This window comes from Onychostoma macrolepis, chromosome 15 (genome assembly GCF_012432095.1).
Source record: "Onychostoma macrolepis isolate SWU-2019 chromosome 15, ASM1243209v1, whole genome shotgun sequence".
Lineage (NCBI taxonomy): Eukaryota > Metazoa > Chordata > Actinopteri > Cypriniformes > Cyprinidae > Onychostoma > Onychostoma macrolepis.
Genome location: NC_081169.1, coordinates 16983102 through 17232852, shown reverse-complemented (window position 1 = coordinate 17232852; position 249751 = coordinate 16983102). Strand labels below are relative to the sequence as shown.

At 37.1% G+C, this 249751-nt stretch overlaps 12 protein-coding genes and 1 long non-coding RNA gene across 26 annotated transcripts; 7 read left to right on the top strand and 6 right to left on the bottom strand.

The window, feature by feature from the left end:
• Positions 1 to 28676: 28676 nt before the first annotated feature.
• On the top strand, positions 28677 to 52166 carry LOC131554115 (uncharacterized). Its single transcript, XR_009274340.1, has 3 exons — positions 28677 to 29046; positions 38173 to 38763; positions 50114 to 52166. It is a non-coding gene; the product is annotated as an uncharacterized LOC131554115 (long non-coding RNA).
• Positions 52167 to 64517: 12351 nt separating this feature from the next.
• Positions 64518 to 80817, bottom strand: hic1 (hypermethylated in cancer 1). Of its 2 annotated transcripts, none has more exons than XM_058744588.1 (2): positions 80624 to 80817; positions 64518 to 73596 (listed from the first exon to the last, which is right to left on the bottom strand). In XM_058744588.1, exon 2 carries the CDS (start codon positions 73577 to 73579, stop codon positions 71363 to 71365), a length of 2217 nt encoding a protein of 738 aa, XP_058600571.1. In that variant the 5' UTR covers positions 73580 to 73596; positions 80624 to 80817; the 3' UTR covers positions 64518 to 71362. The 2 variants fall into 2 exon arrangements, with proteins under 2 accessions (XP_058600571.1, XP_058600569.1); XM_058744586.1 differs by lacking the exon at positions 80624 to 80817 and adding an exon at positions 78771 to 78975.
• A 13648-nt stretch (positions 80818 to 94465) lies between these two features.
• Positions 94466 to 103808, bottom strand: tsr1 (TSR1 ribosome maturation factor). Its single transcript, XM_058745579.1, has 15 exons — positions 103640 to 103808; positions 103073 to 103176; positions 102753 to 102981; positions 101659 to 101793; positions 101093 to 101541; positions 100258 to 100408; positions 99167 to 99348; positions 97917 to 98137; positions 96838 to 96997; positions 96613 to 96723; positions 96298 to 96430; positions 95970 to 96086; positions 95732 to 95872; positions 95557 to 95631; positions 94466 to 94764 (listed from the first exon to the last, which is right to left on the bottom strand). The coding sequence occupies exons 1-15, from the start codon at positions 103755 to 103757 to the stop codon at positions 94586 to 94588; spliced, it is 2505 nt and encodes an 834-aa protein (XP_058601562.1). The 5' UTR covers positions 103758 to 103808; the 3' UTR covers positions 94466 to 94585.
• A 4429-nt stretch (positions 103809 to 108237) lies between these two features.
• taok1a (TAO kinase 1a) lies at positions 108238 to 132540 on the top strand. 2 transcript variants are annotated; one of them, XM_058799383.1, is made up of 20 exons: positions 108238 to 108730; positions 117450 to 117700; positions 117808 to 117879; positions 118587 to 118688; positions 118810 to 118855; positions 119017 to 119113; positions 119691 to 119804; positions 120059 to 120150; positions 120230 to 120323; positions 120412 to 120493; positions 122221 to 122388; positions 122569 to 122784; positions 124072 to 124203; positions 124348 to 124584; positions 124705 to 124833; positions 124917 to 125120; positions 125251 to 125490; positions 126201 to 126413; positions 126496 to 126678; positions 127264 to 132540. In XM_058799383.1, the coding sequence occupies exons 2-20, from the start codon at positions 117569 to 117571 to the stop codon at positions 127780 to 127782; spliced, it is 3072 nt and encodes a 1023-aa protein (XP_058655366.1). In that variant the 5' UTR covers positions 108238 to 108730; positions 117450 to 117568; the 3' UTR covers positions 127783 to 132540. The 2 variants fall into 2 exon arrangements, with proteins under 2 accessions (XP_058655366.1, XP_058655367.1); XM_058799384.1 differs by lacking the exon at positions 108238 to 108730 and adding an exon at positions 110673 to 117347.
• Positions 132541 to 133516: 976 nt separating this feature from the next.
• tp53i13 (tumor protein p53 inducible protein 13) lies at positions 133517 to 138587 on the top strand. Its single transcript, XM_058799385.1, has 9 exons — positions 133517 to 134142; positions 134523 to 134594; positions 134695 to 134730; positions 134913 to 134971; positions 135397 to 135475; positions 135567 to 135695; positions 136199 to 136405; positions 136529 to 137201; positions 137295 to 138587. Exons 1-9 carry the CDS (start codon positions 134050 to 134052, stop codon positions 137408 to 137410), a joined length of 1464 nt encoding a protein of 487 aa, XP_058655368.1. The 5' UTR covers positions 133517 to 134049; the 3' UTR covers positions 137411 to 138587.
• A 3625-nt stretch (positions 138588 to 142212) lies between these two features.
• mmp20b (matrix metallopeptidase 20b (enamelysin)) lies at positions 142213 to 152782 on the top strand. The gene is made up of 18 exons (XM_058799403.1): positions 142213 to 143618; positions 144089 to 144327; positions 144428 to 144576; positions 144650 to 144775; positions 144871 to 145029; positions 145153 to 145324; positions 146267 to 146400; positions 146486 to 146642; positions 146722 to 146825; positions 146927 to 146970; positions 148695 to 148930; positions 149151 to 149299; positions 149386 to 149517; positions 150296 to 150457; positions 150541 to 150652; positions 150793 to 150932; positions 151971 to 152127; positions 152284 to 152782. The coding sequence occupies exons 1-18, from the start codon at positions 143502 to 143504 to the stop codon at positions 152687 to 152689; spliced, it is 2895 nt and encodes a 964-aa protein (XP_058655386.1). The 5' UTR covers positions 142213 to 143501; the 3' UTR covers positions 152690 to 152782.
• An 837-nt stretch (positions 152783 to 153619) lies between these two features.
• On the bottom strand, positions 153620 to 155703 carry LOC131520277 (protein NPAT-like). 2 transcript variants are annotated; one of them, XM_058744367.1, is made up of 2 exons: positions 155270 to 155703; positions 153620 to 154142 (listed from the first exon to the last, which is right to left on the bottom strand). In XM_058744367.1, the coding sequence occupies exons 1-2, from the start codon at positions 155663 to 155665 to the stop codon at positions 154062 to 154064; spliced, it is 477 nt and encodes a 158-aa protein (XP_058600350.1). In that variant the 5' UTR covers positions 155666 to 155703; the 3' UTR covers positions 153620 to 154061. The 2 variants fall into 2 exon arrangements, with proteins under 2 accessions (XP_058600350.1, XP_058600351.1); XM_058744368.1 differs by having other exon boundaries at positions 153999 to 154136.
• Positions 155704 to 155768: 65 nt separating this feature from the next.
• npat (nuclear protein, ataxia-telangiectasia locus) lies at positions 155769 to 172121 on the bottom strand. Its single transcript, XM_058744366.1, has 17 exons — positions 171913 to 172121; positions 171494 to 171612; positions 171321 to 171381; positions 171156 to 171234; positions 171027 to 171067; positions 170353 to 170565; positions 170191 to 170266; positions 169964 to 170087; positions 169774 to 169865; positions 169600 to 169681; positions 169421 to 169517; positions 169221 to 169331; positions 162291 to 163607; positions 162025 to 162134; positions 161854 to 161944; positions 157572 to 158844; positions 155769 to 156430 (listed from the first exon to the last, which is right to left on the bottom strand). The coding sequence occupies exons 1-17, from the start codon at positions 171947 to 171949 to the stop codon at positions 156199 to 156201; spliced, it is 4155 nt and encodes a 1384-aa protein (XP_058600349.1). The 5' UTR covers positions 171950 to 172121; the 3' UTR covers positions 155769 to 156198.
• An 816-nt stretch (positions 172122 to 172937) lies between these two features.
• hif1al (hypoxia inducible factor 1 subunit alpha, like) lies at positions 172938 to 186393 on the top strand. Of its 3 annotated transcripts, none has more exons than XM_058745182.1 (15): positions 172938 to 173095; positions 178463 to 178653; positions 179164 to 179312; positions 180065 to 180149; positions 180261 to 180373; positions 181411 to 181598; positions 182630 to 182736; positions 182954 to 183101; positions 183416 to 183630; positions 183763 to 183890; positions 183971 to 184066; positions 184148 to 184278; positions 184566 to 184677; positions 184794 to 184911; positions 184994 to 186393. In XM_058745182.1, exons 1-15 carry the CDS (start codon positions 173088 to 173090, stop codon positions 185071 to 185073), a joined length of 1869 nt encoding a protein of 622 aa, XP_058601165.1. In that variant the 5' UTR covers positions 172938 to 173087; the 3' UTR covers positions 185074 to 186393. The 3 variants fall into 3 exon arrangements, with proteins under 3 accessions (XP_058601165.1, XP_058601164.1, XP_058601166.1); XM_058745181.1 differs by having other exon boundaries at positions 179161 to 179312; XM_058745183.1 differs by lacking the exon at positions 172938 to 173095 and adding an exon at positions 178137 to 178296 and having other exon boundaries at positions 179161 to 179312.
• Positions 186394 to 188114: 1721 nt separating this feature from the next.
• Positions 188115 to 193933, bottom strand: zgc:152863 (uncharacterized protein LOC562658 homolog). The gene is made up of 5 exons (XM_058745184.1): positions 193728 to 193933; positions 192051 to 192157; positions 190721 to 190918; positions 190006 to 190147; positions 188115 to 189170 (listed from the first exon to the last, which is right to left on the bottom strand). The coding sequence occupies exons 2-5, from the start codon at positions 192142 to 192144 to the stop codon at positions 188843 to 188845; spliced, it is 762 nt and encodes a 253-aa protein (XP_058601167.1). The 5' UTR covers positions 192145 to 192157; positions 193728 to 193933; the 3' UTR covers positions 188115 to 188842.
• Positions 193934 to 195900: 1967 nt separating this feature from the next.
• Positions 195901 to 216053, bottom strand: LOC131520730 (serine/threonine-protein kinase PAK 4-like). 8 transcript variants are annotated; one of them, XM_058745175.1, is made up of 21 exons: positions 215872 to 216053; positions 215499 to 215657; positions 215317 to 215399; positions 215085 to 215194; positions 214750 to 214859; positions 214293 to 214337; positions 214130 to 214205; positions 213662 to 213774; positions 213434 to 213520; positions 213245 to 213336; positions 213015 to 213145; positions 212828 to 212943; positions 212673 to 212744; positions 212521 to 212584; positions 212349 to 212425; positions 212153 to 212270; positions 211821 to 211919; positions 211654 to 211729; positions 211447 to 211551; positions 210320 to 211307; positions 204883 to 205099 (listed from the first exon to the last, which is right to left on the bottom strand). In XM_058745175.1, the coding sequence occupies exons 3-20, from the start codon at positions 215382 to 215384 to the stop codon at positions 211274 to 211276; spliced, it is 1593 nt and encodes a 530-aa protein (XP_058601158.1). In that variant the 5' UTR covers positions 215385 to 215399; positions 215499 to 215657; positions 215872 to 216053; the 3' UTR covers positions 204883 to 205099; positions 210320 to 211273. The 8 variants fall into 8 exon arrangements, with proteins under 8 accessions (XP_058601156.1, XP_058601155.1, XP_058601158.1 ...); XM_058745177.1 differs by having other exon boundaries at positions 215545 to 215657; XM_058745179.1 differs by having other exon boundaries at positions 215499 to 215619.
• A 1564-nt stretch (positions 216054 to 217617) lies between these two features.
• tlcd2 (TLC domain containing 2) lies at positions 217618 to 238748 on the top strand. The gene is made up of 4 exons (XM_058745614.1): positions 217618 to 218201; positions 218559 to 218641; positions 220745 to 220827; positions 236029 to 238748. Exons 1-4 carry the CDS (start codon positions 218023 to 218025, stop codon positions 236416 to 236418), a joined length of 735 nt encoding a protein of 244 aa, XP_058601597.1. The 5' UTR covers positions 217618 to 218022; the 3' UTR covers positions 236419 to 238748.
• Positions 238749 to 239766: 1018 nt separating this feature from the next.
• On the top strand, positions 239767 to 249018 carry ccdc92ba (coiled-coil domain containing 92Ba). 2 transcript variants are annotated; one of them, XM_058799021.1, is made up of 4 exons: positions 239767 to 240216; positions 241437 to 241569; positions 242659 to 242706; positions 246816 to 249018. In XM_058799021.1, the coding sequence occupies exons 1-4, from the start codon at positions 240205 to 240207 to the stop codon at positions 247505 to 247507; spliced, it is 885 nt and encodes a 294-aa protein (XP_058655004.1). In that variant the 5' UTR covers positions 239767 to 240204; the 3' UTR covers positions 247508 to 249018. The 2 variants fall into 2 exon arrangements, with proteins under 2 accessions (XP_058655004.1, XP_058655005.1); XM_058799022.1 differs by lacking the exon at positions 239767 to 240216 and adding an exon at positions 241129 to 241343.
• Positions 249019 to 249751: the final 733 nt, after the last annotated feature.

The following is a 249751-nucleotide window of genomic DNA, read 5'->3' as shown; positions in this document are numbered from 1 at the left end:
CCATTCCAGTCCTCTGACCTGAACCCTATAGAAAACGAGTGGAGTGAACTGAAGAGAAGCAACAACATGGAGCTGGGAATCTAAAGGGTCTGGAGTGATTCTGGATGAAGGAATGGTCTCTGATCTCTTGTCAGGTGTTTTCTAACCTCATCAGGCATTATAGGAGAAAATTTAGAGCTGTTAAACTGGCAAATGGATGTTTCAAAAATGTATATATATTAAATGTTTAATATATAAACATTTTTCTCTTCCTATTTTTAACCCAAATTGACTTTCTTGTATATAGAATAGAATAACATTATACAAATATTTTATATCATTTTTAATTAATATATTTTATCATCATTCTTTTTCTTTTATATATGTTTTTCTTTTTTCAATTTTGAATTCTGAAAAGTACAAAGTACAAAAGGCAAGAGATTGGGAATGAGACGACACCGTTTATATTCTAGATACTGCTTTTCACCAAAGAGTTGCAGGAAAGTGCAACAGAAAAAATCTTTCTGTCTCTTTCTAAGTGCCGTGAGAGATGTGTGGTGACAGTCCTGCTCTTTACACACTCACTGCTCATGGGACTTATCACCACTGAACAGACTAAACATGCATATGCTGGTCTTTTTCCATCTTTACCCGAATTAGAGGTGTCTGCACACACTTGTCTAAGAGACAAATTGCCTGCGTGTCTGCAGGCCTCTTCTACAGAGCCCATCACAGCCAGAGACATACATCACGTCATTACTCTCCATGATACAACTGCACGATAAGCTGCCATACTGTACCTTCAGAAACATAAGCCTCTTCGCTTAGTAATTGCAGACCTAGTCCTAGAAACAATGGCTGCCACTATACACTGATCCCAAAATATATTTGGACACTTAAAGGAAGACTTCACCCAAAAATTATAATTAGTCACGTCATTCCGAAACCTGTATGGCTTGCTTTCTTCTGCAGAACAAAAAAGAAGATATTTTGAAAAAATTATCAGTTTGTTTTTTGTCCACTTTTTGTTTTGGACCCCATTGAAACATTCTTTTCACCTTGGATGAGTAAAATGATGGCCATTTTAATTTTTAGATTAAATTTAACTTTAAGCCACACTTAAAATATATGAATGTCACTGCATTGATAACAAAGTGGAATTTAAATAAATAATGTCATTTTTGCTATTACTTTTAACCAGCTTGGCCCTCAGGTTCACACAGGTGTCCTAGCAGAGATATGGAAATATTCCTCTAAATTTGACAACCAGAAAGTATGCAAACACTTTGTCTTCATTTGAACAGTATATCTTTTGTCTTATCCTTTAAAGCCTTTTTGTGAAATGTTTTGCTTCAGAAGTGCACCTGTGCTGTCTGTCTCAAAATAAATGACTTGGTTTGATATTTATTTAATGCAGTGACATTCATACATTTTAAGTGTGGCTTAAGTGTCTAAATACTTTTTGGGGTCACTGTATGTTTCAGATGCTATTCCTCATCGACTGATCCACATTCATATCTACACATAACTCAGAATTGAGTTTTAAGTGAAATTGTCTCTTAGACTATGATCTGACCCAGACAGACAGGTTTGAGTCAGCTACGCTTGGATTGAGAAGAAATTAGTATGGAAAATGATTTTCAAATCAAGTTCAAAAGTTCAATGAACTTGATAGAACTTGGCCTTGGTAGAGCACCATAAGTAGGGGAAAAATTTTTATTCATTCATTCTAACAATTGTCCCCCCTTTTGGGAAAGTTTTATTCCTGTGCAATGCAAAAATCACTGAAAAGAAGGCCAAAAATTTAGATGAAAATGAATTTTTTCAATATGTTTGTGTAAATGTCTTTAAGGACCAGCATCACAATTCCTGTTGGTTTAAGCATTTTTCTTCAGAATAAGACTGTTGTTGAGTTATTTCCCATTTGTATATTGGGCAGTTCCTTTCCCATTTAAAGCATCATGGTGTGTTGCCGCCCTGCTGATGCACTTGTCTAATGATTGTGTAAATTAACTGGAATTACAGCCGCGTTCCCCTTCCTATCTCTCATCGAAATGACAAGTTTGAAGAGATGAACTGTGACCCGTATGGGTGGGTGTGCGTGTGGGAGCGAGTGAAAGTGTGTGTGCATAAGCGTGTTTGTTTGTTAGTGAGATCACATCTAGATACGCTTATTACTTTTGGCCTCTAGAGCCCAGCCTGGGGTGAGAGAGAGAAAGCAAGAAACCGAGAGAGAGAGAGAGAGAGAGAGAGAGAGAGGAAATTGCTACAGAGTGGCTAGTCAGCTGTGTATATACTCCACAAGGATTTGAAAGTGGCCGTGTACCCATCCTCCCTCTATCTCTCTCTCTCTTTCAGGCGGCTGGGGGCAGGTTTCTCCCACAGTCGTGAGCGCTGGGCTGTGTGGCTGCATGTTTATATTGGAGCCCGGACTTCCTAGTGGCAGCCTGCACCTATCTAAACATCCCTCCGGCCGCTGCTCTGTGTTCCCGGCCTCGCACGGCCTCCCTCTTTCCTTCTCCTCGCTGCGCTCTGCTCTGCTCTGCTCTGGGCTGGAATGCATCAGACAAGATGACTGAGAAGAAAGAGACGGAAAAAGAGGCAGAGTTTTTCACATGCGGACATTCCGCTCTTTTCCATTACATGTTGCATCCCTCTATTTCTGAATGGAGAGTTCCTGAGATTCTCCGAACTCTGACTTCAGCAGATTGTTTTTGCCCATTTAAATGGGGATGAAGTGTACAGTCCTTTGAAAAAAAGATGCAGTAACTACACATAACTCAAATTTGAGTTAAACTGGGTCTATTAGATTAGAATCTGTTCTGTAACAAACAGGTTTAGGTCAGCTACACTCAGGTTCAGAGAAAACGAGTGTGGAAAATGATTTCAAATCAGTCAAGTTTAATCGGAAAACTTTAGTTGTAGTGTTTGTCTTTGTTGAACAATCTGTATTATTTATTTAAACCACAGATTAAACCAAATCTTAACATTTCTCCTTTTGCATATTTAGAAAGAAAAATATATATTATTTTTATGTATGAATCATCCAGTTCCTGGATGTCTCAAAGGGGAGGTTTTGTAGCTAACTTCTCAGGAAAACTTTGTTCCCATGCACTGCAAAAAAATTCAAAAAAAGACATTGTCTGGTCTGTAAAAAAAAAAAGATTCACAAAAATAAAAAAGATTGACTTATTTAATATGATTTTATTTATTTATTCTAAATGTTAGTTTTATTTTAAATATTTTATGTATGTTTAGCTTTGATTTTTATATATAAACAAAGTTTTGTTTTGTTTTTTACTGGACAGAAATAATTTTGATTGATTGATTGATTGATTGGTTGATTGATTGATTGATTGATTGATTTGTATTTTATTCATTTATATATTATTTTATTCTATTTTATTCTTTGGTAACACTTTAGTATAGGGACCAATTCTCACTTTTATCTAGTTGCTTATAAGTATGCCTATTATTAAAATATTGGCTGTTTATTAGTATTTATAAAGCACATATTCTGCATGACCATATTCTACATCACTAATTCTACCCAATACCTAAACTTAACAACTACCTTACTAATTATTAATAAGCTGCAAATTAGGAGTTTATTGAGACAAAAGTCGTAGTTAATGGTTTGTTAATAGCGAGAATTGGAATTGGAAATAAAGTGTGATTTTTTTTTTTTGTTTTTTTTTTTTTTATCCTACATAAACCCCAAATACTCAGAGAAACCCATATGCACATGCAAGCATATCTTTGTACACAATCACACATCCCAGATCAGTTGTTTATGTGTTTGATATGATTGTCTGCTTTATAGATCAGAATGATCCAGTATCCTGGGTGTAATACAATAGCTTGGCATGCTGTTTGGCAGTGTAAGAGAATGTTTAGTAATGGAAGCTCCTCGGTCAGCTCCAGAAAGAGAGAGAGAGCCGTAATGAAATCAGTACGTGACATTGATCGATAAGTGAATGATTGCAGCAAACACATTCACTACTTTGAGTTCCAACAACACGGCGTTTGATTAAAATGCCATTCAAGCATTGGATGAATGTAAAAACAATGTGTATGTGAGCAACAATACCTGTCAGAGCCTGTTTAACTCAAGTGAAGTGAACTAGAACATGAGAAACACAAAGCTTTACACACAGACACACCAGTGCACAGAGCTGGGTAGTAACTGATTACATGTAATCTGGATCATGTAATCAGATTCCAAAAATTAAGTACTGTAATTAGAGTAAATTACATTTTAAAATACTCGTAATCAGACTACAGTTACTTTTTTATTGATTACATGATTATTATTCACACAATAGCAATAAATTATTCATAATTTATTGATTCTCTCTAATTCCTCTTTTTTTATCTTTTAAATTTTCCTTTTTAAAATAGTCTGCTGCTTTTATACACTCAGAAAGTCTCCATTTTGTGGAGATTCATACGGAGATCAGTCATTAGTCAGGTGCTACATAGCATTTGAACACTGGATTTCAGGTTATAATCATTTCAGGTTTAAGAAGTGTTTCAACATTGCATCAACTATGATGAACACATTCATAATTATTTGAATTATCACTCATTAGGTTATTTAACCATCTTTTATTATGTACTATTGAAAGGCTTTTGTCTTTCAAACTCATTAAAATGCAAAAATTTTCGTTATTTCTTATTTGCAGAAATTCTCAAACTTTTTGTCATCTGAACCTCTTTCACCTAATATATTTATTTAAAAGGGGGGTCAGTCAGCAATTCTGTAAAAGACAGTATCTCCCTTTGCATTGAACTTTGAGCATCATAACTGCAGATGTTGTTTATGCTCAAACAGCAACATTATACACTAACTAAAGTAAAAAAAAAAGTGAAATCATAATCAGTGACCCCTTTAAGATTTTAAAATAAATATTTTAATAATTAAGTATCACATTTGCATGTTCACAGTGTTCTGACATTGGTTAATGGTCATATGGCGTGCAGGTAAACATAAAATATTTCTTCTTTTTTAGTAAGTGAATTATTTTGATTGTTATTTTAAAATGATTTATTTTAATTTTACATTTTTATGATTGAATTACATGTTTGCCTTTCATTAAACTCAGAAATCCCCTGCAGTTCCTTTACGAACCCCAGTTTGGGAAACCTTGATCATGTTTAATGCACTTCATGTTGTTAATTAATTATTATTTTCTCACTCTTTGTATTTTTACATAATTATGGTACAAGATTATCCTGTTTAAATCAATGTGATAAACGAGTTAGGTCAAAAGTAATCCAAAAGTAATCTAAAAGTAATCTGATATATTATCTAAAATGTGTAATGTAATGGATTACGTTACTGACTACAATTTTTGTCATGTAATTTGGAATCAGTAACGGATTACAATTTGTAAGTAATCTACCCAGCTCTGCCAGTGCTTTATAACTAAGTGTAAATGTGCGTATGTAATGATCACAGTGAAGGCAATGACTTATGAGGGGGTTTGGTGGGGTCTCACCCATTTAATTAGAACTTGAACCCCCCCAAAGGAAGTCAAATCAAAAGGAAGTCTCTAATGCACACTAAGGCTACATTTATTTAATTAACAATACAGTAAAAACAGTCATAATGTGAAATATTTTTACAATTCAAAATAACTATTTTAGATTTTAATATATTTTAAATGCAGTTTATTCTTCTAGAATTTCAGCAGTCATTACTCCAGTGTCACATGATCCTTCAGAAATCATTCTGATATGCTGAATTGGTGCTCAAGAAACATTTATTATTATTACGTGTTGAAAACTGTTTGTTTGTTTGTTTATGTATTTATTTATTTGTGGAAATGTGATATAATTTTTCAGGATTCTTTAATGAATAGAAAGTCGAAAAGAACAGTATTTATTTGACATAGAAATCTTTATAATCATTATAAATGTTTTTACTGTCACTTTTGACCAATTTAATGCCTCCTTGCTGAATAAATGAATTATTTTCTTGATTTTTTTTTTTTTTGTAGTATTAATTAAAAAATATTACTGACCCCAAGCATTTTAAGGGTAGTGTATATAAGATAAAAGGCTTCAGTAACCACTAATGTTACATTACAAGTTAGACAAAGTGCATATTTTCACCTGATGGTAAAAAAGTGGTCTTTTATAATAGTCATACATTTAAAGGGATAGTTCACCCAAAAATGAACATTTTGTCATCATTTACTCACCCTCATGTTGTTCCAAACCATTCTTTCTTCAGTTGAACATAAAAGAAGATATTTTGAAGAATGGTAGCCATTGACTTCCAAAGTAGATTTCCATACTGTGGAAATTAATGGCTACCATAAAGTGTTTGGTTACAAACATTCTTTAGAATATTTTCTTTTGTGTTCAACAGATGAAAGAAATTCTTAAAACACAACACAATTTTTTTTTTTCATTATTGGTTGAACTTTCCCTTTAATTTCAGTGCAGTTAGATGTTTAAACTGGACTGTGAGTAGCAAGTAAAAAAGACACTTTTGTATGAAAGTGGCATAAAGTTGATGTTTGGCTAACCGGGCTACAAAGACAACTTTGGTTGTACGAGATGAACCTCAACAGACTGCACCCTAAAATGACAGCAGAACGTCGACCCCCCTGAAAGGCATTATGTAATTTGCACACTGATTGAGTGTATTAGTCACAGGCTGTGATAGGTGTAACAGCAGCTGTGGAGCGTGTGGTCAGTGCAGGAGTGTCGAGGGTCTGCTCGGGCAGCCAGTGAAAGCTTTGCGTTGCTGACAGATGAATTGCTCTAATTAGAAATCCATAACATCCTGCCACATGGCTGCCTTATCCCCAACACACTTCCTGCTTCAGCCTGGCCCGCATTGTTGCCAGCCTGACACATTCACACACACACATGCAGATATACTGAGAATACAGACAATGTGTATGTGTGTGTGTCACCTCAGCCCTTTACGTCTGCTTCTCTCTGGCTCTGTCTATATGACTTCCTTTGTTTTTTCTACCCCACTCTCTCATCCCCTGATAACTAGCATATCGCTTGTCTGTCTTTTACTGTCTCGTTCCCATCTTCCTCTCACACACACCATCCTCTCCCCTCGTTCTATTGAGGGAGAGTCAACAGTAATATTGTTGTAATATACTTAATATACTTTATTTTCAACTTTTCGATTATTTCCTTCATTTTTATTGAAAATAAATGACTTTCCGATGCGATATGAGATTTGAAAAGGGAGAAAAAAAAGTTGGGCAAAAGGTGGGTTCGAACTCGGGTCGATTGCGTCAAAAAGCACGCGCCTTACCATCTATGCCACTGAAACTGAAGATCATCAAGAGTGTTTTTTCCGTGTTGACTATCCTAATCACACGTTGGTGGGAGGTGTTAGCGTAGCGCCTCAGCCAACAAGGCAGGCAGTTTGCACTTATTGTAAATAGATACTCTGTTAAAGGCATAGATCGGAACAGTGATTAAGTTTACTGTCACTTTTGATCAATTTAATGCAATGCTTATATATTATAAATACAATTTCTGCTCTCTTCTAATCATTGGCTATTGCATTGCATCTCATGCCAAGAGCATTACATTTTTAAGACAGCCTATCAAGGTAAAAACAGTTCAGCTTTTAAAAGCACATGCCAGAACCTCTGCATTCTGTTTTATTCCATTATGCTCCATCCAGCTGTTTGAATGCAAGGACATATCTTATATAAACACACTATAAGAAACACATGTGATCAGGTAAACTGAAACCAATCTAATTATACTGGCTTACTTTAGACTGATTATTTAACTAGTTCACTGACTAGTCAGTTAAAAAAGTATTGAATCTTAAATCATTCAAAATGTATATTGCGTTTCATGATTAATTAATAAATTAATAGAAACAATGCAACAAGACATGGAACTCGTTTAAATTGTCCCTAAATCTATCAAAACGTAACTTTGACATTCTTCTGCGAAATTTATAATCATATCTGATTGTTCTTTCCATGAATTTTATTCATGTTAACAGATATTGTTAAATAACTGTGAATTATGTGTTTATGAGATTTTTCCAGGTTTTTCAGCATAGTTTGTAGTTTAATTTAGTTTGTATATACAGTGGTGTGGATTATGCACTATTTTAAGTGTACAGCCCTGTTGGGCTAAAAAGTGTGTGTGCGGTATGTGAATTGCGGTGTATTGTTATTCCACCAAACTGTATTATTAGTATTAGTATTGAGTATTGCATATAACTCTTGAAAACAGTGGTTTCTCTCTTCATGTATATGGGGAGATGCAGTCTGCCTGGCCGCTTGCTCGACCTTGCGTCTGTCTCCGCTAAATTACTACGTGGGTACGCTTTGGGATTCATTACATGTGAATTCTGTCATGGCCCCCTCACTTTCGCTCTACTCAGCGCTGCTGTGGTCACTTTTTGTGTCGGGTCACAGCTCTCCTGTCCTACAGTGGGATTAACGGTGCTGCGCTCTTTCAGAGGTCATGGCAACCCCAAGGTTTACACATCGGTCACTGTCAACCCCTTAACGCTGAGTGTGAGTTAATGATGAGTGAGAGGTGTTTGTGAGAGGGTGCGCGTGTAATTGACCCCAGTTGGCCAGCAGAGAGGTCACGTCTGGGTAAATGCTTAGTCAGACTAAGTAGAAGGCTCACGACCCCTCTATAGGTACTTTCAGACTGACAGGGGTTTTATTGCTGTAGGTTGCCAAATCACTGTCTGTAGTGTTGGCTGTTAGTAGGTGTTCTAAACAGCAACGTGAATGGCTTTAAGTTGCGTTGTCACTGCAAATAGCTGTCAGTGATAATGCTCCTTGACATCACATCAAAACTGCTTCAGCACCATGGCAAAAGAAATCATTTCACTTGAGTTGTGAATGTGAGTCTGCGTGTGTATTGAACATGATAAGAAATTAATGGCAAAATAAAAACATGATGCAGTCACTGTAGTCTGATTCATGAGCAAACGATTCTTATTAACAGTTTTTTTTTTTTACTGAATAAAAAACATACAGCATGACTAGTATAGCTTAAATCATGAACAAATGACTCTTGTGAGCTGGTTCTTTTTAGTGAATCAAAAACATACAGTGTTATCAGTGTAGCTCGATTCACAACCAAATGACTCTCGTAAGCTGGTTCTTTTCAGTAAATCAAAAGCATACAGCACGAACAATATAGCTCAAGTCACAAACAAATGACTCTTGTGAGCTGGTTCGTTTTAGTGAATCAAAAACCTACAGTGCAACCAATTCACAAAGAAATGACTCTTATGAGCCAGTTCTTTTTAGTGAATCAAAAACCTACAGTGCAACCAATTCACAAAGAAATGACTCTTATGAGCCAGTTCTTTTTAGTGAGAAAAAAAAAACATACAGCGTGAACAGTGTAGCTCAATTCCCAAACAAATGACACTGCAGTCGATTTCATTGGTCAAATCAGTCACCTGTCGAGAAAAGTTAAAACTTCAGGGATTTAGTTTAGAGTTACCATGGATGGTTAAGGTTAGGATTAGAGGTTATTATGTAGGCAGTCAGCACTGTGATTGACATAACCAATAAAAACATTGTCTGCAGGCTGAACAGTGTATAACCAGTGTAGCCTGATTCCTAAAGTTAATGACTCCTTTGGAGCTGAATGGTTCAAAAAGATGAGCTGCTTGAATCATTAAAATAACTGAAACTAGTGTTGGTTACTTTAGAAATGTAATAGGTTACAGATTACAAGTTACCCTATTTAAAATGCAATAACTATTTCAGTTACAGTATTAAAGTAATGTAAATTTCTAATGAATGTTTTCAACAATTTCAACCATTTTGAAACATTTAAACCAGGCAGAGTTAACCTTACAGCAGTACTCAACACTGATTACTGTCAGACGTTCAAAATCCTTCATCACTTGAAGTAATTTTATAAAAATTGAATTTCAAAGCACAGCCACCACAAAATCAGACATTAGCACCTCTTTTTTCTTTGGGATTATTTTGAGGTTAATATTTTAGAGCAGTCAATGCAATTTGGGAAAGAAAGAAATCAAATCTGCATGTGTGTGAAAATATTCAAATGTAACCCCTTTGTAATCGTTAACATTTTTATAAGTAACTTTCTCAGTAACTGTAACAGATTACAGTTAAATTTATTTTGTAATTAAATTATGTAATTCCATTACATATAACTAGTTACTTCCCAACACTGATTGAAACATACCAGAATGAATGTCAAGAGCTTATGAATCAGAATCACGTGAAATTGGAAAATCTGTATTGATCCTTATGACCACTCATTTTGCATGAATGATTTATATTCTCAGTGACACCAGATTTCAGTGTGGATGAGGTTCGGTCATTACAAGCGACCAGACACACACTTTTATAATTAAATTCACAGTAGTGGATGTTTTCTGCAGTCTATCACAAAGCCATAAGAAGACATTAAAGCTATTACGGTGTCTGACAGCGAGCACGCAGACCCCTCAAACATAATAGGTGGTCAGACATACAGTGTACCATTCACTGTGGTTTAGGCAGATTGTAGTGCTATTTTTCTTTTCCATTTTGTCTTCATCTTGACCTCACACACACACATGCACAAACACAAACTCTCGCATATACATATGCACACGGCTGGCTTCATGTTAAAAGTATGCTGTTTTTGCCTTTTGTGTTGGCTGAGGGAGAGCAAGACAAGGGGAAAAACAATCGAGAGTGATAGAGAGAGAGAGAAAGAAAAGGAAGGAGGGAAGACGAGAGAGAGTTGAGCCACAGAACAGCACCGCGCGGAGCAGCTGTGGCACTCCCAGATTTCCCCCTGATTGCTTTCAGCTGGTACTTGAACCCTGGGCCTTTTGGGTTTTGGAGGCCAGCCCAGACCCCACAATCCCCCCAGCGCCCCATCCAGCTGCCTGACCCCTCTCTGACCCCGCGCCGAGGATAGGAAAATACGAGCCGTGCCAAGCCAGAGAGACTCTTTTATTTTGCCTGCTGGCATGCTGCCGGTGACCATGGCTTACATAATGGGAAACATAGCAGGACCCAGGAGAAACCAGTCCCCCCCCCATTCAACAACCTCCTCTTTTTTTTTTTCCTCACCAATCTATCCTTCTCTCTGCCCCCCTTCCCTCCCTGCTGCACTTTCTCTGCTCTCCCTCCGCCTGTGATATATCTTTCGGGCCCTCGCGCTTGGGCACATTTATTACACACGCCCTCGACACAATCTTGAAGCCCAGCCACACACAAACACACACACGTGCATGAGCGGGATCCATCGCGCACAGCCTTTTTCACACACGCACATGCAGGCGGCGATGCACGCGCGCTCCAACAGATGCTCTCTTGCAGATGTCTGTTGACGCTCCGCTCTGTCGCACACACATATAGGTGTGTGGATGTTCATATTTGCTCAAGTAATGTGTACTTTCTGTACGTACATGCCAGATTATTATTTCCAAATTGGAAATGTGAGTATTTTGGTGCACGTGTGTGTGTTAGCGTGGTTAAACAGGATCAGATGGGTCCTGCCGTGTAGTTACTGATCCCCAGTGCCACCTTGGCCTCCTCCGATCGCTTCTCTACAATGTGAGTATAGTTCGATTCATGAACGATGACTCTTATGAGCCAGATATTTTTGGTGAATCAAAAGCGCACAGCGCAACAGAGTAGCTCGATTTGCCAACAAACGAATCTTATGAGATGGTTATTTTTAGTGAATCAAAAATTTACAGCGTAATTAGTGTAGTTTGATTCACAAACAAAGTACTCTTAAGATCCGGTTGTTATAGCGCAGCTAGTATAGCTCGATTCAGAAACAAATGATTCTTATAGGTTTGTTCTTTCAGTGAATCAAACAGGAACTGCTCGACAGAAGTAGCTCAATTTGTAGACAAATTAATCTTATGAGATGGTTATTTTTAGTGAATCAGAAACATATAGCGCAACCAGTGTAGCAGTATTTACAATCAAATTACTTTTTTGAGTTGGTTTATTTTAGTGAATCAAAAAAAAAAAATAAATGCTACAGCACAACAAGTGTAGATTCACAAATAAATGACTTTTATGAGTCAGTTCTTTTTAGTAAATCAAAAAAAAAAGTGCAATACAGCGCAACGAGTGTAGCTAGAGTCACGAATAAATGACTCTTAGGAGTTGATTCTTTTTAGTAAATCTAAAAATGAACGGCGCAACCAGTCTAGCTCAATTTGCAAACAAATTACTTTGAGATAGTTATTTTCAAAAAGTCCGAACAAATGCAGCTAGATTCATAAACAATTGAATTGACTCTTATGAGCCAGTTTATTTTAGTTGCTCAAAAACACATATTGCAACCAGTTTAACTCTATTGACAACAAATGACTGTTTGTTTGTTTGTTTGTTTGTTTTGTTTTTTCAGCATGACCAGTGTTCCTCGATTTACGAACAAATGACTCTTAAGAACCGATTCATTTCAGTAAATCAAAAACTAACAGCATGACCTGTCTAGCACAATTCACAAATAAATGACTTTATTATGAGTTAAATATATTAAGTTTCTACAATATATAAATATATTGTAGAAACTTAATTTCCTATAAATTTGTATCGTAAAAGCGCTATAAAAATAAACTTGAATTGAATTGAATTGAATTATGAACCAATTCATTTCAGTAAATCAAAAACATAGGCTATCCTGACCAGCCCATCTAGATTCCCAAACAAATGACTGATCCCCAGTGCCACCCTGGCCTCCTCTGAATGCTGCTCTTGTGAAATCAGATGAGCCTCTGCATCCCTTCCAATGTGTGTGTGACTCCCTTTGCCAGAAACCTGGGAAGCAGGAGGGTAAGAGTGTGTGTGTGGGTGGTGAGATATGACCTGGGAGTGTGTGTGTGTGTGTGTGTGCGTCTGGCAGTGAGTTTCTGTACATGTGGCAGTGCGAGTGGTTGGCTAACCCACTCATGAGTGCCAGCTCGCTAGGAGAGCGGTCCATCAATCACACGTCCTCTCTGTAATCTCGCCCTGCCCAACATCCAGCCAGCCTGTTGGGACTCTCTGCGTATCATAAAACATTCTTGAGCTGTTTTCCGGTACTTTACGTGCTTCTCTGCCAGGCTCTTTCTCCCAGAAAAGTGCCCTGCATGTCTTCCCTCGCAAACCCTCCCCGTTCCCACCAGCTGTGGAGTGAAACCAGCTGACTCTGCAAAGGAGTGGGCGCCCAGGGGTATGATGGGAGAGGCATACCAGCTCCGGTCTCACCACATTATACAAGACCCACTGCCAGAGCCTGCTATCAGCGCCCTGAGACATTCATCACAAATGGATTTTTTTTTTACCCATATTATTCTGTTTCCGGAAAAGAGATGCCAATTAATTCGGTCGATTTCCACAGGAAGAGCCCAAAGGCTGGTTCACCTGCCGATGTTCTGCGACACTTATATTTTGAGGTATTCAGAAGTGCCAACAACTTATTCAGCTGATTTTTAATGCTTCAGTATAATTAATTATGCTTGCTAAGGCTCATTTGGATTTGAACTTCAAGTATTACACTCTGATGTGTATTGTAACCAAATATGAACCTAATAAGAATGATGATTCATCAAATCGTTCAGCTTGTTTTGGAGAGGTGTGCTATTACTTTATGACAGCATTTCCCAAGGTGGGATTGGTGAGTTGATGAAAAGCTAATAATTGTCAAAAAAAAAAACAATTTAAGCAATAAATAAGTAACTTTGAAACAAAAACAATCCATATAAAATAAATATTTTATTCATTTACCTGCATGTCATGTGGCTATTAACCAACTTCAGAAAACAATGAATGTGCAAATGTGTTGTTAAATTAATCAGGAAGATGTTATGGGTCAAATAGGTTCGACTGACAAAAAAGTTTGAGAATCCCTGATTTACACTCTTAAAAATAAAGGTGCTTCACGGTGCCATAGAAGAATATTTTTGTATAAATGGTTCCATAAAGAACCATTAACCACCTTCTTCGTGGTGAATGAAGAAAAATGGTTCTTCTATGGCATCGCTGTGAAGAACCTTTTAAGCACCTTTATTTTTAAGAGTGTATGCAGTAATCAGATATCCTTTTTGTTTGATAGGTAACAAAAAAGAAGGGGAAATGTGATATAAAGACTTCAGAAAATCATACGGACTTGAAAGTTTGCTGTTTTTAATGCAACCATTCAGAATACTCTAGAAACTGCTTAGCAACACACTAAAACCACTAAGAAAACCTTGTCAGTCACATAGCAAAGCCCTGACAACCAACCTGGCAATATTTTCTTAAAACAATTTGTTTAGTTTGTTATTCTGCTGTATATTGAGGTCTGTGTGAATATTTAATGCAAGCAATCCAGTACATTTCTTTCTGGGCTTTTTGCCACTTTTTACTGAGAAAGCACAGGAAATTGGGAGAGAGAGAGAGTGAGGGAATGGGATCAAGATGCAAGGCCAGGTCAGATGTGAACTTGCATCTCTTGTATGAGTGCTATAGCCCTTGTTTGTAGCATGTGCACTTACTGCTTAACCACAACAGTTTAGTACATTTATGAGTGATGCATAGATATATAGATAAAAAAATAAAAAAAATAATCTTAAAAATGGGAGGGTTTGTGGTCAGAAGCCAAATGGGGGAAATGAATAAAATGTATGTTATAATAAACAATAAAAAGATTAAAGGTGGGGTATGCATTTTTTTTTTCAAAAACGCTTTAGAAAACTGAGTCGGGCCCAGTACCAAAACAAACTTGTAGCCAATCAGCAGTAAGGGGCGTGTCTACTCATAATGCTGAGGAGAGAGCGCTCAGTGCACATGACGGACATTAGCCGAGCCTAACGACGACAGAAAGATAGAGATGGCGGACAAAAAACAAAAGAAGAAAACGTCTGCGCAACAAAAGAACGTTTACACCGTGTCTACACTGGACACGACAAAGCGACCGTTGAAAATCATTTGAAATTTGTGTCAATATGTCATAAATAGAAAGCGGCAGCAGTTTACTGTCAAGGATTTGTCGTGTCGCGGCGCAGCATCCAGTGTAGACACCATCACTGATTATAATGAGTTTTGCTTTGTTTCACAGAAATAATCATTGCCTGGGTTGTGTATGTGTAGGGCGGAGCTATCAAAATAGGGACGAGACCCTTTTGGGGTAGGGGCGTGTTTGTTTTGGTGATTTTAAATATCAACATTGGCTACCAGAAATCACTTACCCCACCTCTAAGTAGTAGATTAAAGGGATACTCCACCCCAAAATGAAAATTTTGTCATTAATCACTTACCCTTATGTCGTTCCAAACCCGTAAAAGCTTTGTTCGTCCTCGGAACACAATTTAAGATATTTTGGATGAAAACCAGGAGGTTTGTGACTGTCCAATTGACTGCCAAGTAAATTACAGTCAATCACCAAAATAGTCCATCTGCCATCAGCGGTTCAATCTGAATTTTATGAAGCAACGAGAATACTTTTTGTACGCAAAGAAAATAAAAATATCGACATTTATTCAACAATTCGTTTCCTCTCTGTCTCTCTGTGTTAGCGTAGCGCCATTTTGGAGAGCACCCGATGGACGCAAAGTGACGTCATCAGTGATGCATGGATACGTATTGTATGTTTATTTACGCTTTGATTTGAACGGAAACAGTGTATCCATGCGTTACTGATGGCAGAGAATAGCGAATAGAATAGAGAATTGTTGAATAAATGTCGATATTTTTATTTTCTTTGCGTACAAAAAGTATTCTCGTCACTTCATAAAATTCAGATTGAACCACTGATGGCAGATGGACTATTTTGGCGATGTTTTTTATACTTTTCTGTGCCTTGACAGTGTTAATTGTTTGGCAGTCAATGGGACAGTCACAAGCCTCCCGGTTTTCATCCAAAATATCTTAAATTGTGTTCTGAGGACGAATGAAGCTTTTGCGGGTTTGGAACGACATGGGGGTGAGTGATTAATGACAAAATTTTCATTTTGGGTTGGAGTATCCCTTTAAGAAGTAGGTTATTATATATAAATATTAAATTATATATATATATATAATAGCCTCATAGCCTCAAAATAAAACTAAAAATTATATATATATATATAATTTAATATTTATATATAATAACCTACTTCTTATTTTTTTTAACAATTGACATGATTTGAACGCAGGTTTCATTGCATGCCAAACTTCCCTGTATGTATGAAGATATATAAATAAATAAATGTTATATATTAAAAAAATTATATAATTGTATATAGGATTTGAATCCAGGTCTGTAAAAAAAATTGTTGTTCTTTGTTCATGTTCTATGTTGCTTAGGAAAACATAGTCACTGGAAAAGCAGATGAAAAGCAGCTGAATGTGCATCAGCAACTATTGGCACAATGTGAAATAGTAATAAGAACAACTCCTCAGCACTAATAGTACCATCTAAATGCCTTTGACGAGTATTGATGATATTTACTATCAAGTGTTATTTGCACAGTGTGTTAATTCTTGCAATTGCTGCTTTATTTCTTATATTTGCTATATTGTCACTGTGACAGAAATGGACCTCCAAAATGGCTGTTGCCCCAGGGCCTTGCAGGACCATAATCTGCCCGTCCTTTTTCTTCCCCTCTCTCATCCTCCTCTGTCGCAGTGCAGTCGTGTCCCTGGGAAGGTCTTCGTCTTGGAGCTCTATAAGATTAAGTCATGGACGGGTGTTGAGGGAAAACGCTGACCTCTCATCCTCCCTCATGCTCCGTCTTGGATTTTTCAGTCCCGTCTTCTTCTTCCTCGTTTCCCTCATCTCCTTGTGCTCCTTTATCCTTGCCCTCTTGTTTGCCCCCAAGCCTCATAGATTGTAATAATAAGAACAACGATAATAACGGCGGCGGTGGCCTCAGCGGTGATGTAAAGAAACACAATATAACAATAACAAACACACTCCGCAGCCAATGGCCAGTGACTGACCTCAGCACTGATAGTGTGTGTGCGTTCAAGGGGAGAGCGAGGTTGCTGGCATGCTGTATATACGGTCACTTCCTCCCCAGTTTAAACAGAGCAGGCTGTGCTGGCAGCCTCCTCTCTCTCCTCCAAATGGTTTGCATCATGTTTGAACCCCCTTGCCACTGCGCCCCCTCCCTCTCTCCATTTCTTTCTCTTCCTCTCTTCCTCTCCCCATAAATCATCAAATATCTCAGACTTTATGTGAATCTGAAAAAGGGTGAAAGAGAGAAGAGGGAGAGACCTTTTTTCTTTCTTCGCTGAAGGGGCATAAGAAAAAGTCATAAAGTGGCTGGCGGATCTATTTCCATCTGTATGTCCCCAGCGAACAGGGCTCTCTGGTATCCCTGCTCTGGTCCTTTTCTCCCCTCAGCACATACACATTCATGTACTACATCATTTAGGACATAAGATCCATTTGTGTTGTTAACATAATTACCTTCTTTTTCTGTTTTTTTTTCCCCCTTCTTTTTTAAGACGATCTGGATAGATACAGCAGAGAGAGAGAGACAGGAAATGAAAGGGAAAGAGGAGTAGGGTCAGGACAACACTCAAAACTGGATGACCTGTGGTAACTACTGCACCGCAGATCTGGCATACAGTACGTACACTTACCACAGTTACACCACATCTTAATCAGGTGCAGCTCAACAGGATAGCAGCTAAAAATATTTTTTCAGGTCACACTGAAAGTGAAAATGCTACGTAATGTGGCACAATACCAGCCAATCAAAAGTTATTTGATGGTTGTGTCTGAAAGTATTGTGGTTGGTACTTTTTAAGTACTTACTTTGCGACCTTCATAAAGAATTGATTAGATTTAATGTACTGATTATAATGATTAATGATTATCTCATTACAGTGGCATCTGCCAAGGGTTGGGATATATTAGGCAATAAGTAAACAGTCGGTTGTTGAATTTTATGTGTTGGAAGCTAGGAAAATGGGCAAGAGAAGAGATCTGAGTGACTTTGACAAGGGCCGAATAGTGATGGCTAGATGACTGGGTAAGAGTAACTAAAGTGGTGCAAGGAAGGACAACCAGTGAATCAGTGTCAGGGTCATGGGTGGCCAATAGGAGCTTTCGCACCACGTAGTTCAAGGAACTCAGCTCTAGGAACTATCCAGCATGGTGCTTCCTAGAGAACCATTTTTCCACGCGGGCCGTTTTATGGGTTGCATTCGCACCGGCAGCAGGAACTCTGAAGCGGCCAACAGGAACGTCTTTATTCGTGGTATTTACAAATGTCAAACAACCACTGAATGGAGGACAACTGTTTTTGTTGTGTGTCGTGGGTTTCGTGATAACAGAGATATAATGTAAACGCACAATTTACGTGACTCAAAGAGCATGAAAGTCTCCTATGACAACTTGCTGTGTTATCATTGAGGCTGAAAAAAGAACACAACACTGCAGAAACAGGTCAATGCTGTTATCGCTGTTTTCCATGTTTGCTTAGTAAATATTTTTACACCAGGTAGCCAGTGTTTCGTATGCATTTGGCCAATCAGTGTACACTAACGTCACTGATAGTTCCTATAGAACTGTTTTAGACCCTACTCTGAAGTAGGAGCTAATTTAGTTCCCCCAAATGGAGTTCCTAGAACTAAGACTATTCCTAGTTCCTGTGGTGCGAACAAGCCAAAAAGCGAAAAGGTTCCTCCGGTGTGAAAGCCCCTAATGACCTACAATGGGCAGGTGAGCGTCAGAACTAACGCTATCTCATAACCAATTCGTACATATTTTAAAAGGTGGCTAATTCGTACAAATTCGTACAACCTCACTCGTATGATTTGTCTAAACCTCAGTGATGGGTAGGTTTAGGGGCGGGGTTAGATGTGGGTCATTCATACAAATTCATACGAATTGTGCAACTCGTAAAATACATACGATTTAGAAAAAATCGTATGAATTTGTATGACTGAGGTCGTACGAATTCGTACGAATTAGCCACCTCATAAAATATGTACAAATTGCCGTGAGATCGGGTTGTCAGAACTGGACCATTGAGCAATGGAAGAAGGTTAGCTGGTTTGATGAATCACTGTTTCATTTAGATCAGGTGGATGGCCGGCGGTGTGTGCGTTGTTTTATGCTTTGGGCAATGTTCTGCTGGGAAACCTTGGGTCCTGGCATGTATGTGGATGTTACTTTGACACATACCACCTACCTAAAGATGCAAACCACATGCACCAGGTGTATCCATTCCTGCTCCTGGAGGACCACTGTCCTGTAGAGTTTAGCCTCAACCCTAATTAAACACACCTGAACAGCCAATCAAGGTGTTACTAGGCATACTAGAAACTTCCAGGCAGGTGTGTTGAGGCAATTTGGAGCTAAATTCTGCAGGACAGTGGCCCTCCAGGACCGAGTTTAGACACCCCTGAAATACACCCCTTCATGGTACTGGTGTTCTCAGATGGCAGTGGCCTCTTTCATAAGGTGACCAGATGTGGCACTTCCCAGGGACACGTTCCGCACAGGATTTCTAAATTGCCTAAATTGCGCCGATCGATCGTTGTATGAAATCAAACTACCGCAAGAGCGATAGAGAGCAGAGCAGACGGCTCCATGTTTTCGAATCACTCTTGCTGTATTTTGAAGAGGCATGTCTGGTCACCTTACTCTTTCAGCGGGATAATGCACCCTGTCACACACAATTATTCAGGAATGGTTTAAGAAACTTAACAAATAGTTCAAGGTGTTGCTTTGGCCTCCAAATTCCCCAGCAACTATCGGGATGTGCTGGACCAGCATATCCGATCCATGGATGTCCCACATTGCTACATGCAGGACAGATGTGTTGAGGGAAGTTGGAGCTAACTCTGCAGGACAGAGGCTTTCCAGGACCGAGTTTGGACACCCCTGACTTAAAGGATCTGCTGCTAATGGCTTGTTGCCAGATACCATAGAACACATTAAGAGGTCTTGTGGAGTCCATGCCTGTTTGGCCAGCACAAGGGGGACCTACGCCATATTAGGCAGGTGGTTTTAATGTTGTGGCTGATCAGTGTATAGAAACCAGAAGTAAGTACTTATTTAGATGAAGCACCTACTGCGAGTATGAGATTTTGGATGCAGCCTATGTGTTCACAGCTAGCTTACAGTTGCTAATACATCCTGTTTAATGCCAAACACATGAGTAAAGGAAGAAATGAATACCTTTATTCGTGGAATTAAACAATGCACCAGTCACAGATATATATCTGTGTGTATTTTAAAGAGATGAACACAGAGCTCAGCAGGAGAATGAGTTGTGCCTTTTGGCAGCATGCATGTCATTTGCTCTGGGTGAGCTGTCACTCTTCTTTCCCTGGCTCCACAAGCTCCGCCCACTGTTTAGTCATAAAGGAGAATCACTGTAAATCCAGAGGAGGTCCTAATAAATCAGACCAGAGCTACCAGTGATCCTCAGCCAGGCTGGCAGTGCATGTGTATGACTGAGTGCAGCTACATGGGTGGGCATGCATTACTGTCAGCAACAATCTCTGATTAAACGATTCTGGCTTAATGAACAGGGGTAAAGTAGGGACATCCCCACACCCTCCAGCCTTTGGCTTTTTTTCCCCATCTAGATCATATCAGTTCACGTCAAAGCAGCGTCGAGATCCATTTAAAGTGATTTAAGTGTTTTTGAACAGCAAACAGGTGTGTGCAGGTATCACTTTCAGAGTTTATCAGCTACACATTTGCATTCATGCGCCTCCCACGCTGATCGCTGGCTTCTCTGGAAATATTAAACACTTTACAGCAGGCCCGGGATCCATTTGAAATTTTATAAGAGCTAAGCATGTTATAGTAATTACTGGTGCCATTTATTAGCATTTGCACTAATATGACTAATTTGTTTTTCTTCCTTTTATTATGTCAATGGAATGTCTTCCTCTTGCGTTCAACCCAGTGAATGAATGCTTGTTTTTTCTAAAAATATACCTGCTCATTTGTATTTCAAAGGTAGTGTGCTGCCCCAAGCATTCGCTCAGCTGACTAAACTTGTTCCTCTCTGGAGATGGATCAGACAGGAGTCTTTTTTATGAGACCTGGAGAGAGAGACACACTGATATCCACACACTAACCCCAGGGCCTGGCCCAGGTGTGACATACAGACGAAAGATTCCCTATAGATGAAAGGCAGATGACTCAAAATCAACTGATCAGAGGAAATGTGGGTTAACTGGCTGCTATATAAGAGCACCACCTCCTCGTATGACTTTATGACCCCTTTTTAGTTATTACTCTAGGTTTTCACCATGCGTGAATGTGTGAAACGTTCCTTTCATTAGTGCCCCTCCCCTTTCGTACTGTCATTTTCATTTCTGCCTCAACGGATCTTGCGGTTCCCATACTACTGTGTTCTGGTAGTGAACGGCTTCTCCGTCCCATCCTGCTCCTTTACTGTCATACTTTGTGTTAATGGTCTCTGTCTGTTTTGGGTTATAGGAGCATAACTGTGGTCAGTGGCTTTTCATGGTGATTATGTGTTTGCTGAGATGGCAAGTCAATCGACAGGCATGCTTTAATTAAGAGAGTAAAAATGGGAGTCTGTGCACTCACAAGTCGGTTGAGTAATTAACGGCAATTACTTGGAAAATCATTAGATATGGATTGTGAGAAAGAGTTTCGCATGAAATGAACTAGGGTCATCCTACGAGAAGTCTCTGAGAAAATGTAATGTTTCATAAATAAAAATGAAGCCTTGATTGCACATGGTAGCTCTTGACGGCTCATAATTTTTGTTAAATAAGACTCAAATTCTGAAAACATCGCCATTTTTATACTTACATTTTTTTGTTAGTAGCAGTAAATATTTCCATGCAATTTAACATGTTAACAAAAATTGCTGTGTACTTGTTAGGGCTTTTTCAAAACTTCAGCAATTGAATTTTCGGGCCTTCCCCCATTCAAGTAGATGGCTGGAAGTAGCTGCTCATGATTGAATATGGCCACTGAGTGAAGTAATTTGTCTTAAAGGACCTTGATGATACCTGAAATTGTGCAACTTTTTGAGGAAAGGTATGTTAGTACATTTCGATGAGACATACTGTTTTGCCTTCCAGATGGAAGATAACTCAAAATTGCTCAAAAGAAGTCACACATATCTAGTTCATCAGGATGTCATAGAGATTTCAAGTGGCTCTTTTGACTTGATATATTATTTTTTTTTTTAAGTGCAAGCATCATTAAAGTTTACCATCTAGTTTCAAAAGTAAAAAATTTGTTCAAAAGTATATAGGATGAGTTTGATTTGTTTATTTATTTATTTATTGAAAGAAACAAATACTTCTATTCAGCAAGAATGCATTAAATTTGTAAAAGCATATACACTCTTAAAAATAAAGGTGCTTAAAAGGTTCTTCACAGCGATGCCATAGAAGAACCATTTATGGTTCCACAAAGAACCATTCGGTCAAAGGATCTTTAAAGAACCATCTCTTAATTACTTTTTTATAATCTGAAGAACCTTCTTCGCCACAAAGAGCTTTTTGTGAAACAGAAAGGTTCTCCAGCTGTTAAAGGGTCTTTATGGAACCATTTAGATTAAAAAAAAGGTTCTTCTGGCATCGTGAAGCACCTTTATTTTTAAGAGTTTATAATGCTACAAAAGGTTTCTATTTCAAATATGTTGTTCTTTTGAACTTTTCCATCACAAGAATGTATAATAAATATATTAAAGTGGAAAGCAGTTATTTTAAATTGCAATACAATTTCAAAATATTTATTTTTTACAGTATTTTTGATCAAATAAATGCATCCTGGGTGAGCATAAGATACTTCTTTCAGCCTATTAAAGCTCATTCTATGATATAAAAAATGCACGTGCTTGTGTGTTTCCATATTTAGCTAAAATTATCATTAGTTCGATTATCATTGATTATAAAATCAATTGGTAAAGTCAATAGACATCAAGGTAAAGCTCCTTCTATGATATAAAAACAAATGTGTGTCCTTATGTGAGTTTCCATATGCTCACATGTGTGTGAGAGAACAAGGTGGAGTTAAACTGACTTGCTGGTACTAACCTAACACCCAGTTAACCCTACGGCTAATGGAAGGCTCATGACCCTGAAACCCAATCCAAAAGAGCTCTCACTGTGCCTAATAAACCACTGTTTTTATTGTAGGCAGAGTGCTGGGCATTACATGTGGCCTTAATATAGGACAGCGGTCCAGCCGCACTGAGAGATGAAAGGAAACCAACCCTCCGTTTAACACCAGTGATATACGATTCGTCAAACAAGGGCTGTGATATTTCACATGCTTTTATTTACTCATCTGCAAGTGCATTAAAGCAGGGTTGTGAAATATTTCGATTGCTGTTTCCTGCTTTATCAAAGTCCAAAAATGCACAGGAAATAACACATTGGCCAACAGCTTTACAGAGAGAAATAGACCTGACTAAAACAATTACGCCAAATACGGCCCTGTAAATAATTAGCATGTCTGTGTTTTTGGCGTTACACCAGCTCAGCTGGTTTCATTGCAGGATCTCAGAAATGCAGCTGGAAATCAAACGCAGGTTATCACGGGTAACGTTGCAAATGTGCGCACGAGCCTGCGTAGAAACGCTGGACTCATATGGAGATGGTTATCGACCATAACTTCCTGGTTCTCCTTAGTTATCTTATTGGACATTTGCTGATGTGCAGTTTCTCTATCTAATAACAGATGGAGGTGATGAGGAGGGCGAAACGGGGGCCTGTTTGTACTGAGGTGAAGGCTGTGATGGGTGATGACTGTGGCGGTGTGTCTTCTCGAGCTCCTCTTACTCCAGCTCCCTTGTGACCGGCAGCACGGCACTCCCAGTGCTCTCACCAGTAAGTCATGAGGTTAGGTCATGTCCCCACACACCAGCTGTTTATTATTCTGCTTTCACTCACTCTGGAGGGAATTCACAAAGACTTAACTGCACCCACCGATAGTGTCATTTATTTCTGCTCAGTGCGGTTTTAGAACCCGAATCGCAAGTTGAAGGTGCAAACAATACAGCAAAAAATTTGTTTACCACTCGTTTTCTAGTAAAATAACACTTTTGCAAAATAAGATCTAACAGGCCTTGTTTTCATAAATTTACATAAATAAACAAATAAATTCAATATTATATATTAATATTTTAAAAAATAATAGTAATAAAACAATATTAATATTGTATAATATTAAACAATAATAATTAAGATATTTTCACATTATTATTTAATTTAAAAAGACATTTGTAATACATTGCAGCATGGGCGTCGCTAGGCCATTTTTAGGGGGGCTTTAGCACCCCTAAATTTCTGCTCAGCCCCCCTAAAAATCTTGCGATTCTTTCCCTTTAAATTTCAAATGAAAACGGCAGCAGACTTCGGCTCCTCCCCATCTTTCTGCGCGTTCTTCAAACCACAGACTGTGGTGGCGCAGAGGAGAGGACAAGGTGTGTGTTTATCGATAGATCGTTATAATATCTACATCTATGCAGCTCTTTGTCATAAATACAGTTTACAAAAAGTCATGGGAGAGCAAAGTTTTCGCTGCATTCACCACTCATCACACCACAGCTGTTTCCTTCAGCGAAAGCCCTTAACACATATGAACGCATACTTTATAAAACGATCACGTTATTGATATTTTCATTTGAAAATTTAGCTTTCAATATAGAACATAATATTACAGTGCATGTGGCATTAACTACCATACAGTTATGCATAGAAATGATTAAAGACAGTGACCGACAGCACTCAGTCAGTGCACTCATTTTAATTGCTTATCAGAGTGATTGACAGAGATTGAAACATTGTGTGTGTGTGTGTGTGTGTGTTTTGTATTAATTAAAAAAAAAAAATAGCTTGAATTGAATTTATGTAGAACGGTTCTACAATTTTGTTGTACAAATTTTCAATCAATTTTTTTGTAAATATTTATTTTTTATTATTATACCCTCATTGGGGGCTGAGCCCCCCTAAAATGAAAATCCTAGAATCGTCCCTGCATTGCAGTATGCTTTATTGACATTACAAAATGTAAAATTAAATTGAAAACAAAAACAATATTGCAAATAATCAGGTAATATTAACAAGTCAATTAAAAATATCAGTAATGGAAAATTGTTTTTTAAATATTTAAGTAAATTATTCTTATTCTTATTTTGATGTTGTTGTTGTTAACACTACTAGTAGTACTCATAATAATAGCAATAATAATTAAATTATTTTTATGTAATTATATAATTGAATAAGACATTTGAAATACATTGCAGTATGCTTTATTGCCATGACAAAAATTAAAATTAATTAATTATTATTATTATTATTATTATATTAATTATTTTATTGAATATTATTATTAATTGAAATAGCAGTTTAGAGTAAACTAAGAAAGCTGTAACAAATTTAAACAAAAAAATGTAACTAAAATAACTGTACAAATATTTATAACTAATAAAATAAATTAAAAGGCCTAATATTAATTGAAGATAAAGAAAAAGTCCAATGGATGTGAATGAGCCAAAAATGGTCAAATTGAGCTTTAATATAGCGTTAAAGAGAGATTTAAGTCATATTACTCACATATGACTACACTCTTTCTCTAGATGTGGCAGAACACTAACATAGACTGATTATACTGCTTTGTTTTCCTACTGTGCGACCAACAGCGCATGTATGTTTGTTGTTGTTTGTCTTTGTGTTTGTGTACGTATGTGCATGTTTATGCGTGTGTAGGGCGATGTGGGGTTCAGGTCGCAGACAGCCTCCTGCAGTACTGGTCTGGCTTCAGTGTGGTTACAGGTGCTTCACATTACTGCTCGTAAAACTCAGTGAGAGGGAAAAATTACTGCCACTATTTGTTTGGGAGGGAAATAGTGAGCCGGGATCTGGGGAGTTCTCTGTATATGGATGGAGTATTGACATTTTAATTCATGATCTCTCTCTCTCTGTCTGTTGAATGCTTTAGCGATGCATTCCAGAGCAGTGCCCATACTGTTTTTGAATCAGATTTAGGTATCGCTCCAAAAGGGAAGAATGTAACTGTTTGTAGTGCGTGTGTGTGTGTGTGTGTGTGTGTGTGTGTGCATGTGTGTTTGTGTCGGTGTGTTTTTTATGCCCGCTGGACCCGTGCCATTCTTCTTCAGAGCGAAGGTCACAAGGTCTGTGGGTCGTGGAGAGGTGAGAGCGGAGAGAGGAAGCAGGCTTAATCTGTAAGAGACTGGCAGTTTCCTGTCTGGAGAGCATGGCACAGAGAGCTCTCTGTCCCATCTGACGGCCCCGCGCTCTCCCTGCCTGCGCTCCGAGCGTAATTCAATAAGAACCTGACATCTCCCTCTGACCTCCATGAGTCAAACTCCAACTGCACTCACCAGCCCATGAACCACAAGAACACTGACTCACACCTTCTCATCAGGCCTGCTTGCAACAGAGCCACTGATGCCGGTTCAGAACTGTAAAACTGGGATGAGCCCACTCAGGCTGTAGGCTACACCACAGACATTCATATTGATACCAAAAAGAAAGACATTAAAGGGATAGTTCAGCCAAAAATGACAATTACTCACCCTCATGTTGTTTTAAACTCATAAGACCTTTGTTCATCTTCTGAGCACAAATTAAGATATTTTTGATGAAATCTGAGAGCTTTCTGACCCTCCATAGACAGCACCACAACTACCACGTTCAAAGCTCAGAAAGGTAGTAAGGACATTGTTAAAATAGTCCATGTCGCATCAGTGGTTCAACTGTAATTTTATAAAGCTGCGAGAATACTTTTTGTGCGCAAAGAAAACAAAAATAATGACTTTATGGTGTGTTATAAAAGTTTTATAATATGCCATATATCAAAAACTAAAATTAATTTGTGACCATTTTTTCATTTTATCTTTTTAAGTGTCTTTAGTTCTTTTAGTGATGTTCTAGTTGTTGTCCCTATTTTTTTATTTCTATTATTCTATTATGTTTTCAGTTTAGTATTTTAGGTACATTTTCAGTTAATTTAGCTTTTAATTTTTCAGTGGTACTGGCAAAGTTTATGCACTAATTCACGTACTTTAAAAATATTTAATAGCATTAATAATTAATTAATTTTTGACATTTTGATGGAGGCATTTCTATTTTGTTTTCTATTTAGTTTATTTTACAGTAGATTTCACTGTATTATTTTTCCTCCTAGTTTTGTAGTTTCAGGTTGTTGTTGTTTTCTTTTACTTTTATTTTAGTTTTAGTAATTTCAAGATGCCAGATAGATTTAAAGCAGGTGTGTTGTAAAAGTTTTTTTTTTTTTAATATATACATTAGATGTTTAATATACTATACTATACAATAATATATTTAATATACTACAAAAACTAAACATTTTTTATTTTGTTTTTTCAATGAATTGTTATTGGGTTTTTACTATTTTATTTCATTTAACAGAAATATTTTTAGTTTTATTTTATTATATCAATAAATTATTTTATTTTATTTTATTTTATTTTATTTTATTTTATTTTATTTTATTTTATTTTTTTTATTTTATTTTATTTTAGATAATCACACTAGTCTAATCTCTCAGTCCCATTTTTGTCTTGGTCCCTGTGTCATTTCTGCCTGTACCATCTCTATCTCAGTACCTGTCTCAGCTCGGTCCTGGTCTTATTTCATTCTCAGTCCCATCTTTATATCAACCCCAGTGCTGGTCTCATCTCTGTTTTTTAGAATCAATTTAGAGACAAAACACACAAGAAAAAACTTCTTAAATTAGATTAACGTGTTCGTTTTCCCATATAATCTTTAGGAAATTATGTTTAAATTTATTTGGCTTGCTGTACACTGATGAGGGGCTAGATAAAGCAGCTTCAACGTGAGCTCTGATATACCCCAACAGAGACTTAATATTGGATGATTACAAAGTGCAAGGAATCTAAGATGAAGGTGGAGATTGGGGAGGTGATGGGATGCTGGAACAGCTGAGACTGAAGAGAGGTAAGTAACTGCTTATATATTCTGGCTGTTGGTTAAAAAATTAGATGGGCTTGCTCCTCCCTAACTTACGTTTAGGAACTTCATTTAAATACAGCATGATCATCTGTATCTTTTAGGTCTGCTGAATACAGGTATTACATAAGTCTCCTGCTCCTTCTCACTGCTTCAGCACAGATCTCAGCTGTAAATAGATTCTTTGTTTTCCAGACTCCTCTGCACTGCTTACCCTGTGTGTTTATTTCAAAGCACTGATCTGATCCAATCCGCAGTCAGTACCAGCACAGGGCAGCAGGACTCTTAGCAGCTGATAACACGTCTCTCTCTGTTACCCCTGACCCGCACAGCTGCTTTAGAGCTTTAGTGGAGTGGCACACGGCTCCGGCTCTCTGTAATGATTGGGGCGCTGAGTAACATTATGAGATCAGAGTGGTTTACTGTTACACTCGCATCACATAAAACAGGAGAAACACGACGGTCAGCCAGCCATTGTTTAGTTTGACCCGTGTTGCTGATCAGTGTGGTAATCCGCTGGCAGAATAGAAGAAAACTGGCAGAGCCGTCTTATAGAAGGCCAGAGGCTATGCATAAACACACAAACTTAGTCATCTCTGGCTTCTCCTATCTCATTAACAGCGTTTTTTTTGGAGGTCCACAGCTCTCAGGTTGTTTATGGGGTTTATACCGAGGGCAGGATTTGACGAAGCAGCACTAAATGCATAAATCAAGCATATAATAAATGGCAAATCTTGGATAAAGTGTAGTCAATCTGAGCGCCAGCGTTTTGGGATAACTGAATCCCCAGAAGCTAGCTAAATCTAAAAAATTATATATATATATTAAAGAAATATTATATAAATTAAGAAACAAATATACTTTTTTATACATATAAAAACTTTTATGGAAAGGGTTGTGATTTGAGTTACTCAATAGTAATTTGCTGTATATAAACACTATAGATTACTATATTTTGTACCTAAGTAATTGTCTGATTGTAGATGTCTCTAGGTTCGATGTGCCTGCTGCAGGTGGCTGGTGAAGTGAGCCGTGATCAACGCAAGGTTTCTTGCAGGCCCATGTGGACAGGAGGAGCCGCTGCTGGCCTTCAGGACTGGAAAGTATGCGCTCTGTGGCCGCAGTCCCACCTCTCAGCCTGGGAACGGAAGCAGGGAGTCGCAGGGGAAAACAAGCAGACAATCAGGTAGAGGCAAAAGAAAAATAAGGAGTCAAATAGTTGTCTTGTCATCTTTTGTGCAGTTTTATTTATTGTGCTTTTATTTTACTCCTTTATTTATTTCCTATAACTTTTCGCTATTTACGCAACCACAGCTACACCTGTGAAACCTGGCTGGCTTTTGTTCTTAAGGAGATGGAGAGAGAGAGAAAGAGAATATTTCTAGGCTGAAGGCAGGGAGAGAAATAAGTATTCATATATGTATTAGAAGTCAACAATGTAAATTACCATTCACAGTCTGTTTTGCTTCCAAAATATGACACATTTCTAGATGAAACGGAGTATTCAACTAGGAAAAGCGTTGATTTTATCCAAGGGAAATTGTTTGGGTGATGAAAAGGGTCACACTTTATTTTATTTTTCCAATTATTAACAAATCATTAACTACAACTTTTGCCTCAATAAACTCCTATTTTGCTGCTTATTAATAGTTAGGAAGGTAGTTATTAAATTTAGGAATTGGGTAGGATTAGGGATGTAGAATATGTTCATGCAGAATATGTGATTTATAAGTATTAATAAACAGCCAATATGTTAATAATAGGCAGGCTAATAAGCAACTAATTGATAGTGAGATTTGTTCCCTATACTAAAGTGTTACCATGAAAAGTTATTTTAGAGAAAGAGAAAAGGTTTTGATTACGAAGATATTTTTAGTGTGGACTTGATGAATCATTGACAATAAGTGTATTAAAGAAAACAAAAAAATGTATTAATATATACTACACATATACAGTATAGCAATCAAAAGCTATTACTTCAGACTTCAGTGTCACATGATCCTCCAGAAATAATTCTAATATGCTGATTTGAGAAACATTTATCATTGTTGAAAACAGTTGTGCTGCTTAATATTTTTTGGAAACTGTGATGCATTTGGATTCTTTGATCAATATAAAGTTCAAAAGAACAGCATTTATTTGAATTAGAATTCTTATAAACATTATAAATCTCGTTACTGTCACTTTTGACTAATTTAATGCATTCTTGCAAAATAAAAGTCTTCAAAAGACCTCAACTTTTGAACATTATTTAAGATTATTTATATTATATTTATATTGAGGTTTAATAAACAGTAGAAGTCTGCGGTGTGTGTGTGTGTGTGTGTGTGTGTGTGTGTGTGGCTGGGTTGATGTGGGCTGGTTAGTGAAACCCAACCCTATATCAGCATGTGTTTGTACACCGTGTGTGTGTGAGAGAGAAAGTGTCGCTGTGTGTGTTTGGGTAAGGACAGTGGCCAGCAGGGGACAGGGTGGGTTCAGGGCAGGGGAAGAGTGAGGAGAAAGAGATCAGGGTATTCATTTTCCACGAGGGGTGTCCTGCTGTCCTGCACGTACAGTGTGTGTAGGTGGGGGGCACCGACCCCATACCCTTGTCCTTTGCGTTTTCTTTCCTTCATTCCCTTTTGAATACACACACACACACATGGACAAACACACCCCTTTTCTCCTCAGCGCTCTCTCCTCCCACCTCTCTCATTCTTTCAGCAGGAGAATGAATGGTTTTTGGAGTGAATTATGTGTGGCTAAGAGATGATGGTGAATGAATGGGTTTGTGGGAGTGTGAGAGTTGAGCGAGGAGCTGGAAATCGTATCGGAGTTTAACATCAGATCAGGGGACAGCTGTTTCTAATGAGTCTCTCCTAGTTATTTTGTCACAGTCTGTTGAACAATTATGAGGTGAGGAAGGCGGGACAGGAACAGGAGTGCGGTCCATGGTTTTTACTCTCTCTGGTTGCAGGTTTATGAGAGTGATTTGTTTATAAATAAAAAAATTGGCAAGTCAGTGAATGCGGTGATGGAATTTGGGAAGTTCATGAGGGTTTAGATGAACGTTAGAGACTGTGACAGTGAGATAACATACAGGGACTGCTGTCAAGTGTCATTCTCCTCACTGTATCAGTCCCAGTTTCATCTCATTTCTGTAGGAATCTCATCTCTGACTCACATCAGTATCTCTGTGTCTCATTTCTGTCTCAGTGCTAGTCCCATCTAGTACATGAGGGATTAGATGAATGTGACAGTGAGGTGAAATACAAGAGCATGTTGGTTTCTGGGGCAGTCTGATTCAGTCTCAACGCCAGGCTAATTTTGTCTCATTTGGTCTCATATTAAGATCAGTGCTAGACTCATTTTTGTTTTGCCTTCTTTCTGTGGCAGTCTCATTTTTCAGTCCCAGTCTTGTTTCTCTCTCAGTGCTAGTCTCATTTTGTCTCAGTGCCAACCACATCTCTATCTGAGTGATAGTCTCATTTCTATCTCAGTACTAGTCTAATCTTTCTGTGCCAGTCTCATCTGTTTCAGTGCTTGTCTCATTTTTCTGTGCCAGTCTCATTTCGATCTCAATTCCAGTCTCATTTTGTCCCAGTGCCAGTCCCAGCTCTCTGTCTCAGTTCCAATCCCATTTTTCTGGGGCTGACTCATTTGTCTTACAGTTTTTTTTTCAACTGCTTACACACAAAATCTTTGCTTGTCACACAATTTATGAAACATGACACTCAAACCAAAAATCTCCAAAACCATACACTAAACTTTGACTCAGTTTTCAATTTCATAAAACACTTTTTACAAAACATAACACACAGTTCTCTATGTAACACACAAAAATATAACAGGAAGTATCTCGATTTCCTTTTTCAAACACAACCAGTCAAAATGCCACACTAATTCATCAGTGCCTCACACTAACTCATCACATGTGCTTTACTTAACACCAACCAATTATGGCTTTAGAATAGCCTTACAGAATAGGTTTTGGAATAATCACCTTTTTCAAAATTATGTTTGGTTTCTGTCCAACTACACGTGGTTGATTTTCCTTTGTAGTGTAATACTTGCTTTCGTGTTTACCTTGAATTACCAATTACTTTATAATTTTGTACAGAAATGTACATAGGAGCTCATGAAAGAAGAGCTTTCGGTTTTGAATAACTGTGTGTAGGCCTATGTGATATATCCAAAAATATTAGGTGTTTGCAACGTAAGACAAATGTTTGCTTTTGAGATGTGTGATATTTTGAATGCAGTGCTTCATTTTGCAAGAGATGTGAGGCATTTTACAGTTTGTGTGTGCAATTCTTGGATTTGTGTGTAAAGTTTTGAAAAGAGAGGCAAAGTTTTGAAAATGTGTGTAAGCAAAAAACTGTAATGCCAGTCTAATTTTTGTCTCATTTGGTCTCTTTTTCTAAACAGTGCTAGACTCATTTGTGTTTTGCCTTTTTTCTCATAAAATGGCAATCTCATTTTATCTCATAAAATTTTATCTCTGTTCTCCTTCGGTCTCAATAAGTCTCATAAGTCTCATCAGCGCCAGCCCAATCTCTATCTCAGTCCAAAACTTATAGTCTTGTCTCAGTCCAAGCGGTGAGGAGTTCACTGTCATTCAGCTCTAATGAGCAAAGCAAACATGCCACTTCTGATCAAACTCAGAGAGACAGACTCATGCTTTCTGCTAGAACTGAATGAGCATTTGAAAGCCATTAAAATGAGCCTCATAATGTGTGACTGAGACAGTATGTACAGTAAGGGCAGACACTGTAGCTATTGTGTCCTCAAGCCCATCACAGATGTTTAATCAGGCTGCCATAAACAGAATGGGCTGAACATGAGACAAATGCTCTCATTGATGACATCAGATCATTCAGTTCATTTATTTGACTTTTAACTACTTTAGACCTCAGTAAATCAGATATGTTATAGTTTATGCATGTGTGTGCATGTTTTTATGCAGTTAAGCATGCATATTTGATTTAAGAATGTTCATAAGTGTTCATATTTGTGGATGGGTTTTTTTCTCCAGGTGTGTGTGTGTGTGTGTGTGTGTGCGTTTTGTGACAAATGAGGACATAAATTTGAATAATGACAAGGGTATGACATAGGTATTACAAGAAGAAGGTGACTTTTCAGGACATTACCCCATGTCCCCACTTTTCAAAACGCTTATAAATCACACAGAATGGAGTGTATTTGTAAAATCTGAAATAGCACAAAGTTTCCTGTAAGGGGTAGGTTTAGGTGTAGGGTCGGTGTAGGGCAATAGCACATACAGTTTGTACAGTATAAAAACCATTACGCCTATAGGATGTCCCCACTTTTCACAAAAACAAACGTGTGTGTGTATGTGTGTTTGTGGTACGTGCTTCTGTAACAGTCTCTGGTCTCAGGGGAATTGAACTGATTGAAGAATGGAAGAAAGACAGTGAGAGAGAGAGAGAGGGCGCGCTAGGGAGGCCGGGCGAGTGGACGTGACATCCCCAGCTGTCCTGTGACATCACTGCACTGGGGACAGGAAGTGCAGGACTTATTGGGCAGGCCGGGAAAACAGGGGGTGACATCAGATCGCTGTCTGGGTCACATAGCTTTCCATCTGGATAAACCAGAATGAGACCCCCTCTATTATTGTCTCTCACCCTCCACTCACTCCGTTTTTCTCTTCTTATGTAATTAGAGATATAATGCTCTCCATGCCATGTGTTTCCTCATCTCATCTCCTGTAAGATTACCCACAGCTCATTCTTTCAGTCTGCCCCCCTCAGTGGCTCACAAACACACCGCTGTCTGCCCACCGTCCACCCATACTGCCCACACACACACAAACTCTCACTGCCTGTCATGCATTATGTACAGCACGCACAGGAAAACAGACGCTCATTTACTCAGACATGTGACCTCATTCTCAAGCAGACACATGTTTGCACTGACCACACATAGATACATATACACACGTTTACACTCTCTATTTCCCATTACATTAGCACATTTGCACGTTGAGTCTGTCAGTGACAGAAAAATGTACAGCAGAACTGTTCAAGATGTGGAGAGTTCGTCGGCTGATGCAGGACTGAAGACTTTTGGAGGAAGATTATGGTTGATGTTAGACAGCATGACAAGAACCAAATAGCTACATCAGTTACGAAGTCAGTTCCGTCATGAGGCCCTAAAATCAACATGAAACAGCTTTCACAACCCGGTTTACCTCCGTAATGCCATATATGAGTGAAACAAGATATTGAATGTGGGAAAATATGGCTGGACTTGATTTTATTAGTCAGAATTGACTGGATTGTGGAAGTGGTTTTTATATGAGGAAAATAAGAGGGCTTGTCACTCAAAAAAAGTCACTTCAGGTGGAGTAAAGTATTGCATTACCAAGCATTTCATCACTATTCTTTGGAATGATGCTGATCAGTGAATTGTTGTGACCAGAAAGTGAATTAAGACAGTAAATTTTGATTTCATGTTGTCTTTAAAAAGTTTAGAGGGTCATCCATTTTTTAATTCTACATATAATGTTGTGATGCCTAAATTCACATGTAAATATAGTTTTTGTTTGTGTGTATGTCTGTGTGTGTTATTTTTCATTTATTTAGACAAAATATTACAGAATTGTAATACTGGTAATTTATCATTTTTGACCATAAGATGAAAATCAGCTTATGGTCTTAATCAGAATTTTTAAATCAGTGCATACTTAATTGTTAGTCTTTTAGATATTACTGTAAAATTATAAATAGTTTTGTTAATAGTATTAAGAAATACATATTTTTATTATGTATATCATGAAATAAAATCATTAAAATATTAGTGCAGTGTAGTCCAGTATTCACTGTACTGTCAGTTACAATGGAAAAAATGGCACACCAAAAAAAAAAGTTGAAAAGGTTTGAGTGACCAGAAACTAATAAACTAGTTAAACACTGCCTATAAGATTATGACGACTCACCTCAATCTGATTAGTCCTTTCAGATTTATATTCTTGGTTTGTTTTATGTACTTCTATGTTTCTGTCATCTGTGCCCGTACAGTCGTGTGTGGCAAAGTAATGGTCATCCAGTTCAAAAACATCTCATCTGAGCTGACACACCATCCTTTATTAGCATACATGTGTGTAGGTGTGTATGTGTGTGAGAGAGAGATAGAGAGAGCGGTGGCTAGAGATTTCCACATGGCCTGAATCTGAATGTGAAACACATGTTAATGTGTGGGTGGGAGTGTGAGGAGAATATGTGAGGGTATCCATGTCTGAGTGTGTGAGAACACCCCACTCTACCATCTGCGGGAATAGTTAATAACGTGTGTGTGTGTGTATGCGTGTGTGTGTGTGTGTGTGTGTGTGTGTGTGTGTGTGTGTGCGTGTGTGTCACAGACCTTTTCTCCATCTACATCTTTTCCATTGCACCGTCTTCTCACATACTTTGATCCCCATCCGGCTATTCTCCATACAAATGGTGTTCGGCACCTCATCTATGGGGGGTCGACACCACATATGGCCCATAATGCAATGGGGTTTGTGAGTTTGACCTCAAAGCTTTTGTTCTGGATTGTGTGCACCTGATTGTCTGCGTTATACCTGAGCATGTTGTCGATTGTTCCTGTTTATTGCGGGATGGACGGTGGGAATATGTGATATGAATGTGAAGGGTGAATGTAAAGAGTGTGTGTCTGGTCTGCGCTGTGTGCGTGGGTTTATGGTGTCTGGCAGAGAGTGGTGGTGCTGCAGATGGCAGGAGGTAAGGAGAGGTGTGTGGTTGCATTAATATGGCCTGCAATTCTCGTTAGCACTAATCAAGGGCTTCCTGTACCGAGAGAAGCCTGGGTTCACCTTCCCAAGCCCTGCGAACAGCACACTCTCTGCCTCTCCTTTATACACAAACACACACACACCCACTCTAACTCTCCGCGGGTTACACAGAAACATATGCTATGTTCGGAATAACATGCTAGCATACTGGTCTTATTATTGGTGCAGTATGTAGTGTGTATACCAGACAAAGTATGCGGAATATTTGTTTGCAGGGAATGACCTACTACAGATATCAAGCAGACTTTAAACAGAATGATATATCCCATAAAGCATGGCACTTGAACTTCCATTTCCAGTGCGAGGAATGAAATGGAAATAATTACAGACTTCTTTTTTTTTATCATTTGTTTTAATAATAAATGTTTGCTAAGAACTTGTTCTATGGTAAAGACATCACAGTATGACCTTCTGTAAATCTGCTTTGAAAGATTTTTTTAAATTTGACTTGAAAGATGTTTTTTTTTTAATTTCCTTTAAAGAGGCAAAATAACTATTTAAAAATGATAAGATACCCTTCACATGACAGCAATTTAGCATGCTAACAGTTCACAGTTTTTGTCATATGATGAAAATATTCTTAAAATGTATTCAGTATTTGTCATATCATATTAACATTAATTTTAGTCTAGTTTATTAACATTAAATTTTATCTTATGTGGTGTTGGCCTATAGGTCTGATTAATCATGCAAGTATAGTACTCTCGTGACTGGTGGCAGAGACTAACCTGGAAAAGAAGATATGGTTGAATAAAGTCGCTATTTTTGTTTTCTTTGTGCACAAAAAGTATTCTTGTAGCTTCATAAAATTAAGGTTGAACCACTGATGTCACATGGACTATTTTAACGATGTCCTTACTATCTTTCTGTGCCTTGAACATGGTAGTTGGGTTGCTGTCTTTGCAGGGTCAGAAAGCTCTCGGATTTCATCAAAAATATCTTAATTTGTCTTCTGAAGATGAATGAAGGTCTTACGGGTTTGGAACAAGTAATTGAGGACAGAATTTTAATTTTTGGGTGCACTATACCTTTAAAAAGGCAAGATGAATGTACAGAGCATGCACATTGAGAAAAACCTCATTGCATTTGTACGATGACATTTACATTGCCCAGTGTATGCACACCTTGTAAGTGTTAAATCCAAAGTATAACTTTAGGCTTAATGCTGCTACTCACTTACTATTTTTAAGTATAGTATGCAGCGTACAGTGTATAATAATAAGCTAGTATGCCATTCCAAACTTAGCCATTCTCTCACACACCCCTCTCTCTGACTGGCTCACTTCCCTTTCTGACTTCCTGGGCCTGTTCTACAATCTCCCTCCCCAGTGCAGTGAACTCACCGTGCAGGATTCTCTAGCCGTCTCTGCCTTCCACAAAATGAGTCGGAAAATGCAAAACTGTGAGGGAAATCTTTTCCATATTCATGCAGGCTCCCCACCCGCTCCATGTCTGCTGGCCAAGGCAAGGTCTGACCAGGTTGTCCCTGTGTGAACTCCGGCAGAGGTCACGACCTTTGGTCAGAATGGAGAAAGTGGACCACAGAGCACTAATTGAAACAAAAGACCTCTTTACCGTCATCCTGGCACAACAGGGAGGTGCAACTTATAGCCAGTGCACACATCCTGCACTTTCTCACACAATGACTTGGACTCGCTTATAACTGTCGGCCACACAGCTGTGACGTCAAGGCAAACATCTATATCAAAATAACAGCTCCACTGTAAAGAAGAGGGCATGCATCATTAATGCAGTGCACATAGAAGGAAGGGTGATAAAGCTCACCTCTCAGGACGTAAAACAATGACCGTGAGACTGTGAAGTATGTTATTCCAACCTACTCTACGTTTGTATTTTTCTTCCTCATGCTGGACTCTTAAGAAACGCTTGGGTTAAATAGATTAATGTATTTAAGATGTGGAAATCAGGGTTGCGCGCCAGTCAGAACTGAATGTGAATGACTTTCAAACTCTAACTGAATTCCTGTGTTTGAATTTAAGTAAAAAACAACATGCAGAATTGCAATTCAGTTTGAATTGTTATTAGTTTATTTGTATAGGGCCAATATAAAAACATGAAACTAATTTTTAACTTGATGGGTTTATAGGTCAGACAGACAGGCAGATAGACAGATAGATAGATAGATAGATAGATAGATAGATAGATGGATGGATGGATGGATGGATGGATGGATGGATGGATGGATGGATGGATGGATGGATGGATGGATGGGCAAACAAAAAAGGAAACTGAAATCATCATTATCCACACCAACTCTCTTCCAGGTTTCCTTGTTTCTCACTCACTCTTTTTCTCTCCTTCCCTTTCTTCCTTTCTGCCCTCTTTAGTGCATTTTAATAGTGTGTGGGGAGACACTTTGATAAATAGACTGAGAGAGACAGAGGAGATTTGGTTTAACTTTTTTTTTTGAACTCCTCACACTTTTGGTCGTACACTGCATGTGTGTATGTGTGAAATCCTTTATTTTTTTGTAAGCTAGACCCTTTTTTACAGTGCCCTGGGCTTTGCAATGGATAGCTTTCCCCCACCCTCCTGCTCCGAACGGCCACCCCCACCCCCAGCGCTGAAACCCGGCCAGCCCCAGCTGTCTGTCCAGATGTGGGAGAGAAGGAGAGGCAAGGTCCAACAGGGGATGAGGGCCTGAAACAGAAAAGGGCTCCAGAGAGAATGGAGCAAAAAGAGAACCAAGACAGCGAGAGAGAGAGAGAGAGAGAGAAGAGGAAGATGGAGAGATGTCAAGGGGAAGTCTGAATTTGTTCCCAGGGTCTTTAAGTAAAAGGTGGACGAGGAATGGAAAGGTGTCACAATGGCTTCCAATTCATCTCCGGATGGTTCCAAATGAGAGGATCAATGACACCAGACTGTGCCTTCTTTGAAAAGTCAGCGCAATCAAGTCTGATCTCATGATCTCAGTGGACTGGAACATGGCCTATCCCAGAGAGCGCAGACTTGGCATAGTCGTATCCATATAGTTGTTCCTGCTTGCCTGTGCAGGTCCTTCCAGGCCGGTCCTGATTTATGAACGGCCCCTGAGCTCTCACTCCATCCTGGAGGGGCTCTCTGATTAGAGATGGAGAAGAGAGGGTGAGTGCAAACACTCATGCATCCACTCACACACCCCAGCATTTGGTTCTAATTACACACGGGGCGACTCCAGGGCCGGGTGTCATCTAGAACACAGAGCTAGATTTACACTTGACATGTTTTATTCACACAGGTTGGTCCTGGCCTGGTAATTGCAACATATTATCTGGGCCGATTCATCAAAGGGAGCAGCCTGCTACAGTAAACTTTTAAATGAACGACTCATATGGGTCACAGACGTGAAAAGTGGAGGGTTTTATTAGCAAAAAAGAGTGAACCAACAAGTACAGTCCAAATGCTTGGGTAAAAGAGGTGTTTGTGAAACGTTTATGCCTTTTTTGAGAAATACTTGGAAGTGGCCTCTGTTTTTGCAGAACAAGATTGAGGCTTGATCAGCCATCGTTTGGTGGCAGTAATTTAGGTCATATTTTAGCCATCTTAAAACCAAAATGTGGCACATCAGATGAGAATATCCCTTCTTTTATGGTTGTTAGCCAAGGGCTACCCCTTGCTGATTTAATAGGAGTGTTAATATGTGAAGCCAGTAAACACGCTAGTGGAATCACACGCTGCCCTGCACTTAATGCACTGAAGGCCTTAATGCACAGCAATGAATTGAAACTGAGGGGAGATACAGTAATTGTGTTATTTGTACATTTGCGTTTACATTTACATTGTCATTTAGCAGACACTTTTATCCAAAGGGACTTACAAATGAGGACAACAGAAGCAATCAAAACTGACAGAATAGCAATAATCTGTAAGTGCTATGTCAAGTCTCGGTTAGCCTAAAGCAGTTCACGTTTCAAGGTGTTTATATATATATATATATATATATATATATATATACAGAGTTGGGTATTACTTACAAATTGTAATTCGTTACTGATTCCAAATTACATGACAAAAATTGTAGTCGATAATGTAATCTGTTAGATTACACATTTTAGGTAATATAATCAGATTACTTTTAGATTACTTTTGATTTAACTCGTTTATCACATTGATTTAAATAGCATTATCTTGTACCATAATGATGTAAAAAAAAAAAAAATGCAAAGAGTAAGAAAACTTGTTCCATTCATTGTAATTTACAACATGAAGTGCATTAAACATTATATTACATCAAGGTTTCCCAAGCTAGGGTTTGTAAAGGAACTGCAGGGGGGTTGTGAGTTTAATGAAAAGCTCACAATTAATTAAATCATAAAAAATTTAAATTAAAATAAATCATTTTAAAACAAACTCCCTTTCTAGGAAAGTCTCTTCACTGGGCTGCCATATTTGCAACGCCTCTGGTCAGCTCATACAAGACCTATCTTAATGAATGGGGGGAATGCTGAAATCTCAAAAACTACTCGCTGAACTCACAATTAAATTACATATGTCTAATCAGCAACAAAAATCTGAAATTAATTGCCCCATGAATGTTGTTTCTTATGCACAAATAGCATTTAAAAAGCTTATTTTACAGCCAATGTGCATGCGGAGTCATAGCGTGCTTATACTGCGCATGTGCATTGACTGGTCCAGTCTGAGCTGCGTTCAGCCCCAACAAAACATTACAAAACGTTTTTTAAACAGAAACGGTGGTGTGTTGAACACTCTGTTCTGATGACGCCAGAGTTGCAACTATGGCAGCTGAGAAGGCCATTCTTTGTTTTCGGAGCCTGATGAAATCGGTATAAATACGTGTTTAATACTGCAAAATATGCTCGATGTTACAGTCAGTGCCCTTACCGTCCATTCTTATGTAAAGCACTTTTACCATTGTGTATGAAATTCGGTATATAAATGAACTTGCCTTGCAATGAAGCTAAAAATATAAATAACTACATCATCATGTTGAAATACTATATTGTTACTATAAAACTCTTACGACAAACATGTCTTCTAATATCTTAAATTATTGCGTATATCAAGCTGCAGTGGACACATTTGTAAACGACTTTACTTGGACCCATTGTGCGAGCTGTCTCTTTTACCGCATGGTTTATATACATGTTGCTGCTGATGAGAAAACATATCTCAAACGCCTTTGCAGGAAACATGTTGTTCAACCCGGAAACCATAGCAAAATGTTGCGCACCGGTTTGAGCTGGAACGTGCCCCAGGTTTCTATGGGAAATTTGGCTCTTTCATTAAGAAGGTGGAACTGTTCCTCCATATTGTGCGTTACAGTTTCTCCCATTCATAGGAGTGAACCATCTTTGTATTTCTATAGACTTTGTTTTAAATAAAACACTTACTAAAAAAGATGAAATATTTTTATTTACCTGCATGCCATGTGATCATTAATCAACATCAAAGAAACCGTGAACATGCAAATGTGATACTTAATTATTGAAATATTTATTTTAAAATCTCAGGGGTACTTCAAAGCAAATATAAAGCAAATATATTTGGTAAATAAGGTTTAGATGAAAAAAAAAGTTTGGTAATGCCTGCATTACATGTAACTAAGAAATAACGTGAATATGTGCATTTGAATTAGTTAAAATTAATAATACATGGTTAAAAAACCTACGGAGTAATAATTCAAATAAAAATGAATGTGTTCATCAGTAGTTGATGCAATGAAACCCTTCTTAAACCTGAAATGATTTTTGTAAATCCAGTGCAAATGCAGTCGCCACCTGACTAATGACTGATCTTTGTGTGAATGTCCACAAAATTGGACTATATATACGTATATAATATGTATATAATCGGTAGGCTATTTTAGAAAGGAAAATTTAAAAGATGAAATAGAGAAATTAGGGAGAATCAATGAATTATGAATAATTTATTGCTATTGTGCGAATAATATGTAATCATGTAATCAATAAAAAAAAGTAACTGTAGTGTTAGCATCGCATTCTGGGGAAACACAACCAGCTGCCACCAGTCTCTGTTCCTTACCCTCATCCAGAAACGGCGAGTAGAACGCGACGGCAGTGTATAGGCAAACAAATTCCATCACATTTCTATGGCGCCGAAAAAGAGTGGAATACAGCCATACAAATCATTATGCATTAGACGTAAATAAATTCAAACAGCGGCCAGTAACACACCTGCTCTTTCTGAGTCCATCATTTGTGCTGTCCAGTGGGGTATGTGAATAATGGCAGTAAAAAAAATAACTACAATTCTTAGCGAATAATAAGAATAATGTAAATTGCATGTAAAGGGGAGTGAAGAGCTTTGCTCTTGACATGTAAACAACATAATGCGATTAAGTCCTTACTCTGATTATTGGAAATAATCTCATTATTCGTGCGCATGTAAACATAGTGCTTGTGTTGGGTTTATACCAGCACGTTTCTGAACCGTCCCAGAAGCGGCTCTCCAAGGCGTTTATATCTGTCATGCCACATCAAAGACTGTCAAAACGCCATTTATTATTTGAAAACTTACAGTATTTTTAAATACTGTATTCGAACCGATACTGTACTGTAATGTATTCGAACCGAAAGACCCGTACCAATTCTTCGGTACGAATACGTTTACCGTTACACCCAGGGCTTAATTTGAGCCGGAACAAGCCAGATCCGGATCCGGCACCTCAGAAATCCGATCCCGCACCTCATTTTGTGGGATCCCCCTCCTCAGGCACCAATATGAAAGATGTTTGTGCTGACCTATAGTGTGCATATATGAAAAATCCTCTATAAATGACCGCGCTTGCGGGACATCTACATTTGAAATAAAGAACCTGAGCGCGCAAAAGATGCAACATGTGAACTTCTTTGCTCTCACAAGACATGCACGGATAGCCTATAGCCTACACATGCGATTTCTTTCTCAACTGTTCACATTTACTTAAGAAAAAACCTGGATATTCGCCAGAACGGCCATTATTGCGTAATTTTGTGTGTATAGGCTCAACAACAAACTACGAAAAATAAATCAATATGGTACTCGCTAGGCTGATTTGGGTGTGACTGAGCTCAGCCTTGAAACCGCCTCTGGAGCGCCTGAATACCAATTAGTTTAAAAAGACTTGCATTTTTGTGACGACGCAACAATGACCCGATTAAGCAAGTGACAAATCTGTAAACTGTCCCGAAATGCGAGCGAAAGTCTTGACAGCGTGCAGCAGCTCGTACTGCAGAGGAGATTTGAGAGGGTGAAAGAGAGAAGAGGCGGTCCAGTTGAATCAAATGACTGATTTAATCTGCTGGTTTGTGTGGATTTATTTACTCATGTAACCTATTTGCTATATTGAATAAATGTTTGCAGGAATTTCCCTCATTATAAATTTGAAAATTTTGGACAGGATTAATTATAACTCTATTACAAAGGTTTGTGAAATAAAATTCCTTTATTATTTTTTATTTTTTTTTTTTTTCCCCAGGCCTGGAAGTTGCTGTTTCAAAATTTCATGGCTTTTTCAGGGTTTTTTTTATTTTTATTTTTTTATGTACAAACCCTAATAAAAGCAACTGATGCACGCTGTTAATCACTTAAACTGGCCCATCAGTGATCGGCTGAATGCTCCGTTACCTCTCCCTCACATGCTGGTGTTGTGCCCAGTCCTGACCCCTGCCAGATTATTACCCCCCTAGTATTGGTAGGTTTAGGGTTAGGTGTGGGGGAGGGTTTAGGTTTAGGGGTGGGGTTAGGATTAAGCAATCAGGTAGCGATTTCAACGACGGGGGTAATAATTTGGCAGGGAGTCGAAAATGGGCACAACACCGGATCCGTCACCCCGCTTTGTTCCGGGACCTCGAAATTTACAAATTAATAAATAAATTAAGCACTATATATATAACTGTATATATATACAGTTGTGCTCAAAATTATTCATACCCATGGTAAATATGATCAAAGGCGGCTGTGAAAATAAATCTGTATCATTAATCCTTTTGATCTTTTATTAAAAATTTACAAAAATCTAACCTTTCATTGGAGAATAAGAATTTAAAATGGGAGAGAAATCTCACTATGAAATAAATGTTTTTCTCTAATAGGCTACACATTGGCCACAATTAATCATACCCTTTTATTCAATACTTTTTGCAACCTCCTTTTACCAAGATAACAGCTCTGAATCTTCACCTATAATGCATGATAAATTTGGTGAACACCTGACAAGAGATCAGAGACCATTCCTTCATCCAGAATCACTCCAGACCCTTTAGATTCCCAGCTCCATGTTGGTGCTTCTTCTCTTCAGTTCACTCCACTCATTTTGTATAGGGTTCAGGTCAGAGGACTGGGACAGCCATAGCAGAAGCTTGGTTTTGTTCTCAGTGACCCATAGCATGGACAGTCAGTTTATATATATATATATATATATGTGTGTGTGTTGGTATTTTACTGATTCCATGATGCCATGTATCTAAGATTTCCAGGACCTCCTGCAGAAAAATAGGCCCACAACATTAAAGATACAGCAGTATATTTCATTGTACACATGGGGTACTTTTTTATCCCTGTGTTCACCAAACCCATCTTGAGTGTTTGCTGCTAAAAAGCTCTTTTTTTTTTTAGTTTCATCTGACCATAGAAGCCAGTGCTATTTGAAGTTCCAGTCGTGTCTGACAACTGAATATGCTGGAGTTTGTTTTTGGATGAGCGAGGAGAATATATATATATATATATATATATATTTTTTTTTTTTTTTTTTTCATATAATAAATAAAAAGAAAACAAGTAGATAGAATAGAAAAAGAATAGAGAAAGCTAGTGTTAGAACCTTTTTAAGAAAATAAACTGTTAGAAAATGAATAGAGGGTGCAATGTTAGATAGATAGATAGATAGATAGATAGATAGCTCCACTACATGATCCATCTGTAGCTCGATTGAATGTACTCTAAACATCTTTAATGAAGGGGAGAGGAAGAGTTCTCCATGAACTTGGTCTTCAAATGCAACCCCTTCTTACAGTTTAATCCTATTGTAATGAGTTGGGTCGCGTAACATCTAGTGTCCGTCCCCCCCCCCCAACGAAGCATGACATCACAGTACAAGCTAAGGCCGGAAATGCGGCAGGTCCCACCACACGCAACATGCGAGATGCAATCCTCGACACGTACGATGCACACCGTGCCGCCGGGAAACCCAGGGACACAGCAGCACAGGTTTGATGGACAAACCAGACCACCGCACGCACATGTACATTCTTGCAAGAGGAAAATGGTAACAGTCAGTCCTGTGCAGTAAAATAGAATGGTGCACCTTCATTGTTCTGGCCTCTGGACTCTGGCCTTGCTTCCTGACACCTTCCGTTTGGGCTCGCACACAGATGGCCATGGATGTACAGGAACAAGTGCGCCCACTCTGCCTGTCCAGACCCAAATATAGAGGTATAGACACTCACATGTGGCCAAGGAGAGATTAAGGACTTCTTGCTGACCTGGTGTGTGTGATGCTATTAGTGTAACACTGCCTGTAGCCTCAGATCGGATGAATCCCTTGTTATCCCATGCAGGGAGCATTCTATATCAGGAAAACTCACGGAGACACTTAATGTGCGTGTTTTTATGTAAGTTTGTGAGGAGTCGCGGGGGTGTCACTGTCTGACAGGATGCATGGGTCAACTGTCTACGTGTGAGTGCAGCCGGGCCTGGGCCAGCAGGTCAGGGTTGGGCAGCCCACAGGAAACGGCCAAGACATTCTGGCCTAGTGCAGGGGGACTTAACCCTTGAACTGCCAGCTTGGCTGTGGTCTTACTGTTGCCGGAACTGTGACTCTCAACTCCAGATTTTTCCAACTGAGCTACAGTGCATGTTTTGTTTATGACGCATGTAGTGTTAAAGAAATAGTTCACCTCCAAAAAAAATAATTCTGTTATAATTTTCTCACCCTCATGTTGTTTCAAATCTGTATGACTTTCTTGGAATCAGTACAATTAAAAAAAAAATACGTGCCTCTATATACATTTCTGCAACATATACCTTCCTGTACATTTCGCAGCAGTGAGAAGTGAGAAGTCCAGAGAGTGGCGCTAAAACACGTTCAATACGTGACCATGGCACGTTTTTATTACGCTGGTACAGGCACGAATTGCTGCGTTTTTATTACGCTGCTTGCGGCTCTTCAGAATTCAAATTCGGTGAGTGTCAATAAATTTTAATGCTGTATTGTGTTGGAAATATATACCCTACACCAAATCCAACCCTAAACCTACCCGATAGTGTTAACAAATGCAAACGTGATATAAAACCGCATTTGTTGATGCAGTCTTGTTATTTTAACTTCTTTAAGCGGTGACCTGAGCTCTTTTATCTTTCAAGTGCAACGATGTATCGTGTGAGCTACTGAATTAGAAAACTCGTGCAAATGAATCTGTATATGTTTCGATAGCGTTCAAAAGTAACAGTTTTGAAATCGCGCATGATGTTAAAATTGTTTTGAAGTCATAACATAATATTCTGCAAGTAATTGAAGGAAAATTAGGATTTATTAATCAAAACTCTGTACCTGTAAATCATATTTTGTGTGAAAAGGAATAAAAGTTATCGGAGTTTTACTGCCTCTAATGAGTGTTCATTTCAACAGGAAACTGCAGTGATTCATATTCGGGGTTTTTTTGTTTTTGTTTTTTTGTTTTTTTTTCACAAAACGTACATGCTAAAACGTACAATTTAGACGTATTTCAACGTTTAAAACGTACAGATCGATACGTATTTTTAGCTTTTATATCATTAAGATATTCGAATCAATGCATTTTTATCATTTTATCTATAAGCAATTTAGACTTTTAGACCCCTTAACCTACCCCCAAACCTAAACCTACCCATTTTACAGCGAATATGCATTTTTATAATTTTATTAATAAGCAATTTAGATTTTAGACCCCTTAACCTACCCCCAAACCTAAACCTACCCATTTTATAGCGAATATAAAAGGATATAAAACGCAATTGACCGTTTACATGCAGGAAAATAACAATTTTAGTAACAATATAGCATTAAAAATGTTTTTATAGTCGCTAATCCCACTCCTGCATCTAAACCTAAATATATATACAGGTGCTGGTCATATAATTAGAATATCATCAAAAAGTTGATTTATTTCACTAATTCCATTCAAAAAGTGAAACTTGTATATTATATTCATTCATTACACACAGACTGATATATTTCAAATGTTTATTTCTTTTAATTTTGATGATTAGAGCTTACAGCTCATGAAAGTCAAAAATCAGTATCTCAAAATATTAGAATATTTACATTTGAGTTTGAATAAATGACCATCCCTACAGTATAAATTCTGGGTATCTCTTGTTCTTTGAAACCACAATAATGGGGAAGACTGCTGACTTGGCAATGATCCAGAAGACGAACATTGACACCCTCCACAAAGAGGGTAAGTCACAGAAGGTCATTACTGAAAGGTGTGGCTGTTTACAGAGTGCTGTATCAAAGCATATTAAATGCAAAGTTGACTGGAAGGAAGAATTTGGGTAGGAAAAGGTGCACAAGCAACAGGGATGACCGCAAGCTTGAGAATACAGTCAAGCAAAGTCGATTCAAACACTTGGGAGAGCTTCACAAGGAGAGAACTGAAGCTGGAGTCAGTGCATCAAGAGTCACCACGCTCAGACGTCTTCAGGAAAAGGGCTACCAAGGCACTTCTGAACCAGAGACAACGTCAGAAGCATCTTAACTGGGCTGTGGAGAAAAAGAACTGGACTGTTGCTCAGTGGTCCAAAGTCCTCTTTTCAGATGAAAGTAAATTTTACATTTCATTTGGAAATCAAGGTCCCAGAGTCTGAAGGAAGAGTGGAGAGGCACAGAATCCATGTTGCTTGAAGGCCAGTGTGAAGTTTCCACAGTCAGTGATGATTTGGGCTGCCATGTCATCTGCTGGTGTTGGTCCACTGTGTTTTCTGATGTCCACAGTCAACGCAGCCATCTACCAGGAAATTTTAGAGCACTTCATGCTTCCTTCTGTTGACAAGCTTTATGGAGATGCTGATTTCATTTTCCAGCAGGACTTGGCACCTGCCCACACTGCCAAAGGTACCAAAAGCTGGTTCAATGACCATAGTGTTACTGTGCTTGATTGGCCAGCAAACTCGCTGACCTGAACCCCATAGAGAATCTATGGGGTATTGTCAAGAGGAAGATGAGAGACACCAGACCCAACAATGCAGATGAGCTGAAGGCCACTATCAGAGCAACCTGGGCTCTCATAACACCTGAGCAGTGCCACAGACTGATCGACTCCATGCCACGCCGCATTGCTGCAGTAACTCAGGCAAAAGGAGCCCCAACTAAGTATTGAGTGCTGTACATGCTCATACTTTTCATTTTCATACTTTTCAGTTGGCCAAGATTTCTAAAAATCCTTTCTTTGTATTGGTCTTAAGTAATATTCTAATATTTTGAGATACTGATTTTTGACTTTCATGAGCTGTAAAGCTCTAATCATCAAAATTAAAAGAAATAAACATTTGAAATATATCAGTCTGTGTGTAATGAATGAATATAATATACAAGTTTCACTTTTTGAATGGAATTAGTGAAATAAATCAACTTTTTGATGATATTCTAATTATATGACCAGCACCTGTATTTCTGTGCAGTATAAGAAAAACATGACAGACAGGTAAATACAATTACAATCATTTATTTATTGCAAAAATGTCAAAAGCACTACCAAAAGTAATCCAAATGACGATGCGTTGCAGCCGCAGTCCTCTCTGGCGGAATACAGTAGGTTTGTGTGAGGTGCAGAGCAGAATTTATGTTGTTAATCGCTGAAAATATGATCCAGATTCTCCTGATCCTCTCGCTCTCTCTGAACTTGTGAAGGCCCGCGCGTGCTAGCATCATTCAAATACACACCTCACCAGAAACACTGCACTTCGCAATCTGTGACGAATGCAGGCGAGAGCCAATGAGCGTTCGATTATCCTGCCGTAAAATCTGCAGTTTGAAGCGGCAACATTTGAACTTGTAACGAACGCATCAGTCAGCGCGGGCTTTGCTGTTTACGGTCGCTGGTCTCTGCTCGGGATGGAGATGAAGATCGTCGAATAAAGGCTTGGATTTGGTTCTGTTCCTTGCAGTCGTATGGATTCTGAAGATCTGGATTACAGCGCACGAATAAAATCGTTTCATTTCGTAATTATGTTGCGGTTTTGGTGGGGTTTTTTTATAGTTCTGTTGTCAGTCACAGTCATGTCGGAGAAAACGCCTTTTGTGGCCCATGGCAAACAAAGTACATGACAAGTAAAGGTTAAACAATTTAAAATGTTATTTATTTTAAGGTTTAAAGTGAAGTCTTGTTTAACATTATGTAGGCCTATTATTGAAAAAGAGCTGGCAGCAGAAATCACACAACAAAACTAAATGTTATCATTTCATATTAAGTAAACGAGTAAACTATTTAATGATGCAGTTGAAAACAAGGTAATTGATATGACAACTAAAAAACGACTAATAATAAAATTAATGCCGCGATTTCAATATTCATAAGAATTAATTTTTAGATGTTGTCAATACGTCAGTTTTGTACGTTTAAATGCTGAAAATACGTAAGTATTGTACGTTTTAGTTTTTTATAAAACGTAAGTAAATGTACGTTTTATAGAACCACATTTTACGTAAAATACATACGAATTATCATGAGATCACGTTGCACATTTCCAATGAGCCTAAAAGTTGAACTTTTAATGTTTTTGAAAGAAGTCTCATATGCTAACCAAAGCGATTTTTTTTTCATCAGAAATACAGCTAAAAACAAGTAATGTATGTGAAATATTATTACAATCAGTATTATTTTAGTATCAATAATATACTATAATAATTTTTAATTCATATTTTAGTTTATATTTTGTTTTTAAGTTATTTTTTACTTTAAATTTAGTTTTAATTATTTTGTTGTTTTTGTCATGTTTATTAGTTTTAGTTTTTTTTAAATATGTCTATATGTTTTGTTAATTTTTATTTGTTAGTTTTAGTTATTTTAGTAAAGAAAAATATTGCATTGGCCAGTTTTATTTATTATTATTTTTAGTTAATATTTATTTTAATTTAAGGTTTTTTTATGATTTTAGTTTTTAGTCAATGATAATAACCCTAATTACAATATAAACTAGTTTTCTATTTTAATGTAAAATGTAATTTATTCCTATGATGCAAAGCTGAATTTTCAGCAGCCATTACTCCAGTCTTCAGTGTCACCTGATCCTTCAGGAATCATTCTAATATGCAAATTCTTTTCAGGATTCTTGGATTAATAGAAAGTTCAAAGAACAGTTTTACTGTAATTTAACACATCCTTGCTGAATAAAAAATCTTAGTCACGGTAATGTATTATGCAATAGCATATTGTAGCATTCGTGTATCCATAATCACAGGAACAAACACAAGTCCTCATAAGAATGTCTGGCATTTTCTTTCTAATTTTAGTCTCTTCTAGTGCTCCTCCTCACCCTGGGTGTGACAGTCCAGCCTTTCAGACTGGAAACAATGTGGAGCAGCACCTTCATCATGTAACGCAGCACCTCTGTGTCCCCTGCCATAATGACGCCTTCTCCCTGCGACCGCCAGCCTCTCTAGAGTGCAGTAAGGAAGGGGGATCTGTAGCGCGCCTGTGGCCACGAGGACACTCCGCACTAGAATACGGGGACAGGAAGTGACTCTGGAATTCTCAGACGGCAGTGGTCTGAGGGAAAGGTTGACGTTTTCGGAAAGGCAACTATGTCGTGATGTACCATCGACCGCGTGCAGAACACGTTTACGTTGTTCCAGCTAATGGATTTTTATAAATAGGTCACGGATGAGTCACTTGCATCAGTACTTCAGGATAGACGTCTGCTTACTTCCTGGTGCCACACAGAGGGCATCGCTGCTCAAGAGCCCCCTAGATAGCGGGCTAAACTTAAGCAGGGCCCATCCTGTTTTGGGATTCTGCTGTAACCTTGAGCGTTTCGACTTTCCTGCATCTCTCCAAAACAGTCAGCTGTTATCATTCCAGCGTCATGTTCGTACCCCACACCATGATGCTAGCCGGTCGCTCTGATACTTTACGCCACATCTGTTTGTGTCTGAGGGAGACGTTCTTGACTGTATAATGTGTGCGTTCTCGTCCATCTTACTGATGGCTGCGTTCCAACACTCAGCTTTAGCCAGTGAGGGCTTTCTTGGTTTCACATCCCTCTTCAGCCAAACACAAACACACACGTCCGGCCAGCCTGACCCGAGCTATCTCTCCGCCTGCGAGTGCCAGACGCACACACATACACACACGCCCTGGACCCTCCTGCTCTTCCCACGTTCCTCCTCTCCCTCTCTCCTCTGTTCTTCTCTCTCTTCTCTGCTTGCGTTTCCTTCTCTCCCTTCCTCTGCCTCAGCACCCTTGTACATCTCATTGTCTCTGGTCTCTTCATCTTTCTCCACTTCCTGTGTCTTGCACCCTGTGCCCTCTCACGCCCCGTCTTTCAAGCTCCCCCTGTTTCTCTCCACATCTCTCTCTCTTCGCGACGTGACTTTTAGCACAGACATTGGGCCTGTTGCCAGTAATCTGGGGCAGAGAGATGAGCGGACAAACACACACACATACACTGACACATGCAGATATAATAGGGCACACTCTAATGTCTCTTCCATAAACACTCGTTAGATATTTCACATCAACTAACAAGAGTACTAAGATTTACAGTCTTTAAGGAATATTTTAAATTAGACTTCATTGGCAGGGTCTGTGGACTACTGTTGGTAAAAACTGAAAATTGTTAACAATAACACTCCATGAAAACAAGCGTTATGGTTATACATTTGCAACAACCATGGCCATTGTAGACATGTTTTACAAACTGAGGGATGAGTCAACTTTTCTTTTTTTTTTTTTGTATAATTGACAGCAGAGCACATATTTTACCCCAGAATACTCCCTTAGTGTGCATTTATATTATATGTTTAGTGTTATTTGACTGCTTTATATGTATATGTATAAAAATAAAAATGTATAAATGGGTAGTTGACTTATCAATGGTGGGACGGAAAAATGTAAAAAAAAATAAATAATAATAATAAAATAAAATAACCTCTACCATTGAAGATAAACCTCTCTCATGCTATTAGTAACTCTAAGAATGAAGATACATTTTTCTCATGTTATTTGTATGTTAAGTTTTTTTTTTCTACATTTTTGCTATGTCACACCATAGGACACAGTCCAATTTTTATTTGTCAACTACCCATACAGTATGTATAATATATGTAAATATTGCAAGTTACATATGTATATATATTAAATGTGCATAATATTAAAATAAATATTGAATATGTGTGATGTATGACTGTATAACGTATACATTTTGAATACTTTTTGACTGTTTAAAAAATAAAAATTTAATTAAATTTAGATATTCAATGTATAAAATACACACAGGCATATGCATATATGTAGAAATATGTTATATATATATGTTTTATCAGTATCTGAATCAAATGATTGCTAGTGCCATGTTTCACTTTTTGTTTAAGCAGAAGCACTTTAGTTTAACCATTAGTCCTCTATGTCGTTGCATTTTTTTTTCCATTTCAACGATATTGTAATAATGTAATCACAAGCTTTCTTCACCCATATGTTATTTTGTACAAAAAAAAAGTTCACATGACGTGGCTGACATTCACGTGGTTTCTCATCCTTACTGAATTATGAATTGTCTCACTTTGAATGTCACCATCTTTGCCTCCTTTCTATGTCGTCATCTTTATTTATATAGCGCTTTTTACAATTCAGATTGTTTCAAAGTAGCTTTACAGTATTAAACGGGACCGTATTGTGTTGATAATGCAGGAGGACAATATAGTAAATACTCAGTTTTTCGGTTAAAGCCAGTTCATCGATTCAGTGATATCATCGTCCAGCTCAGTTAAGTTCAAATAAATGCTTTCTATCCATCTCTCAGCTCTACTCTATCACGCAGACATTGTTAATGAGCCAGGCGTTAGAGTTAATGAGAGAGAGTCATGTCACATAACATGCTTGTAAAGCGATGAATCTAGAATTACTTTGTTGTGTTGTTTTTCCTGAGTTGCATGGATCAAAAGATGGACATGTGATCCTGGGAACAGAGAAGTGAGAGAGAACATTTTTGAGAATGAAAGAGAAAGAAATGATCAAGCCATAGCTGGCACTCGGTCATTCACACGGCCCCCGTAGTGCAGAGGAAGGCATGAGAGTACAACATCTCCTTTTGGGTTCAAAGAAGAAAGAGAGAAAGTGAATGTGTGTCAATCCCTCAATGGATTTGAAACACATTCGTAGCAATTTTAGATAGTCTAGAACAGAGCACAATTTCATTTAATTTCAAATCCGTAATCTCTGTACAGTCATCCTCTATGTTATCTGCTGAGGATGAATCCACAGTGAAGCTCAGTCATCTGCTCTCAGAGTGTTTATCGTTCACCCAAACACAGGGCAGTTAGTATTACTAATGGGAGCGCTAATCTCCATTTCCACCACACACACTCCTGTCCTCCTCCACTCCTTGACCTCCTTTTTGATACACGTTCACAGAGACACGAGTTCTTGAAGTCTGTGATCACTTCACCAATGGTTGTGCTGACAGTGCACCACAGATGTTCTAAAAATCAACATGTCCCCAAATTACTAATACAATAGAAATTTACAGCTTAAATATGCTGTTATTGAAAATCACACTCCTCCATGAGATGTTTCAGTGCCACACCCGACTTTGTCAGATCTTGGTGAGATAGCATAAATTTCACAATCTCAGAAATGGAGTTCAGTATGATTGTACATGTGTACAATCATAAAATTGCAGTAAATGATCATACGTTCTCAAAATTAAAGGTTCTTTCTTGGCATTGATGGTTCCATATAGAACATTTAACATCAATGGAATCTTTAATACAGAAAAGGTTCTTTATAGTGGGAAAATGTTTTGCTGGTTATTTAATTGTTGTTCACACTAAGAAAAATTTTTATCTTTTAAGAATTGTTCACTGAAAATCTCTTTTGGAAAAACAAAATGGTATCTCATCTCAATGAGAACACCTTTTTGGAACCTTTATATTTTAAAAGTGCAGGATGAAACTTTTTGAATATTTTTTTCTTCACTTGAGTGGTTTTGAAATGTTAATTGTTTTCTTACAAACTTAAAAAAAAAATCCTTTATTGATAAATGTTTTAATTAAATGTACAGTTTTTATCTTACAATAATTGTGCTACCCTTTTTACAGTCACTATTTTTTAATTAAAAAATCAATCAATTTCTGTTTTCTTTTCAACTTGTTGGTGTAAGTAACTCATCAGCTCATCATTGCACATTCTTCAGAAATTAATTTGAAAGTTCATTAAGGCCATGATCAGATACTTCTTACAACTTTCTTTCTTCCGTTTTAAAAAGGGCCTCCAACACTCGCATGTTTTCAAAAAAGTCCACATTCTACCTTGTTCCGTGCCCTTGTAATGTGGCGAACGGATGTGTGTCTTTCTTATGTGTGTGTGACTATGTTGCCTAAAGAAGTAACACCCAAGTAGAGAGCTTTCGCACATTTCTTTGCAGAGACACCAACACCCTTCCAGCACAGATATGGGCAGAGAAAGTGATAGTGGAGCTGATAGCCCCTCACTAACTCCATACGTTCTGAGATCACTGCGCTTCACTGACAGTCTGAGCCCCGAGCCAACCTGATCTAACAGAACCAAAGTCCTACTTCACCCCAATACACCCGTGTACACCGCCACTTTCACATATATCCTTTATAGATTATATAAATAATTATGCATTCATTCCCTCCAGGCATGAGCAGTATATGGCAGTAAAGATCTGAAGGTGGCCTTGTAATGGTGTGTATGGGTGTATATTCTCTCCCATATGTTTACTGGCCTCAGGCTCCTCAGTACACCACAGTCTGGACTTGTACAATCCACATTGCATCTTCGACCTCAAGCGCTTCATCATAATTCTCTTTTGCCGCATCTCAGTGCTGCAGCATTACTTATTCACTGTTCTCTCTCTTTCTTCTGCAGTCTCCGTGTGCAACTCGAGCACAGGTAACAGCGTGAAGGTGTTTGTTTATGATAATGCGGTGAGTGTTCAAAAACTCCATCTTGCTCAGTTGTTTTGACAGCTCCTCTGGTAATGTCACAGGATGGGTGGTTCTGTTTGGGTAGGTACCCACAGATGTGTGTCAGTCACAAGACAGGAAGTGGCACTGAAAGTTTACACCCTCACACGTTCACACACCCACTCTTTTAAAAAGCACACGTTGCTTTGCATGGCACATAAATGTTTACTGTGAGCTACAAACCTGTTATAAGTGTTTGAGTAGTTTATGCATAACATGTTCATTGATGTTTTATGTTAACATCAAGATTTCGGGTTCAAATCTATGTAAGGAGTCGATATTTCTTTGAACTTGTCACCATTTTATGATCCCTTTTTTACCTGGTGTGTATAAGTGTTCAGAATGGTCCTGTGTTGTGAGAATTCAAATATTCAATGTACTCTCTAAATTAGCATTATATGTCATAAAAGTTGCATGCATAATTTTATACGGTATGTGGCAATACGGTATGTTCTACAAAATGGGAATCCCTCCGCTTTGCATGACTGCTGCCAGAGATGACTTCACAACCAAGCAAGCAGCTTTTATAGTCAAAAAACAACATAAGGAGCCATTAACACAGAACACATTTTTTCATGCTTGCATTTGCTGCTTTTCCATTGTTTTTCTTCGTAAACTACTAGGTAACACTTTAATACAGGGACCATTTCTCACTATTAACTAGTTGCTTATTAGCATGCCTGTTATTAACATGTTGGCTATTTATTAGTACTTATAAAGCACATATTCTGCATGACCATATTCTACATCCTTAATCCTACCTATACTTAACAACTACCTTAGTAGCTAATAATAAGTGGCAAATTAGGAGTTTATTGAGTCAAAAGTCGTAGCTAATGGTTTGTTAATAGCGAGAATTGAACCTTAAAATAAAGTATGACCATCATTACTAGTGGGTTACAGTGATCTTCGCTTCAGAATACTGATCCAAATAATTAGTAATTCCTTTAGAAGGATGTAGTAACACTTAAGTCATTACTATCCAAAACCTTACATATATTTCAAAATTGACATCAGCCAATTTTAGGGAGTTATCATGCTTTTCACTTTAGAATACTGATCCAAGTAATTAGTACTTTAGAAGGATTTGGTAATGCTTGAGTCATTACTAGTAGATTATCATGATCTTCACTTTAGAATTAATTATATATTATGTAGAATTCACATTAATTATGTACCTGTATACAGTAAGAGTTCTCCAGGGAATATGAAAAAGAAAATGTTAGTTATTGATTAGCTAATAGTGGACTACCAGTTTGAACTGAGCGCTATTACTTACTAAATTGTTAAATCAAGCTTAGCGTTAGTTCTGGTAGGTCACGTTAGTCAGCTGATCTCTCATCTACCTATAGGGATACGCAGGGCCCCCCCTTTGGGTAGTGCAACAGGCGGGTATGCTAATGTATGCTATCATCTTTGATGATAGCGGTCCTGACAGAACCTGTCACGAATCTGGTCTGCACTCCCGTTCATTCACCACTAGAGGTCACCCGCTCACCACATGGACTTTCACACCACACATCACATGGACTGCATTTCCCATCAGCCATCTCACCAATCACACGCATACAGCTGTCACCAATCACTCATTGCACTAATCACACGCACACCTGATCACACAGCATCACTATCACACACACTATTTCAACCCTGGACATTCACTCCCTCGTTGCCGAGTATCGTATGCACTATTGCTGCCCTACAGAGCCCGATAGTTTTCCTAGCCTTGCCTTGCCTTTGTTGGATTGTGTTTTCCCCTGCCTGGACTATCGCTGACGTTTTCGGTTTCCCTCTCCTGTCTTGCCCTTTGGATACTGTTCGCTGATCGTCGACCCACGCTTGCCCTAAGTTTACTCTTTGTCTTGTCCCTGCCATACCTGTTTGCCATTGTTTTGACCCTGCCTGTATCTTTGACCATGCCTGTAAAAAAAAGCCTGCACATGGATCCGCACGCCTCTCGTCTCGTCAGCCTTGTTACAGAATCAGAGTTTCTTGATAGTTAATAGTACTTATGAGAATGTTAATAGTGCATTAGTCATTTGTTTCTGTGTAGTTATTCATTAACGATGGAACAGTATTCTAAAGTGTTACAGAACATTTTGCTAACATTCAGTTAAGTTATGAAAACATTAATTCTGAACGTTTTCTTAATGCTCAAAATGTAATGTTTTGTGCTAACATTGAGAACATTATTAAAGACCAGATAACTTTGAACAAACTGTCTATTAATGATTTGGATAATGTTGCCATATCCAAACGTCTGATAATGTTCCCTGTTAGCTGGGATTGTTTGTTGAAGCAAGCTGAATATCCTGTGTACACGGTTTTAAAAAAAAATCAATAATTTGCATATACAATAAAAAAGGAAATACAGTTTCAGTCTTCTAATTCAAAATTTTATGTTTCATTTAATGTGTAACTTGCAGTTTCTTTGCAAATTGTGAAATTTAGAGTGAAAATTTTCTACGTCAACAATATTTTTTTCAGTGTACTATAGTTCTTTAATAATACTATACAATAAGATTTCCCCTACAGCTGGTATGCAACTTATGTAAGCGACTTATTTATTGTGGTGACATGCACATTGTGGTAGTGCACACCATGGTGCAACATCAGCAAATCATTCTTGCAACCATGGTGCATCCTTTCCATTACCGCACTCGCCTCCTCTTGTCTCAGTTACCTACTCATTCTTTTATCTTCTTCCTCATAATGGCAGGCTGCTGGTCTGTGTGCATGACAGCTTGGCTAAGAGAGAGTCGGTGGTAAGAAGCACCGCTAATACATTACAATCAGAGAGTGTGAGTTTTTTTCAAATGAAAACACAGAGAGCTGAATTTCCCAGCTCACAGGGAGGAAAAGCACACTGTGAAAACTTGAAGAGAGAGAAAAAGAGAATTGGGCAGAGAGGAGAGAGGGGGCTTGGAGCTGAAACGATGCATGTAAAGCTCGCCTGAGATTTTTCTCATTTCGCATTTGTATATTGATGTGTGTTGAAGTGTTTGCATTTTGTTGGATGGACCAATGAGAGTGAGGTTAAATGTCATATTTTACATTTAATGTCTTTTCACTTGTTGCACTTTTTTCCATCATGATTCAGGGCAAGTTGAGGCAGAGGTAAAAAAAAATTAATAATATAAAATAAACATAATACTGTGTTAAATAAAAGAGCCCAAGGTTGACAGTCAAAATCTTTATTAGTTGCTATAAACATGCTTTTGCTCCCAAACTAGCTGGCCTGTTTTTTTGTTTTGTTTTGTTTTGTTTTGTTTATAACATTTTTATTTTCAATGTTTATTTAATGTTTAATGAAAAGATGCTTGCAAAAAAATTAAATAATATAAAATAAACATAACAATATTATCTAAAAATAAAAGAGCCCAAGGTTGACAGTCAAAATTTTTATTAGTAGCTATAAACATGCTTTTGCTCCCAAACTAGCTGTTTTGTTTTGTTTTGTTTTGTTTTGTTTTGTTTTGTTTTGTTTTGTTTTGTTTTGATTAACCTTTTTAATCTCAATGTTTATTTAATGTTTAAAGGAAAACGGTTGCAAATAAATGTATAATATAAAATAAACATAACAATCATGTAAAATTAAAGAGCCCAAGGTTGGCAGTCAGGATTTTCTGAAGGAGAGTTTGAGAGCGTGTTTGTGGAAAGTGCAATGTACACACCCTGTCTCTGTCTGCCAGCATCTTTGAGCTGTTTTGTGGAGCATGCTGTGTTGGCAGAGTTTACTCAGCCCAGGTTCTTGCTGTGCGAGATGTGATTCCTTCAGCACAATACGCCCCTTTACCCTCAATCTCTGTGCTAGTCCCTTGACAGTTTATTCAGTACACGAAAGTTGCAGATGTGAGTTTTAACTGAGAGCAATGAAGTTTGTTTTCTTCCAAAATAGTTAGTCTTTATTTTCCTGGAAAATTATCTAACAAAAAAATAAAATAAACAACTGTTGACAGTATGAATATAAAGCTCATGTGATGTTAATATGATGTTGGGGTTTGTTTACTGTGTTGGTGCACTGCTAATTTCAGACTGTGTATGTGGATGCAAACATGGCAGAACTCCGTGCCCTATGACATTATCTGACATGGGCACAGGGCACCACTCATTACATGACACCAGATACTTCAGACCTCTGGCATTTGAGTTGTGATGACACCCAGCGGCAGGAGGCAAGGGCATTATGCCAGAGAATCCAGCCTTGGCATTTTGATCTGCATCTTCAGAGTGGCACTATCAGCGTTTCATCAGCTACACTCACTCACTCAGACAAAAATATTATGCTTTTTAAAAATGAGAAAAGAATAATGTGGGGGAAAGAATGCAATCACCAGCAAGGTCCTCTTTTTTTTCTTTTTTTTTAAATAAATAAGTAAATAAAAAATTACACATAATTTGAAATAAAATAAAATAAAATAAATATTGAAATAAATAAAAATGTACGCATAATAAATCATGAATTAATAAAAAAAAGTAATATATATACATAAATATAAGTAATTAAATATATAATAAATATATCAACAAATATTTATCATACAAAATTATGAAAACATTTTATTTTATATATTTCATTATATATTTTTGTGTAATAACAGTTGTATCCATAAAATTATATCCACATAATTTATATTAGATATAGATAGTTTTTTGTAGTAATATAAATTCCATTTATAATTTAATTAAATATTATGTATGCCTTGACTATGCTTTGGTGATTATTCGAACACTCCCAAATGATGATCATTTTATTTAATAAAAATATTTGATTATAAAAAGAAATAGCTTTAGTAGTAGAAAAATATCCATATACAGGTGCTGGTCATATAATTAGAATATCATCAAAAAGTTGATTTATTTCACTAATTCCATTCAAAAAGTGAAACTTGTATATTATATTCATTCATTACACACAGACTGATATATTTCAAATGTTTATTTCTTTTAATTTTGATGATTAGAGCTTACAGCTCATGAAAGTCAAAAATCAGTATCTCAAAATATTAGAATATTACTTAAGACCAATACAAAGAAAGGATTTTTAGAAATCTTGGCCAACTGAAAAGTATGAAAATGAAAAGTATGAGCATGTACAGCACTCAATACTTAGTTGGGGCTCCTTTTGCCTGAATTACTGCAGCAATGCGGCGTGGCATGGAGTCGATCAGTCTGTGGCACTGCTCAGGTGTTATGAGAGCCCAGGTTGCTCTGATAGTGGCCTTCAGCTCATCTGCATTGTTGGGTCTGGTGTCTCTCATCTTCCTTCTGACAATACCCCACAGATTCTCTATGGGGTTCAGGTCAGGCGAGTTTGCTGGCCAATCAAGCACAGTAACACTATGGTCATTGAACCAGCTTTTGGTACCTTTGGCAGTGTGGGCAGGTGCCAAGTCCTGCTGGAAAATGAAATCAGCATCTCCATAAAGCTTGTCAACAGAAGGAAGCATGAAGTGCTCTAAAATTTCCTGGTAGATGGCTGCGTTGACTGTGGACATCAGAAAACACAGTGGACCAACACCAGCAGATGACATGGCAGCCCAAATCATCACTGACTGTGGAAACTTCACACTGGACTTCAAGCAACATGGATTCTGTGCCTCTCCACTCTTCCTTCAGACTCTGGGACCTTGATTTCCAAATGAAATGTAAAATTTACTTTCATCTGAAAAGAGGACTTTGGACCACTGAGCAACAGTCCAGTTCTTTTTCTCCACAGCCCAGTTAAGATGCTTCTGACGTTGTCTCTGGTTCAGAAGTGGCTTGCAGCCCTTTTCCTGAAGACGTCTGAGCGTGGTGACTCTTGATGCACTGACTCCAGCTTCAGTTCTCTCCTTGTGAAGCTCTCCCAAGTGTTTGAATCGGCTTTGCTTGACTGTATTCTCAAGCTTGCGGTCATCCCTGTTGCTTGTGCACCTTTTCCTACCCAAATTCTTCCTTCCAGTCAACTTTGCATTTAATATGCTTTGATACAGCACTCTGTAAACAGCCACACCTTTCAGCAATGACCTTCTGTGATTTACCCTCTTTGTGGAGGGTGTCAATGTTCGTCTTCTGGATCATTGCCAAGTCAGCAGTCTTCCCCATTATTGTGGTTTCAAAGAACAAGAGATACCCAGAATTTATACTGTAGGGATGGTCATTTATTCAAACTCAAATGTAAATATTCTAATATTTTGAGATACTGATTTTTGACTTTCATGAGCTGTAAGCTCTAATCATCAAAATTAAATGAAATAAACATTTGAAATATATCAGTCTGTGTGTAATGAATGAATATAATATACAAGTTTCACTTTTTGAATGGAATTAGTGAAATAAATCAACTTTTTGATGATATTCTAATTATATGACCAGCACCTGTAAGTCAATATTATGTTTGTTGGATTTCTATAATTAAATTAAATTAAATTGTTACATTTCTAAAAGCATGATCATTTTCTTTCAACATTAATTAAAAATATAAATTTAAACTAATGGCCTTAGAAGGAAATATGTGACCCTGGACCACAAAACCAGTCTTAAGTCGCTGGGGTATATTTGTAGCAATAGCCAAAAATGCATTGTATGAGTCAAAATTATCGATTTTTCTTTTATGGCAAAAATCATTAGGATATTAAGTAAAGATCATGTTCCATGAAGATATTTTGTTAATTTATTACCATAAATGTATCAAAACTTAATTTTTGATTAGTAATATGCATTGCTGAGAACTTAATTTGGACAACTTCAAAGGCGATTTTCTCAATATTTAGATTTTTTTGCACCCTCAGATTCCAGATTTTCAAATAGTTATGTCTCAGCCAAATATTGTCAGATCCCAACAAACCATACATCAATGGAAAGCTTATTTATTCAGCTTTTCAGCTTTCAAAAATCTAAAATCTCAAAAATTGACACTTAAGACTGGTTTTGTCGTCCAGGGTCACATATATTCTTTGTAGGGAAATTAAATTAAATAAAAAAATTTTAAATGATGATCATTTTCTTTTTTTAAAGGTGCAATAGGTGATTGTCTTCAGAAACATTTTTTGTTATGCTGGGACGTACCTTGCAGGGAGGGTGGGAGGTACGCTTTCAGTGCTATCAGGATAAAGTTAGCATTTTAAAAGATCTCCTACTGCACCTTTAAAGACATTAGATTATAAATAGAAATATAAAGTGGCCTATAGAAATCAATATATTGTTTGTTGGATTTAAATAATTAAATGAAATTAATGTTACAGTTCAATAATTACTCACTCAATGTGTTAAAAATTGATAACCCTGAAAAGAGAGCTGAAGAGAATTCAGGAAGACGTGGGAAGTGATATCCGTTCCTCTCATATGAAAGCATCACGTTGTGGTACACGAGGGTTATCAAAACTGCTGTTTGAAATCAGAAACACATCTGTGTTTAATGTAAATGTGCGTCTCAACATTTTGCCAGTCGCATAAATGATATCAGCCTGTTTCAAAGGTGACGAGCTCTCTTAAATATGCAGATTGAATTCATCAGTGTAAAGAGTAAAACTCAGAGCTCATTGTAATTTGCCTTAACACGTCGAAGCCCTAAAAGTTCAGGGTCTTGGCTGCAGACCTGTAACAGATGGAGTCTCAGTTCACAGTTCTGAAGAGTTACATTTATTCTGCCGAAACTCCTGGAGCCTCTCCTCCTGTCTGCCCCTACTTGTTTTTATAAACTTTTTGTGACTTCATTACAGATCTCAAAATTGGACCGTGTTATTTTTCCCCCCACATCTCAATAAGCCACACGTGGCAGAGTCCTGGATGTGATTATGTTGCTGATATTTCCAGGAAATATTTTCTCCAACGCTGTCGAAATGTTAATCGAGAGATGATCAAGTTTTTGTCTCTGCGATTAAGAGGCTGTTGGTTTCAAGGTGTTTTCAGATGTGTTCTGGGAGGGTTTCTGCATGAACTCCAGCTGACAGAGTAATTGATGTGAAGAATGTAGATCTTTTTTAAGTTGCGAGATTCATTCAGAATTTCTCCTGTCTTTCGTCTGAACTGAACTCAGCTGGTTAAAGCTGCACTCAAGTCCAGATGGAAGTATCTGACCCACCTTCACACTCAACCAAATACAAGCACAGCCCGATGACCCAAATCACCATTAACAGAAATAATGCAAATTATATTATTAAATTAGAAAAACACCACATACACACACACACACACATACATACATACATATATATATATTAAAAACACCCTGCAATTGTACTTTGTGTACTAAACTGGTATAGGCATAAAGTCTGATAAATTGGAACTAATTTTGTGCCTAATGCACTTTAAGTAGTGCTAAACTAAAGTAGTCCAACTAATGATGTACATATGATTGTGATAAAGTGGATTAAGTATATTTCAGGTACATTTTGAATATTTTGCATTTAAACATGACATTATACAGAGGTCATACAATCCTTATTAATAGTGATATAAAACACATGTTATGCATAATATTAAGAAATGTTCATTGCGCTATTAAGAAATACTCCAAATAAAGTTTAATTATAATTTTATATCTTTAAATAAATTATTTACTAAAACGTACGTACGTGTGTGTGTGTGTGTGTGTGCGTGCACAAACACCCTATACTATAACTAAAATTTTGTATAGAAACTATATTTAAAAATAAATTAAAATGTAAAGAAATGGTTTATAGACCATGTAGATAGATAGATAGATAGATAGATAGATAGATAGATAGATAGATAGATAGATAGATAGATAGATAGATAGATAGATAGATAGATAGATAGATAGATAGATAGATAGATAGATAGATAGATAGATAGATAGATAAAAAAGAAAAAAACTAATATGAATTTTCAGTGAAAATTATTTTATTGCCAAGTTGATTCGGATAATAAATGAAAAAATGACATTTTCACAATGGCTTTTAAAACAATTAAAAGCCTAATCAAAGTCATTCATTACAATTTGGAAATTAAAGAACACAATTTTAATATCCCACAAATGAATTTTATACAAAAATCTTATAAAACATTTGACATGCAATAAATACATTCATTTCAGTAAAAGCATTCTGTTAAAAAAAGAAAGACAACGGAAAAAAGAAAACTATCGACAACGCAATTTAAAAAAATACTGCTCAAATGTATTTTTATTGCCTTTTTTTGGTCACGTAAATCTTGCAAGAAAGCACTTGAAAGTGGCATATTAAATTGTGTTATATTTGAAACAAGTTCAGAACAAGAAGTAATGGTGATCAGTGATATCAAAACAGACATGCTGGTGTATTACTTGGCTGGAGAGTAATGGGAACATTCACAGTGAGCTGGGTGGTTGAGTTGAGTTTGAGCCTTTTCCTCTTTTTCACTGTTCACACTGTTTGTTTTTTTTGTTTTTTTTTGTACTTCTAAATGCCTACGATTGTTTTAAGTGTTTGGTTGGTGTCTGGTTAATGTACTGGCCTTTTTTTTAATGCTCTTTACCACGACCTCACCCCACTTTTTTAGTCCTCATCACACTACATACTACAGCGTAAGAGTAACAAGCCCCTGTATGTGAGTGTAGATCTCAGAGATGGTCTCGTTCTCGTCTATAACACTGGCTGTTTTAGTAATGGCTTTTTAAACTCAAAGCGACACTCCAAACGGAGCAGGGCAGCCTAATTAAATCTGACCTAATCTGGAACAGAGAGCAGTGACAGGGCTGTCTGCCATCCAGCTGCAAGTGTGTGTGGTCATGCATGATTACAGCGGCACGGTCCTATCAGGCAGTCGTTTTGCTGACGTTTTCTTTTGTTTACATGTTTGGTTGGGCTGTACGGAACTTTTAGGTATGTCTACACGAGGATGATAAATACAAACAGAGCTCAAGACTGTGTGGCCTGGACTTTCACTGATTCGGATCTCTGCTTCCAGAGTTACAGCTGCGCCTGCGCTCCAATCCAAACATGCATAAGGAGACGCTGGTAGCTGCCGAAGCTCACTGCCAGCACAAAGACAGCCTGTTCCTGTCACACTGAGATGAGGTGATAATTTTAGGGCCTGGTGAAAGTATCCTGATAGCTAGGGCATACTAGCTTCGCAATAGAAATGTGATCTGGCGTCACTATTACGCCTCAATGCCACTCTAGGAAAACAACTTCAACGTAACTTGACGCTCTCAGAAATGTTTCTCTGCTTGCTGTGTTTAGTGATCCACTGCGAGGTCAAGAACACAAGAAGACAGAGTTGTTTGTAAAATCAGTCCCACAGGATGACAACAAGCAGACATTGAAAATGACTTGTCATGAAGGTTATTCCTGCCTTCTGTGCACTAAGAACCAACATAAAGAACCATTGCAGCCAAAGTGGGTTCTTTAAGTACATGGGTCAATGACAAATGATGTCTGAGACAACAAAAACAAGAAATATTTTACAAATCAAAGGTGTTTATCTATCAAATTAAAAAGTAATACAGTATTTCCATTGTACCTTGAATACATTTGAACTCTATTTTTAATTGCCTTAAAACATTTTATTTAAAGGTAGCCTCTACTAAAATATGCATAACAAAATAACACCCATATTCATTTATAATTTATTGTTTTTGTTTTGTAAGTATTTGTATTCTCACCATTGAATTTGTTTAAATTTTGTTTCAATCTGCTGTGTTTTGTATTTTTTCTAAAGGCACCTTAAAAAAGACAGAACATTATTATAAATTTAAATTTAAATACATTTTAAATGTATTATTGTATTTAAAAAACAATAATGAAATATTATGTAACTAATTATGCCAAAAGTTTTGTTAAGCATTTGAATCTTTTTGAGACTACAGTCTCCAGATAGATACACCAAAATATTACACTTTAAGTCATAAAAAGATCATTTTTATTTCACTCAAAGTGATTTAAGAACAGAATTCAAAGAAATAAAAACAGCACTGAAATCTTTCTAATATATTTTTTGATGACTTTAATAGATCCAGACAATCATCAGATCACGTCATTGACCCATATATGGTTTTCAATTGAACTATTAATTTAATTACAGTACTTGCTGTTTTACAATATGCCATTTTGAGATTCCCACTCTCTCAGATTCAGTGGGTGGCATGAACATCTGTGTGACCAAGCTGAAATTGTGCAATCCTAAACATGTTGGCCTTACTGGCAAGTCCAGTATGAATATGTTCATTTCCCTTTTATAAGGTCAAGTTTCCTTAATCACACAGTTCCTCTTTTATCTGTGTCTCTGGAATATATTTATAGTTATTTATTTAGTCAGAGACAATAGCCCCTGTATACTGTTTATATAGCCCATGTTACCCCGTGGAGGATATGAACACATGCTTTTAAGCTCACTCGGGAACTCGATCGGGGCGTGAAGAAAAAGAAAGTAGTTATTCACATAAACATTTAGACAACTGTCTTCTTCAGCATGAAAACAGCTGGGCGCCACTTCATCAGAGGTGTGGGCAAGAGCTCAGCATTGTGGGTCAGGCTATAGGAGGTGAGATTGAGAAAGACTGAGTAGTGAATGAAGGGAGGAGATCGAGTGGGAAGAAGGAGTGGCACGAATGAGAAGACCACTGAGAAAAGCTAGTGACTGAAGTCATGATTCAAACGTCAAGTCACAAAAATGGCGATGTGAAATCATGTCAAAACAACCTCACTCCCTGTACAACAATGAGACAGACACATGGACAGGTGCATTGTGGGTCAAGACATCCCACAATCATGGAAGATCCCACATGCCCCCAGATGACTCATTACAGATTGCTGAAAATGAGTCAAGATCAACAATTTATGTTAAACCTAGATTAGAAAAAATTAGAGTAAACGTTGCGAAACATACAGAGCACCAGCTGTAAGAAGGAAGTGAGCGAAGCTAGCTTATCAATAAGCATTTCTTAGAATCTCAATGCTTTGAACCTGTCAAGATTATCTCTGTGAGAGGATATGCACAACTGACATTTATGCCACCAACTTCATTTAATCAGACCTTTAATAAACCCACAATAGAAACTCCACATTCTGTTTCCGATGAATAAAAACTTTAGATTATGCCATTTAAATGTTATAAGAGTATATTGGTATAGCTTTGGTTTTCGGCTCTGACTGAGTGGGGTTTCCTGAAACTGAGAGGAATATTTCCCTTGGACACATTTATGAAGCATGGTCAGACTCAGAGTATATTGTTCCACATTTTTTTACTCCATATCTCAAGTTTTGTTTCTCTTCAAGGACAAGCAGGGTGACCATTAGGTTAATGACTCTGAGATGCCAAAAACCGCTTCCATCCAATTTTAAAGAAAGGTAGGGAAGATTATTAAAAGATTATTCTGGATTCAATACGTTAATTTTAAGCTTAATTGACAGCAGTTGTCAATTAAAAATATATGTAGGGTTAAGTAAATATAGATATAGATACACATATATATAATATCAACTTGTATCTGATTTTAAAAAACAAAAATAAATAAAATAATTAAAACTAATAATAAATAAAATAAATAAATTAGGGTGAGGTCCTTACAGTAAAAGTAAATGGGGCAAAAAAAACTAATCAATGTGAAATGTATAATTTCATAAAAGCATTTAGACTGAAAGAAAATTGGTGGTGAATTTTAATTTAGAAATTGCTAGTACATTTTACATATAATTACAAAGAAATGGCAAGTAACTCATTGAACTAAAAGTCAAAATTTGAAGTGGAAAGACTTAAAAGAAAAAACTTTCTTGTAAAACTAAATAATTTTTACAGTAAAACTATTATTTGATTGTAAAGCGGTTTAAATAATTTTGTAAGCAATACATTGTAAACCACAAAGTTATCAAATATAGCTTCATACAGACAAAGATTTTTCACATTAAAATCATGTTAACACATTGTTTATGTCTTGTGGCTTTAAGAGTAATGTTAACATTTTCAGATTTTTGCTTTTTTAAAGAAATTTAAAGCATTGACATGTCAAAAACTGTTGATCAACCTTATGTTAATAAGTGTTGTACTGTAGATTGAGCTTAATTTGTATTGAAACCAGAAAATTCCTTTAAGAAACATCTTTGAGGAGCACAAACCAGGGATGGAGGTTTCCAGTCTACTTTTCCATAGATAGACGATGGCTGCAGTCCACCCGACAAACCTGCTCTGTTCTCTCTCACCCTCAGTTGCTTTCTCTGTCTCTCTCTATCATCATCTGCCTATCTGCTTTTGAGCAGAACCACACCAAACATCCTGCTCACTGCTACTACAGAGTCAAAAGTTCACTTCCCCAGCTCAACTTTACTCCTTTGTAACCGTTCCATTAACAGAAGCACTTTCGTATGTTTCAGATAGCTGGAGCGAACTAAAACACAACCAAACATCTCACCTGCCCCCTGACCCTGACTCACACACCTCTACGTTCCCAGAGCCGTCAGAGCAGTACTGATCGCAGAGCCACTTAATATTTCGTTTTCTTTTCTCTGTGCTTTTGGAACCGAAGTGGAAAATCTCTTTTTTTTTTTCTTGTTTTGTCTGTCGGAGAGCAGGAAAGAGAGCGATAGATTTTCGATGAGAGCGAGCTAATGAATGGCGGAGAAGGGGAGTGTGAGATTTATTTTCCCACCACCGAAATCCACTTCAAACGGGCTGTCACATCTCCTCAGCCCGTATTAATATGTCTGCGGTCAAAGTTTTAACTGTTATGATAGCTGTAATATTGTTCTATGCCTCGAGTCAGAAGATTTGTATTCCGTTTACGCTCTGGGTTTCGTTTGGATACAAACAAACCGCTGTGCCCAGACGGTTTTCATGTGTTTTGCAAAATTAAGTTGAGAGGAATTTCTGGATCTCGGCTGTCCACTTAAGAGTGTTGGGAAATTTCAGCATCTGTCTCGCCCCAAACAAGCTGGTTTCATGCGTGTGGTTTAATAGTACATGTATACAAAACCTCACTGGGAGTCTAATCCTGCCTCTCGGCAAAAAGGTCAGCTAAAGTTTCTGCAGGCCCGCCCAGAACAAATGGGTCAATCAACTTCAGAAACTATGCTTCCCTCCTTACCAACTCGGCCAAGTGTTTATCATTGCGGCGAATTATTGATAAACACACAACATTTCTTATACAGCATAACGTTAACAGTAATCGGACTTGCTGTCTGGCATTTCTTTTAGTGCATGTGTGAGTTTCAAACTGTGCTGTAGAATTTCAAGTACCTTCAAGTGTACAGAAAAACAAACATGCTGATTTTTATCAAGAAATCATTTTTAATTTACAAATTTGCCTTTTATGGTAATTTCCCATTTCATTGTGTAACTACAGTATTTTCTGTAATGTAAAAATAGGAGACAGTTGCATAGGCTATTCACAAAAAAAATAAAAAAAATAATCAAATAATCATTTCAGAAAAAAAGACAATTTTATCATTGTGAAATAATCACAGGTTTAAAAACAATAAGATCCCTTCAGAAAGTGTGCTTGAATTTTAATGTACAATACACAGAGAGCAATTACGTGTGTTTTTGTATTAAACTATTGCTAAAGCATTGTGTAACCCATGATAGGCTCAGTCCTGAGGTAAGCACCAATGTCTTTTTGCTTTGATTAAGAGAGTTCAATCTGACCAAAAAAATAACAAAGAAAACAGAAAAGAAACACTTTGAATAGCTGACATGCTACAGAGTAAAGCCCAGGTAATTTGTCCCAAATAACATGTTCAATATTCACTAAGCTCTAAAGCTTTAAGATTCACTAGTTCTTTCACAGTGCATTCGTGGTTTAAGTTTTCACATTCACCAGCTGAGGTTGTAATTGTAACTAGTGGTTAACAAATATTTCTGTGAGAGGAAAAGACAAAATGTCAGCATGGTCTTTGGAATAAAAACAGCGGGTGCCGGATCTCTTCAGAACATTTACATTTACTGTAAAACGATTTATTTAGAGGCAAAGCAGATGAGCTTTAAGACTACAAAAAAGGAAGCAGCCCTAACAGGCTACTGTCTTTTATGTTACTTGAAATAAGGAGGATTGATTGTTGTAAGTGCAGCTTATGGTACATTAGAGCGGTAGCTGGAGGATTAGGGTGTACGTTCAGATCACAGGGCCTGGTCAACTGGCATAAAATCTAACATCAGTGGGACAGACAAGCCCGGATAGTCTTCGAAAATCTGAGATTTCACAGGGCTTACCCTGAGTAGACCAGCTGCTGCTATCTGCACTCACAGTATCAGTGAGAGAGAGCCTTGCTCCTCATGTTCAGATGGTTGTCACATTAGCGGCTCTACGTGTGTGTGTGTGTGTGTGTGAGGCACCGTGGGGTTAAAGCCGTCACATTAGCCTGAAATTAACTGCACCGTAATAGGGGTGAGGAGGCCCTCTCAAACATTTCACATGAGGAAAGGTCTTGAAGGTGTTGCCGAATCAATCATTAGCAAAACGTCACTCTTTGGTTTATATACACAAAAGTGCCTTCACTGGAACTGTTATACAACTAGTCATGCAGAGAGTCGCTCAAAGGGGTCGACTGCGATGCAACTGAAGCATATGGCCTCTGCTGTAAATATTACTGCATTTTCAAAGGCACCACCCATGCTTAGTCTGTCGCACCAGATGGACCGAAACACGTGGACATGGATTGTTATATCATGATCGGAATATGCACAAAGATATTCCAGTTGTGAGATCACAGGGCAGTACTTGCTACTTTTTCAATAAGCTGAAGGCACTTGGCGTTGGAGGAAAGGAAAGGGAACAAAGACACTAAATAGCTCGAGACCATACACCTGAAGGTGGTGAAAAAAAAAATTAAATGGTACTCTCAGTGAACTCTCATTCCATGCTGAAGGGGATAACTACATCAATGCAGAGAAAAGCTTAGATCACTTTACCTAAGTCCTGGAACAAACACTCTCTTCAGTTAGTTGCTCCCTTTAGTATGGAAAAAAACTGGGCCATTCACAAAGCTGGAAAATCAGATACAGGTGATCCAGTACTCCGAAAAATAGTCTATAAAAAGTCCTCCAATTACTATAAAATCCCAAAGATTTGGCTTTTTTCTTTCGTCCAGATTTGCTGCTCCATTCTGGACAGAAGCCCTGAATATTGTTCATATGTGCTTTTTCATTCTATATACACCAATAATACTTAATACACGAGTTTAGGGTACGATTGCAACTCTCTTCTGTAACATTTGACATTTTCTCTTTGGCTTTTCCAACATACAAAAAAAAAAAGAAAAGAAAATGAACAGAAAAATAAAAATAAATAAAAACAATCTCTTTTTGGTTTTCAATTGGTTGTTTGGCTCGGTGATTGAACAAAAAAGAAGTTGTTTTTATATAAATACTGCATTGTCTGAGTGTCCAACGGTCAAAACAGATTATAAATAAAGCAGTTTCCTCCTTGTAGGAAAGTAAATTTTAAGAAATGCACATACTGCAAAATCTGCAAAGAAAGGCACGTTCAGAATTAAACAGTTTGTGTGCATTTTTATGGCCAACACTTTCTGGCCTCCACGCTTTGAGGTGCAGGTTCAAATGAAGATGAGGTGAGAGTTGAATACTGTGAATGGCATACAGTGATGTCTCTTTGGAAAGTATAGCTAGTGGTTCCCCCCTCTAGCTGGGAGAGTAGCGGTCAATGGTGCGGGACTCTGCCGAGAGCTGCTGGGAAGTGGGTGGCAGTGGCTGGTTCAGGACGTCTATCTTGTGGGTGAGGCCGAGGTGTTCTACAGCCAGCTTTGACAGCGGATAGAGGCTCTCCATGGCTTTGGCGTCAGCCAGCAGGTGCTGAGAAACTGTGAGAAGGTCTGAGGTTTTCTCCTGTTTCAGACCCAGATGCTCAGCTGTGTACTTGCTCAGGGGATAAATCCCCTCGGAGAAGTCTATCTTCAGCTTGCCGTCAGGAGTTAGTCCTCCGCCAGCTGTTCCACTGCTGTGCATCTTCATGTGACTGATAAGGTTGCGTTGCTGAGCAAACTTGCCCCCACACACCTGGCACTCATAGGGTTTCTCTCCAGAGTGGATGCGCATGTGTTCGGTCAGACGGTACTGTCGAGTAAAGCGCATGCCGCAGGCGTCACAGGCGAAGGGTTTTAGGCCCAAATGGCTGCGCATGTGGCGTGTCATAGTACCACGTTGGGTGAACTTCTTGCCACAGATGCTACAGGGGTATGGGCGTGTCAGCCAGTGGGTTTTCTCATGTTGCCTTAGGGTGGCAGGATCTTTATAAGACTTGTCACAGGACGAACAGCGATAGGGTCGTATGATCTCCCCGAGACCAATGGAATGGAGATTTTGCGTCGATTTGCTATCTAGGAAAGGGCTGTGGAGGCCACTAGAGCTATTCAAGCTTGTAGGTCCATGGGCATTGGTGGGTTTGCTGCTGCTGTTGTTGCTGTTGTCCAGCTCGCTCACGTTGTTTAGCTCCTCCTCAGTATGAGTTTCCACATGGGCATTGAGCTGCTCTGAGCTGGGGAAGCCTTTGTCACAGGGAATGCATACGTACAAGTTATCTCCGAAACTCTCTGGCTCGTACGGCATGTGATATCTTCCACCCGGAACAGGGGGAGACGGACGACCCTCGCTGCTCCCTGTCTCTTCGCTGCCGGTCCCATTCTCATCCTCTCCATCATCGCAGGTCCCTCTGTCATAGCCCCGCTCATTCATGTTCAGTTTCTCCTCGCTGTTCTTATGGTGATTCATGTGCTGGTGCCTCTCTTTATCCTGCTCAGCCATTCCTCCACTCTCATCCTCTTCGTCTTCCTCATCTTCATCCTCTGGGTTGGAAGGCTCATTCTTCACCCACCGATAGATGTTGGACCCATCTCGGCCTTGTTCTCTGGAGTCTTCCATTGGTTCTGGGCTGGGAGCGCAGGGGTAAGGTTCTTGGCCCTGAGGACGGTGCAGGTGGGGAAGATGAGGGGCAAGAGGATGGTTGGGTAGAGGGAAGGGGTGCGGGGTGAGAGAGCCCACATGATGGGCTGTCTCCATTTTTCTGGAGCCATCATTGGGACTGAGCAGGGGGCTAGTGCTTTGATCTAGCTCCCCCTCAGGGTCCTCTTCTGGGTGGAGTGAGGAGATCAAATGGGGGTGACCAGAAGGAAGCTGGGACTGGGAACTTGGGCTTTTCTTGGACAGGTCAAGGCCATAGACGGATGAGCAGGTCCTGTCAGTAGGGGGCATGCGCAGGCCTGACTGGGGTGACAGGGATGCCTTTGCTGGGGGGTAAGGCGGTGGACCCTGGGTGGGAAGTGGTGCATAAATTTCGCCGACGTGGGGGCCAAGTGGGAGGGGGGGCAGGTCCTCTAATGGTGTAGGTCGAGGGTTGTTAACTACTCCTCCAGGGTGACAGGAGTGGATGACAGGGGTAGATATTCGAAACCGTCCTCCCCCCACGCCACTGGAGCCTATCTTATAAGGTAAAAACCCAGGGTTGGGACGTAAATGGTACTTCCCATTTCTCTTCAGCTTCTTCTTGCATAGAGTCACTAGATCCAGCAGCTGCAGATAACTTGCAGCCGCCAGCACTGCTCCTATATTTGGCTCAGTTGGAGAGGTGGGGTCACCTTCACTTAAGCGTCCTGTGTAGATATAGTCAAGAATGACTCGAAACACACCTGGACTGACCATCTCATGGTCCAGATTGATGAGGTTGTCATGAACAACAAGAGACTTAAGGTAGAGGCTACTGGCTGCCAGGATGTTCTTGTGAGCACGGAAAAGTGCATTCTGCACCACGATGATAACATCACACAAGAAGCCTTTGGTTCGTTGTGTGTTCAACTGCAAGAGGAGGTGCCTAGCATGACTTGGGGCTTCCATGGCATCCAGCATCGACTTCAGACCAATACCTGAAACAGAAGAGAAATGGAACAATTAAGCAGAAGCCAGAAAGTTGTTGCAGACAAACATTAACTACCACACTTAAGAAGCTTATTGAAAACTCGCTGAATTTTGCATACTTATTTGAGTACTGTGGTATAAAAGGCAATTTTTTTTAAATAGCTGTCTTTTGAAATATAACACACATTACTGACACATCTGTTTGTGTTGGACTGTCTTGTAAAACTTGACTGGCAGCACTTGTAGATATAAAAAAGGAGCACTTAAGCTTGTGTGCATTTTCTTGATCCTGAATATAGCTCTTCATTTACTCTTTGATATTTTTGTGGACTTTCAGGTAGGGGATTGAGGGCAAACAATTCAGCTTTTCCTTTAATGCAACAAGCATCAGAAGGACTCCATAAAAGTGAGCTATAGCTGACCGAGTGAGACTGTGATGGTTTTGTCATTATCAAGATACAAACCCACATGTTTAAAACTTACAGTGAAGTGCAGTTAACAAAAAAAGAAAGAAGAAAAAAGACAGAGGAAAAATGCCAGTATAAACATGTTTTCATATTGCTGTCTTCCTGATAAAGAATTCCAGAGGTGGTGTGTGGAGTTTTAAACAAAGTCAGACTGAAGGTTTTGCAAGTGTGATGAACAGCAGGCATAAACCAGCAGGGACCAAAAAAAAAAAATGCAGCCGATTCATGACAGGACACACTGCTGTATAGAAGTGTGAGTTACAAATGAGACCGTTTTCAAAAGATCACTTGTCACAGGATGCCAACAAATTACCAAAATAAACATTCAACCAGCAATGCCAGGTTTAAATTCTATGCTGAACGCAACGGTTCCTGTCATGCAAACATAATAAACATTACAAATTTACCAGAAAATATTGTTTAAACCCTGCTACATGAGGATGGTCTGTATATGAGATAAAACGGATAGTTAGGGTCCCACAGGGGATGGTTTCACTGATGGGAAACAAGAAGCTAAATAAATACAGTCATCCCAACATCAGTTCCTCCTCTCATTGTTTATTTCATTGTATAAAATAATCCTCTTAGATGAATACTGTAGTTTGTAGCCATAAGCTTCCATTTAATTAGCCCTTAAATCCAACAATGCAAGTCTTCCCTTTAAAACCAACCACAGCTCCTAACATGAATAATCCTAAACCACACAGCTGCCAGAAAAGCTTGGTTTTACACAGTGTGTGAATTATTCAATGACTTTCAGCAGTTAGACATTTTAAAGAAATTTCTGCCAGTAATTTTCTAGTTAGATTGGTCTGGTTCTGGTTAGATTTGTCCGCTGGAATTTAAGACATTAAAACAACATACAAAAATGTTCTTGCATGTTTGTGTAAAACTACAATAAAGTTTTAATAAATGGTAGTAGCCTACTATTGTTTTGTTTTTCTTAACTGTCCAATACTTGATCTTAACTGGAAGCTGTCCAATTGTTGTTATGGTAACCTCATCAGACTAACCATAACAGCTGGAATGTAGACCTATAGTTGAAATGCAAATAAATAAAATTTTAGTTAAAATTAAGTACCCACGTTATAATTAGGAGGGTCAGACCTCCCCAACCCTCCATAATGCTTACCCTGATTATACACGCTAAACATGAGATTCCGAGTCCTACTAGCCTATTCCTCTTCATTTAAATTAAAACAGTCAAATGTGATGTACATAAATAGCTGCATCTCTGTCTCTTTTTAATATAAAGAGGCAGCTGCGCACTGTACAGAAGCAAGAAGACGCGCTTGTCATTCTGGCTTCTCCACTAGAAGAACTAGTTGGTGAGGCAGAGAAACCATACATGGACAGAACTAAAGTTCGTCTATAAAAAAATTAATTACTGTATAAATATATTTATAAAACAATTATCTGTGTACATTTTTGTGTCGAAACTATTCGTTTAGCCCGGTGCGAAAACATTTACACATTTGTGTAAAAAAAAAATAAAAATAAAAATAAAAATAAAAAAATCACAACAACACAAATCCAGGTGACGCTTAAAATAAGAAGTGATGGTTTTAAATGGTTTTTGAACATTTCCTTTTTGAGGAAATATTGCCGGCAGCTGGTCATTTCTGGCCTGCAGTGCACCTGTAGCCTTTCCCGTTTATGTCAGCCTGAACACTCTTGAGTTACAGGTTATTCAGTACAATTTTCCTAATTCATAAATCATGTGTTCCGTTTTATTTCCAAACGCGCGTCATTTATAGATTTTTTTAACCATTATATAATTGCATCATTTATAATTACATAAAGGATATACACTTTCAATAACGCACAGAATCAAACAGATGACATGTTATTAATTGCCTGTTGCAGGCAAAGTTACCTTAACAATGGAGCATCTCAACCAAAGAAACACCACCCGCAACATTTCCTCAGTCCGCATCCCTCTTCAGAGTCTGTGTTAATAAAAGCACCTATGTTGCGTAACCCTCATCTCCTCCCCTGCTGCCCACGGACACGTCTCATCACTGACAGGTGTATCTTAAGACATTTTCGGCTTGTGGACTTTCCGTTAGAGATTGAGAAAGCAGCACAAACTGCATGACCGCATGATTTATAGCGATTCGTGCCGTTCTGTCCTAACTGTGCTGCTTTCAAGAAGCGCAAAGATGACAGAATAGAAGGAAAATGTAAACAATAAACGGGACAGAACGGAAAGTAAGGACTGTGCTTCAGCCTTCACCTGAAAGTTTTTATAAGCAAAGTAAAAAAAAAAAAGAAAGAAAAGAAAAGAAAATCTCCTCTAATTAGACAACTTTTTTTTTTTTTTTTTTTTCAAAATGCGGGGGTCACTCCTTTATTCTGTCAGACGTTCAGCGTGTTAAGATTTAAAGGAAGTGATGAAAGACGTAAATCATGTTTTAAAACGACTGTTTGAACTTCACGCGTAAACACATCCTCTCAAACCTGTCACCCTGTGGATTTACATTACGCGTCCTTAATGCGCACGTATGCATCACACAATCTGAGCTCATTTAAGGACCCAATCATGTAGATCAATTAGTGAACAGCCCCTCAGCAAATATAAGTTGAGGAGTTTTAATTCAACCTTTAAAAAAAAAAAAACACTGAAAGTCACATTATTTAATCTAAAAAAAAAAAAAAGAGATTTTACTGAATAAATGCAGTTAATAGGGAGAACTCATTTGAATAAAACGACAAAAGCTATCAATGCTCAAAAACTGTCAATTGTTAGAGCGTGCGGCGCATGCGACAGCTTGGTCTATTTGCTAGCCTATATTTGGTATGGTACAGGACTGGATTAAAGACAGTGCATGGGTCATATTTTAGGTGCTTTGGTATTCATTAGCCCTGTGTTTTGTCTCTGTTGTCATTTTGCTGGTTTAGGGGTGAGGCAGGGGTCTGCTCGCGTTCTTAAGACTTCCTCTCTCTCTCTCCGCCCTCGGTCTGTCATCTTTTTACCGCAAAAGCGTCCTCCCTTTGAGATTTATCCTTTTAGACTGAGTCTAATGTACCTTTAAGGAATAAACAGTCAATCAGTCAAAAAGTATATCTTTTAAATTTGCTGAATTGGCGTATTAGACGTTTTAAACACTGGGAACACGAGAGAAATATAGATATATATATATATATATATATATTATTATTATTATTATTTTATTTTTTTTTTTTGAGGATATGGAATGACACAAAAGGGGGAAAAAACATATATAGACAAATTCTATTACATGTATAATTTAATAATGTCGACCCAATAATTTAATTGCAGAATAAAGTTGTCATTCAGTCACTGACACATGTGCGAGTAATAAAACTAAAATAAAATGTTTTAAATTAGTTTTCTATTGATGTGTTTTAAAAGTGATCCCTATAACTTAGTTTTCAAGTTTTACTATTTCCTAAGACATGATGGTTTTGTGAACGAAAGGTAAAACCTGCGCAAAACCTCTTGGCACCAAGAAACGTGCGTTTGTCTTGGATCGTGCCTGTTTAAGTGGTTTAAAGTCAAACGGCAAAACACCTGAGGTTTCTCGACCGTTTTTGCATATAATTTGAAGGTAGCCTAAGAGTTTGGGAAAGAGCATATCATGCGCTACAGCTTCCTCTTCCACAGCTCGTCTTATTGCGCTCATATTCTCTCGCGCGCTCCATCAGCACACGCAGATCTGGATATTCATTCATAAATACCACTGGGAGCACAGCTCACCATCCCCTATATGTGGCCTCCATGGTCAGAGATGAGATGGAATTATTCTAGCCACATATCACATCATCTATATCTGTTTTATGTTCTGTAATAATCTCTTGGATAGAATATAGTAGAGAAAGATACAGCTGATAATCAGGGATATAGGCAAGCTCTCAGAGTGTTGCTAGGAGCATGTTACACTTTTAATTAAAATTCTAAATTAAAGTGAAAAAGAAAAAGAACTGTGAGGCCTGTTATAACCTATAAATATGATGCCATAAAATTGCTTCTTAATTTTACATTTTGTGGTCTTTAAAAATGTTTGCTTGACGCTTTATGAAACATAAACTGTGTAATTATATCAGTCCATTAAATCCTTTAGTTTTCTATGAATTAATTAGATTATATAGAGCTCGTCTTGTACATGTTTGGTTTAAACAGAGTATCCTCTCAAATAGGCTACTGTAAGTGACACCGACAATCTAAAACTCTCTAAACATGCTGAATTTAAATTGTTCATTCAACAGACTGCATTTGCATGCAAGACACCACATATCTGTCTTTAAAATCAAATCAGTCGCATGTGAAACACCATGAATTCTCAATTAAGGCTGAGAGCCCTGTGATGACCACACCGCCATACGAAATCACACCACCACCAGATCACTGTTGGACTCATAATGCGATAATAAACTTGACTATTTGTAATGAAGCCCCTTGTTCACAGACAATAGATAAAAACTTTAGTTTCTAAATATTTAAAAATAATAATAATTTCTGCAACATATAAGTAGCCTATTTGCATTTTGAAAATGATCGTTGATGTAGTAGCATAGTAAAATGGGCAAAAAGGAGAAAGGCAAACAATCGGATCTTAATTTGTAAAACTTTTACATCCATCCGCAAATGTACCGAGAATTAAACAGTCGCTCGGATTATTATTATTATGTCTATCTAGAGGAATAAAGTGTTGATAAAGAGACTATAAAATGTTAAGAGCATTGAACGTTACCTGGATGCCCGATCTCTTCTGCCATCCGATCTAAGTCTCCCTTAATGATCATCTCAACAGTCTTTTGGAGTCATTTCTGACGTTTCAACTTTGAACTGCCAGCCTCCCAAAAACCATGCCAGTTTTCCGAGCACGACTGCCAACTCTTTTTTATTATTAATTGCAATGAATTTCGTGTTGCTCACCCTCCCTCTTGCTCTCTCTCCCTCCTCCCTCTATCTCTCTCTATCTCTCTCTCTCGCTCACTCACTCACCCTATAAAAATACGTGCGTACTCCTGCATCAGTTTTTCTGGTTTTTTTGTATGTTTTGTAATTTCCTTGGCTATTTTTGCATGGATGTAATAACGCGACTGGAGATGATAATGGGCTTCTGGGCTGCGCGAGTGTTTTAGCGCCTCGTGTGATGTCAGTCTACAATAAAACTAAAAGGTAAAATCGAGGGCAGGAACTTACAGTGACCCCAACTTGAACTTCTCAACACATCGACGCTTTGTCTTAAAGAGACAGGCGTTTTATCGTATATCACAACATAGTATGCGTTAAAGAGTAGGCTAGCTGTTTCTATACAATACGGATGACAGTGACCATAACTTCTATATAGAGTTCATTATAATTCAGGAAAATAAATATTGAGTTTGCACACCCCTGTCCGTACCTGTGAATGTTTACACACAAATACTGATTACCTTTTGCATAAAACTCATCTTATTTCAATTTGTTTTAATTTAATACAGTTGGTTGCACAACACTTACAAATGTTTTTAATATGGTTCTACCATGGTATTCTTGGAAAAACATTGAAGTATATGAAAATAACATTTTTAGATGGTAAGCAATGCTCTAATTGTTGCGAACTTAACATTATAATTGTAAAGTTTTCCATACAATTGTCATCAAATTAAGAGTTTTGAAATACTTTTTAAGCTAATTTAGGGGGGTATATCAGTAGCGTCAGAATTATCAGTCTTTAATGACACAATTGTTTACTTTTACACAGACATTTATCGCTATATTTAGACAGAAAAGGCGCAGAAATGATGCATAGTCTGCATCACACAACACTGACAGTTATATGACATGACTACACCACTGGAATTTTTCAAGTTTCATTTTTTAAGTTTCAGTAATAGATATGCTTCATCATTTAGTTTGTTTAATTCTGAAAATTACGATTTAAGATTATTCTTAATATTAAAAGCAAGTATGAATATCAGTTTAGATGTTATGGCCTATTGATATAGACCCAGTGACCGCAGTTTAATGTACACTCTTAAAAATTAAAGTTTGAATTAGAATCTAAGATAACTTTTTCTCGAGTTCTTTAGAAAACTGTATACTGGTGCTTTAAAAAAACAGAAACCAATACACTGATCTGAAGAACCTAGAGACTAATGTCACATAAATAACTTTTTAATCTGCAAAGAACCATATTCAATTCAAGAACTATACACTATAAAAACGTTTTCTCATAAGGAGAGGGATCGTTGCTGAACTATTGAAGAACCTTTATTTTTTAAGAGTCAGTTTTGTTTTTAACAGCTATAGGCTACATGGACGCAATTTAATATGTGATAGAGTTATTCTGGTTGGTGACAAGTTGACAAGTATTTGTTTTGATTTGTTTGATGTCAAAATTCAGGATGAAAACATTTTAAGATAGCTTGTTTATTTTGAGATGCATGATATATGGTATTAAAAATCCGATTAAAAAGTACAATAAGTCCAGACACGCCTGCAGCACGAGCGCCAGTTATCGCAATCTATCAGGTAAGTATGTTGGCACGCGCTCACTGCGCACACCTGAACGCGCCGCAGGTAACTCACACGATACATGCATTAACACAGACTCACCTCGGATTCATGTCTGAGGCTCCTGCCGATCTTGACTTCCCCTTACGGGATTCCCCAATCCACAGATCCCCAATCGTCCAAATTCCTCTTTAAAAGGTAATCTTTTCCCGGTGTTCCCAGCTTCTTCCGTGTTGTCCCTTGTCCTTTACCCTTCTCCCCTTCTCTCTCCCTCTCCTCGCGTTAGAATGGATCAGACACTTGAGAATCTGGATGGACTCTGATTGGCGTTCGTCTCCAGCAGCAGTGCAGGCTGCGCGTGCAGCGACACCTCACGGCGCATATTATAGTGCCGACTGCAGAGCGCACGACACAGCAGAATACATTCATTAGCTATAAAATGGAAATGAAGTGGCATAATTTCTGACCTAACGTTAAGCACTTGTTTTGTTAGATGGGTGAAAATTTTTTAAATGTTTAAAAATAAAGTATTTGAAGTTATAACACTTGAACGAAGTAGAACTAATGTGAAATTCAAATGTCCAAGTTGATACTTTAATGTATTAATCTCCATTAACTTAACATTTTCTTTTTAGTTTGAAATGTTTCATTTTGCTATTAGCGCGTCGGCACAATAAATGGTTTTTCACGCACCTTTTTGTGTTTTGTTTTTAGTTAGTAATTTTTTTTGCTATATGCATCATTTGCTTTTATTATTGATTTTGTTACTGAATATTTTGTCTCAAATACTTTCAACAGCACTTATTTATTTATTTATATTTATTAATCTATTTGTTTCGTAAATTTTCACGTTTTTTTATCAAGTACTGTTATTTTTATTAAGTACTGTTATGAATTAAATGAGAGCACTCTTTTTCTTTTGGGACTTGATTGATTTGAGTATTTTATGTTTTAGAAGGCTACAGGTGTTTTCATGCATAATCTTGCTTCACACAGTTTAACCAGTCACTGTCACAAAGTAATTGCTATTTTCTAATAAGAAACATGACAACTATACAGTGTCGGTCTGACTGACTAGTGGATTTCAGTCAGATATTCCCATGGTGTCATGTTTTGTCATTATTTTTGCTATCACTTTGTGGCGTCCCATTTGTTGTGGAGTGCAGAGATGAAGTAGTTTCTCGTCGGACATTCACCTGGCAGAAGCCTTTTCATGTCACAGCCTGCCCCTCAGGCCCTTGAATTACTCTAACGGCTGACTGACATCTGTTTCCCCGTCTCTCTCCTGAAATTACTGCAGTTCAAGAAGCAGCTTTTTAATTTTAATGGTCAAAGTCGTAGCAGTCCGGCTTTACTGAGGAGACTGTATTGTCTTTCACTTCCAGTTTCTCTTGATGAACTTATGATAACCTCAAAAAACAGAGATAGGCAGAGCTAGACAAAGGACAGATCAGGGTGCAAACAGCACCTGGATGTTTTTTAGTTCACGTTTAATGTTGGTATAAAATTCACTGCCCATATGTTGGAAAGAAACAATGGGTATTAGTCACTCGAAATAGCTCAGTTGTTAAATATAATTGCTTAATTTGACCCTTGTGTCTCACTGACCTTGACTCATGTGACACCAAAGTCATTTGGCTCAGTTATGTTTATTGTTTGTTTACAGGCTCATTTGATTTGCCAAAGTCAGCTCTTTCATTTTCTTTAGGACACATTGGGCCTCATTCATGCAACATGAGCAGAACGAATTTCTAATTGTTCACTAAACCATTCTTACGTAAATTGTCACATTCAATTCACATAAGAAAGACCTTATGAATGATTTACATACAAATTTGTTCTACTTGTGTTTCATGAATGAGGCCCAGTGTGTGCACAAGCAAAATGTGAATTCTGATTTGGATGTATGTTAAAGTGAAGGATTTAAACACAAATTTGCGATAGAGAGGATGTAAATTTGGTCACACTTTATTTTAAAGTCCAGTTCTCACTATTAACAAGCTATTAACTACGGCTTTTGCCTCAATAGTTGTTAAGTTTAGGTATTAGGGATGTAGAATATGGTCATGCAGAATATGTGCTTTATAAGTACTAATAAACAGCAAATATGTTAATAATAGGCATACTAATAAGCAACTAGTTAATAGTGAGAATTGGTCTCTGTACTAAAGACTTTATCTCAGCAAGTGAAGACACACTATAACCTCTATGAAGTCCTGATCTGAGTTCCTAATGAGCCAGCAACAGGTGAATGGCTGGTGTTACGGGTTTCGTTTTGGTTTTGTTCTTTTCTATTTTTATAGGTTAATTGGATCCACCTGTTATCAATCACAAACTGGAAATTTAAGAGATCTGGATCCTTTGTGAAGAGGCTCCTGCATTTGAGCTTGGCTAGACATTTTGCCATTTTGTCCATTTTTGTTTAATTCTGTTAATTATGTGATTCTTTATTATTGTTTATTTTTCTTCTTTTTGAACCCCTAAGTTAATAAATATCTGATACTTGGACTCAGAACCCTTTGTATTTTGTTGCTTCCTTGAGCCGGGATGTAACAATTGGGGGCTCGTCCGGGATGGTGTTTACAGTGATTAAGTGAATGAAAGCTGTGTTAAAACATTAACCAGGCCTGCCACTGGATTGCAGAGCACACTTGCACAACCACTGACACTTTACAATCAGCCATCACCTCCTAAATAACACACCTACTATTGTTTATTTATATGTGCACATGTGTATATCCGATATACGTGTGTATGTGTAAAAAAGTGTGACAGGAATGTGTGTAAAAGATGGAAAGAGTGCAAGAGAGCTGAACAAATTTTGTTTTAACAAGTGGGATGTTTATGTGCTGCGTGTTAAACTTTATTGGCCGTGTGCATGAGTGATATTGGTCTATAAGTGGGTCTGTGAGACTGCACTTCTGTCAAAGTGGAGAATAATCTGAGGAACGTCTGACTTGGGACCAAAGCATCAAGTTTAAGTATGCATAGGGAATGACAAATAGAATTCCACTCAAGTTATAATAACGTTGTTGTTTTCAAGCATAAGGCCTACAGTTATATTACGGTCCTGCAAAGCCCAAAGGCAACAACGTCACAGCATGTAACAAATAACAATAAATCATCTTGAATAGATAAATCATAATATAAAGTTTAAATAAATAAATATAAAATAATAAACCATAATATAGAAATTACATAAATAATACTAATGTATATAATGTATGTACATAATAATAGCAATGAATGAATGAATTATAAACAAATAAATAAATGAACTATAAATATAAAAATCAATTAATACATAGAAAATAATAAACAATAATATATAATTTTAACAATAATATATAATTTAAACAATTAAAAATTGTACATGAATAATAATATAAAATAAACTAGAAAATCAATTAATAACTATAAATAAATAAATAATAACTATAAATATAAACTAATACATTAATACATAAAAATAAATAATTGATTGTATATATTTATAACAATTGAACCAAATAATACATAAATACATATATAATCATATAAAATAAACACATACTATAGAATAATAATCAATAAAAATATTAATATAAATCAATGCATTTATAAATAAATAATAATTTACAATTATGAATAAATTAGTGGAAGGAATAAGTACATACTTATACTTTAAATATATTTAATATGTTTTTTTATTATTCATTTCATAAATTTGCATAAAAAATAGCAACTACTTTGTTACACAATGCAAAACACACAACTATGTACCGCTAGTATAAAATATGAAAGCTGAAATATTGTTTTCAGTTTCACATCTGAGGTGGTTTATTTTTAGGTTTCTGTCAGTTTGAGACCCCTGATTGTCAGAGACCCCGTGGCACTGGCTTCATAATGCGTCCTTGAGTCAGAAAAATGCACCATGGGAACAGCTATTTAGCGGTTGAGCTGTGTGTTGCCTCGCACCCTTGGCCAGACATCCAACCCGAGCGTTCTCTCTATGGCAGCGTGATGAGCACTGTTTCTATCTTTGTGGGTACAACCGCTCAATTTACCACATGCAAGATCACCGGGCCCCTATGCCAGACACACCCCTGAGAACCAACATCTCACCAGAAATTGAGCGCTAGGCCCAACATTTGCGCACACCCTCTCCTAATTCACTCTAATGAGATGCTGTGAGACAGTTTTAGTGGATAGGCACACAGAGACAGGTCATTTGCATCCTCTGCCTTTTGTGAGCGTCCTGGCCAACACGCGGATGCATCCTCCGCTGGCAGTGTTGCCGTTTTCAGAAGATGAAAGCTAAATGAGAAGCTGCCGTGATTGATAGGGATAATGTGAGTGTGGGTTTGAACTGGGCATGTTGTGATTCAAAAGTTTGCGTTGGAGGGAAAGGCATGCGCACCACTTGCGCAAACCAACTGCTCTTTTTAGAGCCTGCGAGGGCCGATGGTGTGACTTCCTCAAAATACCTTCATCGAGCATGTCTCTATTGTTACCAGATGTCATTCTAACTTTCCAGCACACACTTTTGTACAGCGACACACGTTGGAAAATAAAGCCCAAAGTATGCTTACGTTTTGATGCAAACACTTAGCGTATGCGTACAGCTGAACGCACAGCCTTCCAAAGTATGGGCTGCATCCAAAATTACATACTTCCCTATACTATATAGTAAACAGAACACAATACGTGAATAGAGTAGTATGTCTTCTATTCACAGTATTCATAAAACAGTAGGCAAAAAGTCACCAGATGACATACTTGCACCTTTGCACCGAGATTTTGCACATCCAGTGGATACTTCACTATCCCATGAGGCCACAAAAGAGAATTTGTGAATGGTAGTAAAGCGATGCAACTGCCGCTGGTAGGTCACATGACTTTCCAATGGAACAGCATTCTGCAAAAAAAAAATACTTTGTTACATTGCATTGTAACCATCTACTATGTGAGAATAGCTAATTTAGGTAATAGATTAGGTGATGGAGGTTTATTCACAGCAAATTATCATTGGTAAGTTACCTAATCACATTACCTTTTTCAAGTAAATAGTAAAGTAACACATTACTTTTAAATTTACAAGAAAATACCTGACCTGTTACTTTTTCCCATTTATTCATTGAAAGCTCTCCTGTCCCCGTGTTGAGAGAAATCAGGAATAAGTGCAGAGGTAGAGACACTTTCTTCAGGCTGAGGTTTATTAATTTCCCTTTTGGTGTAAAAGGGCCTTTACAGTTAGCAAAAATATAATGTTTGGGTTTTTTGCTATTAAAAATAAATAAGCCAGCCCAGCTCAGGTGACAAAAAGTAATGTAATGTATTACTTTAAATAAAAAGTAACTAGGTAACACAATTTGTTACTTCTTTTATTGAGGCAAATTTTTCTTCCTTTTTAAATGACATTTTTCGTAACTTTGATAAATGACTAAATGCTCTATTCCAGCATCCTCACTATTGTTATTTAGTGATTTATTTGTGTTTTTTTGGCTACAGCAGTTAACAGTTTACTTCCGGTCAATTGCAATTCCCTCAGCCTTAATAGGGACTGTAAGAAACAGCATAAGTGAAATGGCAATGGCGACTGGAAGTAAACTGTGACTGATGCAGCCAAAGAATGCTAAAAAAAAAAAAAATCAAAAAGCAATCACTAAGCAACTAGAGAGGATGGTGGAACGGAGCATTCAATAATTTGTGATCAAACCTCATACCATTCTATTAATCTATTACATACTACACTCATCACATGCACACTAGAAAGTTTAATCCTTGTTTTGTATCTGCACTTTGTCTGTCTGTTTTTCTATCGTTTTTTCCAGACTAATAAAAATGTCTTTGTACTGTTTAAACTAGAGTTGAGTGCATCACTTAATTCCTTCAGACACATGGCTTCTATTGTTGTTGCTGTCTTCAGTAGTTTGTTGTTGTTGTTCCGTCTCATTGGTTTATTTTTCATCTTAATTTCTATTATTATTTTATAATGCAAAGGTAAGCTACTTTCTTTATTCTTTTTTTGGAATGTGCAACACTTCCAATTGATTAGCTGCAATAGGTAAATAACTAGAAGAATAACCGTAAAGTGCAGCAAACGGTAAAGCCATTTGTGCTACAAACCAGTGTGTTTATGACTATAATAATGAACTAACACACCAATTTGGAATATCAAGCATCATAATGAACTGTTTGTGAATGACACCAGAAGCCTTGCACGTTCAAGTTGCAAATAGCCACGTCTGCTCTTATGTTAAAAATGAGGTGAACACTTTGGCCTTAGCCCGACTCGGTGGTCTGTGACTCAGTGATACCAGGGTCACTGTGCCACCCTGGCCTGAGGGTTGTTGGCACCAGCGGTCACCAGTCGTCTCGGTGTTTGAGCAAATTATCCATCTGTGGAGCACATGGCTGGCCGCTCAGTGGTCTCTGCTCTCTAAACTCTCCTCATTAGCCCCTCAGAGCCACTCCACACACACACAGGGGAAGAGCGGCCTTTTGTTTTCTGTGGCCTACGCACGCCCTACGCCGAACCTCCTCCTTTTCTCTCCTCTCTTCCAACTAAATCTCTTTTCCGGCTTGATTCTCGCTGAAAACCATATGGCGTGTGACATCATGGGGGCAGGAAGCCGAGCTAAAGGGAAGGATAGAGCAGAGGAGAGCGATTGGCCTGCCAGGTCTCCTCGCAGTGATGTCAGCAGACAGGCATGCAGGGAGGCCCGGTGGGGGTGAGGAGGGGGGAAGAGCAGGTTGGAAGTGCTTTGGGGTTTTTTTTTATATTTCACTCCCACCTGGATAATCAAGGGAAGAATGGAGGGGGGTGGGCTTGTGGACTTTGTGTGAACCGTTTTCCTTTTGGGACCTGTCCCTGTGCTGTAATAGAGAATGTCTGCCCTCATTTACCAGTAACATTTTCACATTGTCCAATCTAATATGCGCAAAATGTACTCTGAGGAACAATCAGTCTTGCACAACAACTAGGGTACCTACCACGTCTAATCAAAAAGGCATTATATATATATATATATATATATATATATATAAAGCCATTAATGCTGCACTCTTAGATGGGACGAATCTACCTCCAGTATTTTTTTGGCATCCTGTTGGAGAGACCCATATAGGATACAAGGTAGTTGTACCAACATGTATAATCAAATCAAAAGTTTAAACACACCTGCAGATTCATTATTCTGACCATAGCTGCTTTTCTTCAAAGCAGCCACCTTTTCTAAAATGTAAAGGCAGCTATATATTTTACATTTACATTCAATAATTTAGCAGATGCTTTTATCCAAAACGACTTACAAATGAGGACAATAGAAGCAATCAAAACCAACAAAAGAGCAATGATATGCAGGTATTGTGACCAGTCTCGATTAGCCTAACACAGTACATGTAGCAAGGTTTTTTTGTTTGTTTGTTTTTAAAAATAAATCAAATGAAAACAAATACATAGAATAGAAAAAGATGAATACTAGTGTTAGAGGGTCAATTTAAAAAAATAAAAAAATAAAAGAAAGAGTCAAAAGAATAGAAAAAAAGGATAGAGAATGCTTTAAATAATTTTTTTTTTATAAAAAGAAAACAAGTAGATAAAATAGAAAAAGAATAGAGAATGCTAGTGTTAGAGGCCCTCTAACACTAGCATTCTCTATTCTTTTTCTAGGGTCATTTTTTAATAAAAAGAAAACAAGTAGATAAAACAGAAATAGAGAGTGCTAGTGCTAGAGTGTCAAGTGTAGATGGAAGATATGTGTTTTTAGATAGACAGACAAAAAAAAGTATTACCTTGAACAAGTTATTTCTTAGTTATTTTTATTATTATTCTAGTTCTATTATTATTATTAATAAACATCTATTTAACACTATTTGTCTTCATTCAATAGTCTTTATTATTATTATTACTATTATTTAACAGTTTTATACAAACACTGTTTATCTTAATTCAGGAATATTTATTATCATCATTATTATTATTATTATTATTATTATTATATCTGTTAATAGTCATTTTTTCTGTGGTCCCAGGACTCCCCGGAATCTGCACATTCCATTCATTCTCTTAACCAGCTTCATGAGCTGCATCATGGGATGCTTTTTAAAGCATAGTTTCCATGTATGCTGAGCACTTGTTGGCTGCTTTTCTTACACTATCCGTTCCAACTCATATATTTACTACAAATAATAATTACAATGTTAGTTTGGAGAAGAAATTTGTGCATAGGCACAACTGACATTTATTTACACAAATATTAAGCCTAAGCCTTTTAAGATGAAAAGTTTCACGAGGAACATAAATTCAGTCAGGTGCGTCCAAACGTTTGACTAGTACTGTATTTAATTTCATCCTGTATAGCAGCTTTGATTTGTGTGGTACAGTAATGCACCGAGACCTTGGGCAGTGGTTCAGGCCTGGTATCTGGGATATGCATTAACCATGAGCGTAATGCACTGTGGCCAACTCTTTTCACTGAGTTGCCTTAATGAGACAAAAGTGCACATTCTACAGCTGTTTGCATTGAACCATGAGATTTTCCATGTTTATATGCAATGATAGACAGAATCTTGGATCTCCTCTCTTCCTCCTGAGCGGACCCTAAGTCCATTTCCGCTATAGCCTATTCCCTCGCACTCCCTCACGCCTCACCTCAACGCATCCAACTTCTCCGTGTCTATCTCATCTCGTCAAAGAGTCACGATCTGCGCACCAGGCGTTTTGTCTGTCAGGCTCCCTCCCCTGTTCGCTCGCTGGGTGAACTCCACTGCTTTGTTGGGAGGTCCTGGTCTCCATACCACCCCCGTTCCAGCAAGTTCTCTATCAGCACAAACGCACACACTACCCCTCTCCTCTGATTAATGGCAGAGCTGGGGCGGGTGCCAGGCCAGCTCCTCGCAAACCCAAGTGAAGTGAGAGAGAGGACAGGAGAGAGGAAGGCGAGGCAGGGCTGCCGCAGCTGTGGTTTTGGAGCCTGTCTCTCAGCCCCTGCTCTGCCCCCTCTCTCCATCTCCTCACTGGCTCCTTCGGGGACACACGCCTTGGCCAGGCCCCAGGAACCAGGGAGTCAGGACCAGGGTAAGGGGAGAGGAAGGGGGAACAAGACAGCGAGAGAGACAGAAAGAGATAAAGGGAGAGCGAGTGTACAGAAAATGACAGGATGTTTAATTTTACTGAGGAATTTCGAGAGGTTATGGTCGAGACGACTAGATGTGGCAAGAAAAGGACGCCTAATTAGAAATAACAGAAGAAAACAAAGCTTAAAAGTAGCGCTTCTCTTATTTCCGCTCAGATTCGCTAACAGGAAGCTGCTCTTATATTTCTGTTTATTTTGAAAATTTAGTTGTTTTACTTTCTCCTATCACAGATCAGAAGGTTGATTTTCGTTAGCAGGAAAATCAGTGGCTTTTAAAACTCTAGCTGAATTTGGAATAGTACACACTACCATACAAAATATTTTCTTTTAAGTAATTAATACTTTTATTCTGCAAGGATGCATTAATTATAAAGACATTTATAATGTTATATAAAAAAAATTCAAATAAACTGTTCTTCTGAACTTTCTATTTATCAACAAATCCTGGAAAAAAAAAAAAAAAAAAAAAAAGCAGCAAAGCTGTTTTCAGCATTGATAATAATATGAAATATTCCTTAAGCAGCAAACCAGCATATTAGAATGATTTATGAAGGATCATGTGACACTGAAGACTGGAGTAATGATGCTGAAAATTCTGCTTTTCTATCACAGGAATAAATTACAGTCATTTAACAGCCATTTCAAATTGTATTTCATAATATCACTGTTTAACTGTATTTTTGATCAAATAAATGCATCCCTGGTGAGCATAAGTTCCAACAGATCAAAATAGCTTTTCTTAAATAATATGCTAAGCTAACAGGCTAAGCTGTTTGTTTTATGTCTGATATAGCTAAGCTGCTAGCTTGCTAACTAAAAACACAAAAGGGAAATGTTTCATTTATACATTTCAGCTTTGGTAACAATATAGTATTTAACAGACAAATGAACATATTTTCATGAGAAACAATAGAATAAGAATAAACCGATCATTAAGCTATTTTTTTGCCTTTTTTTACCAGACACCTGCATATCTATATATTAACATTCAAGGAGGAGGTTTACCTACAGTATTTAGATGTCGCTATTGTTTTTGCAGTCCTGTTTGGCTAGTGACACAGACATGGCATGTAAATATGATTTAAACATGAGTGGAGAGATCATGATTTCAGTTTTCTTTGTTGTTTACTGCTGTCCTTAAACGTTCAGCTAGCAGATGAGTTATCTGAAGCTGTTGCTCCAGTAGATTTGAAGGGTTCTCCGTGTGCTTTGTAAGTGTTTGTCAACTTTAAGTGCTGTAACGCCGTCCCAGGCTGGCGGCCCTGTCTGTGTGTGCGTCTCTCTTGCGGTGTTTTATGGGCTGTGCGCTGCGGTGCACTGACCTCACTCTCACCCCGGTGCCACCCAGCCAGTGCAGGACTCAGGCACCATTGGCCCCTGCCAAAATCCCACAGCGCCACATCTGCTATCCATAAACGCCAGCCACTCTTGCTCTCCATCTCCTTCTCACACCCCTCCAGCCCCCTCTTCCTCCTCCTCTCAAACATATTTGCTTACTCTTGTTTTCCCAACTGAGCGGCACTTAAATTATACTCCTGCACAATCTCTGTTTTACATTCAATTTAAACACTCAGTGGTTCTCTTCTTATCTCTTCCTCCCCTGCAATCCATCTCTCTCTCTCTTTTTTCGTTCGCTCTCCTCTTCCAATGGAAAAATCTTTCACCCATTATGTCTTCAGTGGGATCCAGCTGTGTGTGGTGGCAGTGAACTGGGAACCACAGGACATTCCTGGTCCAAGAGGCCCTAAACCACCAGCGTTAACTCCTTCAGACTGTGGTCGAAACCAATCACATGCTCATGTGAGCGCTGTCCAATATACCTCCATGTAGTTTGTCCCTCACTGTCACAAACATTTCACTTTCCATCAGCCGAGACACAATTCAACATTTCCACGTTAATCCCAAGCGGATGTTTATGGTAAGCGGTGGGGATCAAGTGAAGGAAAAACTTGACGATTGCATTCCACGCATGTTTTGAATGGAAAATTCCGGGGTCAATACAAGTGAAGCTCAGTCGACAGCATTTGTGGCATAATGTTGATTACCATGTATAATCAGTTTTGTCATGTCCCTTTCTTGAAAAAAAAAATAGAAATCAAGATTACAGTGAGGTACTGGAAGTGAACGGGGCCCATCTTTAACAATGAAAATACTGTTTTCAAAAGTCAACACACAAAACAAACAATATTCATGTTGACTTTTCTGTGTAAAGTTGTATCCAATTTCACAACTTTGTTTGCATGATAACATTAAAACTCTAAATCGACTTGAGAACATGATGAAAACCATCTTTTCAGCACAAGAATTAACATAAGTGCTTCGAAAAAATGAGAAGCTGCACATTACAGCGTTTAATGTCCCTTACAATTTAAGTAAATGGAGCCAGTTTTTTGTGGATTTAGGCACAGAAATTGTCGTTGCAATGTAACAAAAACCCTTAAAAATGATGGGAACAATTTTACCGCTCAAGTTTTAACAGAAGAATTAATGTGTCATTTTATGAAATTACAAGCTTCACATTTCTGCATTTTAAATCAAGGTTACAGTGAGCAATTTTAATGGATGTACATGGTCCAATTTTTGGTGGATTTAAATACAGAATTTGCCATGACAGCATACCCTTAAAACAACCTTAAAAATTATGAGAACAACTTTACAGCTCATGTTTTAATAGAATTAATATGAGTGATTGGTCACATTTTATTTTAAGATCCAATTAGTTAACAAACCATTAAATGCGACTTTTGCCTCGAACTCCTAATTTGCTGCTTATTAATAGTTAGTAAGGTAGTTGTTAAGTTTAGGTATTAAGGATGTAGAATATGGTCATGCAGAATACGTGCTTTATGAGTACTAATAAACAGACAATATGTTAATACTAGGCATGCTAATAAGCACCTAATTAAAAATGAGAATTGGCCCCTGTACTAAAGTGTTAAAATTATAAGATGCACGTTTCACATATCAGTAGAATTAAACTGGGCCAATTTTGATGGATTTAAACAGCATTTGCCATGACAACATAATGAAGACTCTAAAACAACCTTAAAAATGACTAGAACAATTTTACACCATAGTTTCAACAGAAGAATAAATAAGTGATTTTTTTTTAAATTACAAGCCTAACATTATAGTGTTTACATCAAAGTTACAGTGAGGCACTCACAGTTAAATAATTGTAATTTTTAAGGTTGTTTTAGGGTTTTAGTTATGGCAACAAAGGTTTAAAATAGTATAAAACTTAACACAATATAGATTGTGTCACACTAAAATCATGTTTGCACATATTTAATGCTGTTTTCAACATTTAACATCCTATACACTTACATAAGTGCCTCACCGTGATCCAGATTTTTGCTTTTTTTAACGATGAGGGATGAGTCTAGATTAATTTTTGTGGTAATCAACATTACGCCACAAACACTGTCGATTGAACTTAACTCGTATTGAACCCGGAATATTCCTTTAAGGACAATCTCCAGCGTGGGAGGATTAGATTTCCTCTCTAGATCATGAACATTTGGCCAGGCATACCACACCCCATTCAGCTTTAAACAAGATGTGTTTAACACATCCCCGCTCAATGCCCCCGGTGCACCACGGCTTAAAAAATGAACGAGAAAATAAATGGAGTGCCTCAACTTAACCGTCCAGAGCTTCGAGTGCACCCCTAGGCAATAAAGAAGTATTACCCTAGTGCGATTGTTTTATCATTATTTGACTTTTTCCACCATAATCAAATTCACAGTGCAGGATAAAAATGTACATATTGAACTTTTGATACCCTGTTTCTTGGATCACGTTGTGTTTTTTGAGCCCAAAGCTTCACCTTCTCTTTTCCCAGACATATTGGCATGCGTCTGCGGTGTGGTCCCAACAGAACCTGGGGATGAATCATGTAGCTGCAAGCATGCAAGAGCACTGTTTTATGATAAATATTACAATTCATAAATCATTGTTTCTCAGAAGAGCAAAAGAGCGAGGGGAGGGAGCACAGAGAGAGAGAGAGAACTGTAAAGCATTTGGGGATCCGGCAAAAAAACAACAGAGGGTCACGCTCCCTGTGTGAGAGAGTGTAGATGGTGGTGAAAAGGGGGCTTCAGGTCAGGGAACCACCAGGGAGAGGGAGTGGTGGAAGAGTCTGCAGGAATGAAGGAGAATAACAGTGCACATACACACTCCATCTGCGCCATAAAGGCCCATAGAACCTCGCTGTCATCTGCATATGGCAGCATCGCAGCGTAAATTATGGTCTCTATGCATTCGCTCACCAGCGATAATCATCCCTCGCCGTTGCCAGCGATTCTGAACGATGGCAGCCAGAGGACAGTAAGGGCTGCAGTTGTTGTTGAGGACATACTTGAGGGAGATAATATTCCAGCGTGAGGTTTGGTTTGAGCTAAATGATGAGAAATAAAAGATTGCAATGACAGTATTTACAATGAGAGTTTAGATGCGGGTTTTCGCCACTGCCTCCCTCATAAAATCATGAGATGCTCTCACTTTGGGTTTAGGCTGGAATTTAGTTCTGTGCTACTCCGCAACACTGCTAAGGATGCGTTTAGTGACTAACAACATTTTTTTGTGTTTGAGAAATTATTTCACGGGTTGATTTGTCAACCTGAGGCTGTAAATAAGCAATGCCATTATTTGTAATGACATTGGTTAAAAACATCCCAGACTTGTCAGATTGCCTCAAAAAGACATTTAACATTTCATGTCTGTGGAAGGAAACCATTTCCACTAATACGTGTTTGCCATCTAGTGGCCACTAAGGGACCTTTTTATGGAAAATGCTTTAAGAACACTAAAACAAGCACAGAAATTATATATAGACATTTAATAGTCAATTAGAGCACAGAGAATCAAGCACAGAGTATCCTGTGACACAGGCAGTAAGTGTCATGTTATGTTTCCATTGCATTCAGTTCATAACTTCCTGCTTCTACTCCATGTCAATGTCGCAGAGGGCCGGTGGCGGCTCTCTCTTCACCCAGTGCAGAGGGGCGGGGACATAGGGGTCGTAGGTCCAGTGCGGATACACCCTCTTATACAGGTTCATCAGCACTGTGTCCTGAGAGCGCAGCTGGTTGTCAAAAACACACTTCATGTGGCCGTGAGTACCTGCAAAAGCGCACAAATAAAAGTGATTCAGAGGTACCTAACATTCCACATTTTTTAAGAATGTACTTTTTCCTTTTTCTCCCCAATTTAAAACTAGACCAGCTAGTACATTGTTACAATCATTCAAAGTCCTTATATTTTACTGTAGCCTGTATATTTTCTGTCCAGTTTAGGATTTAATCTATAATAAATAAATAAAATTACCAATATTTTTTTAGTAATATTATTTAACAAACATGTTATATGTTTTTATTTTTATTGATATACCAGCATCTATCTCTATTTTCATGGCAAGATCAATGCATTTTAAAATAAACAAACTGTATAAATGTCCAATATTCATAACTGATTAATTTCTTTTATTTCTGATCTTCGCAATTATTTATAATTAATAATAAAATTAATACTACTACTACTATTATTATTATTAATAATAATAATAATAATAATAATAATAATGATGATAATAATAATAATAAAGCTTGATTAAATACACCAAATTATTTTGTAATTATTAGTAAAAACATGACTTAAAAGAATGATAATTCACTATATTATTAAACAACTATTTTATTATTATTATTATTATTATAATAATAATAATAATAATAATAGATTACAAACAAACAATAATAAAAATAAATAATCCTAAAAAAATCACGCAAAAATGTCTTGCGATCTAAAGGGTTGAATATGTATTAAAATCTTTGAGCTATGTCTTGCTGTTTAAAATGCTAGTAAATGGTAAGTTCATTAAATGTTTTTCGCCACAATTAATATTTTGTTTCTTACCTAATGCTTCCTTGAGGTGTCCTCTTCGTCCCCATTTTGTACGTAGTTCTACTGGCTTAAACCACAGAATATCATCTGCAAAAGAGAAATGCTTTAATGTTAGACTCAATCATTGTTAGATCTACACACACATCTAACAGTAAACAGAGGAAATGACTAACACCTTCCTTCTCACCTCTGTTAAAGAACATGTAACGGACCACAGCAGAGCGCCGATTGATTTTGAAAGGGTGTCCGCTCAGCACGATTCTCTTCAACACCACACGCTGAGGATCACAGCTCAAAAGAGTACCTGTGGCCACCAGGTCCTGCATACCTGTGGTAAAGGTAAAACAAAAACAGCTTTACTACATGCTGTACTGGTGAAGGCAGTTCTCTTTTTGAGTTCAAATGTTTTGTATGATTCTCCTCACCATTGTCTCTCTGTTTGAAGACCAGAACACCTGCGGTGGGGAAGGTAATGGGGGCATAGACAGACATCACTGTAGGAGCATCAGGACGCAGAAACCGCTCCATCTTGTGTTTATCAGCTGAAAACAGAAAAAAAAACAGATTGTAATATCATTTAAAGGCATTTATTGGGACTTAAACCTGTCAGATACATCTTGTGAACAAAAAAAACTTGTTTAAATGCATAGTTTACCCAAAGATCGTATTTTGAGACTGACATGACTTATTCAGAAACAAATCAATCCTATAAAGAGAGACATAAATACGAAGAACATGATGATCTCTTATTACCAGAAGTGTGCTGTGAGAAGATGGCTGAAGCTCTGAAGCGTCTGAAACCGCACTGAAACACCAGGTCTTCTTTAGACTTCACTGGTTCTGTGTTGCTCGGGTGCTGCCGCACCAACAAATGCATCACTGACATCTGCAAAATAGACAATTATTTCAATACTGACTATAATCATATGTGAAAAGAATGCCTTTAAACTGAACAGTACTACTGTATTTCAAAACAAACATTACTAGTACATTTAACCCTTTTGGAGAATTTGATATGATAATAAGTAACTATAAAAAATATTCAAAAATCCTCTAAGCTGTAAGTACCTTCTGTTCATGTGGTAGCAGGGACACTAGAACTAATGGTTTGCCGGTTTGAAAGCTCTCCATGACTGAGGGAGGAACATCCACAATATGAAGAGTCACGTACCAGCCTTCCTGCAGGAATAAAAGGTAAACAGTGAAACAGCAACATTTCTGGGACAAAACCCAAGATATTCGTGAGAACTCTCGAAACAACACCCCTTTCACTCCTTTTCCCCCCATACAAACCATTGCTCCTTCCTCCTCGCTGGCGGCATCTGCTAGTATCCGGCGGCGCATGCGCTCAAAGTTCTGGAACTGGTAGATGCGCGAGTAGTCGGTAGGCAGATTCTCCAGGGGGTCCCATGGGGAGGAACGGAAACTCTTCAGACCTCTGTACTTCTGAAACCTGAATGTACAGAACAGACCAATCAGCAGATACATACACTACTACCATTCAAAAGTTTGAAATTAAATATTTAATTAACACTTTTATTCAGCAAGGATGCATTAAATTGATCAAAAATGACAGTAAATACACTTATAATTTTACAAAAAGATTTCTACTTCAAGTATATGCTTAACTTTATCTTCTGAACTTTTCCTGAGGAAAAAAATGCATCACAATTTCCACAAAAATATTAAGCAGCACATGATTCATAAGAAATATTTATTGAGCATCAAATTAGCATATCATGATTTCTAAAGTATCATGTGACACTGAAGACTGGAGTAATGGCTGCTGACAGCTGGCAGCTTTGCCATCGGAGTAATAAATTACATTATTACAAATTACATTACATAAAACAGTTGTTTTAAGTTGCATTAATATTTTACAATATTACTGTTTTACTATGTTTTGATCAAACACATACATAAAATGCTTCATTTTGTATTACCTTTACCATCATCTAACGATCATTTAATCTTTTAAAAGACTAATGAATTTTTTATTTTTAAATTAAACACTTAAATTTAATTTATAAAGATATCCAAATAAATATCCAAATTTTCACAGTAAACAATATAATACTATGATGCTTAAACTCATTTGTAGCATTTAAAACGACTGATTTTAGTTTGTAATGGTTTTTTTAAATACTGGCCATAACATGCATATAATTATAAAGTTTATTGGTAATGGCAAATTTGAGTATCTGCTCATCAAAGGCCTGTCATTGTATGAAAAGTAATTTTTGTATTCCACAGACGAAAAAAAACAAAAAAAAGTTGGAACAACATAAGTGAAAATTTCATTTTCGTGTGAACTTTCCTTTTAAAATGTCAAACATGGGCAGGTTCATGGCTGGAACTGTCTTGCATCTTACCGTGTCTTGGCTGGGACATCTAGGGGAGTGTCGACTTCATCAGGGAACAACTCATTGGCACGTGCCTCTCTGTATCTCCTCAGCCCCTCTCCCTCCTCGGCCTCGTCCATGCCTTCGTCATACTTCTGATCGGCTCCGGTGCGTCCGGTGGAACTGATCTCCTCCTCCTCCTCTTCTTCTTCCCCATCGTCTCCTTCAGAAGCATATTCAGACCCAGCATCCTTAGAGAGGAAGAGAAGCATGTGAAAACATTTCTCTAGACATACATCCACATAGAGTCTAGCAAACCCAAACAAAACACGCCACTTCTTTGAAGTCCACTAAACAGACAGCTGAATGACTAAGATGGGGAAAAGGACAAGACATACCGCTGGGGTGCATTAACCCCCCTGTGGGGTCAACCTGCAGAACAATTGCAGGTGCAGTAATAAAAATAATCTCTGTAATCATCTGTAGTACCACTTCCCTATTGTTAACATCTTGCATTGAAAAGTCTCCTTTGGTGTGCCCCAAGACTTCAAACGCATGCTAATTATGATTAAAGAAAATAAATGGACCAGAGCTTCCATACTTGTCAAGCTTCCCCTTGTTCTTTCAAGCCCAGCTGGTATAAATAAATGGCCGCCCCCTCCGCAAGTCGCGACAGGAAGTTCTGTCCAAAGAGCAGGAAGTCTAAAGGCTTCTCTCGGGACTCCCTCTCCAAACACTATTGTTGCGTCGAGATGCCTGGCACTAAGGCCAAGCAGCAGACATTGAGAAAACAAACAGTGCCTCTCCACCACGAAGCGCACAGTCACGTATGCACTGTTCCTCCCGCGCCGTGCCCACCCTCCATCTCATCCTTCTGACTTTATTTAGACCTTCAATCGTTATCGGGCAGTCTTGGGTTTAACCCGCTTTTGCAAAGCTCGCTCCTGATTGGTCGCTTCCGCTGCCATCTTGAAGGTTGTCATAGCAACAAATATACAAAACAAAACTCGCTTTCTTCCCAGGGTGTGAGGTGTAATTGTTTATAGAATAAAAAGAAACCCATCAAGCATGTGATCAGCTAAAGACGAAAAACAAGGAAAACATTTAAACCCCCCCCACCACCAACAATAACAACATTTTTTCCTTCCGGTTTACACGATTCACCTGGGTCATACATATCAAGTAAAAAAAATAAAAAATAAAAATAAAAAATTTGTATGGTATGGAAAAATCACATCAAAAGCCTGTGACTGACCTGTATCAAAATAATAAAAACCCACCTGAGATTCATTATCACCATCCATTTCATCTTCGATCATCCCATCTTCATCGTCATCATCATCATCACAGCTGTCAATGTCATTATCATCCTCCTCCTGCTCAGCATCATCAATGATCCATGTGGCCTGGTAGTCAGACGTCCCCTTTGGTACTTTCATCACTCTCCTTTTCTTTCTGGCCTCTGAATAGATCACATCAATAGTTCGCAATATAATATCATAATATAATATAATATAATAATAATAATAATAATAAGTATTGACCATAAAGAGTTTTTTTTTTCTTTCCATTTGATCCATTCATTTAGGTCACTTGCATACATTCCTGCTGCCTACTGCTATTGGTGGGTTGCACTGATCACAAATGAGATGCATTACCATTGTGTTACCATTGTTTTTGAGCTAAAAACAAATATTCTGGAGGAGAAAAGTCTTTGTATATGAGTTGCAGCAGTGCATAATGCGTCATATCGTGAACAAGATGAGAAGTTATCAAAGTATGATCTGAACTCGCTCTGAGTGCAGTTTATATCCTCTATGTGGGCAGACACAAATCACATAGAACAATGAAGCCACTCACACTAATATTAACATCTCCATCTTGCTGACACTTTAATAAATTCTCTGACAAAGAGATGGATCAGATGTATTCATTTCGACTGGATGCTGTAATATTGCATTGCAGTCACTGGACACTAAAAAGGGAAATGCTTTCGGACTGATATCTGATTTGACGCTGTCAGTGTTCAATGTTATTTTACTATAATTTATATATAATAATAGTTTAATTAATATAATGAATAAGCTTTTATTTTTGTTTTCGGCTTTTAATTTTTGTTTCTTTAAACGATTTTAGTTTTCTTTCATTTTTAATATTACTATTTTGGTTTAATTTATTTTTATTTCAGTTTTTATTTATTTTCCAGAAAATAAGTTTGAACTTAAATTTATTAGTTAGTTGCAAAGGCAACATTTTAAATTTTTATTTGCAGTTTTTTATCCAATATATATATTTTATTTCAATTAACAAAATGATTTTAATAGTTTTAATTATCAATAATACACCTGGTTTGAACAGGGTAATACAGTACCTTCTGCCTCCTCCAGCTCTGCTTCTGTGGGCCACGTTTGTTCCCCATCCATGGGATCCACTTCTGCCTCCGCCTGCAAGCTCTCCCTCTTCTCAGGGTCTGCTTTCATCAACACCCGAACATCCCCATTCATATCCCCATCACCACCATGCTACAAGACACATACAAAGAAAAACAAACCAATAAACATCATACGATAAATCAATTAGGTACAACAAATGAAGACTTCAGCATCAAGAAAGTAGTCAGTCCACAATTAAAGTAAAAATGCTACATGATAGCACAGAAATACAGGCAACCATAATGTAATTGACCAATGAGTTTTCACTAAGGGATTTTATTCAGGGTTACTCAACCATTTAAATTTATTATAAAAGTGTTATTTCCAGACTTGGAAAACTGCCAGAGTCACTTTTATAATGAATATACTTTTTTCTACTAAAACAAAGCTCAAAAATATCTTGGTTAGAAATTGTGAATAAAAGATATCTTTAAAAATCCTTAATAATTCTTCACACCAGTAATAATTAATCCTTCGAATTAATCCATTAATTAAGGGGACCATTAATATTAAGGGCATCATTAAGTCTTCAAATTAAGGAGGCAGTGGGCTTCAAATATCATTGTGGACAATAGGAGGCCTTGGAGTCAAAAGGTTTAAGAATCACTGATTTTCTCGCTTGTTGAGCCTGGTTAGGATACGGTGGTGAACTTGCAATTTATGAATAAATGAATGAACAAATTGCACATTGATAAGTTCCAAACCCTCTTATGAAATGATAAACAAATAAATGACAATAAACCCCTATATACAACAAAATTGTAGCCTCCTAACCATCATCTCGACGTCTCGTCCTGGCTTCACCAGGTGAGGAGCTGCTGTCACGATAGGTAGAGGATCTGCAGGGGCATCGATCTGGCTGAGCTGAAAGTCTCCATGGCCTGTGATATGCACCAGCCTGTTGACTTGCAGAGGAGAGCCTCGAATATATCCTGACACACAGAGGGTCCCTAACCCTGTGGCTGGGCCCTCTGTCCCATTCTGGCTGGTGTTCGGTATATATGTGGCTCTCTGAGCCAGCAGGTGCGAGCGGCGAGAGCGGAAGCCCAACCGTCTCTGCTTCTGTGCTGACAGGTGCCTCAGCAATAGAGTAGCATCCTGCTCGCCGTCCACAGGAAAGAGACGCGCATCTGGGAAATGAGACTCTACCAATCGGGAGAGCACTCTCCGAGATTCAGTGCGTTTCTTCACTGCTAGATCAGCCACTCCCTGACACACCAGTGCTGCAGGGCAAAGAGGAAGATGATTTGATTCTGATTGGTCAATTGTGACAGTCTATTAAATATCTGTGCATAATGACTGCTAAATTGTATAACTGATTGTTTCCAAACATATCTTACCATGACTTGGCAAGCCCTGTGCAAAGAGACAGGACAGGCAGTATTCTCCATAGCTGTCCCAACCTTCAGTCGACTCCAACACAAACACCAAACTGTCTGCAATCTTTGCCACATCCAGGAGTGAATGCAAGTCAGCTGGAATGAGAAAACAAGATTTTTACAGCCTTTAATCATAGCCCAAAAATGTATGTGCCTTCTTAAGCCACACTTGTAATATAGAGAAAAACATAACACAAATGTTAATAAATCTTAACTTAAAAATCTATACAACCTTAGCCAACATTCATTTCGAATAAAACATTAATTATATTATATAGAGAGAGAGAGATATTAGCTAAAAACAACATTTAACAGGGCTATTAAATTATAAGATGACAACAAAAGTAATCTAAATTTAAAAATAGGGGAAACAAGCATGCACAATTAGGAGAATATTGACTGAAACTATTAAATGAAAATGTCATTAAAAAAATCACTAATATCAGCTGATAACTAATTTAGTACCAATATAGTATATCAGTGTTGTATTATTATATATATATAGTATCTATCTATACATAGTGCATCCTTAAATACAAGCACATTTTTGCTAATCATTTTACAAAATGGCTAATGACTTCATACATCAGCTAAAAATACAATATTATTATTACATAAAAGTAAAATTAGTTCTGACAAAGATGTCTTGTCATAATTAGTATACTTTATATAGTATACTGTATAGTATTAGTATAAATTTGTACAGGTTTCTTAAATATCTACACTTTTTGGAAGAACATCTTCATTAAATTGATCAAAAGTGACATTAAAGACATTTATAATGTTACAAAAGATCCATATTTTAAATAAATGCTGAGCTTTTGAATGTCCTATTCAAAAAATCCTGGAAAATCATGAATTGTGATTTCCATAAAAATATTAAGCAGCACAAGTGTTCTCAACATTGACAATAATAATAATAATGTTTCTTGAGCACCAAATCAGCATATTAGAACGATTTCTGTAGAATCACGTGGCGCTTATCACTGTTGGAGCAACAGTAGTGTAGTGTCAGACATTTGAAATTCCACTGTGCATCATTAGCACTGATTTACCTGTGTCTGGCCTGTAGAAAATTAATCTCTGTTTAAAGCGGGGGAGAACGAGACCAAAACTGTCCTTGGCCCCAATGACTCCTTGATCTTCATGCACCACACCACCAACTCCTTCACCTCTCAGTATTTTTGTGACAGACCCAGCATCCACTCCTGCGTGAAGGGCTATGACTGCCACCAGATGAGGGGGTCCATCCCTGCTGCCCAGCTTCCTTTTCTCTGTCAGCACCTGTCACCATCATCAACACGCAAAAAGAGATGAGTCAGTCAGTTAACCTCCAGACTGTAATCCCTGCAGAAAACTGTAATGTTTACTTTACCAAGTCTTTTTTGTTGCGTCGCAGCTGGTTGGCTTTGTTTCTACGGTCCATTTTCCTTATCTCTCTTCTCTGTTTCTTGGTGAGAGCCATGACAGCAACTCTACCTATTTAGGATGTATAGAGTCATGTTTACTGCCTTACACTTACCAAATATACACAAATATTTACGCTATTTATGATTATGACACAAAATGAATCAGAATTTTTATATAATAACAGTGTCTATGAGAACCCTTTATAGCCAATAGTGCAAAAACAAAAGATCTTAAACCAGACTAAGCTGGTTTGTTGGTCTCTCAGCCTGGTTTTAGTGAGGCTTTGGCCACTTTTGAGCTGTTCAGGCTGAGAGACCAACTTAAATCAGTTAAGACCATCAAGCATCCTAGACTAGCTTTTGTCAGCAGGGCTTAAGTTAAACGTATAAACCGTATGCACAGAAAAACTTTAATATTAACTCTCATTGATCACGTCTCGGGTCTTTAAACACGTGTTCAGTCTGACAGACACTGCCCACGTGACGGTTCCCGCGAGTGTATTTTTTTTTTTTGATAAACTCATCACACTTACCCTTGTTCTCCCGCCCGATCTCGCCTTTAGTTCGGTGTTTTCCATGCTTGTGCTGTTTGTTTTTCTGTTTATAAGCTCCAGGTCTGTGGGCCTGCTGCTGCTCGTCTCCCGCAGCCATTTTCTGTCATGCCGCACATGTAAACTTTTATGACGTCATATCCACGCGCCTGACTTTCCTTCTGCAGAATCGTCACTGAGTAATAAAGTGCGCGCGTGCCACCTACTGTTCAGCTGCATCATACTCACATGGGCTGTTACTCTCATTTCCCAAAACCTTTACACCCGGTTTCACAGACAAGGCTTAAACCTAGTCCTAGGCTAAAATGTAAGTCTGAGCTGTTTCAACTGAAAGAAACTTGCACTGACTGATCATAAAATATATCAGTGCTTTTGTTTTGTCTCAAGATGCACACCAGTAATGTTTTTTTTTCTAAGCATGTTTATAAAAATTGCTTAAATGTCCTAATTGAACTATGATCTAATCCTGGTTTAGTCTAAACCCCGTCTGTGAAACCGGGGGCCTGTACCATGATGGTGGCTGAACAAACTCAGGGTTACAGCATTAGTTTTGAGTTGACAAAACCAAACCAGTCCAATCCGGCTTTGTTGGTACCATGAAGCTGATCATCAACTTTCTCTGTCAACTCAGGCTTTATCCTGAGTTAATGGAGCATGTGCACATGAAAGTGTGACATCAGTAATGAGCAGCCAATCACATGCCTTAAAACTATGATTCACTTCTTGTGAGAGAGTCAGTGCGAAGATTAAAAGATTGAACAATATGAAGAATTTAAACACATTTATACAGCACGATCATGAAACGATCTATCCATGAATGAGGAAAACTTAAAGAAAACATCTTACCATATAAGTGCGAGTAAAAGTTGTAAAGTTAGTTTATAGAGTTGATAATGTTTATAGGTATAAAAACACTTAAAAATCTAAGCTCATATGTAGTCATGCTTAAAGCTATTGATTCTAAAACTTATTCATATTGCATATTATCTATATGTTTACGTTGATTTTAAATAAAAGCTTAATAATTACTATTAAACTAAGCTGGCTTGTGTAATGAATTAAGGGTATAATAATTATATAAATAATATAAAATAATTATAAAAAATAATCATCTCTAAAAAATCAAATTTTGAGTAAGAGAAACTGGAGGAGTAGCTTTATTGCGTCACTTTGCTTGAAGCTGATTGGTCAAATTTCGGTTTGAGCTCTCTAAACCAGAACATAACCTGCTCCGGAGCAGGTAAGCTGTGGAGCGTAAGTTACTATGGCAATGAACACTGCTAAAAGCCAAACCACTTTCATGGTACCTAAAACCCAGAGTTGGCGCAAACTAAACTGAAACTTACCTGGCTAGCCAGCTAAACCGGCTTCATGGTACAGGCCCCGGGCCATAGTGAATCTTATGACATGAAAACTGTCAATTAACATTTCTACTTCCAAAATTTAGCTTAAAGGATATTTTTAGGACTAGTTAGATTTTTAGCATTATTAAGTTATTTTTATAGCAATGCAATAATGTGGAGAAAAAACATTACTGTTAATATATTAAGTACTTGTAAGGTATTTATTGACAATTGTTAGTAAGCATCATGGTAGTATTTTTCATTCTGACTTTAATGTATACTTTTTATTAATATTACATCTTAAAATTAGTGCTGTCAAATGATTAATAGCGATTAATCTCATCCATAATATAAGTTTTTATTTACATTATATATGTGTGTATACTGTGTATATTTATTATGTATATATAAATACAAACACATGCATGTATATATTTAAGAAAAATATGTTATGTTTATATATTAAACATATTTATATATCATATAAAATATAAGAACATGAATATGTAAATGTATAAACATGTAAATATTTTCCAAATATATACTGTATGTGTGTGTATTTATATATGTGACCCTGGACCACTAAACCAGTCTTAAGTCGCTGGGGTATGGGTCAAAATGATCCATTTTTATTTTAAGCCAAAAATCATTACGATATTATGTAAAGATCATGTTCCATGAAGATATTTAGTGAATTTCCTACCGTAAATATATCAAAACTTAATTTTTGATTAGTAATATGCATAGCTAAGAACTTCATTTAGACAACTTTAAAGGTGATTTTCTCAGTATTTAGATTTTTTTGCACCTTAAAATTCCAGATTTTCAAATAGTTGTATCTCGGCCAAATGTTGTCCGATCCTAACAAACCATACATCAATGGAAAGCTTATTTATTCATTTCAAAAATTGACACTTATGACTGGTTTTGTGGTCCAGGGTCACATACATAATAAATATGCACATTACACACACATATATAATGTAAACAAAAACTTTTTTTTTGGATGCGATTAATCACGATAATCGTTTGACAGCACTACTTAAAATACTTTGGCTATGTCTAGCTTTTTGTTTCTTAATACACAAACATGGACACACATTATTTACAGCATTAAATATATCTGCAAGCTGTCTGAGCACTGGTGCAGTGGGTAGTGCACAATTTTATGCACACACTGGTTCGAATCGAGCATTATATCCTGATCATTTTCTCTCTTTTTTTTCTCGTTCCATTGACCTAAAAATAAAAGGCACAAAACCCTGTAAATCTAAATTTTAAAAAAGACTGTGAGATGGATTTTACAGTACATCCTTTTTTGTCAGGAAATCCTGGGAGGTATAAAGCACACATTAATTTCTCATTATACCATCTATGCAGGACATAGCTTGTTTCATGTGTTTTTTGATGTTTTTTGTTTGCTTGTTTTCCTTTCCTTATGTTTTATTGAACAATTTAATTCCAGAATGGTTTCTGGAATTAAATGGTTTCTGTGGGTTGTATTATTTTATATTTTATATCATCATAAAATAAAACAAGAAAACAAATAATTGTGTCATTATAAAGTCATAGCCTGTTTTATAAATAGATTATCCATAGAGGAAATCATAAATCACTCTCAGCACAAAAATTAAAAATTAAAAAACTAATTGAGACCTTCTCTAAACATTTGATAAACACCAAGAGTTCATTCAAAGTGTATAGCCATATTAAGGGTCATTTAGTCTCTAGAGAATTTCTTTGTTGTTTTATGTTAAATCACTATAATGACACCAACAGGATGAAGCATGGCTCTTTAAATCCCATTCATAAAACAGGCTCCATAAGTCTCAAAACCCTCTGTTCGCCTGGATACAGTGACAGCATCCTGCGTTCTCATTGGCTGGGAGACACGGCTGCTTCAGAACCAACCCAGAGCGCTAGTTCTCTGCTCTGTTTACCAATTGGTTGCCTGCAGGCTTGTTGACATCACTGAAATAATTTTGCCCAGGGATCAGCTTTAACCTCTTAGTGATCCATAACAATGATGATAACCAATATTAAGAAACCCAGAAAACCTACAGCTCTTTACATTTTAGGTTTAAACTGTGGTGAAATGTGTAGTGTATAAGGCTGGGATTATTGTATGCTTACAACAGAGGCAAACTGTAATCCTTTTCATTTGATTTTTATGACTTCTGCTCTGCTTGTCCTAGTTATCTTCAACTCCATCTGTGTGAGTGCTGGTGGGTTTTCAAACTTCATACTTCAGACACAGAAAAAATAATCAGGATCATTTAGGGATTTTTTTGAGGAGACAGCAGCAGCATCATATGATTTGTAAGGCATTTGTTAGTTTAGCATATGGGAGTATCATGATCATCATAAATGGTAAATCTCCAAAACACATTTTCAAGATACTCCCATATGTTAAACTGATAACTTCATGTGATACACTTTTAAAAATGTATTACTCAAGAAATTCCAACAAATGTAATCATAATCCTGAAATTGCATTGCTGCACCGCAGCCACTTATTTTCAAGGAATCACGTTTCATTACATTTTCCTCTGATTTGATCTGTGTTTACCTCTACAGAACTGCTGCAATTAAAATTACAATGGATTAGGGTGGATATCTTAATACTTCTTTTAAAAAAAAATAAGAATCTAAATCCATTACAGAGCTTTGGCTTTCCTCGTAGATTTTGGCAGGCCCAGCAAGCAGTCTTAAATATTGATAAAGGACATATATATGTGTATAGCTGTTTATTATAGGGGGTTTAATGCTCTGTCTCTAGGGGCCGGTGGGAGTTTCCCACATTTGGAGGGCGGAACTGGCGTTCCAGGAACAAGGACGAGAGGAGGAGGGCAGCATTGGTCCAATTCTTTTTAGCGAATCGGTTCGATTCATGAACCGATTCAATCAAATCTGAATCATAGAGTCGCCACACTAAAGCGCTGCAGAAATACTCGCGCGCCATTACGATTTTGTGGTAAAATACATTTTTGTAAAATACTACTGTTTATCAGTATGCTTTGTATTTATTTCATAATTACATCATGTATAAAGATAAGCGAATTTTGTTCATGTGCGTACCTACTTTAACGTTGCTTTAAAACACTATTAAAACGTACTGCAAACGTACCCAAAACTTTGTGTTTTTGGCTGCTTTTAGGGAATAAATAAAAAAAATGAAACTTTAGTTTAACAAATCAAACTCTGGCTGGATTCTCGAGCGCCTTTTTACCAACCGGCTCCAGCGAGTTACTAAAAAGATTCAGTTCAAAAGAACGATTCCATGGCGAACCGGACAACACTAGAGGAGGGCAGAGAGAGAAAAATCACAGCCACCACCACAACATGATCATCACCCCACAGCCCAAACACACTGGTGTAAAAAAAAACCAACAGTCTTGAGCATTTCGGACCGAAACTGAGGTGTGGTCTCGCCGTCGGTGTGTAAACGGACCGTGTTTATCTCTGTTTTTAAGCCGTCAGGGAGTGGATCTGTCTCGGACGCCATCTTTAGCAGCAGCAGTAGTCCGGGAGAGTGAAGAGCTGCTGGGCCACCGTCAACCAGCACCGGGCTGGAGGAGTTTCTCCAGCGGACACTCATGCTTGACAGCGATCGATAAGTTTGTCGGGACTGATTTGGGGTCGGTAGGCGGGTTTCTGTCCACTGGGTTTGTTGTTGTTGTGGTCGGAGGAGTTTTCTCGGGCTGGCTGCTCATCCTGGCCTGTTGGGAGGGTAAGTGAGCTGTTAGCTCTTCTGCTAACTTAGGTTAATGCCAAAATAAACATTTTTTGCTTTTTAACACAGCAGAATGACTTGGTTAAACGTTTTAATGTTTATTGTAGCCCATTCCAGTGAATTAGCATTAAAAACGCAACCGTGTTGATCTAAGTTTATTAGTTCCACGCAAGTCATGGGTTTGACTGTTGAAGTTTGGCTGCAGGTGATGAAACTGTTAACAGATCATCTTCATATTCATAATATAGAAATGCACATGTGTATGCTGGGTTTTTAGCTCTGGGATGTGTGATCTGTGTGTGTAATATGGATGCTACCATGTGTATGTTGTCTATTATGATTAATGTGTCATATATATTAAGGTGTGTTACTTTATTGTGGTCTGAAATATTTAAGAATATGCTGTTCCTGTAAAGTGCAGTTGACCATCCAGGCTTAAGTATCTGTGTAAGCAGCAGTTTAATTAGATGTACAGACTGAATGATCATGATGGATGGACCTACTGTTTACATTCTGAAATTCCATCTGTTTTTATTGTTATAGATCAGATGATTCATAAATGGCTCTTAGACATTATGATTGCTTTATTGCTTCTGCTGGTCTTGTATATGATTATTTCCTGCTGTCCTACCTGTATATTGATGCTCGTACTCTGGCACAGTGGAAATGGCCGCTCTGATTGTAGTGCAATGAAGCTCTGCTGCATTTGTTTATGGCTTTGCATTGCTCATAAACATGCAAACCGGTGGTATGTGAATGAGAGGCTGAATAGTGCCTCTGTTGTTGAGAGACACTGCCTGCTTTCTCCACCGTGATTGTCTTTCTCTGACCTCATTGCTGCCTCTTAAATCTGGGCCTCTGTCCTCTCTCCGCAACAGCATCCGTTACACTGAGCCCTCGGGGTCTCCACTCCCACATCCATCTGATATCAGACCTCTGATTATCATTGATGTCATCAAGCGACTAACACAAGTTTGGTCTATCAGTTTTGACACTTTCCATGCATCCCTCACTCTGGCAGGATAATAACTGATTCAAATATCCCAAACGTATAGCTGTTCTTGCACAGCGAGATTTACAGTGTTGCGCTGACCAGCTTTGAATTTTTGTCCTCCCGAGCAATTAAGTATGATGATTATTTAAGGGCTTAACTAAACATTTTTGTAAATGAATCAATACATTTTTTATTATTGCTTACCCAGTAGTTCAGACATTTAACCATTGTTTGGGCTGCACACACACAAACACACAAAACAAATAATGTTACAAAGGAATATATTTGTTTTTTTTACTAGAGTAATGCAATGTTATGATCAGATATTATAATAAATTGGGTTTTGTATCAATATAACTGAAATTGTTAGTCATAATGTTTGCTTTTATTTATTCATTTATATTAATTATTATGATATTATTATTAATATTGCTGTCCCAGTTTAGACTTGTACTTGCACTGACAATATTTTTACTGAAGCGTCACAAAAATGATAAACCTGTATTTTTATATATTTTATATTTGTCACAAATGAGTATATTTTTGTTTTTATTATAATCAGATATTACAATATAATAAATTGAGTTTTATATTAATAAACTAAGTTGTTAGTCGTAACATTTACATGCATTTATTTATATTAGTTTGTTTATAATAATAATGAATAATATTAGTAGTAGTATTGCTGGCACAATAGTGTAGGTTTGTACTTGTGCTGCCAATATTTTCACTAGGTGCACCACAAAAAAGATAAACTTTAAATACTTTTCTTTGTGACATATAAAAATATTATATAACTGAAATTGTTAGACATGATTGTACTTGCAGCAGTTGAACACTGAATTCTGATGTATTTTTTTGTCTTGTGTTCAACATTGTTATCTTTTCCGTGGAAGTATATCATAAAGACCCTTTTTTTTTTTTTTTTTTTTTTTTTGCTTATAGAAGAAACTATAATTATAAACACACTTTTTACAGGGATTCTAAAGAGTCAACTATTGAAAAGTAAAAGTATTGCTTGGGGGGAAAAAACAATAATATCAGATATTTAGCAGCTAGAACGGTCTCTTAAATAATGCCCATGATACAATTTCCAAATGAAATGATCTCTGCAGGTGCAGCTAGGACGCAGGGTCTAATCACTCGCAAGGTCATACGCAGTGTTTATAAATACAAAGCGGTGCAGCGCCGGCACGGGACATCGTCTCTAAAGCTCTGCCCATGGAGAAGGACTGGGTCAGAGCTGTTCTGCTGTTTGTCTTGCAAATGAAGGGAACTCCCTGTCCCTGCTCCGACGGAGGAGTTTCCTAGACATTCCTCCTAATCTCTATTTAAAGGAAGTTGTGATGCTTGATTAAGGAGAGGGGTAAGTTGTTTGATATCCTGACGAATTCTTTCAGGCCAGTCGTGACCGGACAGTGTTATTTGGTGTATAGGACAGTAATAGAAATACCTACAGTGTGAAAACATCACTGAAATGATATTGATTTGATAATATGATACACAAACAAGCTGGGTTTTTGGACAGATAGAACTATTTCCTTGTGTTTGCGGTGGCAGTTACAGTTCTGTTTTTCAGCTTTTCGCACATTCCTGAATAGCAACTCAGCATTTCTCCATTTGTGTGGCTAAGCTTTACTTTGACTCTAGTAGTTTTGTTTAAACTTGTCAGTTCGTTGGAAAATGAGATAAAGTCTGAAGGAAATAAGTGAAGGGGTTAAGAATGTTGATGTTGACTTAAAGAGCTGATTAGCACTGAAATGGTTGATGGGAGATTTGAAGTGGCATTAGCACATGAGCTGAGTGAACAGGAAATAGAGAAACACCGTGTGAAAGAAAGCAAGCGACATCATGTAGGCAGTTCCTGCCCTGCTGTTGTGTTGGTTATCCTGTCCTGCCACATTCCTTCTGTGTGTCTGTTAAATGGCATGATGGGGTGTCATCTTGTTCTGCCCTGTGTCACATGCTAAGCATCTGGCAGTTAGCATGATTGCTTCGCATCTCTGCTTTTTTAAATTCCATGTCAATGAATTTGAATTGAGGTGGAAAATTAGATGCGGAACAGTCATTTGAATGTTAATTTAAAAAACTAGAACTAAAATGTAATGAACAAGCGTTCATTTAAAAGAACATTTATATATAAAAATGAACGTACACTAACATTCATTTAAAAAAAAAAAAACTTTTATTCACCATAATGCATTAAATTGATTAAACATGACAGTAAAGACTTTTATAATATTTATCTATTCACCAAAGTATCCTGAAAAAGTGTCTAAAAAAATAATAATTTTTTTTATAAATTTTATTTTAAAATATTTCAAATTGTAATAATTTAATTGCAAACATTTGAACGGTAGTGTTAAAAAATAAATAAAGGTTTAAATACTTCCTTAAAGTGATCATCGCATGTACCTTCATGCTGTTTGGAGAGCCTATTTACAATACTGTTACACTTTATACAATACATAATGGTTAATTGCCTATGGTTAATTGTTGTCAAAATATATATATATATATAAATTCAAGTTCAAACAACCTTTCAAAACCCTAAATAGTGCATGATCTAGCCTACTTTAAGCGTTTTCAGATATAGTTAGTGTCTGTCAGCTCTGCATAGTGCTCATGCGTGTGTAAAGGTGAACGGGATGGTGTGATTCGAGTGGGTTGATTGGTGTGTGTGTGTGTGTGTGTGTGTGTGTGTGGGTAGAGAGAGTGTGAGGCAGCTGGTGTGGTGGGAGGCCGGCGCTCGGGCCGGTCTTGTGACTGAGACATCAGCCCTGAGCTCTCAGCATTGTGTCTGTGTAGCCGATCATCTGAGCAGTACTGAGGGGGGAGCAGCAGCCCGAACCCAACCAGCTCCAGCAACAAACAAAGTGCTATTTTAGAATGAGGTCATTCCTATGTGCCTATAGTTTGATGGTGTTTACTAATAAAGCACACAGTGGCAATGAAGGCCGCTTGTGTAACTATGACACAACTGGTATTAATGAGAGTGTTAAAGTTAAATAAGTTAAGCTAACTTGGGAACAGTTTACCCAGTCAATAAAATTTATCTTGTTGTTCCAAACCTTCGTAATTTTTCCTTCACAAAAGAAGATACTTAAATGTTTTGGTATTTTTTATTTTTTTGTCTTAAAGCTAAAGTCTCAGTGGGGTTTAAAATACACTATTGATTCGACTGCACTAATACTGTCGAATGAGAACAAAACTTGAACTGAATTTAGCTGAGTAATGACACTATTGTGAATTTGTTACATAATTGATTAATTTTGCAACATCCACACTAGGGGTGAGCAATATACCGGTAGACACGATTAACTGGTCAGCCGTTACAGATTTTGGACTATCTTCTCTATTGCAGTTACATGCTCACATGAGGTTGCTGTGCTACATGGTCATGAAAACTTATCATTTGCACGTGTCTTTAAGCATTGCGGTTTAAAAACAAGCGATTTTCAAAAAAAATGCAATCAGCAGCGAAAGAGAACTCATTTTGCTAAAGTGAAGACGGACCTCATAGTGCGGGAGTATTGAGTTATTTTTGCCTCTCTATAGGCATTTAACGGTTAAACAAACACACTTGTATGTGTCAGAATGCCCGTATTTCCAAGTACTTGTAAACACAGTAATTTAAGTCTTAAGTAAAAGCAAACAACCTGGGAAAGAAAACACACGTGTAACAGTTGGCTATATTGGATATGGGCAGCTCTTAAAGTGACAGCTAAATCACATTTGTACCTTTAAGAAACATATATTTAATTTATACAGTGAGGAATATGCACTGTTTTTATACATTTGATTACTTTATACAATGTATGTAGCATTTCTAATTTATTTGTTTATTTATTTTTTTGTCCTATTTCTTGTAATTAGTTTCATATTCTTATTTAATCGCTGACTGTTTACTTTTCTTTAGTTTAGTTTTACTTAAGTTTTTGTTTTTTTTAATTTAGGCTAGTATTAGTTTGTTTTTTTTGTGTGATTTTGACACGGGTGACAAGAATTATGAAATTTCTATGGTATAAAAAATGTTGAAATCAAAAAGACAAACAATTTATTTATTTACAACAAAAATAAATATATTGTGATATATATCGTTACCGTGAAATAAAATCACTCATATCGTGATATAAGATTTGGTAATATCGCCCACCCCTAATCCACACTGTTATTGAAATGAACTGGATCAATATTAAACTGACTTGAGCTGAATACTGACACTGTTGTCTTCTGTAGAGCTGCTAATACAGGGTTTCTTAAAAGGCCTTAAAACATCTTAAATTGGAGCAAAAAATCTTAAATTCATAAGAATTCAAGTTATGGCATTAAGTGTTGCATAAATTGCAAAAAAAAAAAAAAGGAATATCTTCCTCAGTATTTTTTTCTCAATACAAATATCTAAACATCCTTAAATCAAGATACAAGATATCTACTTAAGATGCAGAATGAACCTATGAAGTCATGTTTAAAACAAGAACAAAAATCTGTAAAATCAAAATCTGTTCAAGTTGTATTTTCAAAGTTTGAAACATTTGTGAATACAAGACATTTACATTTAGAGAACATATTGACGTTTTGTGTTGCATTCAATTTATTCCATTAATTTTCTCTACTTGGTCTTAAAAGGGTCTTAAAAGTCTTGTATTTACCTTCATAAAACCTGTTATAGCTGAATTGAACTCGTTTCGTAGCTAATGAACTTTACACAGTTATTGAACCGAACTGACTTGAGCTGAATAATGACATTTTAGGGGTGCTTTAAAGCAAAATTTGGATTTGTCTCATATTTAAAGAAGTTAATTAATTAATTATATTATTTTCCTGTTTATTACTGTGAAGTTACTTTGAAACAATCTGTATAGTGTAGTGCACTATAAATAAAAATGGCTTGACTTTCGTTTTGGACTCCATCGACTTCATGTATGGACACATACAGTTTAAAATGTTTTTTTTGTGTGTGTGTGTTCCACAAGATTTGACATGAGGGTAAGGCTGGCCACACACTAGAGGATTTTAAGGCCGATTTTAAGCCTGATTCGCACCCCCGAACGATCGGGGGGTGTGGCCCGATTTGCGGTTTGTCGCAAGCAATTTTTTGTCCAAAAATCCTCTATTGTGTGGTGTCATTTACGATTACTTATCTGTTCCCGATCGAGACGGAGCGTCGCCAAACTCAAATCATGTTTGATATTTACGGCTCTTCATCGGGCTGCCTCTGACGTGATACCTGCGATAGCCAACGAGAGCGAGCAATTGTCACCTACCGGATGTTGCGTGCTTCTATAACTGAAACTTGGCACAAACATGACATGAAAGCAGAGAATATCACCCATATTCTTTTCTATTCTTTGTTTTTCACTGTGAAACAGAACACACGCCAGGAGAGCCAGCTGACAACGTTTGATCTCACGAGTGTCAGTGAGATCTCGTGCGACTGTGAAATCGTTCCTACAATCTTCAAGGCTAAAAATCGGTTGAACTGTCTTCATGTCTGTGGTCTCCCATGGTTTTAAAATCGTTTAAGATTTGAAAATCGTCTAGTGTGCAGCCAGCTTAAGTAAATGATGACAGAGATTTCATTTTTGGGTGGCCTATCCCTTTAAGTACTGACATATGTGATGTCCATTTTGTGCTTCCCAAACCAATCTTATGTATGAGCCGACCACTCCTAGTCTAAAACCAGCTTATATAATAATTGTGTTCATGATGATGTTGTATTCACTTTTAAGTGTAGATTTTAGCTGTTCACTCTGTCCTGTGTGTCGGTTCCGTGTCTGGCTAATCATGGACAAGATGACATAGTTATGCAAACTCCCAGGGTTTGCGTTTGAAATAGTGACAGACGTTTGTAACTGCGATTACAAGGTGTGTCTATCTGGAATGATTCAGTTCAGATGCGTACAGCTGTGGACCAGGTGTCATGATGTCTCTCATTATATCGCTCTGTCAGTTAGTCAGTCATGCACGTAAGCAGATAAACATCGTTCGAGAGGATAGTTTGCAGCCTCTTGGCCATTGGCTCAGAGATGCTGTTGCCATGGAAACTGATGTGCTAGTTGTTGCTGGGCTTCAGATGGGAGCCGGTGCTGGAAGCAATCCCTCTCCTGAGTTTTGGCCAGAGTGTGCTTGACTGCTCTGACACTCTGCTTATTAACAACAGCCTCTCACCAATAAACCACCTCACCTGCATCAGATGACGCTGGATATTTCTGCCTCTTTTATATACATCATAATCATCTCTCTAACAGACGTGTTTATTTCCATTTTTAAATTAAGGCTTTTATACAAAATGATGATGATCCTTCAAAAATCGGTCTAATATGCTGATTTGTTGTCAAGAAATATTTTCTTATTATCATAACTGTTGAAAACTGCTGCTTAATATTTTTGTGGAAATCATGATGCAATTTTTCAGGATTCTTTGACGAGTTCAAAAGAACAGCACTTATTTATAATAGACATATTTCTTAAAATTATAAATATCTTTTCTGCCAGTTTTGATTGTTGAATAAAAGTATTAGTTTTATATTAGTAAAAAGTATTAGTTATTATCCTAATACTAAATAAAGTATTATCCAAGATGCTTCAAGAAACCTGCAAAGCTACCTGAAAAACTATGCGCAAGTGCAACTAGGGCAAAAGCTGCTTTAAAGGATGGTCGGTCACACCAAATGTTGATTTAATTTAGTTAATGGAAGTTAATTGATAAAGAAAATCTATTTTTGACAGCAGCCAAGTACCTAAAACTTTTAAGAGTACTGTAGCTTTGCAGGTAAGTTTCTTCTGGATTTAGTCTGTCTCAGTTTGTTCTGTTTCTTCATGTCATTGCAGACAGACTGGGAGATGATCAGATCAGATCTCTGTGTGGAGCACTGGCTGTTGTCGGACTCCTTGTGCAAACAAATCTCACTGGATTATTACAATTAATGGCAAAATGAATTTTTGGAAATGTAAACTGATATTTCCTACTGACACATGATTGAAATAACTGACCTAAACCAATTTTTTTAGCTGGTGAAAATACTAGTGTTCTAATGATTTTGGTCACCTCTGTGTATATATATGATATGATATTGTATGATAATATATAAGATATGTAAAAATGTCTTGTGGACACTTGTGAATCAGAATCATGAATCAGAACCGTTTAATCAGTTTTTTGAATTGATTCATTGAGACAAGACACTAAAAGTGAAAATGAATGACTTAATCAGCTGTGTTGGGGGTGGCTTTACATATTCAGTGACAGAATGATTTTAAATGGAGCAGCAGGCTGGATGAGGAAGCAGAGGGCTGTGGAGTCATTATGGAGTTTGACTCTCTCTCTGTGTTTGTAAGAATGGGAGAGCCATTGATGTTATGACTGCAGCTCCTGGTTGTCTCTTGCACATTTCCTCTCTCCCTCTCTCTTGAGGCTCACAAGACCACATCTGCTGTAATGCGCAAACCCAGCGCACCAGCCTGGGGTATTTTGCTGCAAACAGCAGCTTGAGCATGTTTTTTGAGCATGAGCATGAACTTTTATGATTCCTCCTTGTTGTTAAGTCATGGCACAGGAGTGTTGATGTATACATATACAATGGAGTCAAAATGTCTTGAGTCCCCATTGAAAACATGGTAATCAAAATCTACTTAAAAAATATTTTCTGATTCAATTCCATTTTTTCTAATGCAATGCTACTCTCGCTCTCTCTCTTTCTCTCTCTCTCTCTCTCTCAGGTTTTGGTCCGTATGAGGCCACTGTCTTGCAGATGAGCCATCAGTGGGGGCTGTCGTGTCGCAGACCCAGATAGTGACTGGAGGCTGCGGCCCAGGCCCCGCCCCCGCCCCCTCCCAGCATGCCCAACGCTGTTCGCGCGGGGAGTCTGAAGGACCCCGAGATCGCAGATCTCTTTTTTAAAGAAGACCCTGAAAAACTCTTCTCAGACCTGAGAGAGATCGGTCATGGCAGCTTCGGCGCTGTATACTTTGTGAGTACTTTTGCATCTCCCAACAAAAAGGCTTTTAAACTCTGAAGTCATAATCATTCTTCTACTAAATTAATGAATTTTTTTTTTTTTTTTTTTTTTTTTTAAAGGCACGGGATGTGCGGACCTCAGAGGTGGTGGCCATCAAGAAAATGTCATATAGTGGAAAACAGTCCAATGAGGTGAAAAAAAACACTGATTTTCTCATGTTCTTTCTTTTTAAGTTAAGAGAGATTACACAGTATTGTGTCTCCCTCCAGACTGTAACCTATGCATGTATTCCATGATTCCTTATTTAATCAGCGCTCTGATACATGGTATCTTTTTCTGTTCACCAATAAATGTTAAAGGTTTAAGGCCAGATTTATTAAACAGGGCAGGTTTGATCTCATTAAAGCACTGATGGGAGTGCAAAGTTCTGGGGGTGATCTACTGACAATGCGCAAATGATTGAACACAGAGAAAGCCAACACATTTCCATAATGACCAATGCACTCTACCAAGAGCAGCACAAACTAGCATAAGCTCGCAAACAAGCAAAGCCGATAATAATCAGGTGCGAATGATCTACTAACAACACGATCACAATGGGAAAACGAAACGAAAACAATGGGTTAAGACATTAGACATACTTTTTTGGGTGTTAAATAATGGCACAAATACTGGCAAATTGACTACTACAAACCTTAGTAAATCACCTTGCACACTCCTATAAATTTTGTGTCTGAAAAGCAAACTTCTACAAATGCATATGCAATAGACAGAAATGAAAGAAAAGGCTCTATTGACTGTTTATCTGAAAGTGCATTGCATAGTTATGCATTTCATATGCATTGGTTCTGTTATAACTGTTTGCTTTCTGTTCTTATCTTTTTTTTTTTTTTTCCAGAAATGGCAGGATATAATAAAGGAGGTGAAATTCCTTCAGAGGATAAAGCACCCAAACAGCATAGAGTATAAAGGATGCTACCTGCGAGAGCACACAGCATGGGTAAGAAACCCAACCCAAATAGCAGCTAGCAGATCACATATCTTTTTTTATATGAACAGTCTGATATATTTGTTTTCTATATGCATGGACTGCTTGCTGAAACGTGTCTCTCTCTCTCTAGCTGGTTATGGAGTACTGTCTGGGGTCTGCCTCAGATCTCCTCGAGGGTGAGCTTGGATGTTTTGATGCTTGCTTAATGTGCTGATTCCCACAAAGATATGTGGATTCCGTATGCGGCCTCAAGTTACAAACAAAAGAGCATTTATTTATAGAAGTATTTGTTTATCTTCAGAGAGACCTCTACAAACCAAATTTTTTTTACCCACAGTACACAAAAAACCTTTACAAGAGATGGAAATAGCAGCGATTACTCATGGTGCTTTGCAGGGGTTGGCGTACCTTCACTCCCACAACATGATTCACAGGTGAGTTCTCATGTTAGAGTTTGAGTTAGTTAAGCCCAAAGTATACTTCGTTTTTGTATGCGTACGCTAGCGTATACTCCATTTGATGCTGTGTGCTATTTTGTTGTTGTTGTTGTTGTTCCGTCTCTTCAGCTTCGTTTTCTACTGTGAAATAGCGGCCCGGGATAGTGTTGCCACCTTGTGGAACAACTGATTACTGCAAAACAAAATTCAATGCGCATGTGTGACCCGTGCGTACAAAGTAAAACGTGAAGTATACTTTGGGCTTAAGATTTTCTTAGTACCGAACCTGATTTTTAAAAAATTATATATATTACATTATTTTTAATGTAGAAAACTTCAAATTCGCTCAAAAATGTCTATTATCTATTCACAAAATTGTTAATTTGTGAAAGGATAATACCACTGGTCACTGAAATCACTGAAAGTATTTGCAGGTTAATATGCCTTGTCGATATTTAAGTCTAGCTATACATAATGTCTCGAAAACCTGTAAATGTTGACATTATTAGCCATATAAAGCAGGGCAGTGTGTGGTTCAGTTTTGTAAGTTTACCCTTTCCTGGCTGTTTGACAGGGATATCAAGGCTGGGAACATTCTGCTCACAGAGCCTGGACAGGTGAAGCTGGCAGATTTCGGTTCTGCTTCAATCGCCTCTCCTGCTAATTCATTTGTGGGTACTCCTTATTGGTGAGTTGCCCATTTATCTTCAAGACTTTCAATGGTTATAAACTTCAAAGGCCTTATGACACTATATAAATTAATTATTCATAGGCAAGTCTGCAGTTAATCAGTTAATTACATTTTAAAGGCCTTAAAAGGTCTGTTAGATTCTGTCTAGGCCTTCCAACTACTGAAATTTATTATTGATAGTTTGTGGTTGTATTACATAACACTGGAATCTTCTGTTTTTCTTAAAATGTTTGCTGTTTCCTCTATCTCAGGATGGCCCCAGAGGTGATCCTGGCCATGGATGAGGGTCAGTATGATGGAAAGGTTGACATCTGGTCTCTAGGAATAACCTGTATTGAATTAGGTGAGATGAGAGAGTATTCATATAGACTTAATTTCTTTGCTCAGTTGTCTGTTTTTCTGATAGTCTTCTTGTCGTTCAGCTGAAAGAAAACCACCACTCTTTAACATGAATGCAATGAGTGCCTTATACCACATTGCGCAGAACGAGAGTCCAGCCCTGCAGTCCAGTGAATGGTGAGTGATGGCTTTTCTCTCATGTTCATTAACCTTTCTCAACTCAAAGCTGTATTGTTTGAAATCATCTCGCTCTTTCTTTTCCCAGGACGGACTACTTCAGAAACTTTGTGGACTCCTGCTTACAGAAGTTGCCCCACGATAGACCCAACTCTGAAGAACTGCTGAAAGTAAGTTAAAGAAAGTTCACTGTTCAAACAGAAGGATGGAGTTCAGCGAGTTCTCTTTTGAAGATTCTTCTGCAATGCTTAGGGACACTGTAAGAATTCATTTATTTTAATGTGATCTTTTCTATCTTCACCACACTTTGATGCCTTTAGCTGTTATTCTGAAAGCTCTGGCTTTCTGATGTTTTCTCGCATCTGTGACACAAGGGAGTTTGTAATGCAAAGCCTGACAACAAAAAGTTTATTTGTTGACCTGTTTGAGGTAGTAGTTCAGATTAATATAAAAAATATAAAATATATTAATTAGTGCTGTCAATCGATGAAAATGTTTAATTGCGATTAATCGCATGATTGTCATGAGTTAACTCGTGATTAATCGCAACTTAATCGCACATTTTTATTTGTTCTAAATGTACCTTAAATTAATACTTTTCAAGTTTTTAATACTCTAATCAACATGGGCATGGACAAATATGGATGCTTTATGCAAATGTATGTTTATTATTATTGAAACTTATTATTAGTCAACATAGAGCATGAAGACATGTTTCATAGGTCATAGATGTTTTTCAAAGAACTTGTTCATGACTATTAGACACATGAAAAAAGAAATGCCAGGTTCCCATGACTTCTCTTTATTTGCACAGAGCAATTTACTTACACAAACCTGTTTCCATTTTTGCACGACAGGGCAGCTCACTTCTTCTGAACATGCAAAATGTACATTTATTATTTATTAGTAGATTTGTATGTGCCCACATACTGTATTTTGATGCAGCTAAATTCTCAATAAAACTGTTTTCGTTGATATATTTTACTGTTTCTGTTGTCAGACAACGGGATGAATATGAAATAGTGACTGAAACGCGACCCATTAAGACTACATAACCAGCTCTCCCTTCCAAGATGTTAATCTGCACAAAAATCCTGATAATCGAGTCATTGCCTGATGAAATCAAATACACATAAGATAATGACAATAGCTGTGCTGTGATTTCGGCTTTACTTGCATGTAAAATTAGAGAAGCAACATAATATCTGTGTTTAACTGAAAGCGCTGCTCCTCTCTCCGCCGCTTGCTGAACAATGCAGATGCACAGAGAGAGAAAGGTGTGCGCGGTAAAGGGGTCTGCAAAGTTGCTAAGTTGGCAACACTGTGCATCTCCATTTCTCCAACTACGGGCTAGGCCACGGGTCAAACAGAAAATGCGTGCTGTGCGTTAATAAAATTAGTGCCGCTAAAATGAATTTGCGTTAACTTTGACAGCCATAATATTAATATAACAATAATAAAACAACAGAAATGAATGTTTTCTTCTTAAAAAAATGTAACTTTTGTTTAAACCTTTTTTTTTGTTTTTTAGTTTGTTGTAAATACTTGAAATTACTTTTTATGATATGTTGAAAACAGCTGTGCTGCTTAATATTTTTGTGGAAACCATGATACATGTTTTAGGATTCTTTCATAAATAGAAAGTTCAAACGAACAGTTACTGTAACTTTTTGTCAATTTAATGCATCTTTGCTGAATAAAATTGTTAATTTCATTTTAAGAAAATTGAACGTTCCTTAAACCATACTTTTGAATGGCAGTTGAGCTCTGTAATATGTGAATCTACTTGTTCAGTTGAAGCTGATAATATTTTAAAGGAAAAATTTTCACTCTTGTGTCTTTTGAAGCATCTGATCCTTTTATCTTGATCATCATAACCTCCTCTTTTTGTTTGCAGCATGCGTTTGTCCAGCGTGAGCGGCCGGAGTCAGTGCTTATGGACCTGATCCAACGCACCAAAGATGCTGTGAGAGAGCTGGACAACCTGCAGTACCGCAAAATGAAAAAGATCCTCTTCCAGGAGGCCCACAACGGCCCTGCGGCAGAGGTCCAAGACGACGAGGAGGTCAGTTATTGTAATAGCATATCTTAACCTCCTTCGACCCTTGGTACCCTGCCAAATGTGTTTTACAGTCTTCCTGCCAAGGGAGGAAGTTGTTTTGTCCTAGTTTATAGGAACACATGGCCTCAACACATACAGGATATTTTACTGAAAGGATGTTTCCATTCATTTAATGTGTTGTAGGAGGTAGAGCACAGTGTTGGCCGCACAGGCACAGTGAACAGTGTGGGCAGTAACCAGTCCATCCCTAGCATGTCCATCAGTGCGAGCTCACAGAGCAGCTCGGTTAACAGCCTGCCTGACGCCACAGACGCCACCGACGATAACAAGAGCGAGGTGGACCTGATGGAGAAAGACCAAACCATCATACCCAACAGCTCCATGATTCATGTCAAACCGGTTTGTGCACGTCCACAAAGTATTTACATAACATTTATTCTCTACCAAAGTGACTTTGCTTTGTATTATATGCAAAGGGCATATAATTCTTTCACATCATTATTTAAAGCTTTTTCACACTGGTCTATAATTGTGATATCATGTGTATTGCAGATTTACCCACCGCTAAATCACATGCAAAAATGAAGCAAACTGTGGTTGGTTGCTTTACATGTCAGTCAGACAGTCTCTTCCTGGCTGGAATTAACAGCCTTAAAGGGATACTCCACCCCAAAATGAACATTTTGTCATTAATCACTTACCCCCATGTCATTCCTAACCCGTAAAAGCTTCGTTCGTCTTCGGAACACAATTTAAGATATTTTAGATGAAAACCGGGAGGCTTGTGACTGTCCCATTGACTGCCAAATAATTACCACTGTCAAGGCACAGAAAAGTATGAAAAGCATCGTCAGGATAGTCCATCTGCCATCAGTGGTTCAATCTGAATTTTATGATGCGACGAGAATACTTTTTGTACGCAAAGAAAATAAAAATAACTTTTTAAGCGCCATTTTGAAGATTATCCACTGAACGCAAACTGTGTACGCTCTTCTGTATCAGCTGCAACACAAGGATACTATTTTAATTCAAATCAAAGCGTAAATACATGTAGAATATGTATCCTGGTGTTGCAGCTGATACAGAAGGTGACGGAGAGGAGACGAATTGTTGAAAAAAAGTAGTTATTTTTATTTTCTTTGCGCACAAAAAGTATTCTCGTCGCATCATAAAATTCAGATTGAACCACTGATGGCAGATGGACTATCCTGATGATGCTTTTCATACTTTTCTGTGCCTTGACAGTGTAATTTACTTGGCAGTCAATGGGACAGTCACAAGCCTCCCGGTTTTCATCTAAAATATCTTAAATTGTGTTCCGAAGACGAATGAAGCTTTTACGGGTTTGGAACGACATGGGGGTAATTTTTATTTTGGGGTGGAGTAACCCTTTAATCATGGACCAGACCTTTTGCAGTTTAGTCAAAGGCTACAAGACACTACAAATTGATAGTTAAGGCACAGTTTAAGTAATCAAAGTAGAGTACTAATGTGCTTGAAGTATTAATAAAGCACATCTAACTGTACTTTTAAGAAGTGAGATCTTTGCTCATTTACTGTCTTTGAAATCCAAAGCACATTGACTGAGCATATCATGCATGCTTGTTCTGTTTTTATGGTATTAATATGCTTCATGTGTCTGTTATGTATACTTAAATTATGCTAATATGCTTAATTTGTCTGAAGGAGGAAGAGAGCTACCAGGAAGAAACCGAGGTTCAGAAACAGCCCACAGAGCTTCAGTCTCCCCCAGCACAGACACCACGGCGTCAATACCGGAATCGAGAGCACTTTGCCACCATTCGCACAGCCTCCCTGGTGAGAGCCAGATTACCACCCAAGAACAGAGTCAGGGAGTCTGTTTGCTCTCTGATCACTTCATGTTTAATAGTTCACTGTTTCCAACAACACTTGAGGGATAAAAGTTGGTTTCTTGACACATCTTGTCTTTGTGTGTCCTAGGTGACGCGTCAGATTCAAGAACACGAGCAGGACTCTGAGGTGCGCGAGCAGATGTCTGGCTACAAACGAATGCGCAGGCAGCACCAGAAACACCTTCTGGCCCTCGAGAACAAGCTGAAGGGCGAGATGGATGAGCACAGACTCAAGCTAGACAAAGAACTGGAGAACCAGAGGAACAGCTTTGCTGCTGAGATGGACAAACTCATCAAGAAGCACCAATGCACCATGGAGAAAGATGTACTGTATCATTATTATACAAAACCAAATCATAAACATCGTTAATTGTTAATGTGGAAGGCCAAAAAGATGTTAAAAAGTCAGAATCATCTGTTTATGATGCATCATTCTGCTTTCCAGGCCAAGACTTTTACCAACGATGAAAAGAAATTCCTGCAGCACATTCAGAGCCAGCAGAAGAAGGAGCTCAACAGCTTCCTGGAGTCTCAGAAACGCGAGTACAAACTGCGCAAAGAACAGCTCAAAGAGGTCAGGAAGCCAATCTGGACAGCTTCACTCTTATCCTCATTATATTCCATTGCACATTCCCATTTATTGCACTTTTTCATTAGGAGCTGAATGAGAACCAGTCCACACCAAAGAAGGAGAAGCAGGAGTGGCTGTCCAAGCAGAAGGAGAACTTCCAGCACTTCCAGGCAGAGGAGGAGGCCAACCTACTTCGCCGGCAGCGGCAGTATTTGGAGCTTGAGTGCCGCAGGTTCAAACGGCGAATTCTCATTGCACGTCACAACGTGGAGCAAGATCTAATGAGAGAGGTTAGCAGACGGAGAGCTTGCATGTACACAAACTCACAAATCCAAATTTAGTTTCCATTTTTTGGCTTTAAACTGAGCCAGAAATAAGTGACATTAATTAGTCTGACGTTTGTCTGTTTGTCTGTCTCAGGAGCTGAATAAGCGTCAGACGCAGAAGGATCTAGAGCACGCCATGCTGCTCCGACACCATGAGTCTATGCAGGAGCTGGAGTTCAGACACCTGAGCAACATCCAAAAGATGCGTGCAGAGCAGATCCGCCTGCAGCACCAGACAGAGCTCACCAACCAGCTGGAGTACAACAAGCGCAGGGAGAGGGAGCTCAGACGGAAACACGTCATGGAGGTCCGACAGCAGCCCAAGAGCCTCAAGGTAATGTCACTCGAGTTTTCCAGACAAGGTTGTAGGTTGCAAGTCCTTGAAAAGAGGCTTAGAGGGTTCGATAGCATAGTGGTTGAAGAACTGGGCTGGCATCCAAATAGTTGTTCAATTACAGTGTTTGCCAAAGTACTGTTTAAAATTAAAATAAGGTTTAGGATTACTTGGGGCATGAAAAAATCTGACCCAGCTGATTTCTTATAGGGATGGGTCACAGAGGTCAACTAGTTTAGAATTTTTTCCCATTTATTGTTTGTATTTATGACTAGTCAACTAACTAGTTGTCCAGCAATTGACTAGTTGATTAGTGAGGTTGACTAGTTTTTAGAATTTCTTTTATTATTATTTGTGTATATATGACTGCTAGCTATCCACCAAACGACTAGTTAATTAGTGAGGTAGACTATTTTTGGATGTTTTAGATTATTTGTACTTATGACTATTTTTCCAACAATAGCTAGTTGATTAATGAGGATCGCTGCATTCAATTGAATTATTTTGCACTCATTCCAGCTGTTTTTTAACACGAAATGGGTCCCATTTGAATGGTCCTTAAGGAAAGGGTCAGGTCAATCTGAAACCAGCCCATCACTTTCTTTTGAATGATAACTAATTGATTTTGAACACATGTAGTTTTGCACATCCCTAATTACTTCATTTTCCTAACTTTTTTAGTTTACTGGTGTTTATTTTGTCTTTGACAGTCCAAAGAGCTCCAGATCAAGAAACAGTTCCAGGATGCATGTAAGACCCAGACCCGGCAGTACAAAGCCCTGCGAAACCAGCTGCTGGAGAGCATACCAAAACCTGAACACAAGACCATGCTGAAGAGACTGAAGGAAGAGCAAACCAGGAAACTAGCAATCCTCGCTGAACAGTATGACCACACCATCAACAACATGCTCTCCACACAGGCTGTGAGTACCAGACTGAGAACAATACGCTAAAACTGTTTCAATCAATCTCTGATCATCAACTAATATAGATGATCTCTCTCAGTTGCGTCTAGACGAGGCGCAGGAGGCGGAGTGTCAGGTGCTGCGGATGCAGCTGCAGCAGGAGTTGGAGTTGTTGAATGCATATCAAAGTAAGATCAAGATGCAGACGGATGCTCAGCAGGAGCGAGAGAGGAAGGAGCTGGAGCAGAGAGTGTCCCTCCGGAGAGCCCTACTGGAGACTAAGGTCCTACAGAGTCATTTAAACACACAATCGCTTTCACCTTTGTTTTTTTGGGGGGGGGGGTTTAATGTATACATTGATTAACCTTAATAGACAAGGCAAGGTAAGTTTATTTATATAGCACATTTCATACACAGTGGTAATTCAAAGTGCATTACATAAAAGGAAGTACAAAAGTCACAACAATAAAACCAAGGAATCAAAAAATAATAATAATACAATTTAAAAAGAATTTAAAACAGTTAAGAGTAGAAAATGATTATACATCATCAGTTCGGACAGATGAGTTTTGTGTTTTGGATTTAAATGTGGCTAATGTTAAAGCACATCTGTAAAATATGTAAAATTTAGTATTGTCATATTTGGTCATGTAGCTGACTAGGATCAAAAAATCATTGAAATAAAATAGAAAATAAAATAATAGAAGTTGCCTAAATAAAAGATCCTTTTTTTTTTTTATGCAATGCCATTCATATTTAATCGTGAATTAAGTGCCTAAATGCTTTTTGGGGCCACTGTACATCAAACTTTTTTTAAGACTGTATTAATAATTAAACTTGACTGTCTGTCCCCTGCTGTGTCCCACAGATCGAAGAGGAGATGTTGACCTTGCAGAACGAGCGCACAGAGCGGATCCGTAGCCTGCTGGAGCGTCAGGCCAGAGAAATCGAGGCCTTCGACTCAGAGAGCATGCGCTTGGGCTTTAGCAACATGGTGTTGGCTAACATCTCTCCTGAGGGCCTCAGCCACAGCTTCCCAGGGGCCCCGGGCAGTTGGATCCCCCATCAGCATCACTCAGATGGCTCTCAGGGGACACAGTGGGGCAGCAGCTCTGGTTCAGGGGCCGGCCACCACTACCACTCCAGTCAGGGAGGAGCACAGGCCCAGCAGGGCTGGGGCCAAGCCATCCCAGGAGGTGGGCTTCCTCCATGGGGCCACTCTCCTTCGGGCCCCCAAGGGGCCATGCCAAAAAGCAGCGTAGGGATGCGTAACAGCCCTCAGGCACTTAGGAGGACCACCTCAGCGGGGCGCACTGAGCAGGGCATGAGTAGGAGCACCAGCATCACATCTCAGATATCCAACGGTTCGCACCTGTCTTACACATAGACACCAGTGCGTTTGTGCCAACCCTGCACACACAAACACACACAGGGTAGGGGAACGCACTGGCCCACACTAAAGACTGGCACAGAGAGCAGAGCCAACTGCACTCGTCTACCCCTCTATTCCTCTTTTCTTTTCCTTCGCTTTCTCATTTCACTTTCCTACATGCAGACGTGCATGTAAACGACAGCAAATATCACTCAGGTCAAAAGAAATTCTAACTTTGTATGAAGCTTGTTTGACAGCCATGCAGAGCTAAAGTCAAAAACACTAGTCTGATTTAAAGCTCACTTGATGAGATTCATTTAATGCTAAATATTATAGAGAAAGATATCTGAAAGATATAAAATAGATGTTTATTAATTTAGCTTTAGTCCACTTAACATGTGGATTCATAAACCAAAAGGATGTTAAAAGGAGATGTTGGCCATAATTCTCAAGATTACGTAAGTATACAATCTAAGCTGTCAGCCTGCTGTCATGCTCTTAGGAAAAATCATTTGGGTTTTAATAAAATAAAGAAATGGATTGTGTGTGTGCAGTATATGGGTTAGGAAGAGAGCTGGCCAATCTGTTGATTTTAAGTGAAAGTGTTTTAGTTGTCAGATTTTTTTAGCTGAACGATTCATTTGCAGAGGAGGAGTTATTTAGGAGTTTGCCTACATCAAGTACTGTACTGAAATTAATGTGAATAAAAATACACATTTCAATAGGTTCAAAACTTGATCTTACAGATTTTGTTGTTACTTGTTTAGTCGGTGAGTAAAGGTCAACGGGGCTGTCTTGCCCAAGCAGTGTGTTTTAAGATTTTAAACAGTGCGGGCAAGCACAAATATGTTCATATCTCCAGCATACTTTTTATTTAGTCTGTACTAGCATTAAGCAACCTAATTATGGCTAGACAAGCTGTCTTCAGTCTTCTTAGCCTTTTGATACACCCTTCATTTTATTAGGTCAGCCAGCTTTCATCTGGATCAGGTGTCCAGACACATTTAGATGTGGTGCTTTCTTGATTATTCATTGTATGTGATGTTTTAGGTGTGCAATGCCAGCTTAATGATATCAGATATATGTTCAGTGCCTTGAATGTGTTAATGGTTTAATTACTCAGTAGAGACATACCAAGATGAATGTTTTCATGTAGCTAAAAAAAAACACTCCCAAATTTAGAGTTTAATCATGTTCCCCAAGCTAATGAAGGGACAGTATTGGTCCATTTAAGAAGAGTGCGTGTAGCGTGTTGGTGTGAAATATATTTGGTTGTACACCTAAATATGATACTATGTAATACTAAACTCTTATGTTGATAAACTTTTGAGGTGCCTTTGAATAGCTGCCAAGCAGAAGCACTTTATGTAGTGTGTTGTGTTTTGAGGAATATTTTTTACAAGCGTTCTCAACTATGGAAATGACTAATGCAGCCGTAAACTGTAGTGTGCGATGGCGGATGTCCAGTATGTTTACTGTTACTCTTTTAAAAGAATTTTGTGGTTATTTTAAGGAAGTGCTAGATGTGAATTTGTCGGTGGATTTAGTACAGTACTGTCATGATTTATCAAAAGAAATGAATGCAGAAACTGTTTGAATGTACTACGTCCTCCATCAGGTTTGTGTCATGTCTTTGACACTCTGGGAATGTAAGGAATGGTAGGAGCATGAATTACTTCTTTTTTCTGTAGGTCATGACAGCAGGCTTTGTTATGTGACGCTTAACTGGCTCTTTTGGAGCAGGCAAACACTCTTGATTTGGTCTCATGACCTCCACACTAAATAGCAAACGGTGTGTTCACTGTTTCATGCTCATTCACTACCAGTCAAATGTTTGGACACATCTACTGCTAATTTTTTTTACCATTTTTTGTTTTCTATATTTTAAATAATAGTATATTCAGTATATATACACTACCACCATTTAAAAAGTTTGCGGTTGGGAATAATTTATTTTTTAATAATTTAAAGAAGTATTTTCTATTTTAATATATTTTAAAATGTAATTCATTCTTGTGATGGCAAAGCTGATTTTAAGCAACCATTATTCCAGTCGTCAGAGTCACGTGATCCTTTAGAAATAATTCTGAATTCTGATTTGATTTTTCATTATTATTATCAATGTTGAACACAATTATGCTGGTTCATATTTTTGTGGAAATCATGATAAAATTATTTCAGGATTCTCTAATGAATAGAAAATTCAAAAGAACAGCATTTATTTTGAAATAGAAATCCTACACTGGATAACTTAATATAAATGTTGTTACTGTCCTTGCTGAATCAAAATTATTAAAAAAAACTAAATTACTGACCTCAGACTATTGAATAGGAGCGTAGCCTTATTTCAAGCCAAGTAGATTCCTAATGTTTTATTTATTAAAATTCTTGAAGAATCAAGCTACAGATACAATGACATTTTCCTACACAGCTTTTCACTACATGTATGCAAGGAAATGTTATATAAAAATACATAGTATTAATAATATTTACCAACATTTAAGTTTACAAAAACAGAGGAGAAATGCCAAGCAGAGACTTATATTAACATACGTATGTGTGTGTGATGTGAATTTTTTTTTTTTATTGGTTCAATCTAAACGATTCACTGACACGAATCAAACTTACCAGCTTTACCATTTTTGCTTAAATCAATCTCATCTCTTGTAATGGGAAAGTTAATGGCCAAATTCTCTCAGCCAAGTTCATGAGGTGCATCCTGGGATTCTTTTTAAATGGTATTGAAGGAGTTGACACGCTTGCATTCATTTATGTCAATGTCCATGTATGACTGGTAGTGTCATCTATAATGTATTTAAATTTTCTGAAATCAATAGCTGCCCCAAAGATTTAACAGCCAAAAAAAGTATTTTCTCCCTCATTTTTTTGGCTGCTATAAGATGACCAAGTCCATGAGTAGAATTTCCTCTCAAACATGCAGGGATCTTTTCCCCTTCTCCCCCTGCTCTCCTTCTGTCCTCTGTGCCGCCCGTACCGCAGGTGTCAGTGCCCAGTATTGTGAGGATATGAGTTGTGCTGCCGATGCCCCTTCCTGCCCTCACTCTCCCCCACTGCTTCACATGCCATTACTCCTCGCCAAGCTCCACCTGGATCCAGCGTTTCAACGCACGGATGCCTGAATGCACTTTCTTGGGGGAACTTTTCAAGCTAACTCCCAAGCGAGTTTATCTAGTTGGTTTGCTTCACATCACTTTGACTGCAGGAGTCACGTTGACTGATTCATTCTTGTGAAATTTCTACTCATGTTTTAACACTTCTGATCTGATGGAGTACAATGTTACCCTCCCCCTTCTGTCTCCGTTGTGCAATCATTGGTGAAAACAAAACTCTCCGGGCAGAACGTGTCTCTCCCTTTCCTTAATATCCCAAAAGATCTTGTGTGACCCTTATTACCAAATGAATCCGGCTCCAATGTGAAAGAGCGAGTATAAAGTGTACCTAACAAACTCTAGAGTCGTCTTCTGGGGAGAGTGTTCATATTGTATATTTGGTTTAAATAAAGATTTAAAATGCATAGAAATGAATTAAATCGATGGTGGCGTACGTCCCCCCCCCCACCACCCCACCATTCTCTGCGTATAGACAAAGGTTTTAAAAAAAATCTATTACAAATTGTAAACTATGTACCTTGCGCTTTTAAAGGGGTTTCTGGCCTGTGTACAAGGAGCCTCGGGGCTCCGGGGCCTCAGAGTTGAACTTCAGGGAATAGTGTGTGTTTACACGTCACCTCTGCACACTTTGTGTTTCCATTTGTATTAGAAAATCTGTCTGTTGATCACAGGAACGTTTCGGGTCCTCTTTATTCTGAACCCTCCATTCGTGCGAATGTCAGAAGGTGCAGTATAAGAGCTATAAAAGGCACAGAAAAGAGGCAAATGTTTCTATTTTGAATCCTCCCGTAGGTCATTTTGATATTTCGTAACCCACAGATGATCCGTTTTGTTTTTGTTTTTTATACCTTTTGGGTGAGGGCTGTTTGAATTTGGTTGGCATTACTCATTATTGTGTCATACCTGCCACCGATTATAGATTACACATTTTATTTTTTATTTTGTCCTAGTTTGAAACTTGTCCTACTGACTGAATTTAGAGGATGTGTAAGTAATACTGATATATGAGAAATATTAGATTGAAATGCAAACTTATTTTCTAATGGAGGTTCAACCTCTGGTCAAACACTGTGCCATCCCACAGCTGCCAAGCCCGGTCACTACTGCATTGTCTCCTCTCCTGTTGACAGGCTATGAAAGAGTGATGGTTATTTCAGTTCTGATGGACCTGGACACTCCTATCGCCAACACTACAAAGAAACAAAACGGGGAGCGATAGAGAGGGGCTGGTCTACGGGGAAGGGCTACATTTCTTGTAAAGAACATCAGTATTCCTTTGCCATGGTCGAAATGGCATACTAACATACTGCGTACTGAATTTCTTTCGAAAAGTAGTGTGTTAGTGTGCCGTTTCACACGCGTCCATTGTCCTCTGGCTCAGCATCACCACTATAACTCATATGTAACCTGTATCAAAATGTATAGATCGTGTATCATGTTATTGAATGTCTAAAAAGATTATACAAAAAGTTTAAAAACACAGAATAAATGGCTTGAAATTGTATTAAAGTATTCATGAATCCGAGAAAACAAACGTCTAGAGATAAATGAACTATTTTTTTCTGTTCTGTAATTACTGTTGTGTTGATGGAGGAACACTGGTCAGAGGATCCGCTGTAATAAAAGTAAATTTAGTACAACATCACGTCTGACTTTTTTTTTGTATTATGATTACCAGCAGCTGGATCGTTGCATTAAAGCTGTTTATGTGTCAGCTGGGGTTATAGATCTGATTTCAAATTGAAATTTTCTTTACAATATTGATTCTTGTATTGACAATTTGATTTTTTTTATTGATTTTTTGCTTTCAGCTCTTCATGCATTTTTTTGAAAAACGTTAATCAGGGTTTTTTCCTAATCCAAGCAATTATTCTTACTATTATTATTATTAATATTATGATTTCCTATCTAGTCATGTAGCTAAAAGTAAATGTAGCTCTCAAAAACAGTATATTGATTACAGTTTTGTGTAGCATTTCTTTAGTCATTTAACAGATGCTTTTATCCAAAGCGACTTTCAAATTATGACAATTAAAGCAATCAAAACCAACAAAAGAACAATAAAAAAAAATTGCCCTTTATCTCTCTATTCAAATTTTTTTTTATGAATCTATTCTATTTATTTTTCTATTCTCTATTTCCCAGCAGAAATCAGTTTAATAACACTGCTAACAAAATGTACAGTTTGAAAAAAATTTTAATTGCATTTTTTGGTAATTATATTGTTTAAAGGCACTATTATTAATGCATTATTAAGCTCTATATGAGAAATTATGATAAAAACGTAAACATGTTTGTGTCCAGAAAGAAACACACAGACCCATTTTGAATAAGAACCTAAACAAGTCATATGATAAAATCACTGCATTAAAATAACAATAACAAAATTAATTAATCAATAAACTTTTTGTAGGGTCTTATTAATCAACTAAGCCATTTTAGATTCACATGCTTTCACTGGAATTCTTAATTAAAATATTCACTTAAGTTCTCACTTTGCTGGGAAATGGAGCATTTCGGTTTTTCCCATATTTCTTTGTTTATGATAAAGACAACTTACCCTACAATAATTTTCGAGAACATTTTGTACTGATAAATAATGTACTTCCTAGTTAGAAAGTTGGCCGCTGACGTCAAGGAATCCTAAAAGTCGAAAACGAGTTTCGAAGCTCGCGAGCCACCGTAGATATGCGTGTATCCCCAGAAGACTCGTGAACACTACAGTACTCACATTACTATGTGTATGAAGTTTACGTGATCTCAGGCTGCACTGACCATTATAAACAGAAGTCGTGTGCGTGAATGGAAGGTGTACATGAGTTTACAGCTCGCGATATTCCGATATGATGACTTTTAACTTATCAAAAGAGAAACTTCAGATGTTTATATAAGGAGCCAAGACTTCAAAACATATCCGACGGTTCTGTCGCGATGCCTTTCTCTATAACTTATTGGTTTCGTGTTTCTCTAAGTAAACAAAACTAACTTTCCAACAGTGAAGGTGTGGGTCCTCGAGCTCAGCATGGAACATCAGACGCGTTTGAACGCAGACATTTGTATTTATAAAGTCCTGCAGGGTGTTGTGGTTATGTGGCAGAGATTTAGTAAACCCTTCTGTATTGAATGTATTTGACTGCACTCGGATGAAGCCATGAGCCGTCAAGTGATCATCCTGTCTGTGTTGATTTGTCTCTGTGTGACACGGTGTTGCCCCTCCAGACTGACACACTGCGACAATGGCAAGGTAAACTTTATTAGACTTTTGCTCAGTTCACTCTGAACAACTGCACGTTAAATCAAATGATAACCATAATTATCGCTCAGGAATAACTGACATGACAAGCAGTGACAGCTGTAATCCTGCTAAGACTTTTCCCATTCTTGTGTAATTATTATTCATCCAGTTTTTAAATACTAAATGAAATCATCAGTATTTACTTAACATATTAAATATTACTATTAAAATGAACTTATTCATATTTACTCAAATATTACATTTATTTATAACATGCTCAGGTCTACATCATTAACAGTAATTGTTGGGACTATGGTGTATTTTATTTATTTTTTTAACTGTGGTAACCAATGTCATAACCTATCTTGTATCACATACAATTATTTCAGACAAATCTGGTCACAGACCTACCAGGACCTGACGAGCTTTTGTGTCAAGAGCTTTGGCCACAGTCACAGACGGTAAAATATCTTTTATTATACAGTGCAAAACTAAACTACTCAGTACCAAATGCACACTGGTGATAAGAACATGACTGACAGATGTTCCTTTTTATTGCAGAATATGGCTGATATTGACACAAAACATACTATAAAGGTAAATGAATTTCAAATGAGTCATACTAACATTTTTCACTCTCAAGTAAGACACACTGTAATGACCAAATACACTATGTATTATAGATAGCAGGATGTTATGTTTGTGCATCATATCAACAGATAACAGTAACAAGAAAACTATTAAAAGTATCTTTTAACTTTGATTTTTGTCCTGCGCAGGCTGCTGATTACATCTGTATGGACACACCCATTACATATAATAACCGCATACCCACCCAGTAAGCATTGACACACACACACACACACACACTCCGATCTCTTATCTGTGATTGCTTATCCGGTTCCAGTTCCGATTCCTCTTAACTATCCTGGTTCATTAACAGCTCCATTAACAATTTTTTTTTTTTCAGTAATGTTAAGTCTTACAATAAGTGTGTGTATGTGTGTGTTTGAATCGACAAAGAGTCATTTGCTCGGAATCTGGACTGCACTGATAACACTGCATGCGTCTATTTAGTGATGCACATACAGTAGTACTGTAGTACTAGGTACAGTATACCATCCGCTTTGGCAGAATAATGCACTTGCGCAAACACTTGATGGAAACGAAAGTCATTAGATAAGAATTTCTAACCCTGTTTAAATATGTGTAGTTTATCAGTTTAAATAGCTGTGTTTGTTAAAATAACTTTTTTTTTTTCAGTGGTCCTTACCGGCCTGTTGAGGCAGAGAGTGGAGAGTATCTTTACTGCCCCCCTCAGCGCTGGCTACACAACCTCAAAGTAATGCACAATCACAGATTCACAGTATTTCTATAGCTAAAGCTGTTACTGGAGATAATTTGATGAACTCTGCACGTGTTGTTTGTGACAGAATGGAGCGCTGGTGTTTCTGTATCACCCGTGTGTCTCAGCGGAAGCTCACAGGAGTTTGGCGGGGTTGGCTCACTCGTGTCTGTCTCATTACATCCTCACACCTCACCCCTGGCTCAGCCAACACAGAGTGAGTCATTCGCTGTCACCATTCACAACAACGACTCATGTAACACAGGTGTCTACATTGAACACTGGATGACTGTCTGTTCACAGTAGTTGTGGAAAGAGAAGGGAACTTGTCACATGGATTGATTTAATTGGCTGACTGACGTCAAAGAAATATAGGTTACATATAGTATCAGATAAATCATTCTAGTCTGCTGATCTGCTGCTCAAGAAACATTTATTATCAAATTTTTTGAAAACAGCTGCTTAATATTTTTTATGGAAACTGTGCAATATATGCATAAAAGTATTAATTAATTTGAAAAAATTACTGACCCCTAACCTTTGAATTGTAATGTATGTCAAAATTAACATTATTGTATATAGATGAATTAGATGACAACATTTAATGCATTAACCATCAGCAACAAATTGAGCCATTCTGTGAAATGTTACCAGTTATTTTTATGTATTTAAAAAGCACCGTTTCTGACAAATTTCTCATGTCTGTTATCTTTCCGAAAGCCTTTAGCGGTCGTATCGTGGGGTCGCTCACTAGAGATGTCTCACATCACGCTGGGGGTTTGTGATTGGTTGTTTTCCATTTCCTCCAATATTAGTCAAGCTAATACAAGCCAAAGAGCAAAGTACAATCTATATTTGACAAAACCAGCACCTATGGACAAACCAGAGGACACCAGTCAAGAGATGTCCAAAGCGGAGAGATTAAAGGTGAAGAAACTGCATTACATTGACCAATAAATTCATCAAGATTTGTATGATGATGCAGTCATTTTATGTCAATAGAAATGCAAATAACAACCTTCTATGCCCAATTTCACTTTCATCTGTTAGTTCCTTAAAAACTGCTGCACGGAGAGACTCTTTGAGCTACAGAGGACCAGAGGGAGAACCAGGAAGAGCAGGATGGTTGTCAAACAACCACTGAAAGAAGTGAAAGATGACGTCAAACCAGACGAACTTAACAACACAGAGAGTGCAAAACTGAACCATACAGACACGCTACCACAAAATCATACAAAAGAGATGGCCTCCTTCTCAGTGCTAGCTGTTACACAATCTCTCAGTTCTGCAAAGGACTCTAAAGAGCCTGGAGACAGTGCTAAAGACAAATCAAAGACAACTGAGAAGCAATTTCCACAAAATAATATGACTGAAAGACATAAATACCAAACAGACAGAAAAACACATAAGAAAACTATAACAGAAGCTAAGAAGCATCGCATTAAGACTGACACAAAGGCTCAGAGGTCTGGATCTGAATGCGGGGAGCTTGGACAGTGTGGAGTCTCAGACTCCTCAAAGTCTCCTCATTTGGGAGGGCCACTGAGGGGCGAGAGGATACCCATACAACGTACAGATGAGGCCGTGTGGGCAGCAGGCGCTTTGGGATTCCTCTTAGTGCTCCTCACCCTGTCTGTGCTCCATACACGCCTCTATCGCCACTGGAGATCTTCAACTAGTCTCTACTGGCACGACAACCAGCAAGACTATGAGAGTGTGGGTGGTAAGTACACACTGTGTTCTTGCTGCATAAAACCGTTAAATCTATCACTTTCCCATAGATGTAGACTTATGAGAGGTGTCGTTTGTGTTCCAGACATCATCCGGCGGAGGCTTAGGATGGTTGGCCGGAGGAAGAGGAGGAGTAGCCAGAACAGGAGGCAGGAATGTCCACTGCTATCTAACTCCAGCAATGAGGAGAACTCAGACTAATGGACAGGACTGGTGAACACTACAAATCTCACAAACTCTGTTGGAATATCAGTCATGAAGTAAATATGGACCTTTTTATGAAGCTAAGGATAACTTTTGTCCACATTCAAGACAATACTTCAAAAAGACAATTTCTCTCTGGTATTTCATATAGTGACAGTTAAGTGATAAAGGTTAATCATTTTATTTCTAAAGACAGTTTTCTACCATTTAGTTTGAACTTTTACACTTTGTGGATCGTTGCGTTGTCTATTGTTGTTGTAGCATACTTGTAAATTAAAGCTGCAATGAAATGGAAGTAGTGACAGATAATATTTTTCATATTGTGATGTACATCAAAGTGTAATGGATTATCAAAAGAGAAAAAATGTTGGATAGGGACTTTATTCTATCCATCATTAGATTTTGATATATGGGCACTGCATTCAAAAGTGAATGTAGAAAGGGATATGTCACCAGAGAACCAGAAGGACTAGTTAGGACATTTAAAAAAATGAAATATATGTATGAATGAAATGCTGCACAATTAGATCACTATCATGCATTTAGAAAACAGATGAGAGTGAATTTCCATTTCATGCTGATTTATATATAGGAATGTGGAATGTTTTGGTCACACTTAAGCATTTGTTTCCTGCGTAGATATTACTTTTTCTGACGGTTGGTTTCTAAAATGCAGTGATCATTTACTCACCCTCATGTTGTTCCAAACCTGTATGACGTTTTCTTCTGTGGAACACATAAGACGACATTTTGAAGAATGCTGGAAACCATGTTTTAGTGATTATTTATACATTCCAAAGTGACATTTCTCAAAAAATCGTATGTTCTATGGAGGAAAGGTCATATATGGGGTGAGTTTTTTGTTTTTGGGAAACTTAATTTCCTTGGAGTTAGAAGCCTGTAATGATAAGTATGCGTGAAAAAAATATGCATACGGTATCTTACTCTATAGCCCCGACTGTTGGTGAGAATGATTGTGGTTTATGTGTCACATGACTTGACACAAGGAGATGGCAGTAGAGAGCTCTCCAGTCCCACTGGCACTCTGTGAACAGTTTAAATAATGTAACTGCGCTGGAAGTTGAGCAAATGCTTTTTCATGTGTAGCATACTAATTGTATTGGTCAGATTCATACTAAAATAGTGGAGAAGCAAATAAAGACATTAATTCAGATTCTGTTTGGGTTATAAACTACATATTTGGTATTAATAACCTTGATTGTCAAATTAAGACCGCTCAAAGTGAACACAGACTTTGAGGTTATAGGTGTAGACTAAATGGGTTCAAATGTAAGCAATCTGCTAATGCGATGTTGTGGTAATTGTGTTTAATACAGTGAGGAAAATAAGTATTTGAACACCCTGCTATTTTGCAAGTTCTCCCACTTAGAAATCATGGAGGGTCTGAAATTGTCATCGAGGTGCATGTCCACTGTGAGAGACATAATCTAAAAAAAAAATCCAGAAATCACAATGTATGATTTTTAACTATTTATTTGTATGATACAGCTGCAAATAAGTATTTGAACACCTGAGAAAATCAATGTTAATATTTGGTACAGTAGCCTTTGTTTGCAATTACAGAGGTCAAACGTTTCCTGTAGTTTTTCACCAGGTTTGCACACACTGCAGGAGGGATTTTGGCCCACTCCTCCACACAGATCTTCTCTAGATCAGTCAGGTTTCTGGCTTTGAGCTCCCTCCAAAGATTCTCTATTGGGTTTAGGTCTGAGACTGGCTAGGCCACGCCAGAACCTTGATATGCTTCTTACAGAGCCACTCCTTGGTTATCCTGGCTGTGTGCTTCGGGTCATTGTCATGTTGGAAGACCCAGCCTCGACCCATCTTCAATGCTCTAACTGAGGGAAGGAGGTTGTTCCCCAAAATCTCGCAATACATGGCCCCGGTCATCCTCTCCTTAATACAGTGCAGTCACCCTGTCCCATGTGCAGAAAAACACCCCAAAGATGATGCTACCACCCCATGCTTCACAGTAGGGATGGTGTTCTTGGATGGTACTCATCATTCTTCTTCCTCCAAACACGTTTAGTGGAATTATGACCAAAAGTTCTATTTTGGTCTCATCTGACCACATGACTTTCTCCCATGACTCCTCTGGATCATCCAAATGGTCATTGGCAAACTTAAGTCGGCCTGGACATGTGCTGGTTTAAGCAGGGGAACCTTCCGTGCCATGCATGATTTCAAACCATGACGCCTTAGTGTATTACCAACAGTAACCTTGGAAACGGTGGTCCCAGCTCTTTTCAGGTCATTGACCAGCTCCTCCCGTGTAGTTCTGGGCTGATTTCTCACCTTTCTTAGGATCATTGAGACCCCACGAGGTGAGATCTTGCATGGAGCCCCAGTCCGAGGGAGATTGACAGTCATGTTTAGCTTCTTCCATTTTCTAATGATTGCTCCAACAGTGGACCTTTTTTCACCAAGCTGCTTGGCAATTTCCACGTAGCCCTTTCCAGCCTTGTGGAGGTGTACAATTTTGTCTCTAGCGTCTTTGGACAGCTCTTTGTTCTTGGCCATGTTAGTAGTTGGATTCTTACTGATTGTATGGGGTGGACAGGTGTCTTTATGCAGCTAACGACCTCAAACAGGTGCATCTAATTTAGGATAATAAATGGAGTGGAGGTGGACATTTTAAAGGCAGACTAACAGGTCTTTGAGGGTCAGAATTCTAGCTGATAGGCAGGTGTTCAAATACTTATTTGCAGCTGTATCATACAAATAAATAGTTAAAAATCATACATTGTGATTTCTGGATTTTTTTTTAGATTATGTCTCTCACAGTGGACATGCACCTACGATGACAATTTCAGACCCCTCCATGATTTCTAAGTGGGAGAACTTGCAAAATAGCAGGGTGTTCAAATACTTATTTTCCTCACTGTATGTGTTTATTTACTTAATTTTTTTCTAGGTCACATTTTCTGAACTGAACACTCTGCCGAATACTGTCTGAAATCAAATTTAGTGGCCTTACACAACAGTATGCAAACAAAGCACAGTTTTTTAATGCAACCACAAAATGTTCAAATCTTCCTTTAAAATATAGCCATGAATCAGCAGTTTTCATACATATTTTCATACTTTTAAGTGAGAGACAACAAAAATGTTATCTATTCATTCTAATGTAATTTGAAACCCACATTTTGTCTAGCAAAATGTCTAATCTGCTCTTTACGACAAAAGGGGACTAATATTTAAGTCATTATTCACAGACTAATATGCTTACAAAGCTAAAATAACATTATAGCATTTAGTATTTATTTTTCCGTATTTCAAGATCACACTGAAGTCTCATTACTCCAGTTTGCAATCATTTGTCACTGAAGGATTAAGGCATTGTCCAGGCCTTAATGTGGATGTAGTCTTGCAAAATCTTGTTTATCCATCCAGTCACTATGCAGAAGAGACTGGTCTATTCAAAACAAAACAAGCTCCAAAATAACAATTTGCCAATTCATTATCCTTTGATGACGAATGTTGTTGCCTAATATTGGACCTATGTGAAAGAGCTATCCTGAGTAATATTGATCACAATAATTTGAAAATACTCAGCATTTTTAGCATACCTCCTCATCCTACATCCTCCTCAACCTTTCATATATTAGATCTCCTAGCGGTTTTTCTGAATCCTAAACATTGCAATATATATATAACCATATGATTGCAAACCAGGGTCATATTTTGCAAGTGTGAGTGGTTGTGAGTTGTGCAATGTGCAAAGTCATTTGAAAGAAAAATAAGGAATGCAATGAAATCTGTGGATCATTGGCTTTCGGCTATGTATTATGAAACCATAGCAGAAAACAAGATATACCACAGAAACATATGAAGCGAGCTGTTAAAGATGTATATGTGCTATATGTTTGCTCATTAAAGCTTCCAATCCAGTATATGAACTAGCAATATCACTGTGAATGTTCATGTTGGCTCAAACTAAAGAGGATGCATTTCCAGCACTTAATGATGACTTAAAAATTAGATCTGTTCAAACATGACGCTTGTGATAGCTTGGAAAAGCAGAACATTCTGTTGAAATTTAATTGGCTATTTCCTTCTTGCTCTAAAGCACCCTGGCAGGGATCTTGGCAGCTATGTGAGGCTCAATGTGTCCAAGAAGGGAAATGCTGTTGCATGTTTCAGGACGTGCTTTTCTTTTTCCTTTTTTTGTTTTGGCCTGTATGTTTGATGAATGTGAGAAAGAAAATTTTTCCACCGTTTTAGACAGTCACTTGGTTGTCTGGAGTCTGCTAATGTTGTATTTTACATGCTACAAATTGAGCCCAGTTGTACAAGAAATTTTGTTTTATCTATTCTCCTCACCGCAAACAATTTTACAATTAGCCGCTTTATCATTTTATGGCAGAAAGGCAGTGGGGACACAATTATATCTGTTTCAAACATTACTTTACTGCCATTTCTTGGACTGTAACTTACAATTACGTGTTTCTTTAAATACTGTCCTCCTACTCATTCAAGTTACCCGTTTTAGCACTATGCACCAAAAAAGCATTTATAGAGGGTTTTGTGCTAAGTCTGCTTTACTGGAATCCAACACTGTAGAATGTCTCGAGACATGTCATGTTCTCATAAAACAAATTAAATAGGAAAAAAAGAAGAAATTATAAGTTTAACCTTAATTTAACCTTAACAAATTTAAACTTAAAACTATGGAAACATCACTAATACCTGCATAAATTACTACATGTAAGGGATAATATATTATGGATGCTCGTTTCTGCACCAGAATAAAAAATTACTGGGGACTGTGACTTTTTATTCTTTCTTTTGTGACTTTTTTCCGCCCACATAATTCCCACAATTTCCTACACAGTGTATAACTTCAAATTGTGAGAGATAAACTTACAACTGTGAGGAAAAAAAAGTCCATGGCAAGTGTAGAAAATAAATTGTTTATTTCTCTCAATTCTGACTTTTTTTTTCTTTTCTCAGAATTGCACTAAACAAAATCTGAATTGTGAGACAAAAAGACTTAAGTACCTTTTTAATTATTTTTTATATATGTATTTTTATTCTGTAGTAGAAACAGGCCTCCATAATATACAGTTGGTCCTCATCGCAAATGTAATTTTGCTGTAATAACCGACAGACATTGTTACTGATGGACATTAAATATCGATTTGAGTTTCAGTTATTTTATAATCTTAACCGTGTATTATCCATACATTTCTGCTAACAAAAAAAAAGTCCAGTGCACTGTACAAAAGCAATCATATAAGCAATGAGTCATTAATACTTTAATATTACCAGTCAGATTGACCATTCAGAAGTGATTTACAGTGGACTCACTAATTGGTCTCAAAACTGTGCAAGCAATAAAATGCCAGTAATGATGCATTTAAGAAAATTATTGCAATGAACAGTACTAATGAAACAGTTTTCCCTCTCTTTAAGAGCACATGTTGGTGCAAAAGGCTAAAACTTTCATCTTTAAAATTGTAAGGATGTATCAAAAATTATTGTTCATAAACGATTGCATCTGCATCTATCCATTTAAAAAAAAAAGTTAACTCTTTCATAAAAATGTTTACACAACTAGACTTGCAGTATTCTGCCAAATTCTCAAGGAAAGGCATGGAAAATAAACAACTGTGCATTCATGTATAAATGCTGCAGATCACCAGATATAACACTCCACTGTGCAAAACACTGCTGACATTAGAGCTATTTAAGGGGCAAAAAAAAAAGCTTTCCAGATGCTTTCTTTAAAAGTCTGATTCTATTCTCTCCACCACTCGGATATACTTAATGGAAGAGGCATTTCATTGGGCAGGAAATATGGTAGATGTCACTCAGACAATCCCATGTGAAATCTAGGAATTGCTTTTTGAGGTAAATGCCTTTGATGCATATAATTTGACACATCTTACACAGGATCCCTCTTTTCTTGTGACCAGAGCAAACCACTCCCTAAGCTTGAGGTTTTCCTGGTCTTGGCACTGTCTGAGTCATAATAATACGTTAAAAAGCATTCCCATCAGCTAAGACTTTCAATGTCTCCTTGGACTGGCCATTTTCAGAAGCTTCTGTGGTCTGCCGAGGGGAGATGCAGGTTTTACTCTGTCTGGTTTGTGCATTTGGCCTTTTCGGTCAGTATCATCCAGCACCTTTACCACTGGTGCATCCGTCAAGACCTGCACAGAATGGCCTGTCCCTGGCAACAGTAAGTCCTTCATTTCTACCTTTTTCATGCAGTTAATACTTGCAATTTAATTATTTATTTTCTTTATGAAGAAATGTTGTGTATGTGTATTATTAATATATATTAATTTAGGAGAAAGATACTGTAATAGAGATATTGTGTTATTATTGGTGATCTTCCATTCTCACTATCAAATTTTTCATTAGAAGTAATTGAAATGTATTTTCTATTTATTCAGTCTTTACATACATGAACAAATGTACAAATAACAGTCTATTTGTTCATACCTAATGTGAATGTTTGCAGTTTTACATGTCAAAAAAACACAACACAAATTGGTATAATATAATGAAAATGCATCTTATTTTCCTTTGAACCTAAAAGCATTGATGATAAAGTAAAGCCTATCAAGCCGATGAAATACAGGAAGGGAGTGGAAATATAATGATAGTTGATACTCACTGTGGCGGTTCCTGCATGTTTTCTTGTAGAAATACCTGCAGCAATTCTACAGTTTCCAAGCAGATCCTACAGGCCGCAGGAGGAGGAGTCGTCCCTCGTTCTCTTCCAAACTAAAAGACATGCAGAGCTTTTTTGGGCTCAACAGGACAGGAACCCTGAACCCAGACACCCTCGCTGTCATGAGGACTCCTAGATGTGGCGTCTCAGATGTGGAGGATTACAGTCACAGACGTGGAAACAGGTGGAAGAAAAACATCATCACTTATGGGTAAATACCGTATTTATATTGTACATGTTACATAAAATGCTCCTAATTTGGACAGTAACGCTCCACCACGTATGGTAATAAAAGGCATACAATCTTACAGTGTCGGGAGATACACCAGTGACTTACCAGTGAATACAGTGGACGCTCTGATCGCGTCAGCTCTAGATGCATGGGCAAAGGCCAGCCCTCTCACTTTCCAGAGGTCATATTCTCACCAGGCAGACATCATGGTAGAGTTTGTTGGAAACGGTAAGTTAGCATCCACTTACAAGCACTTTCACCTTCGAAAATGATGTTCATTTATTCTGCGATGAACTCCTAGAACATGGAGACTCCTTCCCCTTTGATGGTCCAGACGGCACACTGGCCCATGCTTTTGGCCCAGGGGAAGGCATCGGTGGAGACGTTCATTTTGATGAAGCTGAAGCATGGACGGCTGGGTTCAAAGGTTACTCAAATAAGACATACTCAAATAATATAGGAGTACGCTTGCTACTAAAAAGAAAATGGTTCACTTGTTTTCTCTCATTTCTTCTTCTTCAGGGTTTAACTTGTATGTAGTAGCTGCACATGAGTTTGGTCATGCACTTGGTTTGAAACACTCGCAAAACCCAGAGTCAGTGATGTATCCGACATACAAAAATAGAAAAACACACAACCTGCTCTCCAGTGAAGATATCATGAACATCAACACACTCTATGGTAAAGTAAATCGTGTTTCGGAATCTATAACTGTGAAATTGTAATATTGTGGGAACAGAGGGAGTGTTCAGTTTCCATCATTTATATGAGAGATCACATGTCTGTGTTTTTTCTGTCCAAAAGGGCCAAGGGACAAAAGGCCCTATCCATCTCCAAGATTTAGCTGGAGCTATCCCAGCAACCCCTGGTACAGCGGTTCATATTTCCCCGTGTCATTCAAGGACACATGTAATCCCGATCTGACTTTTGATGCTGTGACTACTGTAGGAGAAGCCATTTTCTTCTTCAGAGACAAGTGAGTTGATCACATATAGTATTAGCTGCCACTTACAATCCATCTGAAACCAAAAAGGAGAGAACAGAATTGGAAATTCCGAATTGGGTATTTAAATTCATCTTCTGTCTGTCTGTCTTTTGTCCTCATAATTGTGAGAAACTTATTTTTTCATTGTTGCAACTTTATATCTCACACTTGAGTTTTTCTCATTATTGCAACTTAAGTATTATAACAGTTCTGACTGTATCTCATAATTGTGAATTTATACTTCATAATTGCAATTTCACCTCAAAGTTTTAACCGTTTCTCTCAATTGTGACTTTATATCTCATAATTGTGACTATTTATTGCAATTATGTCTTTATATCTTATAATTGTAACTTTATTAATTTATCAATGGCTTTATCAGTTTATCACAATTGCAAGTATTTTGTCCAACTGTGACTTTATCTCAGAATTACAACTTCATTTCTCACTGTTGCGACCATTTCTTGTAATTGTGAATTTATATCTTATAATTGCAATTAAATTTTTTTTACATTTGCTTTATTTTTCACAATTTTCTACTTCACCTCACAATTTTCACTATTTCTCACAATTGCAATTTTAAATCTAACAAATAATATATATATATATATATATATATATATATATAATTTTGACTTTATATTTCACAATTCTAACTTCATTTCTCACAGTTGTGACTTTGTCACAATTACCTATTTTTTAAATATTCATTTATTTTTGTTTGGAAACAGGTTTTAAAAATGCCATAATATTGAAGTGTGTTAAATATAAAATATCTCCAACTTTACATAACTTCTTAAGACTCCCGGATAGCATAATGTATTTAATAATACAGACAGGTCCAGATGCTCTTGAATAAACTTTTTGAGATATTTACTTGCTTATATCACATGCACAAGGTTATCAAATGTAACTCTATTTGTACTATTGCAGATACTTGTGGATCAAACACAATAATCAAAATGATATAAAGGAAGGTCCCATCAGCAATTTCATGCCAAAAATTGACTGTCAGATCGATGCTGCTTACTGGGTCCCCCAGCGGTCAACAGCGTATCTGTTCAACGGTACAGACATGTTTGACATTATGTAGTCCTGAATTGCCTTCAAGATGTTAAACAAAAGACATTTTCTGTTCTACATTCAATACAGGGACAACTTTCTGGACTGTGAAAGGATCCCAAGTAAAAGGCAGACCGAAAAACATCAGCAGTCTGGGGTTCCCATCATGGGTACAGCAGATAGATGCTGCGGTCCACATTCACAAAACTGTACACACCCTATTCTTCACCCAACACCAGTATTGGAGGTGAACTATAAAGATACATGAGCAATGTACCAGTAATATCACTCTCAATGAATGACACTGAAAATGTTTTTGCTCATAGGTATAATGAACACAACAAGACAATGAATGACTCAAGCCCACGTAACATTTCTGATGATTTCACAGAAATAAATGGACCCATAAGTGCAGCAATTTATAAAGACGGTAGGTACCAGCCTGATTACAATTGGTCTATAATTTATCATGTATAATTTAACATGTATTTTCAGTCACATAACTTTCATCCATCGCTATACTTCTTTCAGGTTCTCTTCATTTCTTTGTTGGCTCAGATGTGTATAAATATGACGTCAAACGAAAGGAAATTATTGGAGCAGATAAGACAACTTCCTGGCTTGGATGTTAATGGACATTCATTAGGCTAATAGTTCCTAAATGTAATTATTTTTTAAAGGTGAATCATTATTTTTGCACTTCTGGTTAATGCAGCAAACGTGGCATTAGACATGACAATTCACCTGTAAAGATGGCATTAATTATGTTGTACTGAATTATATTTTCAGCATGCTGTGCTTGTATTTTATTTGATACATGCATCTACTGTTTAATGTCTTTGGAACATATTTGAAATGCAAATGTATCTTAAAAAGTCAGAATGTGGTATAAATTAAAATTTATGACTGTATCATTATTTCTAAAGAAAACAACTTGTTTGCCATTCAGTTCTGCACTTGCATGACTGAGGTAAACCAAAGCATTTAGCCTGAATATGCACTAATCAGTGTGTTCATGACTGTAATAAAAGAAGTTTAAAAGTTTTTCATGCAAAATGAAGATTTCAGAATATACAAAATGAACAAAATCTTTAATCATTTACAACAAATCATGACACAATCATAATCCTCTTCATCCACTAAGACTTCTGATGTAAAACTAGACGTGATCTCATTTTGTGGATGACGAAAGCCACTAAATGCCTGACAATAAATTCTTGTTTTGAGGGCCACGTGATTTCTTACCGTCTTAAGGTATGCATGAGTTGTATAAGACTCAGATGACATAAAGAGGAGAACATAAATGTACCATGGTCAAAATGAGCTGGTTGTGGCCTTGGATCTTTTTGTGTTGGATGGTGAATATGGACATTGTAAGGACCTCACGCGTGACTCTTCAGAGCCCCAGCCCAAAAGATATCCAACATGCTGAGGTTTGTCTGCCATTATGTGTTTCTCTAGGTTACATATCCAACATACTTTCTTTCACTGAGCATCTTTGATTTGTATTTGACAAACTGCATCAGAGTTTGATTTGTATTTGAGTTATGTTACCAACCTTAATAATAATAATAATTATTATTATTATTATAGTTGTTGTTATTGTTGCATGGTAAGTGAAAATAGAAAATATATTCATTATTACATAAATACTAATAATTATTTGTATTATTATTTAACTTCATTTTCAAAACATTTTCATGCATACACTGTAAAAAGTGATAAGTTGACTTAACTTAAAATTGAGGAAACCCATTGCCTTAAAATTTTTAAGTAAATGATAATTAAAAAAATAAGTTAATCGAATTGTCAAGCTCACTTCACTTTTTTTTTTTTAATTATTATGTACTTAATAATTTTAAGGCAACGGGTTTTCTAATTTTTAAGTTACTTTCACTTTTACAGTGTAATACTTATTATTATTAATAGTAGTAAATCACTGTACAGTAAAAGTAAGTAAAATATTAATATATTTGTAAAAACGAATAATGTAAAATAATCCATAATTTTAATGTATTATTAAAATATAAACATAAAAGAAAAATAAATTGTAAATCGTAAGTTAATTGTTTTTGATTGATTGATTTCAGAATGATGGACCATTTTTAATGTCTTATTATTAATTTATTGTTATAAATAAAGGAAAGTAAATCATTTATTTAATAAATCGCTATAATTAATTACTTATTAAAAGTTTAAAAATAATCATAATAAAACTAAATAAAATAATGTTAATCCATGAAACATTTAATAAATATTTATATATGAAACACCAAAGCAGAGTACTGCTGTTTGACAGGAATATCTGCAGCAGTTCTATCACCTGAAGATGCGTAGTCGCAGTAAGAGGCATGCAGATCTAAAGAAGGAGAAGATCAGAGCAATGCAACATTTCTTTGACCTGAAGGAAAGTGGTCTTCTGGATTGGAAATCCCAGGATGTGATGAGAGAGGCAAGATGTGGAGTACCTGATGTGGAGAACTTCAGCTTTTATCCTGGACGGCCCAAATGGAAGAGAAACACCATCACATACAGGTCCGGTATATAGAGAATATCCACAGATCGATGGATTTTACAATGTTTCCATCCAAATTTATATCAGTATTTCTTTAATAAATGGATTATACTTCAAGTTTGTCTTGGTCTTTAGTAGGTTAGGTTGCTATCAACGGAGAAAAGCCTCAGGATTTTGTTTGTTTGTTATTCCTCTTATTTAATCTCTCAGGTTTCAACATGTCTCCTATGAATCCTGCAGGATTGCTAGATATACCCCTGACCTCAGTCGAGAAGAGGTGGAGAACTCCTTGCGTTTGGCTCTAAAAATATGGAGTGAAGCTGCTGCTCTAAAGTTTGTCCAAGTAAAACATGGCACGGCAGATATTACGTTCTCCTTCAAATCCAAAGGTACATTTTATACTAATCAGATGTTTTTTCTTTATCTTCTTACTTTGAAAACACATCTGAAAACCTGCAATGTCATTCTTCCATAGCTCATGGAGACTTCTTCCCTTTCGATGGCCCAGGAGGGGTGCTAGCCCACGCTTTTGAGCCTGGAGAGGGCATCGGAGGAGATGTACACTTTGACGATGATGAAACATGGACAGTGGGACGCGGCAGACCAGGTACAGCACAGTAAACATTGAATCATTCACGTAATGCAACTGTGGAATTGGCTAATGGGTATTTGTAAAGAAATCCAAAAATATGAGTGAGTAACCATGATTTCAGAATGATGGTCCAGTTGTTGAGTTATTGTTATGAATAAACAAAAAAGAAATCAATACAGACTTGTTTTTAATAATAATAATAATTAAAATAATAATATTTACATATTCTTATTATTCTTCATGTTTTTCTTTATCTTCTTCTTATAATTATTGTTATTAATAATAATTTATTGTCATAGACATACAGACTGTTTTATTTAATTAAGAAGAAGAAAAGATTGTTGTTATTATTATTAGATGTATTGTAATAATTAACTAAATTCAGTCTGTTTAATAATAATATTTACATATTCTTATTCTTATTCTTATTATTAACTTATTGTAATAAAGAAAAGAAAGAATATTTATGTATTTTTATTATTCTTGTAATATCCTGTATGCATTATTAATATTAGTATTATTATTAAACACAGTATGTATTATTATTATTTTGTAATAAATATATAAATACATTTGAATATAAACATATAAGTAATAATAATAATTACATATTCTTATTATTATTACTTGATTGTTATAAATAAATAAATACTGTTTTATTTTATTTAATAATAATATCATTAATAATCATATTTACGTATTCTTATTATTGATTGATAAAGAAAAAGAAAGAAAGAAAGACTGTTTTATTTTATTACTAACGTTAATTGTGATAATGTGGATGGCACTGCAGGATACAATCTGTTCACGGTGGCAGCTCATGAGCTCGGTCACTCTTTGGGTCTGTCTCACTCACGGGACCCCGCTGCTCTCATGTATCCAGAGTACAAGTTCCTCAACGCTGCAACGTATAACCTGCCAAGAGACGACACACTGGGGATTCAGGCTCTGTATGGTAAGTTGCCAAAGAAAAATGTTTTTAAGGCTACTGAAATAGATGATGGTCATTTGTTTTGTCTTGTTTTGTTTTTTTGACAGGAAAGAAAACAAAACAACAGAAGACACCTGTAATCCCCAATAAGTGTGATCCCAACTTTTCTCTTGATGCGGTGACAGTACTCGGAAAAGAAATTATCTTCTTCAAAAACAGGTGAAGCTTACTCACTCCTCTACTGATAAATTAAATAAAATTGTTGAATTGTTAAATGTTAAATTAGTTCATTAAAAAATGTTAATGGGAAGTTTTTGAGTTGCTCTCTACAAAGTAAAAGGTCTCATACATGTCTCTAGTTACATGTGGATGAGAACAAACTGGAAGACACACTGGAGACTAAGAGAAGGTCCTCAGAGCGTTTTTCTACCAAGCATCACCTCCCCTGTAGACGCAGCCTATAACATTCCTTCTAAACGAGTGGTTTATGTGTTCACAGGTAAAAATAAATAATATGCTGTCAAATCTACTGTTATCATATTAAAGTTAAGGTAAGCAGTTTTTGCTCTAATAGCCTCACCTAGAGGAACTACAAAAAATAAAGCATGTTTTCAAACACCTCTTTCGTGTGTCATGCCTTCCCCAACGAAAACATCACAAACACGGCCATTACAGGTTTATAAAAGTTATGTCTCAAGTTCTCAACTGGTAAAAGTAGACTGCTCTTAAACGGTCCAACAACTTAAAGTTTAGCTTACCTGTCATGAAGAAACAACGCAAGTTCGTCGTATCCATCTCGTAAAAACACTAGTATTTACCCTCGTATTTTACCTCGTTGTCTGTCTCTGTGTATTTTGGCAAGCATTTGAGTTTTGGCTTCTGTAACAACATCTGAATTTCTTTTTCCACACTGACTAAACACCCTCCGGATCAGCCTGCTACAGCAGCCACGCCCCCAAACTCGCGCTATTGGCTGCGCGGAGATATGGAAATACATAAGTTAACAGGACATCCTACTTAAAGCAATGATTGGACGAACATTTATGGTCCTGAGACTTCCACAGATTTGTGTGTGTATACAAATATGTTTCTGGAAAACATTGCCTACCCTACCTTTAATATTTTTATTCAGCAAGGATGCATTAAGTTGATTAAACGGGACAGTAAAGTCACTTATAATGTTACAAAAGATTTCAAATAAATTATGTTCTTTTGAACTTTCTACACATAAAGAATATTGGAAGAAAATGTATCTTGGTTTCCATAAAAATATTAAGCAGCACATCTACTCTTAGTAATGGCAGCTGAAAATTCAGTTTTTCCATCACAGGAAATATTACGTTTTAATGTATTGAAATAGAAAACAGTAATTTTATTTACAATATTCACAATATTACTGTTTTACTGTATTATATTGATCAAATAAATGCAACCTTGGTGACCATAAGAGACTTTCAAAAACATAAAAAATTAAATAAATAAATCCTAACAACTCCAATCTTTTGAACAAAAGTGTAAATATTTACTCTTCTACTAGGTCCTAAATATTGGGTAGTTCAGAAACTGGAGTCAAAGAGCTATTATAGCTCCATCTATGAATTTGGATTTCCAGAAACAGTGAAACAAATAGATGCTGCTGTTCATGTCATTGAACGTGGAAAGACCTATTTTTTCAGTGGAGACTACTATTTCAGGTAACGTCTTTATTTTTATTTTTTTCAAATGTCACGATCTAAAGATCATATTGTTTAAAAATGCCTAAATGTAATGATTTTCTTTCAGAAAACAAGTTTATCAGATAACTCTCACTTCAGACATTTACAGAGAATTAACATTCATTTTTTCTTAAGTTATGATGAGAAAAGAAGTTTGATGGATCGTGGATTTCCAAGGAAAATTCATATGGATTGGCCTGGGATTGTTGGGAAAGTGGATGCAGCTTTTGAACTCAATGGTAATGGACTGAATCATTTTCTACCAGTGCTCTCTGTAAAACATTTTCCCCTGGAATTACATGCATGTTTTTTTCTCAACAGGACATGTTCATCTCTTCTGCAGATCAAAGGCATTTATCTTCAGCCATCAGAAAAGACGTTTGCTATACATTATGAACACAAATGCTTGGTTTGGCTGCTAAGAGTTGAAAAATTAGAAGATATGTTCACAAGAAGCACAGGAAGGAATTGTGTGATCGACTATTGTGCCTCATATCAAATGTTAAATAAGCTTAGCTGTACAGTATCAAGAGATATCTGAATCTTTCACGTGGAATCATCAGTGAATTAATAAATGTTCTCAAATCACTTAATATCCATGACTGCATTATGCTTTAAAAAAATAAATGCACATACCAGAAACCTGTGTCTAAAGTATTATGTTTACTTCTAAATTAAATAAAACATTATTTAACTTTTAATGTATATTTCAACTTGACACCTAAAAATACATTGATGCAGTGCTGCTGGCCTGAAAATCATGAGAAAAAAGGGGCAAAAAGGACAACTGAAGTAAAAGCACTAAGACATGGCGTCTCTGATATGATCTGATATGGCTTGTTGACCTAAATAGTCTGGATTAGCTATCAAAATAACAGAGCGTATATGAGTACAGAGAATGTTAAACAGCTGGGAAAATGATTTGTTGTTGCCTCCAGCACTTGCAGGACCCTGATTTTATTCCCAGTGACCTCATTTTACCTCAAAAGCCACAGTATCATATGTAAGTGCATTCCCTTGGCTTACCAAAACATGTTGAGTAACAGTATACTAGAAAATTTATTTGTGCTCACCAATTATGTATTTGATTAAAAATACAGTAAAAACAGTAATATTGGGAAATAATATTACAATTTTTATAACTTTTGTATTTTAAAATATTTAAAAATGTTATTCCTGTGGTGGCATAGCTGAATTTTCAGCAGCTATTACTCTTTAGTGGCACATGATCCTTCAGAAATCATTCTAACAGGCTGATTTGCTGCTCAAGACATGTTATTATCAAAGAAAACGTATAAGAAAAATGAGATTAAGGCGTTCATTCAAGCTGGGCATATGCAACTGCTGCAGGTCTGCTCCATATAAATATGCCACAGCTGGACACAGAAATCATTAAAATAATATTCAATCATATAGCGATTTATTAAAATACATCATATAATAAACCATCTAAAGGACAGAAAGCAATAATGTTCAACTTCTCTATCCATACTGTAAAGGAAGAATACCACCTAGAGGCTGTACAAAGGAAATCACCTCTCTTAAAAATGTTCACAAATGTAGTCACATGGTGCAGTTGATGGAAAACATAAAAGGCAACGAACTAAACAACAGCTGGTTGCAATGGAGCAGCTGATCTGACACTCTTTCACAAATGCAGTCAAAAATGACAGTTTGTCTGTTTTGAAGAGTGCTTAATTAGTTTGGGCCTGTATATGAACATCTTAAATGTATGAATATGATTATTAGGCTAATATAGTCTCTATGTACAATATCTCACATTCTGGATGTAAAACAGAAAGCAGCTATTCAGAACGGGTACTGAATAGATCCATTTTATCATTCTCAGTAGCACACATGGCTTGTTATGTCCCTGAAATGGTGGCCAGCAGCACGGCTCGTCCTCAGCGTCGTTACTCATCATAGTGCAGGGATGACAGGAATTTATCAACATCCAAGTCTTCAGGAAAGGAGTCCAGCAGCTTCTTCTGTTTCTGAAAAATAAAAAGGAATTCAGCCGAGCAAATAGACAAAAATGAGTCAGACTTCTCTGATTGGCTGGACTGCCATGAGCTGACTCGCTGTCTACTGCCTATTGTTGTCTACACAGGACACACACTAAATGGATGGTATAGGTATATAAATGGAATAAATAACTGGTCTGAGATGCTTTTTTTGGTGGCAATTATATTCAGACACTAGTGACTTGATTCAGATTTTAGCATTGTATATGAACCTATTTAGCTCTGAAAAGTATTCATACAGAGTAGTTTGTTAAATATTATTATTTTTTTTAATTAAAAATTCAGATTAGAAAAGATTTAAAACAATTCTAAAAACATTGTTATAAACAATTAAATAAAAAAAAGCAATATTATATATTTATACAAACATATACATGTATACAATTAATTATTAGGGTATACAATAAATTATTAAAATCGCATCCAAAATAAAAGTTTGTGTTTACATGACGTGTGTGTGTGTAATGTGTATATTTTTATCATGGATATAATTAGTTTATTATAGTTCTTCTATAGAAATTGCAAATTTGACACTGATTTTGTACAAATGAGTAGCTAATATGCATTTTAGTACAATATTGTTAATGTTGACTGTTTTTGCTCGATTTGGTTAATGAAAATAGTTCCAAACAAAGATCACAGCAGAACAGTCGCACATCTGAGCAACACACAGTTTTGTTACTGAATAATTCAGCGTTTTTGAACTAATAATTTGAGTCAATGATTCAGTGGTCCATTCATAAAGACAGGCACTTGCTTCATTCTTGAATGAATCAACCATCTGAACGAATCGTTTGAATAAATGCCTCAATGACATTTTACTGCCCTAATATATATATATATATATATACATACATACATACAAACAAAATTTCACTTTTCGCTAGGCTTCCCACACTATATTATGAAATCGTTTTAAAATGTAGGATGTTATGTTGCTTCAGATTTGGCATTAATGATTTTAAAAGCATCTTAAAAACGTAATTTGCTACTATTGCTGCACACTTGATAGGGGGCTTAACTAGACTGCTCACTAGGTTAAGATGCGGTCAATCTTGATTGTTTTTCCACAAATAACCAATAAAATATCAGCTCACCTTAGATTTCTTTTTACTGCTCGAGGAGCTGGAAAGCTGTAGCTCTTTCTTTGCAGGAGGGCTTGATTCAATTTGCTTTCGCTTCTTTCCTTTAGGAATGGCAGATTTCCCAGCACTGGCCTCCTCTTGACGCAAGCTGTCTTTCAGAGGACCTCCTGTCCTGGCGGCGCGTGACAGGATCATGAGAGTGTGGGCGGCCATGTTGATGCTGTTCTCACTCCCCGCCTCGCTGGCAGGACTGCAGGAGGGATATCGGGTGTGGCAGGAGGGGAGATGCCTTGGCGTGCTTTCACCCTCCCTCCTGAGCCTTTGTCGGGACGGGGTTCTCAATCCATCCGTCAGCTCCTCCTGTGCACGTCCTGGTCCAGGTGTTCTCGGAGCGGGAGATCTGGACATCCGGCCACCGGTCTCTTCGGTGGAGTGGCCGCAGGAGCTTGGCCTTGTATGTCCAAGAAAACGTATAAGAAAAAATGAGATTAAGGCGTTCATTCAAGCTGGGCATATGCAACTGCTGCAGGTCTGCTCCATATAAATATGCCACAGCTGGACACAGAAATCATTAAAATAATATTCAATCATATAGCGATTTATTAAAATACATCATATAATAAACCATCTAAAGGACAGAAAGCAATAATGTTCAACTTTTCTATCCATACTGTAAAGGAAGAATACCACCTAGAGGCTGTACAAAGGAAATCACCTCTCTTAAAAATGTTCACAAATGTAGTCACATGGTGCAGTTGATGGAAAACATAAAAGGCAACGAACTAAACAACAGCTGGTTGCAATGGAGCAGCTGATCTGACACTCTTTCACAAATGCAGTCAAAAATGACAGTTTGTCTGTTTTGAAGAGTGCTTAATTAGTTTGGGCCTGTATATGAACATCTTAAATGTATGAATATGATTATTAGGCTAATATAGTCTCTATGTACAATATCTCACATTCTGGATGTAAAACAGAAAGCAGCTATTCAGAACGGGTACTGAATAGATCCATTTTATCATTCTCAGTAGCACACATGGCTTGTTATGTCCCTGAAATGGTGGCCAGCAGCACGGCTCGTCCTCAGCGTCGTTACTCATCATAGTGCAGGGATGACAGGAATTTATCAACATCCAAGTCTTCAGGAAAGGAGTCCAGCAGCTTCTTCTGTTTCTGAAAAATAAAAAGGAATTCAGCCGAGCAAATAGACAAAAATGAGTCAGACTTCTCTGATTGGCTGGACTGCCATGAGCTGACTCGCTGTCTACTGCCTATTGTTGTCTACACAGGACACACACTAAATGGATGGTATAGGTATATAAATGGAATAAATAACTGGTCTGAGATGCTTTTTGGTGGCAATTATATTCAGACACTAGTGACTTGATTCAGATTTTAGCATTGTATATGAACCTATTTAGCTCTGAAAAGTATTCATACAGAGTAGTTTGTTAAATATTATTATTTTTTAATTAAAAATTCAGATTAGAAAAGATTTAAAACAATTCTAAAAACATTGTTATAAACAATTAAATAAAAAAGCAATATTATATATTTATACAAACATATACATGTATACAATTAATTATTAGGGTATACAATAAATTATTAAAATCGCATCCAAAATAAAAGTTTGTGTTTACATGACGTGTGTGTGTAATGTGTATATTTTTATCATGGATATAATTAGTTTATTATAGTTCTTCTATAGAAATTGCAAATTTGACACTGATTTTGTACAAATGAGTAGCTAATATGCATTTTAGTACAATATTGTTAATGTTGACTGTTTTTGCTCGATTTGGTTAATGAAAATAGTTCCAAACAAAGATCACAGCAGAACAGTCGCACATCTGAGCAACACACAGTTTTGTTACTGAATAATTCAGCGTTTTGAACTAATAATTTGAGTCAATGATTCAGTGGTCCATTCATAAAGACAGGCACTTGCTTCATTCTTGAATGAATCAACCATCTGAACGAATCGTTTGAATAAATGCCTCAATGACATTTTACTGCCCTAATATATATATATATATATATATATATATATATATATATATATATATACATACATACATACAAACAAAATTTCACTTTTCGCTAGGCTTCCCACACTATATTATGAAATCGTTTTAAAATGTAGGATGTTATGTTGCTTCAGATTTGGCATTAATGATTTTAAAAGCATCTTAAAACGTAATTTGCTACTATTGCTGCACACTTGATAGGGGCTTAACTAGACTGCTCACTAGGTTAAGATGCGGTCAATCTTGATTGTTTTCCACAAATAACCAATAAAATATCAGCTCACCTTAGATTTCTTTTACTGCTCGAGGAGCTGGAAAGCTGTAGCTCTTTCTTTGCAGGAGGGCTTGATTCAATTTGCTTTCGCTTCTTTCCTTTAGGAATGGCAGATTTCCCAGCACTGGCCTCCTCTTGACGCAAGCTGTCTTTCAGAGGACCTCCTGTCCTGGCGGCGCGTGACAGGATCATGAGAGTGTGGGCGGCCATGTTGATGCTGTTCTCACTCCCCGCCTCGCTGGCAGGACTGCAGGAGGGGATATCGGGTGTGGCAGGAGGGGGGAGATGCCTTGGCGTGCTTTCACCCTCCCTCCTGAGCCTTTGTCGGGACGGGGTTCTCAATCCATCCGTCAGCTCCTCCTGTGCACGTCCTGGTCCAGGTGTTCTCGGGAGCGGGAGATCTGGACATCCGGCCACCGGTCTCTTCGGTGGAGTGGCCGCAGGAGCTTGGCCTTGTATGTCCTGCAGCATCTCAACGGCCTGTTTAGTTAGAGGGCTTGTCTTACATAAGGTTTTACTGGAACTGCTTGATACAGGTGTTGTAGATTTTGCCATAGAAGGTGTGACATCCTCAGAGGGGCGTACGAGTGTCTGACGCTGACAGCTCTCCAGCTCATTTTCTTTATTTGCAGTGACGCCTGGAGAGTTCTGTAAGGCAGTTTTTTCTGAGGATCTTTCTGCTGCTTTTAACTGCTTCTTTTCACGGGATTCTTCTTGTGTGCTGTCCTTTGTGTTGCCTGCTGGTTTCTGCTTTGGCCCTGGAGCAGAAGATTTTGAAACCACTCCTCCATCTTCCTTCTGTGATGCTTGTGATTTTTTCAGCGATTCTGATCTAATGAGAGCCTCTGGCTCAATGGCAGCTTTGTTGGAAGACTTGGCATTTGATAAAACAATTAAATTTGGTCCCTTTTCAGTCACTTTGCTTTTTGGGGCTTCTTTTTGTTGATGAAATATGGTGACTTTTTCAGAGTTCTTTATACCCGCTTTGGGATTTACTTCTGGCAGCCTAACTGTTTCTATTCTTCTTTTGCAGGTGTCAGAAACTAAAGGCTGTTTCGGTTCAGTCTGTGTGATTTCTTTTTGAACCTGCTGAGCTGGAGAGGAAGTAACAGCAGAGGACGTGAGTGTGCATGTCTGTAAAGAATTCTGGCCAGCTGCAGTGATTTCAGGTGTGACGTCAAAGCAAAGTATCCGCCGATGGCTGGGGCTTGTTGCGCTCACACTCTTTTGTTGCTCAGAGGTCTGGGGAAGCACTTGACCAGACCCAGATGTGCCGGTTTTACCTGAAAATCAGCAAACAAGCCATTACATTGATGCATAATCCACAAACATGCGTTACAAAAACTGTAACCTTCAGATAAAAAAAAGTTACTAAAGAGCATTTTTCAAATTATGCTAAAGATGGAAGTGAAAAAAAGAAAAAGAAAAAAGGGTCTAATTTAGGAATCTAATTAATTAATTGACATTTTAGCATAATACAATTACCTTCCTAAACTAAGTCATAAATACTTTTATTAAAAAAAAAGAATTATATATATATACACACACACACACACACACACATACATATATATATATATATATATATATATATATACACAAAAAAAAGTTTAAAAAGTGTGCATCGGATACAAGTTGGCATCGGATACAAGTTGGCATTTGTATAGCGATGCATCGTTTCTAACATATTTGCATCGGTAAAAAAAACGATATATATATAATTACTAGTGGTTGCGCTACACTTTTATTGTTTAGAAAGTAACAAATAATCTGAGACCAATATTTTATATGTAGATTGATTTTTCCTCTCGAAAGTGTTTCTCAAGCGCGTTCTCTCATCACCGCTGCGCGTGCATATGACGAATCACAACACCACCACGGAGACCTGAGGAAAAGCGGGGATTTAAAGTCCAAAACCTGACTTGAAATAACATAAATCAATCGGGGCTAAAGCGGCTATAAACGACGATGCAAGTTCACACAATCTAACTAATTTGTGCACGCTTATTCTTAAGCAGTCCTTAATGTCGATCATGGATCAAATCGATCCACCATGACAAACAGCGAATATATCTGTGCTATGCATTATGTTTAATGTTATATGTTTAATGCATTTGAGTTTTGTTTTCCTCAGTGCATAACTGACATGTCACGAGTATATTTTTCATCTGTAAATGTTAGAAAGTCATGCAAATATATACATTTTGCTGTCAGGAGTGGGCTTAGGCGAGTGGACGAGCGCTGCTGCGTGCATGCGCTAAACAGACAGAGTCAAATATGCATTTTATGATAGCAGTAACTGTAAAGGGACTATTGTAATGGGTAAATAAAATGTAAGCTAATACAGTCCTAATTACTAAGCTCAGATGAGTTATGTGTGTTTCTTGTAGCAGTTCAAATGTAGTTTTAATTTAGTGATTTTAACTTTTAGGTTAGTGATTGTTAATGCTTTAAAGAACAATGTTAGATTGTAATGTTCTAATGCTATCTGTTCTAACTATAAAAGGTACAGCTGTTATAAAACCAGAGACAAAAGGCTAATATGTGAGAGAGTCAGTGGTAATATCATTGCATTCCTATTGGTCAGTGAGCTCAGCTTAGCCTGACAGTTTGCCTGCCCTGAACCAGGTTAGTTTTCCAGCATAAGTAGCCTCAGTGACTGAGGCTGATCTTTGTTAAATTTGCTTTATGGAACCAAATCATTTGACGAGTCAGACTAACTGAAATAAGACTGGCCTATTTGGTAAACTTGTTTTATGAAACAGGCCTCGAGGCGTTAGAAGTCAGAATATGATTTGCGGTCTGTCTGAACCAAAGAAATAAAAGCAATCATATTTTTTCAATTGCATCGAATCGCATTGTGTTGAATCGAAATCGAATTGCACAACATCGTAATAGGGGTGAATCGTATCGCATCGCTAGCTGCTTCATATGTATCTTCAATGTATCGTAGGCTATGCATCGAGATGCGTATCGCATCAGCCTCAGTTATGGAGATGCACACATCCCTAATATATATATATATATATTAGTGGTGGGCATAGATTAATTTTTTTAATCTAGATTAATCTCACTGTAATCTTGGAATTAATCTAGATTAATTAGATTAAAATGGCTCATTTGAATTCTGCCAAGTAGATAAGTAAACAACTAGCAGTCATCAAGAATTTAATATTGATAATAACATTGAAGACATTGTATGATTATTCCTTAAAGATAAGGTTTTAATAGTTTTAGTAGTAGTAGCCTATTACGTTCTGCCCAATGTCTTCAAGTGAAACCGAACTTTTATTTTGATGGGTTGCCGTGAGGATAGTTTTTCTCAAATGAAACGCTCGAATGCTCATGAAGTGACTCTCAGAGCAGTTCTGGAGATGTTGTTCATGTATTTATGTCCTCATTTAGTGAGACGGCAGACGTTAATATCGCCGCAAGCGTCACGCGGTCTTCTGTATGAGTAGTGAACAAACCCGTGCGTCTGCGCCATACATTAACACAGAAGTCATATTTAGATAGACGTTTTGCTACTTAATATTTACAAATAGGAGTGGGAGTGTGTTCACTTGTGTGTGCGCTTACGTTTGTTTGTGTGTGTGTGTGTGTGTGTGTGTGTGTGCGAACCGAGGCGGAACTCCGCTGTGCGCGCGATACAGAGAGCGCGACCATGTAAGGTAGAGACAGAAATGACTTGCCGATTTCCATTGGGAAGCTTCTTAAAAATAAATTTTCCCTGAAGCAAACCCGGCGGCTTCATAGCTGCATCCATGTTAGCACGCATACACACAGGTTCAAGACTCGTTCGCCCCCTACAGTGCAATTCGGCTAGGTATACATCCGCTAAAATATCAAGGTGAAAGTCATCATAGCTTGCGTAGTATAGATCCAGCTCCCAACCCAACTTTGAGAATAGATTAACGGCAATATTTTTTATCGCCCGATAAGAGTCTCACGTTAACGCAGCACGTTAACGCCGATAACGCCCACCACTAATAAATATATATATATATATACATATATATATATATATATATATATATATATATATATATATATATATATATATATATATATATATATACATATATATATGAACATATATACACACACACACACACACACATACGTGTATGTGTTTATATTATGTGTGTGTTTGTATATATGTAAGTATATAAACACATTAAGTATATAAATAATTTATAATTATATAAAACTTGTCAATTTTATACAGCAATATTTTATAATAAAGATATAATTAAAAAGAAATAAACATCTGTAAATGAAAACTGTCTTACCCATATCGGTGTTTTCCTTGGGTGCCAATTTATGTTGAGAAATAACTTTTGCAGGCTGCCTTACAGTGGCTGCACACGGCAAAGTCAACATCTGTACAAAAACAGTAGTAATTATAAATAGAATGAAACTATTATTCTGTCACAAAACCTGTACGCATCAAAGTTACTAACCTGATTGGGAAGGACTGTGAGTTTTCCAGTATTTTGCCCCATCACAGATACTGGAAGCATCACATTTTGTAACATGGGCTGAACTGGAGAAGATATAATGATTGTGGATCCTAAAAAAAAATTCAATTGGAATTTCAAACAACACCCTTAATCCCGGGGTAGACTAAATAAAGTCTGCAAATGAGTACCTCAACATAAACACAGAAACATACAACCTAAATAAAAGTATAAAATGTCTTATATAATCAAACTAACTCTTCACTCACCAGGCGAATAGGTCTGAGAGACATTTGCTCCCATGGACACCACAGTCCTCTGGCGAGGTGGAGTCGCTACCACATTCGGCATTGAAGACACGGTCCCTTGAGGCACATTACTTGGAAGCAGCACAACATTTGACCGCTGTTCGGCAGCAGCCGGATCGGTTACGACAAAAAAGCTACTTGAAGGCCCAAAGGTGGGGTTAGCTTGCAACAGCTGAATGAAACCGGTTTCCTGACCTGCGGGACGTCCCAACGCAAGCTGTCCACTACTCTGCACGCTCCTCGTAGGTGTTCCGAATGATCCAACACCCTCTGCCCCCTGTAAGCAGCTCACAGCCTGAGCCGTTTCCTCTTGGGTTATGACTGCAGAGGTTGCGGGCAAAGTCTTGGCAGGCGATTTGGCAGGAGAGGACAGGAAGATGGTGGGGATGTGGTCACTGGTGATGCTGGAAACTGCCTGGTTCAGTGCTGCATCAGTTGAGATCTCGTCCTGATCGTCACTGATGATGATTTTCAGAGACACAATCTTATTGGGATCAAGCTCCCTGGCCGGGGCATCAGAAATGCATGGCGTAGTGGCAGTAGATGAAGCACCTGATGTAGGTAGATTGCTTTTGACAGTACTGGACTGAGTCTGAATGCTGGAAGGCGTTAAAGCAGTCTTGTTTGAAGAGGGCGGAGAAGCCATTTTGGCGGATGTGTCTGTGTCAGGTTGAGGCAAGCAAAGTGAGGGCACAGCTTCACTTTGAACGGATAAAGAGGTTCCCATATCCTCATTCTGTCCAATGGTCATTCCTGTTACTCTCCCAGGCTCATTCACAGATGCGTTATTTGAGGTTTCTGTAGGGGATGTGGTTTGCGATGTCTCACTTGAAACAGGAACTTGACTGCTTGTATTGTCATTTGATGTTTCGTTGGCATTTGAGCTCTCCAGAGTAACTAGCTGGATATTTACACTCTCAGAGGCTTCATTTTCTGGTTCATCTATCTCCATGCCAACTCCTTCCTCGGTCAAAGAAGAGCTTGATACGGTTTGGTCAGGTGGACGCGAATCCACTTTATCGTTCAACCCTGAAGTTGAAGTGGCACCTTTGGATTGTTTATTACCAGATAAAACTCTAGTCCTGGCTAGTCCTCTTTTGGAGTTTGTGGATCCTCGTCCAGTTTGTTTGGTTACGATACGTGGCTGTGAAGCTGTGGAAGCAGACTTTGTCGCATTACGAAGGCTGGATGATTTCTTTTTGCTTTTTGACTCAGACTGGGTGCTTAGTTTTTGTGCACTACTTTCTGCTCCTGATGTGGAATCCTCCTGTCCAGTGCCTTAAAATCATAAATAGAATTACAACAGTTTATATATTGTCTCTGCACTGAAAAGTTAGGGGTCAATAAGACCCTTTTTTTTTTTTTAAATAAATAAAAAAATAAAGATAAAGTAATACTTGTATTCAACAAGGATGAAATCAGGATCAGGAACAGCAGTGAAGACATTTATAATGTTTCCATTTCAAATAAACACTGTTCTTTTGAACTTTCTATTTCAAAGAATTTTGAAACAAATGTATCACAGTTTCCCCAAAACAACTGTTATAAACAATGTTTTTAACATTGACAATAAGAAATGTTTCCCAAGCATCAAATAAACATATTAGAAGCATTTGTGAGGGATCTTAAGACACCAAAAACTGAAAATTTGCCATAAAAAGAATAAATAATTTCGAAATATACTGAAATAGAAAAAAATAGCTATTTTAAATTGTAATATTATTTCATATTACTGTTGTAGTGTATTTTTGATCAAATAAAAAGCTATGGTGAGCAGAGGAGACTACTTTCAAAAACTTCTTAAAATATGAAAAGTGCGTCCTTTCACTGCATGATTCAGTCTATTAAAATACATTTAGAATGATCACAAATTCAAGACAAGAGGAAATGTATATATTTATACCACTTCATATAGTTAATCAATTTCACATGAAGAATGCAGTTTTTTCTCCAAAAATTGCCATGATTACAGTTCAATAAACGAAGTCAATTAAGAGATTTGCGTTTTAGACACTATATTTCCTGTTTTTGCACTATTTTAACAACAAAATTTTTTTTATTATTATTATTTGCCTTTATTTAACCAGGAGAGAACCTCACTGAGATTAAAAATCTCTTTTCCAGGAGTGTCCTGGCCAAGATAGGCGGCCCAGTTATACAAATACATATACAACAAAGAACAATACATCACAACAATAAAATATTACAGCATTAAAAGCATTTGCAAATCATTAAATCATTTTCTATTCCACGCAAAAGTGTTTTAAATTTACAAGGAGACACCAACTGATTTAGCCGGAGTTTCATTTGAAGAGAATTCCAGTCTGACGGTGCAGCATATTCAAATGCAATTTTACCTAAATTAGTTCGTGCTGAAGGTACATGAAGACTGTAAAAGACTGAGAACGCAATGAATAATTAACAACTACTTTTGGTGAATCAAACAACAGAGATAGGATGGCAAAACCCAGAATAGCTTTGTAAATCAGTAAATACCAATGCATTTTCCTTCGAACAGCAAGTGAAGACCAGGCAACTCTATTATAAAGTATACAATGATGTGTAGAAAATTTACAATTCGTAATAAATCTTAAAGCACCATGATACACAGCTTCCAAAGAGGCAAGAAGATAAGAAGAGGCATTCTGATACACCACATCCCCATAATCAAGAATTGGTAAAAAGTTCCAGACACAAGCCTCTTCCTTGCATTAAATGAAAAGCAAGACTTATTTCTGAAATAAAATCCTAGCCGCTTCTTCAACTTTAACCGCAAATAATTGATATATGTATTAAAACGTAGTGTATCATCAATTATGATGCCCAGGTACTTATACTCTGACACTAATGCGATCAGTTTCCTTGCAAAGTTCGGAGAACGACGGACTATCCGAAGAATTTCTAGAGTTTGATAACCACATAAATTTTGTTTTCTCAACATTTAAGACCAACTTTAAAGTAAAAAACCTTGCTTGAATAATATCAAACACTGATTGTAAGTCACCCAAAGCTTGTTGTTTTGTAGGAGCAGAGCAATAAATGACAGTGTCGTCTGCATAAAAGTGGAACCTTGCATTATCAATGTTAACGTCTAAACAATTTATATATATAATAAATAGTAATGGCCCCAATACAGATCCTTGGGGACTCCGTACCCACTTCAATAAGTCTGATTTAATACCTTCCACTTGCACACATTGAGTTCTTCCCTTTAAATAAGTATTAAACCATGAGACTACATTGTCTGATAGACCAACACTTCTGAGCCTATCTAACAAAATCTTGTGGTTCACTGTATCAAATGCCTTAGCTAAATCGATAAAAAGACATGCACAGTGGTGTTTTCCATCTAAGGACCTCACAATATCATTTAAAACTTTTAAAACAGCCGTAATAGTGCTGTGTTTTTTACGAAATCCTGATTGGTTGATAGACAAAAGTTTATGAGAGTGTAAATACTGTGTCAATTGTTTACTGATAAGACTTTCCAAAAGTTTTGACAAGATACATAACTTCGAAATAGGTCTATAGTTATCTAATAAAGTAGGGTCACCCCCTTTCAACAGAGGAACAACAAAAGCAGACTTCCAAATCTGTGGAATTTCCTTAGTTGTTAGGAAAGATTGAACAGATATGTCAATGGATGTGAAATAATGTTAGCCGCTAATTTTAAAAACAATGGTTCAATAAGATCAGGACCTGACGATTTATTCACATCTAAGTTTTGTAGTGCAGAGCAGACATCAGAAGTAGTAATATGATTAAAACGAACTCTGTTGTACACAGATGCTGCTCTGCATTAAGAAATTCAGAAGTTACAGTGGTATAATTATTAGTCTGAAACAATGACCCTGATTCAGTAAAGTGGCTATTAAAACAATTGAGCATTTGTAATTTATCCATTATTTTAATACCATCCTTCGTTATGCAATTGGGAAGACCTGAAACAGATCTATTACCAGTCAGAAACTTTATATTTTTCCAGAACTTACTCGCATTTGCTGATTTTTCCGTTTTATCAAGAAAATACTCTGCTTTTGCCTTTCTGATCATAACTGTACATTTGTTACGAAGCTGTTTAAAATACAACCAATCAGGATTTAAGTTAGTTTGTCTGGCCTTAGCCCATGCAGCATCCGCTCATGAATAAGGTCAGACAGTGCGGCTGAAAACCACGGATTATCCCGGCACTTAACTCTACATTTTTTAAAAGGAGCATGCTTATTAATAATCGGAATGAAATTATCATAAAAATATTTCCAAGTACTTTCAATATCTGGGATTAATGTAATTTTTTCCCAATCAAATTGAGCAATGTCTAATAAAAAACCTTGTATATTAAAGTGTTTCATACAGCGTTTGGTGATAATTTGTGGTTTCTGCTTAAACATTTTTATATCTCTTGCTACTGCAACAACACAATGATCACTAATATCATTTGCAAATACGGAAGCTAGAGAATATTTATGAGGGGCATTTGTGAGAACAAGATCTAATAATGTGGATTTTTCTGGAAACTTCAAGTTAGGTCTTGTTGGTAAATCTACCAATTGAAAAAGATTATAAGTATCACAAAATGCTTTGAGACCATCAGATACCGGAAGCAACCAATTTAAATTAAAATCACCCATTAATATCAATTCTTTATAATTCAAGGAGGCCAGAGAATTCGTCAAAGAGGTCAAAGTATTACTAGTAGCCGATGGAGGTCTATAAAAACCTACTATAGTGAGTTGACATGTCTTTGACACAGACAAATTAAGAGCTAATAATTCATGCTGTTTAACTATCGATTCTGAGAGTAGCATGTTAGTCTCAAAGCATTCTTTAACGTAAATTACGACCCCCACCCCTTTTTGGTCTATCAGCTCTAAAAACATTATAACCAGTGATGTTGATCTCTTTGTCTAAAATAGTTTTGTTGAGCCAAGATTCTGATATTATTATAACATCCGCATTTGTATTTCTTGCCCAGATATTAACCATATCCAATTTAGGTAACAAACTACGAATGTTGACATGGATAAAACCCAAGCCTGACCTAGATTTTAATTCAGTTGGAGTAGAAAAAGTTGGAGCACATCTATTATATGGACCTGGATTTGGCAGTACATTTCCAGATATTAATAGCATAAGAAATATAAAGCTCTTACGTCTAGCAGATTTACTTACTACATCATTTCTTATAATTGGACCCACATGGAGAGAATAATTAATACAGTAGTTCGCTTCCTTAGTTAGCGCACAACTTATAAAATCTACATTTATAAAAATCAAAAGATACAACTTAAAACAATATTGTTTGAACGGAACAATGTCTGTAGACAGTCCGCTGCGTATCCAACTGTCGACATGTGCAGATGATAAATTGCACATTAAGGATGAATCGTAAACAGACCTACTGTCTCTGATGTGAACTTGGTTAGGCAACCAGATGAGTAGACCCGCTAAGAACATGCATGCAGTTATTAGGCGCCACATTATCCTCCAAAGTCCCCAGATGTAAAGTTCGGATAAGGCTGTAGAACGAAGCAGAACGTGCCAAGAATTCTCCGGGGTTCTCTCACACGACCGTCAGTAGTCAACTGTTCAAACTTAAGCCGCCGAACCGATGAAAACACCCCAACAGCTAGGCAACAGCAAACGAGCCCTTACCAAGGGACTCGAACCAAGAGTTGTAAAAGGTGCAATGCCGCCGTCACCGATGCTCAATCCGTGGACACCGCAACAAACACGGATCTCGGGTCAAAGACGTGCGATGCCGCCTTCACTGATGCTCAATCCGTGAACACCTGCAGCAAACATGGATCTCCCTTGACCGCGTAGGCTTCTCCCTTTAGTCCAGACTTAGATCCAGTGCTTCAGTGCGGTGCAACAGAATAGCCGTTACAAAGTACGTATTCCAGACAAACGAAGTCAAAATGTTAGACGACCAGCTCCAATCCCAAAGCATTGAACTACTATCAGGCAGATTCAATGCGGTTCACAAACGCATCCACGCTGAGTAACCAAGGATCGCATTAAAGTGATTTTAGCGTTGAGAATCAAGTTAAAGTGATCAATAACCTTCCAAAACTGAACTTTAAAATAACAACAGTCCATTTAGAAGAAAATAAATAAAATGAAACAACAGTGCACAAACACCAACAGACTAACGAGCCGCCATCTTGGATTCAATGATTATAATGAATGAATAATTCCAAACACAGCCACAATGCTGTTTTGCGTCTCTGAGCAACATGACGGTGTTTCGTTCCTGAATGAATCAACCATTTAAATGATTCGGTTCAATCGCAATGACTCACTTATTTACAGTGACTTGCTGCCACCTGCTGGCGGTCTAATTTCACATTTAAAGTTTCTATTCAATGTTTTATTGTTAATATATCAAAACATTATTTATGCATTTGTGATTGCAGGTTAAATGCATTCATGTCCTGCATTAAACAGTGTGTAAATACATCTAAATGCCACTTCAGATGCAGCTTCTGTGTTTCCTCTGCATTGCAAAGATGAATTTTGTTGATACTGTTTTTTATTTGCTTGGTAACTGCCCAAATGTCTTATTATTCTAGTTCACTGATTAAATCTAAGAATTTGACTCAAAAGATAATGGACACTTTTAGAAAAATGGCTTTATAAAGGTAAAAATGGCCATGTAAAAATCAATTTAAACTTATTGGAAAAGATTAATTTCTATCAGTGTGAACTGACCACCACACAGAATATAAAGAATATCAAAAACTTTAGGAGTCAGCTGTCCACGGCAGTCCTTAAGGTACGAGCATAATAACACTCAGCAAACTATCGTCTAATTATTGTTAAAATCCCATAAAATACACACAGGAAATGATCTGTGCTGCTTTACAAAGTAAAGCCGACCCATCTTACCGGTTTCAGAAGCGCTGTCTACATGCCCGGTCTCATCACTCTCTTGTGCGCTGGTAATAGTACTGAAGCTCCCATCAGCATGTTCACTGCCTTCAGCCGTTTTACTTTTCCCTTCAAACAATATGAAAGTGATCAGTGAGACCTTATAAATAAAAAATCAGTTTGGCTTTTATAACAGAATTTGATTTACTCAAACCTACCATAGTCGAAGAGGTCAAAGAGTGCCTGAAATGCTGGGTCTGACTCTGTCTGCGCCAATATGTCTTGGATGGCATCATCCGTCATATGAATTTCCCCCTAAAACAATTTCACAGGTTAAGGCTTGATATGGCTGTCAAGATATAAAAAAACGAACCGTAAAAGATGTGCATTCACACACCTGGAGGCCCAGGATTTCATCAATCGACTGCTCTTGTTCCACAGTACTGCAGGCAGCTTTTGATGTCTGAGGACTATTATCACTGTTAAAGTGATATTACAACATGTGTTTAGTAAGATCTCAATGTTTTTTTTGATATGTGAAGTTGTTTCTTGCCCATTATTTAGCATTTACCTTGCCAAGATTTTGTTGATGTTTTCAGCAAGTTTTTCTTGTAAGGATCTATCATTGAGAATTTTTTCTCTGGCATTTTCTATAACTATTTGCTGTTAAAAAAAGAAACGTGATCTTCAGTCACGCAGGAGTAAACAGTAACTCCTTGAAAACATTTTTAAAAAATTAGAAATGAATCAGCCTGACTCACAGACAAGTTCTCCGTCACAGTTTCTTCACTTTGAGATTCCACAATGAGAGTGCTGGACACTACAGTGGCCCTGCTTGTCCCGCTGGCACCCAACTGACCACCTCCTCTCCGCCTCGGTGAGTCACTACAGCACAAACACAGATTGATCTGGTTACAGATTAATCTGGAAAAGATAGAAAGAGTGAAACTATAACATACTTCTGGTGTCGTCATCACTTTCATATTACCATTTCCTGCGGGCTGGAGACAAAGGTCCTGGATTCAGTCTATTATCAGGAACCAATATCTGCAACGGTGACTCCCCTATGAAGATGTAAGATAGCAAAATGGAAAGAAGGTACTTACAAATCATACAAAAGTGTGATTCAAAGATGTTTTTCAGGACTCACCTGGCTGACTAAGGCAGAGAGTGGAAGGCCTGGTATGCTGGGAAGTGTAAGACACTGGGGTGGAATGTCCCAGCATGCCTTGAGGGGTGGACACAGTGCTGGGGACACACTGAATTGCTGGAGTCATGGGTAGGTGCCCAATGATGGGAGACTGTGATGCCAACAAGGGTCTCTGTTGACGTCTCATATTTTGAATGCTATTCATAGTGCGAACTTAGTGATAGAAAAAAAAATTCAGAAATTACAATACTGTTCAAATGTTTTGGGGTCTGTAAGATTTTTTAAAGAAATTAATACTTTTATTCAGCAAGGATGCATTAAATTGATCAAATGTGACAGTAAAGTCAGTTATAATGATACAAAAAAAATTATATTTCAAATAAATTCTGTACTTTTGAACTTTCTATTCAAAGAATAAAAACAATGTAATGTACATTTAAAATAATACAATTTTACTGTATTCTTTGATCAAATAAACAATATTAAAATAAAAATATTAAAAAATAAACAATCTTACCCCAAATTTTTTAACTGTAGTGTGTTAATTGTGCACATTTTTACATTCCATGCCATGTCTAGATTATATTTGTGTTATATATTATTATATTTGCCTAATTTCAATAATTCCAAGTCATCAAGAACACAATTTCTCTCAAACAATGAGCAAAACTCACGTCGTTGATTCAGCTGCACTGCAGGAGAATTCTGCAAAGACCTGTGGACAATACAGAAAGATTTTAACAAATATGGTGCATAAAAAATTAAAACATTCAATGTAACAATGTAAACAAATATTCATTCACTTGATTTGGTTGAGTGTGAAGTCCAGCTTTTTCCATAATGATGTCATCACAACTGGGATTTGATTTTCTTGACTTGTTTCTGCAGAAGAAATGACAAACATGTTAAAATGGAAACAGATTCACTATGCATATCAAAAGATTTCATTTACTTCCAAGGGCACTCACCTTTTGCTTTAACAGCAACATATTCATTTAAAATCGTAATCAGGTTTTTTCCAAAAAGAGACTGGAAAAGAACAATAATCAACAATAACAAAATTGTTATATGTCTTCTTAACACACGCCAGTAATTAATTGATGTTTACCACCGTGTTATGAATCATGAACTTGACACATACAAACACACAGGCAGGGATGACCCCGTCCTCTGAGCTGTGCTCGGCATATTCCTTCAGGTTTGGACTCTCATAGATGAAGGCTCGGCTTGTGGCAGTGAGCCCTTCTTGCTGCAGGTAGCCTAGAAGTTGAACGTGAATGACACATAATTTCATATAATTTTTTTAAATTTGAGAATAGCAGATAGATCAGCCATTACTGTTATCGATCATCTCATTTTGACACATTACAGCCTCGCACTGACTGAGCTCAGAACGACACGATTTTCTGACACAGGTGTCTCAATTTCGTAATGGTCTAAATATTTACCACTATCCAGCAGTTTTGGAGACAAATTACATAATTACATTTACGTTACTGTAATTAGGAACGGAGTATTAGCTCGCTAGCTTCTCCGAGAGAGACACAAGAGTGAACTTACCCAGCACAAGTCTAGCGACGTCAGACGGGAGCAACATACTTCGATGTTATCCTGTTTCACCAAATCATCTGCATTTGAAGCATGTGTATTAAAATTTAATTTAGTCCATAATGTGATAATGCAGTTGAAATATTGTAGGTTGTTTGACCCCCTCATCCATCTCGACTACGAAAAGGCGCGGAAATTCGCCTCCTCTGACCCGGATATTGTTTGTGTAATATTCGAGAGGAAATAAAGGGAAATGTAGTTTTTTTTTTTTTTAAGTTTTCTTTTCTTTTCTTTTCTTTTCTTTTCTTTTCTTTTCTTTTCTTCTTTCCGTATTGAGCTCAGATGTTTTCTGCAATTGAAACTGAAATTACAAAATGTGCTGTCTTTGGATCATTTTAAAACAGTTATTCGGCTAATGGAAATTGACTCAACGATATGTAACTGTTTTTAAGTGTTTTTAGTCTGTTTGTGTTGTAATATTTTGTGATGAAACTGATGTATTGCTCCCCATTTTGGCCAGGACCCTCCTGCGAAAGAGATTTTTAATCTCAAAGAGTCTCTTCTGGTTAAATAAAGGTTAAATAAAAATAAATAAATAAACGTCTTGAATGTTTTAAGCACTATAAGTTTATGTAAGTTTATATGTTGATATCTATAAGCACTAGACGTTATTTATTTATTTATTTATTTATTTACATTTGATTATAGAGCTAGAGCGAGATAACATATGTGTGGGGGGGATAGATAGATAGATAGATAGATAGATAGATAGATAGATAGATAGATAGATAGATAGATAGATAGATAGATAGATATGTCTGTATTAAAGAAAACATCGTATTATTTTATTATTTGCCTTATTTTATTATTATTTTATTTATTACGTTAAAAATACATCTGCAGTTAAATTGTGTTTAAAACACACTATATTACTTGTTTTAACCAATGATAATTTCAGACGCAGTCGATGATTATACTTGTTTAGAATGAATGACTATTGCCTGCCGTGACTTTTATTTTGACACTCAGCCCTTTTACAAAGATTACAGTCGAGCCCCTTTAGAGCAGAGATAAACAAGCTGCAGAAGACAGTTGCGTCTGCGGTGTATTCAAGCGTTACAAATACAAAACTCAAAACTCAAAACTCGGATTGCAGTGATTTAATTGAAGAGATAGTGAACTCAACGATGAAAGGGTAAGGCGTTTGTTTTCCTAGAGCACTTATAAATGAGGTGTGGGTTTAATAATGAACGATAAAAAGGGGAAAGCAGATCCTCCAGTCGATGTACGTTATGTGTGTAACGTATGGCCTCATGAGCGCGCAGTCGGTGATTGATCTGTATTAGCCTAGGTTTTAGCTCATAGTAATAGGTCCGTGTTTTCTTTTTCATATCTATCTTGAAATGAGCTCTTGAGGGGGTTTCGCGGTCGTTTTGGCCGGAGCGATTGTATTTTACATATATTTGTGAAGACAATAGGCTATCAGTTTTATTGCGCATCGCTATCAAATAGGCTCTGAAGTCTTAAGAGTGATGTTTTTGTCCCAGCTGAGCTTCAGTAACGTCTTCAAACAACAAAAACAGGTCTGAGTGGTCTTAGGACCACATGGTCAATAAAACAGCTTGAATGGAAGACAGTGTTCTTAGGTCCTGTTTACACTTGGGTAAAGTTGGTTTTATGTTCGCACATTCGGACTATTGCATTCAATTGCTTTGTTAATCACACTACATTGGACATTCACAAGTAAGTATGACATTAAAACAATACTTGGCCATTTTGATCGATTGTGAAATAAATGTAGTAGGTTGACAATGATATCGCTGATTAGAATCTGCAAAAATAACTTTATTGCACATATAATTAGAAAGTTATTGAACGCGGAAATGTGTGAATGTTGTGAATGTGTGAATATAAAACCAACTTTACCCAAGTCCTGTTTACACAGTCAGAGTAATGATAAAGTGGCACCTTTGTTCTAAATGACCATAATCTTGCATAATCCATGTCATGAGCTGTTTGTTTATAATGATTGTTTCATTAAGAAATCTGGTTAACACTTTCACATTCAGTGGGCTGATAAATAAGATATGATAAAGAGCACTTTTAGAGAAGTAAGGACACACAAATGGTGAATTGTGCCACTATCAAAATGACAAAATTGTTTGAATTCACCCTGTATATGATATTAGTGATATAATGCTTGGAAAGCGTATTTCTTCAGATGAGCTTAAAATGGAAGGTTTTTGTTTTGCCAAAACAATGTCTGTTGTTCCTCTTTTACACAAAACATGACGTTCCTTAAGTTTTTGACATTGCAGCCTAATGTATTTGATGATAAACTAACTTTCTTTTGTCTTGAGAGCATTATGTCTTCTCTAAACAATTTTATTAACATATTTTAGGTTGATGTGAATATATAAAGAAAATTGTATGTCTTAGGTCCTGTAACTGCTCATAATTTTTTGTAATTTTATTTATTTATTATTATTTTTTTACTTTTTAACTTAAAAAAATAATTTTAATGGCCCTATTTTTGAAAGTAACAATATTCTGTACTATGCACTTACATCAAAAATACATTCATTATTTGGAAAATGGACTTAATGTGTTCAGCAATTAATTACAAAAACATAACATTCGGGTGTTCTTTTTAAATGAAACTTAATTGCAGTGCAACAAATATTCTGAATATTTTTTGTTTCATTTAAACGTTAGTACATAGTGGTCAAAGACGCTTAAATTAAAGTGAGACCAATTAATTGCATGAAAGCTATGTATACTACTTAGAAAAGAATGATCAAAATGCTGTTTAAATTGAGGACTGCACATCACAACACAAGACATGCCAACTTCCTAAAAGTATTTTGTATCAACCCACATATCTGAAAGAAATGAAGTACACACTTTCCTAATGAAGTAAATAGGCCAGAGAACATTTTGTTCTCTGCTGTCTTGATATAGCAGAGACTACTGCCTGTGTTCAACCTTACTATTGGCAGAACTCCCATTGTCTCCCCCTCCCGTCACCATGCAAACGAACTTGTAAACGTGCTGCAAATTCACTGCAGAGCCACTACAAGTTTGCAGAGAGAACACCGTGTTCCTGAAACAGCCTACATGAAAAAGCAAAGACTGTTTCACATAAGGGCACATGGTATGGGCACGTTGATGCTGTTGCTTTGCAAGGATGAGTAAATTGTTACTTTTTAAGGAAAGGTTGAGTGTTGTAAAGTAGTCAGTGAAGTAATTTGGGTGACATTTACATCATTCATCAATCTCTATAAGAAGTCATACAGCTTCATTAGCTGATGTACTGCCAACTTCATATCAATCAGTATAACATTTGACATGAACATTCCTCCTTTATCCCGTGAGGTTCAGAGGACTTTGTTTGAACAGGCTGGGATGTGTTGTATTGCACTTCCAGTTCCACCTACACTGATCTGGGGTGTTGACATTTTACCAGAATACATAATAACACTCACAGTAAATCCCTAACCATACAAACAACACAAGGGTTAGGCAGGCGTGACTGTTGTGACGTAGCTGAAGGACACAGTGTTCCTGAATTCATTTACAGCAGTTTTGGCAGGAGAGCGTGCACTGTTTTGAAAGTCATTAAGATGTCACGTTTACTGCGTTACATGTTCATTCAAAACATTGGGGTCAGTTTTGCAAAAAAGAACAAATACTTTTATTCAGCATGGATGCATTAAATTGGTCAAAAATGACGGTAAAAACATCTGTATGTTACAAAATATTTCTATTTCAAATAAATGTTGTTGCTTCCACAAGGATATTAAGCAGCTAAATCTTTTTCAATGTTGATAATAGTAAATGTTTCTTAAGCACCAAATCGGTATATTAAAATGATTTCTGAAGAATCATGAAACACTGAAGACTTAAAATCTTACCGACCACAAATTTTGAATTGTAGCATACATAGATTTTTTTTTTTTAATATTATGTAAAATATTTAATACATTCAGGATTGTTTTTAAAAATAAATAAAAAAAATAAAACCTGACTGAAATCAGTCATTTTATATGCTACTAAATTTAGGCATCACAACATTATAATGTACAACTGTATGAAAAATAAATATGCATTTTGAGATTTGCCAAAGATTAAATGTGTTTGCACTCAACATTCAGAAAGTCGAAAAAGCTGTCATTCTTTAAGTATTCATTGTCAAAAATAGGTCTATCTCAGATGACTTTAATGTCATTTCTATTGGAACTTGTTATATATTTAAATGTATTTGTAATGAATATAATTCACTCTCTATCTATTATTACTCATTGATTGGATTGCGGTGTGCAGTACCAAAGTTTATCCGTTTATCCTACTACAACATTCCCAGAATATGCAAATCCTAAAATCTGTTAAAAAGGGCAATCATATGATGAATATATAATTTTTAGTTTTTCCCTACAGAACAAATAAACTTCCAGTGTCATCATAAATGTGATGAATGTGCTCTTTCTGTTTATTTTTAGAAGGGGTTATGGTACGTTTCAGTAATGGTCAGTCTATACGAGTTTCTCCCGCAGTGACCACTGGCTGAGACTGAATTATTGTGTAATCTGATGTGGTCGCCTGGGGCTTGAAATTGGATGCTGGGTCTTGCTTCAGCTTGTCTCAGACATTTAGTTTTTTTGTTTGACATAAAACATGTTGACTGATTTCCATCTTGATAATATTGTATGTACTGTACAAGGATCATCATCTGAATCAAGTTTTCATCACTCAGAGCAAAACGTTTTTTTTAAATTGTTTTATTTGACGTTTTGTTGCTATATGGTGCTGCTTGCAAAAAAAAAAAAAAAATCAGTTTTATGTGTAAAATAAAAACCTGCAAAATGTTGACAGCTCGTAAAGTTTATTATAGATGTATAAAACAACATGTTAGCTTTGGCAGATTACCATTTATTGTTCTGTTTTAGGACTTTGCCCTTCATTTGAGTGTTTACTGATTAGTTTTATTTTTAAAGTTGGCATAATATTTCTGTGAAATGGCATTATTATTATTATTATTGACCAAATTACTGGATCTGTTCTTCAATGCTCCTTTTCTCACAAACCAACATCGCTGTCTTGGTTTTATGCCCTGTTGTTAAATTAGAGTCATGTGCTTACAAATAGAGGTTTTGATCCAGGGCAGTGATACATGACTGTTTATGTTTATTCTGGCTGTGCAAGTCCTTATACAGACTGATTCCTGTGTGTTGAGTTTTTTTTTTTTTTTTTTTTAAACCAAAGTGTACAGAGCCTGACTTGACTGACCACAGACTACGTGCCGATTGAAACCATGTGGCTGGAGCCCAGCTTGTACAGACATGCTGCACGGCATTTCTGTCCTGTTTACTACACCATGAAATACAATAACACAATAATTCAATGCCGATAGGAGAGCTAATTATGTTCTGACAGTAGGAAAGTTAATCCAGACCTGTATATGTTTGACTTTGGATTAGTTTTGAAAGAACTTTTATTCAGTGAGGATGCATTAAATTGATCAAAATTGGCAGTTTAGACATTTTATGTTAAGATTTCTATTACAAATAAATGCTGTTCTTCTTAACTTTGTATTAATCAAAAAATCATTAAAGAAGAAACGAATCACCTATATATATATATATGTATATATGTATGTATATATATATATGTGTGTGTGTGTGTGCGCGCGCGTTTTTGTGAAAAGTCAGGACATAGATTTGTATAATGACAAAGGTATGACATGGGTATTACAAGGTGAAGGTGACTTTTCAGGACATTGACCCATGTCCCCACTTTTCAAAACGCTTATAAATCATACAGAGTGAGGTTTTTTTGGGGAAAGTTGAAATGCACAGTCTCCTGTAAGGGGTAGGTTTAGGTGTAGGGTTGGTGTAGGGCAATAGCACATGCAGTAAGTACAGTATAAAAACCATTACGCCTATGGAATGTCCCCACTTTTCACAAAAACGAACGTGTGTGTATGTGTATATATAATTTATCTATTTTTTATTTTTCTGAAGGAATTGTTTGACTATTAAGCCAAAAAAAAAAAGTATGGGCTGAGAGTTTGGCATCTGTTTGATGGGTCATTTTGGAATGTCAGGGTCGGCAGAGTTCAGTCCTGTTCAAAGCACAAAGGAGGTCAGAGAACGAGGGCTGGGAGGGTCTCTGTCAGATAGGAAGCAAGGGGGAGGGCTGTGGGACAGGCTTTACTACATACTTAAGTCCAGTGGAGGAGGGGAGCATGAGTGAAAGGCACAGAGTGAGGGCTTTCCTCCCTTAGTTTTGAAAAGTTTATCTGGGACTCACTTTTTGGCGAGACTAGGATACACAGAGCACCAGAACACACCAATTACAGCTGGGACAGTTTTATTGTTGACGAACAGAGAACATGATGTAAGAGTTGGAGAGAACAGAATGTTTTTATGCAGAATGTTTATAAGATTTATGCTAAGAAATGACATTGCAAAAACTTGATTTTCTTCTTTAGCTTCTTGTTTAAGGATTGGGTATTCAGAGTTCATTTTAAATAAGTTTGTTTTTCTTGTTTTTCCTTATTTAGTCCCAGTTTGGAGCAGCGGAAGGTGCGTTCGCGTGACGCAGCACGCTGTAGGAGGAGTCAGGAGACTGAGGTGTTTTACGAGCTGGCCCATTCACTACCCCTTCCACGACGTATCGCCTCCCACCTGGACAAAGCTGCCATCATGAGGGTGGCGCTCAGCTATCTGCGCATGAACCGCTTGATCCAGTCAGGTGGGTTCTGCTGAAATCAAGCTGTATGAGGGCTAGCAGTGGTCCTCGGTTGGTTGCGACCTAAAATGGGTCACAGGTCTGCCTTAATAGGGTTGTGGACAGCAGGCAGAAAACAAAATGTTATAAGTACTAAATATAATCATGTTTAACTAGGTTGAGGGATATTTGCAGTATTTTGGAGCAAATCCGTCTCTATTGCATAAGTGAAAAGAAAAAAATGGCCCAGACTGCATTAAACTTGGGTTAACATTCAACTAAGATAAACCTGGTTTGTGCTGACCACAATATGTTTGTGCAGGCAATTACTGGCTGCCAGGTGCATAAAACCACTACATTTTTTACTGTCATTTTATTGAAGGTCTTTACTGTCATTTATGGTTAATTTAATGCATTCTTGCTGAATGAAAGTGTTAAATCTTACTGATGATAGTGTTTACTGCTCATATAGGAGCATGGCCTATATAATATTCTTTGGCTAATATTTACTAATGTTAATATTTAATCCAGCAGGGCCAACCAAAACACCAACTGAAGAAACAGAGAGTCCCACTGATGCCTTTTATCAGCAGGCACTGGCTGGCTTTATTCTGGTGATGACTGAGGAAGGGGACATGGTCTTCCTCTCAGAGAGTGTCAGCAAATACATCGGCATACCACAGGTAAGTGCCACCCCTACATATTGAAGTACTACATGAAACTAAAACAGTGTGAGTTTCACCAAGTTGAGAATTTCAAACATGTTGGCTGCAGTCTAGCAGTATGTGGCCCAGGAATAGTGCCACTTTGGATTCCTCTGCTGTGGTATAAGGCGCAATGTTCACGTTACGTGTGTGACCAGACCCATTAGAGTAGGTCCGTTCCAGGGGGAACACGTGCAGTCTAATATGTTGTTTTGCTGTTTTCTGCCAGGAGGGAATTACGTTTCATGTAGGTTAGTATTGAGTAATACAGTGGTAAAAAAAATAAAATTGTGACACTGGGCACATTATATTGTAATATATTATGAAAAAGAATCTCTTAAAGTAATTTAGATAACTAAAAACACAATTATATTACAGTGAAAGCATTTAAGGAATGATAGTGGGTGATTTGGAAAGGGAAAGGGCATGAAATGTAATACACTTGACCTCCATTAAATGGGATGCAGTTATAGAGTTCATCTGTGAACACTAAAACATGTTCAGCTCATTTTATTCCTGTGCATCAGTGCAATGCATATTCCCAAACAATGTTTATAAGAATGTGGTAAATGTGAAAGAAATAAAAGTGTAGAGCCACATGTATGACACATTTTGAAAAAATTCCTGTGCCAAATAATTTTTTAATAAATACTGTTTCATGTCATGATGTTTTAAAGTCATTTTAAATTGCTGATTTTTTATTTATTTTTTTCTTATGTGGTTTTGTACAGCTGGAGCTGCTTGGACAGAGCGTGTATGAATTTGTTCATCCCTGTGACCAAGAAGAATTACGAGACATTCTTGCCACAAGACCTGGTAATAAAAGATTTCTAGGCCATAGGATCTTTTCGCTGGAATTTAGCTGCTATGCAGCAACCTAATTGCTTGTGTATGGGACTGACAATTGGGAATTTTTTTCATTCACAGGTGTTTCAAAGAAAAAGACGGAGAAGTTAACCAAACATAATTTTTTTCTTCGGATGAAGAGCACACTCACCCACACAGGAAGAACAGTTAATGTCAAGTCTGCAACCTGGAAGGTACACAGACTATGAATATTATGTAAAAATAACTGATTATTTTATTCATGGACTATTAAATGTGTTTTAGAAATTAAACCATAGGAAGAAAAGGTGCATAAACGACCCAAGATGCATTCAAACTCACAGAAGTGCCATTGTGTCAACGAGCTCTGCTTTTTAGTTTTGTTTTTATAAATATTTAATGGCGTGACCAAGTTTAATCAGTACTGGTGTTGGACTTCCTTTAGCTATTTTCACACGCAGCACCTGTTAGCTCATCTTTAGCGGGTATAGATTGCTCTGAGGGGTATGCAGGATAGTATCAGCATTACCGCTTCACATCAGCCCGGCTCTTTGTTGAGCTATGGGGTCAAGTCCCCTGAGTGCACAAAACAGGACACAAATACGCCGAAGGCAGACATCCAGCTACGTTCAGTTCCAAGCCAGGAGGCACTGGTCCAGCTTGACCGCTTGCTTCGCACGTCATGTTACACAATGTTGTGTTTTCATATTAGTCATCTGTGTTTTGTTTTGTCGAGAAATGAACAAACAGTCAGTATGAAACTTTGATTAGGTTGTAAACTGTCTGAATTCAGAATATATATAGAACAGTAATATTGTGAAATATTATTACAATTTAAAGTATCTATTTTAAATGATAATTTACTCTAGTCTTCAGTGTCACGTGATCCTTCAGAAATCAGTCTAATATGCTGATTTGGTGCTCAAGAAACACTTATTATTATTATTATCTGTTGAAAATTTTTTACCACAGTTTCCACATAATTAAGTACTGTTTAATGAATAAAGAAGTTTAAAAAAAAAAAGCATTTATATAAAATGGAACTCTCTTGTAACATCATAAATGTCTTTACTGTCATTTTTGATTAATTTAATGCATCCTTGCTGAATAAAATAAAACTAAAGTCACCATTTTATGCAACTTCTAAATTGCATTGTATATTTATCCAAAGTACAGATTGGAATGACTTTATAATTTAGAAACTGTATTATTAAAATTCCATTAAATAGCCTTCTTCCATTTCTTTTCCCAGGTCCTTCATTGCACAGGACACATGCAGACGTTCAGTGGCGATGATGAGAATGGGCCCCCTGCTGGCAGCTTTCTGACTCTCCTGTGCGAGCCCATTCCTCACCCCTCCAGCGTTGAATTCCCACTAGACAGCAGCACTTTCCTCACACGCCACAACATGGATTTGAGTTTCACACAATGTGACGGACGGTAAGACACGCTCATGCATATTTTCTTTGAAGTACACAACACACAGGTCATGAAAGCTCAAATAAATTTCATGACAGTGCAGTGTCTTGATAACTCCAGCGGGTCAGCTGAGTTTCTCTGTGTAGGAGCGCACGCAGTTCACCTCTTTGAAGCACCAATATACAGCCTCCAAATTCGCCTTCCTACTCATGGTTTAATCTACCCACATGTGTAAAAGTGAATCTAACGTTACTCACTCAATCTGCAAACCTAAATGAGCCTCGTTGCTGCTGACATTTTATTCTCACTGGATGTTTTTGAAATGCGTACGTGTGACAGCTGAAGACAGATTTCATTCATGGTGTGAGATAGCATGTGACTCAGGTTTCCTGTGTTTTTCTCTCGGCTTGCACTTAGGGCACAGGATATTTATAGTATCTCCGTGTTGGGATCAAACACACAACAATCACATTTTATGCTGGAGATGTCCATAAAGAGCTTTTTAAATAGATGCAAATTCCTATGAACTAAATATAGTGTTTCCTTCACTGCTGTTGAACCTTCAGCACCATGGCAAAAGAAATTATGCTTACTTGAGCCATGAATGTGTGTTTGCAGTTCAAAATAATTGCAAGACCAGTGTAGTCCAACTCACAAATAAATTACTCTTTGAATGATTCATTAAAAGAACCAGCTCATGAAAGACTCGCACATGAAACGTGCAAATGACCCATTTGAATCAGTAATGAATCCTCACTGAATCAGTCAGAATCAAATTCTGACTCACTTACTGAACTGCTGCTGAACTTACTGAAGTTTAAATTGTCATACGAACAACTAATCAGCAATTACAACAATGTGTAAAGATACTCTTCTCTTGTGGAACAAATTAATGATGCAATATAGAAAATCTGTACCACACTTTATTTTCAATTTCCATTTTTTGCAAAATGACAGCTTTCACTTGGATCATCACTATAATAAATTGAAATAAAATATGTAATAAAGTTAGGAGACTTTAAATATTTATTGACCACTTTCTGTGTTTCCAGAGTCACTGAGCTTGTTGGATATCAACCTGATGATCTGATTGGCCGGTCTGCCTATGAGTTTTATCACGCCCTTGATTTTGATCATGTGACCAGGAGTTTACGCATCTGTAAGTTTAAGTTTGTCTTCATTCATTTCTGTGACATAATCAATCGTAGCTTTTTCACAACATATTTAGTCTTAACCATAACCCCACACAGTGATCACCTTCATTTGTTTAAAACTCTGTGACAATGTCAACGATAACATTGTTGTTCTGATGTTTTCTTTATAGAATGAAAAAATGACCAATGACAAACTGCTAAACTTTTCCTTTGCACTCGCAGTGTTCTCCAAAGGCCAGGTGTGCACCAGCCATTACCGCTTCCTGGCTAAAAATGGAGGATTTGTGTGGACTGAGACTCAAGCCACTGTCCTCTACAACAGCAGGACCTCTCAACCTGAGGCTGTGGTCTGTCTCAACTTTATCCTCAGGTACCTCAATCAGACCTGGTGTAACATCGGTTTCATGTGCCCTATTTTATGGTAGATTGTGTCATTTCATTGCTTATATACTATTATAGTTTTTTTATTTTTTATTTTTTTGAATGTTAATTTTGTTTTATGTTTGTTTTAGTAATTTTGTCATCATTCAGTTTTAGTAATGTTAAATTATTTTATTTCAGTTAGTCATCAAGGCAACATCTCTAATTTTGACATGCATCAAATGGTTTTTAATGGTTTCGGTTTCAGTTTCAGTTGACAAAAATAACTCTGGTGTGAATGATGTTTCTCCCTCTCTCTGGCAGTGGTGTTGAAGAGGCGGATGTTGTGTTCTCATTAGAACAGACCTGTGAGAAACCAAAGCCCAGAGCTGAGAAGCTGAGCTTGCTGAAGGAGGATGAGGACTCAGACATGGAGGAGGAGAGCAGCACTGCGAAACTCTTCCTCCAGATGAAGGAGAACCCAGAGGAGTTACTGCAGCTGGCACCTCATTCTGGAGACGCTGTCATTTCCCTAACAGGTGCTCACGATCATGCTTTTCTACAGAATTGGAATGTTTGCTGTTGGTCCTCTAAAATTGATTTGATTGTGTATTCTTGCACAAATGTACTGTCATCCTAATAGTGCTTTATATTATTCACATACGGTGTAGAGTTGTCCTTCTGCTGTCCATCTAGTCCCAACACTGTCCCAGAATGCCCTCAGGAATTCTGTACGGCTGAACTCCGTCAGCTCCTTTCTCCAATATTCGACAGGCCCACCAAATCTCCAGCCGCTACGGTGTGTATGAGAGTTGGTAGTTTGTCTGGGTATTTTTGATGTTTTGAATGGTTTATCTGACATTTAAGGGTCTGTTTCAGAGCCCCGCTGAAGAGCTGCCTATGGAGATGGATGGGGTGGAGAAGTTCTTCGCCCTCAAACCGGAGGAGAGTGTAACTATAAAAGGACAATCAGAGGTAGTTCTCAAAGCAGTTTTTAGATCTCTTTTCAAACATCTCAGAAGATCATGGGCATTTAACACTTTCATTCTCTGACAGGCTATGGATGAGCTTGATTTGGACATGTTGGCTCCATACATCTCCATGGATGATGACTTCCAGTTGACCTTCCTGCCACAGGGTGAAATGGCTGCACCTTCAGATATGCTGACCAAGACTTCAAGGAAACGGTAAGAGTCATAATGATGATTTCAACATATTTAGATCATATCTTCACGATGACTTGATATGGTTCAAATATGGTAGTATGCATCGTTTAGAAGTTTGGGATTGGTAAAAAGCTCAAAAGAACAGCATTAATTTAAAATGTCTTTGCTGTCCTTTTTGACAAATTTTAATGCATTCTTTCTGAATAAAAGTGTTGGTTTCTGTGAAAAAATAAAATAAAAATTCTTAGTGACCCCACACTTTTGGACAGTAGTGCATAAGACATATTTAATATCTTTCTCCACAACAGATGTTTGGAAGATGAGGAGGATGATGACATTCCTGTTCTGGCTGCCAAATGGGAGAAGAAACCGATGAGCAGGTCCATAGAGGAACAGCTTCTTCTCAGCCACACATTACTGGTAAGGATAAATGATCTGTTGTTATGGACCTTCACTTTTTCAGCTTCATTCACACAAAAGCACTTGGTGTAGACAATATGTTCAGCATGTGATTAGTTTTTTGTTTGTTTTTTCAGAGTAGCCTATCCGATGATGGTTCGGAAGAATTTGAACCGCTACCTCAAAAGCGAAGTCAGCTCTTGACCGACAGAGACCCGTTGCTGGGCGGAGCGCAGGCGTTGTCCGATACAGCAGGTACGCTGCTCATTTTCAACAGTCCTGTCCTGTTGAATATAAGATTAATTCATAAAAGCTAACGTTATTTTATCATTAACAGCTCTCATGAGGGACACCTTCCTGTCGCGCCCGCCTGACTTAAAGAGACTCGTTGCTGAAACAATGCCGTACCTTACTTGAAGAGAAAACAATCTGGACGAGTCATCAGAGATTACAGTGACCGTTAACAAAGAGGGTTACGAATAACCCTCCTCACGCTCAGCATGTATCAACATAACATGTATTTCAGAGAGTGACCTTTTACGCACAAAACACAGGAGGACAATTGGCATAGACACTCTGTCCATTACATATTTCAATATGTCATCTATTTTTATTTTATTTTAATGTTTTTACCCAAATACTAAAACAAAGAGTAGTGAAAATAGACTTTAGATAGTAGAATTAGTATAATATAGTTATTGGTAATGAGTTCTCAACAGATTTGTCATTCGGTAGATTGCGACATTTCTAAAAAATAATGATGCACTGATCTCCCCTCATTTTCTGCCGTTCAAGCCGAATTCTTCCAAAGCACAAATGCAGCCAAAGGGGGTTTGAAATCGAAAATATACTGGTCAGGATATGTTAGAAAATAGTGTTAACATGTTGTTCTACCACTTGTAGCCTTAATCTTAACCTGTAATCGCATAACCTCACTGTAAGTTCATCTGAAAGAAGTTTGACGAGAGGATTTCTTACAGCGGTTCTGTCTAGAATCATGGGTGAAGGGCTGACTTTGAGTGGATGTGATCATGCTTTTGAGTTCATAGATTATTCACTGAGGCCATAGCTGACAAACGCAACAAATACTCTATTGGTGATCATCTTTTTATATAGCATTTTATATACTTTTGCAATTACAGCTTGTAAGTGAATCTATACTTATGTGTCTTTGGTGTTGAACTACAAATATTTTGTATGTTCAAATGTTTTCTGTTCTTGTGTCACTTCCAGTATGATCTGGTCCAATATGATGGTTTTCAAAGAGGCTAATGGTGTTGATGCTGCAGTCGTATTGACCGAAAACCTTGTCTGATGTCTTTTTGAATCCTAAGATGAGATGCTAACACAACAAATGTGCTAATCAGTTGGTTGAAAGCGTTTGCAGCAAGGGATTGTCTTTGGTTTTTGTCGTTTGATGTTTCTAGATCATCTTTTATGCAGCAAAGGCAGTTTTTTAAAATTGTGGCATATAGGATTAGTTGTGGTGCTTTTTGTTTTGTTTTGTTGTTTTTTCAGTTGACTGTGAATCAGATATATTCCCTTGATGTATGTAGCTAGTACAGACATGACTCAAGGGGCCTTATTCAAACGGTGTCCAGTTAGACACATGCCTTTCTCATATGGATAACAGTTTTCAGATATCTTAGACTTTCATTAATATTACTTTGTGTATTTTTGCATCATTATTTCCAGTGTACTTATTGACTGATAAAGAAATAAAACATTTTAAATGCATTCCAAAAGTGTTGTGTGCTTTTTTTTAATGTTCACACTTCAAAACATCCACAATCACATTTCCTCATTGAATAATCAAATGCTTTCCTTTTTAACACACAACTCAACATTAATTGAATAAAATGTCTATATAGATGGAGATGTTTTGTAAGGGATTTTTAATTTAGTGCAATATTTTGTCATTGCAACATTTTATTGTCATTTTCACTAGCAACTGCCATTGGATTATATTGTAAAATAAAGTTCACCTTTATCCCACCGGTCACTGTTGTGACCATCAACATGTTTACTCACTCTATGACCACACTCAACAAAATAATCAGGTGGGATTATTAATAAACACGAAACTTTCCCTTGCATGTGTGTGCAGTACTGCATTTGACCTCAAGATGGAGATAAGGCCTGCTGCCAACTCTCCATTTATAAGAGAACTAATGCCGCCAAATATTTGCAGAATGTTCTATAAACAACTGGGCAAGAATAAGTTACACATTAGGTTGCTCTAAATTGTAATAATTGAACCAGCTAGCTTGCTGGTTTTACTATATGTAACTTATTTGAAGATTTGCCATCTTCTAATGCAGAATCAGGTTAGCACTGCATGATCTTAAGTTTATTCACAGAGGCTTTATGTAGGTCAAATGTAAGTGTGTAGGCATCTCGCTGGTACTTTCCGTTTCTATATAACAAATTTCTCATGATATCCTCTTATGAGTCTTGACATTTAATCCACAGCTCAAACTTGATTGAAAACAACTTGTTAACCAGATTGAACACTGTATTAGAGCTGTTGTCAACCACACCATTACACACTGAAAAAAATAAGTTAAATTTACTTCATTTTTATTTTGCAAGTTTTTGCACGCATATTTAAGTAATATTTAAATGCGGGATTAAGTCAAATCTACTTAACTAAGTTATCTAAAATTAGTAAAGGAAATAAGTAAATTTAACATGGCCAGGTAGAGTTTGATGAGTAATTTCTACTTAATTATTTTAAGTTTACCCTACAATACTCAAGTACATTTCACTCAGTCATGGTTTGTAAACTTTACTCAAACAACATAGGCATTTTTTTTTTTTTTTTTGTACTATTAAGCATGTGGTTAAGTTACAAGCAAATATGTAAGCAAGTAGACTGCTCGTTATTCATTTTAAGGTAATATGTTGACTCAACAGTTATTAACTGAATGAACACAGAGACCTGAATACTTGGCACATGATACACAGTAACGGTGACAATCAGTGAATAGTGTTCGAGTATGAGTCATTTTGAGTAAAAAATTAAACAGCAAGTTACTTAACCTAACAACAAAAGTAACCACAAAACAGAGTAAATACATCTCGAAAACAGCAAAAAAAAAAAGTGACCGTATTAATTATTCATGCCCAAGTGCATCATGCTGATATTTACTTAAACAATATTTGTAAAAATAACAAACAACTCCAAGTAAAATATACTTAGAAGTTCAAACTTTAAATTCTACAAGCTTAAATTGAGTACTAATATTGAATTTACTCTATTTAAATTCTTGCCTGAACTAAATTATTTAATGTAGAAATTACATTTGTTTTTCTGTAGTATTTATTTCACCACAAAATCATTTTTATCAGTGCACGTAAACCACTGGTAATGTTAGTTTTAGCGGGTATTATAACCTCAGAAAGTGTTATAATAGAATGTATCTTAATATATGTTAAACACCACCCACAATCCATAGAAAGATTTAAAATCATTTTTAATAACAAACATTCCATTCATAAAGTTAAAAATGTATTATTATCATTACTACTTTTACATATACTATTTGTGCAGAATTATATACAAGATGTAATGATGTAAATGTTACATATAAAACAATAAACAATAAAACATTCAAAGCCCGTTCGGCAAGCATACTTCAAGTCTGTTCCCCTGTTCTATATGTTAACAGGTGGAAGGAATTATAATAAAATCATATTTACTACATCCATCAGTCAACAGGCACAATCTCAATCCAGCTATTACATTCAGTCAATCTAAATGCTCCGAGAAACACTGAACGAGGTGAAATCATATTCTTTCCATGCTAATCTTAAGTCGTACCTACACAGTATTTCATTCTTACAGGAATGACTGCAACACCTACATCATTAAATAAAAGTCATTCCGTAATCATAAAAGTCCCATTAAGACACCTTGTTTCCCCTCACGGAGGGGAGACGGTAGCCACGTCTCCAGCTGGTCAGTGAAAACATTGACAATCAATATTGCAGCACGTTACCCAGGAAAACAATAACCTATCTGACCAATAAGGTCATTGCGAAACATCTACACCAGTTCTTCACTGGTATTTAAGCCAAAAAAGGATGAATCCACAATCAAAGGCAGAAAGAAAAGTCACAAGGACTCCTGTGCAAGGAAACAAACAATCAAAAAGCTAAGGGTGAGTTCATTAACGTCCAGTAATTAGTTGTTTTTATCAACAGAAAGTGCACTTTGCAAAGCCCGTTCGCCACTGTCGTTCTCAGTGTCTCTGGATCGCGATTGGACCTCTTCGTAAGGAGGCGGTGGAGTCTCTGTGCTCTGATTGGCTGTGTCGCTGCAGTGGTTCGAATCGGGGCATATGAGCGAAGTCAGCGGACTGTGTTCCGATGCATCCTGGGTCAGCAGGAGCTGAGTGGGCCCATGGAACGGTGGGAGTCGCTGGCCCCAGCTGCTGTAGATTGCCTCCTCGTACGTGGGAAGAGATACAGGTAAGCCATCTACAACAAGGTCCAACTGATCCGAGGAACGCCTGATGAGAAAGACATAACCGTTAGTGTGATGCCATTCAAATGTTTGGGGTGGGTTTTGTAAAGAAATCTCTTATGCTCAAAAACCAGTGAAAACTGTAATATTGTGAAATATTATTAATAATATTATTTAAAATGAATGTTTTCTATTTGAATATATTTTAAAATGGAATTGATTGGCTATATTTTTAGCAGTCATTATTCCTGTCTTCTATAGAAGCTTATTTCTGCCAAGGAATTAATTTTTTTTATTTACATCTTGCAATTCTGAGAGGAAAACAAAGCACTCATAATTGTGAGATATAAATTTGCAATAGCAAAAAAAAAAAAAGGTAATTGTAATTACTTTTTTCTTGCAACTATGAGTTTATATCTCACAATTTATATCTTTCAATTTTAAATTTTGCATTTCTGAGTTTCTCTCTCACAATTATTAGTTTATATCTTGCAATCGCAATTTTAAAAAAAAAGGCACAATTGTGAGTTTTGTAGCAGAAATGAGCTTTGATAGTCTTCAGTGTCACATGACCCTTCAGAAATCATTCTGATATGCTGTTTTGATACTCCATAAACATTTCTTATGAATGTTCAAAAGACTTGCTCTGCCTGTTTTTGTGGAAACCATTTTTTCAGGATTCTTTGATTAGAAAGTTTAAAAGAACAGCATTTATTTGAAACATTGTAAATGTCTTCACCGTCACTTTTGATCAATTTAACGCGTCCTTTCTGGAACAGTAGTACTGATTTAGTATTGACCCCAAACTTTTGAAAAGTTGTGTAATCACGTGCATTTCAATTGTGTTTTTTTGGGACGATAACACTAGTGAAATGACATACCGTTGCGTCCGACAGGAGAATAGACGGGATTTGATGACCAAACAGGCTGTTGTGGTGAGAAGGAAGATGGACACTCCAATAGCAGTCGTAGCCACACTTGGGATAGAGTTGACTATGTTTTCTTTTTGTTCAGCATGACCCTCTGTTAAAACAAAAAAATACACACAATCCATTTAAAGACATCCGTCAAAGAGCTTGATGTACAAATCAAGGCCGGATGCCAGGCTTTTGGAATAAGTGGTTGAGCAAGGTTTACATCCTTTGATTCGGATTCTATGACGCGAACATTTTCCGAAGGTTTTACGTGCATCACAGAAAAAAGTGATACTGGTTAGTTCGGTGACTTTGCTAACTTCCTGCTCAAGCTGTTGGTTTCCTCTCGTGAGATGTTTCAGCACAGACGAGGAAGTGAGCGTGCTGAATGAAGCATCATGGTTTTTTCCCCTTCTTAGGTTAGGAGTTTACTTCACTACCGGTGCCTGGAGCTTATTTAGGTCATTTATTAATGGTTCTGCTTTAGTAATGTCTTCCTCCAGCACATTTTCTTCATTCAGAATGCAGAACTAATTGGACATCTGATGCAAGATGGAAAGCCTGCATACGCCGCTTCCAGTGTTTCACATCAGTCTATTACTACGAAAGACGGTAAATGGCTGGATTGCAGTGGTTGTGTCAAGTAATCAAAATGCAAACCCAATTTTTTCTTTTCTCTTACCTGGTCGGGGCATGCAGACGGGCACTCTGGGATGCCATTCCCCATGCTGACACTTTGACCGATGGTGGCGTTTGGGTAGAATGTAGCCGGGCTCGCAGAAAAAGCTAATGATGCTCTTTTGAGGGAAACCACGACAAGGAGAGGGTTCACAGCGGAAACCTCCATGTTCGGGTACCAGCGGGTGGGAGCAGTTCTTGCCTTCAAATCAGAAAGATAAAATAGAAATTACATTGATAAGACAAAATTCAACTCCTACATGTAGTCTTTGTATTGTGCTGGTTTCAAAATGGTTTAAAAAAAACCTTATACCACTCCATGATATTATTTCCTGTTTTGTTTTTTTCTGCATGTTGGTTGTACCAAACGACTTTAAAATGGCAAATATTTTGCAAATATTAGCAAAGAAAGTAGTGAAAGTAATAATAATTATATTCATAGTTGATATAATATTATTATATTAATAATAGTGCTGGGCAATGTTTAATCGCGATTAATCACGTCCAAAATAAAAGTTGTTGTTTATATAATATATGTGTGACACACACACATACAGTATATATTTTGAAAATATTTACATGTATGTTTATATTCATATAATTTATATTATATATAAATATATTTAATATGTAAACAATTTAATATTTCTCTTAAAAATATGCATGCATGTGTGTGTATTTATATATACATAATAAATATACACAGTACACACATATATTATGTACACAAAAACTTATTTTGGATCGTTGTCCAGCACTAATTAATAATTTAAAAATTCTAAATAATAATAATTCATGTTTTATTTACAATAACGTGTCATTATTAATCTTATTCTTAATTATGATGACATTTTTGCACAATGTTTTTATTAATATTTTTCTAATGAAACATTTTTTGACAAACTAATTATGAAATTATTAAAACAAATATTGTATATTACATACCATTAGTTGTTCTAATAATATCACTATAACTATTAATAATAATAATAATAATTCATATGGTTATCGGTTTAATAATTTTTGAAGAATTAAATTCGTTTTAATAACTTGTCCATTTTTTAATGAATCTTATTTTCTTCATTATGATCAGGAAGGTGGCATCACCCTTACATTTCAAGCCCCCCCCCCCCCCAAAATATGAAAATTCCCTGTAAAATACATTTATTCAAGACATTGTACAAGACAGATTGGCCTACAAGTGGCAATACAAAATTTCATAAGTGATTATTGCCAAAATTATAATTTTACAATCTTTACTGGCTTTGAGAGGAAGCTAGCGGCTGGTTATCTGGAAGAGGAAGATGTGGGTTTCTGAAAGGAAACTGTCATACCTGTGGTGAAGTCTGGCAGAGCAGCCAGAATGAGAGCCCCGCAGCTCAGGGCAGTACGCACACATGACCAGAGAGACAATCGCTGTGCAGACATCAAAACACCTGTCCTGCTGACACAGACAAAAAAAAAAAAAACAGAGCTCAGGAACCTGCAGCCATTCACTTATTAGCAGTTTCCATTACTGAACAGACCCACAGGTCTGAGTCTTGCACCTACTGCATTGCAAGCGTTATTCAGAGATGCATTTTAAGTGCATTACATGTGTGACTAACAGGGTGTTTTAAACCATTAACCACATGTTGGAGAAGGGATGCGTCAACAGCTGGCCATGCAACAGCTGGCACATACACCACACCCAGCCTGTGACCTAAGAATAACACAACAGCCAACCCAAAGTGCAATTTCCCATGCCAAAGGTGGCATTAAATGACAGGGCGTCACTTGATAGTGGTCTAAAAATGACTGGCAGCTTTGCCACAAGTGGAGCAAGACGTACACAAAACATCTCCAGAACCATAAACACTGAGCTCTTGCTTTGATTTCTGCAATGGTGTAGTCATCTGTGTAACGTGGGATTGTCCCTTCTTGGCAGTGTGACATTTTCACACATAAAGCTTGGCACAAAACAGACCACAACGTGGGCGGCTTGCTGCCACCTCCTTTACTAAATGCATTATTAAACTGCGGAACACTAATGTGAGTGTCCACAGTAAGTGCATTTTGCACAAGGATTATGTGAACTGAAAGTTGCATTGTGCATTATGTATATTATTATGTATACTGTGCATAGGGAGAATATATATATAAAATGTTCTACTGTCATGCAATCCTGTGGACCACAAACTGGACCAATAATCAGCTTGACCGCTTCTCAGATTGTCAGTATTGGGGCGATCAATAAATACAATAAATGTCAAGCAAATTAAATGAAAAGAAATAAAATAAAGCTACATTCATATTTGCAGAAAAATACTGGCTTGAATGTGATTGTTTATGATTTATAATGCAGTTTGTTCGTATTGTCTCAATATAATTTTTATTAAATTCTATTGTCAAAATAGGAAATAAAAGAATTAAAAATCCTCTGTATATGGCATATTGGTTATGGAACACAAAAATAAAAAAATAATCATCATTATCAGTCGCAAAAATATCAATTAATCTCTACGCGATTTCCACTACACCATTGAATTAGTGTATATGATGTAATGACAATAAGATTTTGATCTGCAAACAGTTACAAATTGGTGTAGAAACAATTTTCACTCAGAAATTGCTAGTAAATTTTACAAACAATTGCATTGAATTAAACGTGAAATGGTATTTCCAGTAATGCGTTTACAATTTAGAAAATATTTTTAAAGTGTATGAAGTTCAAATGTGCAATATTAAAACGCATTTTTCTTTTAACTGGCATTTAAACAGCTAGTTATGGGTATGATGGGAAACATCACTGACATATACGATAAAAGAAAACTGGTATTTGATTCTGCTCTGCTAATCAAGCCATTCATCTACAATGCTGATTCTGTTCATCACTGCCCTTCACTATTACATTGTTCAAAACCCATGTGTGATTCAATAGCACTACTCACACGTTTACTGTAGACAGGTGCACAAAAGCTCTATTGTTGCATCGTATTGTATGGTAAAATCTGATCCAAAACGAAACTCACCTGGCAATGCAGCTCGCGGTGATGTGAGGTTATAAAATCGATCTAGTCCAGTCGCTTCTTTAGTGTGTTTTCATTTACGAGGGATCCGTCAAAGATTTCAGATGACTTAGCACACAAAACTGTGCCCCCCGGCTGAATGGGACCTGATTCAACAAGTGCATCTATTCCAGAGCAGCAGCTGTCAGATGATTCACCGCACAGCTGAGTTATCATGCGCAACTCGAGCTCTAATTGGTCGCCGGCCTGTGCCCCGCCCCACAGCGACGAGAAGGGAACGCCCATATTTGGCCGTCATATTCTGTAAACCGAAAGCAATTCGTGGAAAAGCGGTACTGTGGTTTTATTATTTATACAAATATTTTCACGACCCCACCTAAAGCGCACCCGCTTCCCCATTTGGCGTAAAAGCTGAGGAAGAAGCAGAAAACAGAAACAAAACAGAAGTGATAAAATACAAGGTGGAAGCATCGCCTGTGAAAGAGCAAAAAGATGCACTGACGGTGGCTGTTTCAAAAGCTTGTGGGCTGCCTGGCTAGACTGCATTTCTGAGCATCATAGGTGCGCATTTAAACATTTTTTATATTAATTGTTTTGATATCATAACGTAAGTTGACATTTACGCATATACAGTCTTAAACAGGACAAATTATCTAACGTTTATATATACAGTCATGGCCAAAAATATCGGCACCCTTGGTAAATGATCAAAGGAGGCTGTGAAAATTAATCTGCATTGTTAATCCTTTTGATCTTTTATTTTTTAAAACTTGACAAAATTCTAACCTTTCATTGGATAATAAGAATTTAAAATGGGGGAAATATCATTATAAAATAAATGTTTTTCTCAAATACACGTTGGGCACAATTATTGGCACCCCTAGAAATTCTTATGAGTAAAATATCTCTGAAGTATATTCCCATTCATATTCACAATTTTGAGCACTCCAGGGTGATTATGAACATGAAATTATCCAGCCATGACTTCCTGTTTCACAGCAATATAAATAGGAGGGAAAACAAAGCCCAAATTCCCTTAATCATCCATCACAATGAGAAAAACCAAAGAATATAGTTCTGATGTGCAGCAAAAGATAATTGAGCTTCACAAATTAGTGAAGTGGCTTTAAGAAAAGAGCTACAGCAGTGAAAATTCCCATTTCCACCATCAGGGCAATAATTAAGAATTTCCAATCAACATAAAATGTTACGAAACTGCCTGGAAGAGGACGTGTGTCTATATCGTCCTAATGCACGGTGAGAAGGAGAGTTTGAGCGGCTAAAGACTCTCCAAGGACCACAGCTGGAGAATTGCAGAAAATAGTTGAGTCTCGGGGTCAGAAAACCTAAAAAATAAATAAATTGTCAAACAGCACCTACATCACCACATGTTGTTTGGGAGGGTTTCAAGAAAAATTCTCCTCGCTCATCCAAAAACAATCTCCAGCATATTCAGTTATCAGACACGACTGGAACTTCAAATGGGACTGGCTTCTATGGTCAGATGAAACTAAAAAATTAGCTTTTTAGCAGCAAACACTCAAGATGGGTTTGGTGAACACAGGGACCCCATGTGTACAATGAAATCTACTGCTGTATTTTTTATGTTGTGGGCCTATATTTCTGCTGGAGGTCCTGGACATCTTGTTTAGACACATGGCATCTTTCATTCTATCAAATACCAATAGATAAAAAAATCAATAAGTGACCGACCCTGTTAGAAATCTTATAATGGGCCATGTTTGGATCTTCCAACCGTACAATAATCCAAACACAAACCTCAAAAACAACACAAAAATGGGTCACTGAGCACAAAACCAAGCTTCTGCTGGTCATTCCAGTCCTCTGACCTGAACCCTATAGAAAGTGAGTCGGGTGAACTGAAGAGAAGCACCAACATGGAGCTGGGAATCTAAAGGGTCTGGAGTGATTCTGGATGAAGGAATGGTCTCTGATCTCTTGTCAGGTGTTTTCTAACCTCATCAGGCATTATAGGAGAAAACTTAGAGCTGTTAAACTGGCAAATGGAGGTTTCAAAAAAGTATTGAATAAAAGGGTGCCGTTAATTGCGGCCAATGTGTATTAGAGAAAAACATTTCATAATGATATTCCCCCGCATTTTAAATTCTTATCCAATGAAAAGGTTAGATTTCTGTGATTTAAAAAAAAAAAAAAAGATCAAAAGGATTAATGCAGATACATTTGATCATGTTTACCAAGGGTGCCGATAGTTTTGTGTGTGTGTGTGTGTACACACACACACATTTCCAATTTAAAATATAAATAAGCAGTTTCTGCTTATATTTTTTACATTTTAAATTATTAAACATTATATTTTTATATAATGCATATTTTAATATAATGCACAAGTTCACTGAAAGTAGTTTCCCAGTTCACATCATCTAATTATCACATATCATATACCAAGTTCATGTCAACCAACATGATTATGATACATGACCGTTCTGCACAACATACTTATGTTCATCTCGAGCAAAATCACACTACCACATCTGGCTTAAAGAGTGAAATGAAGGAGCCGAAAGATGATGTTTAAAAACTGTATTTGAAAAAAAAAAAAAAAAAAGGAAAAGGAAAAAAAAAAAAATCAGTTTAAAGTCCATTTTACCACCAGTAAAAATTCACATATTATAGAGGGAACTCTGACATCGGTTGTGCACCAAAAATGACAATACTTAGAAATAAAAAGAGAAAACAACAGAACCGGTGCGAACCATTTTATACTTCACAACAATGCAGGCCTGTCAGTAGCAGTTCCAAATAGATGTTGAAGATGATTAGTCCAAAACAAGTCTGTCAGATATGGGAGAACATCAAGATGTCAGAATGCCAGCAGTGAGCACAAAGTTCATGCATCTATTCCACCTTTAAAACAAGTTTCTTTAAAACTATCTACATGATGAAATAAGGAAATGATTTGTAAAAAATACAGTGCAAGATTAATTAGAAACCTATTAGGCTTAAAATAAGTCAACAGCAGAATATGGGCGATCCATTAGTTTTAACGCAGTGACAATCTGAAATGGAGACTAAGTGAGAAAAAAAGTGAAAGCCATATAATACAATGTATCCTTCCAGAGAGCTTTTGCAGTATTGTTTGTGAGCACCACATGAGGAACAAAATCGGAAGCATAACACAAAAAAAGCAGATCATTATCTTACCACATAAGAGCTCATGCTCTAATCAGCCCTGGGAATGCAATTCAGAAAATAGAGAAGTCATTTCTGAAAGCTATTCAACACATTCACTGGACCAGTCTTTTGAGAAAGTCTTGCATTACGCCATTTTGCTCACATCCATTCACATATCCAATCAAATAAGGCTTATGGTATCCTCTTTATGAACAGTCACTAGTCATTAAACATTAGCAGATGAATTATAAGAAATAAAAAATAAAATGTGTGGCTGGTCACAAATCAAGTAGCATACTGTGGAGAATGTGTTCAGTTTCAGTTCTGGATTAAAGATGCATTAAGGCGGTTTTTCTTTGTAGGAACGCTAACCTCATCTGTTGTTTCAGTGCACTGAGGATGTTAAACAACTATCTACAATACCTATAAACGCTATTCTCTCAATTTCTTTATTTATTCATCTCTGAATATACATTGCTCCAATGTCTGATTGTCATTATTTTTGTTTCACCTCCTGAAAAAGTAACAGTTCCAGTATGTAAAGAAATGCCATTGAAAACTTTTACTGGTGGAAAAAAAACAAACAAACAAACAAATTCTAGTAGTGTTTTTATATTAATTACGTCTGTCAATAATGGTCATTAATTTTCTCAAACCTTCACATCTACAATTAGAGTTATTGTTGCTGGGTTACAGTTTAGGCCCTCGGCAAAAGAAAACGATTTTTAGAAAAACTCAAAATATATACAACAGCTACCGCTTCAGTCTAGGATTAATCTCTACAATTCATCTTCAAACGATTTGTAAATATGACTTCAATCTTCTCACAAACGTGCATTCACTTGATTCTCATTAATGATCAGCTAGTATTCACATGTAGAGTCACTACACGAATCGGATTAATTTTTAAACGGCCCTTTAATGTGGTTTTTTTTCCTTAAATTGTGTCAATGTTCCCATCCACTTTGGTCCTGGATCTTTGTGACCGAGCAAGGAAAGAAAGTCTTAAAGGGACAGTTGACCCAAAATAGAAAATTCTGTCATCATCCACTCACTCTCATGCTGTATCAAACCTACATGACTTACTTTCTTCTGTGAAACATAAGATGGCATTTTTAAAAAATGGCCAAAACAACAGTAAAGAAGAAAAGGACGCTATACAGGTAATAAGGGTGAATAAATGACAGAATTTTTCTATCTGGGTAAACAATTCCTTTAACGTGATGTAGTGTACTCGGACTAATTAGTATTATAAACCTTCAGCATTTCAAACAGTCTTTGGTTGTTCCACTACTCTTCTCTTAATCCTCGAATGTCATGGTGCTCTAATAACAAAACGCCGTAGTGTACATGACCAATTACATGAGTACTATTGCCTATATTTTAGTGTGTGGGATCAATCGTGATCTGTATCTATATGGTCCACTTCCTTTGAACAAGCTCTCATAAAGGAGAGCATACATGACGCTCAGCTATACATTCGTATATTTCAACATCTCTCCGACAAAACCAACCACAATGAATCCTTCAGAGAAAGGCCACGATACTTCAAAGATGTAAGCTACTTAGCTGAAGGATTTGGGCGCACATGAAAAGACAGGCTGCCCTACATTGAAAACAACTCGATCTCTTCAGCTAATGTGGCGTGGCTCCGTGGTGAAAGTTTTGGAAGATTAAAAAAAAAAAAAACCCTACACCCAACCCTTCCCCCTCTTATTATATATATAAAAAAAAAATAAGTGGAACGATGAATCAAAGGAGGAAGTTTCATATTGGAGTGCAGCTCAATCTGAGAACAGTGTTTAAAACATCACACTGTCACTCAAAACGCAATATAAAAACCAATATAACTCTCTACTTTCATTATAACTAAATTAAAAATGGTCTGAAAAAAATAAAACAAAAACGCCTCCAGTGTTTACCATTGCTTAGTGTTGTAACAAGTTTCATCTTTTTTAAGTAAAAGGTTTTCTTCAGTAGTTGTTTTCCTGTTAAAAATGGATTAATGAGTAGTGTGGTCATGGTGCAAAAGATGAAGTGCAGGGGAAAAAAACTTGAGGTTTGGAACAAATCCATAAAATTGTTGCTTTACATTGAGGGCAGATCAGAATCTCCAAGTGGTTCATTTTCATAATGTCATAATGTCTAAATCTCCTTAACTTATAAAGCATGGTCTTAGAGGTCAAACATGAAACCACTGAGAGAACACATGTTATTGTGTTTCTGAATTAGCCAGAGAGGAAAACCTCTTCTAGCAGAACACTGTAAAGGATCCAATCGTGTATTTCATGTCACCAAATGTGGTGTATTCTATAGTGTAATAAAAACAGTGGTAAAAATGTTTGGAAAAAAAAAACCTCAATGTCCATAGCATCAATGGCCTTTTCTCCTAAAAGTCTTGACCTGTACAATCATTTCAGATGTTTAAACTGTGCAGAGTACGGACTCCATTTTTGCATCTGGGTTTTTGCTTTGAGCTCAGAGGGCCTGACAGATCCTGCCCCGATTTCTCTTCTCATCTCATGCGGTTTTGTCTCATAAGGGGAACAATGCAAGTGGGAGGGCCCGCTTTACTCAGGAAGGGATGCTTTAGCAGCTCTTGAGCTGCGGCCCTCTGGGCAGGATCTCGCACGAGCATCCTGTCTAAGAATCCCTTGAGAAGCGGCGAGACCTGTGGATACAGAACAACACTGTAAGCGACAGAGCCAAATGTGCTTAATCTAGTCAACTGGTTTAAACATTAATCTGTTTCTGCCCACATGGTTAAGCAAGAGGACATGGGTGTACCTTGTGGAGGTTTTTGAGCTTGGGTGGCAAATTGTCTCGGATCATCTTCATGGCCTTGAGTGGAGGCTCATTGAAGTATGGCGGCTCTCCATCCACCATTTCAATGACCATAATGCCAAGTGACCAAATATCCACCTGTAGAAACAGTCTGAAATGTGTGAGCTGCAGTGCTGTCAGAAGTAACGCAACATATGTAATAAAGGGGGATGTAACTTGCCTCTGGTCCATATGGGAGTCTTGAGATGAGCTCAGGGGCCATCCAATAGGGAGTTCCTACAAGAGACTTCCTGCGCTGCACTTCTTTTGAGACCTGGGCACAAAAGCCAAAGTCTGACAGCTTCACCTGCAAATGAGAACAGAGATTTTTTTCGTTGGTTGGGATTACATTGAAATGCATCTACAGGTCATTAATCCTCTTAAGGTGTTATAATATACTGCTGGTGTTTTTCCAGAGTGGTTAGATTAATATTGACAACATAAGAGACAACGGAAGGTCTGTTAAGCTGCATAAAGACAAGCCATTAATACTTCACTAAGATGGCATTTTAATCAAGAAGCGCACGTGATCGTTCTGGTGCACAGCATGATCACTGGCAGTGCGAACGTTCCTCACAGATCACATGCACAAGTACACATGCAACAGTTCGAAAGCAGATCATTCAGTCAGTCAGATCATTATCAAACTGAGTCAGAACGTAGTATTATTTCATACTACCAAAATGCCAGTTCATTTGACACCCTTAATGCATGAGATTTATAAATGTGCAAATAATCATCTGCTGGTTAATATTTTTAACTCTCATCATGCTCTAAAACATTCAATTAAATGAAGTTACACCACAAAAGAGCATGTGAAAGTGAAAAAAGGCCTGTTTGTATCTCAAATAATTGCTTAATTAGCTTCAATAAAGCTTGTCAAATTTTCAGTGAAAGCTTGTGCAATACTTGCTTGACTAACTACACAAGAGATTATACCCCCTGGGATATTGCATGAGAATATAGCGTCAGAAATATGCAAGAGGAAATGAAACATGTAAGGTCAAAAACACATACATTGACAATCAGGCCCTGCCGAGAAACAGCTGAGGGTGGCTGAAAGAACTTCCGCCTGTTTCAACCACAGACACAATGAAGTACAGACCCCTTCTAACAAACCACTGCCTATTTCAGCACCATCAAAAAGAGATACGGGCTTAGTATCATGGCTGGAAATTGCAAGATTATATTTCTGTGAATTCATTTAGAAGCATGTGGCTAAAAAAAAAAAAAATTTTTAAACACGGATCTACCAGTGTTTGAGGTCTCTTAAGTCAAGTACTCAAGAAAATGATAGTTATGTTATTGCGGTTTCAGCACTTGGTCAACAATTTTACACTGCTGACTTAATGACACATTTAGATACTCATCTCACGCGAGTGGCCATGCAGGTCTGAGAACACAAAAGAACAGGTCTGCCAAAAACCTGTTTAAACATCAACACTGAGGTTCTCAAAAAACACCACCACAATGGCAGCAAGCAGGGCAGATTTCTGAGCTCATAACACAAGTCAAAACATGACTTGTAAGGCTTCAGCTCTGCAGACAGTAGGCCCAAAGAACTAGTTATCATCTGGCGTAATTTAAGTAGATTTTTCTTTTAAGAGCGGTGAGGGACTTACCCTGCCATCATGGGTGAGAAGTATAGAATCACTCTTAATATCTCTGTGAATGACTCCCTGGGAGTGAAGGACCGAGAGAGCTTTCAGAACAGACAGACACACGGTGGCAATCTGCTCCTCATTCATCCTAAAAAAAAAAAAAAAAAATACACAAATAAAATAATGGAAATGTTAAACACTGAACGAAATCTTTAAAGGCTGATAAAATGATCAAACAGACTGAATGGCAAGCCAAACAGGACTGCTGTGATACCCTGCCACCTAGTGGTACTGCACTGTTGGCCAGTAACAGGTGAATGGGCTTTAAACGTAAATGTATTTACATTTGTTTTACAATATGTATATTTTTATCATTTTATTAGCAAATGCATTTTTTTCTGTCAAAGACAACAGAATTATTTAATTCCTAAAGATGTCTGGTCTTATGGTTGATCATATGTTCATTTTAGAGTCTTATTCGGTGTGCTAAAAAATAAAATAAAAAATACTGATTTATAAATAACGTATATAAAAAGAAAACAAAACTAATACGATGAGTCATTATGAATAGAATCTGAAAGTACATATGATTAAGAACGTAACTGATAGTAACTGAAAAACAATTAGTGATTGGACTTCTAAGAAACACTTGCCTGGTATGTGTGACTATGTCAGTCAAAGCTCCACCCTCAAGGAACTCCATGACAACCCAGAGTTCATCACCTACTAAGTAACTGTTGTACATCTCCACCACATTCTCATGGTGATAGTCCCGCATGATCACCACCTTAGAAACAAGAAACAAAGCCAGCAGAAAGTTTCTATTTAAAAATCTCATTAAGAGGATAAGGAAAGATTTTGTGGGAGGAAAATCAACCAGCAGTAATAATTTTCACACAGTGCCATCTTATACAATCTACAAACCGAGTTTCACTGAAGAAGCATTTAGGCTTTTCTGTAGCTGATTGGAATTTCAGCTCCCATGTGCTGAATATCACACACAAACACCTTTCTGAACAACCAATTATAGCACTGTAATCTCCTGTGCATTGCACCCACCTCGTTAAACAGCAATTCTCGTCGCTGCTGTTTTCGCAGATCCATCTTCTTCACAGCCACCAGCTTGCCTGTGGTCTTTACTGTAGCAATACAAACAATGCCGGTGGAACCTTCCCCGATCTTGATGTAGTGGTCCAGATATGTGCGTGGGTCCCCAGGGTCAACCACCATTTGCAGGGCAGCACGGAACTGCTCGTGGGAGACTCGCTGTGGCTCCCTCTGAGGTGAGCGCGTCTGCTGAGGTGGTGCAGCTTGGCCTGAAGGTTTTGGTGCAGGGGGCATCTGCTGGCTGTGAGGGGGCTCGGGGCCCAAGGCTGGGTGGGAGGCGTGATGCTGGGGCTCTGCTCTGTGCTGCCCCTGAGAAGCACTTTTACTGCCACTGTTTCCACCCCGGACTGCCCCGGTAGAGGGACCGTTGTGGTGGGAAGGCTCATGAGATTTTCCTGCTTTTAAATCCTGCATAAACATAAATAAAATAATATTTTGAATAATAATTAAAGAATATATCATGTTAAAATATATTTAAATTACATAAATTATACTACATGAATTGTATGTAACTTTGCATATTTTCATTATAATATAATATTTGCATATTTTATTATATAATATATAATCCTATATAAATAAAGGTAACATTTTTATATAAATTGTTATTATAAATATATTATAGATTATGCTATATACACATGTATTTTTATTTTAAAAGTCTTATTTTTTCATATATAGTGTAATTTTAATACAAATTTACATAGTCTCAATTACAATATAAATGCATTTTACTATATAAAAAAGACAATTATTATATAATAAAAGTGTACAACACTTAGCAGCCCAGACCTATTACACACATTAAAAAAAGTCATTTTTTTACTGTTTTTATAAAAAAAAATAATATACACATAGCAATAACTTGAATATGAATAGGAATACTTAAAAAATAAAATAAAATCATGTCGTAGAAACAAGGTAGTATATTTTGTTTGATTTCTGTGTACCTGACCGCTGGGGCTCCTCCCAGAGTCACTTTCGGATCGTGGGTATGTGTTGAAAGGTCGGCCGGTCTGCTGTGCGGTCTTTATCACTCCCTCTGTAACAGGTAGGTTAGGGGTGCGGATATTTGGCCCAGACAGTGGTCTCTTTTCACGGGGTGACTGTGGGCTGCTGTCCCTCCCAGTGTAGCTAGATTTGGGCCTCTTATCATTGGCCCCCTCTCGCCTCACCACCTGATCATGATGATCACGTGGCTCTCGGTCTCGTTCTCGTTCTCTATGCTGGGGTGGTGGGGCTGGCCCTCCTGACCAGTCGGGCTCTTTGTGTCTGCTGGGCTCCTGACCGCGAGGCTGCTGGTGAGGTCGGCCATCCTCTCTGGATGAACGGGCTGGGCGCTGAGACTGTCTGGGATCAGCAGCTGGGTGCTCCTGACGCAGTTTCTCCCTACATAGATTAAAAAAAAAAGTCTCACTGTCAATACTCCCATTGTAGTCTTTGGAAACCAAACATTTAGTTTGGAATAAGATGTCAGTTGTGCACCTCTCTTTGCTGTCTCCATATCGATCAGGGTGTCTGTATTGAGAGTGTTCTCCGTTCTCATGGCCCCCTCCTGATGATCCGGAGTCTCGGCGCGGTTGCGGTGGTGGGCTGCCTCTCCGCAGGGAGTTCGAGCGGATCACCGACATAGTCTCAAACTCATCCAGAAGCCATGTGAGAGAACCATCATCGCTGATCTTACGACCCCGTACAATTGCCTGTGCAATACAAACAGGTAATGAGGTATAGTGAATAGATGAAAGAGAAAAGGCAAAAGACGATAGAATACTGTTGTAACTCACCAACATTAACATACAAAACTAAAGACCTAGACCACACAATCATGCTGACCTTGCGTGGCTCTACAGTAGTGATGACTGTGGCATCAATGAAAGGTTTGGGCCTCTTGGCCGTGTCCTCAATGAGGCTCTGCCATTGGCGGGGAAGCCCCACAAACTTCTGCTCCTGCTCATCAAAGTCAGTGTGAACGCGATGCTCAAAGTTGGAGGGGGCCGAGATCTGGATCCGTGACTTTTTCTTCTTGCTGAACATAGCTGCAGCAAAGCATCAGACCTAGAAACAGGAGAAGACAAATACTATTACTGACTGTAGTAATGGCTGCTGACAATGAAGCTTTTGCCATCACAGGAATAAAGTACACTTTACATTGTACAAACATCAAACATTTTAAAAATGGTAGTGGTAGTGTACATAGAAAGAAATGGGTACTAAAAATCAGACAAATAAATCAGAGTATAATTAACTGATGACACCATTGTATGAAGTGAGATTTTAGATTAATATTAGCATTGAATTAATGATGGTTTCACACCTCACAAGAACAGACAAAGAAACAGCAATTATCAATTTCACATCCAAGTCTTATTGTTGAATGAAAATTGAGATCCAAATTAACACATTGTTCATTCACAAATCATGGAAGACAGACAAAGGCTGCTGCAGGATTTAAAATGTCAGCTCTTTCACTTCACCTTTCTGAGCATTTCAACAGCAGTCTCTTTATGCAGTATAAAAAGCTGTCCAGCTTTCCATACTTTCCCTTTTCTCTGCTTTTGCCCTGCCCATTCTCTCCATGGGTATCAGAGACACTCCCAGAAGCCAAATACTGGACTCTGATATGTGTGGGCCGAAACCCCCTCCCACACCTGACAAGCTGAGCCTGGGAAAACTCAGCTGCTTCCTGGGACGCTGCAACAGCAAGAAGCATTTTTCAAAAGTGTGGAAGCATTTGAAGTGTAACCTGATCTTTTGTAAAGATGTCAGCTTGGGCACAAGGTCACAGCTTCAGGAGTCTTGGAACCAGTTTAAATGTTTTATGAAGAGCAGATTTCCAACACTGAGGGTAATGAAAATATTGAAGTACTCAAATAAAACTTGCAGAACAGGAAAATATTCAAACTAGTTTCCGGAAGGAGATATACATAAAAAAAAAACTGCACAAGCAGTGCAAAGGAAATATTTACAACACGGTGATGAGCAGTGCTAACTCATAATAGACATTTTGATGAGCAAGTACTTGCACAAACTAGGACTGTGATAAAGGAGCAATGTCAAATCACGTATGCTGTAGCAACTTACTATGCACCAGTTGCCAAAATGTACCTTTGAGCAACCAGGTGCTGAGGAGCCTTTCAAGGACACAGTGATGAAAGATCAGTAACTGAATGCTGATAGAAAGGAGTGAACAAAAAAAATAAGCAAGCAAATTCAGACATTGATGTTTGAATAATAAATGACTCACTGAATGAATACTTTGCACCATAGAGTTATTAGTAATAACCTTACTTTATAACATGCATACATTGTCAGATTTGTGGTTGCATGGATGTACCATAAAAATGGTAATTCTTTGTTCTGGCTATTATGTTTAAAATATGCATTCAAAGTTTAAAAACCATTAGGCAGAGAACCGCAACAACAACAACAAAAAAAAAAATTTTTTTTAATTTTTTTTCACAATTTGAAATAACCATTTTCATTTTGAATATATATATAAAAATGTAATTATTCCTGTGATTCAAATCTAAATTTTCAAAAGCTGTTACTCCAGTCCTCAGCATCACATGATGCTAAAGTGATGATAAAATATAATTTATCTTTATTTCTCTCCCACAAATCTTTCATCGTTTCTGCACCCAAAGATACTTGGCATTATGCTGAGCTGGCTAAATATAAATGGCCAACACTCAGTAAGGAAGAAGGAAGCAATTTCAAACATAAATTAATTTTACATGGTAGACAGGAAGAGTAAACTTAGGCTGTTAACTTGCACCTGTGAGATTGTTTATTTTGAACAGGTGAGGATGAACTATGAGTGACAGCAACAGGTGCTATAGCAGAGATCTACAGCTATTCAGCTGCTTCACGCACATACAGAAAGACAAATGCAATTCTTTATTTTTAAGTCGCAGTGTCTTCTCATACAATCAGTGTAAATGAATCACCTTCCCATGAACACTTCCCGTTCTATGACCATTAGTGTCATCAGCCCACAAAAGGTTTGAAACGTTCACAAAAGAGCTAAAAAAAAAACTAATCAAGCAGGCTTTGTGTCTGACATTAAGAAGTGTAAAGCAGTTGAACTCGAACAGTCAAACACTTCCTGGTTGAGTCTGGCATTCCAGCCACATACCATTATGCACTGGTGAACAGTGAGAAAGATGTCTCTGTGGTCAACACTGCTGAGATGGGCCCTGGCCAGGAAGACTGTCTCTGCGGATTGGCTTTTAATAAGGCAGGATACTAACCCCTCAAAACAGCCTAAAATACTTTGTGAAACTATTCAAGTAGATTGCTATATTGTGGTAAAAATTTGCACTTGTAGGGTAAAGCTAGTTAAGCAGAAACAGGCCTGCAGTGTTTGTTTTTAAAAGTCCAGTAGAGAGCACTGCAAATACAGCTTGACCTTGGAACTAGTAACACTGTCATTAGAGGTCTTCTTATCAGACCAACCCAGTGTTTACAGAGCCTGCCGTTTCTGTCTACTGAAATGCTGTGATTAAAACAAGAAGAGAAAAAAAATAATAATAATAAAATCAATGTTGCTTCTTTTAGACAAGGTTTCCCACTCAATTGAGTTTTGCAACCACATAACTAGTGGTCTCAGATAAGGTAACATTTCTCACTTTGAATAGACATGGATCTTTTTAGATTTCATGCCATTCATTAGAAACAAAACACTGAGTCTCCTTTTGAATATTCCAGGTAATGCATGCATAATGCAACAAAAACAACAGCGCTTTTCTTGTTGGCCAACAACCGTTATTTGTTACTCTATTCTTTGTGCAACAATAAAAGCAGCAGCCTAACTCCAATGTGATAACATCCCACAATGCTTTGCATGTGCTTCATACACAAAGTCTTTATGTGCACTTGACTGCAGGTCCAAGCTTGATAGAGGGCTTGCTGATGGAACAGATTGCACATCATCTCACCAAAGACAACAGTATAGTGTTCAGTACAGGGACTCACCAAACACACAGGCAAGTTCAACAGTGGCATCACTTTGCAGCTGATGGTCAATTAGGTAATGCACTACTGAACAACTTACATTGAGGCTCCAACAATAACCGATAGTCTCAACTGAGTTACAGTATCCTTGATCATCTTATCCATGGTGACCCAAAAGCAGCATTAAACATCAAAATCACTGTAATTTTAAAACATTAGATAATACAGTTGCTTTCCTACAAGTGGAAAACTGATCTTTTATGACAATAACACATTGTCTTATGAAACAACAGCTAAACAAGCATTGATGTGTTTTATTAGTTGCTCCCTGATACTTTAATGAAGCTTTTTCGTGAAAGAAAATAATACTTTTATCCTTGGTGTGAACAAGACACTTCTTTCAAAAAATTAAAACAAATCCTTTTTTTAATACTGAAATATCAGAAACAGAACAATAATTGGTTATTGAAAAGTAATAAGGATCGTTGCGCAAAAAAAATAAATAATATTCTTGAATCTCTAGGGACAAGGCAGTGTTGTCAAGCAATTCCAATGGAGCAGAGCTAAAATTCATATCAGAGCTCTAAGCAAAAAAAAAAAAAAAAAAAAAAAGACACAAATATTGGTCAGTCTTATAAAAAAAATAAAACTTTTTATAAAAAAAAATCAGATTTAAGTCAATGTCAAACAAAAGCAATATTACGTAAAATTAAGTTAAAAAACTGCAAACAAAACATAAATAGAATGCAACATTTAATACCACACACTTGCTTGAAACAAAGCTCTAACTGAATTAGTGACATATTTAAACACTGCCTTTGAAAGACAAAGTCAAACTCTAGGCTAAAGTAAGCAGTAGCACGGGAGATTGCACATTATGAGTGACCCTGTCCAGCACTGAAGTATTTAAGGAATGTTTGGAGTGCCCGGTACAGACTGCACCCCTGTCTGAATCTCCCATCACACCTCCTCGAAGCGCACATATCCTGACAAACTCATAGCTGCTGGAAGCACAGGCACAAAGAAAGTGAAACTACAACCAACGAGGAACAGGTACGAGAAAGGCACGAGAGATACTAAATGACAACTCGATCACCTACTGAGTAACTTTTGAGAATATCTTATCACTCTTTATAGTAGTTCATCAATACAAAGATAAAGGCAGCATTCCAATATTGCATATTGCACACACAATCACGGATAAACTAAGTGTGACATCTGCTAAAAGTTAGTCTGAACTATTAGTCAGGAAAGAGCACAATTAATCCTACTTTATCATACTTGTTAGGCCTATGAATTATCGACACAATCAAAACTTTTGCTGAAAAACCTGTTGTACACAATCTACTGCATGCCTTCTGTCCTCTAATAGTTTATCATTTTTAGCATGCAAAAGGCCTTTTAGGATAATTATGGCACCTTTTAGAATCTTTTCGTCCATTTTTCTGCTGTGAAATCTTTAATGATATTTATAAAGTACACAAAAACTTTTATATTGTTAGTTACTTCTCAAGATGAACACTTAATGGACCGAAGGAGCTGTTTTACTTGAATATCCATACATCATTTCGCAGAAAAATCATGTTAAAATGCGAGTATCAAATATGATACATCAGGCTTTTGAGGAACATTTCTCTCTCAATCATCATTGTACTGCATTGCATTATGTTTTGCCCCACACAATAAAAAAATAATAATTAAGAGCTTTGATAATAAAACTAAACATTTCTACATTATCTTAATAGGACAAATTATTGGGAGATATAGAGTGACAACTGTTATATACATGCATTTTATGCAAGTTGCCTGCTATACAGTTATGAAGATCTCGTTGATTTACATCACAAGCTTTTGGAATTTCATCTATTTTTTTGTCCATATGAGTATCAGTAACTGCACCAAATTGCTAATTTTTGTTCTCTGAATAAAACTGATTTGTTTTCCCCCTCCTTGAGTATGAACTTCATATTCCAACTATGCCATATTAACAATAAATTCCCGATGCATCACATATGATTCAAAATATAAAACATGCAAACTTTTTTTTTTTTTTTAAACTGTCATGCTTTAGTTAAGGTCAAACAAGCTGACTTACCCTGAATATGCTGATAAATGATTAAACAATTGCGTTACACCTCTTAGAAGAGGAAGCTACTCTCTGTTAGAAAATGTAAACTATGACTCTCTCATGTCATACATACACCGAATCAACCAGAATCGATGCTACAGGTGCAATCATACTGCCCACTCAGAACTATCGATACTAAACACGACTAATATACATAGAAGAAACGTCCACATTACACAGATAAAGGTAATGTGACCTTTATCATGAGATTTTATGTAAAACAAACTAAAAATAGCTTAGTTACTGTATAGACAGTATCAGCATCACAACGTCTTATCAGTCCCGTCAAAAATCGCTCCCACATTTTGAGGAATTAACAAGCTTAACAGAACAGCGAGTCTAATTCATTTGAGTCATTTGTGTTACTTATTTGGAGTGTTATGTCACTGGCTGTACCACATGAACACTTTAGCCAAAGTTTTACGTAGTTTTAGGCGTATTCTAACACTGAAATAACGAATAATTTCAACTTTTCATTATAGCATTTCAGGAACACCTCACATATCTATCATTGATCCGAGTCTGAGTGAAAAAAGGGGATGGAATAATGGTAATATTTGCGAACTACTGTAAATCATTCTCGTCGAAACTGAAAACACGGGTACACCTAAATTACATTAAAAACAGAGTAACTTTATAGTTAGCATCTTTCATGACTTAAATTAATGTTTTGACACTGAGCAGCCTAAGCTACTCAGCTAGCAGTGGAGAATTAGCTAAATTAGCACGACGAACAAACTCACCGAAACTACAGGCTGACACAAAAACAACCTGCGCTGGCATACAAACAACTCGCGTTTGTAATACAAATGGCTTTAAAGACGTCCTACCTGTAGTGAGAAGTGTGTCCGCTGAGAAATAAACTTCATAGGGTCGGTGAAGTTTCTTGTGTGTAAAGTTAGCTTAAGCGGGCTAAGTGCGCGTATATCAGTCACAGAAACCTCACGAGCGCGCTGCTCGTGCTCTCTGCGCCATATTCACGCTCAGCCTTCATCCGGGGAACTGACCGTCCCAGACTGCATCCTCACAGTGTGTGCATCATGAATTATACAGTACGCAATATATTATACATCACTGTAATCATGTCACGATAATCATTTTAGTAGTAAATATTTCAATAACATAAGCATAATAATAACATAATGCACTATTTTACAATGAAACAATTGAAAAACAAATTATCTGCTTTGGATTATTTGCTCAGTGTTCATTACACGTGTGGTGTGTGTGTATGTGTGTGTTAAGCATTTGTGTCAGCAGAAACTTTTATTATACAATAAAATATATTACTTTCTCAATGCTTTAATATTACATATAGAAGTAAACTTATCAGATATATAGATCATATTATAGAAAAAATTAAAATCACTCCAGACTTCTTCTTCAATGCATATTTTGATTGAAGAGGCATTTAAGTATATATATATATATATATATATATATATATATACACACACACAGACTGTGTATATACAGGCATTGAAGAAGAAATAATTTCCTGCTGGCACAAATGCTTATCACACATTATTTAGTCACTGATGACATCTAAGTGCTACAGCTGGTCTTCAGCTGTTTCTAAGAATAGCTGCATGACTACTGTTTATTTCTTCCAGGAAAAAAAACAAAAAAAAATGTATGTGGAAAATGCTTATATTGAAGATAAAACACAGTACCAATCTGTCTTTGTTACTGAAGATAAGCTATAGATCAGTCAGTCAAATATAATGACAGATGGACAATCTGTAATCAATACAGTGATTGAGGTAAGTGTTGCCAAAGCACTTTCATGGGAGCTGCAACCAGCTGAGGTCATCAGATCTGTGAAAGCAGAATAAAATCCTGTATTATATCCTCCAAACAGCCTTCACTTTTGAAACGCATGCAAATAAATTCAATAATAGCTTTTGAATTAATAGTTCTGGATTATGGATACAATTTGAAACTTATTGATACTCACTGTGCCTGAGCCTTTGTGATCCTCTTCCCCATCAATAACATTTCTGCCAACCTTGCGACAGCAGGGTCAAAGTTCAAGCTGGCAGCTGCAACAACTTCTTCATCTCTGGATTATAATATAAACAGTGATGAACGAAGAGCAATCCTAATTTCAAGATATAAAACATTTGATGGACTTTTAAGGCTTCTTCATGAACTATTAGTTTACTTGATATAAAATGCCAAGAATTTTCTTTCCTCGGTGCTTCCTTTGAAAACAATGTCAGTGTATCCTTCTCCATAGCCTAGAAGAATTAAAACAGATGAAGAGTTAAAATGGTTTTATTAAAATATTATAATTGCTCAGAGAAAGGATATTTATCTTGGAATGATCACCTGTATATCGGATACTTTTTCCCAACAGCACGGTCCAGAAATATGGCACAGTATTTATCTCAACCTGTTGATTCAGCATGCTTAAGCCTGCGATTCTTCCTGTGGAGGACCACAACCACATATTTTACACATTACCACATACACTGCAGGAATGATGAACAGAAAGAACAGCAGAATTGTTTGGTAGAAAAGAAAAAGTCCTGATCAATTTAATGTGTCCTTGTTTAATAAATGTATTGAGAGTTTTTTTTTTATTTTTTTATTTTATCTTACTGACCCCAGACTTTTGTATTTTTGAACATTCAGACTCTAATTATTATATCATGTGGTACCGTGAGCTTGCGCCAATTGCCAGTGCCCAATATTGACTCTCTTATGGCCAACCAAAGGAAGTGGAAAGGACACCACATCTCCAGCAGCAAAGACATCAGGAATGTTGGTTTTCATGAACTGCAAAACACAGCTAACATGAAAACTACTATATTTTATAATTAAAGTGTTCACTCTATGTGATACGAAGGCTGTTACCTTGTCAATAACAACAGCATTGCGTGAATCAATTTCCACAGATGTTTCCTTAAGGAAATTAGAGTTGGGAATGACACCTTTGAAAGAAATATAAATGTAATTGTTTGAAATAAATGGCTTTGTTTCAGTGATAACGACAAAACTGCTATGGCAAAATTGTTTTTGTACATACCAATGCCCACAATTACAATATCCGCTGGAAGGACTTCACCATTTTTCAGAACAACTTCCTTAACCTAAACAATTGTGTTAGATAGTTTGTTTATGATGCACTGACATCAGCTCTGTGATTGTTTAGTAATGCAGTAATGCACTGCTTCTTACCTTTCCGTTTTCACCCCGGATTTCAGCCACACCATTACTTGTATAGAACCTCACATTTTTCTCTTCCAGCATCTTTAAGAGGAGATTCATTACTTGTGATTGATGGTGTATAGCAGTAAATCAAAAACAAAGAAAATACCACAATGTTCTCTGACCTGCATTGTCATTTTTCCGATATCTGGACCCAGTGATGACTGGAAAGGAAACTTACTGCTGCCAATGACAGTGACGCTGGCTGCCTTGTCAGACAGATAAGCTGCTACTTCCATTCCTGATAATTGTTAATTGAATGTCATAATTTGCAATAATGTTCATGAAAGAATATTTTTGTTTTCTGTTTACCTATGAATGAAGTTCCAATGATGACAGTCTTGTTGCCAACACTCATTTGATGAATTTCTGTGGCGTCCTTATAGCTCTCCAGCAATTTCACATTTTCAAGTTCAGCACCAGCGCACTGCAGAGGTCTGGCCCTAAAAACACAAGTACATAATTCACCATTGGATTCTGCATTCAGATAAAAGGTCCATATGTCTATGAGATGTTTATGTAAAAGCAAACTATGATCTAACCTGCCACCTGTAGAAATCAGGAGCTGGTCATAGTGTTGGCTAGTGCCATCACTGAAAGTCAGAGTTTTAGCCTCTGTGTCAACAGATTTTACCTTTGAGGGACAAATTATTGTTAATATATGTGATACAATGCATGTGATCCCAGAAATTATCCCTGGAAAATAAATTAAAGATATAAAAGAAACTCACCTCTTTTTTAGTCCACACGTCAATTCCATGCTCTTGAAGGAAATCATTCTGTCGTAGCAGCACCTTTTCAATTTCAATGTTCATTGCCTAGAGGGGTCCATGAACACACCACAGCTTCATTAACAGTAAACAAGAAACTACACTGGTTTGTAAATCTAATAAGACAATGGGGAGCCATTAAAATCATATCATCTGGTTTTGTTTCATCTGTGGTCCATGGATACCAACCTTGCTAAGCTTGGTCTTATCCAGGGGCAGCTGCTCATCTTTGGTAACCATTATAATTCTCCCTCCATAATCATTCTGACGAAGGGTTTCTGCACACTGCAGTGAAGCTGGACCTGTAAAACACAAACACTCACAAATGTTGCATTGCCTACCATGGCAGAGTAGAGGCATACAAATATATTCAGGCCATAGTGGATAGACTTGTACATTGCATTTAAATTTTATTTAATACACTTAAATGTGGGAGGGACAATGAAACATTTAGCTGAACTTCATCTGAACTTGCTTTATATTAACTTGCTTTATATTAACATTTTGTTAAAACATAATTTTATGAATTTGCTGACCCCATGCAGTACACCACAAAACCACTAGGGGGTAATAGACATCCGAAGATGAGGTGAAAGGTATTCTTGCATGAACTAAGAATTTAATATATAAAGGTTTGATAATGTATCTATTTCTCACCTCCTCCAATCAGAACAACCGTGTGACTGACTCCAGGAACTCTACCGCTCATTTTCTTAACACGCTTCTTCAGTTTCTAAGAAGCGCAAAAAAAAGAAAGAATAAAAAAGCAACTAATCTTGTACTGAACCATAAAATAAAATCATAATGGTATGAGACTAACCTTATTATCAGTGGTCACATAAACTTTACCACCCTCAACTTTGACCTTAACAGAAAAGGAAAAATAGATTTAAAAAAATTTAAAAACTGATAAAAGTTTATTTCATTATATATGGCAAATTCCATGAAATACAATGTAAACTGTAATATGTGAAAAAAGTGACATTACAATACAGTTTTAAAAATAAAGGTTCCAAAAGCTAGCTGGTCTTTGCAGTAATGCCATAGACAAAAATATTTTTGGTTTCCCAAAGAACCTTTCAGCAGTTGTTTAGAAGAACAGTTTTTTTTTTGTTTGTTTTTTTCTAAGTGTGAAGAATCATTTTAATAATCCAAAGAACCTTTTTGTACAATAGAAATGTTCCATGGATGTTAAAAGTTCTTTATGGAACATCAATGTCAATAAAGAACCTTAATTTTTGTAAAAGTGTATTCAATCCTGTAGTATTTAATCATACTTTGTATTTAGGCAGACAATCCAGTCCAGGAAATTCTTCAATATCTCCAGTTTTAGTATTGAAACACGCCCCATGAAATGGGCAACGAACTCGATCTCCAACCAATGCACCTACAAGCATAGCACTGTTTTTATGATCGTTAGAAACACAATGCTACTGTAGACTACTGTAGAAAAAATAAAGGCAATGTAACCTGATAGTTCACAAGAATGACTCAGAATGAAGAATTGAAGAAACAAAACATGCTTTCATTGTACAGTGCTAAGTAATCATAGGGCAGGGTTATTTATTGTACTGTTTGTGACAGACGGAGGGATTATAAGACTATACTCTACCTTTGATAAGTGGGGCGCCATAATGAGTGCACAGACCACCCACAGCAGTAAATTCTCCATTATTGCGCACCAACAGGATTTTATTCTGGTCCACCTCAACCTCTTTCATTCTGTAGGATGGACACAGGTGACATGGAAGTAAATTAACTGAATTATTTATTTTATTTTATTAATTAAATAAAATAATTAATACAAGACAAGTGTCAATATTTTTTTTTTTTTTTTTACTTACTGTCCATCCTGCAAATCCGACTCTAAACACACCATCTCCGTGATCTGATTACACTGCTTTGTTTCCATTGTTGTTGGTTTTTTCTGTTTAAGAAATACCAGTTAATTAGCAATGAACACGAGAATATAACAAAGGTTCTCACTGTCCAACATGTGCATTTCAAACATTAATATGTGTACTACCTTTTTACAGCAAAGCACGTCTGATCAATCTACTTCTGCTGTTTACCTTCAAGAATGGAAGTGGAGTTCAAATGCACAGTATTCCCCGCTCTTCTGTAAAACAAGATGCATCACTGGAAAACTGCGCGCGGCATCATCGCAACGCGGTTACACAAGAGGCTGAGCAAGAGAGGGAGTGATACAGTTATTCATTTTTTTATTAAGGAAAGCGCATTGCAAGCTGCCAATTGCTTCGCAGAATAGTGAAACAACACACCCTGAGCTGAGATTACTTTTAACACAAGACAACACGATACATTTGAACTATAGGCTAATGCTGCTAGTATCTCGCGTCGTCGTCCTCGCGTACTTTATCATTTTCCTCATTTCTTACCTGTCTAGACGATATTATCAGGTTCGCAAACTGCTACCTGTCCATTTATTTGCCGTCCATTCAGGATGAACTAGTTAAATCGCTGACATCTCATAGTGACACAGCAGCGGCGAGGCGGTCAGCCAATCAGCGCACGCGGCGGTCACATTAAAATGTGCGAGTGAAGCTACTTCTGTAATCTAACTTCTGTTTTCAGTTTCTGGCGTGCCTTATGGACAATATGTGTGTTGTTATGAAAACAAATAAGTATTTGCAGATTGCTATTAGTTCTTTAAGATATTAAGAGGGGGTGGGGCCTTGGCGAATTGAATTCAAGTCGTAATATTCATAATATTTAGGCGTGCATAGTAGGGGTATTACAATGTATTAAAAAAACGTCATTAAATTCAATAGTGTAGCATTTAGTAGTAGTAGCAGTAGTAGCAGCAGCAGTAGTAGTAGTAGTAGCAGTAGTAGTAGTAGCAGCAGTAGTAGTAGCAGCAGCAGTAGTAGTAGTAGTAGTAGTAGCAGCAGTAGCAGTAGTAGTAGTAGCAGCAGCAGCAGTAGTAGTAGCAGTATTATTATTAGTAGTAGTAGTAGTAGTAGCAGTAGTAGTAGCAGCAGCAGTAGTAGTAGCAGTATTATTATTATTAGTAGTAGTAGTAGTAGTAGTAGCAGCAGCAGCAGCAGCAGCAGTAGTAGTAGCAGTAGTAGTAGTAGTAGTAGTAATATTTGTTAATAGTAATCATTAAAGACTCTTTCAGTGACTAGTAAATTTATTCTAATAAAATAAGTCCAGTATGCATTTTTATGTGATGTATTTTTACCTTCACGTCGTTCCAAACCATACAGGACGCAAAATAAAATATTTTGAAGAAGGTTGGTAACCAAACAATTTTGAGCATGGACCTCCAATTAAGGTGAATTTTTTTTAAGACATTTCTCGAAATATCTTTTATGTTCCACAGAAGAAATAATGTCATACAGGTTTAAATAGTAAGTAATTCCTTAAATGTTTTTAATTTGTTTTTAACTAAAATAAAAAAATTAAAAAATACAATTTTGACTCTGTATTCAAATTGTGATATTTAAATAGGCTATGTTACTGAAATATGGTACAACGGCTACAACATATCATACAAAAGGAGAACCACAAGATGTCGCTCAACGCCATAAATAAAACATAATCTACTTTTCAGACGCAGTAGTTAAATTTTTCCACGGTGTCCAAATGTGAACACATGCATCACATAAATTCCATGTCCACCTCATCTCAAATCACTTTATTGTGGAAAATACTTTTTTTTTTAAACATTATTGAAATTGTTTATTATTACTGAAATATTGACCGACTCAGAACGGTCAACTCAGTAGCACAAACCTTCAGCAACGATTTATTACATGAAGAACAATAAAAATAAAAAAAACTTTTATTGGTGTGAAAATATTTTATTATTATTGTTGTGTTGAATACGTAGCTAAATACGTAATTAAATTATATTTACTGGTAAATATAATTATTTTATTTCAGACAAATGAAATAATGAAGAGGCAGGAGAAGCTCAGTGGCACATCAAAAATACAATCTGAGCGTCCGTCCGTCAGTTGAAGACACCGACAGCTCCACCCACGCCCCAATTGCAAGTTACGAAATCCCCTCCTACACTGCATCTCCCATAATTCAACTTTGTCATTGGGGGCGGGACATAGACGAAAGGAAACACACGCCCGAGACGCTCATTTGCTCAGCCGCGCCTCACGATGATTGGGCGGGGATTCTCTTGTTTGGTTATTGTAAAAGAGAAAAAGTTACACAAGCGTCAGGGTTTTGTAACGCACACATGAGCTACTATTTAATTGTTGCCACTCGTATTTGAGCCACCAGTGTCTTCTTAGCTTTACATCGGATTGAACAAACCGAGCGCTGAAACAAAGAGCTTTGTTTTTTTATTAACAAAGATAGAATAATCGAGCAATTTTGAATTACACAAGGACTCTACCTACAGTCGTATATGTTTGGATTACTGAAAGTGAAAATGAAATAAATACAAACAACCGGGATGCATTTTTTGATTAAATAACATATAAAACGCGTAACGGGTCTAGGTCTAGACGGGCGCGAGAGATTTGGGTAACGTTAGTGACAACAAGACAGAAGCGCGCGCTTAAAATATGGAGTTGAATTCAGTGATTTTGACCACTGGATCTTCGGTAGGCTTTTTCAAATTAGTAAACTATGGGATCGGCAAACTTCCCATCCCCGAGACAGCTCAGAGGAACGTTTGGAAATGGAAAAACATCTCCACGTCTTTCGTGCACAGCCTCCTAACTGGAGTGTGGTCTGTGCTTTGGTGAGTGTCAGAATTCCCCCACATGTGCATGGAGAATGCATTACACACCCATATTGTTTGCACTGTCTGTTTGATGCCTTTATCAGATGCTTGAGAATTTGATCCAACTGTAAGATCTTCTCAGCTGCCTCTTTATGTTGAACGGATGTAACGTTAGTTGAACAGAAATGGCTATTTGATAATCAGCTCACAGACGACACATTTACCCCAGTGGTTCATGTCACTTGAAGATTTGAACGTTTGTGTTAATTAAGTTAAGGTTTAAGTTAATGTGCCATCTACCCAACATCTTTCACAAATGTGGTGTGTTTTTATTTTAAACGCCATTCCCTGATTGTAAAACGTCTGTGTTTGTAGTTTTTGCATGCATCCCCAGATGGCTGAGGATTTGATAGAAACATACTCCGTTTTCTCTCACGCCTTGGTATCTGTATCAATCGGTGAGTATAAAGCTTTGTTATAAAAGGGGTTTACGGTGTTATTTATGTGGTTTCTTTAGAGAGCAGGTGTGTAGACATTGATTCCCGTTTGTTACAAACGCACTTCTCTGCCATGTGCAACAGTGCCCACTCAGTAATTGGATGTAACTGGGTTAGACTTGACAAGGTGACCTTAACCTTACTGACAGATTGGGAAATCGAACAAAAACTTGCTTTCAAGTCATATTTCACCCCAAAAACAAGGCTATTTTAGTACAGGTTTTTATTTTAGTTTCGTTTTTTGCATTGTGACTTTTTTGACAATAAAGCTTATGTTGCTGAATTCTAATTACTCTAAAGTGTTTCCTGGATGCCCCCTCCCCTATTTATTTATTTACTTATTTATTTATTTTTTTAATTGCATTTATTATCAATGGTTAGTCTCATATTATTGTAATATATAATTTATTCCATTTAAATCTGCATTAATTAATACTCATGCTGTGTTCTGGTCATGTTGACCTGGAGAGGATATTCTTTTTCCTGAAAATGCTGCTTAATGTTATCACATTGAACTAAAGCTTACTGACTTTGCTCACACAGGGTTTAACATCTTCCTAAAAAAAGTTGAACCATTTTTGTAAATTTTTTTCCCCCACCTTGTTACTTGTGGTGTTCCTGTTCAAAAATAACCCGCCTTTTAAAAATTGCTTATAAATTTCTTGTTATGCTGTATTATTACCCGATATTAAATTGAATCTTTTTATCAACTTTTTTTCTTTCGCAAAAGTTTTGTTTCTTTTTGGAACTTATTAATCACAGGCACCTTAGTTTCTGAGTAAACATTGCCACATTATTATCCAAAAATTATGCTTTTTTTTCTACTCAAATCTGAGGTGCATGAGTGAAACCTAATACCAATCAGTTCCAAAAAGGATTGATCCCAAGATTTTGTGATAATATAGCATAATAGATTTACTATACAAGAAATGTTTGACTGGGAACACCAAACTGGTCAAAGGATCTTCAGCACAGCATAAGAGTTAAATGTATGACAGTAATACCATGAATTAATACTTTACAAATAATAAATAATATTGAATTTAATAATATTATATTCTTTGCATTACAGTAATGATTTTTTTGCATTGCAATAATAAAACTGTGACATGAAACTTACCGCAAAACATCCAGAATCACAGAAATCTGCTGCGTTTTGTTCCTCTTGTATTATTATCTATTATTTGTGTATTGTGCTATTATTTTGCATCACTCTTAAATGCTGCACCGTTGACTGCAATGTTTATTTCAACCAAAAAGTAGATAAGCTTATTCTCGTTCAAAATGGCAAATACCAGAGATATTTTAAATACTTGGAGGAAGCCCACATGCATTTGGCAGAAATATTAACTATAGCTGCAGAATGAATGGCTGCCTTTATGATCCGTCCCAGGCACGAGTGATATCTCCAAGTCACATGACTGTTTATGAATGGGCCTTTACTTTTAATTATACTCTTTTTACAGTTTATAGCATTTTTTTTTTTTTTTTACTACAGAATATGTTTCAGTACCGTTCTCTGCATAATATATGCCCATAAAATGTTAACTACAAGGCACGTGGGTTTGACATGTACAACAGCCAATTTATAACTCAGCAGCTCTTAAAATTGTGGCTTTTTAAGGTCTTAAAAACCTGCTTCTAATATGCCTCAATAGACAAAGCATGAAGGACTGAGTTCTTGCGTTCATCTTACACAGCAAATATTTTCTTTTTTTCAGTAAAATATCTGTTCATTCTGAGATGTTAATGCTTGTTTTCAGTAAATGAACATTGCTATTAGTGAACTAAACAAATGGAATCAGGAAACGGGTGTGTATATTGAAAATACTAATCAGTGCATTTATATTAATGAGGACTCCTATATTGAGCTTCATTTGCTGTTGATCCACTCTAAAATACAGTCTCCATGGAGACCCTCATATTGGGAGATGGGTATAAATAGCTCTCTGGAAATGACATCTTGGTAACCAACACAATTGTTGTCATGGGGTCTGTTGCTTGAAAAACCTGTTGAATGATCCACTGTTGGACATAGTGTTAATATGCATTTTTGTGTTTCAGGGTACTTTATATATGACTTCCTTGATATGGTTCTCAACCAGAAGATCAGTCATTCGTGGGAGCTCCTTTTCCACCATGTAGTAGTGAGTAGACACAAAGCATGGTACATATAAATTATTATATATTTTTGGAGAAATCCATTGACTACATGGATAAATCATGAAACATGCCCAGATTTAAATGCAACTTTTTTTTTTTTTTTTTAGAACCATTTAGATTTTCTTTTGACAGTTAGGCACATTTTCCTCCAAAATTACATTTGTAATGCTTCCAGACGTTTGTCTTTTTGAGTTTTTGTTTTCATTTGTAATCGGTTTCAAAATTCTCATTACATTACATTCTAAAACCGTAATAGATCGGTACAGTTTTTTTTTTACTGATTTATTATGATTTTTAATCATTCAAAAAATACTTCCTAAATATTTAGTAATTGACATGATATATCACTACTTTTTTCATTGCGGAAATAAGAATTTTGATAGTTTTCATATATATATATATATATATATATATATATAACATCATGAAATAATAGTACAATAAATAATAAAAATGAAAAGAAAGCCACTGGCTAGTTGTGAAGGAGATTGTAATGGTAAACAGTAACATCATTCCAAAAGCAGCTTCTGCATTACTCATCCGTCTAATAAAACTACACAGACTTGATTTGGGACCTTTTCAGTGTATTCAAATAGTCCAACCTGTCTGACCACCTTGTCTTTTTTCATGTTTGTGGTTAGACATATTTTTTGATTTTGCTAAGGTCAACAGAGGTTAAACTGCTGAAATAGATTAGATACGCAAAATAAACAAGTCAATAGCGAGGCCTTTTGAACAAATCACTTGCATTAACTCAGTATTTAAACAGACCATCACAGCCAGTTTAAAGGATGAGGAAGGACGCTGTCCAATCACTTGCATTGAGTTCAGCAGGTTTTCTGAGCTTCGGTTCTTTTGGGGTTCTGTGGCGTCACCACTTGGTAAAGTAGCCAGCTTCATTCTGTGGTTCTGTTGTTGCTGTTGTTCCCTCTTTTCTTGAGATCTCATTCAGTGAAGTGGCTGGAAGGAACATGCTGCCAGATTGTTAATGGCACTGTGAGAAACTGTCAGACCCTCTCATCTCCACCCCGTCCTGCTCTTCCGCACTGTTTACATCATAAGCCAAACTTTAATAATAAGAGAAGCTTTGTTTTACGTGTGCTCAGTTTGAACGGAATGCAGCCCGTCAACAAATGAAGGCCTTTTCTTTGTTGTTGGATCGGGTTGGACTGAACTTCTGTCATGCCACACCAAAAATGCCATTATGACGTTTTCTTTTCCAAGAATTTAAACTGTCTACAGGTGAAGTGTTTGCGAAGGCAATTGGGGAGTCTGTGAAAAGGGCTTTTTTTTTTTTTTTTGAATTAAAATATCATTGGAGTTTAAGATCATGTGATCAAGATGGGTGTTGGCGTCTTGCCTCACCCTATCCAGACTCTGTGTAGTTTTCCATTCAGATTCAATGCTTTAATTATACACACTACTACCATTCAAAAGTTCGGAATCTGTAAGATTTCTTTATAAATGTTTTTGAAAGAAGTCTCATATGCTCACCAAGGCACCTTTATTTCATCCTAAATAACTCAAAACAGTAATATTGTTAAATATTATTACAATTCAGAATATTTTAATGTAATTCATTGTGAAAAATGAATTTTCAGCAGCCATTACTCCAGTCTTACTTGTCACATGATCCTTCAGAAATCAATTGAATTTGCTGATTTGATGCTCAAGAAACATTTATTATTGGTATTGATGTTAAACAGTTGTGCTGTTTAATATTTTTGGAACATTATAGATGCCTTTACTGTCACTTCTGATCAATCTGAAGTGTCCTTGCTGAATAAAAGTGTTAATTTCTTTCAAAACAAAAATCTTACTGAATAAAGAAAAGAAAAAACACTTGGCAAAAAAAAAATCGTACCAATCCCAAACAAAAAAGGTAGTGTACATAAAAACGAGTCTGATTTGAGGTGAAGAGGAAGTCCATATATGGAAACACGTACTGCTTAAATAGTTTGCAGTGGAAAAACACTGATGGCGAGGCCTACTATCAACCCAGTTGTGTTGTCATGTACCAATATAGTAAGAAGCGACAACTTAATGGTGTGGTTGGCTTGTTGGTTGTACTGCTTGGCTGTCACTTTTGCAAATGCTGAAGTTTCCAGAGGTGGTTCTGTGGAAAGCATCACTCTAACCCAATAACATTTTTGGCATTTGGACCACCACAACCCTCCTTTAAATCAGTTTCTCAGAAATGCTGCTTTGGGGAGTAAATGTCTCTCATCCCCCGTTCATTTAGCACAATTGAGTTTGCTCATTAAAGCCTTCAAGTCTCAGAGGAGGCTGAGATGATCATTTTTGTATTAGCTCTCATTCATGCTGAGGTGGAATCAGTGGAAAAATACAAAACAATGGGGGAGTCCGATGGTTTGGCTAGAGTCTGGCATGCAGGGTGATTGTTTGTTCACCTAAACACACAAGCCAGAGGTGATTGTATTTGCTCACTGACAGAATTTACTCAGTTGCTAAAGTGATGTAGTTGAGTGTTTTGCTGCCAGGAAACTCAATTACAGCCCCCCTGCATTTTCTGTAGAACCTGATAATCCAGCTCTGCTGTGTTAAACCTGCAGCTTTCCCTGACTCGTTCAAGCTGCTGTACGCTGGATAAAGCTGTCAGTAACATGAGTGGTAAACAAGTTGATTGTAGTAAGAAAACAGCCCACACATACCTGACATTCTCAAGGAGGTTGTGTCTGTAAAAGAAGAAAATGGTTGGCCTATAGTAAATTTTGATGATGATTTCAGTATAAAATTTGAAACTGAAGAAATTTGTGTTGTAGACTAAATGTCACTCTGCATTTTTATGCAGTTATAATGCAACTATAAGTTTCAACCAACTAGTTGATTTGGTAAAGTGAGATCAATTTTTGCTTTTTTATCATCACCTTTAAAGCACCGCCATCACAACCAAAAACCTTCAGACAGACATCTGACATCTTTTTAGATGACTTAAATAAACATCTAATAATGAACCTGAAATTAGTCTGATGATTATTATTTTTTATAAAATTTTTTTTTTTTTTTTTTTTTTTCCTATTATTATTATTGTTGTCTTTATTATTACACTTATTTTTTCCCCTCATGTCTTTAACTGGCAGTTGTTTTGCTCTCAGCTATGAATTTTATTTCTTTTTCTTATTTTTTCTTATTTTATTGGTTTTTATTTCATTATTATTGTATATTTTTATTAATATTATTATTTATCTCTCTCATGTCTTTACCTGGCAGTTGTTTTGCTCTCCGCTATGAATTTTATTTCTTTTTCTTATTTTATTGGTTTTTATTTCATTATTATTGTATATTTTTATTAATATTATTATTTATTTTTTCCCCTCATGTCTTTACCTGGCAGTTGTTTTGCTCTTGGCTATGACAGTATGTTTGATTTTCTATAATTCCTTTTGTAAACCATTTTATTGTAAAATTTTATGGTAATAATTGTGCAAAACAATTAACCCACCGACTAATCTGTAATATCTACAACACAGTCTGGCTTAAGCAGCTGTTCCTGCATTATTGGTTATAGAGCAAATGATAATGGAGAGTGCTTACATCGACAGTAGGTCAAAGGTTAATGGCAAGCTTTGTTCTGTTGGAAGGGAAATGGAAAGAATAAGAGGCAGCGGAGGAATGAGACTGAAAGAATGTGTGCGAGCGAGGGAACCACTTTTGGCTCCAGAGTCTAGTGTATTTGTGGTTGGTTCCCTCCTCCTCTTGCAGCATGCATTCAGCATTTTCCAGACAGAAGCGAGACATCTGGTCCACATATGTTCATGCTCCTGGACCCATATAGATGGGTGCATGTGTTCGTTCGTTCGCTCTTTCTCTCTTATTTCATTTCAATAAATATCATCTTTATTTCACTAAAGAATTCTACCTCTTAACGAGCTGTAGATAAAATAGTCTACCAAATTAAAATTACCGTTATTTTCCGGTCTTTATCCATTCAGTCAGATTTTGTGCTGCAAAACATCCATGACAGCCGTTGTCCATGCTGGCAAATAATAATGGCCATTCAACGTGAATTATATAAATAATTTTAATAGCACTGCCATTTAAAACTCGATGGTCTACCTTGTGCATAGTAAAGCGATCACTGCAGACAATCCTTTTGGGCTGGAATTAATGTAAACACAGATATCAGATACCAGTCATGTCTAAAGTGAATGTAAACAGACGGCCAAAAAATCAGATATGGTCAAAAGATCGGATCTGTGCATTAAGACTTGCAGTGTAAACGCAGCCTCATTTACATTCAGCCTGTGTGCAGTTTCTGTCTGGACAAAAACAGACCTAATTTGCATGCCCTGCTGTAAATTTTGACCGGTTGAGGAAAAACAAGCTTATGTGGATTCTACACATTTAAACAATTCAGATAAGTTATGTAGAATTATTTATGGAGCATATAAAATGCATATAACCATTTATTAATCAATTATCATTTTGACTTAACCCTTTTCTTTATTTAAAGGCTGAAATGTGAGGTTTACCTTTATATGAAACTTTTTCAAAGTTTTATTTGAACATTTACATTAGATATTTGAACATGCTATTAAACTGTTGTCAGTCAAATTGTCATTTAAAATCTGAACATCATTGGTAATGTTATTGTTTTAGTGATTATGCAAACAAAAAGTCATTTTATTTGTTGTTTGTTGATTTTTAAATATAAAACTTGGTGAAGGGATTGATGCGTCTGTACTTTTTGAACATCTCCAGCACATTTGAATAATACCGTGATAATACTGATAACCGTGATCATTTTGGTCACTATAATCGTGATAAGAAATTTTCATACCGTTAAATCCCTACAACAAATCTTCCAGAATGACATGCTGGGCCAAAACAACCCACTTGTAAATAAGATCTCAGTCTTCCTAGCAACCAAAAAATAAATAGACACGCCATTTTATATTCTGAGAACTTCCTGTTTATTTTTTTGAATGGAACTTCTTTGAAGTATGACATAGCTTCATCCGACACGTTTATTTTTCACTCTGACGTGAGTGACGATAGCAAGCAAAGGAATGCTGCCAACCTTGAAACACTTTCAAAATAGTCGTTGTGGTGGGTTCAGTGTGTACCGTACTGAGATTAAGGCCTGAAGGCACATAGTCCTGTTCGATTCAGAGCGTCTCATTTCCTCGAGTCTCCGTAACTCAAAGTGGATCTGGAGCACCGCCATAGTATGTGTCCTGGTTGCCACGGAAACTGTTGTGCATGGGTGTATGAATGATGCTACGCATGGCTCCTGAATGATGAATGCTGGTTTTGTTCGTCAATGGGAGGGGGTAAATGCTATTGTGCTTAAATGCTATTGTGCTTATTTTTATTCCTTTTCTGTTTATTTTGGTTTATACTAAGGCCTAGTCCACACGAACATGGGTATTTTTATATTATTATAGTCCACATGAAAATGCAAAATCATGCTATGAAGTGCGGTCAAGAGCATGCCATACCAACAGGTGGCGATATAACCCTAACCGTAAAGTCATGTTGGCCAATCAGAAGTCTGAATAAAGCGTGAACTCTGATGGTGCGTTCAAGTCATGTCGGATACATCGTATTTACGAGTTGAACGTACATGAACGCCACCACAAAGTCGTTATTACGAGTGGGAAACTCGAAATTTTCTTTAAGCCCAGAGTTTCCGAGTTGGGGGCGTGTCAGTGAAAAAACGTGTCGGATGCAATGGACGCAGCCAAAGACTAAAGATATGAAGCGTTGGTAAAGTTGAATGAATAAAATTTTGTAATGTACAATAAAACTATATAAGTTACATATACACAATATTATATTATTGTATAATTATAATAGAATATATAATTATTCAGTTTACATCATCTTCATAAATTAAATAAAAACGGAAAAAAGAAAAACACACTGATGCACATTCTTCATTCAATATTTTGTAGATGTAGAGTTAAAAAAAAATCGTTGAATTTTATGTAGAAAAGTTAAATCGCCATCTTTTTCCGACCAAAGTGACTTAAACGCACCCTACGACTTACTACTCGTAAGTACGAACGTCCCAAGAGGACGTTCACGAGCCAAAATCTCCACTGCAACCGGTACAACTAACATAAGATGTTAAAAAAAATCACGAGAATTCTGTATCAAATACAATACTTTTAAGCTTTCTGTCAATTAAAGAGTTTTGATAAAATGTATCATGGTTTCCAAATAAAATATTAAGTAGCACTGAAATGTTTCTTGAGCATCAAAGCGGCGTACTATTTGATTTCTTAAGGACTGGAGTAATGGCTGCTGAAATTTCCGCTTTATCACAGGAAAAAAAATTACATTTTAAAATAAATTTAAATAAAACATTTTGCATTGTAATCTTATTTCACAATTTTACTGTTTTACTTCATTGTTGATCAAATAAATGCAGCTTTTTTGTTGTTGTTGTTTTGAAACTTTTAAAAAATCATACCAATTCCAAGGTCTTGGTAGTGTCTATTTATTTTTTTTGGGTCCTGTTATTCTTTGACCAGGGTTTTATGGGGTTTTACTGACCCAACCCTGCCTTCCTCAGGGTCATGTCATGTTTAACCTGTCTTGTCAGGGTGAGGTTGTGGACTTTGTCCTGGCCACGACTCAGTAAACATCTCCACAACGTTATTATCAGTTACAAGGGGGGAAGGGGCAAAGAGTGTCAGCATCTCCTACACTTAACAGTCTGTATTTCCTTTGCAATTATCCATTTACATTTTCAGTATCTATTTTTAGAGCTTCATTAAAACAATTTATTGACCCATTTTCATTCAGATTAATGCATTTACTTAGCATCTTAGATTGTGGAGATTTGACACATTTCAAGTAGGTGGTTTAGAATTGTAGCTCCTAATTTTTTTTTTTTTTTTGTCAGTTTGTCAGGCGAGGGGAAAAAATTAAAAATAAAATAAAAACATGATGAACACACATTTAATATGATATGATAAACTGATATTGGAATACCCAGAAATAGGGCTGGACAAAATGGCTAAGAAAAATATATCTAAATTTTTTTTTTTTTTTGGTCATGTTCAATTTATATCTCAATATTTAAACTTGTAAACAAACAAACAATTTATTCAACCAAAAGCCATTTTAACTCATTGCAACTGAAAATGTTTGATTCAGTAAGTAAAATACAGTAGTCAACATTTGAAGTGGATCAAAACCTTTCATCAAAGTTGTCCTAAAACCAAAATGCGTTCTTGTTTTAGGACAACTTTGGTGAACTTTTTTGATCCACTTCAACTGTTGACTACTGTATTTCACATGGGGGGCTTTTTATAAATGATGCAATTGAATTGTTTCAATTAACACTCTCTTAGTCACAAGACAAAGCAGAATTGTTTGTGACAGCCTTTGTTAGGAAACTTGATGGATAAATATAAAGTACATTAAAACAATTGTAGTATTCATAATTTAGCTTAATTGATGACAAATTCATTGCGAAAATACTGTGATTCACCCAGCTCAACCCTCATCTCACCCATCTTAAAAATCATCAATGATTCATGAGAATGTTGGACTCATGAACACACTCAAATATTCATCACACATTCATACAGTACATCCTCTTTTTCTTTTTTTTTTCTCTCTCAAACTGTGCCACACCCTTTGAGTTCACCTCTCAACACCTTCATTTCGTGTGGTTATATTTCCACATACCCACTCCACCTTCATGTCCCAGCCCAGTTTCACACTCTCACACCATCTGGCCCCTCCTCAGTCTCAGATAACTTTAAATGGGTGGATCTGCTTTCTGTGTTTGTTTCTGTTTTTATACTGGGATTGGAATCTGGAGGATGTGCCTTACAGACCCGCTGCACTGCATTTGTTTATATAGAGAACACTTAAAGGCATAGTTCACTCAAAAATAACACTTCTGCTGTTTAATCACCATTTATATGATTGCTTTTTTGTGAGGAACAGCCTGAAATTTAGGCTATTATTATTATTATTATTATTATTATTATTATTATTATTATTATTGTTAGGTTTAGGTTTAGGTTAGTTATTATTTTTCTTAATCTTAAACTCATGTTTTGGGGAGTTGCACTACATGACACTTTATGACCTGAACTAACCAATAAATTAAATAAAAATAATTTAGAAATTTAAAACCATGCTCATCATAGAAGAAATCTCTCGTGCTCACCAAGGCTGCACGTATCAAAAAATAAAGTAAAAAACAGTAATATTTTGAAATATTATTGCAATTTAAAATAACTGTTTTCTATTTGAAAATATTTGAAAATGTAATTTATTCCTGTGATCGGAAAGCTGAATTTTCAGCAGCCGTTACTCCGGTCTTTGTCACACGAACTTGATTTGCTGATCAAGAAACATTTATTATTATTATCAATGTTGAAAACAGATTATCTGCTTCATTTTGTGGAAACTCTGGTATATTTTCTTCAGGGTCCTTTGATGAATAGAAAGTAAAAAAAGAAAACGGCATTTACTTGAAATAGAAAACTTATAAATAATATTATAAATGTATTTACTATCACTTATACTGTCATTGAATTAATTTCTGTCAACCCCAAAATTTTTAAAAGTAATGTAAATGGTGCGCAATTTGTATGGGCCACTTTTATGGTGTTTTTAGTCTTGTATCATTGTAAATGTGACCATTCTTTGACTTAATGACAATTAAAAAATTTTGGTAAACTATCCTTTGAATGCTTTCACGTGTGTGTGTGTGTGTGTGTGTTCATGATTCTCTTCAATGAAGCATGTGTCCTCTCTGTTAGTCCACCTGTCCGCTCTTTTCTCATCACTTCATGTGGTCTAAAGCCATTGGCATCTGTGCTCCATTTCTCACTGAGCTTCAGTATTCCTCACATGCTGCTCAAAAGGGCCTGCTGGCAAAGCGTTCTGAATGAGTTTCACCTGTAACCAGGTTAACTGGTTTGAGACTGGTGCTGCTACCACCCCCCATCCCGTTCCCCAGGGAGAGCCTTTCTGATCCCATGCCAAATGCCATTTGTGTCTGCCATGTTTTTTTGTTTTTTTTTGGTGTGTAATGGAGAAAGTGGAGACCCTACTAATGATAATTGTCCCCGCAGGGAGAGGTTTATGAAACCAAACACACAGACTTGTAGATTTACAATTACAACAGGGGAGCAAACCGGCAGGGATGTGCTAATGTGTTGTTGTTATTGCATCATTAATGCTTTTTATGCAAAAAACAAAAAACAAAATTATTGAGGTGTGATCAGCGTGTGTTTTTTTTTTTTGTTTGTTTTTTTATTGCTCCCATGCTTTGGCTTAGCCATTTTAGGTCTTTGTGTGTGTGAGTGAATAAGATTATTTCAGCATGACTGCAGATGGATTATGAGAATAATCTTGCTAATGCAGATTCACTGTGATTGTATGTTGGTGTCTGCAGCATTACTTTGGAGTGGATTAATGTGTTTTTTATGAAGTAATATTTATTTGTATAGCAATTTGAAAGCAGTTTTTTTTTTTTTTTTTTTTTTTTAGGAAAAATTCTGACCGTTTCATGGTTTATCATTGTTTTTTCCTGATTTTGCCTTTATATGAATCAGATTGCATGAAACAGTTGCAGAACCACTGCATTTTAATCATGATTAGGAATGCACAATATTGGATTTTTGCCGATATCCGATATGCCGATATTTTTCAACTCATTTTGGTCGATAGCCGATGCCGATATATTTCCTTTTGTTTGGAAACAACACCAAGTCTCTCCTGTGCAGAAATTATAAGCAAATAATTTTTTAATTTTGTTTAGTTTTTGACAAGAACTTATTTGTTAGAATTAAATAAACAACAATGAAGTTATTTTATAATGACAGTGTGTATTGAAGATTTTAAAATAACGGTAAATAAACTATATTCAATTGCTGCAATTTATTTTTTTTCTTCCAGAAAGATGCAGTGGTAACCTTAACATTTTTTTTTTTTTTTTTTTAAGATTTAACATTTGTAAATGGTCTAAAGCAGGGGTGTCAAACTCAATTCCTGGAGGGCCGGAACCCTGCAGAGTTTAGATGCAACCCTAATTAAACACACCGGATCCAGCTAATCAAGTCCTTCAGGCTCAATTGAAAACTGCATAGTATATGTGTTGGAGCAGGGTTGGAACAAAACTCTGCAGGGAACTGAGTGCAGTGCCCTCCAGGAACTGAGTTTGACACCCCTGGTCTAAAGTAAGGGTTGTAAAAAAAATTCTGAAAATCTTTTAGAGCTCATAGTTTGTTTAAAAATATAACACATTACACATGAAATGAATAAATCAGTATATATAAAATTATTTCATTTAAGTGACGTTTTTTTAGCTATAGCTTCTGAACTTTAAATCAAAACATACTCATGATTTTATGGCATCAATTACTGCTTTATTTAATCAGAAACACAGTCTAAATATTATTTGTGTATTTTGCTTTCATTTTATTAGAAGTAGGCCAACAGCGCCACCGATGGAATTAAAACTCCTTACTAAGCGGGCATTAGGACCCAGGGGAGGCTGCTGCTGATGCCACTGCACATGCTATTACTGTTTCCTCTGTTATACACCTAACGTATCATTCTGTGCATTCTCAGATTAAATGCAGCGATCCAAAACAGTGAATCTAATCATCATTCGGGCAAAACTTTGGTTCAAGAATGAGCCACACTGCTGACGTGATCTAATCGCTAGCACACCCTGAGCACATGTGAGTTAATGTATTCCTCTTATCCGCAAGACATATCGGCATAATTTTTCATATCGGCTGATAGTTCACCCAAAAATGAAAATTACCCCATAATTTACTCCCTCTTAAGGCATGGGTATACAGTCATGGCCAAAAATATCAGCACCCTTGGTAAATATGATCAAAAAAGGCTGTGAAATTTAATCTGCATTGTTAATCCTTTTGATCTTTTATTTAAAAAATTCACAAAAATCTAACCTTTCATTGGATAATAAGAATTTAAAATGGGGGGGAACTATCATTATGAAATAAATGGTTTTTCTCTAATTCACATTGACCACAATTAACGGCACCCTTTTATTCAATACTTTTTGAAATCTCCGTTAGCCAATTTTCACTGCTCTAGCTCTTTTCTTAAAGCCACTTCACTAATTTGTGAAGCTCAATTATCTTTTGCTGCACATCAGAACTATATTCTTTGATTTTTCTCATTGTGATGGATGATTAAGGGAATTTGGGCTTTGTTTTCCCTCCTATTTATATTTCTGTGAAACAGGAAGCCATGGCTGGATAATTTCATATTCATAATCACCCTGGAGTGCTCAAGCCGTGTGAGGCACTTTTTTATTATGGATGGATGTGCTTTAATGGACTTCTTTTGGACTATTGAAAAATAACACCCATTCATGCCATTATAAAGCTTGGAAGAGCCAGGATGTTTTTTAAATGTAACTCTGTTTGGATTCACCTGAAAGAAGAAAGTCAAATACACCTAGGATGCCTTGAGGGTAAATAAAGTATGGGGTAATTTTCATTTTTGGGGTGGCGAACTATCCCTTTAAAGCAAAGACCGAATGGTCTGACCTTAGCTCTGTGAAATAATGCTACATAAAACATATCTGAACAAAACAAAAACAGCAGACGGGCTGAATGAGACTGACAGCAGGTGGCGCTTATGGAACAGCAGTCATGTTACCGCTGTAAACAAAGCAGAGCTGCGCTTTTAAAGACTACATTAATATGCATTATATGGAGGTAAGATGAAAAGAAAATACCATAAACTTGAAGACAGTCGGTCCCCCTCAGAGATACATTCATATAAACTCCTAACCTTCACTTCAGCATTTAGGATTCTCTTCCAATATTTAGCAAATCGTGAACTGTGATCTTGCTGTGTATGGTACAGTATTTTTCTCCTCTTTGCATCTGTCTTTAGCATCTTTAACTTCTGTGAACGGCCGTTTACAGTTGGTGTATTTGGCCAGTTAAAGAATTAGTTGTGTGTTAATAGTTTTCTAACCATTATTCAGAAGTGTTCGCAGTTAACAGGGATCTCCTCTCAATTTACGACGCTATCTACGTTGCTTAGCCACTTGTACCAGTATGCCGGTTTTTAAAAAATTCATACCGTGTGTGTAATTCAAACCGGTTTATCCCCCAGCACTAGCTTTTAGTATTTTGTGTTCTCTGGAATTGGTTAACTCTCTCATCACAGCATTTCATGCAAGCAGCTTGTAAAGATTTCAAGTCTTTATATACATTAATATTGCTTATGCTCTTTAAGGCTGCTTTGAATAGAAAAGAGGATGGCATTTATTTAAAATCAAAATCTTTTGTAGCATTATAAAGGTCTAAACTGTCACTTTTTATCAATTTAAAACATCTTTACAGGATAGAAGTATATGTTTACAATAAAACTATGCATTTAATCAGTAGGCTATGTGTGTTCCCTGAGAATCAAAACCATGACCTTGCTGTTGCGAGCGCAAGGAGCTACAGGGATATATCTGTTAACATAACATAAAGCAACATGTTATGTGATGTATATGACATGAAGACTTTGCTCTTTTCCTATCAATGATTATGTTCTGTTCACGGCCGAGACGGAAGTTTAAGAGTGTTTTATCTCTTTATTACAGTCGCCATTCAAATATTACAAATTGTACAATATTGAGTGTTTGTTTTTGATGTCTTTGACTTGCGAAACACCTGTTGACCTCATTTGGTGTAGAAGGTGGTACTTGCTTGCATTTTACTTTGATTAGTAATATGACATGTTCATTCAATTAGGCTTTTATCGCGTCCATGTTCTGAGGGAGGGATAGGGTCTCCTGAAGATAACAGGTTTGTTTGTGACATTCAGAGCCTTATCCAGCTTAAGCATTGTGTAAGTAGAGATCTTGACCTCACCAAGGGAAAGACAAAGTGTTAGCCAAAGGTCAACATCATCTCAGTCATGAGACAGAGGACACACAAATCTTATTTAGTAATCATGCGTCTTCATATTATAACGGGCCCTTTACAGACAGAAGTTTACAGAGCTAACAGTCCTGTTAAACCAAAAGACTGGTATTCTTTTTGGACATTTGATTGCTTTATCAGCTGCCACTGTTTGCTGTAGCCTGACTGTAGACCTCTTTTAGACACTGTAAAACAAACTCAGAAGTGTTTACAGTCCACATAGCTGGATGGATGGTCAGCTTTTGTCATGCTTTGCTTTATGAATGAAGCATATGTGATACATTCTTGCTATAAAGAGAAGTATGTTTGGATTTCAAGCTATTAAAGGGCATTATACATTACTTGCCTGCTTCAAACATACACCATGGGCTTTTGAGAGAGGCATGTGTCAGTAGTGTTAATGTGAATAACAGTACTGGCCTTATAGCTGTGACATTCCTTACCGCAAGGAGCAGCCGGGTGTCATGTGAACAGGGTTGCATTACAGACTCATCTGGACAACCAATGAATTCATGTCCTGTTACAAAAGGAGTTATATCACATCAACGCCGCACGGTCATGTAACTGCACCTTTGTGCTCTGCTTAAGACTTATCATACCTGACGGTTACGATAGAGGATTTGCCTGTGTACATGTTTCATAAACTTCAATAAAATTATATAAATTAGATATAAAGTTTAGAAATATAATTGTTAGTTCTTCCTTTTAAAATTACATGGTTGAGGTCTTAGTAAATACTTTTTATTTGTTTTTATATTTGACTACCTTTTGGTTAGTGACTCATGGGAATTAGAGGCACCAAGAGAAAAATGTTTTATAATGGATGTAAATGCTCCAGTATTAATTTTGCGTTAATAATTGTAAGCGTGACACACTAGTTAAGATTAATCGATGCATTTTTTGCTGTTTTTGTGTAATGTTAGGCATAGACTGCCACCTAGTGGAAGATCATAAAAATGTTTCAATTTCCTTTTGGATGAAAATGGATTAAAAAGACATTAAACTTTTCATAGAAATTACTTTATCAATACATATAAGTTCATGTTTCAATATTATTTTAAGATGTCATGTACACAGTCAGTCACAACTTCCACATACTTCTGTGCTTTTAAATCAAGATTTATTTTTTATTTTTATTTTTTGGCACTGGTTATTCTCAGAGATTGTTGGTTTGATTCAGGATTTCGTATTCTCTATTTAAGAATTATTATAAATGCTTATTGATTAATGGATAAAATACTTCCAGAATCAAGGTCACAATCACGATTGTGCTGTATTTGGTAGTAATATTGACTAAACCCATTAGATTTGGTGATGGCTTTGACTGTTGTCATGTTGCGTTTTGGACTGATCAACAGCGCCTTTGTATTCCTGTCCTCAGCCTCTCCCTGCTGTTATCAGATGATACAAAACACACGCTCATTTGTTTCTTGTCACCACACAGCAGATTAGTGTTGAGAAGACAAAAGAGTTGCTGCTGAAATTAAGCACATTAGTTTGGCCTATTTAAACTGAATGACTTTCTATAGATGAATGAACATCCTTAAAAATGCTTTAAGAAATCATATTACAATGAAAAATTGTTTCTGAGGGTAACATTTGGAATACATTGGATACACAATGTAATAAATGCACTGAACTTAAAATTCATGGACAGCTGTGGAAATGCAACCAAAAATTCTGGAAACAAAGGAAAATAAAATTTAAAATATGTGTTTGGAAATATTGTACAGATCTGTATAGATGTTAAAACAGCACAAGTATACATGTGGTGTTCAATGCAATAAACAAACTCCAAACTGAGAGATTGAGGTGTGGAGAAACCAGAAGACTAAGAATGATCTCAAAATAAATCTGGCCCAAACTGGCTTTTTTCTAATATTAGCAAATGTGTCCCCTACAAAAATAATATACAAATAAAAGGCTTATTTTCTTTTGCTTCAGGTAATAATGTGGCATGTTCTTGAGTAACAGAAGCTCCTCTGCCTTCATGTTTTGCTTGATGTTGCGCTTGAATATTCACATGGGCGAACACAACCTCTTTTCTGTCAATGTATCATCCGTCATTAGAGCCAGTTACCATCTTGTGTAGTCAATAGCTGTGCATTTGTAGTAAATCCATCAAGATGTTTTTAACTACAAACCATTTCTTAAAAAATGAAAAATAAACATGAAAACATGAAAAATGTTTATTTTTGGGTGAACTATTCCTTTAAAGCTTACCTTGGCCAATATTTTAGTGCATTGCTATTAATAAAACCTCTCAATTTCTTTTGTTTGCAGGTGATCACCTGTTTCGGGATCTCTGTGTTGACCTGTCGGTATGTGGGTTTTGCAGTGGTGGCTCTGTTGGTGGAGATCAATTCAGTCTTTCTGCACCTGAGGCAAGTGCTCCGCATGGCCAGTCTGGCCAAAAGTACATTTTACCGCGTCAACAGCATGATAAACTTGGGCACCTATGTAGTGTTTCGCATCAACACTCTGGCCTGGATGACCCGCTGGTTGGTGCTAAATCGTGACCTCATCCCCCTGATCAGCTACACCATTGGCAGCGTGGGTCTGGCCATCATGACCGTCATGAACATTGTGTTGTTTTACCGCCTGATGAGAAGTGACTTCATGAAGTCCAGCCGTGAGAAAGAGGTGAGGAAAGAGAAGGAGAAGGAAATGTAGGAGGAGGACTCTTCCCTCTCCAGCTTCAGCTCCAACCAAATCTGCTCTCATCGCCATCATTCCCAGACTTTGGGGAAAAAGTTCCTTTCAACCTGCTGACTTCGTTCCTGTAACACCTGATTGTCGACTAGATCAAAGTTGAGTCATTTTTAAAGACCTCAAGCTGTGCTAAAATTATGATGGCCGTTGTCACAGGTTTACAGATGTCTGACATGGATGACATATATATTTACACATGCAACCTTATGTTCAAATACTCCTGCATGATTTATACAATGACTCAAAACGTTATAAGTTCTAATGAACTGGATCTGTTTACCTTTTATGAAATCATATGCTACCCCATGTAATGTATACATTATCTATTAAATGTAAGCAAATATTCTGCTCAAATGGGAACTGGCATATGTGGGATTAAAAAATGACCAAAAAAAAAAAATATATATATATAAAAGTTTGGGTACCTCATGAGCTTGTAGCAGTATCATCCTAATGCTATATAGTTTTTAAATGGACAGTTCACTCAAATTAATAAGTTCTTTCCTCTGTGGAACATAACAGGAGATGTTTTGTTCAATGTTCTCGCTGCTCTTTTCCGTACAATGTAAGTGAATGGTGACCGGGACTGTCATGTTCCAAAAACAACATAAAAGTACTGTAACTTCTGAAGCCATATGACAGATATTTCAATTTTGGCTGAACTGTCTCTTTAAATCTAATGGAATTCCATTAGAGATTGTTTTTAGTTGAAATTCTCTGTACTGACTAGTGATAATGAATGAAGTCACCGTGGACAGGATGTGCCCAGAGTTCACTACTGGATGGGGTCGAATTTAATTTGCTAAACATAACTGTAGTGGTATTCATCCAGAAGGTAAAACTATTCTCGATTGATCCGTTGCCCTTTAAGTGGAGAATCTGAATCTCTATGCTGGAGTCTTCACAGCGGCTATCAGGATTAAAACACTCCAGGTCTTTCTTATAATGAAACAGAACAATGCATGTGAGGTTGAGATCTGACCGGACTGTCATTGCACAAATCATGCCTGTAGGTGGCACTACACACACAACAGACCTCATGTTAGCTTATGCTAATACCTAGTCTATAGATTGGCGATGATTAAAGCAGCACTTATATTGCTTTAAATGAGCTGAACTTTTTTTTTTTTTTTTTTTTTTAAATAAAGCTTTGTAATTTTGTTTTATTTTCTATATTTGTAATTAGTTTGTACTTAATATCATTGATTGTTATGGTTAGAGGCAAACTACAAAAAAAAAAAAAATCACTTTAGAGAGCAAAATGAATGAATGAATGAACACTGTCTTGTGCAAAATGATGTTGTGATTTTGTTTGTGATTAACAAAGAACGGTCTTCGTCAGATGCACTAAAGTCTTAAAGGCATTGATTTGTTTAACCTTATTTCATATACTCAGTGCCATTGAGATTGTAGACTGAATTCTGATTATAATTGAATTATAGGCAAGAGTGGCCTGTCTGCCTGGTGGGAAAGTTGACACACTGTAACCGCATGTAGCATCACCGACTTGTGCCACAAAACTAGTTTTTCAAAGCACCAAAGTTTATTCATAATGTTTAATTAAGTTTTAATCTGGTGTACTCCTTCCTTATTTTTACCGTTTGTAAGAGGGATTAATAATTAAGGAAGTAAAAAAAGAAATCTACTCGTTAAAATTATTACAGGAACTTGAAAGCAAGTGAAATATAGAAAAATAAACATGCACTGAAATATTTTTTTTATTTTTTTACTATTGGCAGCTTCATATTGAGTCTATGTGCTTCCTTAACGAAGTAACTGGTATCTGTATTTAAATGTATTTCAAATGAAAAATGTGTAAATTTTAGTTTTTGATAGAAAACCAGTGTGACTTACAACTTTTTAAAGATCATTTTAGCAATGCGGTTGTCCTTCACTTGAGAGTGCAGTTCTGAACTGTGTTTGGTGAAAGATAAGCTACTGTTGTATTGTGGATCTGATTTTTTGAGCATAGTGTTTTCCAAAGCCATAATTAAAAAGAAAAACATCACAGCTGGAAAAAGATATATATGCCCAATTCTCCCAGGAGAGCACAACAAAAGGAAAACAGTCTTTTTCCTTGTTTTTTTTTTTTTTTTTAACACTTGCTGTTTTAGTTAGCCTAATCATTGAAGTTTTAAACAATTGCATCTAAACTGTACATAGCATAATTGTATTTTTGTTTGGAATTATTGTTGGAATTATATTTGAATTATTGTTTTGTAATTAATATCAAAATTATTTGTATATGACCTTTATATTGTTAATCGTGAAATAAAACGTTATTAACACTTTATTTGAGTTTATTATTTTGAGAAGTTGGGAAGATAATATACTTTATACTATAGAATAAAATAGAATTTGTTAATCCTTTATTATTTAAATTAAATCCTTTATGATTTATATAACATTAACCCCCGGTTTCATAGACAAGGCTTAAAATGTCCAAGACTAAAATGCATGTCTGGGCTATTTCAGCTGATAGAAACTTGCACTGACTGATCTTAAAATATGTCAAATTCATTGTTTTGCCACAAGATGCACACCAGTAATGTTTTTATCCAAGGCATATTTATAAAAGCTACTTAAATGTCCTAATTGAACTATGGCCAAATCCTGGTTTAACCTAAACCCTGTCTGTGAAACCGGCCCTAAACAACTTTAATGTATATATTCTTGTTTTATTTGTTTGATTATTTATTTGTGGGTTTGTGGGGGTGGGGGGTGGGGGGTGGGGGGGGGGGGGTGGTCGATCAAGTAGCCTAATATATTTTAGACAAAAATTGGCGACTTAGTCTATATTTAGGTTTTTGCTAAATAACCCAAAGCGTCAATCCCTGCAAGTTATCAGACAGCGCACAGACTAAAAAAACTGGTCATTTTCAAATGTAGTGGACTTGACTACAGAAGAATAAATAATAAAAGAAAGAAAGAAAAAGTACATTTTAAAATGAGGGCTTATAGGGAGCCATTCCAGGCATTCTGGCACAAGAAAAACCACCAAACACTCCCTGCTCCAAATAAACTCCACTCCGATTTCACTCCGTATTGCTTATGTACAGTAGCCTAGGCTCTAAAAATGCATATAACCTACTATATAACAACAAACAACAAAAATAAAAGAATTCAATATGCATATTCTCGGTCAGTTAACAGAGAACAGTCCATATGCTAATTAAATATTCTTGGAACGCCGCTCGGCCAATCAAATTCGAGGACTGGAACTAAACGTATAATTCAGCTGTACTTTTCAGCTTAGTTTAGTTAGAGATTTTTAATACGTTATGCGCCTTTTAGCTTTTAGCACTGCAAAGAACCGCTGGAGCTGCACGTATGAAGTGGAGAGACCCTCGCTGTTTTCTCCATCAGTTGCATTACTGCGCTGGTGCTGAAGGAGCCGCTTCCTGCTGTCTGTCATCGCGAGGATGAGGACGATGCCCAGCAGACGCAGGACGCACGAGCGCGGATCACTTTAATCGATCGTGACATTGTGGGATACAGCGACTGTACGTTGGCCAAGATAACGAAAGACTGAAATTGCGTCTTTTTCGCGAAACCTCTGCCGTTATTCTGGGGCAGATCCGTCTTTAAGTCTCCCTTTGAGATGTGTATTGATCTTTTTTAAAGATGTCGTCATCCTATATGTTCATGGGTCGGTTCTTTGAAGGACAGAGATGTGGAAGTGAAGGAACACGTTCAATCTCTTCATTATAACGCCTCGTCTGTTGGATACTAATATAAGCCGCGCTAATGGAAAATACGGTGAGTGTTGGGTAATATTATGCGCAGTGCTATCAAAGGCTTTTATGGCCGTGTTGTATGGGAAAGAGTGACTAATCAGGAGCTTATTTACACTGAAATATTTTACAGTGGGATGTAGTAGTATTACATAATGTGTCTGCGAGCATAAATTGTTTCTAATAACATCTGTGGGTGTTTATAATAAGCATAAAAACGCTCAGAAGTTTCGTTTGTGTCACTTAAGATCAAGTAAAAACCAAATGCTCAAATTATCAATAAAAAATAATTCAAAATGATACTGTAAACATTATAAATGTGTTTAACAACCAAATAACTGGTTTTATTCAAGTCGAAAATTTTATTGTTATTCACGACAAGTAATTTTTAAGGGGTCTGATCAAGGTAGAAGAGAAAAAAATATAGTTTATTTATTTTTTTATTAAGGTGCATTTTTCTTTTATCTTTGACGTACTTGCATTTAAAGCAAGTAAATTCTCAAACGAGTAATTCTGTTACCTATAATATGAAATTAGCATCAACTCACAGTTTATGTGACCAATTGTGTAACTGACTTAGGCCTAGAATAATATTGTAGGATTCTTGTGATATAATATTAGAGACTGCAATATAAATAAATAAATATTTTTTTTGCACAACATTTTGACATTTTTGTCACTTTTGTTGGTATTATGTCCCAAGCCCCCATTAATTTGCTGACCCTAGTGTATATTTCAGCAGAACTGCTGCTAAAATTCATGGGGACCGGAATAAAACTACGGGAGCCCAGTGAGTAGGCTCTACTGCAGGACAGTGATTTCCAATCCTAATCCTAATCAAACACACCTGATTCAACTCATCAGTTCATTAGTAAAGACTCCAAGACCTCAAATATAAGTGTCTCATAAGCAAGACATCAAAAGCGTGCCGTGTTGGTGGCTCTTCAGGACCAGGATTGGGAACCACTGACCTTAGTGGGCCCCTCTTATTACAGGGCCTTGTTCAACATTCTCATTTGAATGTGTTGTAATACAACACAAAATATCTTACCAAAATATTTTATAATGGACTCCAGGTTTTCCATTTCCTCACTGATGAGAGCAATCATGGAGCGAGAGAAAACATAGATGCTCTGATATAAATAGAGAAATGTGAAACTCTTGGAATGCTGGAAATTTACATTAGAGAACTGGAATTTATTGTTATATAGGCTACTGTAAGTATCCCTGTTTCGTTTGTTAAAGGGGTCACCGGTGGTCTCACTGGAGCGGCAGGTGGAGAGTGTGGAGAGGAGCATTGTGTTCCTTAGACAGGAGCAGCTGTCTCTGCTGCATGGACTACATCTGGAGATCCTGTCCCTCCAGAAACGCTGTACAGGTCTGTGTCATAACCATTCCCACAGTACAGCCACCTGCATTGTTTTTGAGTTGTTCTACACACATGAAACAACATGCATAATTGAATTGAGCAACATTTCATCTATCATAAATCACAACTAATTCGATGTCGTTCCAAAAATAAGGTTGGCACACAATCTAATTGAGTTGCCGTGCCCTAGATGCACAGATCCTGTGCAGAGAAGAGCAGGGTTACGTTGCTCTCTTTGATGGCACAGCATAGGCTGCACAGAGAGAACCACGGGTCAATAGCTTCCTGTCAGCGCAGGGTTTGTGTTTTCCCTCTAAGTAATATAGGACACGGCCTTTCTACCTGAACATTGCTGGAAATGTGCTGAGCCAGCTAGGGCAGAAAAACCAGCACACTGCATATTCATCTTTTTGCTCTTCTGTCCTGTAGAGCAACAAATCATGCTAGTTTAAAGCCTTCTCGGTATCTACAACACAGGAAATCAGTTTTTCTTTTGCAACCCCTTGATATATATTTATACCATTAAAATAGTTGTGGTCAGTAAGATTTTTTTAAAAGTCATTCAACATTTATTCTGTGATAAATACGGTAAAAATAGTAATATTGTAGAATATTACAATTTAAAACAACTGTTATCAATTTTCATATATTTTCAAAAGTAATAGATTCGTGTGATAGATTTAATTATAGATTTTTGTGGAAACCATGATATTTTTTTCATGATTCTGTGATGAATAGAAAATTCTAAAGAATAGCATAACTTTTTTTGTAACATTTGTAAATGTATTTACTGTAAGTTTTGATCAATTTGAATGCATCATTGCTTCTGAATGGTAGGGTAAATTATATTGTTTAATTAAAATGAATTATTATTGCCTTATTTTACTACTTATTGCTTTTACTTCCATAATCTGACGCATGTCCAAATGAAATGTAAAATGTAGGGTGGGACATTTTATGCACTAAACAATTAATTGAATCATATAAATGCAAAATCGATACTAATTTAGGACATATGGCATGATCTATAATTCAAAATGTTTTAATAAAGAAAAAAAAAAAAGCGTAGAAATAACAGTGTCTGTCTATTACTTACAGAACTGACACAGGAACTCAACATGAAGCCCCCAGGCAGGAATGAAGCAGGTGAGCTCTGTTTCCTTCCAAAAAATGTTGTTTAATGTATTTGTGAGCAGAGTTTTTGTATTTTTAGCACGGGTGTTCAATTGTACACAGCAACAACAGCAGTAGGTCTATTTAACACAACAGCATCTAGTATCTAGGTTATATGCAGGTAGATATTGATATTTGTTACTAGATCATATTTGAAAGACCTTGGCAAGCATGAATACATCATAGTGACTCTGATAATAAATACAATTATCCACTCGACGCATCGTTTTGTTGTTACAATTCCATATCATCTTCTAAATTCAAGTGATTAGATTTGAGGCAAATGTATTTTAAATTACTGTGTCTTATGATTGTGATAATTTATCTAAAAAGCAAACCAATCGCACATTAAGAGGCCACTTGTTGTTAAGCAGTAGCCGACTTCTATCCATACTGCAGGTCATCCCTCTCTCCTCCAGCCCGACGCAGCCTCATCCTCCCACAAATTGATCCTGCCTGCGTTTTCCTTTGCTCTTGCTGCACAGTCCCAGTGGGGGTGTCCAATTACAGCTTGTTTTTTTGCTGAGACAAAGTTGGGCAAGGAGACAGAGAGGAATAGCACAAGAAAACTGAGAATAGATAGATTTTTAAATTATAAAGTTTTAAAATCTATTTGTGTGAATGACTAATCATGTAATCAGTTAACACAAACGTTAACGTTTTTAAAAATGTTCAAAAATCATCAATGTTCAATTAATATCAATCAAATTGCAGTTGGGTTGTTTTGAACAAAAAAATACAGCTAACTAACACAATAAACATGATAACAATAAAAAACATGATTTATGAAAATGTAATAAAAACAGAGTTGTCTGTTTTTGCAAAAACTCTTCATATATTTTTTTGAAAACTTTTTGAATTTGAAGATCAGGGTAAATTTAACTTATTTTGTCTTCTGGGAAACCTGTAACTATCTTCTGTAGCCTCTGAAGGGCAGTACTAAATGAAAGAAATATGATATTTAGGCAAAATAAGAAAAATGTACACATCTCCATTCTGTTCAAAAGTTTTCACCCCCCTGGAGCATCAGTGAGCATTTGAACCATCTGTAATAGTTGCATATGAGTCCCTCAGTTGTCCTCAGTGTGAAAAGATGGATCTCAAAACCATACAGTCATTGTTGGAAAGAGTTCAAATACACAAAAATGCTGGAAAACCAAATAATTTGTGGGACCTGAAGGATTTTTCTGAAGAACAAGCAGTTTAACTGTTCAGGACAAACAAGGGACTCATGAACAACCATCACTAAACAAAAACACAGCTGTGGATCATTCAGGTTAGAACACAGAATTAAGAATCAAGGGGATGTAAACTTTTGAACGGGGTCGTTTTTTATAAATTCAACTATTTTCTCTTGTGGACTATATGTAAACATATTTTATGTGAAATATCTTATTCAGGTCAATACATGTTATTGTTTGTTTATTTTGTATGACCCCTCTTACTTTGGTAAAATAATTGTGCAGATTCTGAAAGGGGTAAACTTTTGATCTCAACTGTGTGTGTATATATATATTTATATACATGTATAGAAGACCTATATAGAATCCAATATTCCGCAACACAACTGTTTTCAACATTGATAATAGTAAGGATCATATGACTGAAAAACTGTAACAGCTGCTGAAAATTCAGCTTTACCTTCACAGGAATAAATACTGTTTTACTGTCTTCTGTACTGCAAACAAAGCTGTTATAAGTAAAATGGCCTACTTGGTGGTTAGCGTGATATTTCTTTTCTACAACAGTTCAATTAACAAGAAGTTAATAATGTGTATACTTATATTTAAGACCCATTATTACCAATATTTTATGTATTTGTGCTCTGTCAGCAAAGATAATTCCAAACAAATGTATAATAAAACCTTTACATCGCTGAGGAACACATATGTAGCACATGTGTTCCTGAATAATTATCATGTTGATTAAATAATTCAATTATTAACTCATATCGGCACCTACTGACGTAACTGTGTAACCTGCAGCCATTAAAAAATAAACACTAACAAGCGGAAAAGTGAAAGATTTAATGCTGAAATAAAATAAAATTTTTATTTCCAACGAACAGGAAAAATAAACTGCTGAAGTAACTGTGTGTCGTGTCAAAAATAGAAACAGGGCGTGTCAACTGATGCTGTGTCGTGACTAGCAAAGCCTGCTTACAATGTAATACTTGAATGATTATTTATCTGAGATCAAACATCAGCATGTTTTGGATGTGTTAGTTTAGACTTCAAAGAAGCCCAAAGGAGCAAACGCTGTTTGATGAAGGAAATGATTTCATAATTTACAAGCATATTGCGTGCACAATGTGAGCATTAAATGAACAATCCTCATCTTTTCTTGATGTCTATCGCTTCTAATCTGCACAAATGCCTTTGTCAACTGATTGTTGTCGACATCTCAGTTTCATTACACATTCTATTAAAAGAGTCAGAGGCAGCAAAGAGTGAACTCAATGAGGAACAGTGGAGAGATCAGATTTAGGGATCGGATAACACAGCATTTTCTATAGTCTCATTATGAGCTCATCTCAGTCTGGACACATGGGGTGGACTGATAGGCTGGCTGTGAATTCAAGACATTCTGGGCAAACTGATAGATTAGTGTTGCAACAAAATTTAAAAAGCGAGTGAGACGGAAATGAGGGAAAGATGTTGAGCTCACAGCAGCAGGTCATCAGGTTCATGTGGATCAGGTGTAGAACGTCTGACACAGATTCCGCTAACTCCTTTTCAGTCTACTTAGCCTGTCATTTATCTGAAAGACATTGCATTAATGTGAGTGTAAAGACGCTTTCAACTGGAAAATACATGTTTTATCCTTCATTTGTTTGATTTTAGTTAAATGACATGTTATATGGCAGCTGCTCTTCCATACTTGCATCTAATTCTAAAGCACTTTTTCTTACTCATAATTTACATAATGTCAGATATGTGGAATTTACCGTAATATGAGAGTGATTTAAGATTTGTTAATAGTGCAGTATATCTCTACATTTATTCATTTAGCACACACGATTTTCCAAAGTCAGTTTCTAATGAGAATTTTTGCTGTGTGCCAGCGATTTACTTCACATTTGCTCTATGCTTTGTGGGCACGGTAGTCAAGCATGCTCAGGGAGGTCTTGTCCTAGACATTTAATGTGTCTGATAACCCTGAACAGATGGCACACCCTGCCAGAAGCCAGACCAGAGTTGAGATTAGTTGATTTGGATTTACTCGGTGAGTCTGTAATCCTTGGGCACAGAAGAGCCTTTTGTCTACTTTCCTTTCCCACATCCAATTACCTTTTAGATCGCGGATCAGTTCGAAATTTGCTTTCACGGCTAAATCTGATTTTATACGGAGGGGATTGTACATATTAGTCATTCCTGTTTCATGTCACAAGGTGGATCATACATGACATGTTGAGACACAAACACTCATTTGTACAGTAGGAGAGTGTGGTGTTTAGCTTCTGGGTCTTCACTTTCTCTGGTTTATGTAAAACATGACTCTAGATGTGAATTACAGGGGGGTTTGATCCCCCTGCTTAAGGCTTGAACCCACCAAACAAGGTCAAAAATTGAAAAGAGTTTTTGAAAGTACATATACCAGATATAGATATACTACAATGTATTATCAATACAATATAATAAGTTTTTATTCAAAATGTCTTTAAGATTGTCTGTTGGGCTTCCAAAGATAATTTAAAGGGATAGTTCACCCAATAATGAGAATTTGATGTTTATTTGCTTACCCCCAGGGCATCCAAGATGTAGGTGACTTTGTTTCTTCAGTAGAACACAAACGAAGATTTTTAACTCAAACCGTTGCATTCTGTCAGTCATATAATGCCCGTCAATGGGCACACAATCTTTGAGAGAGAAATAAACATGCACACACAAATCCAAATTAAACCTTGCGGCTTGTGACGATACACTGATGTCCTAATACACAAAACGATCGGTTTGTGCGAGAAACTGAACAGTATTTATATAATTTTTTTACCTGAACTTGAAACAATCATGCCATGATTATCATTTCAGACTGAATCTAGTTTTATTACAACAAATGTTTCTGTTCTATATGTATTCCAGAGGTGAAAGAGGAAGAGGAGCAGCTGGAAGCTCGTTGCCGGGAGGTGGAGGAGCATCTGCAGGAGCAGCAACAGATCCAGAGTGATGTGCGATGGGAGATGAGTCAGAAGTCGGTCCTGGTGGGTGCTCTCCGCGCCAGTCTGAAGGAAAAGGAGCGCCGTTTCCTGGAGGAATTAAAACACCGCAGCCACAGGACCACTGCGCTCAACACCGAGCTGCAGAAGCAGACGGAGGTGGCTGCATACCTGTCCTTCCAGCTGCATTCAGCCAAGCAGAAACTCCAGCAGCAGAAGCAGCAGCAACGCAGGAGGCCGGCCCAGGCCGGTGCGGACAAGCCTCCTGTCCACCCTTCGCCTCAGGCCAGTGCCAGCAGCCCGACCACCATCAAACCCAAACGACGGAGCTCAAGCCGGCCCTCCTCGAATCTCCGCACCGAACGTGCCAGGGAGTGTGTGCCACGCGAGAGGGTGACGGGCCCCGAAGAGCCGATGGCCATGCCTGACCCCGCCCTCTTCCTCTACCCCTACAGACACAGATCCCGGCTCCGCCCACCACACAGACACACCCTGCAGGAAGCAGAGGGGGAGGAGTCAGAGGAGCTTGATCAGGGAGCTTCAGTAAGCAGATTGGCAACAACAGTAGCTAAAGCCACTGCGACCACTGCATCCACCACAGAGAACAATGCTGAATGAGCGTTTCTTTTACAGTTCGACCTGCTTGTTTTTATGATCTCTAAACCTGAATTGCACCTTGAGCCCCTTGGGAGAACCTTTGCATTATGACAGTGACAGAAACGTTTATATTTGCAATACGGTTTGCTTTTTTTTACAGTTTGCACATGCGGTGATTGTTAGACCGAGGAGAGATTTTTGCTTACGTTCTTGTTGAACCAAAATCGACTCGTGTTTATGTTGCTGTAAGGCATTTTTGTAATCAAAAATTACCCTGAGGGCCTCGATACACGAACATGAAGTGCTCCATAAGGCCTGTTTTATGCATCCTGCATCTGCAGTGTGTAGTTTTTTCACTGGCTGTATTAACAGGTTATAGCATTCACACTGACATTTGTGCTGCCCTTACATCAACTGCTGTTCTTTTCATATTATACTACGTCTGTCTTCGCTGATGAAGTTGCAGACAGGTGTAGAAAGGTAGATATTTAAAGTAGCAATGAAATGAAAGTAGCGACTGCTATTTTCTTCTGTATTGTGATGTACACCGAAGTGTAACAGGTTATTGAAATAGCCATCGGCTGTTGATGATATTTTGGGATGTGGCTATTGCACTCAAAATGAATGCTAACTTGCTATCAGTCTTGGAGGGATGGAATTTAAGTGGACTAAATGATTGGGGAAGTCCTGCATAAGTCACCACAGAGAAGCCAGTCATTTTCACTGGAAGAAAAATGGCACAAGGAAAGAAAATCATGCAAAATTATTCACACAAACATGCATTTACCAAAAAACAGGATCAATTTTCATATCATGATGAATTTAACGTATACTTATTCTTCTTAATATCTCTTGGTAGGTTTAGGGGTGTGGGGTAGGTGCGCATATGTACGCTAAAATGTGTATTATACGCACGCCACCAATGTGCATAACTGCGTGTTATATGCACGTCAAACACGTGCATGTCATATGCACGCCAAAGTCAGTTTCTAAAAAAACCCCCAAAAAAACAAAAAACAAATCATGCTATTGATACGCATTTTTAGTGCAGTATCACATATTCTTTGCCTTTTCTCTTTATTCTGCTCTCATAATAACAACTGAGCTGAATTTTATTAATCAGTATCAAAGAAAATGTGATATTGAATCAAAATATTTGACCAGCTTATACAGAAATCTCTCATTTTTCTTCTTAAAGAGAGTGCTGTAAATGTTTACATCGACTTAATTTCAGCTTCTGTTAGTGGATCGTGAAGAAAGGAAAGGCTAGAATGCATTTTGAATGGTCCCGATGTATTAAATTCGGTAAATGACAGAGATGTTTTAGTTAACGCATCCTATCATGTAGTAATAAAGTGTTGATTTGCATTTTGTGAGTATAAGAACGATCGGAACCCTGATCGCACCATCAAGATGCATTTGAGTGTAAATGCAATTCGGTTAAAATCCGCATATGAACCACCTTCATGCCAGATCCCACAGCACAAAAATCTATTTATTTATTTATTAGCATTATAGGCATTGATGGATTTCACCCCTCAATTCTATAAAAGATGTCTGTCATGTATGTTCAGTAAATCTGAATCAGAACATCTACACTTCAAAGGTGTTTGGCTTTCATGCAAATTGCCATTTGGATGTAAATGCAGTCACCTCTTCATTTAAAGTAATAATTCCTAATTACACTTCCAATACCCATATTAAACATTTTAGCCTTTATTAAAAGGAAAATGCAATGTAGTAACCCAGAAATCACTTTATTTAGAGCTGCCGAAGCGCTGCCAGTGTGAAAGCGTGTCCCTGCTGTTTACTTGCTGCAGACACAGGATGTGCGAAACAGGCTGAAGTCAGTGTCCTTGTGAACTTGTTACTGCTGAGTCTTTGTTCAGCTGGGTTTTTTTAATCTGTATGCCCTTGTTGTGGAATAGCTCATCTCAGATATTTCTGAATGATCAGGTTGTCTGTCTGGTGTCACCACAAGTGCACTCTCTCAGCCCTCCAGATGCTATGGGGATTTTATCCCCCAAATACTGCTTCAGTCAGACAGATAAATCCTGTGTGAATGAGATCTATACAGCCTGAATCATTTGCTTAAGTGCTTTATCTGGTGTATAGTGTGTTTATATGTGGGCTTGTTGATTAGAAGAGAGTGGGCTCAAGGGTCAGCGCACCATTGTTCTGCCATCATTAAATGAGCCAGTGATGCCCGAAGGACTGATTAGCTCATGCTGCTTATGCTGTAATGTTTTAGTCTGATGTTGCAGA

Bases quoted from the DNA above. Each gene is read 5' to 3' on its own strand.
- tlcd2 (XM_058745614.1), top strand. From the start codon at position 218,023: ATGGAGTTGAATTCAGTGATTTTGACCACTGGATCTTCGGTAGGCTTT. The intron at 218,642-220,744 runs GTGAGTATAAAG...TTTGTGTTTCAG, and splicing joins CTTGGTATCTGTATCAATCG to GGTACTTTATATATGACTTC. The intron at 220,828-236,028 runs GTGAGTAGACAC...TTTTGTTTGCAG, and splicing joins TCCTTTTCCACCATGTAGTA to GTGATCACCTGTTTCGGGAT.
- taok1a (XM_058799383.1), top strand. From the start codon at position 117,569: ATGCCCAACGCTGTTCGCGCGGGGAGTCTGAAGGACCCCGAGATCGCA. The intron at 120,494-122,220 runs GTAAGTTAAAGA...TTTTGTTTGCAG, and splicing joins ACTCTGAAGAACTGCTGAAA to CATGCGTTTGTCCAGCGTGA. The intron at 125,121-125,250 runs GTTAGCAGACGG...TGTCTGTCTCAG, and splicing joins AGCAAGATCTAATGAGAGAG to GAGCTGAATAAGCGTCAGAC.
- hic1 (XM_058744586.1), bottom strand. From the start codon at position 78,822: ATGATCATTAAGGGAGACTTAGATCGGATGGCAGAAGAGATCGGGCAT. The intron at 73,597-78,770 runs GTAACGTTCAAT...CTTCTGTTTCAG, and splicing joins AGAAGAGATCGGGCATCCAG to GTATTGGTCTGAAGTCGATG.
- ccdc92ba (XM_058799021.1), top strand. The intron at 241,570-242,658 runs GTCTGTGTCATA...TATTACTTACAG, and splicing joins CCTCCAGAAACGCTGTACAG to AACTGACACAGGAACTCAAC. The intron at 242,707-246,815 runs GTGAGCTCTGTT...TATGTATTCCAG, and splicing joins CCCAGGCAGGAATGAAGCAG to AGGTGAAAGAGGAAGAGGAG.
- tsr1 (XM_058745579.1), bottom strand. From the start codon at position 103,757: ATGGCTGCGGGAGACGAGCAGCAGCAGGCCCACAGACCTGGAGCTTAT. The intron at 101,794-102,752 runs GTAAATCAGTGC...TTCTCATTCCAG, and splicing joins TTTCTACAGGCCAGACACAG to CTGACTTGCATTCACTCCTG. The intron at 100,409-101,092 runs GTTAGGAGGCTA...TGTGTCTTGTAG, and splicing joins GACGAGACGTCGAGATGATG to CATGGTGGTGATGGGGATAT.
- tp53i13 (XM_058799385.1), top strand. From the start codon at position 134,050: ATGAGCCGTCAAGTGATCATCCTGTCTGTGTTGATTTGTCTCTGTGTG. The intron at 134,595-134,694 runs GTAAAATATCTT...TTTTTATTGCAG, and splicing joins TTTGGCCACAGTCACAGACG to AATATGGCTGATATTGACAC. The intron at 135,476-135,566 runs GTAATGCACAAT...TGTTTGTGACAG, and splicing joins GCTGGCTACACAACCTCAAA to AATGGAGCGCTGGTGTTTCT.
- hif1al (XM_058745181.1), top strand. The intron at 182,737-182,953 runs GTAAGTTTAAGT...TTGCACTCGCAG, and splicing joins GACCAGGAGTTTACGCATCT to TGTTCTCCAAAGGCCAGGTG. The intron at 184,678-184,793 runs GTAAGGATAAAT...TTGTTTTTTCAG, and splicing joins TTCTCAGCCACACATTACTG to AGTAGCCTATCCGATGATGG.
- zgc:152863 (XM_058745184.1), bottom strand. From the start codon at position 192,144: ATGTCTGCACAGCGATTGTCTCTCTGGTCATGTGTGCGTACTGCCCTG. The intron at 190,919-192,050 runs GTATGACAGTTT...TCTGATTTGAAG, and splicing joins TCTGCCAGACTTCACCACAG to GCAAGAACTGCTCCCACCCG. The intron at 190,148-190,720 runs GTAAGAGAAAAG...TTGTTTTAACAG, and splicing joins CGTCTGCATGCCCCGACCAG to AGGGTCATGCTGAACAAAAA.
- LOC131520277 (XM_058744367.1), bottom strand. From the start codon at position 155,665: ATGTCCAGATCTCCCGCTCCGAGAACACCTGGACCAGGACGTGCACAG. The intron at 154,143-155,269 runs GTGAGCTGATAT...TTTATTTTTCAG, and splicing joins GCAGTAAAAAGAAATCTAAG to AAACAGAAGAAGCTGCTGGA.
- LOC131520730 (XM_058745173.1), bottom strand. From the start codon at position 204,442: ATGTTCAGCAAGAAGAAAAAGTCACGGATCCAGATCTCGGCCCCCTCC. The intron at 203,798-203,893 runs GTGCACAACTGA...TAATCTATGTAG, and splicing joins TATGGAGACAGCAAAGAGAG to GGAGAAACTGCGTCAGGAGC. The intron at 199,800-199,881 runs GCAAGTTACATC...CTGTTTCTACAG, and splicing joins GACTCCCATATGGACCAGAG to GTGGATATTTGGTCACTTGG.
- npat (XM_058744366.1), bottom strand. From the start codon at position 171,949: ATGTTGCTCCCGTCTGACGTCGCTAGACTTGTGCTGG. The intron at 171,068-171,155 runs GTGAATGAATAT...TATTGTCCACAG, and splicing joins TTCACACTCAACCAAATCAA to GTCTTTGCAGAATTCTCCTG. The intron at 170,088-170,190 runs GTAATATGAAAG...TTTGTGCTGTAG, and splicing joins TCTCCAGCCCGCAGGAAATG to TGACTCACCGAGGCGGAGAG.
- mmp20b (XM_058799403.1), top strand. From the start codon at position 143,502: ATGCAGGTTTTACTCTGTCTGGTTTGTGCATTTGGCCTTTTCGGTCAG. The intron at 143,619-144,088 runs GTAAGTCCTTCA...GTTTTCTTGTAG, and splicing joins ATGGCCTGTCCCTGGCAACA to AAATACCTGCAGCAATTCTA. The intron at 149,300-149,385 runs GTACATTTTATA...ATTCTTCCATAG, and splicing joins GTTCTCCTTCAAATCCAAAG to CTCATGGAGACTTCTTCCCT.